General features: G+C 38.1%; 14 protein-coding genes and 1 long non-coding RNA gene across 19 annotated transcripts in view; 8 read left to right on the top strand and 7 right to left on the bottom strand.

The window, feature by feature from the left end:
* Positions 1–31,591: 31,591 nt before the first annotated feature.
* Positions 31,592–33,316, bottom strand: LOC134654943 (uncharacterized). Its single transcript, XM_063510365.1, has 2 exons — positions 33,170–33,316; positions 31,592–33,095 (listed from the first exon to the last, which is right to left on the bottom strand). The coding sequence occupies exons 1-2, from the start codon at positions 33,209–33,211 to the stop codon at positions 31,635–31,637; spliced, it is 1,503 nt and encodes a 500-aa protein (XP_063366435.1). The 5' UTR covers positions 33,212–33,316; the 3' UTR covers positions 31,592–31,634.
* A 6,282-nt stretch (positions 33,317–39,598) lies between these two features.
* Positions 39,599–53,554, top strand: LOC134655357 (uncharacterized). Its single transcript, XM_063510806.1, has 4 exons — positions 39,599–39,921; positions 50,749–51,856; positions 52,523–52,871; positions 53,283–53,554. The coding sequence occupies exons 1-4, from the start codon at positions 39,599–39,601 to the stop codon at positions 53,552–53,554; spliced, it is 2,052 nt and encodes a 683-aa protein (XP_063366876.1).
* A 6,582-nt stretch (positions 53,555–60,136) lies between these two features.
* LOC134654995 (putative glycerol kinase 5) lies at positions 60,137–78,661 on the bottom strand. The gene is made up of 11 exons (XM_063510450.1): positions 78,406–78,661; positions 77,901–77,994; positions 77,340–77,509; positions 75,908–75,997; positions 73,441–73,555; positions 70,708–70,910; positions 68,969–69,200; positions 65,484–65,578; positions 64,221–64,384; positions 63,047–63,180; positions 60,137–60,466 (listed from the first exon to the last, which is right to left on the bottom strand). Exons 1-11 carry the CDS (start codon positions 78,505–78,507, stop codon positions 60,213–60,215), a joined length of 1,653 nt encoding a protein of 550 aa, XP_063366520.1. The 5' UTR covers positions 78,508–78,661; the 3' UTR covers positions 60,137–60,212.
* Positions 78,662–79,009: 348 nt separating this feature from the next.
* Positions 79,010–105,856, top strand: LOC134654942 (CREB-regulated transcription coactivator 3). The gene is made up of 13 exons (XM_063510364.1): positions 79,010–79,276; positions 79,749–79,910; positions 81,593–81,768; positions 86,822–86,976; positions 88,362–88,461; positions 89,342–89,486; positions 90,007–90,162; positions 92,351–92,398; positions 96,012–96,125; positions 96,645–96,737; positions 101,581–101,667; positions 102,947–103,085; positions 105,167–105,856. Exons 1-13 carry the CDS (start codon positions 79,163–79,165, stop codon positions 105,286–105,288), a joined length of 1,611 nt encoding a protein of 536 aa, XP_063366434.1. The 5' UTR covers positions 79,010–79,162; the 3' UTR covers positions 105,289–105,856.
* A 12,221-nt stretch (positions 105,857–118,077) lies between these two features.
* On the top strand, positions 118,078–120,652 carry LOC134655356 (putative uncharacterized protein DDB_G0287457). Its single transcript, XM_063510805.1, has 2 exons — positions 118,078–118,226; positions 118,778–120,652. The coding sequence occupies exons 1-2, from the start codon at positions 118,131–118,133 to the stop codon at positions 120,650–120,652; spliced, it is 1,971 nt and encodes a 656-aa protein (XP_063366875.1). The 5' UTR covers positions 118,078–118,130.
* Positions 120,653–121,006: 354 nt separating this feature from the next.
* LOC134655236 (uncharacterized) lies at positions 121,007–121,389 on the bottom strand. Its single transcript, XR_010097421.1, has 2 exons — positions 121,102–121,389; positions 121,007–121,070 (listed from the first exon to the last, which is right to left on the bottom strand). It is a non-coding gene; the product is annotated as an uncharacterized LOC134655236 (long non-coding RNA).
* Positions 121,390–125,483: 4,094 nt separating this feature from the next.
* Positions 125,484–171,092, bottom strand: LOC134655560 (titin). Of its 3 annotated transcripts, none has more exons than XM_063511035.1 (5): positions 168,055–171,092; positions 167,716–167,957; positions 134,181–136,087; positions 131,529–133,951; positions 125,484–131,441 (listed from the first exon to the last, which is right to left on the bottom strand). In XM_063511035.1, the coding sequence occupies exons 1-5, from the start codon at positions 170,884–170,886 to the stop codon at positions 125,787–125,789; spliced, it is 13,059 nt and encodes a 4,352-aa protein (XP_063367105.1). In that variant the 5' UTR covers positions 170,887–171,092; the 3' UTR covers positions 125,484–125,786. The 3 variants fall into 3 exon arrangements, with proteins under 3 accessions (XP_063367105.1, XP_063367106.1, XP_063367104.1); XM_063511036.1 differs by having other exon boundaries at positions 125,484–131,354; positions 132,921–133,951; positions 168,055–171,090; XM_063511034.1 differs by having other exon boundaries at positions 125,484–133,951.
* A 3,888-nt stretch (positions 171,093–174,980) lies between these two features.
* Positions 174,981–225,102, top strand: LOC134654980 (ubiquitin-conjugating enzyme E2 R2). The gene is made up of 5 exons (XM_063510434.1): positions 174,981–175,557; positions 178,804–178,890; positions 217,262–217,494; positions 218,821–218,935; positions 224,932–225,102. The coding sequence occupies exons 1-5, from the start codon at positions 175,378–175,380 to the stop codon at positions 225,037–225,039; spliced, it is 723 nt and encodes a 240-aa protein (XP_063366504.1). The 5' UTR covers positions 174,981–175,377; the 3' UTR covers positions 225,040–225,102.
* Positions 225,103–233,076: 7,974 nt separating this feature from the next.
* Positions 233,077–239,084, top strand: LOC134655203 (maspardin-like). Its single transcript, XM_063510653.1, has 5 exons — positions 233,077–233,262; positions 233,362–233,602; positions 235,040–235,269; positions 236,810–237,058; positions 238,947–239,084. Exons 1-5 carry the CDS (start codon positions 233,164–233,166, stop codon positions 239,082–239,084), a joined length of 957 nt encoding a protein of 318 aa, XP_063366723.1. The 5' UTR covers positions 233,077–233,163.
* A 2,667-nt stretch (positions 239,085–241,751) lies between these two features.
* On the bottom strand, positions 241,752–250,123 carry LOC134655558 (stomatin-like protein 2, mitochondrial). Of its 2 annotated transcripts, none has more exons than XR_010097438.1 (8): positions 249,970–250,123; positions 249,771–249,887; positions 249,185–249,392; positions 248,252–248,440; positions 246,838–246,993; positions 245,023–245,138; positions 242,809–244,197; positions 241,752–242,048 (listed from the first exon to the last, which is right to left on the bottom strand). XR_010097438.1 is itself a non-coding variant. In XM_063511032.1 (8 exons), exons 1-8 carry the CDS (start codon positions 250,015–250,017, stop codon positions 241,800–241,802), a joined length of 1,212 nt encoding a protein of 403 aa, XP_063367102.1. In that variant the 5' UTR covers positions 250,018–250,123; the 3' UTR covers positions 241,752–241,799. The 2 variants fall into 2 exon arrangements, 1 of the variants encoding a protein (XP_063367102.1); XM_063511032.1 differs by lacking the exon at positions 242,809–244,197 and adding an exon at positions 244,209–244,337.
* Positions 250,124–250,490: 367 nt separating this feature from the next.
* Positions 250,491–253,931, top strand: LOC134655557 (coiled-coil domain-containing protein 112-like). Its single transcript, XM_063511031.1, has 8 exons — positions 250,491–250,775; positions 250,962–251,080; positions 251,170–251,292; positions 251,618–251,825; positions 252,145–252,287; positions 252,651–252,726; positions 253,258–253,303; positions 253,712–253,931. Exons 1-8 carry the CDS (start codon positions 250,598–250,600, stop codon positions 253,929–253,931), a joined length of 1,113 nt encoding a protein of 370 aa, XP_063367101.1. The 5' UTR covers positions 250,491–250,597.
* A 913-nt stretch (positions 253,932–254,844) lies between these two features.
* Positions 254,845–263,320, top strand: LOC134655559 (peptidyl-prolyl cis-trans isomerase 6). Its single transcript, XM_063511033.1, has 4 exons — positions 254,845–255,097; positions 256,118–256,325; positions 261,815–261,999; positions 263,062–263,320. The coding sequence occupies exons 1-4, from the start codon at positions 255,005–255,007 to the stop codon at positions 263,191–263,193; spliced, it is 618 nt and encodes a 205-aa protein (XP_063367103.1). The 5' UTR covers positions 254,845–255,004; the 3' UTR covers positions 263,194–263,320.
* An 834-nt stretch (positions 263,321–264,154) lies between these two features.
* Positions 264,155–265,199, bottom strand: LOC134655298 (tetratricopeptide repeat protein 19 homolog, mitochondrial). Its single transcript, XM_063510749.1, has one exon. It carries the CDS (start codon positions 265,145–265,147, stop codon positions 264,155–264,157), a length of 993 nt encoding a protein of 330 aa, XP_063366819.1. The 5' UTR covers positions 265,148–265,199.
* Positions 265,200–269,525: 4,326 nt separating this feature from the next.
* On the top strand, positions 269,526–276,699 carry LOC134655556 (transmembrane protein adipocyte-associated 1 homolog). Its single transcript, XM_063511030.1, has 6 exons — positions 269,526–269,930; positions 270,002–270,297; positions 271,362–271,616; positions 274,501–274,687; positions 275,880–276,009; positions 276,545–276,699. The coding sequence occupies exons 1-6, from the start codon at positions 269,833–269,835 to the stop codon at positions 276,662–276,664; spliced, it is 1,086 nt and encodes a 361-aa protein (XP_063367100.1). The 5' UTR covers positions 269,526–269,832; the 3' UTR covers positions 276,665–276,699.
* A 9,345-nt stretch (positions 276,700–286,044) lies between these two features.
* Positions 286,045–288,358, bottom strand: part of LOC134655555 (serine/threonine-protein kinase PRP4 homolog) — a 3,485-nt gene continuing 1,171 nt past the window's right edge. The window contains exons 1-2 of one of the 2 annotated variants that reach the window (XM_063511029.1): positions 288,148–288,358; positions 286,045–287,907 (exon numbers count right to left, since the gene is read on the bottom strand). The exon at positions 288,148–288,358 is cut by the window's right edge and continues 186 nt beyond it. In XM_063511029.1, the coding sequence (XP_063367099.1) occupies positions 286,081–287,835 (1,755 nt within the window). In that variant the 5' untranslated portion in view covers positions 287,836–287,907; positions 288,148–288,358 and the 3' untranslated portion in view covers positions 286,045–286,080. The other variant, XM_063511027.1, reaches the window with a different exon arrangement.

The following is a 288,358-nucleotide window of genomic DNA, read 5'->3' as shown; positions in this document are numbered from 1 at the left end:
GCAATATCAGTCACGTTTTAAATATCTAAGAACTGCATAAGTAAGTTTGTAATTCCATATAAATATATGCTATTACAAAGTTACTGTTGCAGTTCCTACAAATAGTAGGTAAAGTAAAGGTACACTACGATGTATGTACGATGTGAGTATGAATAAAGATGTGTTTAGTTATGATATGTGTATACATAGTATGGGTATGAGTACCCGAAAGAAGGACTGTCTACAAAAAGAGATGAGATCCCATCAAAAACATTACATGTAAAAAGGTGCAAGTCTCGCAACGCTTCTACTACAAAAAAGTGTTGACATGTAATGCTAATGTGAAACCAAGTCGGTTATTTTAATCAGTGCCAGGGGGTGTTAAAACCGTATCAATAAGATATCTTTAATTTGTAATACATATCATGACTTGGCAATCGCACATAATGCTTTACTCTTACCGTACTCGTAAATATATGTAATGCTCAAACTGCAACTAGCGTTATGTTCAAATTAGAATTATTTTTAATAGGTGACGATAATCCTTATGTCATTATGCAGCCGTGCGATGGCCAAGTCATGATACGTATTACAAATTAAAGATATATTATTGATACGGTTTTAACACCCCCTGGCACTGATTAAAATAACCGACTTGGTTTCAGATTAGCATTACATCTCAAAACTTTTTTGTAGTAGAAGCGTTGCGAGACTTGCACCTTTTTACATGTAATGTTTTTGATGGTTATAATTGACTAAAGAAGACAGTTAAAATTCAGTCAATAAAATATCGACAATATTATCGACAAGTCCCTCGCACTTCTACGTTTACTTAGAACTGACATCATCTCGTTCACGGACAGGGTTGTCTGTGTTTGTTCTTGTATTTGTGTGAATATAGTTTATGCTAGTGTTTGATAATTTTGTCGTGTGCGTGTGTAGCGACGCATGCAAAAAATGCATTAGTGTTTACATTATTTGTGTGCGTTCCTCGCCCCCCGCGCCGAAAACGGCAGAATTTTTCACATAGAAATTAGTGCGTGTCACCACTCCATATTGGATTATTACTCCGAGGTTCTGTATGATAATACTATTTACCTACTTATTCTGTGCCTTAGTTACTAGCTAAGATAACTTTGTTTGAGGTAAGCAATGTCTGTAGTTTAAAATGTTACTCATAGGTATTTAATAACACCTCAATAATTATTACGCATGCGTACATGAAGGTTAGGTAGGTAACATTCAGTTTCATTCATTATTAACTGCGGAAATTGTTCATGAACTAATTTTTTTAATAACTTCCTTTTAACCCTCTTTATGTAGGTATATAATCATTATTTTTCAAAGTTATAAAGTGGGTAAAAATAAAAGATTAGAACGTGTTAAAAACAACTCGGCACCTACTAAATCACGCAAACATTTGGGCAGCTCGATCAGAATTCTAAATTCACAAACAGAAATAAAACCAAGTACGTAGGTACTAAGTAAATTTATTCAAGATGGGGACAAGTGGAATTCAAGTGACTCGTGATTTTATATGTACATAATTGTAACCACTGACGTGACGCACGATATCTAGGGTTTTATGTTTACTCGATGATTAGGTACCGTTTTTATTTACTTTGATCATAGATCACTTAGACACTTACACACTAGACAAAGTATACCAATACCGTCTTTACCATGCGGACACACAGGGCCCCCATTCTCAGGGGGCCCAATTCGGTTTCTTTTCTTTCCAAAGGGGCCCCAAATTCTTGAGTGCCAAGGGCCCCGGCATAGTTTAAGACTGCCTTGGAGACAACTCGCTCTTATTGGTTAAATTAAGTTGATTGTAAGCATTAATAAGTATTTTACACATTAGCTTGGGTACGGTGAGAGCTGTCATCTCAATAAAATTTAAGTACGCGTTTTATTTTAGGTTATAAATTGTATGCAGATGACAACTGACCCCGTAATCAAGTTATGTGAAAATTAGTGAAAAATACTACTTAGCTACCTAAATTATAGTAAAAAATCTACGCCCCTGTACGGGGGTGTAGCACTTGACTGTAGGTCACATAATAAGAGTGCTTAATTTAGTAAGTGTAGTTAGGTAACCGTGATCTCATAAACATACTTAACAATGAGGATTCATAAGGATTTTAGGATGTAGTCTATAACCGCAACGATTGAATTAACGAGTAGGTAGGTATGTAAATAATTAATATAAAAGTAAATAAAGAAAGACTTCGTACAAGACTGATATTTTATTAACGTCAAAATACAGACAAAATACAGGGGGCTTCTCTTGAGTGTTTAAGTTTCTTAAAACGTTATGTGAAATCTGAATAAGATATATCTACACTTGTACCTATATATAAGACAAAAAGCAATTTTGAAAGCTTGTCCAAAATAGTACTTATTTCTAAGACACTTGAATAGACGCCAATGACTGACGTAAGTAATTCTAATATTTTAAACAGTCGTCAACAGCTAAGACCATTGAGTAGGTAACAATCCCAAACCTGAACAGGAACTTTCTAAGTGGAAACTTGTATGAGAATTTTCTCATGAAAGTTTCCTGAAATTTACGGAGATTTTGAGAATTGAGAATGTTCTGCAACATGCAATAGTTCTACTGTATTGAAACAGAAGACAAGACGGAAAAGTTTTAGATAAAACTGTCCAAAGTTCAGCACAGTCTAGACTAAATAATCATTTATCACTATCAGTCGAAACTAAAGTCATCGCTTTCAGAATATTTCGTCAGGTGACAACCAAAACAGTACAATATTCGCTATATTACTCATTTTTTAAGCGAGAAAGCTGCCAGCTCAGCGATAATATCCTCTATCCCTTTGGATAAGTAATTCCTTAATTATATTAATTAGACAAACGCATATCGAAATTTGCGACGTTTCACGCCTGCCTAAGAAAGCTTCTCACGTAATCAAAATTTTCGTTAACAGTTTTGAATGGTTCACTTCACGGTTAGTTTCACTAGACTTATTATCGACCAACACAAAACGTTATCACGGTTCATATCCTGGTCGCTATAAGTCTAGTGAAAATTTTCGTTCACGATATTTGTTGAATCAAAGATTTCCATTTCGGATATAAGTTCCTGTTATGATGAACGTGGGAATCGCGTCTATCAGCAGCAGTCATTGACCGGGCGTGTTATAGTGTTATCGTTTTTAGGGTTCCGTACCCAAAGGGTAAAAACGGGACCCTATTACTAAGACTCCGCTGTCCGTCCGTCCGTCCGTCCGTCCGTCCGTCCGTCTGTCACCAGGCTGTATCTCACGAACCGTGATAGCTTGACAGTTGAAATTTTTACAGATGATGTATTTCTGTTGCCGCTATAACAACAAATACTAAAAACAGAATAAAATAAAGATTTAAGTGGGGCTCCCACCCATACAACAAACGTGATTTTTGACCGAAGTTAAGCAACGTCGGGCGGGGTCAGTACTTGGATGGGTGACCGTTTTTTTGCTTGTTTTGCTCTATTTTTTGTTGATGGTGCGGAACCCTCCGTGCGCGAGTCCGACTCGCACTTGGCCGGTTTTTTTAATTTTAGTTTATAATTTTTACCTTAATAAATTATAGTACACACAACAACACACAGCTATAAATTACCTAGAAATAATGAAAAACCTAAATACCTGTGACCTTTTATTAAAATAAAAAAAAAATTCTTTGATCATCGGAATTCGGAATCGAACAACAATGTCACAAAGTTCTCCTTGACCTAAACCTACAAAATATTAATTAGGTACGCCGATGACGGCGATGACGTCTTTACCAACCCAAGAATACTTATTAGATGCAACTTTGCAGTGGCGGCGCGTCCATAAAAGCCGATTCCCATCGGCTTGCCTGTTTTTGGACGTTTGAGCAGGATTGTAAAGGAAATATGTAAGCCAAATTAGCCCCGGCTTGCCTATGGATATGTCTGACGCGCCGCCACTGCAACTTTGTGAATAAAAAAATAAATAAGTCATTTATTGTCGCAAAGAAAACGTACAGTAACGAATCAAACAAAGAAAAAAAAGAAAAGGTAAGGTTTTACGTCCAATTGGAACATAATACGTAGTCTGTTCGGAAAGAGAAGAGTCGTGGAATGTATTGGGCCCCATATATTCCACGACTCTTCTCTTTCCGCACAGACATAAATTACTTGGTCCGAAATAGGTGTTATTGGTATATTTGAATGGTAAATCAGCAAAATAGAGGAGGTGAATAGTATGTTAAGAGGTGAGCTCTCTTGCTTGTTTCTTATGAAGTTGGAACTATGAAATAAGAATTGACTTACTTGACTAATATATGAAGTGATCATTAATATTCTTATGTAAGTAACTCACGCAATCCATTGACGTGACGGAAACCTCCACAGGAACGCAATAGATGATAGAAGAAAATTATTAGCGAAGAGGTCTCAGGTTGTATTTACCTACTGCCCGAATAGTCAGTAACTATATTTTGATTAATGGCTGTGGTGTGGGAGCGATAGCCCAAAATCTTACATAAAAAAAATTAGGGTATGTTTTGGAAAAGCCACTCGTACTCTTTTGTTACCCGTAGAAAATTGGTAAGTATACCTACTTATTTCCAAGTAAAAATAGAAACTCGTCGGTACTAAACATTCTTTATAAAATTTCCACCAAACAGCAAATAGCACTTTCAAAACATGTTTTTGTAGCGATCGGTGGGACGTAGGTGAGTTAGGTACCTACCTATACCTTCTGATTTATAAATAACTTCGTACAAACGTAAACAGAATATTTTGTAAACATACCTAAGTCACAAAACAACGCAAAAAACGCCAAATCTATTTTCGTCCGCGCCTAAATCAAGCCAAACCCAAACCCACCCGTAATTAAATAAATTTCGTAAACCAGACACAAAACCGTCTCAAAAATGCCGGTGGCAGAATACGTATACTGGTTTAAGCGAACTCTCGAGAAGGCCGACCAAAGTCCACAGTCCACACCAACTGTTTACCCTGAGATCCTCACAACTCAGCCTTATGTCATTGCAATTTCAACTTTTTTGCTAAACGCAAAGCGGTCCAAATGTCCAATATATGAAAAATAAGTATAAGATATGAATGCGCGAAAGGTAAATAGGAATTTTCGATATTGCGCCGTTGTTTTTGAAGCCAGCCAGGTGTGTAAATGTAGTAGGTATTTACACAAATGATTATAATATGCTGACGAACATTAAAGCGCTATTATCCACCTTACCTTAGATTATCATATCCTCAAACTACTTCTATAGGTAACTAATTGCATCTAAATCGGTTCAGCGGTTTAAGCGTGATGGGGTAACAGACAGACAGACAGACAAGAGTTACTTTCATATTTATAATATTAGTAGGGATATGGTCCAATCTTCGGTTAAACAAATTTGATAGATACACTACGGATCTATCAATCGGTCATATGTAGGTAAATAAACATATCTATAAATTACTTAGGTACTTATACTCGTACTTAAGATTAAAAAGCGGCCAAGTGCGAGTCGGACTCGCCCATGAAGGGTTCCGTATTTAGGCGATTTATGACGTATAAAAAAAAACTACTTACTAGATCTCGTTCAAACCAATTTTCGGTGGAAGTTTACATGGTAATGTACATCATATATTTTTTTTAGTTTTATCATTCTCTTATTTTAGAATTTACAGGGGGGGGGACACACATTTTACCACTTTGGAAGTGTCTCTCGCGCAAACTATTCAGTTTAGAAAAAAATGATATTAGAAACCTCAATATCATTTTTGAAGACCTATCCATAGATACCCCACACGTATGGGTTTGATGAAAAAAAAATTTTTGAGTTTCAGTTCGAAGTATGGGGAACCCCAAAAATTTATTGTTTTTTTTCTATTTTTGTGTGAAAATCTTAATGCGGTTCACAGAATACATCTACTTACCAAGTTTCAACAGTATAGTTCTTATAGTTTCGGAGAAAAGTGGCTGTGACATACGGACGGACAGACGGACAGACAGACAGACATGACGAATCTATAAGGGTTCCGTTTTTTGCCATTTGGCTACGGAACCCTAAAAATCTATAGGTAATTATGTAGGTGTAGGTACCTACTATAGATACGATTTGTAGAAAAAATATACAGTTCCGTCTAACTGGTATGATATTTTCGGTGTTTTTGCATTTTGCATTATACATACTAACACAAAGTACTTACCTACCTAGTATATAACTTTAAACACTTATATACAAACAGCTATGTTATACATACCCACCAACAGCTAACTAGCCTTTAAAGACATAAGAAATTTCTAAATAAAAATGAACGGAACTTGACTACCGTGCCGTTTGACTGCTTTTCAAGCTTTCACATAATATTGTCGTCTACGTAACCGAAGAGCAAACACGTTTATTAAGTACAATGTTTATTTGCAGAGTTACTTTAACATGTCATTAATAATATGTTCTTCAACTCAAATCTTGATTGTGCCGTGCCGTTTAGAGACTAAAAAAAATCGGCCAGGATAATTATGAACACAGACGTAAGGATAAATTACAAATTTACTAAACCTACTACAATAACATACTTACTATTTATTCACTACAATAGCAAGTCGTAAATATTGCATTGTAAACAACAAAACCCAAACAAGAGGAATTTGAAGTCATGTCTAATTATAAAGTTACTAACGTCGGATGCTGGCAAATTTGGTCTGCGTAAAACTCGCGCCTTGTAATGCTTAAAAAAAATTTCTGACCCGCGGTGGGTTCCGGTATGAACTATTAAGTTCCCTTCCCTTCCATTATTATGAAGATCTAGTGCAGCCATTCTCAAAGTGTGTTCCGCGGAACCCTAGGGTTCCGCGACACCCCTGCAGGGATTCCGCAAGAATTTAGAATAATTTAGAATAATAAAATAAGCATAATTATTATGCTTATCAATAAAAAAAACACTTCTAAAAACTATTGTTTTATTGTAGGGTTCCATCAAGTATTTCGCTTTCCAAAAGGGTTCCGTCAAAAAAAAAGATTGAGAACCGCTGATCTAGCGAATCGCGATACAGAAATTAGAAGATCCATGCCCTACCATAACCGGAATGCAGCCGATGTCAGTATTCCAAATGCGTTTGGTTATTTTAATAGCATGTTAAAACATCATTAACGATTCCGGTTTTAGGGGAAGAACACACGAATGTGATACGCAGTGGACTAAAACTTTGAATAGTAGTAGGTATATTTATTTTGATTGCATCCTTAACGAACACCGAGTTTGCTTAGTTATTAAGACTATTAAAGTTATAATAAATAGGTAGTGTAAATAATCTGATGGCACCACCATCAGACCTTTTAATTTAACACTTAACATATAAAACTAAGCCTATTCGGCACATTTTTAGGGTTCCGTAGCCAAATGGCAAAAAACGGAACCCTTATAGATTCGTCATGTCTGCCTGTCTGTCTGTCTGTCCGTCTGTCCGTCTGTCTGTCCGTCCGTATGTCACAGCCACTTTTCTCCGAAACTATAAGAACTATACTGTTGAAACTTGGTAAGTAGATGTATTCTGTGAACCGCATTAAGATTTTCACACAAAAATAGAAAAAAAAACAATAAATTTTTGAGGTTCCCCATACTTCGAACTGAAACTCAAAAAATTTTTTTTCATCAAACCCATACGTGTGGGGTATCTATGGATAGGTCTTAAAAAATGATATTGAGGTTTCTAATATCATTTTTTCTAAACTGAATAGTTTGCGCGAGAGACACTTCCAAAGTGGTAAAATGTGTCCCCCCCCCCCCCCTGTAACTTCTAAAATAAGAGAATGATAAAACTAAAAAAAAATATATGATGTACATTACCATGTAAACTTCCACCGAAAATTGGTTTGAACGAGATCTAGTAAGTAGTTTTTTTTATACGTCATAAATCGCCTAAATACGGAACCCTTCATGGGCGAGTCCGACTCGCACTTGGCCGCTTTTTTTTCTTTTGCCACATTGAATACGAGCCACGAGATTCGGACGTTTCCATGGCTTACGACCGCTACTTTCCTATATGTCTGAAAATATTAGGAGGTATGTGTGTGTGGAGGTGTGCGTGTGTTTAAAAATATATATATATATATGTGATGTGATGGAATTGTGTGGAAATCTTTTTATAATGGAGTATAACCTTTTCACGCGATTTTGATTTTTTAAAACGTAAATTTATAAATAAAAATCATTTATTCCGACGAAAGAAACCCGATTTGTAATTTTTTTCTGATTCTAAATTTTGAGTTTGGGTTATATTGGATGGAAAACGGTTTTCTATAGAACAGAACGTGACGGTATGCCGTCAACCCAAAACCAAGGCCACATCGCTCTCTTGCGAAACCCTTCGCGCTACAATACGGAGCGCCCTCACACTCCATGTATTCCACGCCTTAAACAACTTAAAGTAGTTAAACATACATAATTCTTCATGCGTGATTGTGATTAGCTACGAATCTACTACAACAAGAACATACTTCCGTTTGTACGATTATGAATAAATTTGCATATAAAAACAAGTTCAACGTTTGCTTAATTTTAGATTTATATTTGCAAACAAATATCGGCTCGAGGACACTGTACCTAAGTATTATCTACATAGTAACTTTAAATAATGTATTTGCTTGAAAAGGGTACAGCCACCCCACTGCCTATCTACTAACTGCATTTTACTTTCAGCCATATTCGAACTTTAAGATACGTCAAATATTAATATATAGGTACCTAAAATGTCATTCAATAGAACTTGCTTTGCTAACTATGTAAACAAACCGCCATACTAAAATTGACACTGACTGTCAATTTACTAGTAACTTTTGTTTACATAGTTAGCAAGTTCTATTGAATGACATTTTATCTAAACGACGTTTCTTAAAAAAACGTCACTTTTGACACTTGTTTGACATTGACATATCCAATCCATATCGTTTAGATATCTAATATTTGACGTATCTTAAAGTTCGAATATGGCTGTTTGGACGGAAGAACATTGACCGCCCTTTCCTTTGGTTCTAGAAGCTTCGACGTAACCGAGATTTCCCCACTCTACCTTTAAGCCTGCGCAATGTGAGGGCCATCACACATAAATATTAAGGTCTGTGAGCTCTGATTATTGTCCTAATCTAACCTAAGCCTTTTTTCCTGCCATTAAAAAAGGTTTAAGTCCGCCATTTGTACTATCATGTATTGGGCAATAATGTAGATCAAATGCTCTATGTCGGGTGCGCTAGGATCTTCTGCGCCTAAGTATATCCTATATGTATTTTTTAAATTTACAGTACAGTAGGTACGAGTATAGAAGGTAGTCGATTTACAAGGATTCGACAGTTACCTGAAACCACCGTATTTCACGTTCATTCATCAGATCATTATGGGTTCATTTCAACTTGGGAGCGTGCATCTCAGATGCAAAATCTTTCTAGAAGCTTGCAAAAGTGACTGACCCGAGCAGATTGAAGGACACTACGCAGCAAATGCCACACTTGCACAACGACAACAAAGTTGCTGGCTAGCAGAACATCCTCTAAAGTAGAAAAGGGCGTAACTGTCACACTGGTTACGCAAGTTTACTACGTTGCGAATACTGGTAGAGATAAGAGTCAGGCTGCCACACCCACAATATTGCTCTTACGCATCAATGTTATCTTGTATTGTAGGTACATTTTACGCAGTGATGTGTATTATTTTGACCTATTTTGGTACTGATTAGGCACCTGCAGCGATAGTATGATCTCATTTATGTTCCACATAAGGCATTAGTCACTTTTGTACCTAATCGTAACATATTTCCATACCTATCACTATAACGTAAAATGCACTGTAAGAATGTGCACTATTGGTAGATTGGTAGGTACCTACCTAATGTAAATGCTAGATGGACTTGACCCTACATTCATGTCATATATAAACAATCTAAATTGAATTCAATCTAACCTAACCTAAAGATAACTTTCACGATATATATATAGGTACGTTGAATAAACTATAAACACCTAATACCTAATAATACTAATTAAAAATAACAGTTTTGAATGATTCACGGTTAGTTTCACTTGACTTATATCGACCGGATATGAACCGTGATTAAATCGATATGTCTAAATAAAAATAACAATTACTTACCAGTTTCCGACTGAATAAAAATTAAGAAGAAAGACGAGCGTATATTTTTATTCATAAAATGAAACTAGCTCTCTTTGTAGGTGCTTTTTAACGCCTCTTCTTGCCTCCACGATATTCAAGAAATAAGCAGGAAGTTTCCGTACTGTCGATGTCCTCAAAAGGGTTTCTTAAATTTAAACATCGATCAATGGACCTACAGAAAGTCAATATGGTTCCGTAGCGCCATCAACAAAACTAGAATTAAAAAAAATCAAGTAGGTACCTAAGCACAACAATGCAAGAAATCAAAATATATTCAAATTATTAATTATAAGGGTAGGTAATTTAATTAAAACTATTAAGTACAGGAAAACCAAAATAAAATATTTTATTTTTAAAATTTTTGGACAGTTGACTGTTGATCTGTGAAGATTTCCACTAAATATAATACAGCCCGCTGCTGACAGACATAGGTAGGTACACAGGTTGGAACCTACTCTTCCGATACGGATCCCTATAATATATATAATATTTACCAAACTAGTAAAAGTAATCGGGCTACAAGTTAGCCTTCGCGAATTCAAATTTGGGTAAAAAAAATTCACGAGGCCAATATCTTTACGGCATGTGAATGTCCGTTCGTCTACTCTATTTGGTTTACTATTTTAATAGGTATCTGATCTTAGGATATTTCATCTATATCAATTGAGAAACTCCAATATGTTTTCTGTACTTGACAGTTAACGACACTGAAGCCTAATTTCTGGTTGTTACTAATATCGCCTAGCACCGGTCCCTACGAAGTTTAAGGAGGCACCAAAATTATTACGTATCAACCATGCTCTTAACTTTAGGGACAAAAAGACTTACGGGAACACAAAAACTATGTGCGACCCAATTATCAAAACTTCCCTTTCATTCAAAACATTAAATAGTTACAACATTATTCAAACTCGTATAGAAACAATAGCAATGAATTAGAATATGACCTATCGCAGCGATCGGTTGCATGAAATACATTAGAATCGATAAGCACGCACGGCGTGTAGATATGTCAGGGCGACGGCCTTTCTCACCTCGGATAAGGTAGCGGGAAAATTATTGGGAAAACGGTCACTTGTAGCTGCTTGACAAGAAGAATTAAAAACTATAATAGCTAGAAACTATACGTAAGGTGACATAGGCAATAGACCTAGTAGGTAACTATTAGACTTATATCGATCGGGATAAGTCGGGTCGATATAAGTCTAGTGAAACCATAGAGAAATATAATAAGACAAGAGTACTCACTCCATACATGTTAGACTATTAATTTCAGTGTCTACATCTAGCATCGAGTAGCGGAACTATCAGTACTGCTACTTGACAATAGATGTATCACCGACCGGAAAGTCTTATGGTAGCAGATGCTAATAGTCTATTTGGTACTAAAACTGATGTATGTAGTGAGCAATCTATGTATTTTTTTCTCTATGGTGCAACTAACCGTGAATCATTCAAAACTGTTACCTTATAAATGAATCTAAAGAAAGACCTTACACTTGAAAAACAAATAGAAATTGACATCCAGATGTGGGGCATAATTGTTTTCATCGTATTTTCTCGGAAACGTTAGTATTTGTCATGCTAGTTCAGTCATTGTCAGTACTTTTTGTACCGAGACTGACTGAAATAGCAAGACACGATCGTAAAGAAGTTTCCGTGAAAATACGATAGAAAATAATTATGCGCTATATCTGTACGAACATACTGAATAACCCTTCTTTGTTAGAGGATGATTATTTCATTTCCTCCCGTATTCATTAAAACTTAGCAAACTTTTGTTAAATTCTGTCACTTTCTAACCAACACAAATGTCAAAATAACGAACAAGGACAAACGATTATTTAAAGGGTCTGTTAAACTTATCAGGCGTTTATTAATGACGCCAATCTATACATGTTCAGAAACAAAGACTGACTGAGTTGACAGGTTATGGGCCTTCCATGATCTTATTGTATTCTAGCCGAAATAGCTTAACTATGTGTTTTAATCTCAAACTTGAAAAACGTAAATATCGTTTGAGACAAAAAGCAAAGTTTTATCTTTTCACATAGGTCCAATAATTGACAATCGCGTTATGACAACAACAATAATCACTAGCTCATTTGCGACATTTTTAACTTAAAATTAAAAAGCGATTAGGACAATATCTGTTGAAATAAATATTCTTCTACATTCTAGTTTAGTTTCGGTTACTATTTATGAATTACTTGATTGCAAATAAATAGCTGTTATTACATTTGTAAATCCAGCTTCATGGTCGCAATGGGATAGTAATTGAAGTACAAAGTTTTAACCTAATCGCAATTACCTTATTAGATCGTGCGTGGGTGTAATGCGATCCCACAGTTGAAAAAACTTACTCGTGCCACGAGTAAAAGCTAATTAAGATTCTCTTTCCTATAATTGCTACGAATAAAAACTGGTATAATTCTTATAATTAACAAAAACAATAGGAACTAAACATAATTATCCTTATCCCCGGGTTTACATAACTAAGGGCTAATAATAAAATACACGGAAATTATAAATTTAAATCGAACATGCTGACTGAGTATTCTACTTTCATGACGTCCAGCTGAATTGACTCTATGCTGACTGTGTATTTTACTTTTATGTCATCTAGCTGAAATGGTCGTTTAGCGATAAGGTAATTTTGATAGTAACCCTTTTTTGGTAGGTACTTATGAGGTAATGTTCCCTATTGATCTTTATTAAAAAAAATATTAATGTTGGTCAAGCTTAAGACTTACACAAATTCTTAATTGTATGTAGTATTATTACATTATTACTATTATTAGTAGTAAAGAAATGTAAGTAAGTACTAGGGCTAGGTGTAGGTGTATTGGAACATCGAAATCAGCGAATTATCTATAACTTAATTACCTCCGCTAACGCCACCTCGCGTCGTATGACTTTACCACTCTCTAACAGACAGGTAGCGTTTATAGCTTAGCAGTGAAGTCTTGCGTAGTTGGTCATGCTTATCTTGCAATTCACAGCAGAATTTATAGATGGCGCGCTTTGTCACCGCATGAAAATACGTTCAGTAGTTTTTGAGTTTATCGCGAACATAAAGACGGACAGACGCGGCAGCGGACTTTGTTTTATAATATGTACTTATTGATTACAAGGAGGACCCAAACGGAGATGGCGGGATAACCTCGATATATTCTGTGTAGAGTGGTGGGAGTGTGCACTGGACAGAGCCAAATGGCGGGAAAGAGGGGAGGCCTTTGCCCAGCAGTGCGACACACTAACCAATTTTGATGTGCATTTTTACTGAAAAAACTAGTAACTTTTACTTTTGTAACCAATAGGAATGTAAATGATCAATTGAAGGGATGTTTACAAAAACAACATAACTGCTTAGAGCGGTTGACACTTTTTTAGGAACATTGTTAATCGTTTCACGTGTCAACCAGTGTAGTCAGTTATGTTGTTTTTGTAAACATCCCTTCAATTGATCATAACAATATGAAAAAAATTTAATTAATACTATAGGTAATAACAGAATAAATAAACTAAAATTAATATTAAAACTAAACTAAGAATAAAAAGGTATCTTTCTTTAGGTCAACGCCTACGAGAAAAAAGCGGCGACCCCAGGTCCGGCGCATATTTAATCCAGCATATTTCGCTAGTCGTCCAGAGAGGAAACGCCAGCAGCGTCCTAGGAACATTTAGCCGGGTACCTATCGACCCTAATAGCATATATATACCCTTAATTTTTACCTAGTTATAAGTTTGTACATTTCTGTACCTAAAAGTGTTCCAAAATAAATTATTGAGAGAAATATAAATAAAAAGCGGCCAAGTGCGAGTCGGACTCGCCCATGAAGGGTTCCGTATTTAGGCGAATTATGACGTATAAAAAAAAACTACTTACTAGATCTCGTTCAAACCAATTTTCGGTGGAAGTTTACATGGTACATCATATATTTTTTTTAGTTTTATCATTCTCTTATTTTAGAAGTTACAGGGGGGGACACACATTTTACCACTTTGGAAGTGTCTCTCGCGCAAACTATTCAGTTTAGAAAAAAATGATATTAGAAACCTCAATATCATTTTTGAAGACCTATCCATAGATACCCCATACGTATGGGTTTGATGAAAAAAAAATTTTTGAGTTTCAGTTCGAAGTATGGGGAACCCCAAAAATTTATTGTTTTTTTTTTCTATTTTTGTGTGAAAATCTTAATGCGGTTCACAGAATACATCTACTTACCAAGTTTCAACAGTATAGTTCTTATAGTTTCGGAGAAAAGTGGCTGTGACATACGGACGGACAGACAGACGGACAGACAGACAGACAGACAGACATGACGAATCTATAAGGGTTCCGTTTTTTGCCATTTGGCTACGGAACCCTAAAAACATAAATTAAACTTACATATTTGTCGTGACTTATTTCTCTAACGTGTTTTTCAATAAAAACACACGTCAAGATTGTTTACCCTTCTTCTAATGCTAAAAAAACAAAAAGTTTGGTTTTCCATAAGTAAAATGAGCATCATGTATCTAGGAAAAAATTGTAAACAACACCATTGTGAACTTTAAGTATTAGGTATTTATTGTAAGTACCTTTAAAGAGACTAGCTTCTGCCTGCAACTTTGTCTGCTTGGAATGATGATGAGTTAATTATTTTATTATGATGACTTGATGAGTGTATTATCAAACCTTCCATACAACTAATTACCTATTTATTAAGTAAGGGAAGGAATGGAGTGAGTGAGCAATCTTACTTTACTTTTTCTCTATAATAGGTATGTATTATGAATATGAACATTTCAAACGTGTAATCTGATAAATAAAAAAATCATAAATTACATACCTACATATACATATTTATGTATATTTGTACAAGTAAGTACCTATCGTATGTCCTGTATACGATTCCAAGAGGGGAAATGAAATAAATGAATACCGCAACCATCGCTTTCGGTTGGAAACCGCCGGACAAAAGAAGCCGTGGCCACGGCGCCCTGAGGGGCTACCGCGAAAACCGTTTTTCGCAAATTGCGGGGATCTTTCTCTTTTACTCCAATGAAGGCGTAATTAGAGTGACAGAGAAAAATGCCCGCAATTTACTAACTTCGATTTTGCAGTTATAGCCCTGTACACTCTTGGCAACGGTCCGTCGCAAACGAGCTACGAGCGGTCGGGTTGAGCTGGAGCGAGGCCAGAGGGGTCCCTGAAGATAGGAAGGCGTGGCGCGAGAAGGCCCTTTGCACCTCTGGGGTACCATACAGGGTGCTTCCTGTAACAGGAGCAATAAATTAAACTAAAGGCGGTACTCCTCAAACTGACCAACATATGTTCAGCAACTTTTAAAAATTATAATATGACTCCTTTAGACTTCCTCTTTTTCATACAAAATAACGCTGACATCGGTGTGTTTGAAGTTGCTTGTCACGCTTTAAACATAACAAAATTTGCAATACTTACATTGCGTCTTAGAATAAACTTTAAAGTGTAAGTAACTAGTAGTTCGCCCCGAACTGAGAACTCGCGGTTCGTCAAAAAGATCAATTGAATGCAATGCTACTTAGTCCGAGATGGGCATTTCGTAATTGAATCCTGATTCCACGATTACTTGAAATTACTTTTTAATCAGATTACCGATTCCCAGATTAGGTACTTTGTAATGAAACAATACCGAATTACTAAGCACAATTCCATTTGAGGAATCAGGAATCAATTTCTCGAATATTACAATTACTAGTAATTGGAATCAATGTCGATTCCTCATTACAGGAATGCATTACTTGATTCCTTTCAAATTACATTTCGTACTACTACTATCAAAAGTACATTTCGATAGTAGATATAGATGTTGTTGACTTACTAGGATGCATCTATATCTTAATTGAAACAGGTGCGCAGATTTCGAAAATTATGACCATGACCTATAAAACGACACCCATGACGACTTTTATGACATACTGCATGGCCGCCATCTTGGAATCCAAAATAGTCATCATTTTCGAAATTTGCGCCCCCTAAAACCTATAAAACGACATCCATGACGACTTTTATGACATAGTGCATGGCCGCCATCTTGGATTCCAAAATAGTCATCATTTTCGAAAACTGCGCCCCCTAAAACCTATAAAACGACATCCATGACGACTTTTATGACATAGTGCATGGCCGCCATCTTGGATTCCAAAATAGTCATAATTTTCGAAATCTGAGCCCCCTATAACCTATAAAACGACATCCATGACGACTGTTATGACATACTGCATGGCAGCCATCTTGGAATTCAAAATGGTCATCATTTTCGAAATCTGCGCCCCCTAAAACCTATAAAACGACATCCATGACGACTTTTATGACATAGTGCACGGCCGACATTTTGGAATCCATAATGGTCATAAGTTTCGAAATCTGCGCCCCCAAAATCTATAAAACGACATCCATGACGACTTTTATGACACAGTGCATGGCCGCCATCTTGGATTCCAAAATAGTCATCATTTTCGAAATCTGCGCCCCCTAAAACCTATAAGACGACATCCATGACGACTTTTATGACATGCTGCATGGCCGTCATTTTGGATTCCAAAATGGTCATCATTTTCGAAATCAGGGCCCCCTAAAACCTATAAAACGACATCCATGACGACTTTTATGTCATAGTGCAAGTCCGCCATTTTGGAATCCAAAATGGTCATCATTTTCGAAATCTGCGCCCCCTATAATCTATAAAACGACATCCATGACGACTTTTATGAAATACTGCATGGCCGCCATCTTGGAATCCAAAATGGTCATCATTTTCGACATCTACGCCCCCTAAAACCTATAAAACGACATCCATGACAACTTTTATGACATACTGCATGGCCGTCATTTTGGATTCCAAAATGGTCATCATTTTCGAAATCGGGGCCCCCTAAAACCTATAAAACGACATCCATGACGACTTTTATGACATACTGCATGGCCGCCATTTTGGATTCCAAAATGGTCATCATTTTCGAAACCTGTGCCTCCTAAAACGTATAAAACGACATCCATGACGACTTTTATGACATACTGCATGGCCGCCATTTTGGATTCCAAAATGGTCATCATTTTCGAAATCTGCGCCCCCTAAAACCTATAAAACGACATCCATGACGACTTTTATGACATAGTGCATGGCCGCCATCTTGGAATCTAAAATAGTCATCATTTTCGAAATCTGCGCCCCCTAAAACATATAAAACGACATCCATGACGACTTTTATGACATACTGCATGGCCGCCATTTTGGAATCCAAAATGGTCATCATTTTCGGAATCTGCGCCCCCTAATACCTATAAAACGACATCCATGACGACTTTTATGACATACTGGATGGCCGCCATTTTGGAATCCAAAATGGTCATCATTTTCGAAATCTGCGCCTCCTGAAACCTATAAAACGATATCCATGACGACTTTTATGACATACTGCATGGAGTGCATGGCCGCCATTTTGGAATCCAAAATGATCATCATTTTCGAAATCTGCGCCCCCTAAAACCTATAAAATGATATCCATTACGATTTAATGACAGTGCATGGCCGCCATCTTGGATTCCAAAATTGTCATAATTTTCAAAAAAAATCTTTAAAAAAACAATATTATAAATGTGTAAACCGAGCACTTTCATTTGATACCAAACTCGACCATACTTTCTTGCAATTAAAATGACCAGAATAGCAAGACCCCTCACAAATGGCTTTTTAGCATTTTAAGCTCTTCTAGCTCAATAACCTCTTGTTCAAGCCAACTCAAAATTTAATGACTAAAATATAATGCCCTCGACTATACGTTCACCCAATTTTATTTAAATTAGAACAAATTTACTTAAGTTATTGAGTATCAAACTATCCTCTGAAAGTTCAGCTTAAAAACATTGAAATGCCGGGACGTGCCCCTAGCCAGCCGTGTGTTCAAAGTCGAATGTAAGAACTTCGCTTCGCTTCGCTCGCTCGTTCGATAAAAATCAAAACATGAGCTATTTTCAAAAGTTCCTGAACAAATGTTGATCAGATTGAAGAGTACAGCCTACAGTTTAATTTAATGCTCCTGTTACAGGAAACATCCTGTATAAAGTTGAAAGCAGATGTAGACTTATATGTTTGACTCATTTTACTGGACCTACAATAGAGTACAGGTAAAAGAAAACCCATGGTTTAAAAAAGTTCACCGCAAAAGTCATGGTCATTGCATCCAAACCGATGGCACTAAGACCACTAAGTACCAACGTCGTCAGCGTTAACTGACCATTACTGAACCTTACTGCTACATGATAAGGTCTACTTCATGGCCTTTTAACTGTGTTGCACTAAGAATTAAGATAGAGTCCGCAGTGCACTTACAATTTACACAGCACTTGGGAATACTTGACCGGAACCTACTGCCACTTACCTTAGAACGACCTACAAGTGTTTTTTTTTGTTTTATGCTCGTACAGCATTCGGTCTCGAGCATTAAGAGGAACGTGGACGACTGCTTCTCCATGTAAAAGTAGTCCCCATTTTCCTGTTTGGATATTATCATTAATATTATACATAATATTTTTACACAATTTTATGTGACCACAGCGATTAACTACAGCTATGTCCCTTTCTTTGACTTTTTTTCTATTTTTTTTATTATAATAATTAAGAGTTAGGTTCATCGAAATAGTTATTTACGATACAAGTGCGGAAAAGAGGAAATTCAAAACGAGTGGCAATAAATTAAAACACGACCGAAGGGAGTGTTTTAAATCGACACGAGTTGCGAATTACCTATTCGCACGTATATCGTACAACGTTTTACAGTACATATGGGACTTTAAACTTTCGACATATGCACGGAAAGTGCTCTTTCCCGCACTAGTTCGGGAAAGTAGCACCATATGTACTGTAAAAAAAATTCTCGCTCCAAAGGGGAAAACGGGGACTACCTTTGTATGAAGAAGCTGTCGGAAGACACTCTCCCCACTTTCTTCTTAAAAACGAGTCACTTCGTTTAAAATCTTCTTATAAACTGACATGTTTTCATAGGCTGTGATTATGAGTAGGTATACCTACCTAAATGCTGTAGTGCATGAAGTACATCTACCTCATAATTAAGCACCTACTCGTACCTACTTTAGAAACACAAAACACAAATAATCTTCCTTAAAATAGGGATGTTGCCTGTATTTGAAATAAAACGCCAGAAAACTATAAGAAAAAAGTAAACAGCAGTTATTTTTTGACAAAATCTAATTTAATTAATGATATAACTAAAAAAAGTAAGTGACCTTGACCGTGACATCACTTGTTGTTTTCATATAAATTCTATAGTGGGTAATCGTTTTAACAGTTCGAAAAAAGAAACTGATTTGAGTAGCAGGCAAGTCGTAGGTATTAACTCGTACTCTATTATGCGTAATAATTGAGAGTTAAGTAGGTTTGAGTAATTTCTAAATCGTGCGTCCTTCTAAAAAACCAGACAAAATAGTCATTTCGTATTAGTACAGTAGTAGTAGTAGTAGGTCAAGCAGTTTTCTGTATATTTCTGGAGTTTATAAGGTTCTATGAGATCACGGCTACCCTTTTTTCGTTCATCGATTACTTCATGTAATGTCGGTGATCTTGAAATTATACTTTTTTTAATAATATTTTTATGACTCAGATTATAAGCATATGTTATCTTGATTGTGTAGGCAAATACGATTTTAATGGGTATGTTTTGAATCAAGCCTGAGAGCTAATTCATGATCCATGGAATTTTTCCACAAAAACTGCATTTTTCCGATGAATTTTGTCCTCTCTTTCTGTAGTGCAGTCTTCAGTCGTAATCTATGTAATTAATTGAAATCTGGACACGAAGCGTCATAACTTTAAGTGCAATTGATGAATGTTAAATAAATTATTTAAAAAACTTACTTAATTGTATCACACAAACAGGGTAATAAAATAATAATACGTTATTCTAATTTACAAGGACCCAGATTAAAAATATTATTGCACATTTTGCACAGGAACAGGTTTTTTTCATAAACATCTGATGGGGCCTGAGGGCCTACCACGAAAAATCATCATAATTAATCGTAATTTCATTATCTGCCTCTTTATCAATTCAATATACCTATTTATTTCAGACTGCATAAGTCCATAAAATTGTTAGCATTACAAGTATTTATCACACGAATATGGAAGAGGATAGAGAGGCATATAACGAAATTTCGATTTCCGTTTTTCGCGGTAGGCCCTCTCTTCTTCTTCTTTTTTTTCTGGCTTTTGTTTACGTTGTTATTCCCCACTTGATATTTAAAGACATGTGCCAGACAGGGCTAGTCAGAGTACTGATGGGACTTGAGGTTGTTCGGCAACGCTTGGTTTTGTACAATGGTAAGTCGGCTCGCTTTGTTCTATTCTTTATTATTTAAATAAACACATGTATAAGGTTACAGCTCTAGATAGAGTAAGACCAAAGAAAGTCTGCAGCGCTAGATTAAAAGTAGTTTTTACAAATCGGTATGTGACAACACCACAGAAAATGGATTAAATAGTCTTGATACTTGTGAAATTTCTACCATATTTACAGTCTATGAAAAAATTAAGCTGTGCATAATGGTTAAATTAATTTAATTCCAACAATAGATATCACTATTAATATGCATACATACATACATACATATACTGGGGGAATGTGATATTTGGCTTCATCAAAATTATTGAGGTTTTGTAATATCCGCGACGGCCTAGTGGTAAATATATGTACAGCTTAGAGGGCCTACCGCGAACACCGAAGTTCGCAAATTGCGGGCATATTTCTCTTTTACTCCCATTAAGGCGTAGGTAGATTGACAGAGAAATTTCCCACAATTTGCGAACTACGGTTTTTGGAAAAATTAAATAAACCATTAAAACAATAAACGTTATATTAAATATAAATTTAAGCTTTAACTAGTAGGTACCCATGCCGTGAGCATAAACATGGAGGTTGTGGGTTCTAGCTCGAAACCCGGCTAGTACCAATGAGTCTCTCGAAATGTTAGAGGAAGTTCATAAGGTAAGTATGCCTATACCTATTGGGTGTGTTCAATTTGCTGTGAAACCTTAGTCTAAACCAATATTATATTATCTACATATGGTGCAAGTACAGGGTGTCCCAAGAAGTAGTGATATACTGAAGCTGGGAGGTAGAGGACCTAGAGGGCTATCTGAATCACCCCCATGTATGTTCCGCGATTTTTCGTATTTTCGGAGTTATGATTTTTTTTAATTTTTCACCTATCGCCGAGTACGATGAGATTTTTATTTATGGTGACGTGAATTATTGCGGTAGATGCTTGATTTTTTTTGTGTGCTAAGCTGATAGATAGGCCAATTCAATATGGTAACATTTACTATCGTTAGATCTTTGAATGGAATTAAAAAAAAAAATTAATGCCAAGAAAGATAAAATTACCCAGTATGATCACAACTTCAAGGGCGCTTAAAAAAATAAAACATACTGGGTAATTTTATCTTTCTTGGCATTAATTTTTTTTTAATTCCAGTCAAAGATCTGACGATAGTAAATGTTACCATACTGAATTGGCCTATCTATCAGCTTAGCACACAAAAAAAATCAAGCATCTACCGCAATAATTCACGTCACCATAAATAAAAATCTCATCGTACTCGGCGATAGGTGAAAAATTAAAAAAAATCATAACTCCGAAAATACGAAAAATCGCGGAACATACATGGGGGTGATTCAGATAGCCCTCTAGGTCCTCTACCTCCCAGCTTCAGTATAAGGCTTATTCACGGAAAAAAGTAGCCACCTAAAGTTGAGTCTTCTTAGGTATATAGAAACTTTATGCAATGCTACTATCTGACATTCCAAAATAAGTATGATTAAGTTTAAGAAAAAAATATATTAGTTGTCATTGAGTAAATAAAATCAAAATGCCGAGAATAAATGAAAATATTCGTAAACTAATTATAGTCGCCTATTGTACAGAAAAGGGTATTTCGATGCGACAACTCGCAAAACGATATAAAATATCCAAAGACGGTGTGCGAAAAGTTATAAATAAGTTTGGGCAGTTTAATATGCTAGGTGATCTGCCAGGTCGCGGCCGCAAAAAAGGCTGCGTGAAGCCAGAATTAGACGCGGCAATAGTTGACTTGTTCTGCCGAAATCCGTCGGCCTCTACCCGAGATGTAGCCAAAAAGCTGAAGACTTCGGTTGGAAACGTGCAAAATGCTAAAAAAAGAAATAATTTACAGACCAGAAAGAAACAAAAAATCCCAAAAAGGACCCCCTGCCCAGCTCGAAAGAGCGAAATCTCGAGCTAAAACTTTGAACAAATTTTTAACTCAAAATCGCGACCGATGCATTTTAATGGATGACGAAACCTATGTAAAAAAAGATATGAGAACCTTACCGGGGCCTCAGTTTTATACATGTGCTGCTGGCGAGGATGTTTCGGAAGAGCATAAGTCCGTGGCTTTTGAAAAATTCGCTCCTAAAATCTTAGTATGGCAAGCTATTTGCTCATGCGGGCTTAAGAGTTCGAGCTTTTTCACTACCGGGACAATCAACGGCGATGTTTACCGACAGGAGTGCGTTAAGAAGAGAATTTTGCCATTATATAGGAAACATGCACGTCCTCCAATATTTTGGCCTGATTTAGCTTCAGCTCATTATGCTCAAGCCACTTTAAATTTGCTCGATAATGAGAATGTTGTTTATATTGCAAAAAACATGAACCCGCCAAATTGCCCAGAACTTCGCCCGATTGAAAGGTATTGGGCAAACATCAAGCGATACCTTCTCAAGAAAGGTGCAGTAGCCGACAGTGAAGCTGATTTCAAAAAAATATGGAACGCGGCCGCTCGTCAGTTCACTAACAGTTCAATAAGAACGCTAATGGCAGGCGTTCGAAAGAAAGTAAAACAATTCGTCAACTCTTAGGGTTTCTACAATAAATGCATTGTATTTTATTTTCTGAATGTTTACACATATAATTATTTGTTTTTGTTTTCAGTAGCGTAAGAAGTAAAAGATTTATTTACATTTTCCTATGGCTACTTTATTTCGTGAACAAGCCTTATCACTACTTCTTGGGACACCCTGTATTAAGATGTATCAGTCCACTTACCCGACATCAACTCCAAATTTTGTAAACATTGTCGTTTTTGAGCTTGAATCGCCTCGTTCTGATTATTTACTAGTGTAAAATTATTCGTCATACGGAAAAATAACTACCGCACGCCGGTTTTGTAAGGTTTCACCATGTTTTTTCCGTTTATCACAAAATACAACGAATATTTAAACGATTTTGACAAACACATACCATTTGATAGTGAATTACGTTTACTGACTGACTGCTAAAAAAACATTGTCATATATAGTTTTTTAATTCGCTGTCAAATTATTGCGCTGCAGACTTTCTTTACTCTAACACTTATACTGTTAAAACATAGTCATATATATTAACTATCCCTAGGATCTTTATTTATCTTTACATAGGTAGAGTTTAAAAAATATTTAATTATGCTTCGCTATGGTGATCCATTTTTGACGTGATAACGTCTTATAAATCGATGAAACACCGGTAGCATGCACGAAAAAGTGTCACGTTGTGGACAGATCTCCATGGTAACGTATAAAAGTATGCAATTTTTGATCAATGTTTTCTTATGACGTTATCACGCAAAATTATCGTCCGTAAACCGACTTTACAGACAACCATTTTTTTTTGGGAGGGTAATGTTTTTTAATTCTTGTTTATGGCTGATTAGGGTATTTTGGTATGTTTGTTTATGTTATCAAATGTTATACAGTAACTTACCTATACTCGTACACACTGCAGCCTAAAGTTCTTAATTTGTAAATAGTAGAGCTTTAGGGGACGGTATATGACGTTTTCGATTTAGAGCTCACTTTGTGCAATCAATTTGTTCAAGAAATGTTTAATAACTGCATTAAATTATACGTAAATTTGTTCACGAAGAAGCCGTGTACCGGCTCTTCAAGGCATAATATTTTTTATTTGCTGTAATTCTCTACAAATCGACACTAAAAGTATCCAAAAATCAAAATATGGAGTTCCGTTTGAGCAACACGCATTACAGTTTTGCCTTTAACAGTAATTGAGTTGTTGTGGGATTTTGAAAGCTAGATAACTAAACTAGCAAATTATTATCTACTTATATTTTTACTCACAAATACAACACAGAAATTCAATCCCAAATGTAAACTTTCGTACAATTTCCATACATTGACGACATCACTCAAAATTCTTCTTAGAGTCAGATGGCCGCTGGCCTTGGATCGAAGCAGACGTATACGTCGTCGTAGCTCGTTTTTGACATTATTTAGACATTTCATCATATACGCATACGAAAATGTATACCAGTAGATAAATTGTATTTCAAAAAATAGGGTAAATAAATTTATTTAAAATTTGATTTGTTGTTATTTACAGGTCGTAACGATCGAAAACAGCAGTAAACTATCCTAAAACAATACGATTACAATTGAATTTAAGTAACTTGTTCCTTCAAAACCCGCTTAAAATGAAAAAAGTTTAAAGACTCGTTTTACTGATTGGGATTGATTTTCATTATGCTGGTATCAATTTTGCGTCATTAAAAAAAGTATATGACTTCTGTACGTCAATGACATTTGATGTCAATTGTAATCTTGTATTTACGTTAGAGAATATTATATATTCATTTAAATATTACTTACCTATTAATACGAAGCGTAATTCGTTTAATACCTGAAAGTCTTAGTGTCTACACCTACTTTGTTGCCGTTCGTTCCGTCTATATGTGTGCGATTACGTGCTGTTCTCAATAATCAAGAAACAAGCCATAATCTTCAAGAATAAAATAACAGCAAGACCAGCATTTAGTACTAACTAGTTTTTGCGGATTTGGAGACAAGAGATGAAGCTTACAGGCTAATACCGCTGCGGTCTGGTTATTGTTATGTGTATATATCGAGTATTATATAAATTTACTATAAAATAACAATGTTTTATTTCAATGACATTATGTGCGTAGGTATGTATGTTTCGGTGATCATAAGAATTTTGTCCACACAATAATTGTGCAAAGCAGAGACTGCATCATGCTTTCTTTACGGTATAAGCGGTATGGTACCGTTATTATTTATCAATACCGGTTCGTTTTGAAGGTAAAACTATACCGGTTGAAATACAAAGTACGGTACCGGTATAAAATTACAGCAGGGACAACCATTTTTATAGGTGTACAGTCAGCTGCAGAGAAAAGGTACGACCAGATAGATAATTGTATGCAGGGGTGGTACCTTTTCTATGCAGCTAGCTGTACCTAAACCATCATTGACCGAGCGTTGGCGAAGGTCTCCGTTTCAACTTGGGCAAAAATGCTTTCGTATGTCCGAATTCTTCTCCTTTGCATATCACATTTCTCAACTGATTCTCGTGAAAATTCTGTAGTCCGATATAATTATTCGGTTTCTTTTTTTTTTGAACAATTTAAAATAGGCAGAAATTGTCATAAAGGACTTAAGCGCCAGTAGGGTCTGTGACACTGTGATGGGGTCACGTTCGCCGGGGCGGGCGTGGCCTCATACAACTCCCCGGTTCCAGACAGGAACCAGAGTTTCCTAGTTAGCTCAGAGGAGAGAGGGGTACAGGGTAGCTAATAGAAACACAGATGCAAAATACAAATCGACGGGCTTTTATGCCGGTTTATTGAATCTAAACTATTTAGGGCTTAAGTCTAGGTATCCTAGGCTAAGACGGCGCGGGGTGACTCCGTTAGTCACTACGGTACGCGATCCCTACGCTACACGCGATTTGGGATACTCGGGATCCCCAAAGGGTAAGGGGGATGAAGACGGATATACAGGACGATCCTGGATCTAGGGTGCCTACGCGGAAACCCCAGGCCGGCACAACCGAGACGCAGGACCGGGATAGGCGGGAAGCGGGTCGGGTGCCTACGCGGAAACCCCAGGCCGGCACAACCGAGACGCAGGAACGGGATAGGGGGGAAGCAAAGGAACGGGTGCCTACGCGGTAACCCCAGGCCGGCACAACCGTGGGAGAGCCGTGCTCACAGCAGAAGGCGGCGAGGACGACTGCCGACGGACGGACGCGCGCTCGCGCTTTTATAGTGGCTCGCGGGGTGCGGCGCGCGGAGTGGCGGGGGGCCGATCGTCGTGGGTGGTCTGCGCGGCGGTGCAGCGCGATGGCTCGGTGCGTCGCGTGGCGGTGAAGCGGGATGTTGTGTGCGCGCTGTTACATCGCCATCACAACACTTAAGACCACTGCGATTATTAGGTACTTACTGGCCCCTATTTCACCACGACCACGGTGACAGGTGCGACAGTTGTCGACATCACTGTTGCTGACGTCACAGGCCTCCATAGGCTACGGTAACCGCTTACCATCGGACGGGCGATGTGCTTGTTTGCCACCAACATTTTAATAAATAAATAAACTCCATTATATTGCCACTAAAAAATTCTTATTTTGCGAAGCTAATGACAATTGTCACAAGAAACACGGCAACTGTATCGAAATTGCGACACAGAACTCATTTCCTGTCAAGACACCGAAAATTCTTCGAAAAATCTTGTGACAATTGTCACAAGATTTTTTCGCGAGAGAAATGTCTGTTTTATCCGATATAATAAAGTTTTTTTTTAATAATAGGTACAATGACGGTGGCAAACACGAATACGGCCCGCCCGATGGTAAGCGGTAACTGTATTATTAAATTGTACAACGGGACTTAATCGCGTATCTAAGTTTTAAGATTTACCTCCGACGTTTCGAGGACGGCGTTGTCCCCGTGGTCTCGGAGAAGACTGGCTTAAGTTGACATCAGCATCTTCTAACCGCGCGAGTTTTTCGAACTACCCGCAATTGGTCTTGTTTATCCGCTTGAACGTTTTGCGGTTCCGTTGTACAATTTAATAATGTGTAAAAATCGTGAAAGTTTAAATCAGTGTTAGCGGTAACTGTAGTCCATGGATGCCTATGGCGTCAATAACAGTGATGTTTTTGTCGTACCTGTCACCGTGGTGAAATAGGGGCCAGATTACGCCGCGCCGCGTGGAACATGAGGTGCATTGGGGTAGATGCATACCATTCACTCAAGGAAAATAATCTCCCTTATAAGATCACTCGTGTGTCTGCCATTTTGTTAAAGCCAATTTTCACCGTAACTACTGGACTAGTTCAATTGAAATTTAGTACACATATGTCAAGTAAGGAAGTAGTAAGTCGGTGATCCGAAGATGAGTAACGTAAATAAATGAACTTTTAACTTTGCGGCGATTTTTGGTATCATGTGACATATCAGATATAATACATAATTATAAGTAGGTGAGCAAAAATGTACCATAACCTAACTCAGAATTGTATTACATAAATACATATACAAAAAATAGTTCAACGCCAAAAGATTAATGGAAGACCTATGTCCTATAATAGGTGAGTTGGTCTTAAACAAAAAATATGCAATAAAAATGTGTAACTGTGGAACCCATAGTGAATCCTACTCGTACATGATCGGTTTTTATATTATGTACCTATAAGATATTTTCTACTTTATACTTTATAAGTGTACCTACATAATATTTATTTATAAGCAGTTGTCACGTAAAATATTTGTAGATTTTTTTGGAAGTATGTGTCACATCATCATCATCTTCCTCGCGTTGTCCCGGCATTTTGACACGGCTCATGGGAGCCTGGGGTCCGCTTGGCAATTAATCCCATAAATTGGCGTGGGCACTAATTTTTATGAAAGCGACTGCCATCTGACCTTCCAACCCATAGGGGGTAAACTAGGCTCTTATTGGGATTAGTCCGGTTTTCTCACGATGTTTTCCTTCACCGAAAAGCGACTGGTAAATATCAAATGATATTTCGTACATAAGTTCCGAAAAACTCATTGGTACTAGCCGGAATTGCAATTCGCACGCTCTTACCGCTAGGCCTCCAGCGATTTTTTTGAAGTATGTATAGCACAAAAAAAATATTTAGAAATGTAACATTTAAGGTAGGCAATTAAAATACGGTATAAACATTATTGGAGAAGACTTGGAGGAAGTGTCATAGGGATCTACATTCGATGCGTGGAAAACAAGTTCTTTTGTCTAATTATAATCCATCGGCAATCACGCGAGCGCATAAAATGAAAATCATTTTTTTTTCACTCCCTAAAACTCCCTTAACCTAATAACAGTAAAACAAAAAATAAAATATAGAGGGTTACCAACCAGCCAAAGAATTATAAGTAGATATATGCACTTATCCCAACGCACCTCACGTTCTACTCTGCACGGGGTTCATTGCCGCTCCTACCGCCGTAAGTAACTATCAACACCTACATTATCAAGGCTACGATCGAAGATAATCGCTTCAGCACTGAAATAATACCGGTGGAATACCGGTATAATATTTTTTATTTTAATTGTATTAATTTAATAGTGAAACAAAAGGCGAATATACCACATAAAAGTAAATCGGTAAAGATATTAGGGGTACATTAGCCAACACTGTTTCCATATATTTTCAAATTTTATTTTGTCCGCCTTAATTAAATTTTGCACCCTGCCGGAACTTTATTTATTTAAATTCTCATTTAATTGATTTTGAGCCTTATGAAAAGTCGTATAGAGTAGTAAATAAAATTTTACATCTGACTTAATGACATCTGGTTTTATTCGGTTTAACTTTAGAAAACGCGTATGTCGACAAAGCCATAATGTAGAAAATTGTCAACAACCAAATGAATTATTAGAATTAAAATACGTCACGTGTGACATGAACAGACAAGGAAAGCAAGATTAAATGTATTGTTTCTCTTTCTTCTTTCAATGGAACGCTTTTCCTAAAAGGAGGCCACTAAACTCAAAACGCTATCTTAAAAAAAAACTTGATGGGTCAGTGACCTGTCCCAGTAAAGTGAGGTAGTGTGCGTGAAGTGCGCTTGTGTGTGAAATGGGGTAAATTGACAGAATTTGAAAATTTACCCACCTCTACCGTCACCTTAAGCTAACTATATAGTGGATTAAAAAAGTTCACACTATATCTTAAATTCACCGTAAGCTTAACAAAATTCGTTTGGTTACTTTTTTGAAATATTCAGTACGTTCCTGTTCAATTATATCCGGCGTTTAATAATAATAGGAGAAAAATTGACATATGTACTTAGTCCCACAGTGCGCTTATAAAAAAAAGGCTTGTGTAACTTGTGTAGTGAGTGTAGTGACATCCGCGCTCCGGAATATAATTCAAATTCCTTTTTTTCGATTTTTTCATATTCATGTGTCAGTTGTATTTCGTAGTACTTAAAGTATCATTCTATGGAACTTGATAACTATGTAAACAAACCGCCATATTAAAATTGTCTCTGAATGTCAATTTACTAGTGACTTTTGTTTACATTGTTAGCAAGTTCCATAGAATGACACTTTATATTTCGTAAATTTATACTTAAGTACATACACTTCTTCATCAATTGCTCAAAGGTTGGGTTAACTGATCCTTAAAGGGAAGAGTTCGCCTTTCTACTAAACTAATGATGTGTTGTTTCCTTTTTTGTTTTTGTTTTTTGAATGAAGTGTTTACTACTTAGTTTTTTACTTTATTTTAAAAATACTGCAAATTTACTCTTAAACTGTCCAAGGCTGGGAAATTACCTTTGATAAGTTCAGTCAGCTGCAGGGATAGTTCACTGCCCCCTGGATAGAAGTTTTGTTGCAGGAGGGGCAACTATCTCTGCAGTTGACTGCAGTACATTAACATTACAGTTCTAAGGGCTCATTTAGACGGCGGGAGAACTTGCATGCGAGTTTCATTACATTGCGGGTTTTGATCGGTCAGTTGAACTGGGTGTAACCAACAGTCCGCAATGTAACTAAAATCGCATGCGAGTTCGCGCGCAATCTAAATCAGCCCTAAGGGTGATTCCACTTGTTCAAGATCTTTGTCCAATGTGCATTGCGTCTCACTCCCTCGTTAAGCAAAATGTGAGACGCAAATACACATTGGACCAAGATATTGTATTGGACTAAAATAAAGTTAAATAAAATTAATGGGTATAATATTTGTTTTCAGATCAGAAAATTGTTTGCTTTTTTAATAATCGCAGGCGCTTCCAACGCCTATCCACACGATTTCAAGACTGCTGTTGAACCTACACCAAACCCTGTCAGCCCAGAGAAAGACTTAGTCAACCCAGAAAGAGGGCCTTTGGAACCCGAAGGCCCTATCAACCTTGTCGAGTCTGAAAGAGGCCAGCCTTCTAATGAAGGCCCTGTGAACCCAGAAAGGAACCCTGTTGACCCATTGCCTGCCGAAGCCGGGCCTGTCCCTACCGAAGTCCCTGAAGACATCCCTGGCTCGCAGGACGGCCCTAAACCTGATGAATCAGACCTGAAAACAGACGCTACCTTCTGGTGGCCTTACTATAGGTCTTGGTATCCTTCCTACACATCTTACTGGAGCTACCCTACCTACAGGACGTATTGGAGCTATCCTACCTACAGATATTACAGACCAAGGTCCGTACAAAATCTACTGCCTCGTAGATAGTGTTATTACAGTTTACGCACGAAGCTTGACGAATTTGGAGCTGAGGAAATGGTAGGATTAGGGCCTTATTATGGCATGCTCCCGGGAAATCCCGGTCCTGAAATTTTATTGTGTCGAAAGAACCGGCAATGAAGACTCCTTCTCATTTCTGTGTTTAAATTACCAATAGGTATGTGTATTCAATAAAATCTATTTGTTTTCAGATCATACTACAGTTATTACTACTGGTAAAAGGTACAGCGCGCCCTAGCCGTGAAAACGACGTGATTTCCAATTACCTCGTATAATGTACCTATAAATAATCAAAATATGAAAAAACATTAAATGTGATCAACTTTAATACGTTTTGAACTGATTCTTAAACCTGTGAATATCCTAACATTACTGGATGCTACCACTTAGTCATACTGAAAAAGAAACTGATCAGTCAGTCTAAAAGTGATTGTTTTAGATACTAAAGTATCATAATTTACTTAGGTACCTGCAATAATATGTTACTCTTCGAAGGCCGCAAAAATATGTGACATGCTCTTATGGCTATGGCTCTACAAATAAAATCGTGTCAGATATTTTTGCGGCCATCGTTGTGTAACATATTATTGCAGGTGACTGTACCTACATACCTACTAAAACAAACACAAAGGAATCGAGTAATACTCGTAGTCATACATAAAGGCAGTAAAGTAAGAAATGTCGGCTCGGCCTAGCCGCGGCCGACAATATAATTTCAATTTCTGTAGTCTTTTTGAATCCCCAGAATGACGTGGCTGGCTACTGTAATATTATGAATTTTAATAAAAAAAGTTGAAGAGCGCTAGCTTTTAGCAATTCAGGCTAGAATAAATTTTGTGGGGCCCTATTATTGGCTCAAGAAATTGCAAAGGAAGTATAACGACACTATTAAGTAAACATTTATTGGGAAACATTCACGTATAGATTTCACGATGGGGGTTTTACATCAGTCGCTTGATACAAGGAATTGATAGCGATGTCTGACGACACGTACGCCATCGACTTTGCTAGCGTAGCTAATGATAGGGAATCCATTATTATCCGATTTGCAACATGGTTCAACTTAGCCCCGTGCGACTGAGCAGTATATTTCAATGCAAGCTTGATAACTCTCTCACATGCAAGCGATTTTGAACTAGCACTCTTAGCTTCCTTACCAGCTTGCTGCGCCGCGGTTTTCGCCAGATTCATCATTAGCTCTTGATGGTTCGCCATACCATTTTTAGCGTACCTTACAGACATTTGCACCTCGATGGACGCAGTCAACGCCCGACGCATAGCCACAACGCTAGCTGCTGTCAAATACGCTACATCACCTGCATACAGAATTGCTTTCTTGGCCTTTGCTTCCAGTTTTTCCATCTTCTGTTTAGCCTTCTTTTCATTTTTTGTTTCTTCCTCATACTCAGGCTGATCTAAATTAATTTCTGCCACAACATCTGCGTTTAGTGCAGGTTTGTAAATATTGTCTCTTGGGTCCAACCAGTCATCTACTAGAATGTCTTGACTGTCGTAATTCGGTGCATCTATAACCAATTCGTGAGTCCCATTAACGGAATTTTCTATTAGTATTGGTTCTACTGTTTTATTGCCATTCCGTTCATTGTTTTCAATATCCAATGCTGTTTGATTTAAAAATCCTCTAACACCAGTAGCTAAAGTAGGTTTAGAATTCAATATATGTAACGAATTTCCACGAGGTAAAACGGAAAATGGTGATAAGGGTATTGTCATATTGCCATGCATAAGTGGTGCAGATGGTGTGACCACGTTAGTAGATTTATTCATTATAGCATCATAAATCGTCGGAACAGAATTAGTTACTGGAACTGTTAGAGCTATTTTATTTCCTGCTCCAGATATGATTTCTCTCTTTTTACGCAATGATAAATCTACAGACTGCTTCTTCGATAAAGCGCTTGCGTAGGTTATATCTTTTAATGCTGATACTATAGAAACTTCTGCCGCAATTTGAGCCAAACCATAAACTAATCGATGTAGTTCCGGCTCCGTTGAAGCTCTCGTGACACTAAGTATATTTCCTGATAAGGTTCGTGATATATAATCCAATATCCTTCGTGTTTCAATGGCTGTGATACCCTTATTTTTTCCTGGTGCTTCAAGAGCCTCTCTCGTAACTCTCGTTATCTTATCTTGAATTTCTAATTTTGACAAAATAGCTGAGACGAGATCTTTGGAAATCTGATACAGTTTTTCTTCCATTTGAGGATTTTGAGTTACATTTTTTGTTGCTTTTAATATAGAATTGTCCAGGTGCTTTAGAGCTTTGTGAGGGGAGTTAAGCAGGTAAGACTCTTCAGCAACTTTTGAATTTAATTTGGCTTTAAGATCGTGTACAGGAGATATTCCGGCAGAAACGGCCGTAATCTAAAACAATATTAATAATTAAACGGTCGTACTTTACCATAACATTGTGAAACCTTCAGACACTAGACACTTACCACGACCACCAAAATTTTAACACAATTCCTAAGTGGTCCCATTTTGCACAGTTGCTTCTCCTATGGCAAATTTCGATAAATACTCACACAATCCAAATGATCTAAAACTTTCCTTCGTTAAAGTAATTGGCAATTAACTTTTATGTGTTGTACTCACCTAACAACTAGTACCTAGTGCGTAAACTGTTTATTATTTTAACCGGCAAATGCATTATACATATTGATTCTTCGTTTGCTATGTTCAATCCGCCGATACACGAATAGAGGACGATATACAAATTCGTTGCCACTTGCAGCAGTTTCAATAATTTCGTCTTCTTTAACAATAATTGGTTGTAAGGCTTCGTCAATGATTTCACTTCTTTTAATATTATGAATTGGTTTACTATCATCAGGAATCCATACAGCTTGATCATTTGATTGTAATTTACTAGGTATATTAAGCCCATTACTTATGTAAACTAATAAGGAAAACATGTATAAAAATAATATTTTTTTGTTGACTGCACTCATCGTTTAACAAGCTGAAACTAGAACTTCCATGGTACGTGTGCGGTATTTACTTTTATATTCATAATTAGAAACTAGACGTTAATCATGAGTAACTCACTTAAATCAATTAGTATTATTCTAGCTAGGATTATCGTATTATCGACTGTTGTTTCAGACCAAAGTAAAGTCAAAGCAAATAATATTTACAAAAAGTGAGAGGAATAATAAAACAAACGAACGAACGGTGTTAAAATTAACTCTTATATTATTTATTAAACAAAAAAAAACTGAATGGGTTGAACTGAAAGGGTCTAAGTTTTAAGGCTCACATGTATACATTTAATTGCTTGCTGTTCAATACGTAAGGCATATTCGTGTCGTTGTCCGTGTCCTAAGTATAGCTTGAGTCATCGTAATTTAGCCGAGGTACGCGGGGAGCACCCTGATGCCGCCGCGGCCGATCAGCTGAGAGGTCTCTCCGAAGGGCGAGGCGTCGATCTGGTTGGCCGAAGGTAGCAAGTCGCTCTCCTGACCGCCGATGTCACGGCGGACCCTTGCGGCCGGGCTCTTCAGCTCAGATCCACCTTCTACCGCAGCACCAGATGGAGCAGCGCCATTTGCTGTAGCTGATAGTGTTACTTCTGCTTTTGGGGGGACGTGTTGGATCACATCCTGCTCGGCTGGGGCGCAGGCGCAAGCGGCCAGCAGCGCCAACGACGCGACGGCAAAGAACATTGAACGCATTTCCGATAGATCCTATATTGTCCGTCTAAAACTCGCAAATAACATGCTCGTTACCCATCGTTATGGCTTATAAGTAAATCGGAGATTTACACAAGCCATTACTTTTATTGAAACTGTACACTAGATAATGTGCACCGTTGTTTGTGGAAGCCGTTTGGCGCGTGATCTCGGGCATACTGGCACCTGCGTCGTTTCACAAGAGATGCTAATGCGATACCAAATCGGTCCGATAAAGTTGGTAAAAATAAAAGACAACATGAGATTTAGCACCTGGCTTGAATGGGCATTTTTGTAATTTATTAAACATAAAAAACATTCAGGTGTGCAATGTTTATGTTGTTTGGTGCCTACTTACGCATTTCACGGATATCCACTAAGTATAGAGTATTTATTTGGCTAAAATAAGTAAGTATTAAAAATAAAACGTGATGCTTGGATTTTCATGTAGCTACAGAATGCTGCCCTTAAATCTCTCATGTACGGAAGGCTAAGTGATTCATCACAATTCCTTATAAATCGCGCTTATAGTGAGTGATTCTGATTACCCAGTGTTTCTAAAGGTACGGTCACAGACGATCCACCTAACATCTAAGGTTCAATCGAATTTGGTTGTCAATACTAACGGTATGAAATGTCCAATGTAAAGTTAGGCTTCATGTTTTGTTTGTTTATATGGATGTGGTATAAACTGTAGAGTGAAATGCGACCAAATTGTGTTAATTATTGCTGCATCTGTACCTTCGTAAGGGGGGGTTAGGTTATTTTTAGGGTTCCGTACCTCAAAAGGAAAAAACGGAACCCTAATAGGATCACTCGTGCGTCTGTCTTTCCGTCCGTCTGTCACAGCCTATTTTCTCCGAAACGACTGGACCAATTAAGTTGAAATTTGGCACACATATATAAGTTTGTGACCCAAAGATAGACGTGTAACGTAAACAAATGAATTTTAAATATGGAGGCCATTTTTGGGGGGTAAATGAGAAAATTAAAAAATTAAGTTTTTCAAACTATATCGCGTTACATATCAAATGAAAGAGCTCATTGTAAGAATTTAAATATATATTTTTTATAATTTTAGGATAAATAGTTTAGCAGTTATTCAAGAAAATAGGCAAAAAATGACCATTCCCCCCTTATCTCCAAAACTACTGGGTCTAAAATTATGAAAAAATACACAAAATAGTTCTTTACCTATAGATGACAGGAAAACCTATTAGAAATGTGCAGTCAAGCGTGAGTCGGAGTTAATGTACGGAACCCTTGGAACGCGAGTCCGACTCGCACTTGGCCGGTTTTTTAGGGTTTCGTACCTCAAAAGGAAAAAACGGAACCCTTATAGGATCACTTTGTCGTCCATCCTTCTGTCTGTCAAGACCCTCTATCTCGGGAACGCGTGGAGATATCGAGTTGAAATTAAAACTATACCACTCATACTCAGGTCTACAGACCTACAGTCCCTTGAAGCTGTGAAAAAAGACAACTACTAAATTAACGGATAAAAATATACGACCGTTTATTCCACAATAAACGTATATTTCGACACTTTAGTGAATCAAAAGCCGTTGACCTAGATTTTTCTTTTTGTATGGCAATATATCCTATAATTAATTTAATATAATTTTCTATAGTATAGATGCACATTATACGTGACGCACGTCAAAATCGGCTGGCTAGAAAAAAAAATATTGAAAAAGATCATATTTCGTTTTTTTATTTTTTGTTTTAAAACTATAAATTTTTGGGGGTTCAAATTTTGCATACTTGTTACCAATACAAAGCCACATCATCAAAAAAAATTACAAGCCAAAACTCGCTGGGGGCAGATTCACTTAGCTTATCCTGCCATGGCCTTTGGCAAGTTATATCAGGGCATTTCTCAGGAGGGCCATTTTTACGTGTCCGGGGCAAAAAGTTATTGAATTTACTGTTCAATAAATCTGAATTAATTCAGGCATGATTTTCAGCATATATTCTGTCTGGGACACTATCAAACTATTTATTTATTATTTATATAATACATTAAAAAAATATCGAAATGCGAAAAATGATGTTCGGTGGGCGTGTCCCGCGCCCAGATTTTTTGAAACAAAAAATTATTACTCAAGATGGGTCATTATATCGGAGTTATTATCGGTGTTCACGCATAAGGTATTAGTTAACTGATCATATTCTTTATATCAAAGTAATGTGTTTGCTCAACACATTGAATAAAACCAAATTTACGATGTGTCCCGGGCTGTTGACTGATTTCGGTGTAATTTACAAACCATGTCGGTACTCTTACAAAATTGTAGACCAGGAACTCAGTGGCTCAAACAAAGTATGCTTTAGTTGTGTCTTAACCGTTGAATAAAGTAGAGGTGCAGTCACAGTATACTAAGGTAGTTTTTTAAATGTTTCTCTGTCATTCGGTGGATTTGGTTCTATGTTTTTTTGAGATCGGTGGTGCAATTTTCTCCCACAGTTTTAGTGCATTTATCGTTATGCAAGTGATTAAGAAATCCTCGAAAGTACCTAAACCCATCATTATTACATCTCCTCTGTATCATTCATACTATTTCTGTAATTGCTAAAAAGCGATTAATTTTGACATCATTGGTGTTGATTTCCTTGGTTTCGGTGGATTTTTTGACCACCGATATCAAAAAAGTGATCACTGAATTCAAATCCTGCTTTGTAAACTAGTTTGTTGTACTTTATTTTCTAACTTAGTTCTAAAAGTTCAAGATACGCTTTATAAACGTAAAACTATTCTTGTACGTAAATTAAGTCATAGTATAAGTAAACAAAATCATTAGTTTACAATGAGTAGTGTTTTGTTTCACGAGACGTATAATGAAAATCGTAGACCCAATGTTTCTTTCTCTCTTTTCGCTGTTGTCTTGATTTATCTTCAAACCAATGGAGTATATTATGTGAATTTGTCCTCTGTATCACTTGAGACCCTACACCACGATACCTTTAAACGTGTCAGCCATATTAAATAAATGCAGTTAATCCCACTTCGTTTAAAATAACTTGTGTTGCACCCACAAAACAATGGATTACAAATAAAGTGGCCTTCTATTGTCGAGATCGTTTCAAAGGCACTGAACGTACCTACTGATCAATATTTCTAAAACATAGCCATGAACACAAATTCAATATAGCCAATGTTTTAACAACCCTCAATGTCTGATGTATTTATGTTTAAATATCGGAGTTACAATTTAGCTCAAGTGTGTGAGGGTGCAGGAGATCATAATTAATAGGTGATTTGATCTTTAAGCATTAGTCAACAACTTCAAATAGTTTTAAATTGAGGGAGTTCACGCTTTAAACCTCTGTCATTCAAAAATACTACATATTTATAAGTCTAGCAAAATACTTGATAAAGATAAGATAAAGATAAAAGATAGTTTATTCAAGTAGGCATAATTACAATGCGCTTATGAAAGTCAAATAAAGCTAGGTAGACCGGCTCCAACCCTACACCTCTGCCCCGAGAAGATTTAAATCCCCCCTCAATTGGAGGAGGGTATCCCATTATGGGACCGGCAACAAACTCGGCGGGACACATCTTTTCAAAAATAATTACTTACATCTTATAATTAACATGCATTACGAGAAAATAAGGAAAAAAAAATACAATTTAAATCACTATAGAATTCATGCAATTATACACATAAGGTGTAATAGAAATTTGACTGTTTGAAACTTGTTTTCTGTATTGTTTACATTGTTTTATAAGTGCATATTTTTGAGCATTGAACACCACTCAAAAGTATCTTGTTTATCGGGTGTAGGTAACATAAGTTTATTTTTGATGAGTGTGCCGTTGGATTGTGTGAAACAAAAATTTTCTTCTTCATAGCACTTATGTGCGAATTTGTGGTCGACATGTCTGAAACTCGTTTCAGGACCATACATCGCCCTATTGTATGAGGATAGTCAATTAGTGTGGGATATCTTCTAGAGATGTTGTTTCATAAGCCGCAACTTGGTTATTGTAAAATCTTGAGTAAACAAAGGTACTATTTATTAAATTTATGTAAGCTATGCTATATCATTAGCCTCGCTACATCGCTTATCAATTATCATCAAATAAGAATAAAAATATAAATAAATTATAATATAATTTAGATATAAAATTGAAGTGTGATTTCTGTGTAAGCATTTTTGAATTCGGTGACGCATATTGATTTCAGTGCCTGCACATGATTTCGGTGTTTTTTAAATCTCAAATATCAAAGAAACTATAAGGTTCTAATGGAGGCCTCCACTACCAATATTTTTTATATTAAGGCTAGATTTTAGGAAATAAAGTTGTGTATCAAATAAGTAAAAAACAAAATTCGGCACCGAAATCAGGCACCGAACGTCATCTCTGAGAATCGCCCATCACCTTACATTACAATAAAATAAGTAGCTACAGGAAAAATTGGTAAAAGGATACTGTACGGCTGCTTTCTATAACCGCGCCGGCACGGCAGTACCGCTCGCCGTCGGCAGGGTGTTCATCCTCACACCCTAGCACCTTAATAGGGGTAACATCCATACAACTACGACGTTTAATCACCCCAATCTGAGAAGAGGCCTATTCTAATGTTAAAATATAATCGTAATTATGTTCTTGTATTCTTGATATGAGTTTAGGTATCTGTCGTTCGCATTAATATACCAACCTATATTTATAAGAGTAGGCCAGATGCACCGGTTAGGATGAATTTTTAAAATTCGATATTATCTCGTCTTTATTCCGTTTTAGTAAAATCTTGACGCATGCAAGTATGAGTAATATTTCTAACAATAACTCTTAATACCTACTTACTCAGAAGCAATTCTAACAAGAATGATAACATAGATAGAAGGACAACAGTATCACGTAATGTTATTTCAGTAAACTGGAGTGATACACTATGTAAAGCATTCCTCATCATTTTTCATAGTAAACCACAACAAAACACATTCACGGCCATTATGATATTGAACCTATTTGCAATTGTCATTATCAGACATGAAGCACAATACGTCAATGCTTCCTTTTCTGGGCAATAATTCATTTAGCACAATTTGAGATCCCGCCGAGTATATAACGTAACACAGACGACCAGGTTGTCAAAAACAAAGCACAGTCGGAAGACTCAATACCAAGAGCATTTTCGTGGGATAATTCCCAGTAAGCAGAGAAGTTTCTAGAAGCCCATCAACATCATGGCTTCCTCGTTGTGTGTCCTTCTCTCGCTGGTGCTGGCGGTGACCACCGCAGTCCCAGTTCCCTCAGACGACGGCGAGACTACCACGGCCGCTTCTGACGTGGCCCTGCTGGAGGTGATCGAAGTCATCGACACCGTGCCTGTACTGGTGCCGCTGGTTGTAGCCGCAGATACCACTACAGAAGTTGACACGCAAGCGCCCGAGCATAAGGTGGCGAAGAGGTCCCTGCGCGGCGATAACCCGAGCAATGATCTGCTGACGGATATTGAAGCCCAGCAATACGAGCAAGGATTGTCTAATTTAGCTGGCCGCAGGATAAAGTTCCTCCCCACTTTTTTGGGCTAAGTTTAAGCGATAATTTTAAGTTAATTTAGTATAAATTAAGGACTGCCCGATCGATGACTGTTCAGAAATTAAGTGACAAAACACTGTAAAGTTTTGACATTGGACTCGATGATGTGTTGATCATAGTTTACTTACAAATAGTTTTTATAAATCTTATTATTCTACTCGTAATTATTATGGATTTTTTAATACGGATGTATATAGATACTATATATGTATGTTAATATAATAAATTACCTATTTTTATATGTTTTTTCTTTTTTTTTTGACGACCTGTTTTTGCCAAATAAAATATGCTTATATGAATATAAGAAATGAATTTCTTAATTTACTAAAACATCAATTTAACTACTTAAACTTTTTTAAATAACTTTGCATGACTAGACGTCAAATATGTAAATCGAAGTTTAGTAGGTACTCTGACTGTCTGAATTATTAAGGTTTTTAGTCTCATAGTATTAGAACGCGGGGAGAAAAAAATAACTTTAAATAATCTCTCTTTTTCAAACATATTTGAATCTGTCTAGGACACATAGCCAAACACAATAGACTGCTAAAAATGTTTGACTTAAATAATATGAAAATAGAGATCGAGTAGTCTGTTAAGAACAACTACGACATACCTACGCTTTAAAAAAAACTTCAATACATACAAATAAATCAGACCTTTAAACACCTTCTTATTTATATTATATTTAATATCTGGGAGACCGAGCTTTGCTCGGCAAACATATAAAATCTCAAAAATTAGCGTGTTCCCAGAGAAGACCTAGCTAGATCGATTTTTCGCCCCCGAAAACCCCCATATACCAAATCTCATCGAAATCTTTAGAGCCGTTACCGAGATCCCCGAAATATATATATATATTTATATTAAAGGAAGCTCCCCTAACGAGGGCTATTCGTACTGTCAATAAAGTTGCGTTGGGGTTAGACATATTTACGTGCTCCCTGAATGACTTCACTAAGGCCACTATGTTAATATTAAGTTAAGTTTTAAGTTAAAATTTTATTTATATTGTCAATAACTCTGATTATTGGTGTGTCGCTTATCTATCGCATTAGGTAAAACCTGTAATGATAGATTTAAGTTTTAATTACTAAATAAATAAAAAAAAAATATATATATATATAAATAAATAAATAAATATGCAAGAATTGCTCGTTTAAAGGTTAGACAAGAATTCATATTTCGCTAAGAGATACATATTATACACAACGATGAATTTCTAGAAATATAAGGTTCCCAACAGATTCCTAGATTATTAAAATTTCTAATTTAGTAAAAAGTAAAAAGTTAAAAGTAACATTATTTTTACTAATCCTTTATTTTTACTTTTTACAATACAAACGTAACTTATAAAAATAATTTAAAGTGAACGTATGATAATAACTTCTTCTTTTTTAGGCTCTTCCACATCAATGTGATTGTCACGCTCAAGATTGCCATTCTCAAATTCTTCTTTCGCTTGTTTTATTTCAATAATCGTATTCAAATTGTTATCTTCTACCGGCACCTCTACTATAATTATGTCCTTCGAAAAATGTTCAGGATTATAGTCCAAGTAATCATTTCCACTCCGAATCTCCACCCTATTTTTCATCATCTCAGGCTGAATAAAGAGACCGTCCAGCATTCTTCCATTTGCAATTCTAAAAACAATCAACAGACTTAAGAATATCCAGATATTAGCCATCCTCGAAGCCGAACAAACGAGTAAGGCCAAAACAATTGAACACAGGTTTTATACTATGAAAGTGTTAATTTAATTCTAAACGCACGTATTTGTTTAAACAAATAACGAACTTCATATTTAGAATATGTGGAAATGTGGGAGGTATAACTGAAAGAGTAAATATAACTCATCACGATATTATTGTACCTATATCACATATCCTTGTTTACAATTAGGGTCGACAGATTTATTAAACAAGTAGGACTACCTTATTGATTTAATTTAAATATTAAATCAAACACTGTCTAGAAATGCTGTTTCGTCAAAACTGAAGCACCATTTGTATGAACAATTTTGAATATCAAACTTTACTACAGAACAGATGAAGCCGCGATAATGCCAAGTTTGATGCGCAAATAAAACTACCATGGAGGGGGCGTAGTCAGACTTTCCAAATATTATATTAATTTGTTGTTAAATCTCAGCACCTCTCGATCGCAAACTAGCGTGGGAGCGACGGAATGAGATTAATATTTTTTTTAAAATCTGAATACGCCTTTTGTATACCATTCAGTGTCGATACTGTCAGCAAATATTGATCTTTCCTCGCCAGGCGTCACCACAGTCATAAAAGACAATCTACCTCAATCTTGCCAGCAATGGATTTTGGATGTAATTTGTTTGTACAAACAGCAACAATCTTAACTTTCCATCGGTGGACCTTATGCCTATTGTAATAAGGTTTAGGTACGAACAGGTCAGTTAACAGTGTGGGCGATGGTACCTACAACATAATATTTAATACAGCTACAACTAAAATAAAGTTAAAATAAGTTGTCGTTTCTGACATCGTACAATATAATCAACTTAATGGTTATAAAAAATTTAATCAGTCCAAAATGTAGCGTATAAAACCAGCACTCTCCCACTCGATGCATTCTCAATTCGTTTTGTGTTTTGTTTTATCGTGACTTGGTACCAAAGCAGTACTGACCAAAAATGAAGTTATATAACCAAGCATTTATCATTATTTTATTTATTGCAATTTCCTCTCATGCTTTTGATGAGTCAGGATTATATTTAGAGGAAGAGACACGAAACATGCTATCAATATCATTTTCTCATAGCGACCATACAATTTTCATTGACATCGACAACGACAGCAGTGTAATTTTTAAAGACACTTTAATAAAAAGTATACATGATCAGCGGGCTTAGCACGGGCGTATCATATTGCACGTGGTATGATACGTTGTCTTCTAACGTTATTGGTAAATTTGTCATATCGCTGAGCATGGCCCCGAGCTACGATAAGCCTACCACGTCGATATTGAATAAAGTTATCGACTATCATACGATAGTGACCACGACTGTCTATGCGTAGAGCTTATGAAAAATCTATTCAATGGCTGCCCTTATTCATATGTCGGACGTGTGTCGGACATAGTTTGAACATGAATAGTCAATTTTATTACTACACTTCCAAATTGAAAAGTGTTTAAATGAGTGACAGCTTTATACAAATTGACCTACATTATAACATGCACGGATAATCGTGTTTGACAATTGAGTCAATTGACAATAATTTGACATTGACAAGCATCGCGTACGCGCGTGATCAGTGAAAATATCAGAATACAAACCAAGTTGAAGAAAAATACTGATTTGCTGTGAAATCTAAAGAAAATGCCACGCATAATGTAAGTTTCTCTAAAAACCAATAATTTATTTACAGAAAAAGTTATAATTCGTTTGATCATAAATGATTTTGTCATGAATATGTTTTTCAGTCGATTCTTTGACGCAGAAGAAAATGCTAGCAAAATATATAACTCAGCATCCCCTGTTCGCTTACAGGGAGTACAGGGAGGACCATGAGCCTCTCGGAAGCCAGAGATAAGTGCAGTGCTGCATACAAGTTCTATGAGAGCACGATCCGTACAGATCAGTGGCATCAGTGGCAGCAGGCATGGAAGTCGGTAAGTACTATGCTAATAATTAATACAGATCAACCTCATCTCAAACTAAGCAAAGTTTGTAGTATGGACACAAGAAACATCCATAACTTAGCATTACTTAAAACATTCAGTGCCAGCGCGAGCTACGCGCTACGAGTGTAGCCGATAACACGGGAAAAACCGTATGTAGCAAAAAGCGCCTACGAACAGTGAACTCCCCTAGTGAGTCGCTGGCAGTTAATGTGTTAATGTTTGTTGTTTATCTTGTTGATATTAGCCCAAATCCAGTTTCTAACTACCGTTGCAGGTAGGGTCATCAAGTCATCACTGAATACAATTTAGCTGTTAAATGTGTCAATTATCTATAAATTCTATTTTTATTGTCAGACTTGTCGTTAATTGAGCTGCAAAGTTAGAAAAATCAATGTGGCAGCAACCCAGGCTCCGCTAGCAGTGAGCGGTAACTCAACCAATTACCGGGAGAACTGGCTTGTCTAAAATGGATCCAGAAGAATCAAGGATTGGAGATGTAAGTACACCTTTCTTAAACTAAAATCATGAAGAGTTTATTGTGCCATTTAAAACTATTGACACTGATCTTCTTCTATGACTATGTTCTACTAAGTGACAAAAGTTTGTTAAAAACTGTTCTATGACTACTATAATTGCATGAAGTTGTCATGGCAACAATGGATGTTGTAAAAGTTGATCCAACTGTAGATTAATTACCTAACTAGAAAGTTCTAGTTTGTTATACTTGTTTTTGGTAAACTAGAGTTAACAACATTGAAAGATACACTACTAAACTACCAATTGACATTTTTTTCACACTGCAGAAAAAGGTCATAATGATTGTAACAACAATTAAAAACTTTGGAACCCGTAGACCTCACTTTCAAAATTGTTTTTTTACCCTGTCTGAATATTGTAGAAGCTGGTTTTGTATGTAAGAATTCAAGTGTATTGACAAAAGAAAAACACCACCACACTTTGTGCCATGAATCTAAGACATAAGGATAAAATATTATTAATATTTAATTTTTATGTACAGTCTAACTGCACAGGTAAAAAGGCATTCGACTGCAGTTTCCAAACCGGCTTTACCTGTGCAGTTGAACTGTACAGTGTACATGCTAAACTGCGCAGGCATAGCCTAGTGTGTATTGCCAGCAGTTTAATTGAAAGATTTAAGTAGGTACTCTTATTTTAAATGTTTTCATTTGCAATACCCTAAGTGGTTTGATTGTATACGTGACAATGGGAAGAATTATGATTTTAGCAGCCTATGTATGTAGGTATGTATGTATGTGTGTGGGTATGTTTGTGTCGTGTATTACCCTAGCATAAAAGCTTAACTACTGAGACAAATATTGTTGAATAAGATGTTCATTGGTATGTTTTTATGCCGCAGGTGGCATAGACTACACTTTAATACATAATAGGTACTCTTTAATAAAATAATAAAAACAAAAATGCTTTAAATAACGGATTAATAGTTACTGGAACAAAATTTAATTTATTTTCAGTCGAAACGAAATCGGACCAATGAAACTATAAAATCCCCCTGACTTAAAAACGACAGCTTTCTAAAAATGACATTAATTTCTTATAATTTGCAAATGAACCTCTGTACTAGCCTGCGCCACTATAGAATCATGACCTCATCTAATCTATTTGTTTCTGTTTCAGTCATAACATATTGGAGGACACTCAAGTTATCGAGGACACGATAGAAATTAACTAAAATCTGCAGCCTCAATTATTTAATGACTTATTTAGAAAAGGGATAGTCATAATATTTAGCTATAGAACGAGAGAGTGCGCCAAAAAAAAGTTCTGACTTTCTGCCTGGAACACACTTCTCAGCAGGCACGTCCATGCATTTCGAAGTCAATAGTAAAAGTGTTTATTTGTTAAGCATATGTAGGTGAAACTATTACAGTGGTATTTAAAAGGTTTTTTCTAACAAACCTTTAAGTTGCAATGTATGTATCAAGTACATATTACAAGATAAATTAGACCCCACGTCTCTTTATTCGATTGAGCTAAAACTTAATATACATTATTTAAGTTGGGTGATAACTGATAACGCAATATTATGGTACCACCGAATATCTGATGATGGACGCAGGATGTGGGCAAAGAAACTCTTTGATATATATAAAGCAACCTAATTTGTGTTTGGGTTTCTTAGAAATTGTTTTTATGAGTAGGTATTAATTGCCTGTTAAGGCCCCAGTACACAATGCGCCATTCTGGGGGACGCATTTATGCGTTAGAGGGAGCAAGTGATATTGCTATCTCATTCTACCGCATGGCTGCGTCCCTTGGTTTGGCCGGCGATGGCCCATTGTGTACAGGGGCCTTTATAGTCGGCAATAAAAACTTTTATCAAAAATATCATTTTTATTTGACAAGATATGTACTTACCACCTTATTCATAAAACTTTACGGACCTGATTTAGTTAAATAATTTTTTATCCCTTTCTTTCAAATACATAAGGGAGCCGGTCTACCTAGCTTTATTTGACGTTCATAAGCGCATTGTAATTATGCCTACTTGAATAAACTATCTTTTATCTTATCTTTATCTAAGTCAAAATGACAGATAAAGACAAACGATTCATAGCTAATTCAGGGCAGTAACACTTTTATGAATAATGCCACTAGGCTAAGCGTATTATGAGACGCAGGCGACGCAGTTCATGCAGCGCAGCACAGAGCAGATTTTGTAAAGTATGGAACGTCCTTACTCTGGAGTGTGCGTACCTAAAGGACGTTCTATACTTTACAAAAATCGCTCTGTGCTGCGCTGCGTGACCTACGTCGCCTGCGTCTCAGCATACGCTTAAGTTTCCGTCACACAGGCGCGTTTCCCGGGCGGGGCGTGAGCGTTTTATATGTAAAAGCGGCGCGCCCCGCTAACGCCCCGCCCGGAAAACGCGCCTGTGTGACGAAGCCTTTAGCCTTACGGCTTGGCCATGACATTGCTCGACTGGCTTCGGCTAAGGCGACAACCATAGGTTGTAGCGAGACACAGCGATCGGACCTTTCGTTCCCATCTAGCCTTCCCTGCTTTAGCCGGAGCCAGTCGCGCAATGTGGCCAACGCGTTAGTATTTTTATAGTTTACCCCGCGACATCATTAGTAGTTTGTTTCAGTTCTTATAAATTGAAATATATGTCATACACTAAAGATAAAGTGATCAAGTCCACCGGTGGCCAAGGCTGGAAACGAGGCAGGGTACGCGGCTAACGTCCCAAATTCTCTTATGTAAGTACATATATATGTTTTGACGACCGGTCTGGTCTAATGGGTAGTCACCCTGCCTGTGAAGCCGCGGTCCTGGTTCGAATCCCGGTAAGGGCATTAATTTGTGTGATGAGCACAGATATTTGTTCCCGAGTCATGGATGTTTTCTATGTATTTAAGTATTTGTATATTATATATATTAGTCTAAGAGCTAGCCACGGAAATAGGTACTTATGCAATTTATAGAGCAACGAAATCCCTCTAGTTAGTGGGCCATACTATCATTATTAATTAATCCAGCATGGCAGCAGTTCAGCGGTGGGTGTGTGAGTGGATGGGCAACAAAGGGGTTCCGTGGCTAACTCTCCGGTTATATCGTTGTCTGAGTACTCTGAGTGTGTCTGAGACCAAAACACTTTTTCCCTTTTCAGGTCATTACTATGTATACCTATACATTACGGCCCTCGCTCCGAGCCGTTCCTGGTGCAAAAGCTGCCCATAGTAATCCAGCGTTGAAAAGTTGCTAGCATCATGGGCACTTTCGCACCGGGGACGACAATTAATGATTTGTTTGTATACCATAATTTAATGTGAAAATAAACTTGGTTTATCTTTTTGGCAATAGTTGTGTTATTTACCCATTTATAATATTCTCTCCAGCAGCACAGAGCCGATATTGTTAAGAGCCCATCAACGTGCACACTAGCGCCACTGCTAAATAATCGTGATTATTTCAAATTAACGTCAGGTATTTAAAAAAGGGGGCCGCTACGTACTGTATTTTGTATTTGGGGCATTATCTATGAAAAGGGACCTTATTGTCGATGGCGCTTACATCGCGCGGCATTATATTTATATCGGAGCATCTTTAATAACGACGTAAGCGCCATCGACAATAAGGTCCCTTTTCATAGATTCCGTCACATTTAAGTACCTCTTGAATACATCAAACTAGTTTTTATGTTGCTGGATTCTTCAATCTATGCGTCCAAAGTTAAAACGGCCGTTTTTGTTTTAAGTTCATAGATCGGCGAATCCAGCAACATAAAACTAGTTTGATGTATTCAAAAGTTACTTTAATACTATGTAGATACAATACGTAGCGGCCCCCTTTAAAAAAATCTTTCGTTAAATTTAAATTATCACGATTATTTAGCAGTGGCGCTAGTGTGCACGTTGACGGGCTCTTAACTTACCTAGTAAACATAGAAGACTGACAACAGTGCCAACGCCGCGAGAATATTGACATTGTTGTTAATGGATTTAACATAGTTTTTTAAAATTTAACATTAATTATTAGAGTATTAAACTCTGTCTGACCGTAGTTATAGTTACTAAAGTAGGTAGACTTATAGCATAATAGAGCATTTAGGAATATTCTTATTTAACCTTTTGACCGCCACAGACTAACTAGATGCGTCTTTAAATAAGAACGTGCTTAAAATGCTTTAATTATACTATAGTGTATATATATGAAAGTCGGATTAAATACGTTTAGAAGCTATAAGTAGTAACAGTGACAGATTTTGTACGCTAAAATGAAAAATAAGAATAAGCGACACCTACATGCGGGGAATGCTGTTTTGTATGAAGATTGACCATAGAAAAATAGGTAAATAGATGAGGTAGGTATTTGTGTGATAGTAAAACATAGTTGGTTATAGGCGAAATAAGTATTTATTAAGCTGGCTCGCACGCGCACATTCTCAAGAGCCCATCAACGTGCACACTAGCGCCACTGCTAAATAATCATGATTATTTCAATTTAACGAAAGATATTTAAAAAAGGGGGGCCGCTACGTACTGTATCTTGTATTAAAGTACCTTGTGAATATATCAAACTAGTTTCTATGTTGCTGAATTCGTCAATCTATAAACTCAAAACAAAAACGGCCGTTTTAACTTGGACGCATAGATTGACGAATCCAGCAACATAGAAACTAGTTTGATGTACGAGTATTCAAAAGGTACTTTAATACAAGATACAATGCGTAGCAGCCCCCTTTTTTAAATATATTTCGTTAAATTGAAATAATCACGATTACTTAGCAGTGGCGCTAGTGTGCAGGTTGATGGGCTCTTAACAACAGCCGGTTTTGTGCATGATGCTTAGGAAGTCCTCGGGGAGCGCCTTCCTTAATTTCCCCCTGTATCCACGAGAAGTTTTCTGGAAGAAAAATAAGGAAATAAGTAACAGCAGGTTCATGTGGCAGCTATGAATGAAATATTTTCACATGAGTGCAGGCTATTTGCACCCAAAATATAGCTACTAGTAACTAATCGACGGGAACGACCATTTCGGGGAATAATATCCATTGGTTTTTATATATATTATCCGCTAGTTTTTATATATATGTATTATCCATTGGAGTCTCGTGAAGAGCAATATGAACGCTTACTGATGCACACCAAAAATATGAAAGTTAAGTTTTGTCCTAGACTCGAGGTTGCTGCTTGCTGCGCATTCCGCTAGTCATCAAGCAATAGGCCTGTATTATTTTTTTTGAATAAAAATATGACTAAGTATGTTTGTCAACAATACAGCACAATAGAACTAGAACTGGATGCCTTAGTTAAACCTTAAATGCATTCCCAGATTATGATATGATATGATTTATTTATCTCACAATATACAATTTCACTTAAAATTACACATGGTAGATTTTCAGGAATTTATATTGTGATTGTCAGTTTTTTTCACATAATGAATAATTGAATATGAAGAATAACAGTATGTATCCTAGACCCAGTAACTACTTAACATAACTATCAAACAATAGTTACCTATCTCATTGCACAATACAGCCACACTCATACTTATTCAAAAAAGTTACTAAGACACGCCTAGTGGAACGTCACAGTTTTTTATGTCTAGTAAGTACTTAATTCAGTGCTCAAGAGAACTTACCTTCTGTGTGCAAGTTGCTCGAGAAAGGTATTGACTTACAGTAGTCTGGCCAATGGACAAGCCATCATCTTGACTAGTCCCGCGTTGGTAGTTGCCATCAGCTACCAGTATTACAGCTAATACTGTTAAAACCTAAAACAAATAAGAACATAGATGTAATATTTGTACCTAGGTAAGTAGACTTTCCCCTTTAGGTTAGGATATGAATGTTGAGGTAAAAAGTGGCTTAAATAAGTAACCTCTGTTAGTAAGTATAAGATTGTGCAACAGAATATCTTAACATACTAATTTTTACAATTATAATATGAGATAGTATTTAAGAGTTTAGTAGCATTGTCATTGAGACGCCTGTCTTACATGGAATACATATTAACTTTAAAGAAACACTACAATTTTATTAAGCTTTACCTTTAAGGTGTTTTGGTAATCCATCACCGTTTTGAGACTCTGCGTTAAGTTCGGCACATAAATGCACTGCACACTCCTTACACTCTGTAAATATGCCGAAACTCTTCGTCTGGCATATCAAACGGGTTGCAAGCGTTTCTTAAAGCTATGCACGAGATTTTTCGACGCTTTGTTTCTTCAACAGCAGCCGCGAGTAGGAATAATAAAATTTGACTTCCCTGCAAACAAAATATTGACTATATTATATAAAGCGGAACATTGTAACTAATAACTCTCAATATAATCATAGAAAAACGGATATTTACCTGTAATTTGTATTTGTAATAGGTTTATTCACTAGTTTTGCTTTCACGACAAGGCTTATCGTCACCTAAGAAGCACTTAGATAAAATTAACTAAGTTGAACTGTCAAAATGGGATAATATGTCAAATTATCCAACCCCCATGTTATGCAAATTGTCTTCTGTCATCTACCGCTGTCAAATGTGGATAACTCCATATATCGTCTGCTACCATAGTATGCATGATAAAATCGTCGGTAACTAACGTTTTATTCACATATTTTATACCATATTGCGTGATAACTGCTACCGTGCTAAGCCCACAGAATCATTCCCTTATTTTGGTAAATGATGTGGCAGATTTTATTTGCGACGGAAAAATAGTTATACTGAAAGAAAACCCTAATATAGTCTTTACTATAAAATATCTAAATACAAATGTGCTTGATAGTCCAGTACTGGATTCTGTGCTAACATCACATTGGTCATCATTGTTTATTATAGTTACCACTGAAGATAGCGTGTATAATTGTGTAGACGGAAAATTAAATGAAGAGGCTTTCAATAAAATTGAAGAATTTCTAAATGATTTATGGTACAAACATCGCATAATGTATGCTTTCTTAAGTCTGCCGTATGTCTGCCCGAACGAATATGTTGTTTATGATGGCATAAAGTCAAACGAAGGGGAATTGTATAACAGAACCATTAAACTTGTTCGAGAAGAACAATTACCAGAAATAAAGTCCAGTAAAGCATCTAGGAGGCTTACTCGACACTATCCCCTTAGAGGCAATATCTTTTACCGGTTCCCCACGGCTATTCAGGAATGTGAAGGTACCGACATCTACATAAAAACCAGTCAGGAAACCAGTGGCGGGTTTTGTGGATTGGACGGACTCGTAATGTCTGATATAGTGACACACTTTGAATTTAATTTATCTTTGCCATCCTTGGGCGCAGACTCCCACAAGTATGGGTATCAGCAGCAGAATGGAATTATAACAGGAAGCTTAGGACATGTAGTGAGAAAAGATGTGGACTTGTCCTTCAACTCAAGGTTCATGACGAAATATACCACGGGGCAACAGCGCTACATATTCGTATATCCCGTTGCAAGTGACGCTCTTTGCGTTATTTTGAAACAACCTGAAGAGGAACCTCTCTGGCGGTATCCTATCAACGCTTATAGTTTTCCGCAGTGGCTATTTATTCTCGGCTGCCTCACTAGCATTGGAGTCATAATGTGGGCATTTGCAAAGATCAAAAATAAAATAAATAATACTAGAGCTGCTACGCTCCTCTCTTACACCTTGAACTCTATAAATGCTGGTCTATTCGGCTTCTTTTTTAAGCGAAGAAGCAACTTACTTCTATTTAGAGCTAGCTGCTTGTATGCTTCAATTATGCTGCTTGCGGAATATCAGGCAAGTCTTCGACGTTTTTAGGGTTCCGTAGCCAAATGGCAAAAAACGGAACCCTTATAGATTCGTCATGTCTGTCTGTCTGTCTGTCCGTCTGTCTGTCCGTCCGTATGTCACAGCCACTTTTCTCCGAAACTATAAGAACTATACTGTTGAAACTTGGTAAGTAGATGTATTCTGTGAACCGCATTAAGATATTCACACAAAAATAGAAAAAAAACAATAAATTTTTGGGGTTCCCCATACTTCGAACTGAAACTCAAAAAAATTTTTTTCATCAAACCCATACGTGTGGGGTTTCTATGGATAGGTCTTCAAAAATGATATTGAGGTTTCTAATATCATTTTTTTCTAAACTGAATAGTTTGCGCGAGAGACACTTCCAAAGTGGTAAAATGTGTGTCCCCCCCCCTGTAACTTCTAAAATAAGAGAATGATAAAACTAAAAAATATATATGATGTACATTACCATGTAAACTTCCACCGAAAATTGGTTTGAACGAGATCTAGTAAGTAGTTTTTTTTTATACGTCATAAATCGCCTAAATACGGAACCCTTCATGGGCGAGTCCGACTCGCACTTGGCCGCTTTTTTTTTTATTTATTGCTTAAAATCATGCTCTTCTATTATCTGAAGCTTTGAAATATTATTCTTACTTCATTTTATAGAGTTACATAAACTACATATTCACAACCCGAGTCCGATACGACGTGTTATACAGCTTGTCTCATCTCGCGGAGTCGGACACTGTAATTCAAATATCACCATCCATTTACACCTTAATAAATGAGTCTGTCAACGAAGTTGGAGACGTCCTTCTATCTCGGGTAATACAAATGGAAGACTCGGATTCATTCGAATACGTTGCGCATCACTCGAACACTGCGACTTTGGAAAGGAAAACTGATGCGATTATGATTATCCTAATGAAATACGAAGACGGATCCGGCAGGCCTACATTATATGTAATGAATGAGTGTGTTCGCTCCTTCTACTTATCGTATATTGCAAATTTGGGTAAGTTTTCTATATTCATAATTTCAAGATATGATAATAAGTATAACCATGTGACTCGGTCTTTCGGGTAACTCAGCCAATCCAACCTAATTCTTCGTTTACATTCTCTTCTAAAAGAACAGCAAACGCCTCGGCCACAAAACGTGCATAAAACGCATGTGAGCGAAGTATATGCTCGACACTGACGACGACCGTCATAGTCATAGTTGGGTACAGTCGCCATCAGATAATATATCGGAGCTGTTGAGGTGCTCAAAAATATCTGAACACGCACCCTAACACCTTGACAATAGAGGCGTATTCAGATATTTGTGAGCACCTTGGCCGCTTCGATAATCAATCAATTCCAAGTTTCCAAGCAATCAAAATGCCAGAGACCTCGGATTACAAGTATGACTCTTTTCTTTACAGAATTGCCATTCGTGGACGTAATTGACATGTACATGATGCGTCTATTCGAGACGGGCTTGACGGGCATGTACTACACCTGGACGAGCCGCGCCTTAGGGCTCCAGGTGTCGCTGCCCAACCTGTACTCGGAGCCGCGGCCCGCGTCCAAGATAGGCCTGAAGGAGCAGGTCATCGCCTTTACTGTGCTATTGGTGGGATATATTGCGTCTGTGATCGCGTTCGTTGTCGAAATTTGGTTTGATAGGCGGCAGAAATATCCTTTTATACATTAAACTTACTTGTAAAGAAGAAGAAGGTAATCCTCGCTTCAGAGAAAGGTTTTTTCATCAGTACCATAGATCTTATGTGCACTTGTGTGTTCGCGTGCGGAAACAACCGCTGTCACGGATTTCTGAACAAAATGTGTGCTATTTCAGCGGTTCCGGGGGAATCATGCACTGGAACAAGTGGCACATCAGGCGGTCTAGCATGAGTTGCGTTATTGCGCGCGACTCCATACATCTTGCGCGAATTCAAGTATGGAGTCGCGCGCGAGAACGCAACTCATGCTAGACCGCCAGAAACTATTGTCGCCCAAATTACTTTTTAAATTTTTTTAATAGTACATTACTGCAGACGCCGGGAAAGAAGGGCTTGCCGGGTGAGTAGGTATAGACGGCCGACCGTAGGGAGGCCGGATAGTGATACGAAGTCGACAAGACCTTTTCACGGCTAGGCATGTATAGTGCTTTTCTCAAACATATGCAATGAAATAGAAAAATTCACCACTCAAAAAAACAAATTATAAATATTAACCACAAATATTAGCTACACGACAAAAGTTTTTTAATTTTCCTTCCAATCCTGCCATAACGACTTTTTTTTACGGAAGTCATCCGTATTTCGCGTGTGTAGTGTTCGAATAGACCCTATTAGGGCCATTATACACAACCTGATAATAAGAATCTCAATTTCAATAAATAAAATAAATACAGAGGATTTTAAATATTGTCTATAGTCTCTGGTGACTTACGTATAGACAAGATGTTAAATTTATTCATCAACACATTGAATCATACAGATTCGTATTCTTAATATCAGTACGTTCGTGCGGTTCGTGTATAACAGGCGTTAACACGGATATTTTGGTCCGATAACCATTCATTCACTAAAAATATAAAAAAAAAAAATATAATTCGGCTGTTTAGCCTGTTCATGGACACAGACCCTAGAATTTAGAATTAGAATTTAAAAAAAAATTACTTCCCGGCCTAGGCCTTCAATTTCGTATGAAATTCCTTTAGAGTTCTCTGGAGTTGCTCCGCCCTAAACGTGATACTTCGAAGCCTGATATAACGCCCGGAGCGACGACATTTCATTGCATGTTTGAGAAAAGGCAGTTGTAAGCGCCATATTTAAATTAACAGGTTTATTAAATAACAATATGATGATGATTTGTAATCGCGTTCTAATAGGTATTATTAATAGTACTACATTTGCTCACAATTACTTATGGAAGTCGTTTTTAGGAATATAAAGAAATAATGTTTTAGAGTGTCTTAAAGAAGGTATCAAAAGATAACTATTTGTCATGTCAACTTTTATTTTCAAAATATATAATTTTAACAATAATGTGATAACAAAATCTGAGGAACATCACTAATTACGAGTATAATACACCTCCCACAAAATTGCAACCCTTAAACAACCTTCTAAACTAAATTCTACCAACACAAAAAATAAAACCATGTATAAATCAAACATTATTACAATAAATATCAATCATAATATGTTGAGCATTTAGGTAAAAAATTGTATTACTAAATGGTAAAACAATATATTGTCATCTAGATCTATCTAACTTATACTATAATAATTATATGATATTCAGCCTATAATAATATTATAACAAGAAGAGCAGTGCATTCATATTAACATTTTTTTTTGACGACTGGTCTAGCCTAGAGGGTAGTGACCCTGCATGTGAAGCCGCGGTGTTGGATTCAAATCCCAGTAAGGGCATTTATTTGTGTGATGAGCACAGATATTTGTTCCGGAGTCTTGGGTGTTTTCTATGTATTTATGTATTTGTATATTCATATATTATATATATATCGTTGTCCGAGTACCCACAACACAAGCCTTCTTGAGCTTACTGTGGGACTTATTTAGTCAATCTGTGTAAGAATATTATAGGACATATTTATTTATTTATATATGTATCTTTATGACTTAAAAACTGCATAACTTAATATGAAATGCATTTTTATCGAAATATATTATTAATATTCGGTATATTTCCCAATGTTTTCCGATCTTGAAGATGTGTACGAGTAAGTGCTGAGAAATTATTTTTATACATCTTCAAATCGTACCAACAAATACATAAGTAGGTATAATCTTGGCTTTAAATCTATAATGAAAATTATAATAATACAAGTACATAATTATCGTTGGTGTCATTGTAATTGTATTTAGAATTTGTTTTGTACTTTTTTTCACAAAACACCAAGATGACATATGCTTTTCTACCAGTGAACCGCAGTGTCAATCAGAGACACATACTCATATTTTATTTATTTATACATACATTTTATTTAAACATATATACGAATGACTGACGGATGCAATTTGGCGATACAATACAACTGTAAAATTAGGTTACTTATATCTGATTTTATTTGTTACCTACATCAGAGTATTTTGTGGGGTCCACATCATAAATACCCTATGATATATTATTTAAATAGATACCATTACAATCGGTTAAAGAGACTTATACCGGGTGTGACCTGTAATATGAGCAAAAAATTAAACTGTTGGCTATACTCCTCAAACTGACCAACATTTGTTCAGCAACTTTTAAAAATAATGAAGACTTAAGACTTCGATTTTTCATACAAAATAAATATTATCTTCAATGTACGCCATTATCATTGTGATTGACGTTGCGTGTCATGCCTTACACATAACAAAATTTTGCAATACATTGCGTCGTAGAAAAAACTGTAAAGTGTATTAAACATCAAAATACAAGTTATTTTTTAAAGTCGCTGAACAAATGAGGAGTGCAGCCTGCAGTTTAATTTTTTGCTCGTATTACATGCCACACCCGGTATATGAACATCGTTTTTAATTATTCTGTACAGAAAAAGGGGCTACGGTTAAAAATAACTAAGATCATTCGAAATTCAACCAATAATCCGTACAAAAATCTAATCTACTCCAAGGCAAGATAATATTTTTTAAATTACTATAACTTATATATTACGAGGTGAAATCATTTCAATGTAAATGTAATTCACACTAACCTGAATAGACTTTTGGATTTTCTAGAGTCAACTTCAGTGATAGGGTTTCATATTGCAATCTTTTTAATATACTTAAGAATAACACCACCACGCACTGTAATATTAACCAAAATAGAAAGGTATTAATAATTAAAAAAAAAACCGTTCTCAATTCTTACATATCGTTTCAGCAGGAATACTAATATGTATCCCATAGACGGATTTGTCCGTATTTAGTTTTTTGGCGTTTTGGGAGTTTTAAAAAGTAATAAGTAGTAGAAGTTTTCATGTACCTAAAAACAATTTACAAAAATAGCTTTATTGACAAGTGTCAATTATTAAGTTAATTTTAATTTTAACTGCCTTACCCGCAAACAGTGAACATTGTATACTACATTTGTCATTTCGTGCATATAAATATGTATTTTAAATTTAACATAAACCTGACTAGAATTATATGACGTCCAATACGTTTATATAATCGATTCACAGTAAAACCACACATTAACTATTATTTTTTAAATTATAAAACAATTCTTCCATTTTTTATCCATTATACAGTCACTACAATAAGTATATCGTCAGATGACAAGCAAAATTCACTAATTACTAAAAATATTTAAACAAAAATCAACCTTCTTGTAGTACTAATATGGTTCACTATGGCTATGAACTTGTGGTGGTAATTAGTGGGTTCTACTTGTCACCTGACGATATATAGTTACCGTAAATCAGTGGTCACACTACTGCCCGCAGGCCGGATCCGGCCAAAGAGAGGAAAAGAGACAGTACAATCCGTAAAAGCAATCTAAGGCCTGGCCTTGGCCCTCGGGTCAAAATGGTTGCACACCCCAAAGGGAAAATACTCTCAACTATAGTCCAAATACATAAATCCTATAACTACAATAACTATAATAACTATAACTATAATAGATATATAGATACATTTAGGAGTAAATAAGGTAAACTACCCAATGATCGGACTTCTAAAGTACCATTATGAGCTCCTGCTTTGTAGGAATGTCAAACTGCTGGCTTATTTTTCTACTTTCAGATCATAGCAGTTATTTTGAGCAAAACCATTAGGTGAGAATGGGAACGAAAAGTCCGATCGCTGTGTCTCGCTCCAACCTATGGTTGTCGCCTTAGCCGAAGCCAGTCGCGCAATGTCGTGGCCAGCGCGTTACGGTACGTAGGTTTTTTTAAATCTTCGACATCGTTAAATAAACACATCAATTCCCAGTAATACCATACATAAACTTAGAATTTATCTTAATTAAATAATATCGGCCCTTATTTGTCTTTTTCACTACCAGTTTAATACAATATTTTGAGCATAAATTGCAAAGAAGTGCATTTTCTGAGCGAAGTTAAATGAATAGATAGGTTAAAGCGATTCATTCTTACTGTTTAATTATATAATACAGAACGGAATTCATATGGATTTAAAATGACATGAGGCGGCATCTTTAATAATATGGAGTAGTGTACATAAACCATTGACGTATATCTCAGGGCTGGCCTTACGGGCAATAAAAATGGGGCAAGAATGGGGCCAGTACAGCAGTGTGACACCGCTACATCGCGATTGGTTGATGAGTTAGCATCTCGCGCGCCATTGGTCGCAACTAGTTGCGTTAGATTGCACGATCGGCTCGAATTTGTAAGTGACACCGCTGAACTAGTACCATTTTTAGTGCACGTAAGGCCCGTCCTGAGATATACGTCAATGACATAAACATTGTGATGTAAACTACCCACTAAACGTATTGAAAGTATACACATATCATCTATGTATGATTTATAACACAATTTTCCTAGAATCCAATCAATAATATGCGTGTCGATTATTATTTACACCACACCACTTGAAGTATTAGGGACACAAAAAAATAGAGCTCAAGCTGCCAACCCGTAAAAAGCTAAAACTACATTATTATACGTATCTACATCTAATGGTAAAGCTACTGAATGTGAGCAAACAATTGTAATTACACATTACACCTAAAAAGCGTTGGAGCCGTTTGGAAAACGCCTATTACCTAGTACAAATACAAATGGAAGTCTCTAACTTGAAGTCGAAATGAAACTGTTGCATGTTAAATATTATAGGCGTTTATACTATAAAACTGGCAACTGAATTGACTTTGGTGATATTTATAAAAGCGTCTATCACCGCATTCATAGAGATGCCGAATAGGCCTGAGCGGTGAGACCAAGAAGTTTCGTACCTACTTCAAATTATTACTAACCGGCTGATATCGGCTTAGATCATTTAAACCAAAGCGAAACGAATGATGCTTTAGTTAGTCTTCTACTAGTTCTTACAGTACTTCGTGACAGGTTAAAGTCAATTAGGCTTCGATAAATGCGGTGGTTCTTTGAAATCGACTTAAAATTCAGGATTTGGAAGATACAAATGTGTTACTAAATGCCTTTGTCATGATTTGGCCCAGAGAGCAAGCTAGCTACATTTCCACAGTACCTAAGTATCACTGTTTAGTATGGCGTTATGCCTTAATTGGTAAATTGCACAGCCTATGGCAAGAATAATAAAACCCGCAGAAAACCGCAATATCTAGTTTGACGAATACGGATTTCGGATATTTCATGTTATTTCTACTCAGATTCACATGCTCTTTCGATCCCATTTTGTCATTCCATTTATATACAATTTAAATAAATAACGCGAGAACGCAACTCAATTCAACTCATGCTAGACCGCCTGATCTGTAAGTTTAAGACGACACTTATATTTTTGATATTGGTTATCAGGTTATCACATTGACGGCCGCTATAACCACTTACTGGTACGATATTACATGAAAAGGCTTATTACATATGTTACAATAAACATATACATGATTAAATGGTACTGCTGCTGATATTAGCCTATATTATTCTTATATTATAACCTGAAAACACTTACAAGCTATGTATAAAAACAGCGAAATCCGGTATGACTGACCCTTTTTATGTAAGCTTACGCATCACACTACAGTACACCTAAAAAACTAGTTCCTATAGTTAGAATTTATTACTCTGTCCGAATTTTATAAAGTCCTAAAATTCGCACATCTTAAAAAATCTAACTATAAATTAATTCCACGGGTTGCCCCGCACAAACACGTTCAATTTCGTACATTATATTTTTTTCAAGTCGAAGTTTTTTTTTATTAACATATTTTTGATCCTTCGTCATTCCATTGTCAACGAAAAATAAATTCCTTTACCTATAAATCTTCAAAAATCTCACGCATTTACGGGACAACGCTAGACCATGGAATGCTCCCTATAGTCCCTATAGAGTTATAGGGTTATCACTGTTAAGTGTATCCTCGACGAATCAATCTATAGTTCGTTTTCTTTAGCATTAGAAAGAAGGTAAGCGATCTTGACATGTATTTTAATTGAAACACGCTTTTTAAAAATCAGTAACTATTACTTATGAAAGCAGAAGAATATAAATGATCGTATTAGATTCATAGCTGTTACATATTTGCCATTATTTATTTTTAAAACGTGTTTTTCAATGTCAAGATTGTTTACCTTATTTCTAATGCTAAAAGAAACGAACTATAAACACATCAGGGCAAGATATATATCACCTAATAACAGGCAGGCACGCGACGAGCAGCGCCAGCAGGTAGAAAAGCCACCGCTACGTGTACTTACCGTTTCTTCTCGAGGGTACCTTGAAGCTGTTTTGTGGGGTCACTGAACTACTGCTCGAGTCTGAGACTGTGGAGAGACTCTGTTGAGACTTGTTAGCCGTGTACCAACCGCACATGCGTTTCACGGCGTCCTCCCAGCGGGTGAATGTGATGTTGTATGCTTTTTTGACGTGGGGCCGGGGATTGAATACGCAGGCGACCTTGCGCATTGACTTTAGCTCCGCTTTGGATTTCCATATACCTGTAACGAGGTAATCAGTTTATTGACAACAGCGTCTCAATCTTATTGTTATAAGATTGATTGATTTTTTAAAAGTGAAAAAAAAAACGGTTATTTGGTTGTTACCAAATAACCGTTTTCTTTTTCACTTCTAAATGTAGCTGTTCACAAAATCAATATCTGGTGGTTTCAATATTTCTTTAAAAAATATTTAGACAAGATTGTAAGAAGTCGGCGGCGTTACATATTTATATGTACATTTTTGGTCAAATCGTGTTGAAAATCTAAGAGGTGAAAATATCTAATTTCTAACGAATTTGTCAGCTCAGTCAGCACCGTCTTATTTTTTTTTTTTTTTTTAATAATTCTAAACAATATACATTGTGTCGAATAGTAATACATGCATATAATTAGTACATACATTAAACACATTAAAAACTAGGGTCAAATATATCTTATCTCTACCAAGTACATATTCAAAAACGAGGCCTTAAAATAGTTACATACAATTCCCATTAAAATATGTCATACACAATTTCATTGATATAATAATAAAATTTAATACTTCTACAACAATAATAATAATGTCAACAATAGATTAATAGGTAGGTATGACATTTACATTAAAAAAAAACATTAAAATAAATAATAAAATTGGTAACCATTGCAATACTAATTAAAAGATCCATTCACAAATTCATCGATAGAATAAAAACATTTGTCAACAAGAAAAGCCTTTAACTTGCGCTTAAATACTTTGCAGTCGGAGATCTGTTTATACTCTATCGGCAGTTTATTAAAAAGATGAACTGCCTGGTAGCTTGCCGAATGTTGTACAACTTTGAATTTAGGCACTAAACTATTTTTAAGGTCTTTTCTTCTTGTTGCAAGTCTTACAGCTCTGTCGTATTCGCATTCAGTGACCTCCAAATTTTTGACTACACCTGATAGCAGAACTAAAATATAAAGGCAAGGCACAGTCAAGATCTTAAGCTTTCTAAAATGCTCCCTGCATGATTCCCATTGTGGTATTCTGACTATAATTCGGATAGCTCTTTTCTGCATCAAGAAAGCACTTTGCGTATTATATTGATAACTGTTACCCCACAATTTAATACGATATCGTAATTTAGATTCTATGAGGGCATAGTAGACCACCTTAAGCTGTTCAGTCTTCGCTTCCTCCCGTAAGCTTCTCAAAGCAAAACAACCTGAACTAATTGAATTATTCAACTCCTGTAATTGCGGTTTCCAATTAAGATTAGAGTCAATCAAAACGCCCAAGAATTTAACTACTTCTACCTGTTCAACTATTTCTCCATTTATATTTAAAAGTAAGGAATCGGTGCATGTAGGACTAGTATTAAATAAAATCGATTTAGTTTTGCTACTATTTAAGGTGAGATTGTTAACTGTAAACCATATAGAAAATGCATTAAGGGCTCTATTAATTATGTCATTAAGTTTAGCTATGTTATCAGCGGACACTACAGCATTGGTGTCATCAGCAAATAATACCAGCTTCAAATTCGGAAAAGAGTCGTTCATATAATTAATTAAGTCGTTAACAAATAATACAAAAAATATAGGACCCAAAATGGAGCCTTGCGGCACACCTCGTCTTATATCAATCATACGTGATTTATGAACTGTCTCGCAATTATTCTCAATGTGTTTCAACTCTACAAACTGTTTCCTGTTTCTTAAGTACGATTGATATAATTTAAGAGCGTTTCCTCTCACACCATAGTGTTCTAATTTACTCAACAAGATAGAATGGTCAACAGTATCGAAGGCCGCACTTAAGTCCAAAAATATACCTGCTACCTTTTTCCCAGTGTTGAGTTGAAGTACCGTATCTTTAATTAGCTCATCAATAGCTTCACTCGTCCCAACACTCTTACGGTACCCGAACTGCCTTGTGTTTAATATTTGATATCTGTTGATATGATCTAACAATCTGTCTTTTAGTAATTTTTCGAACACTTTAGACAGTGTAGGTAACAATGAAATGGGTCTGTAGTTGTTAGGAATATTAGTTGATCCCTTTTTATGAATTGGCAGTACTCTAGCTATTTTTAGTTGATCAGGAAATGTACACAAATCAAAACATAAATTATAAAAATGAGCTCTCCAATAGGTCAATATTGTCCTTAATAATCCTAATTGGTATGCCGTCATAACCTACAGATGACTTAGACTCCATCATCCTAACCAGGCGAGATATCTCCTGAGGAGTAACTAAGGTATTAGTCATCTCACAAGTTACCCGGGCCACATGTTGATGGAGACACATGACCGCTGTTTGTTGGTCCCCCTTTTTGGTCAAATCCTCCAGCAGGTATGTTTAGAAGCATTTCGTCAGTAAAGTGCGGGTGCCAGACTTTGACCATCATTTGTGACTTTCGTATTGCTTTAAGACAATGGGTCCCATACAGACATTTGATCCTCAAAACAAACCTGATCGACTGTTACCATTCATAAAAAATTGCCTAATACCCTATTGGCTATCTCTATGGGAGGCGGAGTTTAGCTCGCTCGTAAGGATTGAGGTAAAAACATTCTGAACTGGTTCCCGCGAATGTTCCCGATGGTACCTACCTAGTTGTAGGCCTACGACATGCGCGCAGCCTAGAGAGGACATCTCGGTGTGCACGGGCCGCTCTACACGGAGCCCTGTCAGATCCGCCACTAGTTGTGCGATGAAGTCGTTGTTTGACACGCCGCCATCCACTCTGGAAATGTCAAAGTTGGATATTAACTTCAATCACTGACAATCCAACCTCTAGACTGAGCTTAGGCCAATTCTTTCATGAAACCGATGCTGCCAAAAATACGGGGGTGCGGGGGGACGAGGTGAGCGAATCCGATTGGTCCGTTCAAAGACACGGACCAATCACGGCACGGGATTGACTCGAAGATGGAGTAACGCTACCGTATGTGTGGCAGAGGGGGTAGCGCGACTATGCTATGTCTAGAGGTTGGACTGTCTGTGACTTCAATAGACGAGAATATACGCGTTATTGACATATCTAGTGAGGTGAGGTGTTTATCTAGTACTAGCGCCCGCCCCGGCTTCGCACGGATTAACAAATTATACATAAACCTTCCCCTTGACTCTACTTATCTATTAAAAAAAACCGCATCAAAATTCGTTGCGTAGTTTTAAAGATCTAAGCATACATAGGGACAGACAGACAGCGGGAAGCGACTTTGTTTTATACTATGATGAAGTAGAATCTGTACACCTTAGTTAACCTTATAATTTCGGATTGATTACCACTATCGCTGCCACTACACTAGGTGCGCTTTAGTCGTCGAGGGCTTCATGCCGACGAAGGATGCTTCTTTGTATGGGGCTTGAAATCATTATTCTGCTAATGAATTACTGTAATACCTGATAATGTTGAACTGATAGTTGTTCTCCTCGCGCACGCAGTAATACAGCTGCGCTATCCGGAACGCGAGGGACTCCAACACTGCCCTCACTAGGTGCGCTTTAGTCGTCGAGGGCTTCATGCCGACGAAGGATGCTTCTTTGTATGGGGCCTGAAATCATTACTCTGCTAATGAATTACTGTAATACCTGATAATGTTGAACTGGTAGTTGTTCTCCTCGCGCACGCAGTAATACAGCTGCGCTATCCGGAACGCGAGGTATTCTAACACTGCCCTCACTAGGTGCGCTTTAGTCGTCGAGGGCTTCATGCCGACGAAGGATGCTTCTTTGTATGGGGCTTGAAATCATTATTCTGCTAATGAATTACTGTAATACCTGATAATGTTGAACTGATAGTTGTTCTCCTCTCGCACGCAGTAATACAGCTGCGCTATCCGGAACGCGAGGGACTCCAACACTGCCCTGACTAGGTGCGCTTTAGTCGTTGAGGGCTTCATGCCGACGAAGCCCGAAGCCGCTGAGCCGTCGTTGTATGGCGCCTGAAAAAAAAAAAGCTTCAGATCAAAGCCGTATCAGGCGTGGCTCACTCCGCGATTTCGTCGCTTTGCTACAGGTAGCTAAAAGTACATCCGTTTCACACCAATTTTGGTGGCCAGCCATAAGCCGCGCGTGGCGCTGTCGCCACCTAGCGGCCATATCTGTCCTGATCGTAACAGACGCGTTTTATTAGAGAGTGAAGCCGGGTTCACATTTGTCTGTCGTGTTGTGTTGTGATGCATCAGAACGGTATCGGTTTCATACATTTAATATAGTTGCGTTCACATTTCTCTGATGCCGTGTGTTGTGACGGTGTATGAAACCGATACCGTTCTGATGCATCACAACACAACACGACAGACAAATGTGAACCCGGCTTGAGTCTTCTGTACCTAGTACTATTATTTATTCTGTGGCCGTATCCAGACGAGGGCAAATCAACCGATTTGATCAGGAAAATAATTGGCGCCAATCTCATCTAGCGTCTACACGTACACAATTTAATCACCAATTTGCATTCCATAGATACTAACTTCGAAATTGGCATTTTTGTCTCCGCACCTGCTGATTTGATGGGAGAATAAAATTGGCGTTTGCGTCCGCACGGCCTGATTCGATCTGACGATTTCATCAGATTGGCGACAAATTGTCTCGTCTGGACTCCACTTAACACTTTCACTATGACATGGAGTCGAAAGACACCGTGAAAAGTATACTGAATTACGAGTTAAGGCGACCCCACACTAGCGTCTCCCGAGCGTCGGTGTCTAGTCAACTCTAAGGCTGACTAGACTCTGACGCTCAAAAGAAGCTAGTGTGGGTGGCCCTTACATTAAGTTCCGAAACGAAGGTGTTAAAGCGGCGGTGATCAATGGATTGCGATGAGAATGTTATTTTTTCGCAGGTGTATAATTTTGTCTTAGGAAAAGTCCGCGCCAGCAATGTAAGTAGTCAGGGACCTACTATTTATTCGCCCCTTTTAGAAACACAAGATCTACTTCTACATGTTTGTTTCTTGTGCTATAGAGGTAGAATAATTGATCGCTGGATGTTATAATTCTAAGGCTGCCAGAATGTCGATGAGATTATGTTTATTCTTACCCCCAATCCACTGAATGCTGGAATAAAGTAGACTCCATCAGTGTCTGGAACCGATTCAGCAATGCTTGCCGAGTCTTGAGGGTTGTCAAAAAGACCTGGAAATAAAATATCGAATAATTTGGTCGCCGTACATCTAAAGAAATAATAATACAATAAAAAAATATATGTCGTCAGAACGGGGTGAAGTAGCATCAAATTTAAACAATCAATATTTCATTTGAAAACATTTGTGAAATCAAATTATACACAGCGAGTGAAACTTATGCGAAAGGCAAATGCTTTGCGAAATTACGGCGTTAAAATAAAAATAAGCAACATGTTTGTACAATAAGAAATGAATCACGCCACGCGTATTACTCGCTTTTTGAACTTTGTTTGATAAACAAGCTTCATGTAGTGGACTGTTTTGGTGCGTTGGTACGAGATCGCATGCTAACTAGTGCCCACGCCAATTACTGGGATTAGTTGCCAAGCGGACCTCAGGCTCCCATGAGCCGTGGCAAAATGCCGGGACAACGCGAGGAAGATGATGGTACGAGATCGCATGCTACATTGTTCAGTAAACGTATTACTTACAGTTCGAAATTATGTTCAAGAAAGTTTACGATGATGTAACGAATAATATAAGGTCAATGTGGCTAATTCCGTCATAGGAACTATTCCGTCCATTTGCGTTTTTCTCGAACAACGAACAAAATTGATAAATTCATCGTTTCAGCAATCAAAAGCTAATGGGTTTTTGTCCTACGATTGAAAATCAAAGAAATACATATACGCTCGTGGACGGAATAATATTAGCTCCTATGACGGAATTAGCCACTTTGACCTTAGTTTGTATTGCATTAGATAGCTAATTACGACTGGTATCTGAAAAGTAGGTTAGACCAGTCTTAGTTCATTGATCGGACCTGCGATTTGCATCGACTTAATATTTCCCCTGTAGATAATTAGGAAAAGCGATTAACTTCATACGGCCATCCTGACTATTCCACGTCCTCATGTCAAATAGCCTACAAGACCTCAAAGCTATACAGAATTTAGTGTCCGACCGAAGATTCGGTTTCGGTTTCGGCCAAAAAACGGCCGTACCTTTCGGCCGGGCCGAAATTTAAGAAATGGTACCTCGTACTATGAAACTAAACTATGTGACAAAGACCAAAATTTGGGGAGCGAGTAGGATAACAATATTTATGTATACAGTGGTATACAGAAATTAATTGGTTTACCTATTAGAAAACACAATTCCCCTAATGAGGGCGCCACTGGACGGTCGACGCACTCTTAATATGTGTATAAAAGCGGTTTAGTAACATTTTTTCAACGATTTTAATAAGTCTACACAAGTTTCGGTTTCGGCCGAAACTAGAACCGAGCCAGAGCCGAACCTTCGGTTTCGGTTTCGGCAAAAAAACATGTTTCGGTCGGACACTAAGAATTCCACATGACCAGTTACTTACCTAAGTTCTCAGCCCACTTGATAATAGAGGCAGTATCGTTGTTTGAGCCCTCAGCAGAGTACACCAGCTCGCCCCCCAGTCTCCAGCCCACGATGGGGTAGAGACCGGCCACGTTGGCGTGGGGCACGGAACCCGTGTTTATGTTGAAAAACGTGCCCGTGCTAAACTACACAGAACTCCACATGGCCAGTAACTTACCTAAGTTCTCAGCCCACTTGATAATAGAGGCAGTGTCGTTGTTGGAGCCCTCAGCAGAGTACACCAGCTCGCCCCCCAGCCTCCAGCCCACGATGGGGTAGAGACCGGCCACGTTGGCGTGGGGCACGGAACCCGTGTTTATGTTGAAGAACGTGCCCGTGCTAAACTACACAGAACTCCACATGGCCAGTTACTTACCTAAGTTCTGAACCCACTTGATGATAGAGGCAGTGTCGTTGTTGGAGCCCTCAGCAGAGTACACCAGCTCGCCCCCCAGCCTCCAGCCCACGATGGGGTACAGGCCGGCCACGTTGGCGTGGGGCACGGAACCCGTGTTTATGTTGAAGAAGGTGCCCGTGCTAAACTACACAGAACTCCACATGGCCAGTAACTTACCTAAGTTCTGAGCCCACTTGATGATAGAGGCAGTGTCGTTGTTAGAGCCCTCAGCAGAGTACACCAGCTCGCTCCCCAGCCTCCAGCCCACGATGGGGTACAGGTAGGGCTTGCAATTCGAATATTCGAATTTGTCGAATATTCGACCTGTTTTGATATTCGAATATTCGGCCGCTCAGGTTTCGAATATTCGAATATTTTTTATTACTATAAAAAAATCTATGTCGTCCGCTGTAGTTACAGTTTCTGTGTGTTTTACGGGTATTTACAGTGAATGAGGAACGGTAGGTACCCAAATACGAAGGAAATAATATTTTTACTGTATTCCTCTCGATAGACTTTGTGAATACAGTGAAACCTAACTCAATTTAAAAGAAAACGAAATCAAAAAGTATGTTATTTTTACGGTGCGTAAGTTTTAAGTTAAAGGGTCATTCTGTTTATTCAGTACAAGCGTACGTTAAGCGAATTTTTGAAGTCTAAACCTTGCCACTTATCGCAATTCTCAAATTTAATCATACCAAACCTGCCCAACTTGGTAATCTAACCATGCACCTTTAGCTGACGAATAATCCACCCAGTACTCAACTAACTTTTTCCCTTAAATATTCCAATATTATATAATTAGCCGACCATTAGGAATAATAACTTGCCAAAACAAATAAAGTCAATAAAGATTCAAAATACAATGAAATTAAAGGCCTTTTTACAGGCCTCTGAGTGATTACAAGTTAATTTAAATCGGAAAATAATTACCTACAAAAAAAAATATCTTACATACCTAGGTGTTTGGATGGTTAAAGTTATATTATTTCACGCAACGACGCATTTATAATAAGTTTTATCTAGAAATATTAAATACGTCTAATTTTGGCGTTTTACTTGTTTTTATAAATGTGGGCATCTTATAAATAGTAGGATGATAAAATCTAGTCAATATAGTGGATTTCTGCCAAATATCCTTAGTTTTAGCAATATATGAAAAAAGCTTTTGAATAAAACGATAATAAACCGATTTCTCGTTTCTTTTCTTATTTTTTATAATATTCGAATAATTATTCGAATATTCGAATACGTCGTCAGAAAAAGTCGAATATTCGAATATCTGAAAGTTTCGAATATTTGCAAGCCCTAGGTACAGGCCGGCCACGTTGGCGTGGGGCACGGAACCCGTGTTTATGTTGAAGAAGGTGCCCGTGCTAAACTACACAGAATTCCACATGGCCAGTAACTTACCTAAGTTCTGAGCCCACTTGATGATAGAGGCAGTGTCGTTGTTAGAGCCCTCAGCAGAGTACACCAGCTCGCTCCCCAGCCTCCAGCCCACGATGGGGTACAGGCCGGCCACGTTGGCGTGGGGCACGGAACCCGTGTTTATGTTGAAGAACGTGCCCGTGCTAAACTACACAGAACTCCACATGGCCAGTAACTTACCTAAGTTCTGAGCCCACTTGATGATAGAGGCAGTGTCGTTGTTAGAGCCCTCAGCAGAGTACACCAGCTCGCTCCCCAGCCTCCAGCCCACGATGGGGTACAGGCCGGCCACGTTGGCGTGGGGCACGGAACCCGTGTTTATGTTGAAGAACGTGCCCGTGCCCATGGTGAGTTTCACGTCGCCGACTCCAAAGCAGCAGGAACCCCACATGGATGCTGTCTGGTCGGCCATCTGTAGAAAGTTTAAGACATCCTTAACCTTCAAATCAAGGGTGAACAGGCATTCTGGGCAGGCTCGCTCCATCGTAGGCCACGTCTTCGCCTCGCCTAGTCTGTGGCCATGAGTAAGCCCATTTATAATATAAAAAAAAAGTTTAAGACTTAGAGTCAGTTGCACCAAACTGTTTGTCATCGTTAGACTTCGCCAGATTTTATTGTATGGAAAGTTTTATAGTGAACCGCTGCGGCGCTCCGGGTGACGTTGATCAGTCTGTCAAGTGCGGATGGTGCAACTGATTTAGAAAATCTACGATTTAGTCTGGGAAATTTGGTACTTACATATAGCTTCAAACGGACTCTCAGTTCTAGGGCAGTAGATGAATGCAATTATTTTGTTTTATACGTTAGGATGAGAGGACCAAAGGGTCCAATGTTCATTACCAGTTTAAATAATGATTTGAAGTGGGTATGAAAATTAACAAAAACATTTCAGTTTTTTTTCTAAAAACACGGTTTTTAACGAGTTAAGAAAGAATCTTCTTCTTAGACTTTCTACCCCTTCTAAATTAGGAGATTCTGATACCTGTATTCTTATCTTATCTTATACCTTTAAACTCTTGTATATTTATTTATTATTTATTTATTTATATGTATATAGGTATATTTTGAGGATCTCAGAAACGGCTCTAACGATTTCGATGAAATTTGCTACATGGGGGTTTTCGGGGACGAAAAATCGATCTAGCTAGGTCTTATCTCTAGAAAAACGCGCATTTTTGAGTTTTAATATGTTTTCCGAGCAAGCTCGGTCTCTCAGATACATTACACGAGTTATAAGGGTCGAGGAGAGAGCCAGATATTCGTAGGTACAGATATATATGTTTACTCGTTTACTCACGAAGGTACTCGTCCCGCCAATCTGTATTCATTATTCAAATTAGTGCGGAACGACAAGGCGAGGAATCGAGGGCGTCCTCGTGAGTAAATAGATTTGTAAGTGATACAAGCCCCATCCATGTGTAGGTATAGGTACAGTCAACGTCAAATACACGGCGGGGACAACCTAGGTAACCAAATATATTGCAATATATCCTTAGCCCTAATTATAGGTGTGTATACATTTGGCCATTTTGGCTGTCGCTATTTCAAGTTGTCTGTACTTCAATTATATACAACTTTTAGATAAAGTATACCTACTTAGAACAGCATACGACGAAGTTGTAATATGGGTTATGTAAGGTTTACTGTAATTATGTTGCCGTGTGTGACCGTCATTTAAGTGGCTATAAATAGTACTTTAGCCTCACGTAGCCGTACGTATAGGTATAGATTATTAAAAACCGGACAAGTGCGAGTCGGACTAGCTCACCGACGGTTCCGTACTTTTTAGTAATTTAAAAATAAAACTAATAAGGATTACGAATTGTCATTCAACGTATCGATCATACTAGGCAGCACGCTCATCAGATTTTTTAATGACTACTCCTAACCAACGCTATACCAATTTAAACTATACTTACACAACTTATGATAGGTATCGCATGCCCCCATATATCAGGCGTAGTGGTCCCGAAGTGCTTGCCCGCCGTGTCCACTATGGTGGGTAGCACAGAACGCGGTATCTTGAAGAGAGACAGCGCCCAACCGCCCCATTCCATGCAGAAAGGGTCGAAGAAACCAGTGGCTGATGCTGATGACACGTCTGACACGTGAATTTTGCCTCCTGTTGCAGAATAATAGTACTTATGTGTAGGTAACTGCTAGACCAACCTTTAAATAGATTAAAAAATAAATAAAATAAAAATCGAAGAAGCGAACATCCATAAACAATAGGTACACACTCTGCAACAAAGAGCTGACTCGTGTTAACCAGATCCGTGACCTCGGCGTAATTATCGACTCAAAACTCACCTTCGTACCACACATAGATAACATATTAACTAAATCTTTTAAGCAATTGGGATTTATATTACGAGTAGGAAAGCCTTTTAATAGATTGTCAACTTATAAAGTATTATTTAACACTTATGTCCGCAGTAGGTTAGAATTTGCTAGCGCCGTTTGGAATCCACTTTACAAAATTCACATTGATAAAATAGAGAAGGTACAGAGAAAGTTTGTCAAGGCAATTGACTATCGCACTGGACATAAATACATAGACTATACCACCTCCATGAAAAGACAAAATACTACTTTATTGAGTTCTCGTCGCGAACGTATTGATGTCTTGATCCTCTACAAAATTATTAATAACATCATCGATGCCCCTTCGTTAATACACTCTCTTTCTTTTAGAGTACCCCGGCGTTGTGAGCGAGCTTGTAGAAAAAAACCCCTCTTTCATATCCCCCGTAGTCGTACTTCATATGCAAAACACGGTTTCATTAGGAGAGCGCGCAGGCTTTATGATGAAAAGTTTCAAAATGTAGATATTTTTCATGAAACACTATCTAATTTCAAACGATTATCTTTACAATGTATTCAACAGGCATTATAATTGTTATCTTTCAAGTTTTCTGGCACTGTTCATTAATACACCGTTTAAGTATGTTTGATTTATATAGATAATTCATAATTCTTATGTATTTTCATATTTTAATGTTCAGGTTTATATAATCCAATTAAGGAAACTGTAAGTCTACAATATTACTAAATGCAATTGTATCCAATGTAGCAATACGAGACTGTTTGTTTCTAAATAAATAAATAAAATAAATAAAAAATAAAATTCATTTATTACAAGCTACAATCAGTTGTAAACAGTTGTCTTATTGATACATCACAAGGTCATTCCTAAAAATACTGTACAAAAAAATATACAAAAAGTAACCAGAATTAAAAGATTAAGTTGGCCTGTAAGAGCTGTCGCAAATTGATTGAAGTGATTTCAGATAATTATCTAGTTATGAGACAACTACAACTCGGAGAGGAGAATAGAAGATTTATTCATAAAAATACACACATCATCAGATCGTGACCTGATGAAAATGGGACCAAAGTACTGAGAAATAATTATATTCTTACAAACAAAATAGAATTTTCCAAATCAGCCCAGCTGTCTTTGAGAAAGCAGAGAACAATAGTTATATCACACACACACACGCACGAAGTTCCTAGTCATACTTCGAAATATTGCAGGCGTTCAAAAATGCAAACTTGAATAAAAGTTAGCATTATGAAACGTGGGTAAATTATTTTGGTAACGATTGTTGGATTTTGTCAAGGATTTTTACTTGATCTTGACCTAAGGGAAATGAATAGGTACGATTTCTAAACGTACAACAAGAAACAGACAATGTAATTTAATGATCATACCATTTAGTTTCCTAATGATAGTGTTAACATTGTAAGTAAGGTCAATGTGGCTTATTCCGTCCACGAGCGTATATTTCTTTGATTTTCAATCGTAGGAAAAATCCATTTGTTTTTGATTGCTGAATCTAAAAGGAATCGCTGCTTATCGATGAAATTATCACTTTTGTTCGTTGTTCGAGAAAAACGCTAGTAGACGGAATAGACCCTATGATGGAATTAGCCACACTGTTAGGTATATTTTAAAAGTTAAAATTGCCTAAAGCAATTTCTGCCAGTGTTATACCAACACGCACAAGTTGAAAATACTTTTATTTATTAATTTTACTAAACAAACTATTACTTTTGAAATGCAGATTTTAATCGACATTCACTCAAGGGCAAGTTAGCGTTGAATCGGAGAACGCGTAACAAACTATCGTAAAGGCATTAATTATAACAAGCAAAACCAGTATTTCGAATGGTGTCGCTGTCACGGTAAAAGTTCGTGGAAGATTTTACGTCAGACACGCAAGTTTGGAGGAAATAGTTATGTATGTATATACAAACCTCGTTTTCAATGGTACAATAAATTTAAAAAAAGATTGGCTACACATCAGTTTATACCTATTGGTTTATTTTGATTTAAAATAAGTTTAGGAATAGGTAATTAAGGTTTTTTTTAAACGACTTTGGGAAGTAGAGTCGAATTTAGAGATGTAATTTATTTATACACTAGTGACCCGCCGTGGCTTCGCACGGGTTAACAAATTATACATAAACCTTCCTCTTGAATCACTCTATCTATTTAAAAAAAACCGCATCAAAATCCGTTGCGTAGTTTTAAAGATCTAAGCATACATAAGGACAGACAGATAGACAGCGGGAAGCGACTTTGTTTTATACTAATGTAGTGATATATATACCTATTTATTTACCTACACAAAATGTTAAAAATTTACCTGTAAGTTTGTGCAACAGCCACGTGTCCAGTGTCCCGAACATGACGTCATCCCTTTTCGCAGCTTCTTTCAGCGGCGCGATGTTTTGTAACGCCCAGCTTAGCCTTAACGTAGTCTAAAAAACAACCATATTTATATCTGAATCTGAAGTTACGAGGCCTGTGACTGATAAGAGTGATTAGCCTAATAATTTAAAATAGTAATGGTGTAAAATTGATTGAGCATGATTAGATACAATCAAATTCCTATTTGAAAAATCATAATTGACCGAACGTCTGAACCGAACTCGGATCATAATAGGTTTATTGCCGATTCAGCTCTTGGAAATTTTTCAAAAATAGCAATGGTACGGGGTTTCCCGAAGTCCAGTTCAGTTCAGTAATAAAATAAAATACTTGATTGTCTCGGCGTTTTTTTTTTGTTTAATGTACATACTACACGTGTATGCCGGTATTGCCGGTTTTTAGATATTATCAATACTAGATTCCACACAACTATTTTATTTACATACTAGACGAAGTCAACAGATATCAATATCACACGCCTGTGTGAAAAATAATGGAGATGGTTTCCAGTTTGAAAATTATCATAATGTAAGTATTAATAATCCAGGATATCAATTTCCTAATGGAAAATAGAAATCATCCACATTAATTAAAAAAAAATGTAAAAAACGTGTAAGTAATTGGTAAGTAAAAGAAAAACATTCCTTAAAATGTTTTGTCAACGTGTTTTTGGGCCAGCCTTTAGTAAGTCGATAAACGTAAGATGTAAGGCGTATATATACCTAGTGGTTTATTGATATACGAATGTGGTATTAATGTCAGACCGCCTGGGCACACTTTACATGCACCTAACTACCTAGTGTCCCTAACAAAGGCACTGAGCCAGATTCGATTACAATACGGGTCACAACGATCATTGTTGCATTTCTCACGTTGCATACTCGTAAGCGACTGTGAAATGATCCCGCGCAGTTCTAGTGTTACGGCCCGAGATACACTTGTAAGTTTTACTTACGTAAGTAGGGACAAAACTATTTGTTAGAATGAGATAACGATATTCATCTCTCATTCTGTAGTATAGCTCTGTCCCTACTTACGTAAGTAAAACTTACAAGTGTATCTTGTGCCTTGGAGCTTGTGGAGCATTGGTCAGTGTCGTTTTCAAACGCTACTTTACTGAGTTGAAAAAAGGTTTTTGTTCGGACAATATGATATCTCTTGGTTTAACCTGTATTCCTAATACTATACCCTAGCCTAGCAAGCCAGCTTTGTCAGTAGAAAAAGGCGGGAAATTTTAAAAAAAGTAGACGAGAAGGATCGATCTCCCATACTAATTTTACTTATCTTATATTTCAATAAAATGTATTTTGTACTAAGTTTCAAGTTCCTAGCTTAAAATAAAACTTGTAGGTAGAGGTACACTTTCATCCTCTAATTTACCCCCTTAGGACTAGATTTTGTCAAAATCACTTCTTATTTCTTCAGTTTTTATAGTAGGTACCTATGCAAATTCATAAGAGCGCGTCATCTATTCTTGCGCGCTTCGCTAAAATACTTAGGTACTATTAAAACAAAATACATAGGTAGATACAAAAAATCTTTTTCAAATACGTTCGTACCTATGCAGAATAATGGAGTGTAATAGGTACATAATATTTAAGTATCTGAACAAAGGCATAGAGAAATAAGTAAGACAAGAGTGCTCACTCCATACATCAGTTCAGACTATTAATTTCAGTGTCTACATCTAGCATCGAGTAGCGGAACTATCAGTACTGCTACTTGACAATAGATGTAGCACCGACCGGAAAGTCTTATGCTGTTGAGATAAGACTTTCCGGTCGGTGCTACATCTATTGTCAAGTAGCAGTACTGATAGTTCCGCTACTCGATGCTAGATGCTAATAGTATTTTTGGTACTAAAACTGATGTATGGAGTGAGCACTCTATGTATTTTTTTCTCTATGACAAAGGTGAAAAAGGTTGTATACAATTTACGAACATTAACATACACATGAATGCATAAACAATGTTAATGTTTACAATTTTGCACCTTAGCCCTTTGCAATAAAGAGAAAAATGTATACATATTTTTGACGTCCTCAGTGATGCCCTTTCAATGAACCTTGCGCTTGCGGTCACAACAAAACAACTTATAATTATTATTTAATAACTATCGAAGTATACATTTTTTCATTGTTCGATTATCAGTCTTAACTCCTTGAGTTATAGTGCAGTTTAGAATGGGACCTTCAATTGACTTTATCAATACTAAGATAATTTATGTCCTAAACAAGACAGGATACTTTATAAACCTAAATAGATATCATACACTAAAGAAAAGTGACCAGGTCCAAGACCGGTATCAGTCATTATTTTTCCGACATTTCCTTCATTTCATAATTTGTGTTTTCGCTACTTTGGTCGAGTAGGTACTAAAATTAATTTTGAAAAGTACTTACCTGTGTGTTCATGAATTTAAGGACACTTCCGGCACGGAACTTTTGACTCCTCATTATTAAATACAAGACGTATGCGCCCGCCTTGAATAGCTGAAAAAAAACGTGTTATTAGATATAGCATAGTATGTACACATATTTTTATAGTTTGAGGCGCGTCCAGACCTAGCGAGCACGTTACGAATGCTGTTTGCGTAGGATTAGCAGATATGATTACAATTTAGATCTTCTGTACTTAGCAGTAAGTTTGATATTAGAATGGACAAAGATTTTAAGAGTCCGTAACAGTTAACTTGAACCATACGTTGTTTAAAAAAATGCCCAAAAACATTTCAGGAGATTCTTGGCATTAGGCTACTTGTCAATCTTGTCATGCTTTAATGAACTTTATACCAATACAATTTAGATTCAATTTGGTTTGTTTCGCCCAGCACTTGGTTTCGCCACAAACTAAATATAGACGGCAACAATTGATAAACATCTGGATGATGACCATATTTAATTCATTAGGACAAGTTCCTAGTGTTTATTTTTGTCGAAAGATGTTACAAAGTAAGCACAATGTATTTTAATAAACGTGTCATGTAATGCAATTAGAACCTTAACACCTTGACATAGAGTTCAAAGTCAGTGAGAAGGCCGCAAACGTACTGTCATGCTATTTACTGTTTAATATGCAAATTATAATGGGGTTCCAACTAGGGAACAAATCAAATTATTTTATGAAATTCTCGTCACACTCATTGTGAGAAAACTATGTGCTCCCATTATACAGGATGGATTTTCTTATTGGGTCACTGAGAGCAGCTACCAGATCCCGTGCTGCTACGCGAAAATGGTCTTAGAAGACCTTCCATCAATTTCAAATTAATGAAGATTGGTGTTACAAATTGTATGCGAAAAGTTATCCTCGATTTTTCCCATACAAGCTTTTGATCCCGGATAGGAATGGGATCAATTGCCATCAAAAAAAAGTTTGCCATAAATGACCTTTTTCTCGCACCCTGTATGTTTTTTCCAAAATCTGTAAAAGCCAATCTTCATTAATTTGATATTGAGGTAAGGTCTTTTAAGACCATTTTCGCATAGCAGCACAGGATCTGCTAGCTGGCGTAGCTGCTCTCAGTGACCCAATAAGAAAATCCATGCTGTATAAAAATAATATTCATGTATTTAAAATCATATTAATCTATTTATATTATAAATAATAACCGGGTAACCTCTACAACTCCACAACAACAGAATAGTAAGTTCCAATAGGAATCCAATTCAATACAATTTCGCACAGTACCTTCCTAGTAAGAAAAAAGAAAGAGGCAGAAAGAGAGAGGGAGAGGCGACAGAGGTATGTCAGGATCGTAGCAATTGCAAATCCGTGGTCTCTGCCTACCCCTCCGGGAAATAGGCGTGATTATATGTATGTGTATGTATGTACCTTCCAAGTATAAGATTCATTCCATTGGTTGACCAGTTTGTCGGCTCTGAGATCCTTCCACGTGATGAATCTATGGAACGGTTTGCCTGTCTCTCGTGACCAATTGATGAATGTGCTTCTCTGTGTGGATATGCCCATTGCCGTGATTTGTGCTGCCGATAGTTTCGCATCTACAAATACACTTTTCAATTATATAGGATGACAATGAACATTTTTACACACTCGACTTTTATATGGTGTGTGTAACCCAAAGTGCACAAACCCAATAAATTACTTAGTTTTTATTTCGCAATCAGTATTACAAAATTTTGGGTAAATTTGTGTAATGATAAAAAAAAACACTTACTGAAATTAAAACATTATGGCTAAACAGAAGTTTTATTTTTTTAATACCAAGACAAAAAAAAAATGTCTCCTTTTAGAATGTGATGCTTATTATGGTTTTTAGTAGACCAACACTATTTCTGAAATTCTGATAGATGTAATAGTTGTCTGAAATGCTCCAAAAAATCCAAGACAGTGATACATTCACTGATGTTTTGAAGAACTATTAAATATTACCTTTGATTGAAATTAACACAACTTGTACTACTGATTTCCATAGCTCCTCAGGATCAATTTCCACAAACCCGGGACTTGGATAGTGTAATTTGACCTGCAAGACGAAATATTGTTACTACCTAGTAGATTTTTCTTTTCATAATAGCTGCCCATTCTCGGGACTAATGCATTCAAAATTACTAGTTCAATCAATATTCAATAAGCCAATTATTATCTGATAAAACTTGTTTGACTGCACAAACTCAATAAATTTGTCATCTTGGCAATTTATTTACAATGTAACGAAGGAATTAAAAGTATCAAATCTATTACATTTGTAAACAAGGCGATTTATATGTTGTTAATAAAACTTGAGTAGAACTATTAAAATTAGATTGTTTATTTTATTTGAAACAATGTCACCTTTTATATGGAAGTAACTGCTTATAGAAACTTGGGACTTTTAAATGATAAGACTATCTGCCTTGTTCATTTGCCTGCTTTAATATAAAAACTCAAAACATACCTGGTCAACAGCACTTCCTACTGTTTCGGCTTTAGAATTATATATAAAAGAACGTATCGTAGTAGTTCCTATATCTAGTGTTAGTATGTATTTTTCCGCCATTATTATTTCGCTGCGGTCTAAGCGTTTAATATTTTAGTAACACTGTATCTTTAATTTTGTATTATTACAAAGATAATGAATTAATCTGCATAATTTATTTTTCGTAACACGCGATGTCAATACATGTCAGTCCGCATGTCAACATGACGTATGACTGGATGACTGACAGACACTACAGACAGAAGAGAACAAAACAAAACGAAACTGCAACAAACAAAGGTAACAAATTTTAAGTGAAATAGAATAATATTAAGAACTTATTTGCAAAATAACAAGAGTATTCAATTTGCATTTAAATTTATTTAATTGGTAGCTGTTTAATTATTACAACCAAAGTTATAGTTGGTCAAACCAATTTGTCAGTAAAGAAGAATCAAAAAAATTATACTCATCCTTTTCTTTTGTGTGCTAGTACTAGTGTAAGACAAAGATAGTATGATTCTCTCTGTCTATGTTTGAAATGAGACAGTCCTTTGACAAACTTTATTCCAGTTTCTTTGTTTTAGTTTTTTTCTTCTTTGCCTATAGACAAGTACGAAATTTTGCAAAATAGCAACATTAAGTTTGTGTGCGACATGACAGACAAGCGCGTTTTGGTTCTAAGAGCGCATAAAATTGTGATGTAAAAACGGAAAACTCTTGTTAGTCAGTCATCATGGCAAACCCTAGGAAATTTAGTGAAAAAATCGCCCTTCACAATCAAAAGCAGGCCGAAGAGACGGCCGCTTTTGAAAAGATTATGCGTGAAGTTTCAGACGCAACCAATAAGGTATGTCGCCTATTTACTCAGGCAATCGCTTCCTGGCCGTCAAATGTGCGGCCGAGACGTAAACAATAATCGTTGCAATATTCATATTGCGACTTAATAACTAACTGATTAATTAATGTTATCTAAATACAAGGGGCCAACAATAAGTGCTATGTAGCAGCTCTACTGTGCACGAATAGATAATTGTCATTGTCAGTGCTATTCATTTACGAAGACAACAATACAGCATTTTAAAATTTTATGAGTTAGCAAAGTGTTTCTAAATTAGATCCATTGTGACATGTAAACAATAATATTGCTATTAAGATAGCATAATCTAATTCACTCTCATTCAGTGCCATTATAAACATTGGAGTTTTAACCTCTTGATATTAATATTTAAGTGTTGCTTTACTCGTACATATCAAGGTCACTAGCCGTGTTTAACATGAGTTTATGTTTGAAGTAGTCAGTTGGAGGGCCGTGGTTGCAGGTTAACACAAGTAGCCGACGTGAAAGAGTCAAAGCTCCTAAGCCTGCGGAGACCAATGACTCCATGCTCAGGCCCGCGCAACCGGGGCTGGGCTCGTTCCGCAGTGGCTCCTTGCCAAATGTGGCTGCACCACAGGCCAGTGCGGAGCCAGAAAATGCCAAGGTTCCTCTGGACTCTTGCTCGTTATATTTCAATTGTAGACCTGCTATGTTTTTCTTTATGGTAGTGGTGCAGTTGTAGATGGCTATATTGATTCCCCATTTTGTTGTCATATTTTAATTTAATTTTACCTCTGAAAAAACAGTTTGTGTATTGCAAATAATGTAAAATAATGTTTATTTTATACTTTAAATCTTTCTATAAAACAAATGCAATTTGACAAACTAATCATCTGAAAGGTGCGAATTAAATTAGCACCTCATAAAATATGCATAAGAGTTACTAAACATAATTCATGCTTTTATTAAAATAAACATTGTGTGTTTCACAAATGTGTGAAGCACACAGCTCGATGCTCTAGACATATTTACTTAGTGCCATGTGGTCGAAAAGTTTTTGTTTTCTGATGGCATTGGTCTCATCTGTTTGACTCATCAACGGTGTTAAGGTTACCATGTTTATAGGTATTTCAACACGTCTACGATTATTTTTAATCCATGGATTGCCTTCGATTTTTAATTATGCCCTTTTAGAAGTTTTGTTTTAGTGAAATTATACTTAAACAAACCCAACTTGTCAGTAGAAAAAGGCGCGAAATTCAAATTTTCTATGGACTATCAACCCTCTATCTACTGACAAAGTGGGTGTACCAGAGTATATTTTTGTTGTAGGATGTGCTAGAGAACAGCATGTGCATATTCTAGACCATATGTGCATGCATATAAGGCTGAAAATGTGCTGCCTGGATTGCCGATTGACCTATTATGTATAAGTTTATTAATTTTCAATATACAGATTTGCTTTATGGAATAGCTTAGATTTAGCGTTAGTGGGCGTTTTTTTTTTAAAGTTGTCCCCTACACTTTTTTTTTCAAATTTGGGATTTTCTATGTTATTTCTACTCAGAATCACAAGCTCTTTCTATCCTAATAGGAGAAAAAATGTCTCCCAAAATTTCCATACATTTTTCGGTCTTTTCATTCCGCGACCGCCATACAAAGTCTATGAAAAATGGTGACAGAATGGAAATAAAAACCTTAGGACACTTTTTTTCTCCTATTAGGATAGAAAGAGCTCCCAAAATCCCAAATTTAAAAAAAAAGTATAGGGGACAACTTTAAAAAAAAAACGCCCTAGTCCATTTAAAGTGGAATTTTTTTGTGAACAAGGTGACTTTATTTTAAATTACCAATGAATGAATACAGCCTTGTGTCTTTGGCACCGTTTGTGGGAGTTATCACTCATTGTCACGGTCAATATTAACACACTTGTTGATATTCCCGAAACAAATGCACGGGCATGATTGGATATCTCTTCTTGGCGACTGGTCATTGTACGTGCAAGTTCTTGCCCAAAGCTATGTACATAATATGTTATCCTATTTTTTCCACTCAACCCTATTATGTTAAGTAACCAATCTAACTATATTATGTGTTTATAATTATCTTTATGGGAATTCACATGTTGTCAAAATCGAAAGTTAAGTAAAGCGGTTCTGCTAATCAGTGCTAGTAGCTGCTAAAACTGCCAAATTCATGACCCACCTCTTGGGCGTCTTAAAAAGGGGGCATAAAATATTATAGGTAACGCTCAAATTCCCTAGTAGTTTCAGGGCCCACTAAATATTCGCCTGCGGCATATAGTTTGGGAAATGCTGGTCTATAACATTTCGGATATTGTTACAGCCTGAAGAAGTAACTCTAGCAACACAATATGGCATGGGCGGAGGCCGCAGTGGAGGCGCGTCGCCGTCACGCTCCCCCACGCAGCGAGGCCGCGCCTCCAGCTCCGTGGGGCCCATGCGGCGCCCCGCCGACCGACGGCACGACACCAGCCCCTACGGCAGCACGGTGTATCTAAGGTGAGTGGACTAACTACATAGTCTGACATGGGTGAAGGCTATGTCGGAGACGCCACGCCGAAATAGCGCGGCCGACCCTCTGGCCCCGTGGGGCCTAATATAGCGACGCCTCACCGACCGCTAACGCCGTACGCGTCCCTCAAGTGATTCGGTGTATCATAAAGCGATAAATGTTTTAAGGATAACAATGGCGGCAATCCACCGAACCTTCAGTGGATGAATTCATCGGAAGGGCTGTGGTTTCCGATTCACAGGTATATAAATGAGTTCTCAACTTCCCTTTTTTCCTGAATGACCATTTTCCCGCTTTATGACACATGTGGGTCGTACGTCAGGATGAGCTTGGACTAAAACGTTTACATGTATAGTAAACTCTATAGCATTCAAATAAGTTCTATACAATTTTTGATAGGAAAAAAATATTGACGAGGAAGTTCCTATCCTCTGGGATTTTCAGAATAGCCTATTATTACGAGTACAAAGTAGGTATTTATAGTGAAACAATGGAAATTCCGTTAACTAGTTGAATGCCATTGTAATTCTGTTGTGCAATTTCAATTCCTATTGAATATTTTTTTAATTGGTAGTTGAACGATGATAATACCACTAAGAGAATTTATTGACGTGAATTCGCCCTTTCGTATGTTACCTATTAACCGAAGCCGAAAGTATGACAAAATTATCTTAGAATACATAATGATTGAGTGCTCTACAATCATTACAATCACGAATAGTGGCTTATTAGGGGGCTACCTGGGGTTTTCAACGAATTTTGGCAAGTTTTGAATCGTATCTCCTTTTTTTGCACCACAGATAGAATTATAAGACAAACGGCTATCGGTTCTTAAATCTTTAATCTCCATTTTTGTCGACCGGATTTTGAAAGAAATGAATGCTTATTTTTTTATGATTTTTTTAAACATTGTCTAAAAAAACACTTTTTTCGTATTTAGTTCGCTGTGAAGGAAGGAAGGAAGAAGATATACATACGAGTACGAAATCTACATATTTGGGTTCGTCTTTGACGTCTCGAAAAACGTGTCAAGGATTTTAATTTTAAACTAATTAACACAAAAGTTATGGCCAGAAAACCAGTTTTTGGGACTAAAATTGTTCAACTTTGATGCCAAATATTTCGAAGACTATTAACTTTGAAGTAAATATGGGAAACTATATTGCTTAAAGCCGTTGCTGTTAATATGATAAGCTACAAAAAGCATTAGAAAACTAAGGGATTCAGATCGAAGGTCATTGGCGTGGGGAATCCCCTTAAACTTAATCCTAAAACAGGAAACATTTCGGTTCGGTTGTTAGACGCTATATAATAAAATGTTGATGACTATTCGGTATATTCATTATTGATGACACATACACATATATACATGCGGCTCATTACAAAACCTCATTCATAATTAATAATTGTCTCCTTTCGGTACGCTGAGTAACAGGAAATTAGTTTTTATACATCCATTGTAACAATAAATGTACCTTGAGGTTTCATAGTTCGACTATTTGCGGTAAAATTTTTAAGGTACAAATTATACACCCACGGCTTTCAATTAAATTAAGGGTAATTAATACACCGTAAAGGTGAAAGGACAAACCTATACTTTGCGTTCATTAAAAGTTGGAAATAATTGGGGTTTCTCAGTACTTATACTATACCTATTAGGAGTCATTGACCGTGGCGGATCAAATTTGTAATACATTGCGGCCAATATCGGTTTTTCGTAGCACGTACGTTAATAATTGCATTTGAAGGCATGTTATTGTCGTTATTTTCAAGGAGGCGACCAATATAATTAGATAGACGGTATGGTTGAAACATTTGTCTGGCAATTATAAGGTACAGTCACCATGAGATATATCGGAGCGGCCAAGGTGTTCACAACGAAAAGCGGCGCGCCCCGCTCACTCCCCGCCCGGAAAACGCGCCTGTGTGACGGAACCTTAACGCCCTGACGATAGAGGCGTGTTCAGATATTTGTGAGCGCCTTATCCGCTCCGATATATCTGATGGCGACAGTACAATCAGCTGCAGACAGAGGTGACCCGCCCCCGCCCTGCAAACAAATTTCTATGCAGGTGGGGTCACCTCTCTCTGCAGCTGATTGTACTGTACATATGTAGTCTATCATACTGTTTATATTTTCTTAACGATATCGGTGGAATTTACAATAGGTATTTTATAGGGCCATATAACAGCGAAGTTTGATTTCTGTGCCACTTTGTCATAGTGGCAATAATATGTAGCGAGCGGCTTTCTTGTATGTCACTGTGACAATGTAAAAACCGGGAAAAATCCTTGACAGTACGTGTGGTGGTGAGGTACATGCATACTATTAATGATGCATTAATAGTATGCATGATACAATTTTTTTACGAGTAATACCTGCCGTTATTAAAGATAGACATTTTTTACGCCTATCATGTTACGTATACCTAACGTTAGTTGCATCAAATGTTTATATAAAAACACCTGAATAACTAGTACACGGAACTGACATTTTAGCTCCAATTAAGAAAGGTCACTTATCGAGTGCTCCGTTTAAATAACACACTGTGCTCGCTTGTATCTTATCAAGGACTTTGAAGGGCCAGAAGTCAATGCCATGGTTTACAAGGTTAATTGTCATTTTACCCGCGAATTTCGATAAGTAACTGAATCATGTCAATAAATATAGATGGTCAAACCAATTTGTCAGTAAATAGGAACCAAAAAAATTATACTCATCCTTTTCTTTTGGGTGCTAGTACTATATAGTGTAAGACAAAGATAGTATGAATCTCTCTGTCTATGTTTGAAATGGAACAGTCCTTTGACACACTTTGACACACGTCCAAAGTATGATGCTAACGGTGAAAAGTAAGCTAAGAAAAATCGAAGATGCGGGACCTTGTGCAATATTATAATATTAAATTAAAACATAAAACACGATTGAGTTTACCATATTAAAATCCTTAAAAAAATGAAAAAAAAAAAAATGAAAAATTATTTATTTAGGTAAATGTTTAAACCTATAGCAATTGAGTTTTTATTGATGTTTTTGAAAATAAAATTTCTCATTACTTTAAGCCAACCCGTTAGTGATGATATGATAACGTTAGCGAAATTAATTGTGAATTCATGACGATAATGAAGTTACTAGGGGAAGGCCTCAAGATTGCTATACATATTTTTTGGCAACCACGATTTTTCAAATACATACTTTGCTGGCTGAACCCACTACACGGCACCTAAAGCAGAAACGTCTACAAACGGTACAATGCTTATGGCAGTTATGACGTTGTGTATAAACGCCTGTCAGTGGCGTAGCGTGAACTAATCTAACCATAAGCGAAATCGAATCTGCGAGGCCCTTTTCTTTCACTGTGCCCGAAGGGGCCTCACGCGAGGCCCCTCTTGGGGCGAGAGACCGTGGGCGACGGCCCACTTCGCCCACGCCTACTGACGCCTGTTAAGTCTTAACAAGCCCTTAATAATCGTTTGTTTTGTTTTTATCCGTCATTTGCAAATGCAAATGTTATAATGTTATAAAGGGACAAAATTTAACAAAGGCTTGCTAAGTTTTATGAATGTCCCGCTCAGTAGAATTCGTAGAGCGGTGGACTGGTATCCTCGAATCAAGTTTAGTCCGGCCGGAGACAGCGAATTTTTCCGCTTTTCTTGTATTTCTAAGTCAGAACGAAGTTTTATTTTTTATTTCGACGTATACAGCCTACCCAAGGCTAACTCCAAGGGCTTCACCGAACTCTTATAAATCTGTAATTACTTTACAAACTCCGTACCCTACTCGTATAATTAAAACTATTGAAACAATTTGTCATAAAGTCATAAATAAACTAGGTCGCACTAACAATCAAGTTTAAATACATTCGGTTTGGAGTATAACGCCGTGTAGTTTTGTAGCCAATGTTTGTAGTTTACCTATTTATACTAGCAGCATCTACCTGTAGTAACGCCCAAAATAATAAATCTTAAAACAATTTGGTACGCTTCAAGTTTAGTACTTACGACGTGAAATATAGATTTAGTCCCTATTGCATTGTGTTAAGGCGAAAGTGCATACGATGCGATGTATTTATTCACTGGCAAAACCTGATTAGCAAAATAAATACAATTTTATACATTTGCTGCTGTTCCTTTTTTTTCTTGGATTAAATTGATTGCGGCGAATAATTTTGGCGTAAATGTACTAAGTTCAACGTCCTACCTTTTAACACTTCGAACGCCACGCCTATCGTCTACGCTACGGCGTGTCATCCTGAACCTTGTCGGAATGCACAAAGGTTGATATTGGACTGCAGCGGCGCGTAGTTGACGTCTTTGGCGGTGAAAGGGTTAAAGGGTATAACGTGGTAACTGTAAGTGAAAGGCAGTTGTAAAAAGAGGTAGGGTAATTCGCCAGTAACTGGCCAACTATTAGTAACTGGCCACCCTAAACTAGAAATGAATTCTATTCACGTATAAACAAAATTCATTTTAGTTAGTATAAGGTGGCTAGTTATTGTAGGCTGGCCAGTTATTGAAACCCTATACTAAAATGAATTCTGTTTATAGGTGAATATAATTCATTAGGGTTCCATACCCAAAGGGTAAAAACGGGACCCTATTACTAAGACTCCGCTGTCCGTCCGTCCGTCCGTCTGTCACCAGGCTGTATCTCACGAACCGTGATAGCTAGACAGTTGAAATTTTCACAGATGATGTATTTCTGTTGCCGCTATAACAACAAATACTAAAAACAGAATAAAATAAAGATTTAAGTGGGGCTCCCATACAACAAACGTGATTTTTGGCCGAAGTTAAGCAGCGTCGGGCGGGGTCAGTACTTGGATGGGTGACCGTTTTTTTGCTTGTTTTGCTCTATTTTTTGTTGATGGTGCGGAACCCTCCGTGCGCGAGTCCGACTCGCACTTGGCCGGTTTCTTTTTAGTTTAGGGTAGCCAGTTATTGGCCGGTGGCCAACTACTGTGTTTATATACTTTTACCTTACCCTATGCTTTTATTTTTTCAAAATTATTTTTTTTATAAATTGTTTTTTTTTTTCAGTCCACCGCCAGACAGTAACTGGCGTCGCACCAACTCCGATTCAGCGCTACACCAGTCGTGCGGCGGCGACGCGCCTGCGGCCTCGCAGCCGCTCTCGCCGCACCACCCGCTGCACTCCCATGCACATCCCCACACGCAGCAGAACCACCGGAGAGGTATGTGCCAGTAGTTCCACGCCGGACCGTGGGCGAGACAGCCAGATAGACAGACAGATGTCCTGCTCGCACCCGACGGATCCGCATCCAATGTGAAGACTACCGTAGCAATAAACATTGTTGCGGTTGCTGATTGCGGCCTCGCAGCCGCTCTCGCCGCACCACCCGCTGCACTCCCATGCACATCCCCACACGCAGCAGAACCACCGGAGAGGTATGTGCCAGTAGTTCCACGCCGGACCGTGGGCGAGACAGCCAGATAGACAGCCAGATGTCCTGCTCGCACCCGGCGGATCCGCATCCAATGTGAAGACTACCGTAGCCAGACAATAAACATTGTTGCTGGTTGCTGATTGCGGCCTCGCAGCCGCTCTCGCCGCACCACCCGCTGCACTCCCATGCACATCCCCACACGCAGCAGAACCACCGGAGAGGTATGAAGACCGTGAACGAGACAACGCTATACGCGTGTATAACACTATATGCGTATATAGCTCGCATCCCGGCGGATCCTCATCCAATGTGAAGAACGCCGAAGTTCCATGCCGGACAATAAACTCCACAGTTCCATACGCCGAATAGGGCTACCACTTTTTAGGGTTCCGTACCCAAAGGTCCCGTACCCGTATACTTTTCTTGAAAAGTTTTAGCTGTCGTTGATGCAACTACTTAAACAGTCAAAGGGTCACTTAAGTATGTACCTACTTAGATATCTTTTAGCTAAACTGAAATCTACTTTTCACTAGCACACTCGGTTTCTTTGATTTCAAACACTCCTTGCAGGTGTAGCCAAACAAATCAATTACATATTTTACCTTTTGATACCCATTTGGAGAGACTTGAACGCATTTAATAACCACCTGGGAATTCTAACTTTTCACCATTGTTCATTGTCATAATTCATGTTTGTACCTATTACTATGACAAATATTCGCATAGGTTTTTTTAGGTCATCTTTTTAGTGTTCAACACATTCTTACTACAATAGAAATCTGCAATTTCTGCGTGCAAATGGAATATTTTCGGAAATTAACGCTGCGATATTTCAAAAAATGTCTTGTCGATGTCACATTAAGGATTCACATTTTATAAGTATGTAATGGGTCTCTATTGTTTCCTAAATAGTTTTAAGCCATAATGTATTGTTTGCCCGAATTTTCGTTATTCATAATTCATTTGGTTCAGAAACGCGTCACTTTTCAGGATTGCCATAAAACAAACCTAACCTAACCTAACCTATCTATAGGATAACCTAACGAAAATCCTGAAATGTTAACGGTTTCAGTTTTATGACTAACGATAATATGACAAACAATACATTATGACTTAAAACTTTATGGGAAATAACGGGACCCCGTATGTAATACATATTGTGTTTATTTCAGCTAACGACATCCACCTGGACGTATTGGGCGCGCTCGGCATGAACCCCGCCAACCGCCCGCGGTCGTCGTGTGAAATACCCAGAATACCAAACAATACCAAGTAAGTTTACCCTTTACTCATATAACTTATTAACAGCAACACTTCACTGACCATAGGTGAACCTTATGTATTTGCAATACGGTTTAATTATTGTCAGTTATAGCATGGACGATGGTACACTGGACTGAGTACTTGCTTTTCTTTGCCAATCACAAAATTCGTAAGTGAACCACATACTGAGGAAAATAATGATTGATGAATAAAAAGGGGTCCAATTATAAAGCCCCCTCCAGACTATGTGCGTGAATCGCGGGCGTAGCCGCGATTCTCGCACGAGTGTGGAGGGCGCTTAAAGGTGCGTCCAGATGTTAGTTGCTCGCGCGCATGTTAGCTAGATTGCGATTCTTGTTATCAGTGCAAGTATTGCAAGTTTGATCTGGACGAAACAATTTTTTTGTCAATGTGTCACAAATCGTACGGTGCCTGCAATACGGCCACATCTCAAAATTTACGATTTTTTTAGCTTAGTCAATAGACCATAAACATAAGTATCCTTTAGAGCAGCGGTCGGCAACAGGCGGCCCGCGAACCTCTCGCTTGCGGCCCGCGAGCCTCCCTGGCTATTTTGTATGTAATATTGACAAACGACAATGACTACTAAAGTCACAAATATTACCGAAGTGCGGCCCGCGTCAAATTCGTTAACTACATACTATCTGGCCCTTGGCTGCTAAAAGGTTGCCGACCGCTGTTTTAGAGTACTTGAAATGATAGCAGATTAAGTCACAGAGTATTGAATTTACAGAGTAACACCTTTCATTCATCCTCTGTACCGGTATCCCATATTACACGCGCGCAGCCCTTCCCGAACGAACCGGCGGTTCACCCGGCAACCTTTTGTTTTCAATAAAGAAACATTCATTCATTCATTAATTTTCAGCGTGTACTCGAGCGGGGACGGCGGGGGAGGGGGCGGCGGGCTGGCGTGCGGCGAGCTGCAGGTGCCGGGCGGCTCGCTGCCAGACCTCACCTCCGTGCACTACCCCTACCTGCCCACGAGGGAGCAAGACTACCAGAACAGATATGTGAGTACATGAAGCGGAAAGAGTGCGTCGAGTTTACGATAGATGGCGCCAAAGCGACGTACATCGCGCAAGAGAAGAATTTTTTCCTTTTTATATTCCAACTTCTTTCAATGTTTTAGCATCAATATGAATCTTATTATGGCGTCTCAGTTCTTACTTTATGTGGATATTCAGTAATAAGAGTGTACCATCGAAGTTTTAAATATCAACAGCAAAATATGTACATACGACACACGACCTTTTTGCCCACATATTTATTAAGATAGTGTGACATATTTTGTCACTTTGCGCATGTCGATATTTAATATCTGCCCTAGTAGCACGGTAGCATTTTTATCGTTTGTCACCATGCCTGTCACGTTCTAACAAGTATGCAAGTGCGAAAGTGACGGGCATAGTGATAGTCGATAAAAATGGAACCGTGCTGAGCCCGCTGGACTGTACTTAAGTAAACAAACTCCTTCGTACGACTCGTAGCCACAAGTGTTGGCCAACTAACCTAATATAGCATTGTTTCCAGAGCCCCACGTCGCCGGGCGCGCTGTCGCCGGCGGCGGGCAGCGGCTCGCCCGCCACCGGCACGGGCGGCCTGTCCCCCGCCTCGGGCTCCCCCGTCGGCGCCACCGTGCCGCTCGCCGCCATGCACCCGCACGACCACACGCAGCTCTACGAGCAGGTCGGTATTCTAGCTGCTTAGGGCATGCAGTACCGGTACCGATACCAGAAATTTCATTTCCCGGTTCTGGGTATAGCCGGAACCGGGATTCCCGGTTCTCTAGGCATCTTATGATTATGTATAAGAAAATGTTTGTGTTAGCGTAAATGACTTATTTTCATATAAATCATTGCATAAATATTCATAAAGGACTTATTTTATAAAAAAATAACACTTGACTTGATGCACTCAGCACTATGACGGCAAATAAGGGTCAGAAGGAAAAAAATCAACCCGAGAACGGAATATTTTCATATAAAACCAACTTCCTAGAAGAAGAATATTTGAATATAATATCCTAAAACTAAACTACTAAAAGATAACTACTATTCAAATGGGAATAAATACGCATACTGATGAGAACCGGGAAGTACCGGTACCGGGTCTTCAGCACCGGTTCTTTCGACCCTATAAAATTCCCGGGAATTTGAGAACCGGGAATTCCCGGGAGCATGCCCTATAGCTGCTGCTGTTACTCTGGTTGTTTTGTACTCTGTGGCTCGAATGCGGAATACGTCGTGATGTGATTTTGCGTTGGCGATAAGTGCTAAAGATACAGTAAGTGTAAGGCCTGAGTGGACGCTCGAAGCGGAGCGTTCGGCGGGGCGTGCAGCGTGGCGTCGGGCTCACAGCAATGATTTATAACTCAAGATAGGTTATAGGCGTTCCAAAATTGAAGCGCTTACCTTGTGACAAATTGGACAAGTTGCCTTCAGTCGCGGCTGGACAAGCGAGAAATGTGCACGTTCTAACGAGCTCCCGCACACCGAAAGAGAAAGAGACGAGCTTATGTTTAACAACGAGTGTGATAAAGATGGATGGAATGAGAAAAATTATCAAAAATAACAAATTTCTTCGTAGACACAAATAAATATGGAAGTATTTTTTGTGTTCCTCAAGTATGAGTATAACCTATCTATGGTTATATAATATCATTGGCTCACAGGTGATGTGAGCAGCGTGCACTAAGGCCGCTCCTATACGCTTGCATTTGTTTAACATGCACGCCGCACGCCCCGCCCCGCTGCACGCCCAACTCGAGCGTCCACTCAGGCCTTACACTAAAGGGTTTTGTGTTGATGTGACAGGCGAACTATCCGCGACCAGCGGAGACCATACAATTTTATAAAGGCCCCCTTTTCTGTAGACATAGAGCAAAATCAAATATTATATACGTTTTAACAAAACTAAGCCACGTTAGTTCTAACAGTTCTTGGTCAAACTGGGCCTTGACTACCTATAGGCTTGGCGCTGTACGTATCCATCAGAAACTTGGATTTAGTTAGTTTTCTTCAAGAAAAGTACAAAGGAGATACCTATTACATATTTTATTAAACTATCTTGTACGGGCAAAAATGGGGGTTCAGCACTTATGTAGAGATTGACGTGGCAGTTGCAGTCGTGGTAACTTATGAATGTACTTATGCAAGGTTTTCTCAACTATTATTCAATATTTTCAGTTTAATCAGAATAGTGTAGGTACTTAGACGTACCGATAGCTGTGTAACGGCCAGAATAGCAGCGAGTCAGGTTTTAAAATATTTCTGTAGAAGTATAATTAAATTTTGTCTTAGTTAGCCAATGCTGCAACACTATGCTACATCGTATACGTCTTGTAAGATACGTTCACGGTAAAATATATAATAATATTATCAGATTTTACAAAACTAATAAGTAAATCAAGTAATTCCCTAACACATGGCTTTGGAATATAACCTGGTTGTTTCCAATCAGCACTAGTTCCCGATAGGCATTTAACCACAGAACAAGTTAGAATGGCGATGCGAGCAGGGTACGTGTCGCCGCCGGTTTTGAGCAAACGCTCGCATGCTACTCGCCCGCGCTGACCGAAAACGGAGTAAACATGCCTTTTTGTGCCACAATAACCTTCAGATTAAGAAGCCAGACATCAAATCTGTCTAAAGGACGCGTATCCATTCACCACGCACACAAGGCGCTAGCTAGTTTTTACTACCGTTGCGCGAGTTTTAGTAAATGTGGAGAGGAACGAGCGGCGACGCCGGTTCCGATACTAACTGCGCGCGATAGCCATTCTAACCTCTTTAATATGTTCTGTGCATTTAACATTTTTGTTGTTTTTGTTTGTGTTTATTTGCCTTCTACACAAACCATTTTTTGTTTATTTCAGAATCACTTATCTGTACCAAACACAAATAATTATCTCCATCATAATAAGGTTCGTTTTCTTTTTTAACCTCCTTTTGAAGTATTTCCAGTTCATCGATTTTGCTTCAGTGCTTCAATGCTGTTTGTTGTAAAGGACTAACACCAAGCAGGTGGTCGTTTTATAGACGCCTTTACCCTGTAATACAAGCTAAAGTCTTTCTAACAAATATTTGTCACGTGCCACAGGAAAAGGTACCTTATGACGGCTGGCGCTTACGCTGTTATTCACAACGCTCCTATACGAATACGCTGCTACGCGTCGTAAGCGCTAACCTCCATAAGGTACCTTTACCCGTGGGACGTCACATTTTTGTTACGAAAACACTTTCAATTGTATAAGGACAGGCGTTTATAAATACGACCCACAGGCCGTGCTGCTGATTTTTCACGACATTTACCTATACTAAAATAAAACCCGTTCATTTTGTTACATTTCAGGCTTTCATTGGTTACTATTTTACAGAGGAAATTCGCATGATTCAATTTTCTACATTGGAATGCTTCAAAGCACCTTTTCGTTTATGAAATTAACTAATGCTTTACTAAAAGTTATATTTAACGCACTACGTATTTTAATCGTTACTATTTCTGTGTTTGGTTATGATTTCACTTTTTAACATACATATATTTTTAAATACTTATCACAAATACGCTTCAATAAATCATGTTGATAGTTTGTAAGATATACGTTTTAAAATAATTATAATTGCTACGATGTACGAGTTTAATAACGAAAACATGTATAGAAATATAAACACGTTCGAAACGTTTTTTTACCTTATCACAAATTAAAAGTATTGGTAACACTAGTAGGGATTTTTAAAAGTATCATGTTCAATCTGAAACCGGTATTTTTGCCAGTTTGACAACGCATTGTTATGTTATGAGTATTACATTTCCGGTTTATTACAGCCATTATAGCTAATTTAAGTTACAATTTATTAGTTTGTTTACCAAAAAAGATTTTATCTGCATTTACAAAAATACAAGTGTAGTAGGTAAATTCATTGTGACTTTATTAAATACTTATACTAGATCCAACTATGTTTAAGTAAGTGGAATAAATACTTACATATTATTACTTTGTTCTTACAATCTGGAAGATTGATTTATAGCGGATAGATATGTCGACTAGATTAATTTTTATGTAAAGATAATTATAGATTATTATAATATTAAGTAATCAATTAATTACAGTACAGCTTTATTCTTAAATTTCAACCAAACACCATCTTTTTACTACAGTTCTGTAACCTGGTTTATAAATCATCACTTTTACTATTTGCCATTTGTTAAGACAAGAAACAACGATGGTTTGCTTCAGTTTTTATATATTAAGCTTCCACTCCACTCATTGGTTCTAACTGCATGATTCCGCTTCGTACAAAGACCGTGTGACTATTAACAGTAACGCTCTCGGGGTGTATGTTTAAACATTTGAACTACTTATTATCCTGAAAAAAAAAACTCTTAGGCCCAAGATACACTTGTAAGTTTTAGTTACGTAAGTAGAGACACAGCTATACTACAGAATGACAGATGAATATATATCGTTATCTAAAACTTACAAGTGTATCTCGGGCCTTACGTTAAGAAGCGTTCGATTTCCCTTCTTGAACAACATTTTCAAAAATATAAACTATTTGATTTTATAGTTTCATTTTAGAATTATAATGGTAAAATTGTTTTTTAATGTCTGTTTATTGTATTCTTGTTTTACTCGAGTGACAGAGAGAGAGTGATCATATTTTATATCATGCTACATATTGATATAAATCAAATTGCCGTCTTTCAGTTTTTTTTGTCTAGTTTAATCTGAGGATAATAAAGTCGTTCAAACGTTTCTTATATATTTGCCCATCTGTGCACTTTTACATTTAACTCACAAATTTATTTTTCTCAAACATGCACTGAAATGTCGTCGCTCCGGGCGTTATATCAGGCTTCGAAGTATCACGTTTAGGGCGGAGCAACTCCAGAGAACTGTAAAGGAATTTCATACGAAATTGAAGGCCTAGGCCGGGAAGTAATTTTTTTTTAAATTCTAATGTAAACATGGAGTCTGTGTCCATAAACAGGCTAAACAGCCGAATTATATATTTTTTTTAATATTTTTAGTGAATGAATGGTTATCGGACCAAAATATCCGTGTTAACGCCTGTTATACACGAACGTACTGATATTAAGAATACGAATCTGTATGATTCAATGTGTTGATGAATAAATTTAAAATTTTGTCTATACGTAATTCATCAGAGACCATAGACAATATTTAAAATCCTCTGCATTTATTTTATTTATAGAAATTGAGATTCTTATTATCAGATTGTGTATAATGGCCCTAATAAGGTCTATTCGAACACACGCAAAATACGGACGACTTCCGTAAAAAAAAAACAATTATGGCGGGATTGGAAGGAAAATTAAAAAACTTTTGTTGTGAAGTTAGATTTTTATTATAAAGATTATAAATTTGTTTTTTTTTTGAGTGGTGTATTTTTTTATTTCATTGCATGTTTGAGAAAAGCACTATACATGCCTAGCCGTGAAAAGGTCTTGCCGGCTTCGTATCACTATCCGGCCTCCCTACGGTCGGCCGGCTATACCTACTCACCCGGCAAGCCCTTCTTTCCCGGCGTCTGCAGTAATGTACTATTTATGGATTTAAATATTACCCGTTGTGCTGATTCGACGGCAACTTAATAAAACGGTACACGGCGGGAAGAAGTTATATAAAATTAAAGAAATTTGAACTTAAAATAGAATTACATAAGGTTCAAATTTCTTCAATATTTTCCTGCCAGTTATCAACATCCACCCGCCTTAAATAGGTAACCTACCACCTATTATTTGGGTCAATAAACTATTTCTTGTTGTTTTTCTGTCCCATCAGCGAGGAGACAATAGTAGCATAGATTGTTGTATGTGAGGTGTGCAATTAAGAGTATTGTAGAGTATTGTATTGTATTGTTAGAAGAACTGCTGTACTATGTTCTACTAACATGCTCAGTAGATGTCCCATTATGGAAAGGTCTTATAACTACCATAAAATGCAAGTTTGGTTCATTTAAATAGGAAAAAGAGTGACTCAGGAGACCGTAACCATAGCAACGTGTGACAAGAAAAAGTTGATTAACCCATTTACCAACTATTATTAAATCAAGATATTCGCTTTTCCATGCAGATAAATATGAAAAAAGTGCTCAACTAACAGCAAGAGCAAGACGCAGCCAAGATAAACTAAAAATCAGAATATACATTAATAAGTACGATTATATTTCAGATTGAGTCACAGTCTGTCACTAAATTACAATAGACAATAGAAGTATATAAATATGACATGTATTTGGAAAATTTTATTGTATAAGCGTCCTGAATAAATTTTATTCTATTCTATTCTAAATAAAAAACCGACCAACATGTTGAAAATAATCAGCGAGAATGAGATTTGTGCGATATATTTTGACTTGATGACAAGTTGTTGCGTGCCGGTTGTGTTAATCCACATAACAATTTTTGTTGCCGTCGAAACAGACATCCCAATCTGTCACACAGTTTTTGGCCTTAACACATTGGTTTTAAGACCGCTTTTCCCTAACGTGCCGCGTTCTGCCTGGTTTCAGAACCAGATGTCGCCACTAGACCACAGCTGGATACCTTCGAGTTGTTACCAAGCGCAGTGTAGTCCGCCTTCGCAATATTCCTCCACGTCAAATATCAATATACCCTCACCGACGGTAAGTTATTAATACCCTAGATTAGCGGTCGGCAACCCGCGGCCCGTGAACCTGTCACTTGCGGCCCGCGAGCCTCCCTGGCTATTTTGTATGTAATATTAACAAATGACAATGTCTGATAAAGTCATAAATATTAACATAGTGCGGCCCGCGTCAACTTCGTTAACTACTATGTGGCCCTTGGCTGCTAAAAGGTTGCCGACCGCTGCCCTAGATCCAGCAATGTGGGCGTATGACGGACGCTGTGTTCGATGCGATTTAGCAAACTCCACTATATTACAACGCGCGATTGAAAGAGACAGGCACTGTCATTATCACGCCAGCCCGGCTATGGCCGCAACCAAAATAAGCCCGCTAAGTTCAAGTTCTACGAAATGTTACACAAAATGTTAGCACTTGCAGGCCTAAGATTTTATCTGTCACAGTGGCCATCACTTTCTAACTAGTATGTAAGTGCGAGAGTGACGCAAGACACTGTAGATGTAGATGTCGTAATATAAAAGCCTTATATCTTAACAGATGGTGCACAGTCCAGGCAGCCCGGCGGAGTCTCCACAGACGGACTACAGTTTGCACTCAACGTTACTACAACCCTTCGAGCAAATCACCATGGTGAGACATCACACACACTTACACATACATTGACTAACATTACTCATTTCTAACATACAAGCCAGTATCTTTTCATTAATGTTTTCGCCGGGTTCTTATAAACTTTTGGCCCGGACACGAGAAGCCAATATGTACAGTCGATTTCAGATATACCGGATTCGTCAAGGTGTTCACAATATCTGAACACGCACTCTAACGCCCTGACAATAGAGGCGTGTTCAGATATTTGTGAGCGCCTTAGCCGCTCCGATATATCTGATGGCGACTGTACATAGACAAAGAAACAAGAACAAGCGTAAATAAGGGTAAAATATTGTACACACATTAAGCGGTAGTAATTAGTTTGTCAAGCGCTAACGTTTTCAATCCAGTTATTGCAAATTATACAAGTATTCCTTTGTTTAGATGATAATAGTGAAAATCTCGTGGCCAGACCTTATTTAAATTTTGATAAGGATATCTCTTTGTAAAAAAACTAGCTATAGCTGGTCAAGCAGATCTTGTCAGTAGAAAATGGCGGCAAATTTGAAAAATGTTGGCGCGTAGGGATATCGTCCCATAGAAAACTTTAATATCGCGCATTTTTTTACTGACAAGATTTGCTTGACCAGCTATACGTATTTTACAATAAGATATTTTTTATGTGGTGATCCACCAATACCAGTTTATAGAAACCCGGTCATAACTCATATTTCTCTGTTACAAATCACTATGCTTCGACGGAATAATAGCAAGGAGTTGTAAGTAATCATAAAATTAATAAATGTCCTGAACCGCCCTAACGTAATAGGTCAAAATTCAGTTGAATTCCTGAAAACTAGTATTAACCCACTCACCATTTTACGAGGAATCACTAAGACCTAATGCACTATTTGAGAACCTAGCACCACCGTCATGAGGCACTTGTAGAGGCAATAATGTTTATAACATGCTTTTTGGAAATGGTGGGTGTTCAATGCCTAAATACAGGGTGGGCCTGAATAACCAGACTAGCTTTAACTACGTATTCTTGGCTTATAATAGTTATAATGTTTATAGTTTGAATTTAGGAATTAAATGGAATAATCTCGGTATAATGGCACCGTTTGTCGTATAATTGACAAGTGCCGTGTGGCATTCACACGAAGAGGATCAGTTTGACTGGTGATTATTAGTCTAGTCAATTTGCCTATTTTTATGAATCTCCTATATTATGCGTTTTGGTCTATACGTTATAATACTTGGTTAAAGTTCGTCCGATTATTTGGGTCCATCCTGTATTAATCGTAAAACATATTGTTAGCATCGTTAAAGCGAATAAAAACTAACTCGCAATCTGTCAACATGGAGCGACATATTTCGTTTCACGGACGGGTGGGTAGAGATTACCGAATTCCACTTACTAAAACCTATATGTATTGTTTTCATCAAAGAATAACTTCATTTTATGGTCTTCATCCGCAGTTCAACTTTACGAAAAGATGTTTTCCAAGAGAAAATGCACAAGTTACAATAAAAATCACTATAGGCCTATAGTATTTGAAGAGTTCGCTCAATTTCCTCTGGATCCCATCATCATATCCTGACTTGATGACAATAGGACCAACTGTGAAGTATACTCAATCGAACTAAATAAAAAACGTGTAGTATTTACAGGGTGGCTAAAAAATAACTGCATTCCCGTTGCCAGGGAGGTTTATAATAATATGTTACCGACCATAACGGCCGCATGCTGCAGCCTTAGAAAATGGGGACCAAGTGATCTTAACCGTTTGTTAAAAAAAAATAACAACACAATATACACGGTGGCTAAAAATAACTGCATTCCCGTTGCCAGGGGGGTTTTGGGATTATACTGAGCAACTTTTACTATGGGACCAAACCCGAAATTGCAAAAAAAAAAAATTTGTGTGTTTCATACATTATGGCTGGTCCATTTTCTATGGGAGGGTATATTTGTTTTTTCGCGTTTTCGGGGTTGGTCCCATAGTAAAAGTTGCTCAGTATAATCCCAAAACCCCCCTGGCAACGGGAATGCAGTTATTTTTAGCCGCCGTGTATATTGTGTGCTTATTTTCTTTTTAACAAACGGTTAAGATCACTTGGTCCCCATTTTCTAAGGCTGCAGCATGCGGCCCTTATGGTCGGTAACATATTATTACCTTTGATTACTGACTGGTTGAAGGTTTGGCTGGGGGCGACTAGTAGTAATTAGTAAAAATTTAAGACTGAAACGAGTTGTACCTATGCCTAAAACTAAGCTCCTACTAGAAAACTTACCGCGCAAGTACTTTACCAACCATCTGAGTTTTGTGTTAGATTTTTATAATAACTGTTATGCCAAAGCTTGATACCTATTTTCTTGTCTCCGAAAAGAGCCTAAGTAGGCCTTTTTTTTAGAAACTTCTGTTAAAACAGAAATATCGATTCGGACACTCATTCTTGAAAAAAACTACTGTGATTTGCAACCGTGTGTCGTAGCTATAAAGTCGCTCACAGCTTGACAGCTTGCGAGTTGCAACTAGCTCGTATTCCTGAGTATAACGTTGGTGGATGTTGGCCAAGGACTGGGCGCAGCTGGTGCAGAGCTTGGTGGAGTCCGGCTGGACGGCGACCGTCCAGGTCGCGGAAAATGTACGACACAGCCCCACACACACACACTATAACACTCACAAAGCTACTGAGGTCACAATTTGCTATTGTTTCACTAAGTTACAACCAAAAGGCTTGTTCGAATCTGGCGAATGCGTCGCTAGCGTGCTATTAGCAAATAGGGAGTATTACTGCAATGTTTTGCCGCCAGAGTGCAGCACTAGCGCCTTTAGTTAACCATAGAGTAACTTATACAGACTGTACCTTCAACTGTGTTTTGACAAGTTTTCACAGACAATAAAATATGATATTGATACATCAAGGCGGTTTGTTTACAAAGGACCTACCGGGAAACGCGAAATCGAAACTAAGCTATCTGCCTCTTTATCGCTCGAATATGCAAGAATAATTTAGATAACAAAATCGACTTTCTCGTTTGTCGTAGACCCTTAGATTGTGACTTATTGTGGAAGTGGCGCCCCCTAAGCAGAGTTTCGCGTAATATTCCCTATTGCTCGCAGATTATACGCTCGTGTACATTTTACATCTTACGGGCAGTCACTGCAGTTAGCTCTCAATTCTCATTTCGCAAACAGCCTCAATTATGCCGCGTTAAAGTCTGTGGCCATTATTTTGTAAGTGCATGTTCGACCAGTTCGACTTACATGCATACTTTTTAAATAATCATGTTACCAAAGGTAGAGGTTGTCTAGAAATGCGTTGAAATAAAATAAAATAGTCTTCTATCATTGGCCTTTATTTGATGCACACTGAAAGTGTATAAATATATACGGTTCCAATTATTTTATGATGTTTCTTGAACAGTGTTTTAACTTCCTAAAATGTACACGTTTGTAATAATAATAAATTAGTCTGAGGCACTCCTCTCTTTAGTTGTGACGTCAGTAGCCAAATCTTATGAATCACATCTCCAAATCCGAAAAATCTGTACTTAGACAATGAGCTTTTACCGAGTAAGTTGTATATCAAGGGTTTTTTATTAAAGTATGCTATTCTACTCTTTTTTTTTTAAGATAATGCCTACATGCAATTTGGAACTATCCTATAAATTACTTCTGGAAGATGAATATAGTTTTTGTATACGACGCTTACTGCTTTGAAGCCATTGTTTATCTAAGATGTGATCATTTCCTTTTACTCCACAAACGGTCATTTATATCACTATTATCTTTAAAATATTCTTTGTCAGCACTTGTCACAGTGCTCTTTAAAATATCAGCAATATTGTTCTAATTCCTCATTCCGCGCGTCGCAAATACTCATAATAGTGGTATAATGACATCTTTTACACATTTTTAGCTTCAGTAAATATCTCGATATCGTACAATCCACAATCGGCATGCTATGCAGTCTAATTTTGTTTATTTGCATTTATATACCTTTCTTGATTTGAAGAATGTACTTCACTAGGTAGAAATATTTTGTCACCTACCAGTTAGTGCGCATTGATTATTTATAATTATTGAGTAAACCTCTAAGCTTAAGTAGTTCTAAGGAGTTAGGATACACTTTTCATGGTAGACGCATGGAAAATTAAGTTGTGTAGAAAACAGAATCCGAACAAGCATGTTCATTCACATAATGGCACAGTTAGTCTGCGGTTCCAAGGCATGCGAAGACGTGCAGCAATCGACCAATCAACGATCAAAGACGGAGACGAAATTTGAATTTTAGCCAATGTGATTGGTCAATTCTTGCGGGTCTCCACTCGCCTTCGTATCGGAATCGTAAAATAACACAGGCACTATGTTGAAATTGATAATTTTTGTCGCTGTGGTCATAGAAACCTTACTATTCGGTCTATACGACTTTTTGTTACCTATGTGGACCTAATTTTACTACGCACAACGACATTCCGTCCTCTTGTAGTAACGTGTAATTTATATAAGATGCTCAATAATTAATGGACAATCATCTAACTGCCCTGTTGGTGGTTAGAAGGTTATCCAATAATTCATGGGCAACCTGTATACAGATTGGAGTATTCGTCGTCTTTGTTTGGAATGACTTGTATAAAAATGTATAAATGTGTTATAACTAAAAGCTCATATACTAGAAGACGCCGTGTTTTTCAATCTTTAGCATATACATATTTAATCTTAGTTTCAAATTATATCCTGTCATGGTAGATAGTGGTTCCGTCATGTCCTTTATTTTTTCAGGGTTTGCTGCATTCTAACTGTATTTTTGTTTCTGCTTGCTGCGCTTTTGTATGGCAGTTACACTTATTAATGTGCCTTGTTATTGGCAGCTGGACTCGCCGGTGTCGAGTTACAACGCGACGTATATCAACCACAGTTCACCGCAGACAACGAATTCACAACACACGTACCCGCAGGTAAATATTTGTCTAATTTTACCATGATACAATATGAATAGAAACTTACTTTCCTCCGTAAAACCATCCATTTATTATAGTTAATTGATAGAAGCCAGGTGATGTGAATTTTAGGATGCGTAATGTAACGGGTCATAAATCATTCTTATTAAATGGGTGTACATAGATGGAAGGACAGAGGTCATATCTATGGAATTTTCAGGCGTCGCACGCCGTTCCTTTGTGCGAGCGGGTCTCCATCTGGCCCCTATTTCACCATGGTGACAGGTGCGACAATTGTTGACATCACTGTTACTGACGTCACAGGCCTCTATAGGCTACGGTAACCGCTTACCATTGGACGGGCGGTGTGCTTGTTTGCCACCAACATTTTATTTTTAATAAAACTCCATTATATCGCCAACAAATAAGTACTTATTTTGCGAAGCTAATGACAATTGTCACAAGAAACACGACAATTGTCCCGAAATTCCGACACAGAACTCATTTACTGTCAAGAATTTCACGAAATTCTTTGACATCTTGTGACAATTGTCATAAACATTGCAAGAGAAATATCTGTTTTTTTTCCGATATAATACACTTTTTTTAAATAATACAATGATGGTGGCAAACAGGAATACGGCCCGCCCGATGGTAAGTGGTAACCGTAGCCCATGGATGCCTGTGACGTCAGTAACAGTGATATTTTACAATTGTCGCACCTGTCACCGTGGTGAAATAGGGGCCTGATGGTGTTAAGTTTAACTTTGTGGTTTCAGTCGCCAGGTAACTGCGGTGCGGCGGGATCGGGGAGCTCGGGAGTGGGCGTGACGCGGCACGCGCGCGACCCCGTGCCCGGCGGCGGCGGGTTCCTGCCCCCCCTCGCCTCCCCCGCGCCCCCCGCCACGCCGCCCAGCATACCAGACATCATCCTCACAGGTGAGCACACAGCTCGTGGGGAGGTGGGATCAGGGAGCTCAAGAGTGGGCGTGACGCGGCACGCGCGGGACCCCGTGCCCGGCGGCGGCGGGTTCCTGCCCCCCCTCGCCTCCCCCGCGCCGCCCGCCACGCCGCCCAGCATACCAGACATCATCCTCACAGGTGAGCACACAGCTCGTGGGGAGGTGGGATCAGGGAGCTCAAGAGTGGGCGTGACGCGGCACGCGCGGGACCCCGTGCCCGGCGGCGGCGGGTTCCTGCCCCCCCTCGCCTCCCCCGCGCCTCCCCCGCGCCCCCCGCCACGCCGCCCAGCATACCCGACATCATCCTCACAGGTGAGCACACAGCTCGTGGGGAGGCGGGATCAGGGAGCTCGGGAGTGGGCGTGACGCGGCACGCGCGGGACCCCGTGCCCGGCGGCGGCGGGTTACTGCCCCCCCTCGCCTCCCCCGCGCCCCCCGCCACGCCGCCCAGCATACCCGACATCATTCTCACAGGTGAGCATGCACTCAGGAGCTCGTGGCACAGTACAAGAACAGTAGTGAATCTTCATAGAGATGTGCCGCTGCCGGCTTGAATGTGTGCGTGCGCGCCGGGCGCCGCCGTGTACGCACGCGCTGCCACGCACACATTAGCATAATATACGGGGGAACACGGTGGCGGCAGTGTGGGCCGTACCGCGACTGTGATCGCGCGCATTCGAGTACGCTCGCATTTGCCTGCTCTTACCGGCCTTAATTTATACCTCATTTATGAATTGATAGAACATTTCATTATATTATATAAATAGAAACCTAGTGCTACTCATAATACGCAAATAATAATTAACTAAAAATAAAAGTGACAACCCTAAGCGCCAACGCAAGAGTAGGTAAATAACTTGCCGACCGGCCTTAGATTCACTACTGTTCTTAGTGTACTGTGCTCGTGGGGAGGTGTACAACAGCAAACCGCAAAGAGGATATAGCCTATAGTTCGTTTTTTTCAGCATTAGAAAGAACTTGAAAGAAGCTAAGCGATTTTGACATGTCTTTTAATTGAAAAACACTTTTTAACAAAAACCGGCCAAGTGCGAGTCGGACTCGCGCACGGAGGGTTCCGCACCATCAACAAAAAATAGAGCAAAACAAGCAAAAAAACGGTCACCCATCCAAGTACTGACCCCGCCCGACGTTGCTTAACTTCGGTCAAAAATCACGTTTGTTGTATGGGAGCCCGACTTATTTCTTTATTTTATTCTGTTTTTAGTATTTGTTGTTATAGCGGCAACAGAAATACATCATCTGTGAAAATTTCAACTGTCTAGCTATCACGGTTCGTGAGATACAGCCTGGTGACAGACGGACGGACAGCGGAGTCTTAGTAATAGGGTCCCGTTTTTACCCTTTGGGTACGGAACCCTAAAAATCAATAACTATTACTTATGAAAGCAGAAGACTATAAAAGATCTTATTAGATTCACAATTGTTGCATATTTACCGTAACTTATTTTTAAAATGTGTTTTTCAATTAAAAGACACATCAAGATTGTTTACCTTATTTCTAATGCTAAAAAAAAACGAACTATAAGCTTGGGTGCGGTAGCTACATGTCAGTCTTATTACGGCTTAGCCACGACATTGAGCGACTCGCGACGGCGGCAGCGATAACAATAGGTTGGAGCGAGACAAAGCGATCGGACCTTTCGTTCCCACCTATGGTTGTCGCTGCCGCCGTCGCCAGTCGCGTAATGTCGTGGCCGCGCCGTTAGCCTTTTCGACACCGTGTCAAACACAAAAGCTGTCACGCTGACGCCACGTCACCGAAGTGTCAAAACTGAAATTGAACTTTATGCATATGCACGTAGGTCTATGTTGCTCTGTGGTCTGTCACTGATTAATCGGTCTTTGGCGTTGAACCTACGGTGCGGATATATCGGTAATTGGCGTCCAAAAGGTTCTCGTCAAAGTAGTTTTATTATGTGTAATGTTTTTCTGTGTGACCCCTCACTAACAATATGTTGCCGTTAAGCTTTGGATTCCTCCGAAAACGGTGCCGTCATATGACGGCCGTCATATAGCGGCAGCAAAAGACGGCCGTCTTTACGGTGGCGACATGTGGAAAGTACCACGGCGTCATAACACACCGTCATCCACCAAGGTCAAAGCGGCAAATTTGAAAAATGTAGGCGCGATGGGATAACGTCCCATAGAAGTTTCCTACTGACAAGATTTGCTTGATCATCTATAATTTACTTGGAGGATGAAATATCATCAGAAGAGGAAAATAATCGTAGTACGGAATTATTTATTCAAATCTCGTGTCATTTATTCAAAATGGCGTCACCGCTATCTAATAAAACGTTCACGAAACTATCGACACCGTCATGACGGCCGTCATCTTACGTTACGTTGACAATCAACGTAACGTAACGCCGTCTAGGAAACCGCGCCATCTTGTTTACATAGACAACGTTCTAGTGACGTCAGTCAACGCTATATAGCGGCCGTAATATGACGGCACCGTTTTCGGAGGAATCCAAAGCTTTACAGGTTGTGAAGCGACATAATTACGTAATGTGCAGACCATTCGTTCGCAGACTACTCTGAGGAGGCGGCGCTGCGCGCGGAGCTAGACCTGGACGACCTGACGCTGCTAGACCAGCCCGGCTCGCTGCTGCCCGACTCCGCAGTCGAGCACGAGCTCTTCGACCGCTTGTAGTACTCGACCACTGCCAGGGTTAACAAACCATACGCCTGCGACGCATGCAGGCGCGGCCCAACGCGGTTCGTGAGACTCCCTAAACTTCATGACAATTTCTATCGTTTCAAGTCTGAGTTAGTGAACGTAGTAGCGTAGTGCGAGGGACGCGCGCAGGTGGCACATTCCCGGGCCGCGGTCCGAGTGCGTGTTTATTGTGTTTTTAAATGTACTCAACTTTCATATTCGAGGGGTTAGGTATAATATAGGCTATAGATTTTTTTATTAAAAATCGATTACTTTATCGATTATTCTTGTACAGCATGGAGTAATTATTTTTTAAGTAAGTATTGTGAATATTTACTCGAATATCATTAGGGAATTTGATTCGGATATAATGGAGATATTTTCGTTTGTATAAAAGACCTATTTGGTCGTCTCCGTATACATAAATTTGAAAGTGTTCACTTTATTAAAATTGCATTTAAATCGCTAATGTTGCATGCTAGTGTATCTGCGTATGGCCAAGAATAGTTAAAACAATACTTCTATAATTTTTAATAAGAAACTTAAATCTCTTTTGATCTTGGTAATAGGTACATTATCATTATCCATCATTCAACGATTGCTCAAGCGTGGTCTATTCGGAACTGACGAGACGCCGATGTAAGCATTTAAACTTTTACCCCAAAGCATGACGTTTTGTAATATACATATAGTTACTGCACCACATTTGTATAACGTACATGTGCCCCAATTCCTCGTTATTATTCCACGGTTAAATTTAAACTATCGCATAGAGAAATATAGTAAGACAAGAGTGCTCACTCCATACATCAGTTCAGACTATTAATTTCAGTGTCTACATCTAGCATCGAGTAGCGGAACTATCAGTACTGCTATTTGACAATAGATGTAGCACCGACCGGAAATTCTTACGCTGTTGAGATAAGACTTTCCGGTCGGTGCTACATCTATTGTCAAGTAGCAGTACTGATAGTTCCGCTACTCGATGCTAGATGCTAATAGTTTTTTTGGTACTAAAACTGATGTATGGAGTGAGCAATCTATGTATTTTTTTCTCTATGACTATCGTGAGTATTTCTAAAGTTATATCGCTACTACGGTTTAACAGGTTCACTGTCCCGTGCCCCACATATGGGTCACCGCAAGCCTCTATCAAAAGGCTGTAAGGTTGACAGTTAAGGCTCCGTTAACGATTTTAGAGCCAAAATGTAAAATTGATAGATTTAGTCGTTGAAATTGTACTCCTTTTGTTACGTAATATTTAAATAACAAGTATTGGTTTCTATTAACACGTCTTCTCATCTTTCCTTTTAATAATAAGGTCCCGAGCGTGCGTCACCGGCAATATATGACGAGAAGGGGCAGTTTTTAAAAATTCATCAAAATATTATAGTTATAAATTATAAAAAATGATGTATAAGAACAGTTTCAGGAAATGTTGTAGATTGTTTAAGTATAAAAATTACGTTGAAATTAAGTCGATTTTCACGAAAAATGTTCACTTGTTTTGAAGTTATTTCTGGTGAAAATTGATTTCGTCTAACTTTCATTTACTCTTGTTCAATATCATATAACAAAAATGTAGTCTATGCAAGTTGGAGTACAGGATGTGTGTAATACAAAATTACCATTTTTAGCAGTCCAAACTTTACGAAATTTACAAATAAGATCGACTAAATCAGTGCTTTACGCGCGTTTACCTAAACGTCCATCAGAAAAAAAAATCATTACTAATTTAGTGAGTCAGTTTTCAAAAAAATGATCTGTACAAATGCAAGATAAGAAGATGTGCTAATAGATACCAGTACTTGTTATTTCTATTACGTAACAAAAGGTGCACAATTTCATCGACTTAATCTATCAATTATACATTTTTGCGACTAAAATCGATACCGGCCTCTTAACAGTTGAGACAGTGAACGTGTTAACTCACAAAAAGCGTCACTGATGTGTGCCCTTGTGAGATAAAAGGTAGTAGCGATATAGTATATTCCACGGCTTACAGTAAAGGAAAGCTTTGTCATGACAAATTACACAATTTCTGTTTACGAAAACACATAGCCTAAACACACTTAACACGCTTAAATGCAAGTTACGTGTAGATTTTCATACTTGCCCGCTTGACTGTACAGATTGGCACTGTGTGCCGTAATTATACTTGTGGTTGTGTTCTTGTTTTTATGTACTTTTTAACCGACTTCCAAATCTCAAAGAAGGAGGTTATCAATTCGGTTGTATGTTTTTTTTTTATTTGTAAAGTTAATGTTACCTAGAGTCTGTGCGGAAAGAGAAGAGTCGTGGAATGTATTGGGCCCCATACATTTCACGACTCATCTCTTTCCGCACAGACTCAATGTGTTCTGCCACTTGTCATGACGGGGTTTCAGCCTAGCCGATAGTGTAACCTAGGTTTACTTGACGTTTCTGTCCTTGTCATATTCAATAAGGAGACTAGAGACATTACAACAGTACTATTATGTGGAGCCATCTATTTAATGAACACAATGTCGCCTTTATAGAGTAATTCTAATGTTGATGTCGAGATAATTTCAGTTTTATACGTTTTTTAGGTCCATTATGTAAAAACAGTTGGGTAAGTAGTTACTGTTATAATGCCTTATGTCTAATTTCGTTGTAAAACTCCATACTGGACCACTAAAATGAAGTTTGAAACTACATTTATTTCTTACGCTCTCGTTAAGTAAAAATAACTCAAGGAAGAGACTAGTGGTCACGTTACAAAAAACCGAGCTCTTTTTGCTATATTTTTCACACTTGCCAAGTCCATACCAGTAGGTAGGTATTATTAGATGTCATTATGAAATCGGTGGTCTCTGTTATTTTCAAACTTGTATTTTTGGTGGTCCCGTTCCGTTCTACGGTCGGTGGCGTTCATAGTAATTTTAGAGTTTATTAAAAATTAAGCTTCTGTCGCAAACATATCTATGTACTTATGTGTGGTTGCGAGACTCGTTTCTGTATGGAGGTCAATTTTAGTAAGCACGTAACTAATAGGAGGATAGGGTAAACGTTACTGACCACTTGCTAGATGCTATTCGAGTTCACCGTGTCTCATTCCATGTTTATACGACTTTTACTGTCTCCGGTACTTTGTGAGGTTCGCGTCAAAAACAATGTATACACTTTTGATTTATTCCATCGCAATATGGCGGGAAATGTGTACATATCTTTGATGCCGGCTCTAATACTCACTGCAGTGTTTGTCAAGTTTAAGAAATGCATACTAGTTTTCAAATATTGGTGTTCTGAGTGAGTCTTGCTGACGATAAAACTTCAGATCGCAATTTATATTAAACTTAGGATTACAGTGGAAAAATCAGTTGACATCTACATTCATAATATACCTATGTTAAATTTGTCATGTAAAGTTTATGTTTGTGATTGGTATGAATACTCGAAAACATACCTGTAGTACGCAGAATTCGCACCAATAGACCATCTGAAGTTTAACTTTGTATAGTTATTAAGTTTTAAATGTTTATTGTAACATTTTAACCCAATGTACTCGCAATATGAATTCTTTCTCGGTTTATCGTTTAAATATGTATTGTATGTATATTGATCGGTGTACTTGACACTAAAAGTACAAATTAATTTTAAAGTTTAAATTTTTTTTATGAATATTGCGAATGCAGTGACGTTCAAGTAGGCACTTGTATGTTTCGTTTTGTGAAAATGCTCATTTTATTATTTTTTAAGAATCTAGTCAGCAAGTTATGAGTTACAAACGAAATAGAAAGTTCAAACAGCGGCTTCCATTCCATTCCACGATTTGAATTTTGATTGCGTACATTGTGGGTGAGTTCAATGCGGAATGGTTCAGTAAAACGAGGGAAACGGTGGAGGCATACTTGGGAAGCGCTGCTTGAGATATGACACGCACTAGTATGCTTTTTAACACGCTTTTATTAGGTCGACCTGTATGTAACTATGTACCTAATGGAATTTTGCAAGTTAAATTTGATCCACTTCCCGGTTTCCGATTGAGCTGAAATTTTGCATACACATGTAAGTCGGGTGACAATGCAATATTATGGTACCATCGAGCTGATCTGATGATGGAGACAGGAGGTGTCCATAGGAACTCTGTGATGAAACAACGCAACCTAATTGTGTTAGGGGTTTTTAGAATTGTCTCGATGAGTAAGTATTAGTTGTCTGTAGTAAAAAAAGTACAGTCAGCGATAAAAGCTTGTACCAAAAAGGAAATTTTTGCCAAAAACTTATTTTATTAAGATTTGTGCAATTGTCAAAATAACATTAATGTGATTGGCGATATATTTATCTGGAAAAATAATTACTTTTCGTCCTATTAATCGTGTTTAAAGTTTACTTGTTTAACGAAGTAGGACGAAAAAGGACGATAGTCTCGACTGCGCTACGTGAGTATGCCTTCGCCGTTACAAGTGATGACAATTTCAGTGTCTGTATTTTTTGTTATGTGGTGTCGTTATGAAGACGTGTAACTAAAGCTTACTCGAGTTACTACTGTATGTCTTGTGGGCATAGTTTTACTATTGTTTCTAATCATCATTCGAATGATTTTGAAACGTTAAGTGTACAGAATTTAAATATAGCTTGCTTTTATATTCGAACTCTAGAGAATCAAAGAACCAAATGCTTAATGTTGTTTAAATTTTACTTTTTAGTTATGTTTATTTTCACAGATAAGATAATATTGTTAATATGGTCTAAAGTTTAATTTCACCGCAATAGTGACGTACTGTATAACAGGTAAATGTATAAATAGTTATTGTATCATAATTGTGATAAAGGAAAAAAGCACAACATTAAATCGTTAGAGAAGCCTAATCTGATGATAAAGTAAGGTATTCTTTCCTTGAAACTTCATTGTAGTTTTTCTAAAGTTGTTACTTTACGTACATGTCATGTACCTAAGAATGTGTTTGGCCGGGCCTATTCCTAAAAATACATCCATTGTCTACTGAATACCTTTTACAGTCAGCAGCAGAAGTTGCTAAGCGGGCGAGGTGTTCAAAATGATCTTGACGAGACTTTATTATTAAGAGAATAAGAGCGTGTCAAGGTAATTATGAACACCTCACCCGCTTAGCAATTTCTGCTGCTGACTGTACAATTTGTAGCTTAGAACAAGTCAATCAGCTATAATTATATTGAAAAGCAAATGCTGTTTTTACATCGAAAGGTGGTTATTGCCTTGAAAATATAATGAGCTAGGTGTGTAAGTAGTCGAAGTACTGGGTGCCTAGCCAAAATGTCTATCGTTTGCGCTACGACATCGAAAAACTATCTGTCTCTATATCGCTCTAATATGAAGGATTGCTAGAGAGACAGAAAGCTTTTCGTGATATTTTCAGCGCGGTAGTGTGTATTTCATAGAAGGTTGCTACCTTCTATGAAATACACACTAGGTTGCTCCTATAGAAGTGGTCTACGCGTGCCTCCGTGAGGGACAAAACATATAAATTCGACCAATCATAGCGTCGCATTGCGCCGCTATGATTGGTCGAATTTATTTGTTATGGTGGGCAACAAATAGATTCGGCCAATCATCCATACTAATTTATGGTGGGGAATAAAGAAAAATGTGAGACTGTGACAAGGACAAACAATAATAGCGCTTTCACTGCTACTCCTACTAAAAGATAAATAAGACTATCCCGTTCTGTCAGTTATCCCCACCACTCATGCCCAATCCAGTTTAATACTAGATTCATGGTGTATTTTCAGCAATAGGCCCAGTTTCACAGTGTAGGCTAAAAGTCGAGGGTAAGTTAACCCGGTTAACCAATCTGGATAAGGTGCAATATGGTTTTATATGTTGAAATTTAAACATGGTTACGTTACATGGTTCATTGTATTATATCTCGTTTGTAATATAATATAAAAATGTTGAAACTATATTATTGTTTTTCGTCGTGCAAGTGACATTTAGGCTGAAGGCTTTTAAAACATTTACAATGTTCAGTTTCTAAAAAGATTAATATTAGAAAAATATTTCTATGAAATATTTTTTGCGAACAGATAAGACATTGTTAAATCAATTATAAATGTATAAAAATTTTAATTATAATGTACATCTGTTCAAGAAACACTATTTGTAAATAAACTTCAGAGAAACTTAATGTCAAAGCAAAGGTTGGAATTAGAATATTTATTGTAAAAATACATCTGAAATTGAAAACAAGTGTCATTTAAAAGCCAAAAACATTGGGATTTCTTACTGACTCTAAACGTTCGAATCCTAACCATATTACGTGTGCCATAAGGTGTATTATTCATATAGATAACATTTTTATTTAGATCAATTCTAATTTCTAATCTTTGTCTTATTCGATAACTACAATAGTGGCCAGTTACAATTAAAATATATCATAATTCATAAAGTAATGGGGTTGGCAACTGTCAAAGGTTTGCATAGATGGCGCCATCATAGCTTGCCCCTTTCCCTAATTTTATATGAGATTTGGCTTTGGAAAAAAAATTCTAAAACAATTTCACACATATCTAGGGATTAACAGGGCAAGCTATGCTGGCGCCATCTGTAAAATACTTCGACCGGCCAACCCCATTGCATGTTTGATATTCAATTCAGATGTTGGGTCGATTGCAATATGTTTATAGGTATTGTTAAGTAATGTGGCAATGTTTCATAATTATTTCTTGGGTCAGTTATCAGTACTAGGGGTGCTGAGATAGTATATCACTCTTGTACATATTTTGTTGTCACGGAAAACTGAACAATACCATAGAGAAATATAGTAAGACAAGAGTGCTCACTCCATACATCAGTTCAGACTATTAATTTCAGTGTCTACATCTAGCATCGAGTAGCGGAACTATCAGTACTGCTACTTGACAATAGATGTAGCACCGACCGGAAAGTCTTATCTCAACAGCATAAGACTTTCCGGTCGGTGCTACATCTATTGTCAAGTAGCAGTACTGATAGTTCCGCTACTCGATGCTAGATGCTAATAGTCTTTTTGGTACTAAAACTGATGTATGGAGTGAGCACTCTATGTATTTTTTTCTCTATGACAATACCACATCAAACTGTTTAGACCAGGGATGTTGCGGATGCCGATTTTTTGACATCCGCGGATGCGGATGCGGATGCGGATTTTTAAAGGCTCACATCCGCGGATGCGGATGCGGATGCGGATGTCAAGATAGGTACATAAAAAACGTCAAATACTACATTTTAGTAATTTTTATTTCAAAAAACCGGCCAAGTGCGAGTCGGACTCGCGTTCCAAGGGTTTCGTACATTAAGTCCCACTCACGCTTGACTGCTAATTTCTAATAGGTTTTTTGGCTAATGACTAAATTACCTAGCAGTCTAGCACTTACGCCGATGCTAAGACGTTCCTGTACCGGCCTGTTCCACATCCGCATCCGCATTAAATCCGCATCGATTTTATGCGGATGCGGATGCGGATGTTGAAAATAATGCGGAAGTTCCGCGGTTGCGGATGCGGATGCGGATATTCGCAACATCCCTGGTTTAGACGACAACGGTTTCACTCACTTGAATTTTTAGTCGCTATTGGCGACATGACCCCCGAAGGGCCCGAAACTTGTCGCCAATAGCGACTAAAAATTCAAGTGAAACCGTTGTCGTCTAAACAGTTTAAAATATGTCTCACGAAAGTTTAATATAGAATACCACATCACTTGACGACGTAGACTAGCTCATTGGATGTTAATGTGTTAAATCATATTCACTGGCAGCGCGAGCTACGCGCCATTAGCGCAGCCGATAACACGGAAAAAACTGCGTGTAGCGAAAAGCTACTACTACACTGCGTCTTACGTAAAGCTTTGGTTTCCTCCGATAGCGGTGCCGTCATATGGCGGCCGTCTCCATACAAATACTACGACATCCATATTTAGCCGTATTATTTAGTATGGAGACGGCCGCTATATGACGGCACCGCTATCCTAGGAAAACCGATCTTAAGCGAACAACTCGCGAACGCGACGCGGCGCGGCGCGGCGCGCCTACGGCGTTCGCGTTCGCAACGAGATCGCCCATGTAGGACACTTCTATAGCTATCAAAGGATTGATTCACCCCGCGCCGCATCGCTTCGCTTCGCGTTCGCGTGTTGTTCGCCTACGTAGTACGCTGCGTAACAGAGAACTCGTTTAATGGGTCGGTGGCAGTGAATGTGTTACGGTTAGCCCAGAGCTTAAATATAGCTAGAGCTTAGATAAAATAAATACCGAGGACAATTCCGAAAGTTTTAGGTGGTCCATTAGTTTATTCAAAGAGTTATTGATTGTAAAAGAGGTAAATTCTAATAAAAATCGGGCTTTGAGTTTGGCAGCCGAACGAGATGGTGCTATACGACGCCATATATTTATTGGGAGGTAATTGACAAATTATTCTACTCAATAACTCTGGTATATTCCTACACCCAATAGCAATGAAAACTGGTTTAGAAATGTCTAACGTTATCCGCTTTCATTGTTCTGAAATGTACATAGTCTGTTAGTGGGGGTAAAGGATGTACTTACGAAATTGTAATGACTAATGGGAATGGGTTAAGTATAAAGTTTTTTTTATAATTATCACATGATCCTATACAATTAGAAACATACGCAACGGCACTAGTTTTGTCTCCCTGCAAACCTTTAGTTGTTCGTTTGTCAGTTCCTCAGTGATCTAGTTATCAGACTGGTTTATTGATCAACGACACGAAATTAGTGTCAATTCGAGCTAGCTGTGATGTCACTTTGCACATGATAAAACGATATATGTGGCATAATGGGAAGGCGAGAAGATTATTCAAAATTCTGCTGAATTTTATTGCTGAAGCAGATTTGGCTATCGAATGTATTTTGTAATTTGTATTTTTTACATTCGTTAGCTAAATTTGATGAGCATAGACATTTTTATGAAACAATTATAATATCGGCGTTTGCCGTCTCGCATTTTGGATTTAGATTATGATACTTAGTATATAATGTATGTGCAATTGAGCAGTGACAAGAAAGTTTCTTGAAGGCAACGATACACCAAAATGTGTGATTATGATTAATCTACTATTTGACCTTCGATCAATTTGTATGACATAAAATCTAAGATCATTATTTCTCAAACATGCACAAACTTATTGAGAATTTTGCTGTAAGATGTTTCGATGGTTTGTTTTATTTAAACCAAAATACATGTACATAATAAGTGTGATAGAGATGAAACGGTCTCATTTAAAATAAAATTGTTGTAAGTACCTAAATCCAGTGTTTTGTTTTATCCATTACCGTGTCTAGCACCTACATTTTTCGAACCCACTGCGCGGCACATGCCCAAAGAGAATTTCCACTACGTTCACATCCGGTTCACATGCCATGCAAGTATCGTAGACGCAGTGTTGCGGCTAGGTAACATACGAATGCAACTATTTCTGCAAGCTTTATTAAAGATTGATAGAATAAAGATTGACAACGATCTCTGCGAAACCTACAGTGAATTGTACTGAAACTTGGAGGATATAATCAAACGGAGACGCCATGTCTGTAATTTTCTGTACAAAACAGTCTGCCGATTTTTGCGGGGGAGGGGAACGTCAAATGTATGCGTAACGTAAAAATAGCCATGTCAGATAAACGTCAGTCCATACATTGTGTATGACCGTTGGCCGCCTATTTTCGACAGAGGAAAGCCTGTTAATGGCTACTCCGTTTAGTTGTATCCTCCAAGTACTGAAATGAAATAAATTATTTGCACGCATGGTTTATATAGTCCGTCAACCAAATCTTGTCAGTAGCAATGTAAAGCAAACTAAAGTAGGGCAACACTCAAAGAGCAGTATTGCGCTAAGAAAAGCAGCAATGTACATCGAACCAACTGATTTTTTTTTCCGCTGAGCGCGCCCTGCGTACGTCAATTCAAATTGTCACTCGCGGTTTATTGAAAAAAATTGAAACATGGACGGACAATTTAAAAGCGATGTTAAAACAATGTTAATCAAAATGATGAACAAATTTGAAGATATCAAAAACAACTCCCTATCGTAGTGCTTATATTCTCTTTGTTCCCTAAGTCCTTTGTCTTCTAAGTTTACTAAAATAAAATCATATCAAAATGCAGATAATTAGATAGTGCATATATTTGTTATTTACAATATAATATGCCACTTGTTAATGTAAATTAGTGTACTGTTCTGGATAAATATGACATACCTGTGTAATTTTTTTGATTGGTATATATTGTACAATATACATATTAAAAATAAAACAACTGATATTTGGGTGTTTATTTAATTTAAAGGTAAATAAGATAAGGGTCACTTTTCGACTTGGTTGCGTTGTACACGTACATAAACCGCCATAGGTAAGTATTGTCTGAAAAGATACTACCTACTACGAACGCCTTATATTGGGCAAGATTTAATCCTGCAACAAACATGTATGGATTAGGTAGATATTGCGAAAGAACGGCGATATAATCAAGGCTCTTAATACTGTTTAAAAGGTTTACCTTTGTAAATAGTCACAACTGATTGCTGAAAATATTAGACATGTGGGCCTATGGACGGTTTCCAGGACACAATTTATGGTCTTGTTAGATAGATTTAGGCATACGTTTTAATTTTATTTATGCCTTTTAACCCTAAAACAAAAAAACTGAACATAATCTTAAAAGTTCGAAAGAGTTCTTCCAGTACTTGTCATAACCGCAATTTTTAGTAATGTTTACCATCAACGAGCATGATTGTACATTGTAGGCCCCTTAGCTTTGCTTATTCTTATTTAATGTATTGGTATTTAATGGTGACAGCAGAAATATCTCTTGAAACAGAAACGATTCAGAATGAAAACAAATAAGGTGACGGCTGTCATTCACGATTCCACATTCCACAGATAAAACACAGATGACACGCGTTTTGGAATTATTTGAACACAGTGTTGCTAACCCGCGATTTTTCAAATTTGCCGCCTTTTACTACTGACAAGATTTGGTTGACGGACTTTAATTATAATGTTGGGGTCGTTTTAATCAAACCTTTATGTTGCTATGCTAACCTATGTATCTACCTCTAAATTAACTCTTAACAGCCAGTAAGTATTACTCTTTGTAATACTTACTGGCTGAAAGAGCAAAGTTGGTTTGAATTCGCACGTCAGTCAAACGATTAGAATTTTTTTGGTAACGTGACTGCAAAGATTCAAAATGCGATATTTAGTATTTTTGTTGCTGTGCTGTTTATTAGAGAAAACCACCAGTCGGCCGCAGGCGGTTACGCAAGATTACAAGTGAGTTTTATAATAAATTGCCTATTTTAGATAGTCTCTTGAATAATCTCCAGTATGCCCCTAAGTGGGAGAAAGCGAAATAAAATAAGGACAATGTGGGGAAGACCCTTTAATATATACCTACGTAAATTTGATTGCTAGGAAGATCGTCATAGGGATAGAACTCATGTATTTGCATACTTACATTCACCGCTCAGATACAGTCAGAAAAGGGCTCTACCAACCCGTAAGTGTAAAGCCTGAGTGGACGCTCGAAGCGGAGCGTTCGGCGGGGCGTGCAGCGTGGCGTCGAGCTCACAAGTGATTTGAGCAGCGTGCACTAAGGCCGCTCCTATACGTTTGCATTTGTTTAACATGCACGCCGCACGCCCCGCCCCGCAGCACGCCCAACTCGAGCGTCCACTCAGGCCTTACACTAAGTGGAGTCACAGAATAAATAATAGTACTAAGTACAGAAGACTCACTCTCTAACAAAACGCGTCTGTTACGATCAGCACAGATATGGCCGCTAGGTGGCGACACCACGCGCGGCTTATGGCTTTCCCCAAAATTGGGGCCGAACGGTTGTACTTTTAGCTACCTGTAGCAAAGCGACGAAATCGTGGAGTGAGACACGCCTGGTGGATTATAGATACAAATGCAACAGGTTAAAAGTGACAAAGTCCCACATTGACGTTACTGCGTGCCCTTATTTCTAGGGTTCCAATTTACGTAAAAAAGACAATTTTAAACTATTGTAACCTGTGGGTTTTTACCTCAATGACAAATTCTCAGGGATGCTGAAGAGGCCGAATACGAGAACGAGGACTCGCCGCACAACGATGAAGATGCAGCCGTTGACGAAAGGGTAAGTGATTTATTTATATTAGTAAACAATAGTTATTTGTTTTACAAGGGGGCAAAGTTGTTGTTTAACCGCTCGTGCTAATATTGAAACCCGAGCAAGCGAAAGATTCCAAAATTGAACCACGACCGTAGTGAGTGGTACGAAAAATGGAATCTTGAGCGTTGCGAGGGTTTCAAAGCACGAGGGTTAAACAAAGTTTGCACCCGACTGAAACACAAAATTTTTCACCACACCAACCCGAAGCAAATATTAACAAAATCAAACCAAATCAAATCCAAATGAATGTTATTAAATATTTATCATTCAAAATCATCATTTAAAAGTCAATTCTACCAGCAAACATAAGAAAACAACTCAAAATTAGCATTTGATTACTTTGCCCCACATGTGAATAAAATGCAACTTTGCTATCAGTTTTTGAAGTGCAAAGTGAGCCTTTCCGAGCTGGTGTGGTGAAAATAACTATTTTACCCCTCCCCCCCTCCTTGTCACACTTGGTCACATTTTGCGAACCCCTCCCCCCCTGGTGTGACGTCACCTTTTAGGCAATTTTGTTTTCAACAAAATCGACATTATTTCGGCTTCGCCTCAAATTGTTACTCACGCTACTCGCCTTTTTTGACCCCTCTTAAACAACGGTTGCATAAAATACTATAACCATTCATATTTTAAATAGATAATCGAAATTACTCTTAGGCTAACATTAAAGAAGAGGACGAAGTAATGGAGCCGCATCACAACAGGAATTATTTTTTCAAGCATCATGGCGCGGACAGGAGCCCAGAGGAGCGGACCACCAAGGAGAACACAAATGATAACGTGAGTGTATAAGTTTTAGCATACTCGATTTCAGCTTCGGTATATTCTACTCGTACCAAGGAAATAGTTATTTGTTTTACAAAGGGGCAAAGTTGTTGTTTAACCGCTCGTGCTAATATTGATACCCGAGCAAGCGAAAGATTCCAGAATTGAACCACGAGCGTAGCGAGTAGCGTTCGAAAAATTGAATCTTGAACGTTGCGAGGGTTTCAAAGCACGAGGGTTAAACAAAATTTGCCCCCGAGTGAAACACAATTTTTTCACCACACCAACCCGAAGCAAATATTAAATGTAAAATATCACACAAAATCAAACCAAATCAAATCCAAATGAATGTTATTAAATATTTATTATCCAAAATCATCATTTAAATTAAAAGCCAATTCTACCAGCAAACATAAGAAAACAACTCGAAATTTGCATTTGATTATTTTGCCTCACATGTGAATAAAATGCATCTTTGCTATCGGTTTTTGAAGTGCAAAGTAAGCCTTTCCGAGCTGGTGTGGTGAAAATGTATTTACCTATTAATATTCTAAGGTGTTGAGCAGTTTTCACAGTTGAAATCGGCAAGCAGAATCGAAGGGCCAGATGAAGATGCTTCCGAAAACGAACAGGATCAACCAGTGACTAACAGGAGATATGACCGGCAAAACGAACTCAACAGCCGTAAGAATCAATTTATTCAAGCGATGGTAAATAAAAAAGAAAACGGCGTCTTTCGTAATCTTCAACAACTTGAAAGAAGAGATAATGCTGAGCAGGAAGAAAGCAATGATAATTTATACGAAAGCGACTCTAATCAAGAAGACGTTAGTAAAAATTATAAAAATAAACGCAACGATGACACTGCTGAAAATATTGGGCAATCTAATTATTACAACAGATCACCAACCGAAAGCAAAGAATCTGAAGATGAACCATATGAGGAAATCAATGCAGAAGATGCTAATCGCGATCGACGTGATATAAATGATCCTGATGAATCTATTAACAACGGCAATGCTCATGATATGAAAGAAAAGAACGATTTAGAAAACTTCGAAAATGAAGCTGAGCAAGCTATTATCCAGAGATATGTGAAAAAACTTAACAAAAAAGAAATGGAAAACCTAATGAGAACTCTCTCAGAAGATAAGAGAGCAATATTAGAGCAAATTATTAGCGATGAAAGCAATCAAGTGATCACCTTAAACAAACGAGAAATAACTAAAAAAGCAGAAGCCGTAGAAGAAAATAATTTAATGGATGGAGTCCAATCGGAATCTAATAAAATTTCAGGCCCCCTTGTTAATTTTAATCTGGCCAGTGGAATAACTAATAAAAACAATGACCAAACTGGAATAACCTCAGCCATAGAAGAAACCGTATCTAGCACCAGCTTTGGTGAAAATAAAATAAACAAACGATCCGACGAAGAAGGGGTCTCAGACAAATTTGAAAACGGAGCAGTTACTACAAGCAGTACTGAATCCGTAACAGCTAAAAGTGAAAATAAAAGAGAAGTAAATGTTAACGAGGGATCTCCTGTTTGTATAAATGAACCGCAAGAGTCTTCTATCATTGGTTCACAAGACGAACTTTATGCTAGTTCTCAAGATGAAGATTTGTCACAATTAATGGACGAAGACATGCAACTACATTACGACTATCGTAATCCACAAAAACGAGATCTAATGCAAGGGAACATGGCAGAACCTATGAAGTCTTTACAGGAATCATTTTCCAATAATAATAACGTTGAAAACACTGGTTACACTGGTGACTTGAATATGATGCCTTTAATAAGAGTCAAGAGGAAATTTAATAACGAGCATGCAGTGAAAAAGCGAGCAGCTGCTATTATGCCAGAGTCTAAAGTAGCGTATGTTCCCGAAAATGAAGACGAGGATAATGATGAAGGAAACGAGATTTACGATAACGGCTTTTTTGATAGAACGGCAAGCTTTGCAAAGAACAACAAGAGAGTTGGCAAAGTGAGTGACATAAGAGATACCGCTTTTAAATTAAACACTGATGGGAATCAAAGTGTGTTCAAACGATCAAGCGCAGAGGGAAGTCATGTCGAAGACGTTGCTAGAGACAATATGAGTATCGGGTCTGACACGGACAGCGTTTTATCTGGGGAGGAAGGAGTCAACGAAAATTTGATGTACAGTGGTGGATGTCGAAAAAAACGTGCCGCTGAGGAGATTACTAAATTGGTACCCGTTGACGATGTTATTAACATACTCCCAAATGCTTCGCGCTCGTCTTTGATGGGAGACACCGGTAGACCTGAAATCTTCGGGGCGAGTTTTAATAGCAATGATGCCTTTGGGTCTTCTTCAAAAACTTACGATGGAGAATTGGGCCGTTATAAAAGAATACGGCGATTAAAACACCCGTCAGCTGTGAAGAGCTCTACAACTAGAGTCGCCAAGTAAAGTAATATCTTGATGATAACTTTATAACTGTGTGTGTTATTTGTTTGTAAGTTTTTTTATAATATGCTCGGAAAAAATAGTTTTAATTACTTTACACTAGTTATTTTAGAGCTTGTATTAAGTTTTACTATTGATGTTGTTGGTAGGTATCTATTGCCAGGAATTATAACACTTAGAACAATATAGCTCTTGTTTTTAATTATGTACTTAACTGCGCTAGACCCTATCGTATGGACACACTATACTTCGTTTTTTTTTAGCATTAGAAAAAAGGTAATCAATCTTGATGTGTCTTTTAATTGAAAAACACTTTTTAAAAATAAGTCACGGCAAATATGTAACAATTATGAATCTAATGGGTCAATTTCAACAGTACTAGTTTTTTGTGTCATTCCGGTGTAATTCTTTATTTACGTTTCTTCGTTGTTTCTTTTAATGTCAATCGACACCTCAGACTGTTCTTTGATAAGCCTCTTACAGAGCACTTGATATCTTAAGCCTTTTGAGAATTATCGGAGATTAAAAAAATTGACTCGCACGTGAATGATAAGTATACACAGGAATGATATAACACTCCACCTAAATGACATTTTTCCACCGGAATGAAGAAAATGACTCGCACTTGAATGATAAGTATGCAAAGGAATGATATAACACTCCACCTGAATGACATTTTTCCCAACGGAATGAAAAAAATAAACACAGGAATGATATATATACACTAAAATGAGAAAAATGCTAAGAACTGCCTAAATCAGCCAAGTTCAATAATTAACCGAAAATGTATTTCGAATGCCCATGTTCAATCTAGCATATCGAGTATTTCTTTAAAAAGTGCCACTTTTACTAAATTATGGGCACAATTTATGGTACTTCTACTCGAGATAACAAGCTCTTTCAATTTAAAAACGAAAAAATTGACCCACAAATTTAATAGGTAAAATTTTAGAATTTCCATTTGAGTTACCGCAATACAAAGCCTATAGAAATAAGCAATACAGTATAAAAGAACTAAGGTTATTTTTTGTTGGAAATTAAAAAAAAGCTCGTTATTTCGATTTGAAATACATAACATAATAATTATGTGCCCAAAATTTATATTTCGTAAAAGTGGAATTTTATTAAGAATATTAATACAAAGCCTCTGCAACAAACGCCAAGCTGAGCCTGAGCTACTCAAAGCTTAACCGTCGAGCCTGACGGACGCTAGTAATTTAAAGAGTTACCCTTAAATCAACAACGCGTACAAATAAAAAATGTATCAAACAACTACTAACTAGTACCTACTACTAGTTATCACTTTTTATATTGTAGTATTTGAGATAAACAATTAGTTTTTATATAGTTATCTACTTATAAATATTTCGTATACCTATTCCCAGCTGGACAATAGACACTGTAGATGTGAAGTACAAGAATACTTTTAACAAAACAGTTGATATTATTCATATTTAAAGAGTTTTATATTTTGATCCACTTATAATTTAGACACATTAAAAATCAACATTATATATGGATTACATATTTCAAAATCAATGGAAATATTATTAAAAAAGGCTCTCAAACATGCAACCAGATATTAAAATGTGCAAATGTGTAATTTAACCTTATAAAGCTGCTGCATTACACGGAAGAAAAAACTAGAAAATTTGTAGTTAATGAATAGTAAACGAAGCTATATTTTTACCATAAATATCTTTAGCATCCTTAAACTAGGAACAAATTACTTTGGGATCAATAACATTAGTATCACATTATCAACATCTAGCATACTAACAAGGCCATGATTGACTTAAATACAAATTAAAATTAACAACAAATTGCTTTTACGTAACTTATACTACTATCACATTAATTGTCACCACTTGTTAATCATTATCTTCGCCTATACTCGAAATACTACATCAAATATTTCTAAAATATGTCTAAGTCAGAAGAATCTGCGTCACTTTCAAATACATTAGATTTTTCCTGATTGACACGTCTTACTGCTGACAAATTTTCCATGTTCCTGGCTTCTTCCTGTTCAGAAAACAGTTTGCTGTCAAATTCGGCTTCAAAAAATGAACTCGATGGTATTACTTCTTCTAAAACCTGATTCTCATAATGTGTTAGCAATGACCTACTGATTATAGAGCCAGTTGACTCTTTTTCACTATCCTTACTAATCCGAGATAAACTTGATACTGAACCTTTACCTGGTTTTGCTAAAGACGTAGGTATTTTGGACGTTGAGGGACCACATTTAGTTTTGGTACATGTTTGGCCTTGAGGAAACTTTTTGGCGATGAGCTTAATAATTGGTCCTTTAAAATCCTCGGGGTACCAACAGGTTTTGATGGTGAAACCTTCGATTCTGATGTCTTTGACTTTAGCTACAAGTTTGCCTTTACCGTGTTGCATGACTTTAGTTTTAGATAATGTTGTCATTCGCTCAGAGGCAGGTATTGTTTCTTTAACCGTGACCTTCGACATGTCATGTACGTTTATGTGTTTTTGGTAGTATTAGAATATCGGACATTTTAACGGGCGTCAGTTTCACCAAACTCTCACTTGATTTGACGTTCTTAGTCTTACTGGATTTTTTTGAAGGTTGCATATTTATAGCCGGTACAATTCTGTTTTGCTTATTTTTGGTCACTGCATTATTTGGTTGAAGCTCATTACCACGGTTTGGAGCCGAGTCATGAAAACCCAAATGTTTACCGTGAGGGCATCTGATTGCATTATTTTTGCACTCTGGTTCAGTGCATGAAAGGCATCGAAGTGCCAAGCGACTTTCTGTTTCTTTCATCCATACGACTTGATGTACCGGCATAGTTCCGGGAAAAGTCTTTAAGTTCTTAGGTAACAGCCAATCTTTTTCAGTTACTTCGTAGTCTTGGACTATTTTGATTTTCACTCGTTGAACCCTAGACTGAAAAATTTGGACCAAAGCATCGATATCAGGGATGTCATTTCCAAAGGAGACCATTTTATCGGCAGCCATCTTTAAAATACCACCAATCCCGTCCGCAGCACCTTTTCCGTGTCCGCATTCGCAATAGTTCCAAATTATGTTTGTCTTTGGTTGAATCTTATTTTGTCGGACTTGGCGGGGGCATGGCAGTGCCCCCAAATAATACTTAAACACAAAAGTGAAGCTACTTTTGATAGCATTCCGGTGTTATTTTTCATTCTGGTGGGTATTAAAGCCATTTTACTACACCGAAATCACCGGAATGAAATTGGTGGAATGATAAACCGAGGTGAAATAAAATTATAAAAAAATAACTAAATCCCACATTCTTTAACTATCGCGACATTTAAACTCACAAGTACAAAATACACGATCTGTAAATATTTGAAAAATAACAAATATGAAACAAAAAACATATAGCAAACTCCGGAATGATATTTTTTTTGTCCCCGTAACATCGAAATGACATGACTCACGTGTGTAGCGGATCTATTCGGCATCACTTCGACGTCTTCTTGCGGTGAGAGCCGCGGCACAACTGACTCTCAAAGTGCGCAGGAGGCGGGGGGGCGTACGAAGTCAAACTTAGCCAGTAAACGTCGATGAAATTTGTCCGCGGTAATAAGGATTATTTTGCCGGACAAATTTCTTTACGCATAATAAGGGGGTTTATTAAAGAGTTAGTAAGCAAGTAATATTTTAAAGGGTTCTTTATTGATATGGTATTATAATGAACTAAAAACTAATTTGATATCTTGTATAGTTTTAGAGTTATGCGGCATTAAACAAGAATAACTGGGTTCCGGACAACCCACCTGAATGAAAAATTGGGCCTTTATTATTTTTTTTCAATGATTCAATTATTTAATATTTTAATATTAGCTATTGCCCGAGGTCGATAGCTAAGAGATGTTTCCAAAAAAAAATAGTATATGACTATTTTGACTTTCTGCACCAGCGTTTTCAGTCTTGCCATCAAATTTTATTGCTTGGGATATTCACCCTAATACTATCATTTATATTCTTCTGCTTTCATAAGTAATAGTTACTGATTTTTAAAATGCGTTTTTCAATTAAAAGACAAGTCAAGATCGCTTACCTTCTTTGTAATGCTATAAAAAACGAACTATAGTCTTCCATTTCCTTTATAACGTAATAATACCTCATAAAAGGCTTTTCCATTTTTTTTTACTCCTCCACTCTTAATTTGACTGTAATCCTAAGCATAGCGAGGGATCTTTCGCTTTTAAATAATAAATATTGTGAAATATTTCATTTTAAATTGAGTTCACGCCTATTAGGTGAAATATTCCTTTTGGCTTAAGATTCAATTTGGGGTCATCCATTAATTACGTCACACGTTTAGGGGGAGGGAGGGGGTCAAGAAAATGTGACATGTTGTGACATGGGGGAGGGGGGAGTCACAAACATTGTGATGTCACTTTAACTTCATCAGTAACCGAAAATTAAGTAATTTATATTTTTTTATTCGCTGTACAGTTAAATAATGAGATTTTGGATGTAACTTTCGTTGTGTTATAAAATTACTAATATTTATATATCAAAAATATTTTTTTATTAAAAAAATAATGCCGAGTTAATATTGTCGATTTCGTTGAAAACAAAATTGCCTAAAATGTGAGGGTGGGAGGGGTTTGCAAAATGTGACCAAGTGTGACAAGGAGGGGGGGAGGGGTAATAATACCTAAAAATTCGTGTGACGTAATTAATGGATGATCCCTTTTGTCTTTTGTGTCGCTTACAACTTACCTACATAACGTTTCATAACATATTCATGAATTATTCGAAAAAGCCATAGTAGGTACCGTTCAGGAAATTACATAGTTGGGAGTAGGGAAGTAAAAACACCTGTTTTTAATATAAAATTTATTACATGGCAATGTTTGACGTTATAATAGTAAAATAACAATAAATGATTTGCTTTGTATAGGTATATACTTCAACATGTTAATGGTTACATTATAATGCTTAAAAAATGGGCATGTTAATTGTATAAGACTAGCAATGTTAGATTGCGTTTTATATAGTAATTATTTATATATTATGCTTTAATTTAACATTTAAAATAAACAAGCTCTAGTAAGGCACATTCAAAAGGAATGAACGAAGGCTCAAAACACAGTATACATCAATTACGTCATAGATTTATAGTATTTATCGCGTTGCTTTTGAGGCATAGAATTTGTGTTCCCGAGAATCGCGAGTGTGTTTAAATGGAGTGCGCGGGGCTTCGATGAGCGTTGCGGGGCACGGGCCGTGCACGTGCGACGTGAACTCCTGCTTGTAGCTGGTGCTGTCTCCGCCCAGCACGAAGTGCGACGTGTGCCCGTGCCGCACCGCCCGTTCAGTACGCTCCGTGCGCTCGTTGCGTTGAACCTTCTGCGAGTTCTCCAAACGTGAAAAACTGCCGTAGGAATTGGCTTCGGAACGCCCGTAGAATTCCCCGCCGACTTGTATGTTATCTCGTACAACTACTTTTGGCTGCCGCTCGACAACCAGCGTCGACTGGCCATCACGTTTGATTTGCTGCCTATCTGAGTGCTGCGAAATTACACCCATGTTATCGCGAGCTGAACGGTGCATGGAACTGATGCTTTTTCTATCAGTGCTGTGGGATGAGTTACTGATGTACTCTCCTCGATCGTTTAGATTTCCGATGCTCTTACGCTGCGCTGATGCTGTTAAACTTATAGAATGTTGGGCTTCAGTAGCCGAGGAGATTCCCTTGCGATGAAGAACGGTGTTGGATGCGTCGGTAACTAAATCAGATGTCCTCTTGTGATGCCCAGAACGACTGGAATTGTCAATTACGGTAGTTGAAGAATCACCCCCTTGCATGGCTTTTTGAAACTCAATACTGGTTCTGGCTACGCTGTCGCTCAGTTGATTCCTGCCCGCGCCGTGCGTTTGTTGAGTTGATCTAGAGCTATGCTCCTCTAAGTGACTTCCACTATGTATGATGTTGGAAGAGTTGCGTTGGGTGTGACTATTCACTGATGTGCGCTGTTGTGAAGACGAAGATATGGCCGATTCATCCGATGACACAATTCTTTGACTAGAATCCCCTCGAGTCTGTCTATTATCAATACTCCCTTTATCCTGAACAGATTTAAGATTGTTTGTATCACCTCCATGTGTGGTTGTATTGACTTCTACATTGCGAGTAACGGTGACCCATTTTCCTGCTACCAGTTTCTTCTCAGATACTTGCTTCGTGGTCTTATTTATTGAAGAAGATACATTTTTGATGTTTCGTGAGTCTTGTGCTACTTTACTTTTATCAGTAACAGTTCGAGATGAAGATCTGTCAGTGACATCTTGTGAAGTTTTACTGATATTGCGCTGCGATCCAGTACGATCAGTACCCTCAGAAGTAATTGTAGCGTGTGTTTTTTGGAAACCAGATGTTGAATGTTTAGCTGTAGAACTTTGGACACCACTATGAATGGTAGTATGAGATTCAGTGTGCATAGTTTTTGTCCTTCCATCATGGTGATCTGATGAGCTAGTCGTAGTTTGTACCCGTGAATCGTTTGAATGAATGTTAGAATCGTCGCGTCCCACCTGGGACCTACTGTCGGTTGTTTTCTTAGATATATCTTGTGATTGTATTTTCATAGTGTCTTCGTGTACAATATGACCGTTTGTGTACTTTTCACCTTCGGGGTGTAAATTATTTTTCGGTCTAATTGGACTCGGTCTTTCGCTCGCTTGCCATTCTGACTTCGACGGTCTGTCGAATTCACCCTCAGGTTTTAAATTGTCTTTTGGACGAACTTGGGCTGGAGTCTCTCCTGGTTGCCACTTAGTCTTAGGACGTCCTTCAAAATCACCATCTAAATGCAAATTATCTTTTGGCTTCTTGCCAGAGGGTCGGTCACCAGCTCCACTAGTTGAAATATTCGTCTCCACATTTCTCGTTACGGTAACCCATTTTCCGCCCACAAGCTTCTTTTCTGTAACTTGCTTCATTGTCTTTGTAGTTGACGAGGTCGAAGATTGGACGTTTTTAATATTCTTAGAATCATGCTTATTGACCGTGTTTTTGTCAACGTGTTTAATAACAGAACGATCTGTGTCTTTCTCAGTTCCGTCGTGTTTGCGTATTAATGTAGTTTTATCAACATTATTTTGTGAATCAGTGCGGTCAATTACATTTTGTGAAGTAACTGTCGAATGCGTCACGTGAGTTCCAGATTGAATATTTCTAACGGTTGAGTGTTCACTATGGGAGCTTGATTTTTGCAGATGTGATTCTGAATGAGTAGCATGCATTGTATCGTCCCGGCTTGTTCCGGTGTCATGTTTAACAATATTCGTACGTTTGGAATCAATGTTTCTAATATCTTGGCCAGTAATGGTCTCTGACTCTGTTGTTTTTCTTGCGAACTCGTTTGTATGTTTAGAGCTGGTTCTATCGACGGTTGTTGGTGCATGGGGACCTTCTGGGTACAAGTTGTCTTTTGGCTTAACAGCACTAGGCCGATCTCCAGTTTGCCATTTAGACCGTTCTGGGCGATCAAAGTCACCCTCAGGTCTTAAGTTGTCCTTTGGGCGAACTTGTGATGGAGTTTCTCCGCGTTGCCAGGTTTCCTTGGGTCTATCTTGGAACTTGCCTTCCGGATGCAGATTGTCTGTTGGCCTAACCTGGTCCGGTCTCTCACCTTTTTGCCATTTTGGGCGATCGGGACGGTCAAAATCTCCTTCCGGTTTCAAATTGTCCTTTGGACGGACCTGAGACGGAGTTTCCCCGGGTTGCCAACGTTCTTTAGGCTTGTCCTCGAACTTTCCTTCAGGATGCAGGTTATCGGCCGGTCTTACTTGTTCAGGCCTATCACCCTTTTGCCATTTTGGTCGCTCAGGACGATCGAAGTCACCTTCTGGCTTCAAGTTATCTTTTGGACGTACCTGTGAAGGAGTTTCTCCAGGTTGCCAGCACTCCTTGGGCCTATCATGGAATTCTCCGTCAGGGTGCAAATTATCCACTGGTCTAACTTGGTCTGGTCTTTCGCCGGGAACCCATTTCGTCTTCGCCGGTCTATCAAATTCGCCATCAGGATGCAAATTGTCACGCGGTTTGACTGCATCCGGTCGTTCTGCAGATTCCCATTTTGGTTTTGTAGGTCTGTCAAAATCACCCTCTGGTTTCAAATTATCTGTGGCCTTTATCGGTGTTCTTTTTTCTCCAGTAACTGGTTCTTCTACAGGTCTCTTTTCGAATTGACCTTCAGGTTTCAAGTTATCCGGGTGATAAATAATAGCTGATCTTTCCCCTTTTGTTACACTGTAATCATTTCTACGAACGTGATCTTCAAATACTCCTTCGATTTTAAGGTTATCTTCTCTGCGAGTCAACTTCACTCTTTGTCCTTTAACCACACGATAAGTATCTGAAGATCGGATATTTTCCATTTTTCCCTCCATCTTCAAGTTATCCTCATGTTTTACAATGGCAGCACGTTCACCCGTTACGACTGTGTAGTCATTTTTCTGTTTCAGGTCAACGAATTCACCTTCTATTTTTAAGTTGTCCTCGCGCCTAATTATATCGACTCGCTCTAGGTGTTGATTTCGTCTTATATCAGTGTCTTTCTCAATAGTAATATTGTCGACGTATTTAAAAGGTTTACGCTTCTCAGCAGGTTGAGAAGGAACAGCTTCAGGTCTGTAAAATTTACCATCAGGTTTCAAATTGTCTTGAGGTTTGACCACGGTAGCCCTTTCCCCTTTGGTTGCAGAGTAATCATTTCGGACTAGCAGGTCAATAAACTCTCCTTCAGTTCTCAGATTGTCTTCATGTTTTGTGATCACCACTTTTTCCGTTTTTTCAATTCGCTTATAGTCATCCCGAGAACGATGCATATCAATCTTTCCTTCCATTTTAAGGTGGTCTTCGTGCTTGACTACGTCCACGCGGTCTCCTCGAGTTGCTGTGTAATCAGTTCGACGCACAACTTCCATATCGCCTTCGGGCTTTAAGTTATCTTCAGGTTTCTTTTGAACTGGCCTTTCGCTTGCAGGCAATGGTTTTGGTTTCTCGGGTCTGTCAAATTTACCTTCAGGCTTAAGATTATCTTTAGGCTTTTTAGGAATTTGTCGTTCTGCAGGCTTCCAGTCATCGTGTTTTGGTTTTTCAAACTCACCTTCAGGTTTCAAGTTATCTTTCGGCTTCTTGACTTCTGGTCTTTCTGCTGGGCGCCACTTATCCTGTTTGGGAGTCTCAAATTCGCCCTCTGGACGGAGATTGTCCTGTGGCTTCTTAGGCGTTTGCCGTTCAGCTGGACGCCATTCGTCGTGTTTTGGCTTTTCGAAATCGCCTTCCGGTCGGAGATTATCCTGTGGTTTCTTAGGTGTTTGACGATCAGCTGGACGCCATTCATCGTGTTTAGGTTTCTCGAATTCACCCTCTGGTTTCAGGTTATCTTTGGGCTTGGTTGGTTGCCGGCGTTCTGCAGGTCGCCACTGATCTGGCTTCTGGGTCTCAAAGTCTCCTTCAGGCTTCAGGTTGTCTTTCGGTTTTTTAACCTCCGGGCGTTCTGCTGGCTGCCATTTGTCGTGTTTTGGCTGCTCAAATTCACCCTCTGGCTTAAGATTGTCTTGAGGTTTCTTAGGAGTTTGTCTCTCAGCTGGACGCCACTTATCTTGCTTCGGTTTTTCGAATTCACCCTCTGGTTTCAGATTATCCTTAGGTTTAGTCGGTTCACGACGTTCAGCAGGGCGCCATTGATCAGGCTTTTGTGTTTCAAAGTCACCTTCGGGTTTGAGGTTATCTTTCGGCTTCCTGACTTCAGGCCTTTCCGCGGGGCGCCACTGCTCAGGTTTGGGTGACTCAAAATCACCTTCAGGCTTGAGATTATCTTGAGGCTTTTTAGGGGTTTGCCTCTCTGCTGGTCGCCATTCGTCATGTTTTGGTTTCTCGAATTCTCCTTCAGGTCTCAAATTGTCTTGAGGCTTTTTAGGCGTTTGCCTCTCAGCAGGGCGCCATTCGTCATGCTTGGGCTTTTCAAACTCACCCTCCGGTTTCAGATTATCCTTGGGTTTAGTCTGCTCACGACGTTCAGCGGGACGCCATTGATCAGGTTTTTGTGTCTCAAAGTCACCTTCGGGTTTGAGGTTATCTTTTGGCTTCCTCACTTCAGGCCTCTCCGCAGGGCGCCATTCTTCATGCCTTGGAGATTCAAATTCACCCTCTGGTCTTAAATTATCTTGCGGTTTCTTAGGAGTTTGACGCTCCGCTGGGCGCCATTCGTCATGTTTAGGTATCTCAAATTCACCTTCAGGTTTCAGATTATCTTTTGGCTTCGTCGGCTCACGGCGTTCAGCAGGACGCCATTGCTCTGGCTTCTGAGTTTCGAAATCTCCCTCGGGCTTAAGGTTGTCTTTCGGTTTCTTCACCTCCGGCCGTTCTGCAGGCTGCCATTTGTCGTGTTTTGGCTGTTCAAATTCACCCTCTGGTTTCAGGTTGTCTTTGGGCTTGGTAGGTTCTCGGCGTTCGGCAGGGCGCCACTCATCTGGCTTCTGGGTCTCAAAATCACCCTCAGGCTTCAGGTTATCCTTAGGTTTAGTAGGTTCACGACGTTCAGCGGGACGCCATTGGTCAGGTTTCTGAGTTTCAAAGTCGCCTTCAGGTCGCAGATTATCTTGTGGCTTTTTAGGAGTTTGCCTTTCTGCTGGTCGCCATTCCTCATGTGTCGGTTGTTCGAAATCTCCTTCCGGCTTCAAGTTGTCTTGAGGTTTCTTGGGAGTCTGTCTCTCAGCCGGACGCCATTCGTCATGCTTGGGTTTCTCAAATTCACCTTCTGGTTTTAAGTTGTCTTTAGGCTTAGTCGGCTCGCGACGTTCGGCGGGGCGCCATTTGTCGGGCTTCTGAGTCTCAAAGTCTCCTTCGGGTTTTAGATTATCCTTGGGCTTTGTTGGTTCACGACGTTCAGCAGGACGCCATTGGTCAGGCTTCTGTGTCTCGAAGTCGCCTTCAGGTTTAAGATTGTCTTTCGGCTTCCTGACTTCAGGCCTTTCCGCAGGGCGCCATTCCTCAGGCTTTGGTGACTCAAATTCACCTTCAGGCTTTAGATTATCTTGGGGCTTTTTAGGAGTTTGTCTCTCGGCCGGCCGCCACTCGTCATGTTTTGGCTTCTCAAATTCACCCTCTGGTTTTAAGTTGTCCTTGGGCTTAGTCGGCTCGCGACGTTCAGCAGGACGCCATTGATCAGGCTTCTGAGTCTCAAAGTCTCCTTCGGGTTTTAGATTATCTTTGGGCTTGGTTGGTTCACGACGTTCAGCAGGACGCCATTGATCAGGCTTCTGAGTCTCAAAGTCTCCTTCGGGTTTTAGATTATCCTTTGGTTTTGTTGGTTCACGACGTTCCGCAGGACGCCATTGGTCAGGCTTCTGCGTCTCGAAGTCGCCTTCAGGTTTAAGATTGTCTTTCGGCTTCCTGACTTCAGGCCTTTCCGCAGGGCGCCATTCCTCAGGCTTTGGTGACTCAAATTCACCTTCAGGCTTTAGATTATCTTGAGGCTTTTTAGGAGTTTGTCTCTCGGCCGGCCGCCACTCGTCATGTTTTGGCTTCTCAAATTCACCCTCTGGTTTTAAGTTGTCCTTGGGCTTAGTCGGCTCGCGACGTTCAGCAGGACGCCATTGATCAGGCTTCTGGGTCTCAAAGTCTCCTTCGGGTTTTAGATTATCTTTGGGCTTTGTTGGTTCACGACGTTCAGCAGGACGCCATTGATCAGGCTTCTGAGTCTCAAAGTCTCCTTCGGGTTTTAGATTATCTTTGGGCTTTGTTGGTTCACGACGTTCAGCAGGACGCCATTGGTCAGGCTTCTGAGTCTCAAAGTCTCCTTCGGGTTTTAGATTATCCTTGGGCTTTGTTGGTTCACGACGTTCCGCAGGACGCCATTGGTCAGGCTTCTGCGTCTCGAAGTCGCCTTCAGGTTTAAGATTGTCTTTCGGCTTCCTGACTTCAGGCCTTTCCGCAGGGCGCCATTCCTCAGGCTTGGGTGACTCAAATTCACCTTCAGGCTTTAAATTATCTTGAGGCTTTTTAGGAGTTTGTCTCTCGGCTGGCCGCCACTCGTCATGTTTTGGCTTCTCAAATTCACCCTCTGGTTTTAAGTTGTCTTTGGGCCTAGTCGGCTCACGACGTTCGGCGGGGCGCCATTCATCGGGTTTCTGAGTCTCAAAATCACCTTCAGGACGCAGATTGTCTTGAGGCTTTCTCTGTGTTTGACGTTCGGCTGGACGCCACTCCTCGTGCTTCGGTTGCTCGAACTCTCCTTCTGGTTTGAGGTTGTCCTTAGGTTTGGTAGGCTCCCTGCGTTCCGCTGGACGCCATTGATCTGGTTTTTGAGTTTCGAAGTCTCCTTCAGGTCTTAAATTATCTTGAGGCTTCTTAGGAGTTTGTCGCTCTGCCGGGCGCCATTCTTCGTGCTTCGGTTTTTCAAATTCACCCTCTGACTTCAGATTGTCCTTAGGCTTAGTCGGCTCACGACGTTCAGCAGGGCGCCATTTATCGGGCTTCGGGGATTCAAAATCACCTTCGGGTCGCAGGTTGTCTTGTGGCTTTTTAGGCGTTTGGCGTTCGGCAGGGCGCCATTCTTCATGTTTAGGTTTTTCGAAATCGCCTTCCGGTCTTAGATTGTCCTTCGGTTTCTTTACCTCTGGCCTTTCAGCAGGACGCCACTCCTCGTGTTTGGGTGATTCAAATTCCCCTTCTGGTTTAAGGTTATCTTTTGGCTTAGTAATTTCTCGTCGTTCGGCGGGACGCCACTTGTCTTGCTTAGGAGTTTCAAATTCACCTTCAGGTCGAAGATTATCTATTGGCTTCTTTTGTTTTGGCCTTTCTGTCAATTCAGAGCCTTGATAAGCATCGTGAGACACAGTGTGCGTTTCGAACGTTCCTTCCATGTGAAGGTTATCTTTCCTAATAATCTGTTGCTGTCTGATGTCAGTTTCTTCGTACGTCCTATATTCTTCTTGTGTGGTTGTAACTTTTTGCAATTCATCTGTAGAATAGAACTTTTCAAAATCTTCTTTAGTCCATGTGCGACGTCTTTGGGGACGTTCAACCGGTGTCATTTTTTGCGTATAATCCTCCTGGTTAGAAGTCACGAATTCAATTTCACCTTTTTGAATTAAATTGTCGGTTTTCTTCGTAGCTATAACAGTTCTTTCAACGATGTCGGTATAGTCGATGTATTCTGATTTTGAAGTTGTATCTGTGGTCATTTCTCCTTCGATCTTTGTCCAAGTATTTCGTCGCACAGGTGTTGGTCTTTCTACTGGTTTTATTGTGTATTCGGTGCGAGACGTAGTAGTATCTGAAACGAAAACAAAATGATTAAACATGTTAAATTATACAATTTGAACACGAAAGTGATACTTTATTAGCTAGTGCAAAATTTAAATACCTACTTTGATTAAAATTTGATAATTATATAAATTTACTAAAATCTAGTCTGGTTACTTACTCGTATTAACTTAGTAAACGATTATCTTTAATAATACGTTATTTTGTTTATTGAATTTGAATATAATATATGTAATTACCTGTGAACTCTCCTTCCGTTATGATGTTATCGGTTCGGCGAATTATTTCAGCCCTCTCGCCAGTGACAACCGTGTAGTCTGTTGTTCTTTTGGTAAAGTCTCCTTCTGGCCGTAAGTTATCTTCTGGCTTCTTTACTACAGCTTTCTCTGCCGGTCTCCATTCATCTTTTTTGGGTGATGTGAATTCTCCTTCAGGTTTCAGATTATCTTCCGGTTTCTTGGGCTTCTGTAATTCTGCCGGTCTCCAAGGCTGTTTTTCAGGAGAAGTGAATTCTCCTTCTGGCTTCAGATTATCTTGAGGTTTTTTAGGAGTCTGCCTCTCTGCTGGGCGCCACTCATCATGTTTCGGCTGCTCGAACTCTCCTTCTGGTTTGAGGTTGTCCTTGGGTTTTGTAGGCTCTCTGCGTTCCGCTGGACGCCATTGATCTGGTTTATGGGTTTCAAAATCGCCTTCTGGTCTAAGATTGTCTTGGGGTTTCTTAGGAGTCTGCCTTTCAGCCGGACGCCACTCCTCATGTTTAGGTTTTTCAAAATCACCCTCTGTCTTAAGATTATCTTTCGGTTTAGTTGGCTCACGTCGTTCAGCGGGGCGCCATTCGTCGGGCTTTTGAGTTTCAAAATCGCCTTCGGGTCTCAGGTTATCCTGAGGTTTTTTAGGTTTCTGTCTATCAGCAGGCTGCCAATCTTCTGGTTGGCGTTTTTCGAAATCTCCCTCAGGCCTCAAATTATCCTCTGGCTTTCGCACAGGGGCTCTATCACCCGGTTGCCATTCTTCAGGTCTTCGCTTTTCGAAATCACCTTCAGGTCTGAGATTGTCTTGCGGTTTCTTAGGAGTCTGCCTTTCGGCCGGCCGCCACTCATCATGTTTCGGTTTTTCGAAATCACCTTCAGGTTTGAGATTATCTTTCGGCTTAGTTGGTTCACGACGTTCAGCGGGGCGCCATTCGTCAGGCTTCTGTGTTTCAAAATCACCTTCGGGTCTCAGGTTGTCTTGGGGTTTCTTGGGTTTTTGGCGATCCGCTGGCTGCCAGTCTTCCGGTCGGCGTTTTTCGAAATCTCCTTCAGGCCTGAGATTATCCTTCGGTTTTCGCACCGGAGCTCTGTCACCCGGCTGCCATTCTTCGGGTTTGCGCTTTTCAAAGTCACCCTCTGGTCTAAGGTTGTCCTCTGGCTTTTTGGGTTTCTGCCTGTCGGCAGGCTGCCAGGGCTGTTTCTCGGGGGAGGTAAACTCGCCCTCAGGGCGCAAATTGTCTTCTGGTTTTTTCGGTGTCTGCCTTTCCGCTGGACGCCATTGTTCTTTTTCAGGAGTGGTAAAGTCGCCTTCGGGTCTCAAGTTGTCATTTGGACGGCGAACAGGGGCTCGGTCGCCCGGTTGCCATTCATCTGGGCGGCGTTTCTCAAAGTCACCTTCTGGGCGAAGGTTGTCCTGAGGCTTGCGGACGGGGGCACGGTCTCCGGGTTGCCATTCATCTGGGCGGCGTTTTTCAAAGTCTCCTTCGGGCTTGAGGTTGTCCTCGGGACGTCGAATAGGTGCTCTGTCACCTGGACGCCACTCTTCGGGGCGCCTCCTTTCGAAATCACCCTCTGGTTTGAGGTTATCTTCTGGCCGTTTCACGGGAGCTCTGTCGCCGGGGCGCCATTCTTCAGGACGCCTCTTCTCAAAATCGCCCTCGGGTTTAAGATTATCCTCTGGTTTGGTGGCTTTGGGCCGTTCGGCGGGATGCCATTCCGGGCGCTCGGGCTTCTGGAAATCGCCCTCGAGGCGAAGATGGTCCTCGTGGTGGACGGCCGTAGTGCGGCTGACATGCTTCTCGTCGTAGTCTTGCTTGTACGCGGAGACCACGCTCGTCGTGTGCGCCACATCGAACAATGGCTCCGGGACATCGTTGTGTGGGCAGCGGTGACGCCTGAAAATTCAAATAATTGGTCATGTAAAAACAACTTCAATGTTTGTTTTTAAACATATGAACATTTTCTTGTATTAAATTATGTTCAACGTCACACCTTTTGACACGGTAAGGATGCAGTGAGATGTGGTAACGTCGGGGCGGCGGCAGAGGCGGCAGCGTGAGCGGTTCGGCCATCGCACGCGTCCATCGCGCTCGCCTCGCCTCCGGCCGCTCTTACGAGTACGAAACGCACCGGCAATAACAAACTCTTACGTACAGCCAACACGATAACTTTGCAAATGTCATCTTTGAATCGAAAGTTTATTTCAAAAGGATTGCCGGTTAAAATAAAGCTTCGTAATTTGATGTTCACTTATAAATCTCACGCGACACGTGCTTCAAAAGATTTATTACTATTTGGAATAAATTTGAAAACGTTTTATCGCGTTGCCGTGTCTTCAGTCGGGAGGCAAGCCGCGCACTGCCGTATGCCGCGCTCCGGACTATGCCTGAAAATCGAGTTCAAACTAACTACGTTAACTACGTATAGCACGTACCTAGACAGATTCAGGCTATCCAAACTACTGTCGAACCGTGTATTCGATTACTGTCCCACTTATGTATGTTAAGCAAGTATAGCTTTTAAATAAAACACGCCAAACGAGGTCACGAAACGCTTGATTGATCTAAACTTCAAATAATCGTCCAGTAATAATTAAGTACCTAAGTTAACTAAAAGAAGTGAGCTTCAATATGTATTATGTACGGGGTCCCTTTGTTTCCCATAAAGTTTTAAGTCATAATGTATTGTTCGGCATATTATCATTCATTGGTCATAAAACTGAAACGGTTAACTTTTCAGAATTTTCGTAAGGATATCCTATAGATAGGTTAGGTTAGGTTACATTTGTTTTATGGCAATCCTGAAAAGTGACGCCTTTGTGAACCAAATGAATTATGACTAACGAAAATGCGGGCAAACAATACATTATGACTTAAAACTATTTGGGAAACAATAGAGACCCATTATGTATATAATACAAACGTACCTACTTGGCCTTTAATTCTATACCATCAAATATTTTTTTTTAAGAGTTGTAGGTAATAATGAAAACATCTAATGATGTCATCCAAACAGTACCAACAGTTTCGCAACGCAGGGATCAGTCGTTTAACAGTGTAATCCAGCTGGTTAGCTGTCCTACTGATGAACGTCCTAATAGCAACGACCGCGTGACCTACTGCCGTCGCCTGGCAACACTGGCTACATAAATAATGCCATCCCCCTGGGAGAGGAACATCATTATTATTAGGTAAGAGGCTTAAAAACTTTTAAAGATACTTTTGAGCTTAGAAGAGACTAGCAAGGATTTTTAATAATAAAACATTTGCATTTAAGTACCTAAAGCGGAAGCAGTAGGTCAGGGTTAAAAATAATTATGCATTTTATGATTCATCGTTTTCTTGCGGCTTTAAGCCACAGAGGCAAGCTCAAGTTATTTCCGTTTCGTTATCATAAAATAAAAACATGTAGGTACGTAAATTAATAAAAAAAAACAACGGGTTGCACTCCAAGAGTGCCGACAGAAGTGAAAACTTACGTCTTACGCTCTCGCGAGTTTAACATTTTTTCCCCATCACAAAAAGTGCACAGCGCCGCTAAAGAAGTTTTCATTTCAAAAATATGCTCGATTTTAACTGAAGGTAACTAATGCTGTTGCGACTGCAATATAGGTAGCAGAACCTATTTAGCTAAGCGGGCGAGGTTGTCAAAATAATCTGCATCCGAGCCGCTCTTACTGCCTTAACAATCTTGAGCTCAATGGCTCAAGTGCCCAAATCTCAAGTCAAGTGACCACCAATCATAATTTCCCTACGCTGTGATACATATTTTGCAAACATTGATTTTAAATAACAATATGGGATCTATATTTAAGATCGCCGTTTTATTCGACACTTAAAAACGGGACCGTGTAATTATATAGAGATTCTCGAATGCATAATGTCGGCATGCAGAATGAATGCAGCTTTCTACAGGATCGAGGCTAATTTATTCCAAGCACAAACGTTATTAAGTATATATTGCTTGGAGAGTGGGTGAGGGCTCGTCCTGATATAGGTGTGAGTCAGACGCGGAGCAAGGAGAGAGTAACGTCTGTGCTGGAGGTTGGAGGTTGTACCATTTAAATTTTATTTAAGTATATTTCCAATACCTATAACTTAACTTGGCGATTCACATGAATAGAGACACAAAATGTAGGTAGGTAAATACAGCAAAAAAGGAAACTTAGACCTATGTACTCGTAGGTATGAATAAATGTTTTAAGCTCTAAATGACGCAGTCCTGAGCAAACGTTACGTTACGGAGCAAACGTTACGTTTTATCTGTAATAAAACTTTAAAATTTCATACTAAGACAATTTAAATTACCGACTTTTCTTTTAGCGAAATTAAAAAAAGGACAAGTTTAACAATCGATACTACATATTTTCTTTCAAGAATAACTGAATTATTTATGTGACAGGAACTTAATATTTATTGATATAATCGTCAATACGACATATATACGTTAAGTTAATGTTATTGTATCGCTAAGAGCGATCAAATTCAAAACTGTGCCCCACCTTTGTCTGCTACAAATACCTAATGTAAAATCTTATCAAAATATAAATAATAGAAAGAACCTAAAACGTATAGACGGTAAGAAACTGGTTAAAAAGAAACGGCGAGGAATTTTTGGACATTACGATGAAAGTGGTAGTTAGATCGGCCGTTTGGTCTATTTCAGTGTCGCCTAGTGATGGCGGGGCAACACATCTCATGCCCTAAATCTAGGGCGTAATTGCGATCAATATTGAACCTGACCATTCGGCGCGTGCCTTGATCGTCGTGTCGTGAGGACATCAATTCAACACTACCTACGATTAGGCGTTTGAATCGTTGTGACAAAGTAATTATTTCTACCTCGTACCTAATTGACTCATTCGTATTCGGTAGGTATTATTCGTACTCATTTCGTATTGCTAAATTAACTCTACCCTAAGACATATTAGCATGATTGAGTTGTGCATTTAAGACATATTTAACATCTTACATTTAATTGATTAAAATTGACGTAACAAAATCAGTTATCAAAATAAAATAATCCATTCTCAATATACTCGTACAGCGATCTCCACTGCACTTTAGTAGGTATAGTACCCCGCATAGAGCTATTTAATAAGAAACACACCAAAGACTTTCATAATTTACCTTATTACTTCAAGCATTTCTTTATTAATCCTTTCTTCCAATCAATGTTGCATGAAAATGGCATAATTAGGCACTGTTTAAGATTTAACGTCTACAATAATCTCGTCTCGTCTCGTCGTCTCGTCTCGTCTGCCAACAAACCACTCTGTGGTTTGGCAGAAGAATATATGTAATAATTAGTTGTAAGCAAGATCTCTGAATAAACGTTTTTTTTTTTTTTTTATGAAACAGCCGAGAAATCTGTTCCAAAAATAGTTCAACTTGATTTATTTAATTCATTTCATCGTCGTAGTCGTTAGTTGGAAAGAAATTCTTTTTTTTTTTTGCTTACAGCCTTACCGAAAACTGTATACCAGTAATGAAGGTAGACTAAATACTGAAGTGGGATCAGTTGCGAATTAGCTGTGTCACGGTTGCAGCTCGGATTTAGATAACAGCAGTTACATATTGGGCAAAGCTGCCGGCGTGTCCATTGATAACTTTATCAGATTATTTCAGGTGTTTGGATTATGTAATACAAGTTACGATGAGTACTACAATGATTAATCTGCGATATGATAATCATTATCAACAAACATCAATAAAATACATGATGTATCGGATACATTTGTGCATCTCGTACACATTTTCCAAGAAAGATGCACTGATACTAATGTCAAATCTTTTCACTTTTTTAGTACTCTTTCACATTTTTTAGTACCGTAACTACTTACGGTACTAAAAAATGCAGTATTTTGTATCCAATTAGTATTTCCGTAAAATCTGTTTTTTTACTGAATTAGGTCACAACATTCCGAGAGAAACTCATTACAAATCAGCAATAACTTATATACTTCATGTGTCTGAAACAAGCGATGAAAATAACTGTGAATGAGACAATAATGAATCAGTGGCAATGAGGGTTCCTCGAAGGTGGCCCTGACCCGTCTGAAGCTTATAATGAAGTGTTATTCTTTCTTGACACATCTCCCCATATTTAATTGGTATTGACTGAGAGTCATGTTCTATCAGGGTCGTTCGGGGAACTGTTTGTTAATCTGCTTGCTTGGATTTCTTTTTTAGTATATGATCTAATTGATAAACCAACTGAAGATTTACATGTTGATAATGGTAATTATTGGTCGTTTTATAGTGTCGTATTTGCAGAAAAAGAATCTTTAGCCAGATCCTTTTGTCTAACGTTTAATTTTTACTTGGTTGTTAATTTAATCAGTGCCATTTTTAAGTGGTAAACCGAAGTTTTGAAACAACATTCGGTTCGGTATCTCTATTTTTCATAGTTTTCACACACATCAACATCACAAACCCTTTGACAATTCACACTTTTTTATCTTATTAATCATTACGCATGCTACCCTAGTTAAGCAGAATTCTACCGCACCTGTTATAAATACTAGTTAGAAACTAATACTTTGTCAGCGAAGGGCTGAATTTTCGTGGTAATTAACATACGTTGAACCGTCCTGCATAATTATTTTGCTCCTAAATTACGTATGTAAAGCTGCATGTGTCTCTTTACCGCAACCACAATAATTATTAACCGGGCGAATTCCGCGAATCCAACAAAATACCCTTTTATGAAAGCGAAGCGGACGACATTTGTTAGCAATTAGAAATATTGTATAGGTACTAGGGACCCGCCCCGGCATCGCACGGGTTAACACATTATACATAAAGCTTCCTCTTGAATCACTCTAAGTATTAAAAAAACCGCATCAAAATCCTTTGCGTAGTTTTAAAGATCTAAGCATACATACAAACAGACAGCGGGAAGCGACTTTGTTTTATACTATGTAGATATAGAGTATGTAGTGACGTAAGGGAGCGTAATTAGAAGTTCCTTGCGACGACAATGATATAACAGCGAAATATGACAATTGACAAAGATGGCCTCCGGGATAAAGAGGATGTAGAAAACAATGCGTAGTGGAGGAGGAAAAGCGGACACTCTGAAGCTGTAGCTGAGGATGTAAAGAGGAAAAGGAAATCCCTCTCTGTTTATCGATGCTAATTAGCAGTCATCTGCAGTCATTGATTATCTCAGTGTAAACATTATACATGCTGATTTGTATGCACATTGTTTTCGCCTTACGTACACATAAAAGTGAAAGCACTGCATTCGGCGGATTAGCAAGCGGCAGCATAGGTGTACAGTAGTCGGTGCTATGTTCGCTATTGTGCTCGTAACGTCCGGGAAGGTCGATTGCATCTCATCAACTAGTTATGGAAACATAAAGGCAACCAAATGTGCTGTAGTTTAAAGTATTTGGAGCACATTTACAAGGGCTCCTAGTAGACTCAAGACTAGACATAAGAGCCCGTACCATGAGTCACTGACAGTGTCAAAACTGACATAGGTATACGATACGCTATCGAGAACGTAATTGACTTTCTTTACATCTCGCTCGAACTAATGCGAGTGCCAAAACTGGTGGTAGCCACAAAATAACGGTGAAGATGAAAATTCATTTAGGTACCCGTCTTCGCGGGCATCAAATTTCAAAGTCTATGTTTTTTTCCATGCTTTTTATGGATGCTAGGTATATTTGGTGGGAAATAATATTGAGTCAGCTTTTGTGCTAGGGGTGAAGATGTACCTAACAGAATTGTCAAATGCAAATCGGCTAGCCGAAGCCGACCCGAAAAAAACCGTAGACGGACTGTTTTTTATTTATTTTTAGCTTACAAATTTGGAAAAAACTTACTTAGGTAATTACAGTTTATTTGATCCTTAAGAACTTGTGATGGTTTATTTTGTAACGTTCATATCAGTATTCATTTAAATGTGAGTGAAACTAAAAGTAAGTGGACAATATTCTCACAATAATTAATAGTCGTTAATAGTCAACACGACTATATTTATTAAATAATCAGAAACAAAATATTTCTTCAGGCAACAGCAAAATATGGAAGTCCTTATCGAAAAATCTCGTTTCACAACATCTTAATCAAGCTCCCTTACTCACCAGTTACTCAACAAGGCCCGATTTAGCCCGGGCTGAGACTGAGCATCGCCCATCGTCTGAATCAGCATACAGATGTGCTTGCATTAAATGACATTTACGATGTAATTGAGATTTGTGTAGGCATTAGGGACACACTTACTCAAGTGCTATTTTAATGAGCTTACACATATCTTACTTAGTAAAAACTATAGGTACCTAATGTACCTATACCTACCTACATTATAACAAATGAGGAGTGTCTTTTCAAAAGGGTTTATTTTTTTCTTAGCGGTACTTCTAGAGAGAACCTTGCTCAAGAAAACTTAAGGTCCAATTTAGAAATAGATTCCCAGAAAAAATAAACCCTTTTGAAAAGACACTCCTCAAATGGTGTCCAATTACTTAGTACGGAAGTTTAGCACGGAACTTACTTTTGTAAGCAGCCGGTAAACAGTGATCGGTAACCTCGTACTTGAATAGTTCAATCAATTAAAGTAATTGGTAGGTACGTACAAAACAATTAATTAATCCGCTAAAATTGGCTCTCCCGATTATTTAACCTCAACTAGGTAACGTTACGTAACATAGTTACGTTGCCATGAAAATGACCCGACATTTAAAATGATCAGTTAAAAACTTTTCAAAGTATTCAAGTTACAGCAATAACGAAATACAGAATACAGTTAAGAAGATTCGACGAAAATAACGTCCAGTGAATCAATATTTAAGATCGTATCAAGAAATTCGCAGCGTATATGGCAAACAAAAAGTTCGACCCCGTTGCGGGCCGCGGTTGAAAGTTGTCCGCCAAAAACGGAGCGGCGCCGACTGCATGTAATGTAAGCTCGAAGGCCCTGGATTACATAAGGCCAGTGTTATAAATGCGAATTACTCCTAGTAAAACTACATTATCATCTCTTCTGCATAGGATATAGTTAGGGAGGCGAGGTAGCTAAATGGCGTAATTCAACGGCGCCGTCGAGACCTATCAAAATAGAAAGATAAAATAATTTCGAAAAGAAAAGCTCGTATGGCAAAAACCATTTTAGCGGTGGGTTTGGCGTGTACGGTTTTTCAAAAATGTTAAAAAAAAACAGTTACTTGGGCATTCTCGAGCGCGTCAGATATTCATACTACGTATGCCCCGAGTGCTTCTGATAACAACGGTATACTAATCTGCCGGTTTGCGTGGTGGGGGTAGGCATATAAAGTAGTCAAAAATGCAAAAAAAAAAAATTTACTCGAGCGCGTCAGATTTTCGGAAGGGGTGTTAAGTAGGCCCCAAGGAAGCTTCCTTTAAAAAAACTGACGATTTCGGCGTGACGATAAGTTACGAGGAATTTTTGAAAATGCAAAAAAAAAAGTTTTTTTGAAATACTCGAGCGCGTCAGATTTTCATAGGGGAGGTTTATCTCGGTATCCTGAAAGCATATTTTTTTAATCTGACAAAAATGTTGGTGAGTTCTCTTAATCTGACCGGGAGTTTGAGTTTTTATGATGCTTCAAGTCAAAAAGTTTTAACTTTGGACAAAAATGTAAAGAGACCTTTTTTGTGTAAAATAAAATTACCTTTTTTGTTTATTTAAACTTTTTTTTTGTCAAATGTATCGTTCGCGACTTATATGCCGCAACGCGTTCTTAGGAAGACGAAATGGCTCCTCCACACTTCCGGTCATGCGGAAACCGGCAGATTTTGTATTTTTAGTAAGTTTAAGATTATCAAGCGCTGGTGGCCTAGCGGTAAGAGCGTGCGACTTGCAATCCGGAGGTCGCGGGTTCGAACCCCGGCTCGTACCAATGAGTTTTTCGGAACTTATGTACGAAATATCATTTGATATTTACCAGTCGCTTTTCGGTGAAGGAAAACATCGTGAGGAAACCGGACTAATCCCAATACGGGCCTAGTTTACCCTCTGGGTTGGAAGGTCAGATGGCAGTCGCTTTCGTAAAAACTAGTGCCCACGCCAATTACTGGGATTAGTTGCCAAGCGGACCCCAGGCTCCTATGAGCCGTGGCAAAATGCCGGGACAACGCGAGGAAGATGAGTAAGTTTAAGATTATATTCTTCAAAATAAAAAAATAAAAAATCGCGCTCGAGAATGCCGGATTAACGTTTTTTTTTTTTTACAAGTTCGCGACCCTATAACTCGGCGGCGTCAAGGACTTATCGTCAGATTAGTTAAATTTAGTCTTTAAACACTAAAATCAACCCCCAATATCTTAATCTGACGCGCTCGAGTATTTCAGACTATCCATTTTTTTTTACTAATCTGATCGTCTATCCTAGGCGCGCGTCACTACATATAGAGCTAAATACTTTACAAGGTTGTTCTATTAGGTCTAAGGTATCTCTCATATCTTAAACTGCCACGCTCGAGTATTGCCGAAAATTCCCCTATTCGCCTCCCTAACTAATAGCGATCCTATCTGTGAAATTAGCCTAGTTGCACGATTGAAGAAATTTCAAATGACTGGGCAGCTAAATTAGTTATGCATTAGCGGGGCACCAATATGCAGAACTCAGGCAATATGTAATATCAAATTTCTTTGCTTCCAAATAAAACTACACTTTGCCTTTAAACTTGTAAGATGTGAAAAGACCTATGGTAGGTATAGGTACAGCGGGTTAAATCCTTTCATTCATTAGAGACAATTAATGTCATAGAACCAAATACAGCTTCATCGATTTAATCAATTCGAAACTAACTCTTCATGATTGACAAATTTATAGTGCCCTAATACGGAGACATAAAATAGTCGATTTTTATGTCTATGTAAATAATTCCACCGTGTTACATGGCCACCGAGCTATAGTTAGTTATGATTGTTATGAACTTAGTGAAATGACGAGGTACCTACTGAAGTTAATTTAGACGCAGACGCAAGTGTTACACGCAAAAAAACTACTTTAGTAATAGCATTCGACGAACTGACGACTGCATGCAGTACTAATAAAATAACTTTCAAAAGAGATAAAGACAAGCTGTCTAGAGAAACGATAATAGAGAATTGTAGAGTTTTTTTTTGCACAGGGTGAATTTGCTAATGTCGGTGTTGACTTTCAGTAGATTTCTGTAGAGTTGCAGACAAGATGTGTAGTTGGCAGTTGCCACCGGTGGCAGAATAATCGGAAAGATCTTTATGATTCGGCAGCTCGGTGTGGGTGTCGGCACAGCTCGCCCGTCGCCGACAAGGTCGACGACCATATGGCCTACCTGTCTGTAAGCTCCACGCAATCTACAACCTAACCATAGAGCTAGCAAATCCAACTGGTAGCTTTCGCAAGCTTTGTTATATGTAAACTCCGAATGATTCAGAAGTTGCATTGAAAAATGTGCGAGAAATAAACAGAAAATGAGGTAAATGTGATTCACCGAATCAAAATAGTAATGCAAAAAGTATTTGTATGATTCAAAGACTAATTGCATACCTACTTTTCATCGAATTTGTACATTTTGCAATATTCGATTATTCCTGCTTTTGATCGTATCATTATTGTGCCCAAAATTATAATTTATAACAAATGGCTCTGAACCCTAATCAGGAAACAAATATCAAATATCAAATATCAACATTTATTCAGCAAATAGGCCACAAGGGCACTTTTACACGTCAATATGGAATTTACATACAGCAAAAAAAAAAACACATCAATAGGTAATTATAAAATACAACTAAGCCGTAAATATCAAATCAAACTAACATAGAGATGTATAAAGCCTCTAAATGTCGAATTACAGAAAACGCAATAACAATAGTATTGAAAAAAAAAAAACACAAAGATACAAAAACTATAATCTAAAATTATTTAGAGATGTAAATGTCTCTAAGTGTCATCATAACTAAAAGATTAAAATATATAGTAGTTAATCAAATTATCCTTAGAGATGTATAGGGTCTCCAAGAGTCAAAATCCTGTATACCTAATTAAAACATTCATTAAATTAAAGAAAATGATAGTAACCGCATTCCATCTTAGATCCATCAAGTCTTGATTCGTTATTGAATGATTTTGACCTTTACAAGTCACATTAAGGTTTTAAGCAATTATAGTTAGGTATGGGCTAAGGTTTTTCATACACATATCACCTGGTTGCGGTTTAATCAATGATTTACATCTTTACGAGTTTTATACCATATACGGCTGGCAATAATTTGCCTTTATAATGACTGCCAGTATCATAATTAACATCACGATCGTATGTCCAGTTCCAGTCCCACATGACATTCGCCCTGAGTCCCCTTTACGCCCTGCAATCGCCTTCATTGGATATAGGCCGCGGAGGTGACGTAACCCTTCTTGATACAGCGCGTCCTGTGTTGCCAACGTTAAGTTGCCGCACCGGCAAGTAAACAAGAAACGAGTTTAGCGAGGACGTGGGCACGGTGAGATCACCGCCGCGAATACCCGCGGCCGCAGCCTGCACCACTTTACACGTCACGCATCTCTCTAAATTGCCACGCCAATTTTGTTTACAATCCCCAATCGGCGAGCTCTCACGCGATACGTGAAAATATAATAGGCGATTAAATCATGATCAAATTCACGAGGCCGAGACTTAAAGCAGTCGCTTGGCTTCTGTAAAAGAGTACGCCGAAGCCTTTTAAGGATGTCTTGCCTCCACATTCTAGCTCACTCCCAATTCAGACTCCGCGCGCGCGTTGACGTAATGTAATTCATGGAATCGATGTAGTTTCTGTTATGTTAATCAACGTATCCAAGTAGGTAAACATACTCAAGAATGGCGATTTCACAAGAAATAAATGTAGCTAAATATGTATATAGTAAGTATGTATGTATTCAATAGCAGTAGAGGAGATTGCTCATAAGACGAAGGACTAAGGTCAATTCAATAATACAGTACGTATATATCAGTTCAATTGAGGAACTGGCGCCGAGTGGGCGACTGCCGTAAGCCGTAAGATGGAACAGTTTAATCCATTCTTCGAGTTAGTGTTGATGTTATCGTTTTCGAGATGAATTAAGTGCTCACTGCTCAGCTTCAATGAACATATTTCTCCAGCATATTGTCAGTCAGCCGGGCTAATTAAGTCGCAGAATACTTCATTTGTCTAGACGTAATCATACAGACTTGAGATACTTGTTAATTAATTGTTATTAAGTTATCCATGAGACGTAAACTTTCGTGCAATCTACTAAATTATTAATAATGTGTGGAATGTTCCCAGGTGGCATTTGCATACAAAGGCCGTCCGCGATCATATAGGGAGCTCAAAAATACAAGGGAATTGTACGTAATGCTACATACTTTTTCTGAATAAATAACTAGCTATTCTGACTTTTTCGACCGTGACTTTGTGACGTCACGTCATGGACATTGCTGATGCATGAAGTCGTAAAATTTCAAAACACCTGTGAGAGTCGCTGAATAACACTCACGTATCAAATTTGCGATTCGTTGAAACATTACCTTACAAAGAGCTTACACTAGTGTTTTCGATGGACGTGTGATGAATGACTGAGGGTCTAAATGACCTTATCATACAGCTAACGCTAATCCAGTCACGCCTGGGACACCCAAAGCAATGAGAATAAATGTAAAAGAACACCGCAAGGATTCGCGAATACTAGGTACCTATATAAAGAAAGAAAGAAGAAAGAAAATACATTTACTTATGACAAACACAGATGACAATAGTTATTTGTAAAGTGTCATTCAATAGAAATTGCGAACTATGTAAACAAAAGTTACTAGTAATTTGACATTCTATGTTGTATAATACTGGCTAATCAATATTTTGAATTTATACTTCTTCTACACATTATGTATTCCATTGATGTATGTTGTCACTTCAATAAACAAAGTCAACAAACAACATTCGTTATCAGCACGAATTTATATTTTAAATAGATTTACACGTTTAAAACTGCATATTCTAACATTTAAAAGTGAATCGGCAAGTTTTTACAATATGTGCGTGTATATTTTGTGAAAATCCGTGAAGATTTAACAGTTCACAAATTTTCCGATATTTTCTGTTTTGACATTGGAACAGCTGTAATCATGTCAAATTATACCCTTAGTGCAATAAAACCACTTATAAATAGAGAGGGATATTCATCATGGAAGTTTAAAATCCGTATGTACCTCATACATGAAGATTTATGGGAGACCGTCATCGGATACCCTGAAGGTAATCATATCTCAGCTGAGAAGAAGTTGCGTAACGATCAAAAGGCGTTATCAAAAATATGTCTCACTGTAGATGGTATGGCTATTACCCATGTAAGGTCATGTAAGACAGCTAAAGAAGCTTGGGATGCCCTGGCGTCCGCTTACGAGGACAAAGGCTTAGGGCGGCGTATAAGCCTCGAACGGAAGGTACTGCCTTGATGATTTTGACTCTAATATAGAGACTTACATAAATGCTGTCATGTCAACTGTGCAAGATTTAGCCGATATAGGCAAAACTATGGAAGATGCTTCAATAGCTGCAATTCTTCTCGGAGGCTTAAGTCCTCAATATGCACCTTTAGTAATGGCTTTAGAAAACTCGAATATAGACATTACTGTAGACCTTATTAAGACGAAATTATTGAATGAACTGAATAAGCCAGCCTTAGATAACCCTAGTACTGCTCTTCGAACCCGAATGAACCCGATCAAGCCTCAATCGAAACAAAAGAAGCCGATAGTCTGTTATGATTGTATGGAGCCAGGACATAAGCGGCCAGATTGTCCACATAAGAAGGATAAGAGAAAACCCGTTAATCATAAGAATTCTCTATGTGCGCTGAATGTTAATGACGGCTTTCAAGATGATAAATTCTTTATTGACTCTGGTGCTTCGGCGCATATGTCGTCAAGAGTAGATTGGATGGAAAACGTAAGAGGTTCTTCAACTGGGACCGTGACTATTGCAAATGGTGAAGTATTACCCAGCAAAGGCGTCGGAGATATTTCTATTACCAGTTGCGGTCACAATACTGATATAAAGAAGATTACGGATGTAGTTCACGTACCGAACTTGAAGTCTAATCTTATTTCAGTCAAGAAGGCGGTTGATAAAGGCTTTAGCGTAGTTTTTGATAAAACTGGTTGTAACTTTTATGATTCTGATGCTTTTTCCTGTAAAGGTGATGTAATTTTACATGGTTCTGTTTGTGGTGGACTGTATTCTTTAGACTGTACAGTCAACCCACCTCGTCAATTATCCGCATTTGAGTCACACTCCGATGTTTCTAGCTTTAAGCTTTGGCATAGACGTTTAGGTCACCTGTGCCGCATTGGAATGGATCAGTTAAAAAAGGGTCATGCAGTAGGCGTCGACTACTCAGCGGTAGACAAGGAACCATGCATCTCCTGCATTGAAGGTAAGCAAAGTCGAAAACCCTTTAAAAAGGTTTCACACAAAAAGTCAACCTCAGTTTTGGAACTTATTCATTCAGATGTCTGTGGTCCCCTGCCTGAAACTTCATTTCAAGGCAATAAATATATTTTATTCTTTATAGACGATTTTACTCGTATTACTTTTGTATTCTTTATTTCTTCAAAAGCTGAAGTAAAGAATAAGTTTCGTATTTTTCAGTTATCTGTGGAGCGGGAAACTGGAGCCAAAATCAAGACACTGAAGAGTGACAATGGAAAAGAATATGTTAATGGTGAATTCTCGAACTATTTAGAAAGTCAAGGAATTCAACACCAAACTACAGTTCCATATAGCCCGCAGCAAAACTCGATTGCAGAGAGAACGAATCGTTCTATTGTAGAGAAGGCCAGATCTATGCTTTCTGAAAGTTCTCTTTCTAAGGCCTATTGGCATGATGCTGTAGAGATGGCGGTGTATCTCAAAAATAGATCACCCCATCGTGCTCTCGAAGGCAAGACGGCGTACGAGAAGTGGTATGGTAAGATACCAAATTTGTCTCATCTACGCGTTTTTGGATGTAGAGCTTTTATTCAGGTCCCCGAGTGCCATCGGAAGAAACTGGACATGAAAGCGTCTGAACATATTTTCGTCGGATATTCAGAAGATCCACGAAGCTATTATTTCAGGGACGTGAGATATCCCAGAAAAATTGTGAAAAGCAGAGAAGTCACTTTCTTTGAAAATCATTTTCGCGATTTAAAAGGTAATAAGTCTGGTGTTGATTTAAATGAACCATCACCTATACCTCTTCTTCTAAGTTCAGATGTGAACTCGTCAAATAGTTCAAATGAACCTACACCTCAGGTAAGTACTGTCACCGATGAAGAACATAATCATCAAGATATTGTACGTGTATCAGAAAATATTGACTCTGACTCTGAAGTTACAGAACCGTGGTACAACGCTACTAATGAAGTTAAACAAATTGAAAATGATTCTGCACATTCATCAGAAGATGAAGAGTATGATACTGAAGCTGCGGAACCAAGGTATAATTTGAGGCCCAGAAACGCTAAACCTGCTGCCAATTGTGTATGCATGCAGTCTTCATCCCTTAATACGATGAATGAACCTACAAGCTATTCGCAGGCTATGAATGCAGAAGATAGTGATATGTGGTATCGAGCTATGCAAGATGAATACCAATCACTCCTTGAGAAAGAAACGTGGGTTCTCGTTAACAGACCAGATAAAAAGGTCATACCTTGCAAATGGGTCTATAAGCTGAAGAAAAATGCACATGGTGACGTAATTAAATATAAAGCAAGGCTTGTAGCCAAAGGCTTTAATCAAACTTATGGTGTTGATTATTCTGAAACTTTCTCTCCAGTTGTTCGTAATTCTTCACTACGCATGCTATTCGCGTTGGCTGCTGAAAAAGGTATGAAGATGCATCATTTAGATGTGGACACGGCATTTTTAAACGGAGATTTGGAGGAAGAGGTGTATATGAGTCAGCCAGAGGGATTTGCTACACCTGGACAAGAAGGTAAAGTATGCCTACTTAAGCGTTCGCTTTATGGCCTCAAACAAGCACCGAGGGCATGGTTTAAAAAAATTAACCGAAATTTTAAATCGTTTAGGTTTTAAACAAACTCCTTCGGAAGCATGCGTTTACACTAAGAAGGTTGGTACCGAGTCTATAATACTCGCCTTCCATGTCGATGACATTGTCATATTCTATAGAGAAAATAAAACGTTAGACAACGTCATAACTGACTTAAAGAATTATTTTAGCTTAAAAGTGCTAGGCCCGTTGAGCTATTATTTAGGTTTGAATATAAGTAGCAAACCTAATGAGATTAAATTATCTCAAGAAAGTTACATTAAGGATTTGTTGCGAAAGTTTAATGTGTCGGATTGCAAGTCTGTACCTACGCCATTGGAAGCAAAAAAGTTGTTGCCGTGTGAAGATGGTAATGTAAACAATTCGTCGTTATATCCATATCAGCAATTAATTGGGTCACTGATGTTTTTGGCTGTAAATACGAGACCTGATATCGCTTATGCGACATCGTAGGGTAACAGCACCAGTGGCCAGCCAGGTACCAGTAGTCAGCCTTTTGAGTCGTTTATTGGTCATAAATATCTGGTATATTCGTTTAAACAAATCACGAGTACTCAAATAGGAGCTTTGATTCCTTATTGGTTAATACGTCACACGACAGGTGCGGTGAGGGAACGGGGGGAAGAAATATACTCGTTCATACAGATGCTGTTTGTCGACGAGTGCAATAGTGTCATGTCCGCCATATTTTTTACTGCACGTGGTGTCCTCTTAACAGGCAAGAAAAACTATGTTTTAATGTTAAAAGTTATTGTTTTTGTTAATGATTGGTTTATTTATTAGTTTATCTTTTAAATTGCATTATATTTGAATGAAAATATCAATATTTTACTTATAAATTGAGGGGGCTGGCCACTGGATAACACTTTTTTCCAAAGAATCCAGTGCCCAGACCCCCACGGCTGACCTTTGGGTTATATGTTTATTTTATTATTTTCGAGCCAATGCGACCGTTAGGACCGTTAAATTTACATTTTCAAATTTAGTTAGGCATGCCCTAGTCAATTTAAAGTAAAACCCAGTAGTCAGCCGCATTTGAAATAACGTTTTAATGCGGCTGACCACTGGGTTTCGCTGATCCAGTACTCAGCCATTGACCTTGCTTGGTACATCGCCGCCAAAAATATGTCCACATTTTTAAACCCTATCTCATTGAAATAAGGTTCAAAAGTGTATATTTTTGACGTTAACTATACATAACTATCATTTTGCTTTTTCCTGGTCAGTATAATGTGACTTTGTTTATTAATGATAAAATGATAATTAGATCTGAATAGACTCGTTTAATTATTTTTTACCGAATACCTACTAGGAACATAATTATATATATTATTAGGATTTACCTCGTTAATTTTGACGGATTAATTATTAGAAAATAAATATTGCGATTCTTAGTTTGCAAGAATAGTGTTAGTTAAGTACTTATGGCCAACAAATTTCGTGTCATAAGAATTGTATGTACCTATAAGAATTTTTTATTTTTTATTAAATAAGTAAACAAGTAAGCAAAAAAATAATAAACTAGAATTAAAAACTACAACTAACTACAATAACTAAAATTATAAATAAAAAATAGATATTATAACATCGTTGATTTTGATATAAATTAGTGATTTTGATCTAATTATTATGAATAGTTTATATAGGCTGAGTACTGGGTACACAGAGGCTGCTTACTGGATTTTGGAGGCTGACTACTGGAGAAAAGTGCCACTTTTTGTTTAAACTTAATTAAAGATATTATAAAGAAGATTGTTATTTTTTTAAATATTTTGTTTTAAAACTATGATAAACAATTGATCTAACCATGTCATTTGTTTAATTATCCGACTAATCCTGTATAAATGCCGAACGTTCAAACTTAAAAAAGTCGTTATAAGGCTGACTACTGGTGCCTTTACCCTATTTAAGTCAATTTAACACTAAATATGACAAAAGTCATTGGATTGCCGCAAAGCGACTGTTGCAGTATTTAAAAGGCACTATCGATTTGGGCATTATTTACAGGAAAGGCGGTGGATGTCTACACGGTTATGCTGATGAAGATTGGGCCAATTGTCCTGTAGATCGTCGTTCCTACACAGGATTTTTCTTCACCATGGCCGGTGGCGCTATTTCTTGGGAGAGTAAGAAGCAGTCCACCATAGCCCTTTCATCAAGTGAAGCGGAATTTATGAGCTTGTCGAGTGCGGCGAAGGATGCTGTGTTTCTGAGGCGGTTGATGTTTGAACTTACTGGTAAGTTGACTACTATACCAATTTATAATGATTCACATTCTGCGCAAAAACTGGCACTGAATCCAGTTCACCATAACAGAACCAAGCACATAGATACAAGATTTTATTTCATACGTGATTTATTAAATGACAATATTGTTAATGTCATTTACACTCCTACTTTGGAGATGTGGGCTGATGTGCTAACTAAGCCGTTAGCTCGTACAAAGCATCAGAATTGTGTGAAAGGTATAGGTTTATGTTTATAATCATAATTTTGATTACGGGGGAGTATGTTGTATAATACTGGCTAATCAATATTTTGAATTTATACTTCTTCTACACATTATGTATTCCATTGATGTATGTTGTCACTTCAATAAACAAAGTCAACAAACAACAAATGTCAATTTTAGTATGGCGGTTTGTTTACATAGTTAGCAAGTTCTATTGAATGACACTTTACTACAAGAGATCAAAGTTTGATATTTCTTCGAGTGCTTATTTTGAGTCCCGTGCAAGCGAAAGATTCTATACTAGATTCACGAGCGAATCTAATTTAGAATCTTGAGCGTAGTAAGGGACTCAAAAGCGCACGAGATTGAAATAACTTTGATATCGTGTAGTTCACAAAACTTTTCACCTCAGCAGTGAGAACATATTAGAGAACCCGAAAAATGTATTCCTTCTTCATCACTTACCTCTATTCACTCATGTTTTCTTAAGATATACCAACAATTAAGTTTTCACCTCAGCAGCTCGAACAAGGGTACTTTGCTACTTAAAAACAGTGAGCAAAATCTCATTTTGCTCACTGAGTGAGCAAAATCGCATTTTGATCATTTTGTCTCACTCAGTGAGCAAAATGCGATTTTGCTCACTGTTTTTAAGTAGCAAAGTACCCTTGTTCGAGCTGCTGAGGTGAAAAAACTTGTTGACAAATATACATTGTATATATGAATAACATAAAGAGCAAATGCCATAAAAGGGTCAAAGCATCAAAGCCAGCGCTTTTCTTCCGTTGTGTATAAAGTACCTTGGTAACAGTAAAACCGACAAAAATACGTAGGTATCGTCATTGATTGCGTCTATTAGACACCTACAGAAATCAGCTATTTGATAAGATCAATGGGAGACAATTCTGATTCACACTCAAACCAATATTTTGTTAAAGTTTACTACTATAGATTAAGTAGGTATACCAAAATGATGTGGGGTAAAATATTTAACATTTGGAATAAGTACAAAAATAGTTTTACATACATAGATTACCTTATCGATTTGAACAAATGAGGTGTCGTAAAGGAACACATAAACAGAGGGTCAAAGAGTTTACCTATGCCGTCATCGTGGCCGTGGAAAGAGACCGGTGTTTTTTTAACCTGCCATGTTAAACGATGTCGTGGTACCGAACCAGACAGCTATAAAGTATTTATAGATGGTCAAGCAGATCTTTGTTGATTAAGATCTGCTTGACCATGTATAAGTGTTCTTAAACAAAATTATTATAAAATATCTTAAATATCCCAACACTAACAGAGGCAATAGGAGATAAATAGGAGCTTCGGCTATGGCTGAACGAAATCGATTTAACTTCGAAATGTAACCACTGGGATTTAACCAACAACAAAAAAAAAACCTAGTATTAAATTGTAAAACTAAATACCTAACTCAGTGTACCTAGGCATGATGTTGATGTGGATATAATACCGTCGAAGACTAGGCATTTAATTAACACCACGAACTACATCGGTATCGTCAGTCACGGTAGCGGCGCACAGGCTCACATATATCAAAATGTCGGCTTAAAATTACAACGAACTAATTGTATTGTAACCCGAAAATAACGAAAACAGTGAAAATGCGATTTTGCTCACTGTTTTTAAGTAGCAAGGTACCCTTGTTCGAGCTGCTGAGGTGAAATAGTTATTTGTACAACAAGTGATCAAAGTTTGATATTTCTTCGAGTGCTTATTTTGAGTCCCGTGCAAGCGAAAGATTCTATAATAGATTCACGAGCGTAGCGAGTGAATCTAATTTAGAATCTTGAGCGTAGTAAGGGACTCAAAAGCGCACGAGATGTAAATAACTTTGATCTCGTGTAGTACACAACATTTTTCACCTCAGCAGTGAGAACATATTAGAGAACCCGAAAAATGTATTCCTTCTTCATCACTTACCTCTATTCACTCATGTTTTCTTAAGATATACCAACAATTAAATTATCACCTCAGCAGCTCGAACAAGGGTACTTTGCTACTTAGAAACAGTGAGCAAAATCGCATTTTGCTCACTGTGTTTTTAAGTAGCAAAGTACCCTTGTTCGAGCTGCTGAGGTGAAAAAAGTTTTATTCTAATAGTGATATTGTGATGCTCTTTTGTTTTTATGTCGAGTGCCCGCGTTGTCTTTCTTCCTATAGGCGTATTCAGATAGGAAAATGCAATTTGCAATTTCGTACTACCTACTACCTACTACGTACGTACGTACTACCAAACATATACCTACGTGACAGCGAGCAAGCGCGTTTTTTATATCTACGTGAAAATCGTGAAATGCATATTGAGGAATAAGGCACAGTTGTGTTTTGATTATACCGAGTGCATCGCTTAAACTTACCAGCGTAAGTGTGATCTCCGATTACATATAGTTACTACAGATCACTAGGTCATGTTAGAAAATAGCTCATAACATTTGTGAATGAGGTGGCAATGATGAATGATGTGAAACTTTCACACCAACGTCACCAACAGTATACGTATTTCTATTGAGCGGCAGCAGTGAAGCGGCAAATGGCGGAACGCCTACGGATAATCTATGCTATTATTGGAGGTAATAAGACGTGGACAGATGATTGATTAAAATGCTTATCTCATTAGGGACATTGGCTTTATGAAATTATAATGTCGTTTTCGGAAATAATTTTCATGAATTGCTGGAGATGCTTAGGGGTCATCCATTAATTACGTCACACGTTTAGGGGGAGGGAGGGGGTCAAGAAAATGTGACATGTTGTGACATGGGGGAGGGGGGAGTCACAAACATTGTGATGTCACTTTAACTTAATCAGTAACCGAAAATTAATGTATATTTTTTTATTCGCTGTACAGTTAAATAATGACATTTTGGATGTAACTTTCGTTGTGTTATAAAATTACTAATATTTATATGTATATCAAAAAAAAAATTATTAAAAAAATAATGCCGAGTTAATACTGTCGATTTCGTTGAAAACAAAATTGCCTAAAATGTGACATCACACCAGGGGGGGAGGGGTTTGCAAAATGTGACCAAGTGTGGCAAGGAGGGGGGAGGGGTAAAAAAAACCTAGAAATTCGTGTGACGTAATTAATGGATGATCCCTTAAGTGGATTCTAAAGTCATGTTCATTCACTCTTAACTTAGACCATTAATATATTAAGTACTCTTTGTTGTATATTAAGTAAGTCATGTTGTCCAAGTAAGTTCCACCACCGCAGGCGTCAGAGGGGTAGGGTTAGACCAAGATAAGCCTGCAGCGATTTTGATAGCCTAATAGACTGTGCAAGTGTTATTTTAAACGTCAAACTTCTATGAAATTATGTCATATGAATAACACTTGCACAGTCTGTGCTGTCAAAATTGTTGCAGACTTGCAGAGTTATCTTGGCCTAGCCTAACTCTAAGCCTATTGAAAAGATTTAGGAACAACGGCCTATATATGCAAGCCTGCTAGCCACCATTTAATATTCGATTCATCCGAATTAAAATTTCCTTTATATTAGTCATAGTAATTACTAATTACACAAACTATTACGCGTACAGTATATATTTAAAATGAGAGATGAAACAATTACAAAGAAAATGAATCAAGCTTCATTAAAATCATTAATATTAAGCAGCAATAAAGTATTAGCGTATTAACGCCATCAACACGTGTAACACGTACATAGGTAGTTAAATCATTAGCTATCGTATAAGTATGCATTGTTTTAGTCTATTCCATTCCATACTCTTAAAAAAATATGTCACTAAGTAAATAGCTGCGCTCAGCTCAGCTGGTGATCATTTTCACGTAAGGGGCTATTCATAAATTACGTCATTTCAAATTAGGGGGGGAATATTCGAAGCATGATTTTTGGATGATTTTGGGGGGGGGGTCAAAAATCGTCAAAAATAGATGACGTAATTTATGCACAGCCCCTAAGTACCCTTCACGATTTTTAGCTGGACGTGATCCCGTGGAAGAAGAAGCCCGGAAAATTAAGAGTTATCAAATCAATATCCGATTTTTAAAGTTCATATTACCACCCGGATCATACTTTTACTTACGTAAGTACACTCTGACCTAAAGAAAAACACGTATTTTTCATGTTACTTTCCAGACTTAACGTAATCAAGCACACAAATGAGTGAGAAAGGAGTAGGTAACTGGGGTCACATACAGGGTGCTTCCTGTAACAGGAGCAATAAATTAAACTGTATGCTGTACTCCTCAAACTGACCAACATTTGTTCAGCAACTTTTGAAAATAACTCATGTTTTAATTTTTATTACACTTTAAAATTTATTCTAAGACGCAAAGTATTACAAATTTTGTTATGTTTAAAGCGTGACAAGCAACGTCAAACACACTGATGTCAGCATACATTGAAGGCAATATTTATTTTGTATGAAAAAGAGGAAGTCTAAAGGATTCATAATTTTTAAAAGTCGCTGAGCAAATGTTGGTCAGTTTGAGGAATACAGCCTTTAGTTTAATTTATTGCTCCTGTTACAGGAAGCACCCTGTATATCGGTAACTAATGGCCAACAATAGGTAAGTAACGAAAGGATAATAAATAGCGTATAACGTGATCGATCGGAAATATCTAATGGATTCATGCGACCAAGTTTTATACCCTCCTACACGTTACTAAATAATCAATACAGTAACACAACACACAAAGTAATTGTAGTTCACAAGCTTGGATTTAGTTCAAGATAGCTGTGTGTTTGATATTAAGTTGTACAATATGTAACGCTATAACCAAAAAGAAGATCGAGAAATAACTTTACTGTTAATTAAACCTACGTAATAATATATTAAATATATTAAAAACCGGCCAAGTGCGAGTCGGACTCGCGCACGAAGGGTTCCGCACCATCAACAAAAAATAGAGCAAAACAAGCAAAAAAACGGTCACCCATCCAAGTACTGAACTGACCCCGCCCGACGTTGCTTAACATCGGTCAAAAATCACGTTTGTTGTATGGGAGCCCCACTTAAATCTTTATTTTATTCTGTTTTTAGTATTTGTTGTTATAGAGGCAACAGAAATACATCATCTGTGAAAATTTCAACTGTCTAGCTATCACGGTTCGTGAGATACAGCCTGGTGACAGACGGACGGACGGACGGACGGACGGACGGACAGCGGAGTCTTAGTAATAGGGTCCCGTTTTTAACTTTTTACCCTTTGGGTACGGAACCCTAAAAACGGGTCACTCACGTATTTTAAGTCGAAAAACGCTCGACATGTTTCGCTTCTGTGTCTATGTCTCACGGAAGTTTTGTTATTAAAACTACGTAATAATATACTACTTAATTAATTATAATTCATCAAAGACATATAAAAAAAATATTAGGCCTAACATCGGCAAAAAAATGTGCTAGATAATTAGAAGACTTCTTTTACCCCACATTACTTAAACCAATCCCAAATCTTATAAGTCTTATAACATGTGACAACTCGTATAATATGAAACAATTTAATATTATGTAGATGTACCTATACCTATACCGGCTGTACCTCCATTAAATCAAAACTTCTCTCGTCTTAAAATTGAGTCGTAATTTAAAATTATGTATCATAGACATTTACACCTATGTAAATAAGGCAAGATTAATAGCATAACCTTCAAACTACGTGCATATTGTGACTAATTAAAGAAGATAGTGTTGTAGGTTGTTTTGCTACGGTCAGAGTGTATCTGCGTGATGTCATGCCCGATGCCGGCTGAAACGCAACTCTTTGTGCGTCCAAAGATAGAATGGACGAACATTGCTATAATTGAAGTGGTCCAGTGGTGATGCTTCGGAGAAGTGGGAATGATCTTTACAAAGTGCTAATTCTTAAAATATGTATTTGAAAATGATCTTATCTGTATATTTATTTTGCAATATTAAATTTAGAATAATGGTAGAGACTAGAGGCTCTTCGGAATTGAATACTTTCTACAGTAGAGAGCTAATACATAAATGAAGCACTTTACAAAAAAACCTGTCATATGTGCTCCTATACATGTTTAAAAAGCTCCTTTTTTAATGAAAATTAGTAGGTAGGTACCTACGTTTTTAACTTACCAAGCTAAAATTAAAATATTCGAGCAACTACCTAGTTAACAAGGACATAAAAATACTTCCGAATATGTGTCTTGCTTAATTTCTGACGATAACCGTTCGAATAATATAGCTTAACGTTAACGTTCGATTTGACCTTAATTAACTTTTTTTACCTACAGCAGTGTTTTACATGTTGAATATAGCTGGCCCTGGTATTGGCTGATATATATTTACAATGGGCTCAGTCAGATCAACACCAAGGCCTGTGCGTCTGTGTGAGGTCAAGAGTTAGCGCATCTAATAGGTCCCACGTCATCTTTTACGAGGAACTGGAATATTTATTCTATTCCGTATAAAATCTATTTATCCTGCAAGTACTTGAGTGAATTAAAAACGGGTCTAGTCGCTCAAGTCGCATCTAATCATCAATTGAGGGGCTTTCAAATCCAACCGAAAAATCTATCCAGGGAGATCCTAGGAAATTATTTTCTCGAACTATCGTGATTAGTTGACCACAAAGAACTTAAAATAATAATAATAATTTGAGCCTATATACGTCCCACTGCTGGGCACAGGCCTCCTTCATGCGCGAGACGAGGCCTGCGTCTCATGGTCCATGAAATGGCTATAGTCCCCACGCTACAAAGAACTTATTTTAGTTATTTCCCTTGCGATACAGAGAGGTAACGCTGCCAGTGTCATGGGGTCCATGCCGCAGACTTGTTAGAAAGGGTGTTCTTTTTATAATTGGTGAGGTTTTTTTTGTAGGTAAGCATATATTTAGTCATTTGTGTTTATTATTTTTTTCTAGTTTTAATTCAAGTTTGTTATAGTTTTTAGTTGTTAACTTGTTAGCCAAGTTATGAAATAAATAATAGAGACATCCTTGATGTTGTGTTATTATTCACAAGTCATATACTTAACTATATTATTTTTAAAGAGTTCATTTGGCTTATCAGTACCGTAACGTGGCGGGTAAGAAAATATTTTAGTTAGACGTTAGTTAGGTAACCTTGTACTTGAAACTGCGGCGAAGTAAACATGTTATCTTGATTGTTTTTATGTTAAAGACGTCTTACGTCAACTGAGAGATCAATTAATTAAGGGAGACATACTTAATTTTCTTGAAATCATTATAAACAGTTTTCCTGAACATAGGTACTTACATACCCAACAATTTTTTATCTGTCATAGAACTCTACAGTGAACCGAAATTACCTATTTGCTCAAAGATAAAGCGATGGTGTTGGATGGCCATTGCAACCCTGATAAAGAGTTGTCTTTGGTTATCGGACGAAGCCGGTATCGGACAAGATCAGCTTTCCCGGGCCTTATCTGAACTGGCTTTCCGATTTCATTCCTTAATGGAAACCTTGTCTTTAACATTTTGCAATGCACACAACTTACAGCTTTTATGTTAACATTTTTACAATTACTGCGTGTTCCAAGGTTAGTTTCTGCAAAACTATAATTTAAATTCTACATAACGGGAAATGAGGCAATTAAATTTTATTTTTTGACACATTGAAAATGTTACATGAAGTCAAAGATTGTGAGTGTTCATGAGAGACTTTTTCCGATTTTTCATATTCCTCTGTAAATTCTGGGAGATTTTTTACTTTTTTTACTTTTTTTACCAGTCCTATTCACATAACACATTATTTAAGTAGGTAATTTTGTTAACACTGATAGTGATTATAGCGCTGGCGGTACACCACGAAATTCAGTAAAATGCTGCAAATGCTGTTAAAGGTGTGAAAATATTACTTATAATTTGAGGTATATTTTACAAAAAAATATTGAACGGTATTGTATATGGAGAAGCCCAAACATGGTATGTTTTGAAAATTATTTTTATTATAATTTTAAAAAATGACTGATATGTAATGATGTGATATATTTTTAGAATCGGCTCAAGAACCCCTTTCGTTTAATACCACACACGATAGGTTTCGATATAACAATTTCTTTTTAAACCATACAAAAAAAGATGACGTCATAACTCCTCTCGTTTTTTTTTATTTGTTGGTGCTTCGGGTCAAATTGTTTCAAGTGTCCTAAAGATCAATCGTACCGATTTTCATACCTTTAACACCATTTGCAGCGTTTTTTGGCGAACCACCAGCGCTATTAACGATAGCCAAGATCTATGGCAATATAATTAGAAAATAGTAAGTACACGATTATATCCTTTTAAGGTTGTAGTGTAGGTAATTATTTTTAATAGCTCCAGCCATGTGCCTGGCGCCAGCAGACACCATAGGTAAAATCCCTCAACCCGCACCACCAGACCACAGAAATACCGCAACAGAGACCATTTGTATACGTCTAATACTAATTAAATTCAATCATAATAATCATTTTTTTGCGAAATTGGATCAATGACGGTACCTATATGCACAGTGGCGGCGCGTCCATAAAAGCCGATTCCCACCGGCTTGCCTGTTTTGGACGTTTGAGCAGAGTTGTAAAGAAAATATGTAAACCAAATTAGCCCCGGCTTGCCTATGCCCTATGGATATGTTTGACGCGCCGCCACATATGCAGTTGCTTAAATGCCAACACACAAATGAGGCTTCAGAAGATTAAGTTTTTTTTTAATACCCATTGATAGTTTTTAATAGGTAATGTCTAACGAGTATTATGCCATAATTATTATAGTATGTAAATTAATAGTTTAATCCTTAACTAAGCTTACTTTCACGGGATCAAAGCAAGCCGGGGCCGCAAATGAACTTATTAAAAATATTTCACAACAATGCATTTCCCCGTTTCAGCATATTACACCAACAATGTCAACAATCCCAACATGTAGCGATCAATCGTACAAGCTGTCGCGTGCTGTGTGGTCGTTACCACCATGCCAACAGATAAGACATCCTCTAGACTGAGCATAGTAACGCTACCCCCTCTGCCACAAATATACGGTAGTTTTACTCCATCTTCGAGTCAAAGTGTCAGAATCCCGTGCCGTGATTGGTCCGTGTCTTTGAACGGACCCATCACGGCACGGGATTCGCTCACCTTGTCCCCCGCACCTCAATATTTTGGCAGCATCGGTTTCATTAAATAATTGCTCTAAACTCCGTCTAAATTCTAGAGGATTCCTAGTCTATGCCACCATGCCAACAGATATGTACTAAATCTGCTACTGTAACGAAACGTAAACTTTACTGCAACAATACTATTCCGAATCATGTTGCAATCCGACCCAGTTACGCTAATTGCTGGGCTGTACAAAACTAGATTATCTAAATAACAAATAAAGTATTGTGCTAGTAACTGATTTAAAGTTAACGGAGAAATTAGCCTAGAAAATTTAGTTTAACTACTTACATATCTAAACTTATTGTTATTTTAAAATCCCAGTGTATTTTTGATTATTTATTTGGACCATTTTGGTTGGAGTCAAGTAAGATAACATTGCATAGACTATCTACATCTTGTTTGATTTAAAATGTTCAAAATTCCGCTTTTATTCAAGTTGTGTGTTAATTAGTTTCTTGTACAGTCGCAGACTTTAAGCTATGTATGGTTCACTTCACATTGGACATTCATACCGTTAGTATAGACAACCAAATTAGCTTGAACCCTAAATGGATCAACAATTTAAGGTTGTGACCGTACATGTGGTAAATATTGGAATGTATCTGATGGCTACGGTGGCATGGCTGTTTAATCAGATGGCCGGGTCGCTGCCAGAACAACGCGAGGCGAGCTGCCACCACACCACAGTTTATGAGGGTTTACAAATAACTGAAATAACTTATCCGATTATTTGAAACTTTGTAGTGAAGTCATTTTTAACACTTTATATATGTAGGTATTTCATATTTATTATTTATTAGATGTACCTAATGCTTAACTCTACAGACAGTTTTCCTAAACTCTTCGTAACTTTGGTAACAGATACGAGTAAGTACTTTTAAACAGTTCTTTTTTTTAATGACGTTAAGTATTTTAATTATTTAATAATAGGTATTCAATGTAATCATCGACGAAAAAGTAAATATTTAAGTATCGTATAGTCATCGAATTAATCAACTCTACCATGACATTTTCTAGACGCTATAATCTTCTTATTGAATTCCTATGGGATTATTTTATTATTTATCACACCATCCGCCAAAGTAGAGTCATATTTCTATTTAGACCTACCTACTAGAATGCAAGGATTATTGCTCTCCACAAAATACTCGTAGGGTGATGAGCAACCATTCTTATTTATTTAGCATTGTCTCGAAACTGACGGCACTTGCGGAAATAAGTATTTTGACGGACATATTTCAGCGAAAAGCATTTGGAAATTGCGAAGACGCCGAAAGCTTACGTTAGTTATTTATAAACAAACTATTCGGAAATAATAAATAACGGCGATAAAACCTCTGCGAATGTCTTGACGGAATGTTTTTAAATTATTTAAATAAGTAATTGTTTATATTTTGGCACCTTATATAGATTTTTGTCTACAGTGTTTTTTTGTTCTTAACCGATTCATCCAGTTTACGACATTTCCTCTCTACTTTGCACTTGTTGACTGTTGTCATTTTGAAATCTAATATCGTTTAATCTCTGTCGAAGGAAATAGAGGGTAGTGCTAGGTAAGGAAGTGACGGCTGAGTAGGCGTGACCTAGACGACTCCTACTCGGATATATAACCCTGTCGACGATCTCCTTTGCATTCGGTTAAGGCTGACGAATTACCTGACCTTATATGTTATTTCTACGAAGATGAATCAACTGTATCCTTTTCCTTAACCTTAATGCGTCAATAATATCTACACACATATTTTACCGCAAGTTTGTCTGAAGAATCAAAACTTTTACTGAATCAACGTTTCGTGTTATTCGGGTGTTTTAGAGGCAATAAACGTTTACATTTTTAATTTATTGCGTGACAACACGAGCTTGGTTTAGAAATGCAAGAAAACCTAGCGAACATTGAACCTTGCGAGACCTTCACAAATTGTGTAACGGCTGATATCAATGAAAAGCAGTAGCTATATGTATTACCCAATGCTGCTCCTATGCTAATTGTGGTTGTGGCTCAAAGATTCACTGCTCTTATAATTTGTCTGACCTTTAGAATCGTAAAGAGAACGAGCGAGTGTCGCTAAATTTAGTATTGTGTCTAATTTGTTTTATAAATACATAATCTTATAGGAAACTACGAAGGATATCCAACATAACCGGTCTGCTAAGCTACTGGAATTGATTACACAGTTAAACTTAAGTATACATGCCTTTTTATTTGCAAGATAATTGTTAGAGCAATGTTCGGAGGTATATTAGAGACAGCATCTACGGTTTTGCCATATATTAAAGAGTAATTTTTATTACAAATATTTCTATATACAGTGGAAACTCCATATAACGTCACTCGATATAACGTTTCACTCCCTATAATATCGACATTTTTGCCTTTAGTTGGTTTACTTTAATATTAATTTCTCTTTATTTAACGAAAACTCTCTATAACGTCAAAAAGTGCCCGGTCCCTTGAGTGTCGCTATATAGAGTTTACACTGTACTTCGATGCTAATTTAACTTTGAGCTTTCTCATTACACAAACGAGTTTTAAATTGCGAGTGTTAGTAAATGGCACTTTAACTCGGCGCGCCAACCGCCCACGGCCCTAGAGCAAATGGTCTACGTCTTACTAAACCAATAACGTACCTACCCGGTAAATATTATGACGACTTTCATGACTCACATTATATTACGGCCGATGTCATTTGTTTGTATTTTAATACTTATTCTAAACTGATTTTATTTACACCGTAGAGTCGTGAGGTGGCACTTGGCAGAATATAACGAATAAATAGGTATATTGTTTCAAAAATTCCGACACTATAAGTGTAGACTGTAGAGTCGTTGTAAAATACTAACAACATTGGGCCCGATTCTGATTTTGTAATAGACATCTATTAGATATCTTTTAGGCATCGCCAAGATACGATAACGATGTGTTTAAGATCTAACCTGTCAAATTTGACATTTCCGCGATTCTGGAGATACTCTTGCTTGAACGATTTCCACAAGATATTACTTAGAAAATGAAAATGTTTTAAAATGTTTTAAATTTACATCTAATAGATATCTAACACGATCTATTGTAAAAGTGACATTGGTTGCCCGAATTGCGCTGCAAAAGAGAACTAGTTGAAATCTAAAGTATAACATATCTAGAATGGATCTAGTACGTGTCGTCTCTTGTGAATATCTTGAAGTTCGAATACGGCAGATTGTATGGTGCCTAGTTCTCGTATACATTGTTAATAGAATAATAGTGGGTAGATCAATCGTATAATAAAAAACGTAATAAACAAAACAAGAATAGGTATACAATGTATAGATAGTTAATCTTTAAAATGGCCTTTACTATAACCGACGTTACCAAGACACGTTCGAGACATTAGTCATTAGAGCGGGTTGCGTAAGCGTCAGAAAAACCGAACGAATTCTTTACTAGGTATATGCCATTGCCACCATAAGATTATTGAAACTGTCACGTTGAGCCAAGGACTTTGCGTAAAACAGGAAAATTACCACACCACAAGACAGTACCTAGACATAGACAAGTAAATAAACGACGATTGTTATGAAAACGTTGGAGGCGCTGGCAACCTCGTTTGTATAAATATGTTAACATAACCTGCATAATAGCGTAAACTTTAACATACAAAATGACACCCAATGCATTGTTCCGAAGTTATTACAAACTTGGTTAAATAACAACAAGAGGGTTGTTATTGTTACCAATAAACTATCTAAATTTGATACTCATAGCGAGGATGAAAACTTAGAATCAAACAAATAAATATTTAATACCTAGCATTAAAGTTTTAAACCGTTGACCTTTCTTGGGGTCCCTTTTCTCTACCCAATTTTACAAATACGGTAGATCACTCGTTATCACTTTACGCGGTAGCAACTACAGTTTTAATTGACGGTACGGTCCGTAGGTGTAATGAAAGTTAAATTAAGTACTTAATTATCGACCATGTCATGACTCGGCGAGAAGCAATGTTCTAACATAAGCCACTTTTTACTTGGCACAATATTCACGGCCAAGTGTTTAACAGTTAAATGTGCAATGTATTTTCTTTATCAAAAATAGACTATCTGTTATCTGGCTATCATCATTCCCTTGATGATAATATATCTCACAGCAAACATATACAGAATGCAGATCATAGTAATATACGTAATTTAAGAATGCAATTAAAATTCTCTCTCATATGTAGGTAAGCATGTAAAACGCTTCGTCCAAACCCATTACGTTTATTTATATAGCGTTTATGTATACGTAGATGAATTGTACTGAGTAAACGATGAATGTAACTACTGAATATAGAAATGAAATCATTGTGTGTCACGAATTTCAATTCAATACTTACATCTCATCTTATTCATGTCACGGATTTGTAAGCGGTAGAGTATTGAAAGATTTAAAAGACATTTAAATATGTACTTATTGCTATTTAATTTTGTTCGTTACTATCTAACCGTTGGAAGTTTGATTGTTTAAATTTGTTTAGTTTCGCGTTAGCATGATGTTTGTTTGTGTCGGACGCACGGATGACCCGCGGTGACCACGACACACAATGAGCTCGATTAGCTCACGGCCACTTTACAAAACACCGTTCAAAGCAGCCTATCGGTATTGATGATACAATTTCACGTACCTAATAGTTAACAGACTTTTACCGCGAATTTACCGAGGCATAAGTAATCGTGATAAAAAGTGTGACGTTGAACACAATGAATTTAACGCCTAAAAAACAAATACATTAAAACCCGCTTAATACCAGCCTAATACACCATTACACTGGTCCCTGCAACTAATAGTTATTTTCATCGATTTTACGATTTAATAATACGCTTTCCCACTTAAGGGGTGTTCTTTCTTAAGCGGGTCTTACTGTACAATATGGAGGAATGACAAATATATAATAGTTTAGTACTCACCCACAAGTGCAGATTTCGCAAATGCACTGCTCCTTAACGACGGGTTTCTCGGGTTTCTTGGGTCCGCGAGTCCTGGTCTCCTCGATGGTGACCTTCTCGTCGACGGTGGTCCTGTCGTCTCGCACTGTTTTCTTGTTGATCTTCTCGTCGTAAACAGAGCGGACGGTGGTCACATCTTCGGTGATGGCATGATCTACCACGTCGTGTTCGCGCAATACGTCTTTCGTCGTACGAACGTCGCTCTAAAGGAAAAGAAAAATAAATGATTACTTATATAACGAGATCTTCCACGAGCATCACTGTTTAATTAACTGTTTCCAGGCTTTGCTTAACACTTACCAAGTTTTTGACGTCTAACGACGAAGTATTGTCCACGTATACGTTTGTTTTCACTTTATCGTCTTCTTTCGCATCCTCGTAAGTGACTATCCTTGTTTTGATACCGTTTTCATTAACGTATCTGATAACCTCGACCTGACTTCTATTCTTCTCCACTTGGAATGATTTCTTAATCACATCAGTACTGCTGTTGTTAATGACTGTTGTTTGCTGCTCGGTGTCTATTCCTTCATAAAGATCCTTAACGTCTTCATTAATTTTTGTTCCAAATGTCACTTTCTCGATTCTTTTGAATGGATATTTCTTGACTGTTTCAAGAATATCCTTCAAAACTCTGTCATCTATGTTTCGTTTGATAACAATGCTCTTATCACTGACTGTTACATCTTTTTTAGAATGTGTAGATTCAATGATCTTTCTTAAGTCAGTTATGGAAGTAAAATCCTTGATGTCCCTTGAAGATAAAATTATATTTTCTTCAGTATCCTGACGCTTTAGGTGGTGCCTGGGTTCTGGTCTACCAAAAGGTGACATTTCTTTTGGTCTTTTTGGCCTGTCGTCGTCGGTTTCGTAGACAAACTTACCATTCCAAGTCCCAGTACTTTGCTCATAAGTGGTCAAAGTATCCTTAGTTTGGGACGTTGAGCTAGTTTCCTTAGTCAAATTTTGCTTTTCAGTGTTTACAAAATCAGTTGTATCTTTAATGTTTACATTTGAAGACTGGGTATCGGTTGTTGTCGATCGATGGGTAGTGGAATCGGTAATATTAGACCTATCGGTAGTATCTTGGATTCGCTTATTCAGAATATCTTCAGTGTGCTCCGTTAATGCTCTTTTCTTAGTGAAATCACCTATATAAGTATTGCTTGTTGAGGCAATTTCCTGGCCATCCTTGACCAAAAGCGATTCTTCTGTAATTTGAGTAGAACTAGTGGGGACTCCTTTTTTCCCTGTATCATAATGAGATTCTTTATCGAGCACATGACGACGGTACTCTTGTTCTGGTTTAATTCCGGTGCCACTAATATTGTGACTCTTTTCATACGTGGAATGATCCTTGCTGTCGCCCCATTCTCGGTGAGAGCTGTCGACAACTGTTTCCTTTCCATCGACTATTTCAATTTTGTATGAAGATGTAGACGCTTCTTGTGCACTGCTTGTGTTACTCTTCATAATTTTAGTTGAAAAGTTAAGATTGTCGACATGTCCTACATTTAGGATATCGCCAACTTTTTGCAATTCATTTTGAATAGTTGAATCGTAGCCATAAAAGTTGGACGAGTCGGTTTGATTTAAGTTCTTTCTCCTGTCATTAGCAGTTTCATTACTTTTGTTGATGTTCTCAACAACATTGCTGCTCCTCTGAATGTTGGTAGTATCAGAAGTGGACGTGCTACTCTGTTCACTTACTTTGTGGCTAGTTGTGTCTGATACAGTTGTATGCTTCTGTTGGTCAAGGACATGCTTTGAAGTGTCAGATGTGGTCGTTTTGCTCTGTTGATCTATGATATGTTTTGAAGTGTCTGAAGTTGACGCATTATATTGTTTATCAGAGGATAGCAACTGCTCTTGTGTAGAACTAATTTGTCGCTGTTTAACATTATCTTTTTCGGAAATCTCACTTGAATGGGTGGTAATCTGGTTTCCGTCTTTAACAAGCTTTGAATCTTCTTTAATGGTCATTTGACTGGAAGGTTTCTGGCCAGGTTTCCCAGTATCATATTTAGACTTCATGTCGTAATTTTGCACGCTATGCACGGATTGAGGCTTAATGCCGGTGCCACTTACACTAGCGTAGGCTTCACTGGTGGCTTTCTCTTGGGCATCTCCCCATTCCCTGCTCGAACTGTCGATAATGCGTTCTTTACCGTCAACAATTTCCACGACATGAGACGATGAAGATGATTTAGTCACATTGCTACTTTTCGCCTCACTGGTATGCGACGTGCTGCTGTACTGTTTTGAATTGACGTTCTTGTCGAGAGTACCTTCGCCTCCATAGAAATTAGAGGAATCCGATCGTATAGTTTGCATGTTTTTACCTTTAGGAGAGAAGTTCTGACCAGTTATCTTATCGCCAGTTATATTTTTGTGATGATGGTGATGTTGGTCTGATCGTTGATGCTGTTGCGGTGATTGATGAGTTGAACTAGTCGTCGTGGCTTCAGTAGTAGCACTAGTGTGCGCGTTCGAAGACTGCGACGTAAGTTCTTGACGTTCCATCTCGAGGAACGAATTAGTAGAATTAGCGCCTTGAGATGTTGTCAAAAATTTCATGTTCACGCCAGAATTGTCACGAACCGAGTTATCAATAAACCCGGTATTAAGAGTCTGACTGCCAGTAGCGTTGATACTGCTTTCAAGTTGACTGCGGCTGTGAATAGATCCTGAACGCTGCACAGATGTGGAGGACGATTGGAATGTTTCATTGGTCGAGCTCTGCTGATGCGAAGTCGAGGAGCTCGATACAAACTCGCCGGTGGTCGACTGTACCATGTCGCTGACATGGTGATCTTGGCGGGATTGAGGCAGCTGGGATAAATCAGTAATGGAAGGTGCTTCGGCGATTATGTAGTGAGGATGGCTGTTGTAAGCTTCGGACACGGTGGAGCCGCTGTGCGACATGTTGTCCGAGATGTCCGTGATCATGAGTGGATCTTCTTCTTCCACCTTCACCTGGATGTAGCGCACTTTCTTGCCGGACGATACCTTCTGCAGAGCGTTGCTGCTGTGCTGCACGGTCGTGGACGTGCTGGAGCTGGACTTCTGCACACTACTCGCACTGGTCGACGCCTCGGTCTTCGATTTAGTCTTTTTATTTTTTATCGTCATTTTGGCCCCACTTTCAATAAATAAACGATTAATAACTTATAGTAAAACTGTAAACGAGATCCTTAGATTACGATTAAATATTTTTAAATAGTCTTAAATAAAATCACATAATTAGTCAAACAATTGCCGTGTTATGTTATGTATCGCGGGTCGTTCGTGTTCGTTGTCGCGTGGTGCGGTGCGCGCGCTCCTCGCGACTGTGCCGCGGATTCTGCGCGTGCGACGCCGCCGCCGCGCCGGTCGCCGGCGCCGCAGCCCCCCACACCTTGACGTCGCCCACTAACCTTCGAGACACGTAAGCGCTTACATCTCGTTGGATTCGGACCAAAAATGGTGTAAATGAACCACGATAAACTCGTCTTAATCACGGCTTGTAATAAGTACTTACTAGAAAACATTGATGCAATCATGCAGTTAAATTTAAGCTATTTGTCATCGAAGGACGAAGAATTAACGTGGGTGGTTTTATTCATTATTTTCTGGAACAATTTTGGTAAACACGTTCTACGCCCATGCCCATGACACACTGTTTACAAAAAAATAGACCCTGACTTCAGTTTTTATCGTACGTAATGTAAGTAATGTATTTCTTTCTGTCATAACAAATAAATAAAAAGTTTTCAGATAATTTAAACACACAATCTATAAATGTTTTCAAACATAATAATAAACAATGTTTTTTTTTCTAAAACACAAAACCCCTTGGTCTTTCTTCTCACTCATTACTCAGTCATCTATGGCTAAACAGGTTACATTTCATCTCATTCATCAGCCTATCTGCAGGTGTTTACCAAATTTCAACCAAATCGGTTTAGCGGTTTAAGCGTGAAGAGGTAACAGACAGACAGACACACTTTCGCATTTATAATATGGATAGGTTATATACTTACCTACCTACAAGAATTGCTCGTTTAAATGTTTCTGTGGCCGAGTGTACGAGTAGGCTCATTTGCATACAACTTTGGTGCAAGGCGACCTCCAGTTGTCAATACCTACATTTCATCCTGTGACAGGGCTACGTGACTTGCAATTAACCTGATTTTTTTAAAGTAACAAACAAACGACCACTTGTTTTTCCCGTTTAAGTGCGCGTAGGGTTCAACGTACCCTATAGTACCTAGCATTCAGGTACATTGACTTGAGGCCCTAAATAAGCCCTCCCCACTTTAATCAGTCATTTCGTTCACTTCTCAGATTGCAATCCAAAAAACGCAGCCAACCGCGACTTGTAAGCACCCTCCGTCAGGGAACGAAAGTCTCAAACAAGGTATGTTAATGATGTTTTAGTGGCCTGTGAATCCTGTGATCTGATTGAGAACATTGAGAAATGATACCTCTACTGTACGCTGTCGGGCCGCCGATGGTGAATGAAACGCGAAAAACTTTGGGTGTACAGTATATAATACAATCTATATATACACAATGACACGGAAAAACACAATATACATACAAATAACGAGCTATTTACACAACAAATTTACAACAGATGTGCAAAAATAATAATGTGTCGCTCATTGAAAAGACGCGCGCCAGCGGCATTCTTACCAGCCAGGCTGCCAGCACGCGCGCAGCACAAAGGTTGGTAGGTTCCGTCGCCTATTTACATCTGCCATCACTTAAATTTATTTTTATCCGTGCGAAATAGTAGGCAAGTGCATACACTCAGACCAAGCTAACTCGGCAGCGACATTGATAGCACAGACTGTGCAAGTGTTCTTTCTAAGAAAGACTTTCTTTTAAACATTTAACTTATAACGAAGAATCGCCTAATTAGGACGTTTAAAATAACACTTGCACAGTCTGTGCTATCAAAATTGCTGCCGAGTTAGCTAGGTCTGACTCTACATTTGTAAAATTCAGGATTCGATTTGTCACCAGACTTACAAATTTGATTGCTAGGTACCTTAGAACCTTATAGCCTAATTTAGAAAGGTATCTTCCAATTTAATCACAATGTAAATTAGAAACATGTCGCACCTCAACCCTGCTCTATTGGACTCTATGGTTATATGACCATGTTCGAATATCTGTCTCATGCAAATGTGACATACCTATAAGGGTTTCAGTTTACTTCTTAGAAGTGCAGTAAAACTTGATTGCAAAAACATTAAACCGAAGGCAGTGTGACTCCGTGGGTCGCGCAACTCGCCAGCCCATAAAAGGCGGATGGGTGGGCGAGCGGCTTTTGAATCACGCGCCCACCGCCTGCGCGGGAGACGACAGACCGACGTAAACGCATTTGAATTTGGAGAGAAGAAAGCCGTTTTGAAATTTGGCGGTTATTGTCTGCCCGCGCAAATAAGTCGATTTATCATTATCATGCACCGTTAACTCCATTACTGATTGAGATTGTCTGTGATATCCATTTAAATAGAAAACTTTGACTGTATGTTGGACCCTGTTCATCGTACCCAATCACTACTTCAAAAAGATGATTCTTTATAAATATTCGTACCCATGGAGTATAGATGTGTAGTATGGAACAATACAGTAGTTGGACCATGGACGTGGATCTAAAACGGAGGTTACCTATAGTTTGTTTATTTGCCATGCATTGCCAATTGCCATTGAACCATGCCACCGAGCAACAATGTAAGGTGATCATATTATTATGAGACTTGGGTCTAAAAACAGAGCAAGAACTGTGTCTTGCCATGTCTTGCTTAGCATTTATAGAGTCGGACCACGCTAAGTTTTCATGACAAGTGCTAATAGGTACACTTCAAAATGAAATCATTAAGTACTTATTATTATATTCTTAGTCGGTCACACTTTTTGGTGCAATCGCAGAGCCGTTAGCAGGAGGAATTATTAAAATTACACAATGCGGTGCAACTTGCTTGCGGCAGTACGGGCGAACCTGCAAGTTTCTGTTGCTGGTACCAAGCTAGGTACCGGTTTTTTGGACGCCACCTTTGGCGTAGGTTGGCTTGATAAGGATCGAAGTACTTCAAGTACTTCGATCCTTATCAATTATATAGGTAACCTTAATTAAAAGTAGGCAGAAATAAGAAAGGATATAATTATGTAAAAATAATTGAGGTACCAGCATGTACTAGAAAACACAAATTAGCGCAGTTAGGGATAGTTACGATTAATAGTTTAATAAATAATACATTTTCTATCAAATTATACTTGGACAAGAAACGAGCATAAGGTACAATAATTTATCTGATGACAACAAACATGCATGACAACAAATGCAAGTCGCGTGAACTGAAAAACTTGTAACAAGTGAACCATGAGTGAATAGGTAAGTGATGAAGAAGGAATACATTTTTCGGGTTCTCTAATATGTTCTCACTGCTGAGCTGAAAAGTTTTGTGAACTACACGAGATCAAAGTTATTTACATCTCGTGCGCTTTTGAGTCCCTTACTACGCTCAAGATTCTAAATTAGATTCACTCGCTACGCTCGTGAATCTATTATAGAATCTTTCGCTTGCACGGGATTAAAAATAAGCACTCGAAGAAATATCAAACTTTGATCTCTTGTTGTACAAATAACTATTATATGAATACATGGTTGGTAAGTATAATAAACGAATATATCAAATTTACCGAAAGTTTTATTTTAACCCAACTAAAGTTCTAAAGTTACGCATATTTTGTTGCGAAAGTATCAATACTGTTTAAGACGGTCGCGTTGTTTCAAGCAGGGGCCGGCGTTCGGTTACTGTGTAAATGTCGTATCTTCGCGCGTTTTCAAATCGACTACGGCCTCTTAAAAGTGCTGCTGTGCTGTGCCAGACCGCTTAGGAAACTGCCAGCGCCATCTGTACGAACCACCTGTAACTTTTAGACTATTGAAAAAGGCGCCATCTATATATAACCTAAAAAAACTTGAACAATTTTTGATATAAGCGCCATCTACGTAAAACTCCCAGTACCACAATGCCAACGGAGGAATCAAGATCATTTAATATTAGTGCCATCTATGAAGTTATTGATGTACTAGTATCCTAACTGACTTTAATAAAGATTGAAATAATTGAATACATTACTAGATGGCGCTAGGAGTCTTCAAGTCAATAGCTGTGTGCGTCACGCCGCTGCGCAATCATGCAAGCACGGAAATAACAGCTGTTCCATAATATTCGGTCGGGCAACTCAGGCGGCAGCTGTACGAGCACGCAGCCGATTTCCTTGGAATTGCGATTGTTTGGGCAGAATAGCAGCGAACAATTTCTTAATCTCATTGTTGAATCGCACGCCGCGTAGTTTGGACCTATAGTGCATTTTTCAAACGTTTATTGCTGCTGCATAATTACTACGTTATGTTTTCAGTTTTGGCGTTTCGAAGTGTGTTCATAAATAATCCGTAAGCTATGCTGGCGATATGTTTACCAAATTTCGTCGGTCGTTGTGACTCAAGTTGAAATGCCTTGTGAATACGTGGATCGTGAGGAGAATTCAACAGTGTTATGTCTATAAAGTCTTTTTCTTTTAGTAGATAGTGATTTTAGTGTAATATTCAATTAGCAAAAGACAATGTCTAGCACAGTTCCGTCGAGTTCTGCCCTTAGGGCTTTAGCCCTAGAGTACAAGAGTCTGCAGGAGGAACCTGTGGAAGGGTTCAGAGTGAAACTTTGTGGAGAGGACAATTTGTTTGAGTGGGAAGTGGCGATATTCGGCCCCCCAGACACACTGTATCAAGGTGGCTACTTTAAGGTAAGTTCATTACAGTAATTCTAAACTACAAAACAATCATAACAAAACTTCACGTAGCCTACCTATTTCAAATTCAAACGTAAATCTAAATATAAAGGACAGTCATTACTGAATCAAAACACACATAACCAACAATTTTTGAGATTTGAGATTACAAATCTACCTACAAAAGTAAAGTCATGATTATCATCAAAGAAAAGCTTATTAAGTGTATTGTTTAAGATTGATGTGAAGTGATAAGTTGATAACACATTTCTCTTGTAAATATTATTGTTTTTTGGTGACTGCTAACAGTTTACCATTAAAATATCACCACACACACACTACAATGGTGATTCAACAAAATAAAGTTATAAAAAGATACCTACCTACCTACATGTTACAGTGATAGTGATAACCTTTTCATTATTTGTATAGTGTTTCCTCTTTGTATACCCAGCAATCATGATTTACTTTTTAATATACCTACACTAGCGTCCCGCCCTGGCTTTGCATGGGTAAAACAAAACCTTATTAAATTATACACCTAAACCTTCCTAAAGAATAACTCTATTGAAAGGTGAAAACCGCAAGAAAATCCATTTAGTAGTTTTTGAGTTTATCGCGAACTTGAAGGACTTTGTTTTATAAGGTGTATAGATAGATTGCACATACTGTAAATACTGCACTATTTTTCTTCAGTGTCATAAGCAAGTATGTTACTGCTATAAAAGTATCTGTTTAGGTATTGTGTTTAACTGCAGATTTGATTGCTCCTTAGCTATTATAAAAATGATTTACTTAGCTAATACACATTGAGTATTCCAGTATCGTAAGATCCCTGGGATAATATTGAATGCCATTGATTATTTGACCTGAACCCGTGGTGAGAGCCTATGCCTAACTGATAACCTGAAATTCTAAATGAATGGGCCCTTTTTAACAATTGGGGAAAAGTGCTCATGCAACCAGGTCCAGGAGAACCAGTGATGGACTAGCACCATCGCCCACACTGTTAACTGTACATTGGTGGACCTTATGCCTTTTGTAATAAGGTCCTCCGATGTACAGTCAGGAATGTTGCTGTTTGTACCTACTACTATAGTTCGTTTTTCGCTGCAGACTTAGCGTGGCCTGACTTTATTACTCTTACATTTGCAGATAATGCATAGGGAAATAGTAGGAATGAAATGAAATCGAAGCCAATTGATGCTGATAAAAACCTTGCGGACCTTGCGGTGCTGCAATGAAGGCGGTGCCAGCACTTCATATAGTTCGTTTTTTTAGCATTAGAAATAAGGTAAACAATCTTGATGTGTCTTTTAATTGAAAAACACATTTTAAAAATAAGTTACGGTAAATATGTAACAATTATGAATCTAATACGATCTTTTATAGTCTTCTGCTTTCATAAGTAATAGTTATTGATTTTTAAAAAGTTCAATTAAAAGACATGTCAAAATCGCTTACCTTCTTTCAAGTTCTTTCTAATGCTAAAAAAAACGAACTATAGTCGACAATAAATACAATAATATTTAGTATTGTTTATCTTAAACATAGATTATCGTAATCTGGACGACAGATTCAATTTGCTAATTAATAATTATATTGAAGAAACATAAACATTACCCAACCACAACCACATTACCCTATCACATTCTGTATCTCAGCTGATTACCCGTTTTAAAAGATATATGCAACTAACAGGTAAGTTAAGTACCTAAATACCTATTAGGCTATTACATTGTCACCCAACGAAATACCCTAATATACCTAGATAGACGGGTCATATCTTAATGCCAAAGACTTTAACAAAACTTGGATCTTGAAAGACTCACGAAGAAGCCATAATAACCTTTAGTCCCCCAGAGACCTATAAAAAGGTCTCCTGTTCCATTCTAATTTGAACTTTGTGTTAACAAAATAAAATTTCATGCTTGGCAAGGTTTGACGTATGGGCGGCTAGCTAGAGGATAAAATAGGTATGTAACTTCTATCGGCCAAATTCGCTTTGACTAAGTTTTGTCCTGTACAATCAGCCGCAGTAGACTTCTAGACTTCAGTAGAGGTTCTAAGCGGGTGAGGTGTTCAAAATTACCTTGACGCGCTCTTATTCTCTTAACAATAAAGTTGCGTCAAGATCATTTTCACCTCGCCCGCTTAGCAACTATTGCTGCTGACTGTACTAAAATAGTATTTCTTCAACTTCTGCAATTTCGGGAACAGAGTAGACAAAACAGAACCTAAATCTCTGTATGACCTAGATTACAAGCGGAGGTTAAGCGTTAGCAAGGGCACGGCGCCGGCGGAAGGCTGGCTTCAGTGCCGCTGTCATGCCGCTGAAGACGTTTTATGATCGAAAAATAACTTTTTTGTTATACATTTATTTGTTGGAGTAAAATAAATATTGGTACTTGGGTGAATCAACTATTTCTTGTTGTTATTCTGTCCGGTCAGCCAAGAGACAATAGTAGCATAGTTTGTTAGAAGACATTGTAGACCACCTTCTTCTGACACGCTTGGTAGACGACCCTCAATGGAAAGGGTTTATAAGTATCACAAAAGAGCATGTTTGGTGAATTTAAATGCCTAAAAATCAGGTTTTAAAGAGTGACCCAGTAGAACGTATAACCATGGCAACGAGTGACAAGAAAACGTTGATTCACCCATTTAATTCAAATTCCACTCGTGGACGATAGGTTCATATAGGTATACGATCAGGTTCACAGTTTTTGTCGACCGTTACAGATATAGGGTCATTGCGCTAGTTTCCGTCCAGATGCTCTAGTTTTCGTCCACTTTGCAGATTAGCAAATAACTTATTTGATATTTAATTTGCTACTTGCGAATTATCATTTTTATTTATAATAATTATATTGTTTCAACATTCCAAATTTGTGCAGCAATGTAGGTTTAAGTAAATTAAAATTGTGTCAAGTAGACGAAAACTAGAGCTGGACGAAAACTAACGCACCTATCTCTAAATTGGACAGTGTTATGGAATAGCGAACTAAGCGCTAGCGAACTAACTGTCGCTTCATCGCTTATTTCATAACACTGTCCAATTGATTCGTAACTTTCTATACTCTTACACTTTCGTATAATTATTTTGTATGAAATAAACTCCTCTAAGGCCCATCAACTGAGCTACTGAAGCATACACAGGTATGCTTAATCCTACCCAATTCTAGCGAATATTTCCATCGACATTTTCATTGTTTTACAAGCCTTACAGTCTAGTGATAACATGCTTTTCTTTTGTTTCAGGCACATATGAAATTCCCAACAGACTATCCATATTCACCACCTTCAATTAGGTTTTTAACGAAAGTGTGGCATCCAAACGTATATGAGGTGAGTCTAGCTATATTTTATATTTCTGCACAAACCAATGAATTTATTGGCACCTAGTTGTCGGGTGCATGTCGTAAATTGGGCGTTTGGGTAGAAGTACTTACCTACAGAAACTTAGTAACTGAGGATTGTGAAATAATATCACTGTGGGAAAGACTTAAGGGAAGAGGAAATCCGTCTATCTATAAGCTCTTTCATGTGACTGTGTCTGATCTGAGCGACGTACGTACCAGGGATGTTGCGGATGCTAATTTTTTGACATCCGCGGATGCGGATGCGGATGCGGATATTTAATGGCTCACATCTGCGGATGCGGATGCGGATGCGGATGTTAAGATTAGGTACTTAGAAAACGTCAAATATTACATTTTTAGTATTTTTTTATTAAAAAAAACGAAACATTTAGTATTTGAGCAAAAATATTGGTGCGTTATAAACAGTAACTTCGCCGACTTTTCTGGATCTAGACGATTTCGTTATAGGTAATGACGAAATTACCTAGCACTTACGCCGCCGCTAAGACGTTCCTGTACCGACTTGTTCGACATCCGCATCCGCATAAGCTCCGCATCGATTTTATGCGGATGCGGATGCAGATGCGGATGTTCGCAACATCCCTGGTACGTACGATCAATGTATGTTATATTATATGCCATACATTGACCTTACTTTAGAAATATTGTTCATCTTCAGGTAAAAGGTATCAGTTTCATGTAACGTGAATCGGGAAAGTAGTTTGCCTACCTAGCTTAACTGAGATTTTTACCTGGTTCTAATGACACCTTAGAAACAAAAGATTTGATTTAAATATAACTGACTACTACAATAGGCTTTGAGAATCCATTATTTGCTGGAAACCGTAAAGAACAATGGCAATTGTTGGCTCAAGTTTCATTTAGGTATTCTAAATCTAAGTTTAAGATGGTCTTTCTTGGCCAACCACTAAATTTTTTTTTTGGTCTACCTAGGCAAGATGAATGCTTGCTTGGATGCTCCATGTCCATTCAATTTGTATTAAAATTAAGATTGGTTGCCATTTCCGCAGCAGTATACATACATTGCACACGCCATGCGCCTTAAAGTTTCGGAGACCCATAAGATTGGCGTTTGTACACCTAAGAGCCTACCGCCATCATCGAAAAATCGTTATCTGGCGGCCTAGCCAAGGTATCAATAAATCAAGGTATCAAGGTATCAAATGTAATTTTAATTTAATTGTATATTATTGTGATTATGAGTCCTCGTTACTCGAAATAAATGAATTTTATTTTTTTATTTTATTTTATTTATTTATTAATAGCCAGGCCCCGTAGACAACATGCCAATCGCTAACGCTACGTAGCGACCGAAACGCCACTGTCACTGTCACGCTAATCTAGAAGAGTGATAGACAGAAAGCGATTAGATGGCGAAGCGCAAGCGATCTTCAGCGTCACCTTGGCTAGGCCGTCAGCCCCTCTATCGCTCGGATGAGCAAGAGCGATGGAAAGGCAGTTAATGATTTTCGATGTTGGCGGGGTTACCTAGCTCGGTAGGCCCTCTGCACAGCTCACGCCACAGTGGGAATTCGTCTTATACACGGGGATTTGACCTGACGACCTTGTCAATCTTTCCTCTTTGCCTGTAAATGGGCTTTTTCTAAAATAAATATCGAAAACCCGATTCTTTCAAATCTGGACATTCTTGGACTCATTCTACTCAGAATCGACAGCACTCTCCATCCTACCATTAAAAAAAGATGTCCCAAAATGTCCATTCAATTACGTCACGTTTTTAGTATGAGAAAATTTTTCACTTGTATGTAACGTGACGTAGTGAAATGTACAATTTTCATACAAAATTTTGGGACAATTTTTTTTATCATCAGGATTGAATATGCTAGTGATTCTGAGTTGAAAGAACCCAAAAACACCAGGATCTGGGAGAATCGGGTTTTCAATATTTATTTTAGAAAACGCCCAAATCCTACGGCGTTTATTTGTTTGCTCGAGATCAACGAAGACAGGCAGACACAACACTCATTTTGCCAACTGAATGTGTACTGAACGAATTTTACTGGTACTAACCCCTAAATAGAAAACTTAATAGATCTAGTCACTCGTAATGTACAGAACAGATTTTCTCTTGATTTCGTCTTTTTCGTTATTTCTATGAAATATAAAGAGCATTGGAATTGTGTACCGCTGTCACGTTCAAAAGCGAATTTTCTGTATCTTTGCATATACTTTGAGTTCCTTTTTCTTAAATGATGTAAGTACAAGACAAAGTATCAACAAATGCTCACCAAAAGAACCATCGACTTAAAACAATGAAAAATAAATTCTTACAAACGCGAAATAAAATGTCCGAGACAGCCCTAGTAGCACGGCCGCATTCTTATCATTTATCACCATGCCTGTCAGGTTCTAACAAGTATGTAAGTGCAAAAGTGACGGGCACAGTGATAGTCGATAAAAATGGAACCGTGCTGAGCCCGCAGCTCTCTATAGGCTTCAAAAGCCTATCGGTATGACCTAAATAATCAGCTCACAGAGTATAGCCTCTTTTTAGGGTTCCGTAGCCAAATGGCAAAAAACGGAACCCTTATAGATTCGTCATGTCTGTCTGTCTGTCCGTCTGTCCGTCTGTCTGTCCGTCCGTATGTCACAGCCACTTTTCTCCGAAACTATAAGAACTATACTGTTGAAACTCGGTAAGTAGATGTATTCTGTGAACCGCATTAAGATTTTCACACAAAAATGGAAAAAAAACAATAAATTTTTGGGGGTCCCCATACTTCGAACTGAAACTCAAAAAATTTTTTTTCATCAACCCATACGTGTGGGGTATCTATGGATAGGTCTTCAAAAATCATATTGAGGTTTCTAATATCATTTTTTTCTAAACTGAATAGTTTGCGCGAGAGACACTTCCAAAGTGGTAAAATGTGTGTCCCCCCCCCCCCTGTAACTTCTAAAATAAGAGAATGATAAAACTAAAAAAAATATATGATGTACATTACCGATGTAAACTTCCACCGAAAATTGGTTTGAACGAGATCTAGTAAGTAGTTTTTTTTAATACGTCATAAATCGCCTAAATACGGAACCCTTCATGGGCGAGTCCGACTCGCACTTGGCCGCTTTTTTTTACCCTGTATGCACATTCGTACGTGTACATTATATACCTACGTGTGTTGGTCAGCCTGACCTAGTAATCTTCAGTAGTTAGGTACGTATGTAAATGTAAAGTATATGTTTATTTGTAAGGATCGACTACCAATCCACATGATTCACGCATTGTTTATAATAGACAAGACAATATTCATTAGACACAAAGAAACTTTTTAAATTAAGTACTGACACGGTGTCCTAGGATTGAGAACTAGTGTGTGTAGAAGACGTACGATAAGCTGTTTTATAGGAAACTAGCGACCCGCCCCGGCTTCGTACGGCTTAACAAATTATACATAAACCTTCCTCTTGAATCACTCTTATCTATTAAAAAAAACCGCATCAAAATTCGTTACGTAGTTTTAGAGATCTAACCTTACATACAGACAGACAGACAGCGGGAAGCGACTTTGTTTTATACTATGTAGTGATAATAAAGACAGTAAAGACACTCGCATATTACCTGTAGGTATTTCCTCTCTCATGTGCTCTACAGAGCAGTCATAGACAAATCGAGAAAATTAGTAAGGGGCCCACAGATAACCAGTTCGCCGGACGATATCAGCCTGTCAGTTGTTCGGAACTGTCACCTTTTGCGTTTAACTGACAGACCGATATCGTCCGGCGGACTGCTAATCAGCGGACCCCTTTAAACGCAACCGTTGCAGGCCTGTAGTTAAAAAATAGTTAGGTAAGTATACATCGCAAGTTAATAAAAATCGTGTAATAAAATAAGAAACGTAGATAGGAATGACATAAATGTACATGTCGGGCCAAGGGTTCCGTCCGGTTCAGTCCAATAATATGATGGAAAATAATTAAAGTGTGTTATATCACGATACCAGCAGTTGCATATTAGGATAACCAGGGTTCTTGGGATAGGCATCGTAAAGTATGGCATAACTGTCCAGATTCCTATCTTACGTGGTGGTATTAACTTATACATTGTACACCTTTCAAATAAATATGACATCAACACAAACATCAAACATCAAACATCAAACATCAACATTTATTCAGCAAATAGGCCACAAGGGCACTTTTACACGTCAACATGGAATTTACATACAGCAAAAAAAAAAAAACACATCTACAATTATAAAATACAACTTTCTAAGCCGCAAATATAAAATCAAACTAAAGTATTACATAGAGATGTATAAAGTCTCTAAATGTCGAATTACAAAAAAAAAACGCTATAACAATAGTATTGAAAAAAAAAGAACAAAGATACAAAACTATAATCTAAAATTATTTAGAGATGTAAATGTCTCTAAGTGTCATCATAACTAAAAGATTACAAATATATAGTAGTTAATCAAATTATCCTTAGAGATGTATAGGGTCTCCAAGAGTCAAAATCCTGTATACCTAATTAAAACATTCATTAAGTAAGAAAATGACAATAAAAATAAAATAGCATACGAGAACCGAATGATGTGTGTCTGTGTCCATGTAATTATCCTCAAAAATAGAGTAACTAAATATAATAGCTCGTGTTAGCTTAAATAGACCAGTCTCCACAAACAGCACCCGTTCACGAGTATGACGCGTATCTCAGCCATCGCCTCTCTCAACCTTCATTCGGGAAAGTGGCGACCCGATCAACAACGCCACCGTAAGCAAAGACTTTTAAGCGAGCATGACATATTCAAGCTGCCGGGCCATATTAATATTTAAATTGTAATAACGTATAACTGTGAGACACAACATTTTGTTCTTGTATGTTACATAAAAAAACGGTAAATCTTCACATAATTACCAAGCTAAATGCCCTATATTGACTTAGAGATGTATAGGTCTCTAAGTGTCGGAATCATTAAAAATATAAGTATGTACAAATAAAATAAAAATAAAATTAAAACTAAAACTTAGAGATGTATAAGGTCTCCAAGTGTCAAAAATTAAAATTAAATTAAGCAATATAAACAATATAATTAATCGAGAACATGATGGTCTCATGTGTCAATTCTACTGGACACTAGCATGTGAGATGGTTCTTCTAGTATGGTTACTCTCCTATTAATAATACAACAATGGAGGTACTTGCAGGTACTCTGATCTGACCAATCCTTCACGATGTGTCCTCTTTGACTGCCTCGACCCAAGTGAACGAACTGCACGAGCCTGTCCAACTGGCCTCGTGTCCCCACTACCTACCATGTTGCCAGTAGTATAATGTTATTTTCCCAACTACCCCTGTATTAATCGGGGTAACGCAATAATAGTACCACATTAAAATTATTATTCAACTGCTATCTTTAATGTAAACATAAATAAATCATGACATTCGGCCATCCGACTTCGTGCATGACTCCGGCGCACGAACCTTATCACCAAAAGTTAGTTCCGTTTTATATGTTCCGCCAATCACAAATTGAAACAGTTTAGGAACTGTAAATTTAAAACGTAACTTATCACAATTGATACATTTAGCTGATCAGCAAAATGTTTAAATAAAATTATGATGTATATCCACTTGAAAATAATATCATGACATTCGGTCTTCTGTTTTGTTTTGTTTATCTTTACTCATATAACTAATTAATTCCCCTCTCTGTTTCTCATTACTACATATTATATACTGTAAGTCCAAAATTTTCACTTATGTTATAATACTCGTTTTTTTTTTGTGTACGTAACGTTTAATCTATACTAGACAATGAAATTTCATAATATATACCTGTTATTAATTTCGTAAAATAACTATAAAAATATATAAATAAAAAAGCTCAGTTTTTATTATGCATACTGTGTTTTGTTTTCTCATACATCTAAAATGTACTTATGTCCGTTAAAGCATACGTGCATGGCTTTTATTTAATTCAGTACTTTTTTTTTTTTAATTGTTCGATTACTACTTTTTCCAGTTTTACATATTTTAATATTCACTTCTTGTCTGACCCAATATTATATTAGATATATTGAATTAATGTAGACTTCCTTTTAATACATTCATGTATTAATCGTTACAGCTAAAATATAATATTTCACCCCTAAAGTTAGGCGTTTGCGTTACAATTTTCAAGACCATCAGTTTTGTGTTCAGCTCAAAACTATTACGTTCAGTTTCAAATTTACACATCTACCATGTATGTCTCTGAATTATGCCATCTGCCATGTATGTGTCCGTAATTTATAATAAATAACATGATCACAACTTGCCAGTGACAGTCCTTTTTCTAATTCCTCTGATCTTTAATAGCTAACAAAACTTTGCTACTCATCTCATGATTGGTATTTTTACTACAATATCACACGAAAATTTAATTCTCAGTGAAATAAAAATACGATAATTGTAATCAATCAAATGCCACTTTGAATAACATTGCTTTCGCTGATTATAATTCAATATACAACTCTCTACATATAGTGATACTAAAGTTGCCTTATGCGCTCCACTCAGAATCAGTATAATGTCATTATTCATTACTTCAAAAATAAACTAGTTTAATAACTTCTTTATCTTCTGTCATTCTTTTTGTCATTTCTGATTCCATCAATTGAATCAATTCACTGTCAATATAGTAAGGTTATTTCAATGTAAGTGTCATTACATTGTTATAACTTCAATACTGAAGCAAAATATAATTACTACAATTAAAATAGATATTTAACTACTTAACTACATTACTTGCCGTCATTCCTTCATGCTAATCCCTACACTATCGCTAAAAATATAATTTCTTCAAAGTAATGTCACTATTCAGGGCCGTATTAAGATAATAACATTTAGTGTCTTGTTACTTCAAAAGATGTCAATAGGCTGGTTAGCTCTCGCGCGACGTCATCTAAGAATTTCTGAGGGGAGCTATCATCTTTGGTGACTCCGTACTTTTTTAGGCGCTCCCATCTCGCATTGATTTCGTCTACTTGTTCGCGTAACTCTACTAATTCTCAAGAAAGTAAAGTTCAAATCATATCAATAAATTGTTAAAATTATAATTTATTTAATATTCGCCAAACATAATATGTCTGAATTAGTATACATAGTTAAATCACTGCTAGATACGCCTTTACGTTAATGTAAGATATCGAGTGTCATCAGTCATCACTAAAGTTTTAACTTTATTTAATTGCAGCAATGATTGAGACTGCTTAATCAAATCAAGTCTTAATTATCAAGCCGAATAAAATCCTTTTTTTTCTATAATCTTTCTCTAAAACTAGGTAATATTTCTGACATACTTAGCGAGACGAGGAGACGGGCTGACTGGGGAACAGACTGGGTTCATTGCTCCAAGCCCACAGTTTATTATGATTCTCGAGCCTTAAACCTTTGCCAGCTTTTATTTTTCACATCCATTAACTTTTGTTACTTTTCTAATAATATATATTTTAATAGCTTGCAAACCATAATATCTTTTTTTTTTAAAGACAGTCACTATTCATATTAAATTCTGTCAAGGTGTCTAGAATTTAAGCGCAATGGTGATGATCGTCAGGTAAATATTAACTAAAGTAACTAACTTAACAAAGCTTAAGAAGTATAATTTATTTAGTATTTTACTTTACTCTGTACATACGTCACATAGTTATCTAGGTCTGTACATTCCTCATAATTCCAGTCTTTTACACTTTCCACATTTCGATTATTATAATATACCAATTACATAGGTATTTAATTCTCAAAAACTACGTATGAAATATAACGCTTTTAGGATATCTGAATCATAATTATTTACTTTTATATACTTTCAGCCTGTGAAGTCAGAAGAAGTTATAACCAAGTACTTTCGCGTTTAATTCAATTCTGTCTGAATTATTACTCCCTTCTCTCCCCTATTCCTCTACGTAATCTATAGGTATTTAGGGCATTGGCCACCATCTACACTCAAGTGCTTCCATTTTTCACTTGCTAGCATTTGTCACAAATCGCATGAATACAGCAAATCGTTTACCGTACGTTCGATCTGTTGTTCACTTTCCATTCTCGACTACTCAAAAGTTTATTACCAGAGATGCCTTTGTACTGTCTACAAAGTCTACTCTGCACTATATTCGTGTTCTATGTTTAAGTCGTACAGTGAACATATTTCATACATTAGGTGTTTTGTGGTATCGACATAAGTAGGTGTACCTACCTATTATCCTGTTGTTCATTAGCACTTAATCACTTGACGTTGCATTCATCTGTTTTATTTAACAGAATATCTTGTTTAGTTCATGATAACTACATCTGTTCTTTTATTTACAGCACTTCTATATTTGACAAATTAATAAAATAATGAATATGCTCATTGAAAACTCATGATAGCTAGAACTTGGTGTGCTTAAAACTCTTCAATATCTTGATAATGAAATATCAAATCATTTATAATCCATCGGAACATGAACATAATTACAAAATATTTAAAATTTCGCCTATAATATATTAAGGAATTTCTTCGAATACTGATCATCAACAACACAGTATCGAGGTTAAGAAAAGTTTAATCCATTTCACAAACCCACTGTCACAAAAGGTTGCGACTTAAAAGTAGGTATTCACTCAACAAAAACTAAAAGATCAAGTCAATATAACATATCAACCTGTTATCACAATTTCATTTAAATGTTTGAAATACTGTCAAATTCAACTTAGTAGTAGTCAACTTCAATAGTAAAAAGAAGCTACAACTGCCACACATGTATCTTTCATCATGACTGCGTATATAGTCAACTCTGTTGCTCTAAATAGGTTAAATTGAACAGCTTATTTTTACATCTATAAAGCGCTATGTAAACTATCCATTTAAAATAATATTTAATCTAATAGTTAGGTTTGGCTTTCATTTCCTTTAATGAACTCGTCATCTTAAAGTAACTTGAGTCAGTGAATTGTGAAAGATATCTCTTTTGAGTATTTCATAGAACACAGACCGCACAGTTCTTTTTACTCGGACGCGTCTTTCTATTCCCAAATTTCGTTTAGTCTTCCTCTAGATAGTAATAATGAAACAGCTGTGTCTTATAAAATATTTAATATTCTTCTCTATTTTTTTTTTGTCTACTTTCAATGACTTCGAGTAAGAATTCCTTTTTTTCCTAACTCCTCAACCTCTCAACACCAAATGTCTCCGAAATCATGTAAGCCTATCACTTTCAAAACAAACAAATTAATTATAAAATAAGTATTTCTTTCGCAAACTAACTAACACAACAAAGAAACAAACAAAGCTATCAACTGGCACTGACAAAAATACAATAATTCTACCTATAGAGTTGTATAAAACAAACTCCCATTACTCGCTCTCATGTAAATAAATATATTATTTATTTTTGCCATACAAAAGCTTGGGTTAACTTTTTTTTAACTTAACTTCACTTATGTTAAGCTACCACAATGCTCTCTCACATTGTTATTATACTTACATCATGTATCTACATAACTTCGAATCATACTAGTAGATCATATCGCCGGATAGTAATTTTACACAAACTCATGTATACAATTATCATAAATTCTTTCAAAGTTCTTTATTGTCATTAAATACTAGTTAAGAAATTTAAAATCAACGTATTTCGATTTACTTACATCATGTATCTACATAGCTTCGAATCATACTAGTAGATCATATCGGATAGTAATTTTACACAAACTCATGTATACAATTATCATAAATTCTTTCAAAGTTCTTTACTGTCATTAAATACTAGTTAAGAAATTTAGAATCAATGCATTTCAATTTACACCCGCTCGTGTAAGTATAATACGTACATAATAGTGTCATATTTCATTTATTATTTAACAGGAGTTTTATACTATTGTACATATCGGCTCTATCAAGTCCTCTTCTATATAGTTAATGTCATTTAACCCATTTAAATTATCTCATTAATATCTCTTACATACACTTATGTAAATTTACTATAGGTAACGCACTCTGAACGTCATGACGAACTATCATCTTCTAATGTACATACTCTCATGTAACATTATGAAGTACTAACATTACTATCATCATCTAATTTACACACGCTCATGTAAATTTACCATAATGCACGCTCGCATCATGAAGTACTCTCGTCATCTAATTTACACACGCTCATGTAAATTTACCATAATGCACGCTCACATTATGAAGTACTCTCATCATCTAATTTACACACGCTCATGTAAATTTACCATAATGCACGCTCACATTATGAAGTACTCTCATTATCTAATTTACACACGCTCATGTAAATTTACCATAATGCACGCTCACATTATGAAGTACTCTCATTATCTAATTTACACACGCTCATGTAAATTTACCATAATGCACGCTCGCATCATGAAGTACTCTCGTCATCTAATTTACACACGCTCATGTAAATTTACCATAATGCACGCTCACATTATGAAGTACTCTCATTATCTAATTTACACACGCTCATGTAAATTTACCATAATGCACGCTCACATTATGAAGTACTCTCATTATCTAATTTACACACGCTCATGTAAATTTACCATAATGCACGCTCACATTATGAAGTACTCTCATTATCTAATTTACACACGCTCATGTAAATTTACCATAATGCACGCTCACATTATGAAGTACTCTCATCATCTAATTTCTGACAAAACGGCTTTTTATAGCACACTATAGTTACTGATACTGATACCGGATGGTCTATGGGACTATGTGGTCCATCACATAACGTAACCTCTATAGTCGTTCATTCTTAATTTTCTTAATAAAAATAGTAAAAATGCACATTAATTAAAATTCAGTTGCTAACGAAGAAGCAATATGAGATACTTTTAATGACTATTATTTACTCGGGAGTTTTAAAACTACCTGCACCTTCATCATGCATTCTTTTTGAAAATTTCTTATAAATATGTAGGTAGTTATGTACTTACAAGCAATCACCAAAACTTATATCTGAAACATGTAGTCGTCCCAAACTCATGAAATAAAATACTTTTTAATTCTATAACTTACGTTTCATAAAAAGTAGGATTCAAGATAAACCTTAAAATCCAACTGTGGGTTAGTGGTACGTTAACACTTCTGATTTGAGATGGTTCTTCTAGTATGGTTTCTCTCCTATTAATAATACAACAATGGAGGTACTTGCAGGTACTCTGATCTGACCAATCCTTCACGATGTGTCCTCTTTGACTGCCTCGACCCAAGTGAACGAACTGCACGAGCCTGTCCAACTGGCCTCGTGTCCCCACTACCTACCATGTTGCCAGTAGTATAATGTTATTTTCCCAACTACCCCTGTATTAATCGGGGTAACGCAATAATAGTACCACATTAAAATTATTATTCAACTGCTATCTTTAATGTAAACATAAATAAATCATGACACATGATTAATTTACAATGAAAAGAAAAAAAAAAGAAAAACAATACATATTTATTTAACTCTTATTATACTATCGAAATCAAGCTGCCGGCTTAAAGGCATCTCTATCATCTATAAAATCATTTTTCTACTCCAGCACTTAAATGTGTCAATTAAATGACTGACAGTGATATCTAAAGCAATGTCATTTGAATGCTTTGTCTATAGGCTCATAAGATGACTGCTAGCAGTCATCTTATGAGTATAATACAACTGCTTTATTTTTTTTAAAGATACAAGTTCCGATCATCTTGATTGAAAGAGGTATGTTTTCATTTACAATAATAACTCTTTTTTTTTTTTAAATAATAACTTTTTTTTTTTTAATAATAACTCTTTTTTTTTTTTTTTTGCTGCAGCTGTCATAGAAAAAGTAATGTATGCAACAGCTCATAATTGGTTCTTAAAATTCTCGGGTCTTTTTTTACAAAACTCGACTACGTCTCGTTTTGTAACTTCGACCCTTGAATTTTAAGAACCCTTATTATATCACTGTTGCATAAACTACTATTACAGTGTAGTACGCCTTACTCAACAAGGAGCGCTTAATGTGTGACTTAAATTTGTTAAGTGGTAAATTCGCTATATCAGTGGGAACTTTGTTATAAAAACGTGTACAGTTCCCGACGAAAGACGTACTAACCTTACGGAGGCGGTGGGCGGGCACAGCAAGTTTATGTTTGTTTCTAGTGTTATAGTTATGGATATCACTGTTAAGCTTGAATTCATGGACGTTTTTCCGAACATACATAATATTCTCAAGTATGTATTGAACATTGACAAAATATTTGAACGTCAACTGAGGGTCCTTTTATTGGATAATCCACTTTATTCAGTAAATGAGTAGGTATATGACTTTGACATTTGAAATTGTAAATTGAATCGTGTAAATTTGACATGTTCTCATTTATTGATATTCAACGTAATGTATACCTAGCAGGGATCGGATACCGGTATTTTTTGTATGGGAACGGAAACGGTATTTTTTCGTTCTTTGCTAATTACTTCATTTCTAATTGGGCAATCTAATAATACGAAGCCGTAACCTAAAAACACAACTGAGTCCTACATTTCGAGTATAAAATAATTCGAAAAATATGGTTATTTCTAAGTTTTTGCAAAAAACCGGTTCCGATCCCTGATACCTAGTATTTATTGTATTTAGAACATGACGATCATTAAGAGATACTCGTACTTAGTTATTCCCGTATTTTGTTTAGACATGAATTGATAAAATTGTTGACAGAAGATTGATTATTTTTAAGAAATTTTTAGTTTGTATCTAATAAATAATATCATGTTAATGTTAATGACGATCATAATATAAATTCATGTAGATTAGTTTAGCATAATTTATAATGTAATTTCATATTATGAGAATACATTTCTAAATCTAAATCTATGTTGTATAAAACATGAAATAAACAGTTACTTAATTTAACCGTGTTACTGCTGAGTTAAATTTGGCTCATCCAATGTGCCCATTTCCGTCTACAGAACGTAACAGAACACGAATACATAATTTAACAATTTTGGTTCAAGGCCGAACTAACTTCAGCAGACCAAACTAAATGTGTTGATTCTGGCAATTTGTAATTAAAATGCAATCATGTTAGTACTTACGTATTTGTTATCTGATGCCCTAAAATGGAATTTAAAACAATCGTAGAATTATTGTTTAACACCACAAAAATGTTAATTTACTAACCTTGCAATTGCATTTACATTTTGTACATATATAATTATTTAGTTGGTATATATATATAAGTGTATTTTATGTCTTTGTAAAGTTAAAATGTGCAGGTTCAATACAAGGACATAAATGACACCAAGATAAATCCTGTTCTATTATTGTGGTACCTATATTCTCAGTGGGAAGGTTTGGCAGCACAGCGTCCTGAGTGGCGCAGGCTGGTGTAGGACAAAGTGCGCGATTTCGAGGAGCAACGTAAAGTTGACCTCGACGCTAAGCGCGACGAGCTGAACGCGCCAGCCTGCTCCCATTAACTACCACTACGTGGCTGGTGTCCTCACGTGCCCTCAATGTGCGCGGGAGTTCACCTCGAAGATCGGCTACGTCAGCCATCTTCGGGCGCACGAGCGCCGAGCAAACTAGGAGTCGTAGTGGTCGCCATGGCCGAAATCGGCCGGAAGGATCACTCACTTCACTTCACCTTATATAAACAAAATGGAACTAAACTTTTCATCATCTTCGCAACTGCCTTGCTAATCTTGCTATAGCAATATAGATATCGTAATATACCAGAATATATATTATATCTTCGTGGACTCTGTCAAGTAGTACGTAAAATATATCGTAAGATGCCTTGCTATAAGATATCTTTTGGTATATTATCGCTCCGTCTGTGACGGTGACGGGCTTAACTCTGTCAATCCGTTTTGGAGATAAGACCAACAGCCCTCACACGAAAACCACACAGCACACCAGCGGGCTCAGCACGGCTCCCATTTTAATCGACTATCACTATGCCCGTCACTTTCGCACTTACATTCTTGTTAGAACGTGACAGGCATGGTGACAAACGATAAAAATGCGACCGTGCTACTAGGGCTGATGTATACAAACAACTATACATAGCGGGACGTCTGGCTGGCCCCAAACTAGGCTGAGCCTGTGCCTTGGGGCCCTGACACTGCAAAAAAAACCGGCCAAGTGCGAGTCGGACTCGCGCACGGAGGGATCCGCACCATCAACAAAAAATAGAGCAAAACAAGAAAAAAAACAAGCAAAAAAACGGTCACACATCCAAGTACTGACCCCGCCCGACGTTGCTTAACTTCGGTCAAAAATCACGTTTGTTGTATGAGAGCCCCACTTAAATCTTTATTTTATTCTGTTTTTAGTATTTGTTGTTATAGCGGCAACAGAAATACATCATCTGTGAAAATTTCAACTGTCTAGCTATCACGGTTCGTGAGATACAGCCTGGTGACAGACGGACGGACGGACGGACAGCGGAGTCTTAGTAATAGGGTGCCGTTTTTACCCTTTGGGTACGGAACCCTAAAAAATAGAACAATGCTTTATTTTTACTCGACTCCGATGTACCATATGTATATTGCACACACATGATTGCGTTTGAATTGCACACATAAAAGATTTCTCTAACAAGTAAATGAGAAATATTTCCGTTAACTGGGTGAGGCGAGATTCGGCACCAGGCTCTACTTTTCCTAACCGTCAGCGCTCGACGGTACCGTTAGGTTCTAGCGAGAGGTCACCATTGATGCGACTGATTCACCGCGTGACGGACTCCCGCCTAAACACAATGATTTATAACTCAAGATAGGTTATAGGCGTTCCAAAATTGAAGCGCTTAACTTGTGACAAATTGGACAAGTTGCCTTTAGTCGCGGCTGGCCAAGCGAGAAATGTGCACGTGCTGACGAGCTCCCGCACACCGAAAGAGAAAGAGACGACCTTATGTTTAACAACGAGTGTGACAAAGATGGATGGAATGAGAAAATTAATCAAAAATAACAGATTTCTTCGTAGGCACAGAAATAAATATGGAAGTATTTTTTGTGCTTCTCAAGTATGAGTATAACCTATCTATAGTTATATAATATCATTGCCTAAACACCACTCAATGGAAAACGAGTAGAGAAAATACAGAGAGATATACGGGAGTAATTAAAAGTACTTAATCGATTTTAGAAATCCGTTGTCAAAGATATCTGTATCCGTCTGACGATCCGCGGCGACCTAATCTGTCTAATTACTTATACACATCACCCAAAAATTAAACCTTAATCTTGAAATATGTTTTTAGAATACCTATATCCCTTCTCTTACAATCAAAGTGACTACGAATGTCTTAAAACCATTTTAGATAGGAAGTGGTTTGCAAAATGTTAAGCTTCTAATTCCAGTGCTCTCCATTCTGTCTCCATAGGTACCTAATACCTATAAAATTACCCCTTTTAACCCTTAAATGCATAGTGATGCATTTATACACACAACATAAATATCAAATGTTATGCATTATTAAACAAATTATATTTGTTCTTGTATATTATTTCAATAGTAAAACTAATAAATTTTCCGAATTATTACATAAATTTACGCAGTATTTTAATTTATAAAAGTTACATTTGTTTATAGACGAAATGTCGGAAAACTTGGAAAAACCTGGAAGTTGATGATTTTTAGTATGTGATTTTGGGCAGATTTTTCGGGGTTTGTAATTATTTTATATTTACAAATTTTATCATAGGAACATCACAAATAGTGTACCTTTCTGTTGGCAGTTAAGATTTTTCCTATACCCCTTACTAATAGCTATATATTTCCAAAAATATGATTTAGACTATGCAACTTTTAACACTGATTTCCCAGTGAAAATCGATGATATATTTTTTTTTACTATTTTTCCTAGAAACGGCAAACAATTATGTGATATATATATTAATTTCGGGCAAAACGAAAAAATCATGTATTTAAGGGTTAAATCAATTATGACAAGATTCAACTAAGCATTTATAATAATTCAAAATACATATACTGTTTCACTACTTATATTCCTCCACTCCAGTAATTTGTGGCTAGCCCATTCCTATAATAATTTCAAGAGCTATATTTCCGTTTATATCTGTTATTTCCGTATTTCGTTTCCTTCAATTGAAAATTTAAAAAAAGTTATTGTGTAATTATTACCGAAATCAACAAAATGTGATCTATCTCTTTTGTACTATCATTATTACGGCAATATTTATTCGTTTCATATTGCAAAATTGAAGGAAACTCCAAGAAAATTAAAGAAAAATAAATATTTGCGTTAGAACACTCACTGTTAGAACTATACATACTTAGAACGTGATTAGATTTTCTTCGGCAAACATCTTATTGACTTAAATTACGCAGTTTTATAAATGAACATATAACTAGTACTGATAGCTTTTTAACATAATAAAGCCTGAACGAAGAGAGTATTTTGTTTTCCAACAATCTGCGTAATATAAAAAGTATAAATTATATCAAAACTTCCACCGGCCGCGCCCCATCCATTTTATAAGCGTCTTCCGATACCTGCTTACCCTACTTATTCATAAATAAATTATATCGACGAGTCAGGTCCACAAAGTTCCATATTGAAACAGGATGTAAACTAGTGCCTGCGCCGCACAGGTAGAACGATCCCTCGGTTATTGCAATCGTCCATTGAGTCGAACGGTCAGCTTAACCAGCATAAAAGTGAATTACGCTTTAAGCTAAAATATTCTAAATATCCAGAGAGCCTGACATAGATTTACAGTAGAACCCGCTTAAGACGATTCTGAGGGGACCTAGCAAAAAAAACGTCTTAAACGGGAAATCGTATTAAACGTGAACAAAACAACCTATAATAACGGTTATAATGAGCGAATTAAATCTAAGTGTAGGTAAGATATAAGTTCACATGCAGTTAAATAATCTAGGAACCCTAACGATAGGCTCAACTAGCAAGTCGTGCAGTAACTGTTCTGCCTGCAGATAAATCTGCGAGCGATAGCTTGCACTCCGTGGTCCATAATGGTCAAGCAGATGACATCAAATTCTCACGCCGATAAGGACCCGACAAAAGATATTAGACAAAACAAAAAATCTAAGGTAGGTAATAAACACATTGAAATGTTGGCTAACGGCGTATTGCATAACAATACGACGGTTATGTCAAAAAACAAACGTGCAGATGGTGCGTAACGGGGCGGATAAGTATAATATATACATTTTAGATGGCGTATTAAGCGGGACGCGAGTCGTATTAACCGTGAAAATTTGTATGGAAACAGGCCCAAAGTTGCAGGGACCGGCGTGAAATGGCGTATTATGCGGGAAATCGTATTAAACGTGATCGTATTAAGCGGGTTTTACTGTACTTCAAACATTGACTTTACGACGATAAGTCATACAGTCATACTTACTGTGAAAAAATCTCGTGTCTTTTATTCTGGTAATATGCAAAGTTGAAACCCTATATAATTCAGTCTGAAACTCGTATAAAAGTTTTGAATACTTCTGATGAGAAATTCTTAATGAGATAATAAATGTCTTAAACCATAATACTTCTGATAAATTGTTAATGGATTAAAATATGTAAATTTACCATAATTAAACAAAGGTTTTGATTTATATTTTGTGATAAGATTTAGCTGTAAGGGATCTCTAAGTCAAACTGGATGAACAATCTATCCGACTCCTCTGCGACCAAGCAATGGAACAGCAACGCCTATAAGGTTCATAGCCACATGTGACTGTTCCAGTGACGACACCATATTGTACTTAATGAAGGGTGAACGACCGCAGTTAAGCACTACAACACTAGCGACGCCTGACGTCTTTGTATCATTCAACGTAATTCGACTATACTAAAAAGACACGTGACACTTCAGGGAGCTTAATCATAAAAACGGTGTCCATAAGATAGCCTTTTGTTTGAAATGTAGAAACAAAATCGTCTAAAAAACTTGGATTTTGGGTATACCATACATAACCTGTGATTTCATAGATATCAATAATTTTACAGTAAACTTCGAGATTCAAAGGCACATAGGTACCTGATTTCCTGAGCGTGAATTCTCTTATTAGTCTTATTGAGGTCATAATTATGATGAATGATGATAAACAATCATTTAGTTCACAGTTGTAAAGACCACCGACCTACTACTCATAGTTTCGCGGTTCTTTTTCTATAAGTATGCTCAAAACCTAGCTGCTAACGGTGTATGACAAATCTAACAACAGTTAGCTGCAGTTAGAACCAGCTAGTTATACAGACTTGCAAGACATGCTCGTCGAGTACTTGCTCTAGAATATCAACGAAATAAAAGAGCTGTAGTACCTATAAAGCATGATAGCGCTTAACTTACAATCATACTCGTGGACAAATGTATCGCAAGACGCAACATATCCTTAATATAGACATGGTAACAAATGTGTGTTGTAATACTTGCAATATATTTTTCTATTGCCATTATGTATTTGATGATGTACATTGAGGTATGGAGGAGAGCCTTTGATAAGAGGAAAGTCTCTAGAGCATTTCTCAACGTCTACATAAAGTGAACAGCACAAGACTGCAATCTGCAATACTAAACATGCCCCGCTTTAGATTTATTAGACGCTGATGCCTTACGTCACTGCGCCAGTCTAGCTATCGCCTATCTGGCCCAATGTCAGCGCGTCTGTTTCCATTTCCTTATTGAAATCGCGAAATTGTCCGTTCTTGGCGCTCCTTCGGCCTTGGGGTAATTAACCTTATTCTCCCGCTGAACTTGTGATACATTCACACAGCTCTTTAAATATCTCGCATTGTGTTTCCATTTGCAAGGTGAGCTCTCGGAACCGACCAATCTAAAGCGACCTCAAGATCCGTGACCGATATGTGTAATCTTAGAGCACAATTGTAATGGATGTATTGCAATTTCGACTGTGCAAGTGGTTGAAATGCCTCCCCTGTTCAAAGGCCCGCACTTACGACCACCTAGCGTGCCAACATTTCAATCTCTCTTGACCACGTGATTTTTTTTGTGTCTCGGCTCTTGATACCTAGTCTAGATTTAGAAGTTTGCGTCTATTATTGTCGAGCTTGACTGCAACAAGCGTCAATTGGTTTTAAAGATAAATTAGTGATCGGCACTTGATTTCCAAACGCTAACACAAAGTCGATGTTTTATGCTACCTGTGAGGGCTGTGAGCCCAAAGACATTCACTGCTATTACGTGACACCTCTACCTGGGGTCTCCAAAGCGACCAGCTGTGTTGTTGGTTAAAGAATGCAATGAGATTGAGGAATATAAAGTCGCAACTTATTCACTCATTTTGTAGGCCAACATCGTGTGGGGCCATAGAGGATGGCTTAAGATGGCGTAGATATATATCATTGGAAGAGCCCGTGAAATTGGAGCTGCTCTGATAATTTTGTGGAACTTTAGTTTGATACGGAGACGTTCCACCCACTTGTACCTATATTTGTTGACGACTCATACAAAGATAGGTATTTTGGCATATCAAATACGACAACAAAGACCAGCAAAATGTATATAAATGTAAACGACACACCCATTATTGAAAACGATAATGTGTCGAGCGTCCTAATGAATACTTTACACTTCCGCAGAAGGTGCGTCACAGGGCCTTAAACCCGCGGCCATGTCGCCGAGCCTTGCACTCGCCGGCCATAATACCCAAACAATAATGTATTTTAAAAAGGCGTTAGGGCAGTTGGCATTTATGTCGCGAAACGGCGCAATTGTATTGGAGCTTGATTAAGAATGGCGTAAACGGCTACGTCTATAGAACTTTGTAAACAACTTCTCATTGTTTGTGACGATCTCAGACAAAAAATAATTACTTTGCTATAAGGACGATTCTTGCATTGTATACTTATTGATTGATAGAGGATCCCCTCCCTATTAATTATCCCTACTAATATTATGAATAGTAACTCTTGTCTGACCGTTTTCCGTCTGGTCTGGTTACCGCTTCACTCACACTTCGTCGAATTAATTTTGTTGAAAATTGGTATGGATATGTAGATAGTTTCAGCCACGGGGGGAAAGACCTAAATAAAATTTATTCTGCGCTGTCAAAGTCGTGGGCACTATTGTTGTACATACCAATACCTACTTTAAACTCTAATACTTTGGTGGCCAAAATGCTGACGAAATAGATAACCAATATCTACAGATAGGTCATTAAATACACTTCAGCAAACGTCAATTCACTCTAGATAAATCTGAGCCCAGCTGTACTTGCTTTTCAATAGCACTCCTTGCGAAAAGTTGGCGACGAAATAAGGCGTTTCCACGACATTTTCCTCTTTACATTGTAGATTCATGAAATGGGAATTTTTATGTTCTGCGCACGCTAAGGTCCAATTGAATCAAACTCGGCTGTAACTTTACTGCATGTGTTTTAAAACTTTGACAGTTTTAAGTTATCCTTTATTTTTAATTTAGAGGAAAAACGGACTCCCAGCATTTTTAATTATTTGGTGGCAAAACCGGTTTATTGTAGAACTATTACAAATAATCCTAACCATTATCTCTTCCTATTTCCATCTTTGGCAAATGTCTCTAGCGCTAGAGTTCGTGACTCCACAATCAAAAAGCATAAATACAAACCGACAAAACGAAGAAACCGAAACGTTCTCGAAGTTTTTATGCGTGGATAAGTTCACGGCTTCCCAAGGTACAACAATATGCTTTTTCCGCTTTATTATAATGGAGTAAGGTTCATATTCTCGAAGTCCATACCTGAACCATCCTTTATCAAGTAAACCACGGTCGGTTGAATGCTAATGCGTTCCTAAGCTCGTAAAAACGGCTGCGGTTAGAAATTGTCGAAAATTTAAAATTATCTAGCATGATCAAATTTTCCGGTCTCATGGCTCCTCTACACGATGGGCCAGCGCCGGCCACTCCAAGGGACGCAGCCTTGCGGTAGAATGAGATAGCAATATCACTTGCTCCCTCTAACGCATAAATGCGTCCCTTGGAGTGGCCGGCGCTGGCCCATCGTATAGAGGAGCCATCAGCTACGATGAATAAAATTGATATATATTCGACAGCCCAATCCCATGTTTTCCTGCAGCAATCTTCCATTACGTATCGCGCAAAAAATACTGACACTATATCTATCTTATTTTTCGATCATGATTGTGTAACTTCGCCGTATTTGTTGCAATGTTGTTGTTGCATTTTATTTACGCAGCACAACAGCCAGCTACTAATCTAAGATACTTGACTATTTCTCAGAACATTTCCATTTTTCCCGATATTTCTGGCCGCGCCACAGGCATTTCTGAAGTTCCCGATTTAGAGGTCACAGCACGCGCATTTTCTTTGTGAGAATTGTGAGGAAGCGCTCAGTGAACCGGTGGCATATTTTTAGCCGAGGGCGACGCACCGGCTCGCTGTAGGCGCGTTCTGACTATCATCATGACTGTATTCACGACTACGAGCATTGCGAAATGAAAAACTTCTAGCATTTTCTGCAAGTCTTTGAGGCAACCTTGCTCGCCCAAGGCCGCCTTCATGGCAGAACAGCATGCACATTCTGTTGATTTTTGTCATGATCTGTGCCAAATTTTATTTGGCCAATGCCTCGTTAAGGCTAATAAATTTAATGCAGTTTCCTTGTTTCCCTGTTTATGTGCTATTTTTCGTCGTAAACGTCATAAATTTAAGATTCTCTGAAATATTATTTCTACTCTTCATCTACTCAACTTATGAACATCTGGTGTGTTATGTTATATTGTGTTGCGTTACTTATTGAGGAAAGAGATGCAAGTAGCGCTACTGACTTGATGATGATATCAAACCACGAAATTAACTCTCGCCATAATAATGCTTTAAGAGTTCTGCTATCTCCTCTCTCTAACGGACGTAATAAAGAACGAGATGCAACATAGTTTTGGGCAATTACGAGCAACATAATAATGCTTTAAGAGTTCTGCTATCTCCTTTCCGTAACGGACGTAATAAAGAACGAGATGCAACATAATTTTGGGCAATTACGAGCAACACAATTGCTGAACTGAGAAAAATACATTGTCTCGTCTAGATTTGCGTAATGTTTGCAAATAAAAATGGCATTGACAATAGACCGCACGCAGAAGCTAAATAGCCCATACCCTAATTATTTATTCGCAGGAACGCTGCCAAGGCGAGCTCACTCGAGAATCAGTCGCCGAGACCGTTAGGCTACTTTCACTCTTCTATTAAACGAGTATTACGCATGTTCTACTCAGGGCCGTCTTAAACTGTGCTGGGGCCCCTGGGCACATAAGAATTTGGGGCCCTTTTGGAAAGTAAAGAAAGCTAATTAAACTAACATTTTCTTACTATGATTTTCTATTTATTATGGGTAATAAAATATACTGTTACTGTCTGTCCTTGGAGGCCCCCCTGAGGATGGGGGCCCTGGGCATGGGCCCCGTGTGCCCTTATGCCTATGGTAAAGACGGTACTGGTTCTACTGACTGAAATTGTTCAGGTATTGATATACCTACCTCTCCAAATTTTTATACGCTGGATAAAAAACTTCATAAGTTCATACTGACTGATCGTTTTGACATTTAGAAAAAAGTACATCCACATTATATGACATTATGTAGGTATAAACCACCAAACCAATAACATTGGATGTCAGTGTCACCCGTTATGGCCGTCATCTCATATTGACTGACAATTTCCAAACCGTACTGCACAGTATAGGGATAAACAGTAACCTATATCCACTAACTCAGTCTAAGGAATTTATGAATTTACGGGTTACGGGTCGTCATGTTCGCGTTCATGCAACAGACACAACGGCTCGGCTCTTATTAGGTAATCCAGTAAGTTGTTTATAAAAGTCTGACTTACAACTCAGACAAGAGAAGAGAGACAAGTGTATTACAATACAGACACTCTACTTGCTTGAGACTTTCTAACAAATATATACGATAGACATACGCTAGTATTATATGGTACAGTACAGGCGAGGCGTGTATCAAAATGGCCCAGGGTCGGGTTTTATAAAGGCTTGTCCCATAATTTCTGGTTTCCGCTCTTTCTAACACTCTCTCTAACCGATTTTCGAATTTCGAACGCTCGATTTCGTCACTCGAATATCGGTGGAAAATACCAATGCTGATTTTTGAAATACGAGCGATAGAAATTGGGAATCTAGTGGTTATTGACCATTCGTTTTCAATTCTATTAGTAGAATTTACATGCATAGTAGTGGAGATATTACTGAACGAAATACCCGAAATCGAGCGGTCGAATTTCAAAAATCGGCCCCCAGGTTAACGGTGCCCTTGTATCATCAATTCAACACTTCTATTTATTACGCGCGGCCTACGCATGTACGTTTATTTGAAAATGGACTACTTTATATAAATATTCTCTGGCGTTGATCGAGGTCACATCGTATTCTTTATTCTTTTCAACAGTAAAGTCAATGTCAATACAATATTGGTCCACAACAAGCTAGACAGCCTCAATATAGAAGTGCTTGTGAATACCAGGTACGTACATAATTATTATCATGCCGCGATCAGAAAGGGATTAGAAATAACAGATTTCCATACACTTACGTCAAAATCAATATGGATTGACAGCTATCTCAATCCCTTTCTAATCGCGATTCAGTAATATGTAATTATGAATCATATGACTGATCACAGTAGGTAGCCATAAAGACGGCCATAAATGTATAGGGAAGTAATCCGTTAATGGTAAAAGCTTGAGAGTATCCACATCGGAATGTGTCATCGGAAGCAGATGCTTTCAACAATACAGTTTATATGTACAGTCGCCATCAGATATATCGGAGCGGCCGAGGCGCTCAAAAATATCTGAACTAGTGTCCGACCGAAGGTTCGGTTTCGGTTTCGGTTTCGGCCAGTTTCGGCCAAAAAATCATGTTTCGGCTGTAGTTTCGGTTTCGGCCAAAAAACGGCCGAACCTTTCGGCCGGGCCGAAACTTACGAAATGGTACTTCGGACAAAGACCAAAAGTTGGGGAATAAGTAGGACAACAATATTAATACCTACATATACTGATTCATGTATATTAGGTACAGACATTAATTGGTTTATTATAAAACACAATTCCTCTAATGAGGGCGCCACTGGACGGTTGACGCAGTCTTAAGAGGCTGTCAATACCTATAAGTGAATGAGACTGTCGCATGTTACTGGGCCCTGGGCAAGATAATAATAAGAAAACTAGTCTCACTTTTTACCTCAATTTACCATTGGTTTGTGTTCCACATGTCTTCTACTTCAGCTTAGCCTTTGGCCTCGCTGCGCCATGCTCGGCCTGCGGTCTCGCTTTTGAATACAATGTACATTGGTTGGAGTCTGTGCTCAACTACTTATCCTGAAGCCTTAAGCACGGCTTTGACTTCGCATGAAAGTTCGCCTCAATGGGGCACTTCGGACTTTTTGGCCCAGGTGAAGATCGGTACCCGGCCTTGCGATATTGTTAACAAAAAATTTCGCGCTCGCTGCGCTCGCGTTTTTGGTTGACCCTGTGTCTACATGTTAGCTTGACTGGTGAATGAATAGAGTTAGACCAAGAAAATTCTGTAATGATTTTGATAGCATACCCAGTGCAACTAGTGCAAATGTTATTTATACGTCATAATTTCATAGAAGTTTAAGTTTTGACGTTTAAAATAACACTTACACTGCGTGTGTTATCAACTTATCAAAATCGTTGCATAATTATCTTGGTCTAACTCTAGTAATTTTCATAAAAAACTGCTTAAGTAACATCAATTTCAAGGACATTGGGTGTTGACAGCCCCATTATATGTGTGTAAAAGCGGTTTTATGACATTTTTTTCAACGATTTTAACAAGTCTACAAAAGTTTCGGTTTCGGTTTCGGCCGAAACTAGAGCCAAAGCCGAACATTCGGTTTCGGTTTCGGTTTCGGCAAAAAAACATGTTTCGGTCGGACACTAATCTGAACACGCACTCTAAAGCCTTAACAATACAGGCGTCAGTGTTGGCCGTAATGTGTAATTCTAATTAACAATTAATCATTTCCATTACCCATTAAATCCGCAATTAGTCAATTGCATTACGCATCAATTTAAATTAAGTTAATTAGAATTGAATTTTGAGACGTTTAATTACATTGATTGTCAATCTAAATTAACGTTTAATGCAATTAAATCAATTTTTTCATAAACTAATAATTAATGTTACTATTGCTTAGAAACTTGGAGCTAGGTATTAAAATTGAAAATAAGCATATGAATACATTCAGTGAATTATCAGGTCGTGATATTTTAAAATGAGACAACAAAATGACCCTGAAACCTGGCAGTAGGTACCTACTGGAACTCAGGTTTGGTGCAACATAGACACACGCCGTTTTGGTCATCCGACTCGTCTTGATGAGCGCTTAGGAGAGCAGTACCCAAGATAGAGCTGATGCTGAACCCTGGCTGTACCTAATGGAACTCAGGTTTGGTGCAACATAGACAAACGCCGTTTTAGTCATCCGACTCGTCTTGATGAGCACTTGGGAGAGCAGTACCCAAGATAGAGCTGATGCTGAACCCTGGCAGTACCTAATGGAACTCAGGTTTGGTGCAACATAGACAAACGCCGTTTTGGTCATCCGACTCGTCTTGATGAGCACTTGGGAGAGCAGTACCCAAGATAGAGCTGATGCTGAACCCTGGCAGTACCTAATGGAACTCAGGTTTGGTGCAACATAGACAAACGCCGTTTTGGTCATCCGACTCGTCTTGATGAGCACTTGGGAGAGCAGTACCCAAGATAGAGCTGATGCTGAACCCTGGCAGTACCTAATGGAACTCAGGTTTGGTGCAACATAGACAAACGCCGGTTTGGTCAACCGACTCGTCTTGATGAGCACTTGGGAGAGCAGTACCCAAGATAGAGCTGATGCTGAACCCTGGCAGTACCTAATGGAACTCAGGTTTGGTGCAACATAGACAAACGCCGTTTTGGTCATCCGACTCGTCTTGATGAGCACTTGGGAGAGCAGTACCCAAGATAGAGCTGATGCTGAACCCTGGCAGTACCTAATGGAACTCAGGTTTGGTGCAACATAGACAAACGCCGGTTTGGTCATCCGACTCGTCTTGATAAGTACTTGGGAGAGCAGTACCCAAGATAGAGCTGATGCTGAACCCTGGCAGTACCTAATGGAACTCGGGTTTGGTGCAACATAGATAAACGCCGTTTTAGTCATCCGACTCGTCTTGATGAGCACTTGGGAGAGCAGTACCCAAGATAGAGCTGATGCTGAACCCTGGCAGTACCTAATAGAACTCAGGTTTGGTGCAACATAGACAAACGCCGGTTTGGTCATCCGACTCGTCTTGATGAGTACTTGGGAGAGCAGTACCCAAGATAGAGCTGATGCTGAACCCTGGCAGTACCTAATGGAACTCAGGTTTGGTGCAACATAGATAAACGCCGTTTTGGTCATCCGACTCGTCTTGATGAGCACTTGGGAGAGCAGTACCCAAGATAGAGCTGATGCTGAACCCTGGCAGTACCTAATGGAACTCAGGTTTGGTGCAACATAGACAAACGCCGTTTTGGTCATCCGACTCGTCTTGATGAGCACTTGGGAGAGCAGTGCCCAAGATAGAGCTGATGCTAAACCCTGGCAGTACCTAATGGAACTCAGGTCTGGTGCAACATAGACAAACGCCGTTTTGGTCATCCGACTCGTCTTGATGAGCACTTGGGAGAGCAGTACCCAAGATAGAGCTGATGCTGGACCCTGGCAGTACCTAGTGGAACTCAGGTTTGATGCAACATAGACACACGCCGTTTTGGTCATCCTACTCGTCTTGATGAGCACTTGGGAGAGCAGTACCCAAGATAGAGCTGATGCTGAACCCTGGCAGTACCTAATGGAACTCAGGTTTGGTGCAACATAGATAAACGCCGTTTTGGTCATCCGACTCGTCTTGATGAGCACTTGGGAGAGCAGTACCCAAGATAGAGCTGATGCTGAACCCTGGCAGTACCTAATGGAACTCAGGTTTGGTGCAACATAGACAAACGCCGGTTTGGTCATCCGACTCGTCTGGATGAGTACTTGGGAGAGCAGTACCCAAGATAGAGCTGATGCTGAACCCTGGCAGTACCTAATGGAACTCAGGTTTGGTGCAACATAGATAAACGCCGTTTTGGTCATCCGACTCGTCTTGATGAGCACTTGGGAGAGCAGTACCCAAGATAGAGCTGATGCTGAACCCTGGCAGTACCTAGTGGAACTCAGGTTTGGTGCAACATAGACACACGCCGTTTTGGTCATCCGACTCGTCTTGATGAGCACTTGGGAGAGCAGTACCCAAGATAGAGCTGATGCTGAACCCTGGCAGTACCTAATGGAACTCAGGTTTGGTGCAACATAGACAAACGCCGTTTTGGTCATCCGACTCGTCTTGATGAGCACTTGGGAGAGCAGTGCCCAAGATAGAGCTGATGCTAAACCCTGGCAGTACCTAATGGAACTCAGGTCTGGTGCAACATAGACAAACGCCGTTTTGGTCATCCGACTCGTCTTGATGAGCACTTGGGAGAGCAGTACCCAAGATAGAGCTGATGCTGGACCCTGGCAGTACCTAGTGGAACTCAGGTTTGATGCAACATAAAAACACGCCGTTTTGGTCATCCTACTCGTCTTGATGAGCACTTGGGAGAGCAGTACCCAAGATAGAGCTGATGCTGAACCCTGGCAGTACCTAATGGAACTCAGGTTTGGTGCAACATCGACAAACGCCGTTTTGGTCATCCGTCACATCTTGACGAGCACTTGGGAGAGCAGTACCCAAGATAGAGCTGATGCTGAACCCTGGCAGTACCTGCAGGTTCAAGATGTGACGGATGACCTAAATAGCGTGAGCCTATGTTGCACCAAACCTGAGTTCCACTAGGTATAGCCAGGGTTCAGCATCAGCTCTATCTTGGGTACTGCTCTCCCAAGTGCTCATCAAGACGAGTCGAATGACCAAGACGGCGTTTGTCTATGTTGCACCAAACCTGAGGTCCATTAGGTACTGCCAGGGTTCAGCATCAGCTCTATCTTGGGTACTGCTCTCCCAAGTGCTCATCAAGACAAGTCGGATGACCAACACGATGTGTGTCTATGTTGCACCAAACCTGAGTTCCACTAGGTACAGCCAGGGTTCAGCATCAGCTCTATCTTGGGTACTGCTCTTCCAAGTGCTCATCAAGAGGAGTCGGATGACTAAAACGGCATGTGTCTATGTTGCACCAAACCTGAGTTCCACTAGGTATAGCCAGGGTTCAGCATCAGCTCTATCTTGGGTACGGTATCTCAAGTGCTCATCAAGACGAGTCGGATGACCAAAACGACGTGTTTCTATGTTGCACCAAACCTGAGTTCCACTAGGTACAGCCAGCTGTTCAGCATCAGCTCTATCTTGGGTACTGCTCTCCCAAGTGCTCATCAAGACAAGTCGGATGACCAAAACGGCGTGTGTCTATGTTGCACCAAACCTGAGTTCCACTAGGTACAGCCAGGGTTCAGCATTAGCTCTATCTTGGGTACTGCTCTCCCAAGTGCTCATCAAGACGAGTCGGATGACCAAAACGGCGTTTGTCTATGTTGCACCAAACCTGAGTTCCACTAAGTACAGCCAGGGTTCAGCATCAGCTCTATGTTGGGTACTGCTCTCCCAAGTGCTCATCAAGACGAGTCGGATGACCAAAACGGCATGTGTCTATGTTGCACCAAACCTGAGTTCCACTAGGTACAGCCAGGGTTCAGCATCAGCTCTATCTTGGGTACTGGTCTCCCAAGTGCTCATCAAGACGAGTCGGATGACCAAAACGGCGTTTGTCTATGTTGCACCGAACCTGTGTTCCATTAGGTACTGCCAGGGTTCAGCATCAGCTCTATCTTGGGTACTGCTCTCCCAAGTGCTCATCAAGTCGAGTCGGATGACCAAAACGGCGTTTGTCTATGTTGCACCAAACCTGAGTTCCACTAGGTACTGCCAGGGTCCAGCATCAGCTCTATCTTGGGTACTGCTCTCCCAAGTGCTCATCAAGACGAGTCGGATGACCAAAACGGCGTGTGTGTATGTTGCACCAAACCTGAATTCCACTAGGTACACCCACGGTTCAGCATCAGCTCTATCTTGGGTACTTGTCTCCCAAGTGCTCATCAAGACAAGTCGGATGACCAAAACGGCGGGTGTCTATGTTGCACCAAACCTGAGTTCCACTAGGTACAGCCAGGGTTCAGCATCAGCTCTATCTTGGGTACTGCTCTCCCAAGTGCTCATCAAGACGAGTCGGATGACCAAAACGGCGTGTGTCTATGTTGCACCAAACCTGAGTTCCACTAAGTACAGCCAGGGTTCAGCATCAGCTCTAACATGGGTACTGCTCTCCCAAGTGCTCATCAAAACGAGTCGGATGACCAAAACGGCGTGTGTCTATGTTGCACCAAACCTGAGTTCCACTAGGTACTGCCAGGGTTCAGCATTAGCTCTATCTTAGGTACTGCTCTCCAAGTTCTCATTGTGACGAGTCGAATAGCCTAAACGGCGTGTGTCTATGTTGCACCAAACCTGAGTTCCACTAGGTACAGCCAGGGTTCAGCATCAGCTCTATCTTGGGTACTGCTCTCCTAAGTGCTCACCAAGACGAGTCGGATGACCAAAACGGCGTTTGTCTATGTTGCACCAAACCTGAGTTCCATTAGGTACTGCCAGGGTTCAGCATCAGCTCTACCTTGGGTACTTCTCTCCAAGTGCTCATCAAGACGAGTCGGATGACCAAAACGGCGTTTGTCTATGTTGCACCAAACCTGAGTTCCATTAGGTACTGCCAGGGTTTAGCATGAGCTCTATCTTGGGTACTGCTCTCCCAAGTGCTCACCAAGACGAGTCGGATGACCAAAACGGCGTTTGTCTATGTTGCACCAAACCTGAGTTCCACTAGGTACAGCCAAGGTTCAGCATCAGCTCCATCTTGGGTACTGCTCTCCCAAGTGCTCATTGTGACGAGTCGAATAGCCTAAACGGCGTATGTGTATGTTGCACCAAACCTGAATTCCACTAGGTACACCCAGGGTTCAGCATCAGCTCTATCTTGGGTACTGGTCTCCCAAGTGCTCATCAAGACGAGTCGGATGACCAAACGGCGTGTTTCTATGTTGCACCAAACCTGAGGTCCACTAGCTAGATAAAAATTACGGGCGCCTTTATAAAATTACGATATATTTTTGTTAATTGATAATTATCAATAATATTTTTAATTGTCATTAAAAATTGATTTAATTTTTAATGGTTTGTGAAGCATTAACCATTAATTCTTTTTAATTCTAGGACAGCCCGGGACGGGTTTTAGTAAGTATTTATTTTTTTATATTTTTAGTTTGTATTTATATTTAAGTTTTTGCAATAAATGTTCCTTACTTTTAATTTTTAATGGTTCGAAATAAATTAATATTAATGCAAATTGATGTTAATGCGAATTGACAATTAATTTTCCTTCAATGGTTAATGGTTAATTCGAATTAACCTTTTCAATGGTTAATTTTTAATGGTAATTGGGATTAACGTTCGGCCAACACTGACAGGCGTGTCCAGATATTTGTGGGCACCTTGGCCGCTCCGATATATCTGATGGCGACTGTATATAGATACAGTGTAAACTCTATTATAGTGAGTCTCAAGGTACCGGACGTTTTTTGACGCTATAGATAGTTTTCGTAATAGAGAGAAATTAATATGAAAGTAAAGCAACTATAGCCTATAGCCAACCAATGTCGACGTTATAGGGAGTCAATAGTTATGTACATATATCGAGTGGAGTGACGTTATATGGAGTTTACACCTTTTTTAGCTATGACACTCCAAATACATTTTCTATATCTTCACATCTTCGTACATTTATAAAAAGTCAGCAACGTGCAAGTGACACGACGGTCGTACGCTTGATGCCAATGCCATCAACATAGATAAAAAATACACACAGATAGTTTCCTCTAAAAAGTAAGAACTTTTTCTTGCACTGCACGTTTTTCGCTCCATACCCGACAAAAAGATATTAGCCATTTGTTACCCTAAAATTGGAGCTCCCATGGGACCCTCCCATAGATAGGGTTACCAGGCCCAATTCTCACTTTACAGGACCTTGGTATTAAAATTTGGGATTCCGAGCAAAAATTCGGGACACGCAAAGAAATCAGTATGCATTGTTTTCTAGTTTAGGTTTACCAAGTATTACATATGACTATTTAAGACTTGCCACAGTTTAAACGTGTTGAGGTCACGGGCAAATTAATCAGATCCACGGGGAGACTCAGAACAGTGCCGCGACGCATGGCACTTTCATGCAAAAACCCGCGAGTAATCGGCCCGACATACTACGAGCGTCTACCCGCTGAATTACGAATGGAAACATCTGACGAAATATTTGAACGTCAACTGAGGGTCCTTTTATTGGATAATCCACTTTATTCAGTAAATGAGTATATGACTTTGACATTTGAAATTGTAAATTGAATCGTGTAAATTTGACATGTTCTCATTTATTGATATTCAACGTAATGTATACCATATTTATTATATTTAGAACATGACGATCATTAAGAGATACTCGTACTTAGTTATTCCCGTATTTTGTTTTGACATGAATTGATAAAATTGTTGACAGAAGATTGATTATTTTTAAGACATTTTTAATTTGTATCTAATAAAAAATATCATGTTAATGTTAATGACGATCATAATATAAATTCATGTAGATTAGTTTAGCATAATTTATAATGTAATTTCATATTATGAGAATAAATATCTAAATCTAAATCTAAGTCTGAAAAAACTGCAACATTCCATAAAATTTTAGACATTTGGTCACTCTAGTCTAGGGCAGCGGTCGGCAACCCGCGGCCCGCGGGCCTCATGCGGCCCGTGAACCTGTCACTTGCGGCCCGCGAGCCTCCCTGGCTATTTTGTATGTAATATTAACAAACGACAATGTCTGATAAAGTCATAAATATTAACAAAGTGCGGCCCGCGTCAACTTCGTAAACTACTATGTGGCCCTTGGCTGCTAAAAGGTTGCCGACCGCTGGTCTAGGGTATAACCGTAAGTCTAGTGATCGTTATCAACGTGCAGTTTTCGTAGCAAAGAGTATGGTTGGCAGAAAAAACAAATACATTTGAATATTCACTTTTGTTCTTAACTATAAAATAAATACTTATCTTAGGATTACACCTCTAGATACAACTCTTTACGGTACAAAACCTTTTCCGCCCTAATATATTTTTAAAACGATGTACGTCAAATGACATTTGACATGTCATAAAAATACAACTATAGTTGTGTGCAGTATTTTAGAGACTTAACCTTCCTGTGACTTCCATTAACGTAGAAAGGTCATTTAGCTATTTAAAATGGATTTTTTCCAATCGACATGAACAACTGACAGCTAAATATGTTGAGCAAATTTTAGTCGTTTATTCAGTACAATTTGGATAAGTGATTATAATAGTAGTTTATGCAACAGTGAGATAATAAGGGTTCTTAAAATTCAAGGGTCGAAGTTACAAAACGAGACGTAGTCGAGTTTTGTAAAAAAAGACCCGAGAATTTTAAGAACCAATTATGAGCTGTTGCATACATTACTTTTTCTATGACAGCTGCAGCAAAAAAAAAAAAAAAAAAAAAAAAAAAAAAAAAAAAAAAAAAAAAAAAGTTATTATTAAAAAAAAGAGTTATTATTAAAAAAAAGAGTTATTATTTAAAAAAAAAGAGTTATTATTTAAAAAAAATTGAGTTATTATTTAAAAAAAAAAGAGTTATTATTGTAAATGAAAACATACCTCTTTCAATCAAGATGATCGGAACTTGTAACTTTAAAAAAAATAAAGCAGTTGTATTATACTCATAAGATGACTGCTAGCAGTCATCTTATGAGCCTATAGACAAAGCATTCAAATGACATTGCTTTAGATATCACTGTCAGTCATTTAATTGACACATATAAGTGCTGGAGTAGAAAAATATGTATATAAATCTCATAATTTGTGAAATATATAATGTTTAAAATACTTGCGTATTTGTTTTTTTGTCAACCATACTTTGCTACCAATATAGCACGTTGATAACGATCACTATAAAATATTACACACTAAATAAGTTTTTGGCAAAAATTTCATTTTTGGTACACGCTTTTAACGCTGACTGTACTTTTCTTACGACAGACAACTCATCGAGACAATTCTAAAAACCCCTAACACAATTAGGTTGCGTTGTTTCATCACAGAGTTCCTATGGCCACCTCCTGTCTCCATCATCAGATCAGCTCGATGGTACCATAATATTGCATTGTCACCCGACTTACATGTGTATGCAAAATTTCAGCTCAATCGGAAACCGGTAAGTGGATCAAATTTAACTTGCAAGATTCCATTACAAGTTAGTTACATACAGGTCGACCTAATAATGGCCACCTCCTGTCTCCATCATCAGATCAGCTCGATGGTACCATAATATTGCATTGTCACCCGACTCACATGTGTATGCAAAATTTCAGCTCAATCGGAAACCGGTAAGTGGATCAAATTTAACTTGCAAGATTCCATTACAAGTTAGTTACATACAGGTCGACCTAATAAAAGCGTGTTAAAAAGTTGTCGATTGTAACGACAATAACAAATGAGGAAGGATAAGTCTATATGGGCTAATTTCGGTTATTTTTAATAGCAATCACTGACATGAGGTAACCACGGTTAAGCCCTTGCTACACGGTCGCCGACAAGCCCCTCAGACCGCGTGGCCTTGGTCTGGACGGACCGTGTAGACAGTTGTTACCAACAAAATTTGACCAAAACTGACCAAGGACAGACCAAGGTCAGACGGTTAGAAGGCTTGTCGGCGACCGTGTAGCAAGGGCTTTAGTCATGGGCTCAGGGAAATTAGATGAGTCATTGTAGGAAGGTAGGAACGGTTAATCCTAACTTTCCTGTTTTCTTAGTAGGTATAATGGGAATTTTGTGGGACTTTGCCAAGACTTGAAAACTATATACCATAAATGTGTGAATTCTGCTATCAAAAATATTCAAAACTTGATATCCAACAAAAATGTTCCAATTATTTTGTTTTGTATCCCTGTCCGTAGTTAAAAATAAAATGGAGCTCACCTTCGCGAAATAATTAACCTATCAATAGATTCCGTTTAATCCGTTTTATAAATAGCAATAATTAAATGCAATACTTAACTGGTACAATTTGAATAGAACTTACAAAAATATAGATACCCAACTGTGTAGCTTATGCCTGCGACTTCGTCTACGTGGAATTATAATGACGATGAATTATAAAAACTATTCTGTCATTCCTTAAGCCTCAAACTATCCAAATTTCATCTAATCGGTTGAGCGTAAGAGATAACAGACAGACAAGAGTTACTTTCTCATTTAAAATATCTATTATGTAGTAGGATCTTGCACTTGTGAGTGCTCAAATTTACCAAGTACATACAAACCATTACGGACAGAATAGTAAACTTAAGTGACATATACTAAGTATTTGCTTAACGCTATCGCGATCCGCGTATCGCGGCATCTGGGTCATGCGAATATTCGGAGTAGGCCGCGTGCACTAGAGTGGAGCCACAGTCTTTGTGCTTTTTGTTTTAGACTAACCAAACGTCTGGGCGGTAGAAGCCGGTGAATAACTATGGCTAGAGGGTGAAGCTAGGGCGAAAATGGAGTTAGGTATAGTAAAGTACGTTCGCATTCGCACAATCGTATCTGGTAATCAGTGCAAGAGGGATACGGGTCTTACTAACGACGATAAACAGCAAATATTTATGTTAGTTCTTAAACCTAGCTATTATTCTATGTAAGAAATAGGTCGTCCGTTTGCTAAACTAGTAGGTACATCCAAGGAACCAAACGCTCCCAACCGGATATAAACCCAGGGATAATCTGCTTCCCACTTACGTTACACGTACACGTACTTCCCACGTACGTTACACGCATAAAAAAGACGTTGCTTATCAATATCATACATATCCAAGACTCCAAGTACCAAATGAGTCAAATGACCTCATGTCAATGCGCAAAACTTTACCATTGATAAGTTTTGTGTGTTGCTATTAGTAGATAGTTTGGGTACAGTTATATTAATGGTCCTCAAATGGACTCAATCAAAATGATGACTTTTATATTAGCATCTTGGGGTTAGTATCTATCAATTCATCAAAAAGATTCACACGTAAATGGTCACCCGCAGAATCTAGACTTAACACAACTTTTACTAAGCTCAAACTATTTATGATGAGATCATGAGTATTCATGAGATGCCTTTTATGACGACTTACATTCTAAGCATTCTTACACCCATGACACTCACCCGCATTTAGACTAATTACTGGTCCAATTAAGAGTGCAAAATGATAACGATAATATTTTTCCTAGCTGGCCAAGGGCGTCATCGGAGGTGAACCGCGCCTAGTTCCGGCATGTACTTTGTGAGACGCGGAACTTATCGCGGGTGCCTCGGAGACGGATGGTTCTGTGCTGCTTTTCACTTCCTAACTAACTTTGTGCTCATCTGTTTGACTATTTGATATAAATAACCTGACTTTATTTGGTCACTAAGGCTTAAGAAAAATCACTTCTGCTGTGGGTGTTGCCACCTTGCTAAGGAGCGTTTAACATTTTTTTTTATCTTTGACTAAATGTAGTCAACTGAGTGGTAACTGGAGGTACTGCTGCTGGTGCTGGCCTCCAATACAATACCCACGACATTTGCAAGTTATAGGAAGATAATAATCCCATTCACACCATACTGTATACACACTCCTCTGTTTTACTATGGTTTGATTAATTTAAATATCTAAGTAACTCGGTCATATTATAAAAATAACTCATTTCTGATTGCTAAATGGACCAACGGAACGTTATAATCGTGGTCATAACTATAAAACCCAGGAACACATTGAATACATAATGTAAACATGAAGCCCCAGTTTCTCGGGCAAGTGTTCGCACGTAAGCTGCTGTTATGACGATTTTAGGTAATCACTAATCAGTAAGTCGGTAACAATGGATGTATATAACACCTAGTTACGCACTAAAAATGGAGGCACCTTGGAAAGAAGCGTTAAATCCGAACAAAATTTGTTCGGATTTACTATTTAATAGTGGCTTAATCGAAAGCTGAAATTTGTAATGGCGCTGGAACCGATGAGTCAGCAAAGCGGATCAATTTGGCTGGAATTGTTCGTGAGGCAGACATCGAAGTTCGAAAATCGTCTGTCTGCGCCCCGGTCTCTCGAATAATGCAAGAGCGATAGAGATGGAGATAGACGTTCTTCGAATTCCAATGATCGCGGTAGCTGTTCAGGCCACGCAGCCAACATGCTAATCGCTTACGCTTCGTAGCGATCGAAACGCAACTGTCACCGTCGCACTAATATGGAAGAGTGATAGAGATACACAAAGCATTTCGTTGTCGAAGCGATAGCGATTGTCACTTTGTCTAGGCCGGCTGAACTTCGAGAAGGACGGAGTTCCTCAGCGATGTTACACTATTTACACTAGTCTTCGCGGCATCGGCGAGTCACAGCTCAAGCAAACTTGTGTAACTGTGACATCAAGATACATAATTAAAATGCGTAATCTGAGCGCAGTGCCCTATTCCAAGAATTAGGGCTTTATGATTAAAGAAAACCCTTAACATTTCTTTGAGAACAAGAAAATCTATGGCTTTACGTTATTGGTAAAGTTTTTCGCTCCCCTTGCTGTTTTGTTACACATTCCTCCTAACAAAAACCCTGCTCCTGTCGTATTAAAAAACACCACCGCAGCATATTTATTATGTTACCAATTGTCGACGCAAAAATTGGAAATCCCTGCCCTAATCGTTAGAGTTGCCGCACTCGGTCAGCGCTTGGAAAACTCCCCTGGTGGTTACGTTGGTTAGTGGCAATATGTTATTTACTTCCACAATCTGCTTGCACAATTTCCACAGAGTGTCGCCATTTCCACGGTTTACGTAGCCACAAAGGGACACTTACACGCCGACATTGCCGGCGTACATAAGATGTTTGTAGAATTACTTTTTATGAACAAACATTGAAATATTTTTAAACACAAATCTATTTCATTAGCGAGTATTTTAAGTCAGGGTTATTTAGATTTTCTTATAACACATTAATTATGTGCTCGCTTGTAATGTGAAATTAATATTAAAATATGATCGGTACGCGTAACATCGCGCGCCAGAGACGTGACGACGCGTCAATTTCCCAGCACCATTTTATTTGCTATCTCCGCCGACCTTTAGGTTGTACCTATTAATAATCTAGGTAAAGTCTAGCTTCTTCTGATCTATTTTTGTTCTTTTAATAATCTCTATTTTACTCAATAACTGTCACAATCATCGCCAGTATCTCTTCGTTGCGTCTTTCCCCAGATCATCATTTTGTCCCGCACTATTCAAAAGTCCTGATCCGCACCGCCCAGCCCATCTTTCAGCTACACTTTGCGAACTAGGTCGCTCAAACCCCCACGTAGCTCCACAAAACGCAAGAATAACTTGTGAGTGCGCAACTCTGACCTGCTGTCGAAACTAATTCATGCGATACTGGTGATCTACTTACATTGTCCTATCGTCATCACACAATACCTAAACGTATATGTAAAGTAAACCTACGTCGTCTGTTTCATATTGCCTAGCTACGAGGCTACACTGATATTATTTATCATCGCAAAGTTATGCATGTTAATTTATATCTGTCGGAAACTGCATGTGTAATATTTCTTACACAGCACATTACTTACATTATGATTAAATTTTTAAACAAAAGGGCTTAGGCGACCTTGTCGGTCATTTCAGTGGTCCCACAGGCAAAATTAGTAAAATATTTGCAGTGTTCGCTGTCATTGAACCTGTGACTTAATCCACATTGTATTTGTGCCTTCGAGTAACAGATGCAGATAATAAAATCTACAATGAGCGTGAAGAGTTTAAAACTGACCGCTTGAACGCCGCCGTTTAGTCAACGCCTGAAACTTTTAATACATGCGGAAATTTATTTTCAATTATATCGACGGGGATATGGACCGTGATATAAGTCTAGTGAAACTAACCGTGAATCATTCAAAACTGTCCTTCCGGTTGTATTTCACATTGCTTCCATTTATAAAATAGGCCACTCGTGAATCGTGATGGTCATATAAGGTATAATATTAATCAGCGTTTTAGTCAGAAGACTTACGGTGATTGCTCGGTCTTTTCAAAAATCTGCCAACTCAATTACCACATCCGCTTTTTGGTCAAGATAAGATGGTATAATGACCTCTGTAATTACAGTTCCTAACCAGCAACATTCTCTTTCCAGAACGGAGACCTCTGCATATCAATCCTGCACCCGCCCGTGGACGACCCGCAGTCGGGTGAGCTGCCGTGCGAGCGCTGGAACCCCACCCAGTCAGTCCGCACGGTCCTCCTCTCCGTGATCTCGCTCCTCAACGAGCCCAACACCTTCAGCCCGGCCAACGTGGACGCGAGCGTCATGTACAGGCGCTGGCGTGACTCCAAGGGCAAGGATAAGGAATATGAGAATATTATAAGGTAAGCAATCCAACCTACTGCTTAGCGTTGATAGTTTCTCCACGCAGTCCGTGATCTCGCTGATCAACAAACCCAAACCTACAGCTAATTTTGACCCTAATTTTGCGTTTATACTAATAATGATATTTTTTTATTCTATACCCATTACTATTTAGTGCTACGAATTTCACTAGTAATGAGGGATAAAGGATAATACTTAATTAATCGTTATCTGCAGAGAGCTTATATAAATGGAGCTAGCATCGTTCTGTAAACAACCAATAGTCGTTACGTACAATAATTGTTATAGGAAAAGGCGACGCCAGTGCGTCGTTACGTAGCTAATTAATAGGAAACTGTTATAATATCTACCAACAGTCGACATCGATACATCGTTCCATACAAACTAGGTCAGAATCAGCAGCCAGGGGACCTCTGGTTGATGAGCTGTAATGACGATAGTGCTCTTTTGAAATGGTTTATTACTACTATTTGTATACTATTATAGTCTACGATAATCAGGATCATAACAGAGCTGACGAACTGGCATTCGTTGCTTTACAAATGTGCATGTCCGAGAAAATCTGCTTCAATTTGCTTTGAGAGATAAGGATGGGATTTTTATGCTCCAAAGCTAGATTCTTTTGTAGATTATATAAAGAAGCGGACTCGTTAGTCTAGTCTCTTTGCAAGTTTATTCGAATTTTATTATATTTTTATTACATACTAAACAAATGCTGTGCTCAAAACTCCACGGAGGTATGGCCAAAGTAGAGGAAGGAGGTTTCACACCTCACTTCACATACTTTCTTTCTCATTTTTCTCGCGGATATATGGATTCTTATTATTAATGTAATTCATTTTATTCATTTCTTAATCCGATAATTGAACAACTTTGTTCCTATACCTACTGGTGTACTCGTCTCATGTCCAAAGAATTGCGCTTCACACGCTTGATGGTGGTTAGTTATCACAATGTTGTGGTGCCTTTAAAAAAGTCACTATTTTTGATCATTGTGTTGGGAATTTTGTTTATTGGCAAGGTGCGAAGTCGGTGGAGGGGGAAGTGGCGCTGATCGTCACAAACACAGCTAATCTTATGGAATGGCCGCCATTAGTACTAGCGGCAGCCGCTTGAACTAATTTTACTCCATAAGATTTAACGTAGAAAGTCTGCCAAAATGAGGGCAGCACCAGTCGTGCACCTAGCGAATATCAAGCGCGATGGGATGTCAAAAAAAATATTGACAAACAAATTACAAAACTCGTGCTTACATTTGAACTCGTCATGAATCAACTTTTAATATACAACGTTACAAATGTTTATATTGTGTATTATTTTTTCAGGAAACAAGCGCAAGTCGCGCGCATAGACGCTGAAAGAGAAGGCATCGTGGTGCCTCTCACTCTAGAAGACTACTGCATCAAAACGCAAGTCAAGTCCACCACGCAAGAACCTCAGGTAATACTCCTAGCCTCGATTGGTGCTTCTAAGTTATTTAAAATGGCATTTTCGTTTTTCATTACTATCGTTATCATTCAACATAGGTACCTAGATACCATAAATAGGCACATTTCACTGACCACAGTGACCACGACAAGTAAATGTTTGTAAATAGGTATTATTATTTATACCGTGTCATGTCAAACACTGCCTAATTGAATAAAAAATATAAAAATGTATGCTATATTTCTACCAAATAGGGGTTCCCAAACTGTGCGCCGTACACACACAAGACAGGGGCGCCGTGAGGCAATCCTCACCATTGTATATCTAGGTACGAAATACATAGGTATATCATATCTATGTATGTATGCATTTCGAATAACCTAATAGCTAGATTAGGGCGCCGATATTAAATTTTAATCTTCCAAGTACGCCGCGGACTGAAAAAGATTGGGAACCCCTGAGCTGTAGGTATATACAGCTCAGATATATACATATATATGTATTATATATATATTCCGAATAGGAAAAGGCGACAATCCGTTTGCTAGATAATCAAGATTTTTTTTATGTATGTAGGTAATGTTTGACTTTGTTGGCAATGTTGAGGGATTTATAAACTGAAATAGATGTCATATATTAAATAAGAAGTGACGAAGCCCTCCTGTGGTGAAGGCCGGATTCGAACCGTCGTCTTTAGCAATCCGGGCTAACGCCTTGAACCCCTTGGCCACCCCGCCACGGCGGAACCCGTTCCAATTTCTCGACTATATGCCATCTTACTAAGACTAGGCGTCTTCGACCAAAATCAAATATTTTAATATTTAATAAAATAATTTGATTTGTTCCCAAAATTGTGTTGAGGGAATTTGTTACTCACAATCAGTAAAATAATAATAAACACAATACTTATGGCAGTTGATACGGGTATACGGAACAGAGGATGAACTTGGAGCTACTATAAAAGGCAAGATACACGAGCATGGCCATACGGCACGGATTGGCAACGGATATCGATTGCTGACGCGGTGTCACCGTCGCTTTACATCATCACGACACGATGCAGAATGCACTATACATATTATTAAATTAAATATTTATGGTGACCGACTTCCTTTTATACCAGGCCCCTGTTACACCAATGACAATTGTCACCTGACACTGACAAATCGTCGTACATTGCTGGTCCAACAAGTAAATGCTAAAGTGTCATTCAATAGAACTTGCTAACTATGTAAACAAAAGTTACTAGTAAATTGACATTCAGTGTCAATTTTAGTATGGCGGTTTGTTTACATAGTTAGCAAGTTCTATTGAATGTTGAACGTGCTTGTTGAACAGGAAATGTACAGAAAATGGTCAATGTCAGGTGTCAATTGTCATTGCAGTGAAATAGGTGTCAGGACAGGACACGGTCTTGACACTTAACTTTTATTTTCGTAATTTTTTAGCACCGATTTCACTAAGAAATGTTATAGGAAAAATTACTCGGACTTTGACTCTGACACAGCTGTGGAAATGTACTAGGTAACTAACGGGTATAGGTTGATGGTACTTAGTGTATTCACACTAGGTACTTAAAACACAGATCAAAATATTTGACAGAGTTAGACCAAGTAAAGTCTCGATTTTGATAGCATATACGCATTGCAAATGTTATTTATAGTCATAGTTTCATAGAAGTTCGACATTTAAAATAACACTACGAGTGCTATCAAAATCGTTGCAGACTTATGTTGGTCTAACTCTGAAAATGATTTGATTTGTTCCCTTGAACATTGTGCAACTAAATTAACACTCGGTACTCTTCCGTTTTCCTCTACCTATATAATATTGTCACGCTCAAGCGCGGTCATAAAAATATATCAGTATTTATTAATAAAAATAGTAGGTACCTATATGTCGGCGAGCGTTACTGTACCGACTTTTATGTGATAATGCTGACTTTATGAAAACACCTTCTTACGTCATTTAGTCTGGCGTTAAATTAAACACAAGTCGTCTCCTTCACGATTTTCGTAGACATCTCTTCTAAATACCTAAAACTGGTATGGATGTGTTCCTCGTGGTCTCTAGAATACGAATTGACCGGTTTTAGTTTATGGAGAGGGGGACGTGTCGATAAAAAGGGGGGGAATGTGGGCGGCCGACCAGCATTGATATTTGTTCACATCTTGAGTCCTATGGGACCGATCGGTTCGTTTCAGGTGTCGTTTGAAAGAGTATTAAACGTGCTATTATTGCTTCATAATAACTGTAGTCATAACTGTAGTCGTTTAGAAAATATTTTAAAATATATGATTTTTTACCGTGCATGGATGGCATAAGTACTGACAAAACATGCGTCTAACTCAATAAATTATAACTTTACCGCAATTAATGTTATTACAAAATATACGAGAAATTTCATTAGCTTTCTAAAAACATAAGGTTTATTGGTGTATGGTATTATATAACCATGTAATGATGAATTTTGTTCAGCATGGGTCACTACGCACCGTCACGTAAATGGCGGGCGACCGACCACAACTGTTCATTGTTTCTCGGGTTCTATTTTACTGATCAATTGGAGATGGATACCATTAGAAAGAATGTTAAATGTACAATAATTGGTTTCTAATAACCGTAGTCATAACTGTAGTCATTTACAAAATAATTGAAAATATATGATTTTTACCGTGCATGGACATAAGTACTGGTAAAACATGCTTCTAACTCAATAGATTATAACATTACCGCAATAAATATTTTCAAAATATACGGGAAATTTTATGAGCTATCCAAAAATATAAGTTTTATTGCTTTATAATGTTGTATAACTAAGTAATCATGAATTTTGTTCAGCATGGGTACTGTGCACCGTCACGTAAATGGAGCCCGGCCATCGTTGAGTTTTCATTATATTTCAGGTTCTATTTTTCTGATACATGGTGGATACCATTTGCAAGCATATTAAATTTTCTGTGAATACTCGATTGTTTGAAATCTGAGGCCCAAAATAACCATTTTAAAAATATTAAAGAAAATGTTTAATTTTTACCTTAGAGGTTTGCTTAGTGACTGAAATAATTTGAGAAAGAGATAATGTAGTAAATATAGCGTGAAATTTTTAGAGTAAAATGAGCAAACTATTTATTAACTTTCCAAAAATATTGTTTAGTTACCGTACAACTATAAACATATATGTAGGTATGCCAGGACCAATTTCGCCAAGCAAGCAAACACACGGCGCGGCGAGCGCCTGGTAGACCAGCAGCATTCTATTATTGTTTGACAGTAAATTTTATAAGTAATGTAGGTATCCAAAATGATAAAATATCGATATAAATGATGGTTTGTTTGTTTTCTTTTTTTATCACAGGAAACTTAAGTATAGTTTGACTCTTTTGACAAAAGCCCAGTTCTAGGTTCATAACATCGTTAAGTTCGTAGCTTTCATGATTGCAAAACCACTGCATATGAAGTACTTAATACCTGTGTTGTTATTTGACTCACGCGTCTACACGTAAAACGTTTTCAAACCCACTCCGTAGTTAATAATTTAAAATCACCTTTTTAGTGAGATCTGAGGCTTGTGGCGTTAAAGAGATATTTGTCGCCGCACGCTCCAGGATGCAAAATAAGTGACTACTATTTGAGTAGCAGCGTATGTCCACATAATAACTATCCGTGAAGTCCGGTTTTAAGTATAGTAATAGTAAGATGTCAATATTGAGTAAACTATCTATATTATATTTATTTACTATTTTATTTTACGGTCTAATTTATAGTTTTTGCTTACCTATTGATTCATTGGCGTTTGGCATTGTAGTTTTAGCTTGTAAGTATGACTCTATTGACAGTTATAAGATGTACTACGGTATTTAAATAACGCTCGTCTGTAACTACATGATCTTAGATCTATAATAGCGACTCATAACTTCTCTGTTCGACTGTAAGTCATACAAGAGAGTTAAGTAGCGATTGCGATATAAAAAGCTATAAGTAGAAGGCTTTATCACGCGTTTAGAACCTTAAGTGCAAATTGCAGATTATTACTCATATAGATGTTAAGGTTGTTCAATTCACTTTGAGCTATAAGCTATAATACTAGCAGCTTAACATGCAATATAGCGCCCAAAACAGCTACTGTAGATCTTAAATCTTTAGATGAACCTTTTAAACACTTTTATCTCACCAGAGCCTGTAAACTGTAAACTAAGACTATAGATGTAGCTATTCTAGAGCCAGGCTGTCTTTAGGTAAGAAAATAGGTGCTAAGTGTCGCCTAATTGTTTGTTGGGATTTATATGACGGTGCGCAGTGACCCATGCTGAACAAAATTCATTATTACTTGGTTATATAATATCTTACACCAATAAATCTTATGTTTTTGGAAAGATAATGAAATGTCTCGTATATTTTGTAAATACATTAATTGCGATAAAGTTATAATTTATTAAGTTAGAACCATGTTTTAGCAGTACTTATGTGCATGCACGGTAAAAAATCATGTTTTCAATTATTTTGAAAATGACTAAAGTTATGACTACAGTTATTGAAAACCAATTATAGTACGTTTAATATTCTTTCAAATGGTATCTATCACGAACTGATCAATAAAATAAAACCCGAGAAATAATGAAAAGTTGACACCGATCTCCTGCCATTTACGTGACGGCGCTTAGTGACCCATGTTGAACAAAATTCGTAATTACTTGGTTATATAATATCATACACCAATAAAACTTATATTTTTGGAAAGCTAATGAAATTTCACGTACATTTTGTAAGAATATTATTGGAGTAAAGTTATAATTTATTGAGTTAGACGCATATTTTATCAGTACTTATGCCATCCATGCACGGTAAAAAAATCAAATATTTTAAAATATTTTGTAAATTACTAAAGTTATGACTACGGCTATTAGAAACCATTTATTGTACGTTTAATAACCTTTCAAATGGTACCTATCAGCAATTGATCAATAAAATAGAACCCGAGAAATAATGAAAAGTTTACGTCGGTCGCCCGCCATTTACCTGACGGTGCGTAGTGACCCATGCTGAACAAAATTCGTTATTAATTGGTTATATAATATCATACGCCAATAAAACTTATGTTTTTGGTAAGCTAATGAAATGTCTCGTATATTTTGTAATAAAATAATTGCGGTATTGTTGTAATTTATTGAGTTAGGCGCATATTTAATCAGTACTTATGCCATCCATGCACGGTATAAAATCAAATATTTTAAAATATTTTGTAAACGACTACAGTTATGACTACGGTTATTATGAAACAATAATAGCACGTTTAATACTCTTTCAAACGACACCTCACACGAACCGATCGGTCCCATAGGACTCAAGATGTGAACAAATATCAATAATGGTCGGCCGCCATCTTTGCCCCCCTTTTTTTCGACCCGTCCCCCACTCCATAAACTAAAACCGGTCATTTCGTATTCTAGAGATCACGAGGAACACATCCATACCAGTTTTAGGTATTTAGAAGAGATGTCGACGACTTTTCTCGAAACAGGCCGATTTCCACCTGTCTAATTCACTCTGTTCAATTCAACACTCAAAAAACTGTTCAATTTTAAAATATGTCCACTTGGCTAGACGGTGTTTGCGAGATTAGATTTGACTTTCTGATTTTTGCCAATAACGTCAACTTACATTATATATGACGTCATAAGATATAAACTCAATGAACCTTATATCTGAATTTATGAAGTGTAGAGTAGATACAATCACTTCGTTCGTTTGTTGGTCTATTCCTATTTGCATCTATCGCTCAAATATGCAAGAGTAACTTAACGATAACGATATAGATAAAGTAACATTTTATGGTCGAGCAAAATGTATACCCAGCGGCAATACCCACTTTATGAATGAATTCCAGGCAGGAAAATAAAAATTATACATTTCGATAACTGTTAAATACTGGTGAAACCTATTATATCCCAACGAGTCATTCGTCTCGAAAGCTAGTCGAATCCTAACCTATCCTTTTCTCATTCCAGCTGGACATGACCGATTTCTACGACGACGACTACGACGACCTCGACACGTCGGACGAGGAGATCGAGGCCGGCGAGGACGCCGACGACAGCGGCAACGGCGAGTCGTGAGGCCCGCTGCGGCGAGGCCGACACACCACTAGGCAAATATAACCTCTGAAGCCCCGCTGCAAAAAAAACTTTACACCCTTATATTTATGTTTTTTGCATGGGGGCTTCGGGGGTTAAACCACTGACTTTACCTTATATGTGACAAATGTCAACCGTAACTCGGGCATATAAAGTCAATATTTGTGAAATGGCGAGTCATGAGGCCTGCTGTACCGAGGCCTACACACCACTAGGCAAATATAACCTCACAAGCCCCGCTGCAAAAGAAACTTACACTCAAATTGGTACTTAGTAACAAACTGAGTGCATCTCTTTTGACATTTACATTTTTTGCATGGGGGCTTAGGGGGATAGAACCACTGACTATACAATTGTGACTGTAGAATGTCATCTGTAACTGGCACACAAAGTCTATACTTGTGCAACGGCGAGTCCTGAGGCCCGCTGCGGCGAGGCCTACACTCCACTAGGCAAATATAACTTAAGAAGCCCCGATGCAAAAAAACATTTCTATTGTTAGAAAGAATAAAGTGCATCTCAATTGATATTAACATTTTTTATATCGGGGCTTTGAGGAATAATTAACTGACTATACATGATATTATTATGTGACTACAATGTCAACCGTAACTCGGGAACATTCGTATGTATGACAGCTGCAAGATGCATCGAGCTTGAAGTGCTGTGTCAAGATTTACCCAACATATAACTCTCTCTCATTCACTACTATTATCTCAAATGAAAGTGTGAGCAAGAAGTGTGTATATTTTCAATGACTAATTGACTATGGGTTTAACTGTAACTGGATTGCCAATCGTTTCCCAATCAAAATGCTGCAAAATGTAGCGTAGTGCCATCCGGTTCAGCTGTCAAATTAATACCCACAAAATTATGTTCCTGTCAGTACGTAAGGCCCACTGCATGGAATTTTCGGTCAAACTGCCTAGGGAAAATTCAAAATTTATTTTGTGAAAAGAAACACATCTTACAATTATACCACGTTACTTGCAAAAAGTCAAGATCATATTGTAAGGTGTGTTTTAATTGCAATAAAACTTAGAAGATCATTGGGTCATATAAATCAAACATGAATTATATGCTATGTAAATATTATTCGTACAAAATGACGACCTAGTAAATGAACTGAAATATATTAGAATCTTCGTAAACTATACTAACCTAAATCAATTATTTTATGTGTCTACTTCTCAAGTATAAACTATTAGTACAACAGCAATACTACCTTTCCTTCACTGATTTACCTACTATTTATTTGGTCATCACAGACTATATTATATATACAGGGTGCTTCCTGTAACAGGAGCAATAAATTAAACTAAACGCTGTACTCCTCAAACTGACCAACATTTGTTCAGCAACTTTTAAAAATTATGAATCCTTTAGACTTCCTCTTTTTCATACAAAATAAATATTGCCTTCAATGTACGCTGACATCAGTGTGTTTGACGTTGCTTGACACGTTTTAAACATAACAAAATTTGCAATACATTGCGTCTTAGAATAAACTTTAAAGTGTAATAAAAATCAAAACATGAGTTATTTTCAAAAGTTGCTGAACAAATGTTGATCAGTTTGAGGAGTACAGCCTACAGTTTAATTTATTGCTCCTGTTACAGGAAGCACCCTGTATATGTATGTAGTTTATTTCTTTTCTTTTTTTTTCGCAATTTAAAACGGTTAGATTTTTCTCAATTTACTGCCTACGTCCTACAATGGCCTACATAAAGTATCATTCTATGGAACTTGCTAACTATGTAAACAAACCCCCATATTGAAATTGTCTCTGAATGTCAATTTACTAGTGACTTTTGTTTACATAGTTATCAAGTTCCATAGAATGACACTTTAGTTACATGTAGTTTCGAGTTAAGTACCTCTTTTATTTAAAACCCATTTGATCGAAAACGAAATAAGTAAAGACGATATTGAATATATTACCATTTCACCCGTTCAAATCAGATGTTCACATTGTGAATTAATTATAGCAACGAGTACTATTACTATGTATATGTCGGCGGCCGATCGTAAGATCAGGCATATCGTGAAATTCCTAGGCATATCGTGAAACGTGAAAATCTTTGACCCGTTCCCTGAGTCGACGGAGCTATTTCTGGGCAGTTTGCCCTTCGGGCATCTAAAGCAACGTAACTAACCTATCCTACCTATATATTGGTTTAATGTCACTATCGTCAAAACATTACACAGGAACATTACGATCTGCCTGATCTTACGATCGGCCGCCGACATATACAAAAAGTTCTAACACTCATTGACATAACGGCTATTTTGGGCTAACTTATATGCGTGTGTTTTTCTTCTATCTAGCATAACACGTGTCAATATTGCGATTCGTTTACGCAGTTTCGTTGTTGCGCACTTTCTCTTGGTTGTAATATTTAAAGCAACGTCGTAGCAACATTTTACTTTTATATACGTTTGTAAGACCATCAAGACCATGTGTTAAAATTTTTGAAGTGAAAAATACTTTAGCGGCGCTGGGCACTCTTTTGGAGGTGGGGAAAAAATGATAAACTCGAGACAGCGTAAGGCGATCACGTGACCGTAAGGTTTAGATGGCCACTCATATCAATAAAGAAAAACTCAATGACATAATTCAATAAAGCTACATCTTGATGAAATCGCTAATAAAAGTTAGCTAGTACTGGTGAATATAACTCAAAATATCATGACCAAAATATATTTAGATGCGAGGTCTGCAAGGTAACTTTACAATTTCTATTCGAATTTTAAACAATTAACGCTACAAATTTGAATTTCGAATTTTAAACAAGCTCACTGACCAGCAATTTCGCAACTAAAGTTTTTCAATAGAAAGGAGGATGGGTCAATTATACATAGTGCTGCAGACATTTTGGACTAGTCATTGAGTTTTCACTTCTGTCGGCACTCCCGGAGTGCAACCCGTTGTTTTTTAGTCATGGAAACAACCAGATACTTCTCAATTATTTCAAATTTCAATGCACAGTAAACGCCTTACAATTTCCTATATAATGAGTCTTTTCTTTACGTCAGATAATATATAATTGCTATAATCTTTACCCGCTTCTTAAAGCTTTTTTATTTTGTTTTTGTACTTCTTTGTTTAAAACACTTTTTTTGTGTAGAATCTTATTCACTTTCAACATCCACTGAAAATATACTATACCTATTTCCTCTTTTACAATTACAACTACAAACCGGCTTTTCAAATTACAAATTATGTACTAACCCAGGGGGGTGTCACTCCGCAGTTTAGGTACATTTGGCCGGCGCGCCCATCGGACTGGCGTATAGCAGTGGGCTGCCGCTCGGCGTGCACGATAGTCGTGTCACGTGGCGCTCGCGCAAAATTGAAAATACACAATGGCTTCGAAACTTACTTCCGCGAGAATCAGACATGCTATCTTCGGATAACAAATGTATGTTTACATAATCAACGTTTGTAATTCCTACATATTTTACTTAAAACCAATAAATCAGTGGGTATAGGTATAAAAACTTGTCAAGTGATAACCCCGCGCCGACACTCACAGCTCGGTCATAAAACTGCGGCGCGCAAAGGAGATTCACGGTTCGTGCGCGGTTATAAGTTTCAATTTTGCTTGCAGGCGGCGATATAGGTGTAATTTTATACCTAAACCTGACTTTTGCGAAGGAGTGAATTTTCTGTACGGTAGTACTATTAGTTATTCTGTGACTAACCTGACGTCACTGACATGACAGAACAGGCCGGCCTAACGGCCAAGTTATTCACGTTTTCCTTTTTCTTTGTCCATCTCTATTCTTGGAATGTGAAACCTATAATTATTCCGCCACATGAAAACAATGTATCAACTGTACTACTTATATTTAATTGTCACAGTAATTGTATTAAATGGAAATATCTTGCCTGGAGTTTCAAGTTACAATTGTTACAAATTAACGACTGCCTTGTTCCTTCTTGCCGATAGGTATGTACTATAAGCGCCACTATTAAAGTGGAGTCCAGACGAGACAATTTTTCGCCAATCTGATGAAATTGTCCGATCGAATCAGGCCATGCGGACGCAAACGCAAACGCCAATTGTATTCCCGATCAAATCAGCAGGTGCGGACACAAAAATGCCAATTTTCGTAGTTAGAAGCCGGGGTTTTAAAATTGGTGATTAAATTGTGTACGTGTGGACGCTAGATGACATTGGCGCTAATTATTTTCCTGGTCAAATCGGTCGATTTGCCCAGCTCGTCTGGACACGGCTTAACCTTCCATTACAGGTTCACCACCTTAGGTCTTTAGTAAAACTAAATGTAACAATACTATACCTGTAGATACCTACATGATAATATATGTGTAAATTGCGTGATTTCTTGGCATGAGACGAACCGTTTATTTGGCATTTGCTTGCGGTGAAATGCATTTATTTTAATGTATACGTCGCTCTATGTCATGTAGGGATAGATCGAACTTTTACTGCACTAGTCGAAACATCAAGACTTTTAGTTTAAATATATTATACGTAAGAGCTTATATATTGAACTTTTAATACACGCTGACAAGCTAAATTCTTGCAATAGCAATGACAGTGGGGCGTATACGCCCGTGCTATATTTTTTCGGGACCTTTTTTGCGACCTCCTGACGACCGGTGCCCTACAATGTAATACAGTCAGCTGCAAATAAAAGGTATCTCCCCTACATAGAAATTTAAATGCGAAGGTGCTAAGCTAATAGTATTGCTGACTGTACATAGGACTCATTGGACCTAAAGTCTATTTTTTTATTCGGTAGACTAAAATGACATTTCATAGTATGAACATAAAATGTCATTTCATACTATGAAATGTCATTTAAGTCTACTGAATAAAAAAATAGACTTTACACAATCTTAATATCTGTAGTAAGGACAAGTTACCTACTTAATAACGACGTTATTCATAAACGTCTGCTAAGTTAATCAGCTGATGATCGTCGTTTGTCCCTCTCTATGGCATAACGACAGATGGGGGCAAACGACGATCATCAACTGATCAAACTAGCAGCCGTTTATAAATAACGCCATAAATGATTATCTACTTCCCGGCTACACTGCACTAACTTCTTATCTGTACAAAGAATGGCTAAGTGCAGTACAATGATTTATAACTCAAGATAGGTTATAGGCGTTCCAAAATTGAAGCGCTAACTTGTGACAAATTGGACAAGTTTCCTTTAGACGCGGCTGGACAAGCGAGAAATGTGCACGTGCTAACAAGCTCCCGCACACCGAAAGAGAAAGAGACGACCTTATGTTTAACAACGAGTGTGACAAAGATGGATGTAATGAGAAAACTAATCAAAAATAACAGATTTCTTCGTAGGCACAGAAATACATATGGAAGTATTTTTTGTGCTTCTCAAGTACGAGTATAACCTATCTATGCTTATATAATATCATTGGTGCAGTAGCCGCAAAATGATTTGAAAGCATTGTCTGCTTACGTAAAGCATAATAAAAGCAAGCATAATTGAAAGGATGTCTCTATGATCCTTTTGAGAATAGTTCATAACTTTGTACATACTTGCAATGGGGTGAGACGTAACTTTAGATGTAGTCAACGTTTATGTGTATTGGTAGGGTTACAGTGAACTATTTTGAAAACTATCGTAGGGTGGGTTAGCATTGTATCTGCCTTCAAAGAGTATAGCAAAATTGATTGCACGGATTTTTATCACACAAGATTCATATTCTTAGTGATTGGTACAGTCCGTACTTTGCAAGTTTAGAAGAACCAAGCCCTATTCTGTGACCGGTGCCCTGTTTATCAAAAGTTTGTAACTTGTAATACAAGTGGAGGTCCCTTTCTAACGAAAGCCGTCAAAAAGGGACTACCACTTATATTACAAGTTACGCTTTTGATAAACATGGCACTGCTATATAGCACCGTGGCAGTCAGTTTTACAAGCTCCGCATGTTTTAGCGATGTTTCAAACTAAATATATTTTGAGTTGTCCATACTTGCCTGAACCGGATAGACAATTTTACAATCTACGAAGTGAATGAATGGTGAATAAAAAGCTTATTTTTATAAAGTTTATGGCAATATGTTCCATGCTAGTGCAGCTCGGATAGACAACATGAAGTTTAGAGATTCAAAATATCGATTGAGGATGAGGAGTGGTATTTCGATATTTTCGATCTTTGAACTTCGCGGTATTGTATATAACTATCAGCACAGAATAAATAATAGTACTGCCGCTATCAGGTACGATTGCGTTTGTCTGTAGTAGTTGCTAAGGGGGCGATAAGTTCAAAATGATCTGAGCACAACTATATTGTCCAGCTATAGTTCGTTTTTTTAGCATTAGAAAGAAGGTAAGCGATCTTGACATATTTTAATTGAAAAACGCTTTTTAAAAATCAGTAACTTATACTTATGAAAGCAGAAGAATGTAAATAATCGTATTAGATTCATAATTGTTACATATTTGCCGTGACTTATTTTTAAAACATGTTTTTCAATTAAAAGACACATCAAGATTGTTTACCTTTTTTCTAATGCTAAAAAAAACGAACTATAGTAAGAGCGTGTGCAGATCATTTGGACTGCCTCGACCACTTAGCTGACTGAACATAAACACAATCTGGCTCAGACTTTGTAATTAACAATTGTTTGTCTATTCGACCATTATCTCGTAATATTACTTAGTTTATTTAAGATTTATTGAATTATTAGCGAATTTTCAAATGTCACTATTTTTTATGTATTTTGGCTGTATTTTGTCATCACAATCTGCTCCAACAACTGTCTTTAATAAATTATATTGATTGAGCATCTCTTTTTGGCTTTATAAGAATTGTTTAATATTATAGTGTCCCCTACTTAAATATGTTGATATGTGAAATGCAACATTTTCGTCTGACACTGCTATAGTAAACTTGTACAGAGATTTATAATGAGTATGCTCAAAACATAATTTAAAAAATACCGTAAGTTTATTAGATTAACTGGCTACTGGTACTTTGTTGTAACCAGTATAGTAAAATGCCAACCTGTATGATTTAATTACTTATAATAATTAAACGAAATTATCTGTAATGTATATTGTAAGTAAAAATGAATCTTTATGGTTAGTGTGCACTAAGTTAACGGACTCATTTATATTTGATCAACATTAAGATCTAGAAAACTGATAACAAAATTGCTGTTTGCTTACAACTTAGATTCTCAATCTTTGTCAAGTCTGTTTAAATTCTTAATGCTGTATGTCTTGGCTAACAAACCTCTGTTAATCCTGATGATTCGTCCAGAATTTGTAAACTTAAGTTACATTGTAAGTGGTTTGGCAAATCAATGTAGGTAAATTACACAATGAGAATGTTAATTAATTATTAATCATAGAATAACAATAAAGTAAATGCGTTTGGATGCGAAGCAGTTGTTTTTTTCATCTTTCACACCAAATATTTGCCGTTTTTTGGCTAATGAATGCTGCACTATACGAGAGAAACAGAACTTGCTTTAGTGGCTGCAATTAGAACGTAGCAAGCACTGTAGCAAGTGATTGTTAAATATGCTCTTCGGCTGCAATGTCTAAACGTAAGGAAGTGGCCAAAGTCGACCGAAGGGCTTAGTAGCCACCATATATAGCTGGTCAACCAAATCTGGTCAGTAAAAAAAGGCGAAAAATTCAAATTTTCTATGGGACGATATCCCTTCGCGCCTACATTTTCAAATTTGCCGCCTTTTTCTACTGACGAGATCTGCTTGACCAAGTATATGTGTGGTTCCAATGAAAAACTTATTCATACAAAAGCGTACAGACATGACTTTAAAAGGAATCTAAACAGGCAAGTAATTATAACTACCAGTTTGGTATGTTTTCTTTTTAGATGGCACTAATTTTAAATTTGTATAAATCTCATTGTCGTATCGAGTTAGCCAATATTAGCAAATGAAATGTGAACATAGCTCGAACATTCTTATGTTATCTGTGCTTGCATATGTCAATGTCAACAACAAACTTTTTTTCACAATACATTCCATTCTACTGCATTCGACTGTTAGTGACTAATTCGATTCTAATTTGTTTTCTTTAAAGAAATTAACAGGATAACTTAATATTTATTTCCTCATAAACTATACAATGAGCTGTGTGAGTGAGCTATCTCAATCGAACGAGTATCTGAGTTTTCGAAGTAGTATACCGTTAAGGAAAATCGTTGTTGATTCAGACAGTTCCAAGGTTACAAATAATTTTCGTACTTTATACGTTTACCGTGTTATTTATTTTTCGTTTCTATATTTACATAGTATCAGTGTTAATCAATTGTTTACCATTCAGGCATGGCGGATATTCGATTCTGGTCCGAAGTCGGTCGCATGTCCCTTGATATGTTTACCGCCCGTTTCTGGCACGGCCGATGTTTTCTACAAGCAGGTGATGGGCCTGGCTTCTAGGGGGGTTCGTGTGATATCCGCGGAACCCCCGCCTTACTGGAATATGAAGGAGTGGTGTGATGGATTCAAAAGACTGATTGACTACCTAGAGCTGGACAAGGTGCATATTTTTGGAGCTTCCTTAGGTGAGTTTATTGACGAAGTTCTAACTATCATCATCATCCTCCTAGCGTTTGTCCTGTACTGTGACGGGGCCGCTTTCCTACTTTTCTCCTTCCACTTCGCTCTATCCTGGACATCGGTTTCTGCTAACCCACAGGCATTTAAATCTTTGGCGATGACATTACGCCACCGCTGCCTTGGTTTGTCCCTCCTGTTCGGGCCTGGTAAGGCGAAGCTAAGGGCTCTGTCACCTACGTATTCAGGCGGCCTTCTTTTGACATGCCCAAACCACCTCAGCCGACTTTCTTGGAGCTTATCGGCGACATTCTAACTATGCTATGTTCTATTGTAGTAGACCAATAGGATTAGTTGGCTTAAATTCATATTGGAAATCAGGTTGTTACCAATTAAACAACTTGAATATTCCTGCTAATTACAGTCAAAACAAATTAACTTTAATCACTTAATTAATGTTAATAATAGGAAGCTGGTTAGTAATGGCATTGAGTATTGCTTCAACTATTTTTAAATGGTAACCAGCTAAAATTAATAAAACTGATATCTGGTAGTCTGACAAAAAAGAGTAGTAATTAAAAAGTGGCAACACAGTAGTGTCATCCTGTTTTTCTTAAGCCCCGTCTTCATATCGCGCGGCAAATTATCGAACATTGGCATTGGCGCGGCTGCCGCGCGAGCCAATGTTCGATAGCTTAGATTGATTTGAAAGGGACGACACTACAGTATTGGCACTTTTTAAATTCTACTCTTTTTTGCCAGACTGTACATGATAGCTCACCCAAAATATGTGTAAATAATTTTAGTTTGTGAGATTCTGCAATCCTGCTTCATATTTTTTTGGTTTAAGATGTTTATTTCTCACAAGATTACAAGAATAATCACTTCCTGAGAAATACATGTTTACACTAACATAATACTAAGGAGAGGATAATTAATCATTATACAAAAATTACAAAGCCAATTCTAAACAACTAAGTATACAACTATCTAAAACTATTCTATTACTTATTAAATATAAAGCGGGTAGATATAAGCAACGAGACATGCATGCGCTGCTACTAAGTAGCATTATAACAGGATCGGTTAAACAAGACTAGTATCTAGTGGTTAACCGTCGGTTACGATCGGTGGGTTAATTACATTAACATTATAGTTTACACAAACATAATATTTTTGTACATATTTATCATTGTTTTTATATGTTTTTTTAAATGTTATAGAGTTTTAGCGTTACCTATAATTATATTATATTTTATTTTAGTTTTACAAAGCTATAAATTAAAAATCAAGGTAAGTGTTAAAAATATATTGTTTAAGCGCCTTTTTGAACATTTTCATGGATTTTGCGTCTTTAATGTCTTTTGGTAATATAACACTTTAAATGTTGAAGATAGTACCATGTATTATTTACTCATCCTATTTGTTTGATTATAATATTGCAGGTGGATTTCTAGCCCAAAAATTTACAGAGCTAACACTGAACTGCCCCCGGGTTGCATCGCTAATACTGTGCAACTCGTTCACCGACACCTCAGTGTTTGAGTTCAAGGACTCCTCGGCCCTCTTCTGGCTTCTCCCCTCCATGGTGTTAAAGAGGATGCTTATGGGAAATTTCTCGGCAGAGAAAGCTGACAGAAGAATCATTGAGGCTATTGATTTTATGGTTGAGAGAGTGAGTATTCTTTTCTAATTTCAGCAACTGCCAGCCGAAAGAATAAGAATAAATTTATTTATAATAAGTAACAAATACAGTAGCATGCACAAAAAGTGTCCGGTAAGCCCCAAACTAGGCTGAGCCTGTATCTTGGGACTCAATATAAAGAAAAACAACCATTTTATCTTTTATATGTGCTTGTGGTCAAAAATGGCATGTTCAAACCTCGGTTGCCCTGAATAGACCAAATAAATATTCTGGTTTAAACTTTTACGATTTTTACTCATTATTCGAAACGTCGGACGTAAATTTAAAACTTAATTTTAATGAAATGCTTCATTAATATTCCTTTGACATTTCACTCAATAAGTATAGGTCAATAGAAACAGTTGTACATACTTGCACATGCATATATTTATCTACACGCAATTCATAAATTGAATAGGTAGGACAAAATAACATGCAAGTTACTACAACATATGGGAATAACAACTTGTGTTGTGGAATAGCAATATATTGCATTGCTTACATAAGTTATATGTAGTACCATAATATAGAATACTTGAAAAATAATAAGTATTTGCTTCATTGTTTAAAATGTATATATTGGTATGATAATGTGACGTAATCACCTTGTCATATTTTATCAATCTTATCATTGTTGTAATGTCAAAATTAGGTCAAAGTTTATGTTTTTAGAGGCATATCAATTTGATAATATTTGATTTGTAAACAATACGCCTGATAAAGTTAATTTTTACTACAAAATTTACAGTCATTATACTCATTATGAATTGACGCAGAAACTACAAAAACTATTCTAAAATTAATTAAAATAAATAAAATATTGGTAATTTGACTAATTTGCATAAAATATTTTTGATGGTCTGAATAAAATACAAAACAGATTATTGAGATAATTGTGTGTAATATTTAAACAGTGATCGCCGTGATCGGTGTTTTGCTTGCCACTCAGGGTGAATGACCTCAATTACTCCTTATTTGATATGTATCAAGTATCATTAAACTATACTACATACACTTATAATATAAGTAGCATTTATTTCGATTTAGCTTTTGTATGCCATATCCCGTATGTATGAACGTACCACACAATTTGGAGTAAATGCGACTGACATAAGGTTCCCTCGGCAGTTTTAGCAAGCCGAAGGGTAGCCTTTTGCCCATTTTGGCGGCCGCCCGGGGCATTTGCCCCTCTGACAAAGGCATACAAGGGTGAGATATTGCGGGTTGAAAGGCGTATCCAATATCCATATTACTATTTCAACTTGACATTGACTTGAAATAAATTATATCTACGAATTCCTTAAAAAACACGGGAGAAAAATTTGATCCCGTAAAGTTTCAAAAAAGTCGTCAACAAGAAGTTGTGTAAAAAAGGAAAAGTTAACTTGACATTTGTTTCCTTTTGAGGTACGGAACCCTAAAAATGCAGTAAAATTACCATCTGGGTTTAGAACCCGCAACCTTCGTATTGAAACCCGAACGCTACCGCTAGGCTGCCAGCGCTTTTCTCTAATATTAATTAATCTTCCAGCTAGAATCCCTGAACCAATCGGAGCTAGCCTCGCGGTTAACCCTCAACTGCACACCGGGCTACATGCAGCCGCACCTCCTGAGCGCGCTGCCGGTGACCGTGATGGACGTGTGGGACGAGTGCGCGCTCAGCCCGCAGGTCCGGGAAGACCTGTACAAGTCGTACCCGCAGGCCAAGCTGGCGCATCTCAAGAGCGGCGGCAACTTTCCCTATCTGAGCAGGAGCGATGAAGTCAATTTGCATTTATTGGTAAGTTTACCTAGCTGTTACTATCATTTTTGAACAAGGCTCTCGATTAGGTTGTGTTTTTTTTATCGCAAACTAAGGCTCTCTCTCACAGAGAAGATCTGTGCCCAGCAGAGCAGTTGGACATACGAGGGGACTAGGGGAGGCTGAAATATTCGCGGCCTAAGCTAGAAAAAAAAGAATAAAACTATGATTCTTTTTCCCCGCCTCTTTGGCAGTTTAAATATTGCCGCCATTACTAACTCTTTTGTTTTCTAAGGCCGCGAACTTTTCAGTCGCCCCTCGTAGGCTTATTTAGGTATCCTATTGTTATTTTATTATAGAGAAAGAATAATACTTATTTAATAAAATGCAAAATAATGTAGCCCAAAATTGGACAACTGTTTTAGTGGCTGGATTGTCTAACAACACTTATCGGCCCTGCGGCAGTGCCCATGCAACGTTTAAAGCCTATCTGCTTGGCCAATTAACACATTCATTGTCACCCAGCCACACAAGACATCCGCGCCAGGCCACAAAAATTTAGTCATATTATAAAGCTACCACGATCCCGACTATCGGGTAGGGTTTGCAATCCGGATCCGCGGATCTTCGCATACATTTCAGATCCGTCGTGCAAACCCTTCTATCGGGTCGCCCGGCCTGGGAACAAAATCACAAAATACCCGATAGAGACAAACCAAAGAAAGTCTGCAGCGCTAGATTAAAAGTAGTTTTTAAAAATCAGTATGCGACAACACCACAGAAAATGGATTAAATAGTCTTGATACTTGTGAAATTTCTACCATATTTACCGTCTATGAAAAAATTAAGCTGTATGCACAGCTTAATTTTTATGGTAAAATAAATTTCATTCCAACAATAGATGTCACTATTAATATGTAGACATATACTAATATTGATAAATAATATTGGGAGAATGTGACATTTGGCTTCATCAAAATTAATAAGCTTTTGTAATATCCGCGACGGCGGTAAATAGGTACAGAGGGCCTACCGCGAACACCGAAGTTCTCAATATGCGAGCATCTTTCTCTTTTACTCCCATTAAGGCGTAATTAGATTGACAGAGAAATTGCCCGCAATTTGCGAACTAAAGTTTTCGGAAAAACGAAATAAACCATTAAAACAATAAACATATATTAAAAATTAATTTTAGCTTTAACTAGTAGGTACCCATGCCGTGAGCATAAGCATGGAGGTTGTGGGTTCGAGCTCAAAACCCGGCTAGTACCAATGAGTTTCTCGAAATGTTAGAGGAAGTTCATAAGTATGCCTATACCTATTAGGTGTGTTCAATTTGCTGTGAAACCTTAGTCTAAACCAATATTATATTATCTAAGTAGGTACATATGGTGAAGTATTAAGATGTTTCATTCACCCGTCATCAACTCCAAATTTTGTAAACATTGTCGTTTTTCAGCTTGAATCGCCTCGTGCTGACTTTTTACAAGTGTAAAATTATTCGTCATGGGGAAAAGTAACTCCCGCACGCCGGTTTTGTAAGGTTTCACCATGTTTATTCCGTTCATCACAAAACACAATGAATATTTAAACGATTTTGACAAACACATACCATAGTGCATGACGTTTACTGACTGCTTAAAAAACATTGCCATATGTAGTTTTTTAATTCGATGTCAAATTATTGCGCTGCAGACTTTCTTTGGTTTGTCTCTAGTCGGATTTTCACCACTAACTTTTTCGACGCCGTGTCAAACACAAAAACTGTCACGCTGACGCCACGTCACCGAAGTGTCAAAACTGAAATTGAACTTTATGCACGGAGGTATATGTTGCTCTGTGGTCTGTGAACCTACGGTGCGGATATATCGGTCATTGGCGTCCAAAAGATTAAGCCATGGCACACCATTTCCACGTCCTATTTCAGATCCACCTCCGAAAGTTCGACAACACGGAGTTGTCGGCCTCATACCTCAGCCTGCACCGGCTGCCGGCGCCCGACCAGCCTGAAGAGGGCACGGTCAGCTACTTCAACCAACGAGACAAGTTCGTCAAGATCTCTTGAATAACTATCGTGGCTATCTAAAGACCACGTTGTCGTTTGTCTATACACCGTGTTTTTTTTTATTTCAGTTAATTTCAAGGGTGCATTCCTGAGCTTAAATCAAGTAACTTCCTCAAAGACACCGATATTCTAATTAACTCCATTTCGGAGATAATCAATAATTTATTTTTTTGCTATAAGGCCTCTACAAGCGTGTACACTTGCCTTAGGGCCGGTTTACATATTGATTAGTGTTTAGAATGAGTTCATACATTTGCTACTAAACTTAAGTACAATCTCGGTCGATCGATGTTCGAAATTACATTGATATGTCACAGATTTCAATTGATTGGTTGAGTTAAATGTAATGCCCGTGTTACAACAACGCTATATGCTACAATTAATTAGTTTTTAAACATATTTTTTTTTTGTAAAAAAAGCAAAAAAAAATATTTTATGCCATAGCTATGCCATTTAGTTCTCTTAAACGTACTTAACCATACCCCGAAGTTAACGGAATTCAATAAAAACACGGTGTATTAGGGGTTGTTTGCAGTGATGTTAAGGGGTCCACTGATTAACAGTCCGCCGGACGATATCGGCCTGTCAGTTAGAACAAAAACTTGACAGCTCCGAACAACTGACAGGCCGATAACGTCCGGCGGACTGTTAATCAGTGGGCCCCTTTAGGGAGAAATCGTCCAGAGCTGATATACAGCTCGGCCGAATTTCACCTTCCCATAAAAACGGAGTTTCGTTCTCATTTTAAAACTACGTGTTGGATTGTAATGAAACTTAGCACATACAATTACATGAGGTATATATGCCTGTAATTAGTTTAAATGCTCCAGCTTATAAAACAAATGAATAATGCAAAAACAAGTTTTGTATGAAAAACATAAATTCGCTTTAACATTTAACTGGTATCTGAAGCCAACATAATGACTATAACCTGTTTTGGGAGCCTAAATCAATAAAAAAAAATTCAATTTATACAATTATAAGAAGGGATATTTGGGTTGGCAAAGTTTTGGGGAATCACAACCACATTAAAAATCACCGCCTTAGAAAGAAGAGCCTAAAATGTTGTTTTCAAGGGTCTGAGAACTCTCAAATGTAAATTATTGGCCGACTTGAAGAGCCGCAATTGGACCTTACCCCTGTTATAGACGAACGACAAAAGTGGTACAGTCAGCAGCAGAAGTTGCTAAGCGGGCGAGGTGTTCAAAATGATCTTGACGCGACAAGGTAATTTTGAACACCTCGCCCGCTTAGCAACTTATGCTGCTGACTGTACAGTCAGTAGCAGAAGTAGCTAAGCAGGCAGGTATTTGAAATCACCTGCACATACACTCTTAGGGTCTCCCCAAACTTATCGACGCGGGATCGGCAATGCCAATAGAAATGAAACTTTATGTCCACGCAATAAGAGCGAAAAAGACGCCGACGCGTCGGCCGTCGACGGCTGAACGGAGCCGAACCGTACCTTACCTGTTTATGCTGTTTACTATCGGCTTTCGCCGAATCCGCGTCGATAAGTTTGGGGAGACCCTTACTCGCCAACTATAAAGCTGTGCTCAGCTCGTTTTAAACACTGCACCCGCTTACCCACTTCTGCTGCTGACTGTATGGTTGTTTGACGACGAACATTAACTTTAATTACTCTGTGTGCCTATAAACGCTAGGTTTAAGTTAAAATGCTTTATACTGGAATATTAAGTCATGTTATAATCTTTATGGACGGTATAGGATACCAAATAGTTAAATAAATATTTATTTTGGGAGGCTAAGTTAGAAATTGATTAGAAAAAAAATGATATTAGGGATAAAAACACACATAATATTCAAATTCTGTTAATAATCTATACGAAAATAATTCCTTACGTTAAAGATAAGTAGTTTTTGACAATAAATTAATACTTACTCGTACATGTGAATTAATTAACGTTTGTGAACAACGATATAATTATAATTATTTGACTAAGTAGGCTAAGTACATAAAGAAATGCAAAATTTAAATGTGCCAAAAATTGCTTGCCAAACAAAAACTAGTACCTACATCTGCAACTAGGTACTTGAGAAACGAAATTAGGCTATAGATATTTTCTATATCACAGTAGTATATTCCTCAGTACATATATAGATGAAGAGACCTATTATTATTTCTCAGTAGGTTAGACTGTGATCAAAGTACTTATGATTTGCACTACTGATATATTCTCAATATTGACGTCTTTTATAAAAACGAGTGTGTAAAAGACGCTACTAAAGTTATATCGACTACATTCTATGAATTATGTTATATTTTACTTTTTATAAGTCGTTATAAAAATCAAACATTAATTGTATTTAAAAACGTTGTACTTTATAAGACTGCAATATTGGCTGAGTGAAAATTATTGACTATACAAATATACTTTTATACACCAATCGTCTTTTATTTTGTACTTCTTACAATTTTTTTTTTGTTATTTTTAATATGTCTTTTTGATGTTGTGTTTTTGAGTTTACTACTATATGTACAGTCAGCAGCAGAAGTTGCCAAGCGGGCCAGGTGTTCAAAATAAGCTTGACGCGACTTTATTTTTAAGAGAATAAGAGCGTGTCAACGTAATTTTGAACACCTCGCCCGCTTAGCAACTTCTGCTGCTGACTGTACTACAATTTTTGAGGTAGACAAAAACAAAGTATCAATTAACGTAAATTTATTAACAAGCCAATCTACTGCTACTAAGATTATGTTTCCCTTTCTAACTTTAGTTCTTTCTGCTCTTTCTTTTGTGCTTGTAGTGCCTTCTCTCTCTCCTCGTCATCGGAGAAGTATTCCGCTAGGCTGTCTTCTTCTTTCGCTACGGGTTGGTCCGCGAGGGAGCCCTTTTCTGTTAAAGCGTGGAGTTTGAGTAGGGGGTCGTCGTACGGCTCGGCGATATCTGCTTGCTGCGCTTGGAGATTGTGTTGTGAGACGGTGGAGTATATTGACATTGCCTGCAATTGACAAAATATTTTTGTTTAGTTGTGCTACATAATTAAAGACTATGACTGTAGACTGTAGATTTGTTATGAATACACGTGTGAATAGGTAATTCGCAATTCCTCTCGATTTAACCTCTCAGTTCCCAGTGGCTCCAATACGAGTCGGAATTGTATGGATTTGAGAGGTCCTGGGAAATGAGGGGTTAAAACACTCCCTTCGGTCCTGTTTTAATTTATCGCCACTCGTTTCGAATTTCCTCTTTTCGGCACTTGTATCGTAAATAACTATTTTCGGCGTTTAAAGCCGATGATTTTTCTTGTCATATTTTTGACCAGTTGTCACAGAAAAACAAACTCCTATACCTGCAAATCTGCTGAAAACTCGCGTTTGTATGCGAGAACGGTGAATAATTTGGTATCATCTTGGATCGTCCCATTCGTTTTTCGTCAAGTTCTTAAATTAGTCCTATTCTGCTTTCGTCACCCATTCTACATTCGTCACAATCGTCAGTGGCTTTCAATTTAGAATGAGTGACGAAAGCAGAATAGGACTAATTTAAGAACCTGACGAAAAACGAATTGGACGACCCAAGACGATACCAATAATTTCATGGAATGTTCCACGCCGTTACCTGCGCGACTAAATTGGGGACGTCTCCCGCGTTGGCGGGCAGGATGAGCGTGTTGTTGGTGCGCGCGAGCTTGTTGAACGCGGCCACGTACTGCTCGGCCAGGGTGAGTGACGCCGCGTGACGGGAGTCCTGCAAGTTACCTGCGCGACTAAATTGGGGACGTCCCCCGCGTTGGCGGGCAGGATGAGCGTGTTGTTGGTGCGCGCGAGCTTGTTGAACGCGGCCACGTACTGCTCGGCCAGGGTGAGTGACGCCGCGTGACGGGAGTCCTGCAAGTTACCTGCGCGACTAAATTGGGGACGTCCCCCGCGTTGGCGGGCAGGATGAGCGTGTTGTTGGTGCGCGCGAGCTTGTTGAACGCGGCCACGTACTGCTCGGCCAGGGTGAGTGACGCCGCGTGACGGGAGTCCTGCAAGTTACCTGCGCGACTAAATTGGGGACGTCCCCCGCGTTGGCGGGCAGGATGAGCGTGTTGTTGGTGCGCGCGAGCTTGTTGAACGCGGCCACGTACTGCTCGGCCAGGGTGAGTGACGCCGCGTGACGGGAGTCCTGCAAGTTACCTGCGCGACTAAATTGGGGACGTCCCCCGCGTTGGCGGGCAGGATGAGCGTGTTGTTGGTGCGCGCGAGCTTGTTGAACGCGGCCACGTACTGCTCGGCCAGGGTGAGTGACGCCGCGTGACGGGAGTCCTGCAAGTTACCTGCGCGACTAAATTGGGGACGTCCCCCGCGTTGGCGGGCAGGATGAGCGTGTTGTTGGTGCGCGCGAGCTTGTTGAACGCGGCCACGTACTGCTCGGCCAGGGTGAGGGACGCCGCGTGACGGGAGTCCTGCAAGTTACCTGCGCGACTAAATTGGGGACGTCCCCCGCGTTGGCGGGCAGGATGAGCGTGTTGTTGGTGCGCGCGAGCTTGTTGAACGCGGCCACGTACTGCTCGGCCAGGGTGAGGGACGCCGCGTGACGGGAGTCCTGCAAGTTACCTGCGCGACTAAATTGGGGACGTCCCCCGCGTTGGCGGGCAGGATGAGCGTGTTGTTGGTGCGCGCGAGCTTGTTGAACGCGGCCACGTACTGCTCGGCCAGGGTGAGTGACGCCGCGTGACGGGAGTCCTGCAAGTTACCTGCGCGACTAAATTGGGGACGTCCCCCGCGTTGGCGGGCAGGATGAGCGTGTTGTTGGTGCGCGCGAGCTTGTTGAACGCGGCCACGTACTGCTCGGCCAGGGTGAGGGACGCCGCGTGACGGGAGTCCTGCAAGTTACCTGCGCGACTAAATTGGGGACGTCCCCCGCGTTGGCGGGCAGGATGAGCGTGTTGTTGGTGCGCGCGAGCTTGTTGAACGCGGCCACGTACTGCTCGGCCAGGGTGAGGGACGCCGCGTGACGGGAGTCCTGCAAGTTACCTGCGCGACTAAATTGGGGACGTCCCCCGCGTTGGCGGGCAGGATGAGCGTGTTGTTGGTGCGCGCGAGCTTGTTGAACGCGGCCACGTACTGCTCGGCCAGGGTGAGGGACGCCGCGTGACGGGAGTCCTGCAAGTTACCTGCGCGACTAAATTGGGGACGTCCCCCGCGTTGGCGGGCAGGATGAGCGTGTTGTTGGTGCGCGCGAGCTTGTTGAACGCGGCCACGTACTGCTCGGCCAGGGTGAGTGACGCCGCGTGACGGGAATCCTGTAAAATTAGGTATTACATTACAAAAACCGGCCAAGTGCGAGTCGGACTCGCGCACGGAGGGTTCCGCACCATCAACAAAAAATAGAGCAAACAAGCAAAAAAACGGTCACCCATCCAAGTACTGACCCCGCCCGACGTTGCTTAACTTCGGTCAAAAATCACGTTTGTTGTATGGGAGCCCCACTTAAATATTTATTTTATTCTGTTTTTAGTATTTGTTGTTATAGCGGCAACAGAAATACATCATCTGTGAAAATTTCAACTGTCTAGCTATCACGGTTCGTGAGATACAGCCTGGTGACAGACGGACGGACGGACAGCGGAGTCTTAGTAATAGGGTCCCGTTTTTACCCTTTGGGTACGGAACCCTAAAAATGACACACAATAAATAAAGACAATCATTAAAAATACTTAAAACAAAGAAATAAATGAGTAACTTTAACTATAAATACAACTAAACCTAAAAGGCTAAATTAAAACAAACAAACTTTCGGCTGTGGCAGCGATTCCAGTATTCGTTGCGGGCACGCCTATCGTGTCATACGCCACACGTTAAAAACATTGATGACACGCCTGTCGTGCCATCCGCATCGAAACGGTTATAGACAGCAAGATTAAAGAAGCCAATTACAGAAACTTACAGGTTTTGCCGAAGGTTTTCATAATTAATAGAGGACGTTACCTTTTGCCCTAGCGCGTGGCCTACGAGCCGCAGCCCCTTGGCGCGCGCCTCGGCCACCGCGAGCATGGCCTGCGCCTCTCCCGACGCCTTGTTGATCTGTTCCTGCTTCTCCGCCTCTGGAAGTTTTCATAACAAACATTACCCTGTGTACACAGACAAGACATCCTGTAGACTGAGCATAGTAACGCTACCCCCTCTGCCACAAATATACGATAGTTGTTTAATACAAAACATATAGAGTGTAAACTTAGCTTAAGTATTTTTATTATATAGCAATAGCAACACATTTGTAGTTGCCTTAAAAATGTATATGGCAACTCTCTCTTCCTTCTCGACCCGAACTAACCGGCACGTCCCGCGATCACTTTGTAATTTTATTAATTCAAAACTTCAATAAAAGTTAATTTAAACATAAAAGCGCATTTTGTATTCTCCAGTAGTTTTACTCAATCTTCGAGTCAAAGTGTCTTTGTGTGACGTCCGTGTCTTTGAACGGACCAATCACGGCACGGGACTCGCTCACCTCGTCCCCCGCACCCCAGTATTTTTGGCAACATCGGTTTCATGAAATAATTGCTCTAAACTCCGTCTAGAGGATTCCTAGTCTATGCCTGTGTATGCCACAGAACAAAGGAACATAGATGCTAGTGGTCGGGACGGGAAGATATATAATATTTTCCACAGATGACGGGGCGGACAAAAGCCCAGGCATAAAATCGTGATGAATTTGTTATGTATTTGGTGGTTCTTAAATGGCACCCACGTATCGGGCAGGAAAACCTTGAATAATGTTGGCAAAAGATGACGAAAAAAGTCAGACTAAGAATAATAACCACAGTCGTCAATGTAAATAAAGGAGGCTTAACGCATAGCTGACGCGGGGAAGAAGACCGCCAGGCTGAAGTGGGACTAGGCGGGTCATGTCTGCCGCATGCATCCAAATAGGTGGGCTAGTATACCCCACCTAGTAGCCACCAAGTCTTGGAGGATACAACTAAACGGAGTAGCCATTAACAGGCTTTCCCCTCTGTCGAAAATAGGCGGCCAACGGTCATACACAATGTATGGACTGACGTTTATCTGACATGGCTATTTTTACGTTACGCATACATTTGACGTTCCCCTCCCCCGCAAAAATCGGCAGACTGTTTTGTACAGAAAATTACAGACATGGCGTCTCCGTTTGATTATATCCTCCAAGCACCAAGTGGATACCGCAATAAAAGTGCGGACGTGGCAGGCCCAGACAGAGATGGCGGGACGACTTAGATGCCTTTATAAGTAACTGGCCGGAAAAAGCACAACAACGGGAGTTGTGGAGATCAAGGGGTGAGCCCTTTGCCGAGCAGTGGGACACTAAAACAAGCTATTAAAAAAAAATACATAAGGAATTTCGTCCTTTGACCCGCCAGTTCCTATCTCTACTTACACGCGCATAATAAATAATTATATTGCTATCTCGAGGGTCTCTATTGTTTCCCAAATAATTTTAAGTCATAATGTATTGTTTGCCCGAATTTTCGTTAGTCATAATTCATTTGGTTCAGTAACGCGTCACTTTTCAGGTTTGCTATAAAACAAACCTAACCTAACCAATCTATACGATAACCTAACGAAAATCCTGAAATGTTAACGGTTTCAGTTTTATGACTAATGATAATATGACAAACAATACATTATGACTTAAAACTTTATGGGAAACAACGGGAGTCCTATCCCGATCGCACATTGTCACTGACCGCTATAATGACGCGCGAGCGATAGAGATAGAAACAGGCCGGTCAATCGTCTTTTCTTTAAGACGGTAAAGTTTACCAGAAGCAAGTATCCTCGCCTGCCGCTTGCCCTCGGCGACGTTGATGTCGGCGGCGCGAACTCCCTCGGATTCCAAGATGGCCGCCCGCTTGCGACGCTCCGCCTCCACTTGCATCTGCATGGCCTCGTGGACGCGCGACGGCAACTTTATGTCACCTGATACATATTACACTCATATGATAATAATGAAATATGATAATAATGAAAATGTTTAACATATAATTAACAGAGCCGGAATGGCAAATTGTATCGATTAGACCGAAGTTAGAAATCGCGACTATCATAACACATTCGCATTCGCAACTGAGCTATTTGGAGGCCTATCTGAGACGTGTAAACAACGACATGAAAATCAAGGACGTCATTAAAATCTCACTGAGGTCAAGCAAATTTCGATAGCTCAGTTGGTTAGAGTTGACTTTGATTTCGATAGTTGAGTTTTCAGTGACCAATTATTGCAAAAGTTGCTTCATACTTTAGCAAGAACTGTTGATAAAGCTATAAAGCCACTCCAACTCAGAGTCCAGTAGTACATACTTTTATTATTCAACGCGTTTTTAGGGTTCCGTAGCCAAATGGCAAAAAACGGAACCCTTATAGATTCGTCATGTCTGTCTGTCTGTCCGTCTGTCTGTCCGTCCGTATGTCACAGCCACTTTTCTCCGAAACTATAAGAACTATACTGTTGAAACTTGGTAAGTAGATGTATTCTGTGAACCGCATTAAGATTTTCACACAAAAATAGAAAAAAAACAATTAATTTTTGGGGTTCCCCATACTTCGAACTGAAACTCAAAATTTTTTTTTTCATCAAACCCATACGCGTGGGGTATCTATGGATAGGTCTTCAAAAATGATATTGAGGTTCCTAATATCATTTTTTTCTAAACTGAATAGTTTGCGCGAGAGACACTTCCAAAGTGGTAAAATGTGTGTCCCCCCCCCCCCCCTAACTTCTAAAATAAGAGAATGATAAAACTAAAAAAAATATATGATGTACATTATGTACCATGTAAACTTCCACCGAAAATTGGTTTGAACGAGATCTAGCAAGTAGTTTTTTTTTTAATACGTCATAAATCGCCTAAATACGGAACCCTTCATGGGCGAGTCCGACTCGCACTTGGCCGCTTTTTTTGAGAGATGATCGCAACGGTTGATAAGGAAACTTAAAAGTGTTAAGGTATAGGTACCTAATTAGTAATTACTTAAATTAAAAACACTTTCTTATAAAAAATTGTAAGTAAGTAAAGCAAGGTTCAGTATAATTTTAGATAATATTTCCGACTTGCTGCATGTGTCATATGTATTATAAGCTTTCTACATGGAAAATGTTCTCGAAATCAGCGCAGAAGAAAAACTGTAACTTACTTTTGCATTTCATAATAAAAGTGTAAGGTTAAGTCATACTCACGAATCTCGTATCTTAAGCACGTAATTCCCCACGCTTCACTGGCCTTATTGATGGCATGTACTATAGACACATTCAGGGATTCTCTCTCTCGGAAGACCTTGTCCAGGGATATCTGACCCAACTCGGAACGCATCGTTGTCTGAGCCAGCTGTGTTATGGCAAATTCGGGGTCTTCTACACCATATGAAGCTGGAAAATAAAAGAAAATTAGGTTAAAGTTAAAACAACAAAATCTTAAGTAGAGTGTCTTTCCGTGACCACAGCTGGTGCAACTCAGCTGAAATGTCGGAATTAAAGGTAAAAACAATGAAATTATATTGCGGTAGACCCGTTTGTGTAATTCAGCCATACTCTAAGTGTGTTCTGCGGAATCCTAGGGTTCCGCGACACCCCTGCAGGGGTTCCGCAAGAATTTAGAACACTATGCTTTAGTCGCCTCGAAAAATTTTACTATTCCATCAAGTATTTCGCTTTCCAAAGGGTTCCGTCAAAAAAAAAAGATTGAGAACCGCTGGTGTAATTAAATATAGAGCAAAGGGTCAGCAACATGCAGATTTGATTTGGGCTTAGGACACTTCACAAATTTATTCTTGTTCATATGTAAATTGAGAAAAATATGTTAATCAAATGTGTCCAAATAAAAATCTTGCATTTCCATACTGATAGCTAATGGGTGGACTGTATAATGAGATGATGCAAACATGTAAGTATTGTAAATTAATTTATTAAATTACAGCACAAGATAATATTAGTATTGCGGTGACAGGCAGACTGACTGACATGGAAACAAGAATAAAAGAGTGTATTTTACAAATAATATGTATGTACAAAAGAGGTCACATGCCAGCCAGTTACCAACTCATACAATTTATAAGGAAATTACAAATCATGTGATAAAAGTATCTCAAATAGCTTTTATGTACAGTAACTTACCTAGATATGGATCAATGATCCTCAGGTACAGCACACCGTCGATGCTGAGTGTGACATTGTCTGACGTGATGGCACTCTGTTTTGGCACATCTATCGCGATTTCCTTCAGGCTCTGCACGTACTTGATCTTATCCACTATCGGCCACAGCAGGTTCAGACCTGGCTCTAGTATCCTGTGGAATTTGCCCATTCTCTCTACTATCCAAGCCTGGAAAATACAATTGAATTAAAAAAAAGGGAGGGACTAAAAATATGTCTTTTAAACTGTAAAATTCGTTTCATGCTGGAAAATGTAGTGAGTCTAGTTAAATTCAGAATTTCATTAGGGGAGATTCACTTGCCTCACAGTTCGTATTTTATTATGTGCTCTTAGGATATAAGAACTTGAAGACACAAAAAATAAAAAATAAAATTAGGCTATAATATAATATAAGGAACATATTTGTAATAAAATAACTTGAATAAAACAAATAAACAGCAGTATAGGAAATAAAACAGCTACGATATTTCATAAACTGCATGTAGATTGCGCGTCCGCAAGTATTTGCATATAAAAATCATCTATTTGTATAAGGTCAGGTCAAACCTCCTGCTGCGGCACAAACATCACTATTGTATTGAGAGGGGACGTGGATCGATGTCGCGTATTAGTAACACTGTATAAGAACTTCGCTTCGTTCTGGTATTCTGTTTTAAATGCATTCTGAAAACAAATAGGAATGAATAAGGTTATACATAACACTGCTTCGACACAAGATTTCATGCAAAAAACTGACGATACGCACTCTTAAAGGCAGCACTTTGGAAAGAAATAGTCTTGAACGCGTAAACATATTAATAGCTTTATTATTAGGATTTAAACATAAAACTGCAGTCCATTCTATGTCTACGAAATTCAAGTAAAGCAATCGAAATCGAACATCGAACTGGATTGACAGCTGTCAATCGCGCCGGGTCCAGGAATGTTCTGATACCATTAAATTGTACAAGCTGGTTTCTACGTATTGATGGTTCTGTATGTATTTTTACTGTAAGTGCTTTATTGTATAAATAGTAGACGTATATCAATATAATTTTAATTATCACAATAAACATATTTGACTTCATAATTTTAAAAATTATTCTTATGGTTGGCTGATTATGGTAGTTTGGACCACTATTTACAATAGGATAGGTAGCATAGTTACAGTTGACAATGGCGGTCAACTTAAAAGTTAAATCGATAGTTCTATCTCGACGCGTACTTGAATAACTGTGTATATGGTGTTATTTTTTGTATGTGAATTTATAATGAGTTATAAACGGGACTCTTCAAATAGTTCATTAATAGATGACTCCTCCGACAACACTGAGATTACTGAGAACAGTGTTACTGCTAAACTTAGGAGGTTGAAAATAGAAGAAAACCTATTGATGAACAACATTAATAAAATGAATTCAAAAGAAATTGAAGGATGCAACTCTGAACTCCCTATGTTCTACAGTGTAGAATTAAAGAATTACACAGGAAAGTTAAAAAATAGTTTAATAGAAATTAAAAACATATTTGGAGAACTAAAAGCTATGGCTGAAGAAAAGTTAACTAGCGTCGGTAAGTAAATTAACGTTTACCATCATGTGTGGCATCATGAAGTCCAATAATCTTTGGACATCAATGGACCTGGCACCTACTTTGAAGTAAACTAACTAACCTACCTAATCCTGTGGCTACTTCGTCTGCTACTGGCTGTATCTAATTAACTAGGTGTTTTTAAACTACTCTACCTATTAATTCTAGACATTGATAACATGAAACGGGACGTAGTTAAGCTGGATGAGAAAATACGCCTACTCAAAACGTATGTTCAATCTGAGTTAGCTTCGGAAACGTCTAATGAGAAGGAACTAACAAAACAGGTAATGGTCTATCCGATCGCAATGTTCCAGATAATATTAAGGAAATATAAACAGAAAACTCCTTCTATCAGATAATTTATTATTTCCAGATAAATGACGTTGAAGAGAAACAGTCAAATAGTACGTTTAAACCCAAGATTAAAATTAAACCGTTCAGCCACATTGTACCTAGTCCTGTAAAAGTAATGATACAGTCTCCATTTAAATGTAAGGTAAGTAAAGTACTTTAACTTTATACGAGGTGATGCAGTTGGGCCAACCTGTATGTATCTTTATAGCACCTTTATAGTCACCTACTCATGTACAGTCAGCAGCAGAAGTTGGTAAGCGGGCGAGGTGCTCAAAATTACCTTGACACGCTCTTATTCTCTTAACAATAAAGTCGCATCGGTTACGTGAATTTTCTAACCCTTTCATTAGGTGAGGACGTCGATAGTCTTTGCGATTTTGCGACATGTATTCACATTCCACAATATTAAATACGGACGCTACCAGATATCATAAGAATTTCAACAAATTATTTTCATACAATTTTAGGAAGTTCAGAATTTTCAAGAATTTATGATGAGCAGTCCCAATCGTTACGGAGGTTGGAATGAATATCACCATAACGTCTTCGTTCAGGTTTGGCAGAAGTATTTCAAATTCAATGATGGAATTACATTAAATGACGCTCAGGAGTTTACATGTTACAACCACGATCAATACCAAGATTTGCAGTCGGAAATATTGGAAAAAATTACAGGTATCTTAAAATTAAAAATACCTTAACAATTTTGGATTCAAGTTTTATATTAATATAAAGAGACGTCATGAAGTGGTGTCTATATATAATCGACGATAAAACTCTCCATGGCAGATAGACATCAAGTTGTCCATGGTGACCAGGACGGCAACACTGTCGTGCACACAGCCGTACCCGTACCTAACGATCTTACCTAACTAATTAGGCTTACCTTAACTTATGGATCACATATCACCCACATGTGTATAATTATGTAATTATGTATCACCATGGTATCACCCTTTTTAATGACTTTTTCTGAATCACTCTTAATTTACAGGATCTACGAAAGATGATATAGTTTCGCATTGCAAGTGGTATTGTAAATATTTGTATCTAAGAGAACAACAGCAAAATGCCTTGAACAAGTGGAAGAAAAATAAAAGGATGTTGTCAAAATCTCACAATAAATACAACAATAACGTGCGTATTCCAACTTTTATTTACTTTAATTAGTCTTGTTGTCTTAAAATACGTCAATGCTTAAAAGTCTTAAAACCGACAGTGGCGACAGGAACTTTGAAATGAAACTGATGAGGCTGCATGATGGGCTCGTTAGAATTTAGAATTGCCTTAATGAGTAGGTAGTACCTGTACCTATATACGATTGTCTAAAAAAAAAATGTTATGAGTTACAGTCAGCACCAGCACTATCAGCACAAAATGCTATGGCATTTTTGGAACTATTGGATGCCCCACATCACAAACAAAAGACGATTGGAAATAATATTTATCTTTTTGTAAATACCTAAATACTTTTTTACTTTTTACTTTACTTCCTTTTAGGATCACAAAAGAAATATGGATATATCGAAACGATTTAACCGCGAAGAAAAATTTACAAGCATAGAAAACGTGGAAGGTATGATTATGAATATTATGATATAATTTAAATATAAATTGGGTCATGAAAAAAAAATGTGTTTAACATTAAATTTGTTCTGTTCCGCATGTTCCATACGGTTATTACTGTTATTAGGTAGGTACCTTGTAGTTTAAATCCATTGCTGATTTATCTTGAAGCATGAACATTGTACTAATTCTATCTGATTATACAGGGTGGCCCATTTAGATCGGTCAGTATGGGAAAATCTGAAACTATAAGACATACGACGATCTCTTCTTAGGAACCATGTCATCGATATTATTAGTAACAAGAAAAACTGCATTCATACATTTAAATTTTTTAATGTAAAATGTATTGAAAAATATGGTGGCCATTTCGAAAACATACTAAAATAAATTAAAGGATATGAATACAATATGAATGCAGTTTTTCTTGTTACTAAAATCGATGACATGGTTCCTAAGAAGATATCGTGGTATGTCTTATAGTTTCAGATTTTCCCATACTGACCGATCTAAATGGGCCATCCTGTATTATATTTCACAGATTTGTTGAACACGATGGAAACCCGCGATGCAGAGGAAATTGCTGAGTTGGTATTTCTTTTCTTGAATCTGTTTGTATTTAGGGATCCTAAAGAACCCGGTGTTAGTTGGACTAGTTACCTTATCTCAAGGATTGGCTTAGATAATTTATACTGGTCTTACTTAACGAAAGCGTCGCCATTGTTGAGTTGAGATTACTATAGGTTATGGGCTCAGGGTTGGGCTGGGCCGGGACGTCACCGGCAATTACATGATATGTTCGATACCTACATTACTTAACTATTGAGGTGCATCCTAAGTGAATTTGTGTATCATGTTCTTTTTTGTACTAATAAATTCATGTCTTATCTATACCCTGCCCACTTTTTTATTGAATTGATTGACGAACACAGGTTAAGATTGTGCTAAGATAAAGTCAGATACCTAAATGTTATCGTGTTACCTATTATTTTTAGCGCTCTATGTGACATGACCATTCAAGAAGTCGGCTCATCATTTGAGGCAGAGATAAACATAAGTGATGGGGACAAATCGGGATCGGAAAATGCAGCCAAACTAAATCAGAGATCCTTTAACGATGTACTAAAGCCTACAAAACAATGGATTAATAGATGCAACAGCTCGAGTGAGGATGTGAAAGAATATAATGATATTCAGATGATAAAAAAGTTGTAAGTTAATCTACGACATAGCCTAGCCAGAAACACTATTTTAGGGTTCCGTAATTCAAAAGGAAAAACCATACCAAACCCCCCAATCTCCGAAACTACTGGGTCTGAAATATAAAAAAAAATACTAATAATAGTGATTTATACCTAAAGGTCCGAGGTTCCTACAAAATCTGCGCAACTTGACTTATACTTGGTCAAGCGCGAGCGGATTCTAGGTCTGTGGGTCAACCAGATCTTGACAGTAGAAAAAGGCGGCAAATTTGAAAAATGTAGGCGCGAAGGGATATCGTCCCATAGAAAATTTGAATTTCGCGCCTTTTTTTACTGACAAGATTTGGTTGACCAGCTATATTTAAATTATGCACAAGTACGCGCGAGTAACTGGCCCATACAGCCTGATATGATCTTGAATATCTTGATCATACGACACGTGTAAGTAGCCGGTAGCCCGCACCATCCTACCATCTATGCCCGCACCAAAGAATACAATACTCACGCCCGCACGTTAATTAGCTTCAGCTATATGCACCGTGTGCAATCTTTTGGCTTTCAACTACTTTACTCCAATATTTTTGTATTTTCAGGCGGATTCCCGACTGGAGAATGTCTTTTCAAGACTGATGGATATCAATTAGACATCAATATTACAAAAACGTAGTTTTAATCGGTGGCTATAAGTGTAATACTAAATTTAATTAAAAACATTTTTTTTTCCTGGTAACAATATCCCTTGCTATCATTATGACATTGACGTTATTTTATTGAACTTATGCCGAGCTAATTTCGCTCGCGGCTTATTATAATAAAGACCATTTTAGAATAGGAGCGTGCCGCATAATCTCAAGAAGATCGCTGCGAAGTCCGTAATTCCGTATGTGGGTGGTGGGGTCGCTGTATTATTCACTTCCGTTTCGTTAGTAACGTGGCGCTTCGTATCGGCTGCGACAAGAACAGCTCACTCGTCATTTGGCCGGCAGTTGAGGATTATATCCCTCGCGTCCAAGCCAATTAAAAATAACGCTGTGATTTATTTAATTAGCTAAAATTTTTAGAAGAAAATTCAAACTTCTTCTCATCATGGGGACCTTTGCGACTGCCCTAGGCCTGTTTTTGTTTATCGTCGTGGCCCGGTCTGACGATGCACCCAAAGGTCCCAAAGTGACACACAAGGTACGTGATCCAAGAAATCCTTAAATGCAGAGAAAGCTATTTACCTGAATAATTATTTACCTAGATATTTAATTTTATTTTATTGAGTTTGATTGATGATATTAAGGTTGCTGACCTGGGGGCCAATGACGCGTCAAGTTCTTTGTTTGGGTAACGGGTTTTTGAATTTGTACTGATGTCATCACTTAAATTATGTAATAAAGGACCCTTTTCTTATCAATAGGCCAGTGATCCGAATCAGAGCTATCCTTGGGAGATTGAATAGGTCAATTCTTGCCAATAGTGTCTTTGTACATCAATCTAGTAACCTTCTTTGTGGTTGTACCCTTGGGCTCTAGTGGCTTTAAAACTGTCTAAATTGGCTCAACTGCTGTATTATTATACTATCTAAACAAACATGTTACTTACTGGCAATCGGGTAGCAATTTAAGGGTTGGTATAGGTCATCGAGCGCGGATTCTAGGTCTGTGGTATAGGTTGACTAAATCCTGGATGCTACTTGTATAAAAATTGTGCAGGAGGCCTGCATTTAGTGTGCAGTTTCTATAACAGTACAACTGTTGGTTTGTTTTGACGATCAGTCTGGCCTAGTGCGTGACCCTGCCTATGAAGCCGATGGTCCCGGGTTCGAATCCCGGTAAGGGCATTGATTTGTATGATGAACACATTTGTTCCTGAGTCATGGGTGTTTTCTGTTAAATACATGTATATACATATTTATATTTATATCATTGTCTCAGTACCCACAACGCAAAATAGGCACAATGGTTGTCGATTTGCGGAAAATGCCCAGAAACACTAACTAACACTCAGTACCCACAACACAAGCCTTCTTGAGCTTACTGTAAGGCTTAGTCAATTTGTGTAAAAATATCCTTTAACCTCTAGCCTTTAACCTATAAAAAGGTCTCCTGGTCCATACTAATTTGAACTTTGTATTGACAAAATAAAATTTCATTTTGCTTGGCAAGGTTTGACGTATGGGTGGCTAGAGGATAATATTTATTTTATTTTAAATAGGTCACCTTCACCGTGAAGATAGGCGATGAACAAATTGGTGACATCGTCATTGGTCTGTTCGGAAAAACTGTTCCGAAGACAGTAGAGAACTTCTACCAGCTAGCACAGAAGCCCAAGGGCGAAGGCTACAAGAGCAGCAAGTTCCACCGGGTGATCAGCAACTTCATGATCCAGGGTGGAGACTTCACTAAAGGAGACGGCACTGGCGGTAAATATACTTTAAATTTTGAAAATATTTGTAAAACTAAACAGGAAAAAAATTAAATAAAAAGTTATAATAGGAGAATCACAAGAAATTAAACAAAGAGAATTGTTTGGTAAAGAATCACCATTATAGGCAATTGTTGAGAAAGTTGACGGATGTTAAAATTTTATGTAAATATTTGATATTACTTTTTAGTTCATATGACTTAGTGACAAAAAAAAATCCATGAGTTCCTAGGGAATAAAATGGAATATCGCTCCCGCTGCGTGAAATAAGTACCATGCTTTATGAGCAATGTGTAATTAATGAAACAATAATTATTGTCTTTATACATATCTCATAATTATACATTTAATCAAAGTTGTTTGATATCGGATGTTAAAATTAAATAAAAACACATACATTCATAAAAATAATGAATAGCGCGTAATATGAAAACGAGAAACTGGCTATATTCCAATTGGAACAAAGAAACCGAGTTCCTGAAAATATAAAGCAAAGCCTAAAATAAACAAATCTAATTATAATGGTTTACAGTCAACAAAGTGTTTGGTGGTGGTGCATGTGTCTATTGAACTCTATTGTTTCCATGCTCATGTCATGTCTATATTAATTATACTTATACCATACTTATACGCTTCCTGTTTTTATACTAGTGATATTTAACTCAAATGTTTGGGCGCGTTCGGCTTTCGGCAGTTCCGAGGCTCCAAGAAGTCAAAGCACAGAATAAATAATAGTACTAAGTACAGAAGACTCACTCTCTAACAAAACGCATCTGTTACGACACAGTATAATATAGAGTACTAGCATACAGTATGGACGCTCCCTGCCTCCCGTTGAAAGTGCCGCCCACCCGCTGAGACCCGCTCTCGGTTACCTCACAGTTACCCTACAATGTCTTATCTAACTCACACAAGCATGGTACGCGTTCACCTACACGAGCTTAGGCTGTGTACGTAGGAACGCGTTTGTTTCATATATTTGATCGCCGTGTCCGAGGTGTGGTTACGATCAGCACAGATATGGCCGCTAGGTGGCGACAGCGCCACGCGCGGCTTTTGGCTTTCCCCAAAATTGGGGCCGAACGGATGTACTTTTAGCTACCTGTAGCAAAGCGACGAAATCGCGGAGTGAGACACGGTCAAAGGCACAGTCTGCTGAGCGAGAAAAAGAACGCGTCATGAGCGCCTAGAGTTAGACAGGGACAACGTAATTCGGGACCTTCCACTGTCAAACATCGGTTTTGTTAGGTAATAGGGAATTCTCCCTACCAAACCAGAACAGAACAACAAACAGAATTCCAAAACAGAATTCTCTGTTAAAGACGTAAAACTGTAAGATTTTTTTAATGATTACGGACGGATCCTTCAATGAGATCTCGACGAATAACCTGCCTTTGAAGTTGGTTAAAAACTACTCGGCTTAACACCTTTAATTACGAGGAAGTTAAATTATAAATTGTACAGTCAGCAGCAAAAGTTGCTAAGCGGGCGAGGTGTTCAAAATGATCTTGACGCGACTTTATTGTTAAGAAAACTTAAAAATAAACAAAAAGAAAACCAAAACAAAATAATTTAATATAAATTCTTTTTTTAAAAAAGGGAACCGCCTTCAAAAAACCAACCCACTGAAAAGCATAAAATAATTGTTATATGGCACCCCTATACATGTCCAGTCTCTATATTCCGTCGTAAAGCAAATTTCTGCCAAAAAGTAATTAATACCTAATAATAAGAAAATTAATAATCATCCGGGTAATTACTTCGTTTTTGAAGTCGGTGCCAAACCAAAATTTTAGAGAACCGATATTTTAGACAACGAAGAACGCTGCACGTACTTGCATTATAAATACATACTTAGTTTTTCTTGTAGGTACTACATACTCGTATTTTTTTTTCTGATTGGTAGCAAAGAATGTTTTTGTTGGTTTGGCACCGCCTTCAAAAACGAAGTAATTACCCGGATGATTATTAATTTTCTTATTATTAGGTATTAATTACTTTTTGGCAGAAATTTGCTTTACGACGGGATATAGGGACTGGACATGTATAGGGGTGCCATATAACAATTATTTTATGCTTTTCAGTGGGTTGGTTTTTTGAAGGCGGTTCCCTTTTTTAAAAAAAGAATTTATATTAAATTATTTTGTTTTGGTTTTCTTTTTGTTTATTTTTAAGTTTTTTATTATTTTTTATTTATTTTATTTTATTTTTTACTTTTTAGTGATAGGTCAATCATTTATTTTAGGTTTTGGGCTAAAATACTAGTTTGTTAGACGTAGTTTTAGTGTAATTGAGTATTAAGTTATTTTGTTTTGGTTTTCTTTTTGTTTATTTTTAATTTGTTTATTCTTTTTTATTTATTTAATTTTATTTTTAATTTTTAGTGATAGGTACTTCATTTATTTTAGGTTTTGGGCTAAAATACTTGTTTGTTAGGATCTCCATTTAGTTTTGGGCTAGTAAGTAACTACCTACCTACTAATGTTGCTGAACTGATGGCCTAACTCGATGATAATCGCGACAAAACATAAGATGACGTTTCGGTGCTAAACGATTTGTATTAATATTGCTCCACTCCCACTGCCACTCCCACTTCCAGTCCCAGTCCCAGTCCCACTCCCATTCACAGTCCCAGTCCAACTCCCACTGCCACTATTTATCTAAATCGGATTCAGCAACTTAAATTTGATGGTAGGTATACCGATAGCATCGCCACCTACCGGATCCAATTGGTTTTTCTAACCATCCATGTACTGTACACTAAAACTTTCTCCAGAATGTAACAAACACTTTTCCGAAAATGGCATCAAAATCGGTTCAGTCAAACACGAGATAATCACGAAGAAACATACATACAAACATACGGGTCAAACGGAGAACTTCCTTTTTTTAAAGGCGGTTAGAAAATAGTTGATCGACCCACCTAGTGGAACTCTGCAACATAGGCACATGACGATAAGTCGGCTAACCAAAACAAAGTGTGCCTATGTTGCACCAAATCTGAGTTCCACTAGGTACAGCCAGGGTTCACCATCAGTTCTATCTAGGGTACTGCTCTCCCAAGTGCTCATCAAGATGTGACGGATGACCAAAATAGCGTGGGCCTATGTTGCACCAAACCTGAGTTCCACTAGGTACATCCAGGGTTCAGCATCAGCTCTATCTTGGGTACTGCTCTCCCAAGTGCTCATCAAGGCGTGTCGGATGACCAAAACGGCGTGGGACTATATTGCACCAAACCTGAGTTCCACTAGGTACAGCCAGGGTTCAGCATCAGCTCTATCTTGGGTACTGCTCTTCCAAGTGCTTATCAAGACGCGTCGGATGACCAAAACAGCGTGGGCCTATGTTGCACCAAACCTGAGTTCCACTAGGTACATCCAGGGTTTAGCATCAGCTCTATCTTGGGTACTGCTCTCCCAAGTGCTCATCAAGACGCGTCGGATGACCAAAACAGCGTGGGCCTATGTTGCACTAAACCTGAGTTCCACTAGGTACTTACATCCTGAGTTCCACTAGATACATCCAGAGTTCAGCATCAGCTCCATCTTGGGTACTACTCTCCCAAGTGCTCATCAAGATGTGACAGATGACCAAAATAGCGTGGGCCTATGTTGCACCAAACCTGAGTTCCACTAGGTACAGCCAGGGTTCAGCATCAACTCTATCTTGGGTACTGCTCTTCCAAGTGCTCATCAAGACGCGTCGGATGACCAAAACAGCGTGGGCCTATGTTGCACCAAACCTGAGTTCCACTAGGTACATCCAGGGTTCAGCATCAGCTCTATCTTGGGTACTGCTCTCCCAAGTGCTCATCAATGCGTGTCGGATGACCAAAACAGCGTGGGCCTATATTGCACCAAACCTGAGTTCCACTAGGTACAACCAGGGTTCAGCATCAGCTCTATCTTGGGTACTGCTCTTCCAAGTGCTCATCAAGACGCGTCGGATGACCAAAACAGCGTGGACCTATGTTGCACCAAACCTGAGTTCCACTAGGTACTTCCAGGGTTCAGCATCAGCTCTATCTTGGGTACTGCTCTCCCAATTGCTCATCAAGGCGTGTCGGATGACCAAAACAGCGTGGGCCTATGTTGCACCAAACCTGAGTTCCACTAGGTACAGCCAGGGTTCAGCATCAGCTCAGATCTATGTATACTAAAACCTTCTCCAGAATGTAACAAACACTTTTCTGAAAACCGCATCAAAATCGGTTCAGCCAAACGCGAGATAATCGCGAACAAATATACATACATACATACATACATACATACATACGGGTCAAACTGAGAACCTCCTTTTTTTTTTGAAGGCGGTTAAAAATAAGAGCGTGTCAAGGTAATTTTGAACACCTCACCCGCTTAGCAACTTCTGCTGCTGACTGTACTGTACACGCGAAAACGTTTCCTTTCATTGGTTATTAATTTAATAGTTTACAGCCAATTAGTATGCCGCCGGATAAGGCTTTATGCTACATTAGTTATCGAGTTATTATACCTACAATATTTACCTACTTGCAAAAGTGCGATAACCTAACGATGTGTTACGAAATCATAGTGTGATTTATACGTTATTATGATTTCACGGCATTAAAGCAAAACGCGCATGAATCAGTACCAGTAGCCAAGGTAAGGATTGATTGGTTTCGTAAATAACCGTATCGGGAAATTAATGAAGTAATGTAGATTTTAATTAGCTGCATATACATATGCTAATGGACTAATCCCATTAACCAAGTTACCACTTCTCGTTAAATATACGCTAATCCAAGGTTTTTAAAGTGTGGTACGCGAACCCCGGAACCCCGGGGGGTTCGCCAGCTCGTATAAAGGGGTTTACGACAAGCGATAAGACTTGGTGCCTAGTACAAGCTGTTTCAGTTTCTTTATTCATAACGTATGTTACATGTCAATTACATGTAACCCGACTTTCTTTAATACAGAGTGGCCGATTGACTGAATTCATTGTAGTCAGTCGTTAGTATTGTAGAATATTACATACAAATGCCGTCTAAATGGGGCTTAAATTATAGACAGTCCATAAATGCTAATAATCTAAAGGTCTATAGTTAAAACAGTTTTCGTAGTACAATCAGCGTCGTCTACAAAAGCACACACATCTATCTACAAAAATAAAGCACATGTATGAAGCCATCACTGAACATAGGCCTCACAATCTGCAGACCTACGCAGACCATTATGGCGCCACTCTAGGACTTTAATAGCTCTAAAGTCTATTTTTTTATTCGGTAGACTGAAATGACAGTTAATAGTATGAAATGACATTTCATGTTCATACTATTAACTGTCATTTCAGTCTACGGAATAAAAAAATAGACTTTACAAGTCTACACTCCTTTTAAGATTCTTCTCATTCTATAGTCACTCGAGAAAACCTCGACAGGGACCTCAAAACTCTATACATTGGCTACCAATGTAGAATTTCTCTAACCACAATAAATTAAAATCCTATCTTTCTCGTCTCCAGGCCGCAGCATCTACGGCGAGCGCTTCGAAGACGAGAACTTCAAGCTTCGCCACTACGGCGCCGGCTGGCTGTCCATGGCCAACGCGGGCAAGGACACCAACGGCTCGCAGTTCTTCATCACCACCGCCAAGACCACCTGGCTCGACGGACGGCACGTGGTCTTCGGGAAGATCTTGGAGGGCATGGTAAGGGTAGATTGCCACATACACCGTGGGCGTTAATAACCCGAAAGATTTAAACCAACGATAATTAACGCCCGCGGTGTAAATACACAGACATTTTGAATGCCATCGCGTTGCCAATCGAGCTCACTATTCAGTCAAACTCCCGCCGAGTGGTTAATGCCATTCGGGGCGGGGGAGCGTGGCCATTTTGTGTGAAATATTATTACTATAATCAACTATGGCGACAGCTGTCAATGGCGACAATGGCCAACGCGGGCAAGGATATCAACAGCTCCCAGTTCTTGATCACCACCGCCAAGACCACCTGGCTCGACGGACGGCACGTGGTCTTCGGGAAGATCTTGGAGGGCATGGTAAGGGTAGATTGCCACATACACCGTGGGCGTTAATAACCCGAAAGATTTAAACCAACGATAATTAACGCCCGCGGTGTAAATACACAGACATTTTGAATGCCATCGCGTTGCCAATCGAGCTCACTATTCAGTCAAACTCCCGCCGAGTGGTTAATGCCATTCGGGGCGGGGGAGCGTGGCCATTCTGTGTGAAATATTATTACTATAATCAACTCTGGCGACAATGGCCAAAGCGGGCAAGGATATCAACGGCTCCCAGTTCTTGATCACCACCGCCAAGACCACCTGGCTCGACGGACGGCACGTGGTCTTCGGAAAGATTCTGGAGGGCATGGTATGGGCACAGTAGATTGCCACATTTATATAATACAAAGGCATTTTGAATGCCATCGCGTTGACAATCCAGCTCACTATTCAGTCAAACTCCCGCCGCGTGGTTAATGCCATTTGGGGCGGGGGAGAGTGGTCAAGTAACCTAGGCTAAAACTTCATTGGTAACGGTTTCTTCCACTATTAAGTACCAACCAAAAATTATAGATTCCAGTATCCTTAACTTTTGGGAACAAGAGTAACAATTATTGTTTATACGACTGCGCGACGTGTTTATCAGCCTTTTTGTGGCCTTAGCAGCACTAGGAAAGAAATCAAACGCGATTTTGAAGATTCTGATAAAGTATCTGTTTTTTGACCCTCTGACTTGTTACAGGATATCGTGCGTAAGATCGAGCAGACACCGACCGGAGCGAACGACCGCCCCGTCAAGGACGTGACGATTGTCGAAAGCCGCGCAGAAGTTGTCGCAGAGCCCTTCGCCGTCACCAAAGAAAGTGCTAAATAACACTAGCTCTCAATGCATTTACTTTGTAAGATTAATTTAAAACTAGGGCCATATTTAGATTTACAAACTAAATCGGCGTTTCTGCCCGAAAGTTAGCAAGATTGGCGAAACAAATGCTCAACTTTATTATGATATATATGTGTAACAACTAGAATTAATTACCTATATCTTTAAGCTGGTCAAGCAAATCTTGTCAGTAAAAAAAGGCGCGAAATTCAAAATTTCTATGGGAGGCTATCCCTTCGCGTCTACATTTTTCAAATTTGCCGCCTTTTTCTACTGACAAGATCTGCTTGACCAGTTATAACTTTCGGGATCAGAAGATTTTTTTTCTTTGTGATTATGACCCATTATGTTCACTTTTGTGCCACACACAAATGAGATTGATAAAGAATTAATAAAATTGTCTCTTTATAATCATGCTTTTTATTTACACTATTTACAGAAATATATTGTATAAATAGGGTATGTACAGTCAAGTGTAAAAATATGGATGCATATAACTTACTCATAAATATGTCCCATAGTACTTAAATTGCTGACATTATTTACCCATGTTTTTACACTTGACTGTACAACATTGTTGGGTATATACATGATTGTATTGATTGTACTATTTTGTTTGCAAATTCTTACTTGGTTGTTTTTCATCAGTATAAATATATTCTTTACAACTTAACACAATGATTTAGCACATAAGATTTTCAGAGTCCATGACACATTGGTGTGCCTAAAGTCTATTTTTTTATTCGGTAGACTGAAATGACAGTTAATAGTATGAAATGACATTTCATGTTCATACAATTAACTATCATTTCAGTCTACCAAATAAAAAAATAGACTTTAGATCAAGATACCAATACTGAAATACAATGTAATATTCATGGTGTTGGACTTAACCCTTAATAAGGTAGAGGTTTGCCTATTAAAGGGCCTATTAACTGTGGGGCATAAATGCATTCTACCGTATCATATTCTTTACTTCTTTGATACATTCCTCAGCCTCGTCTTTGATTTCTTTATTGTTAGCTTGCACCCCCAGTTTCCACCCGTGCCCACAACTCTTCCTGGCTTCCTCAACCAGTTGCTTCTTCAAATAAGCCCTCCCTAAATTAACATACATTGTTCCTAATTCTTCCATCTCCGGTAACTGCTTACCTATTTCTATAGCTTGTTTGAAATAAGCAATGCTTTCATCTGTCCTTCCTAACTGGACACAAACTGTTCCAATATCATTCAACTGGACTACAAAATGTTCCTGGCCCACATCACCCACTGACTGCATATGTTCAAGTGAATTTACCATCAATTTCAACCCCTCCTCCAGTCTATTGCAATCTACATACAACCTTCCACACCAGTCCTCCGCTACTGCAAGCATTTTAATAGTGTCATCACTAGGATTTGTACCCATTGCTCGCTGTAACTTTTCTAAGCACCAATCATAACCCAGTTGAGCTGTTGAGTATTCTTTTTTCAAATGGCTGATTCTGGCCAGTTTGATACTAAGATGTACCACTCTAGGATCATCTTCTTTAGCTCCATCTGCCATTATTCGCTGTGTGACTGCAACAAAGAGCTGCTTGGCTTTGTCTAGTTGTTCTCTTTCTAACGCCAAGTTAGCCATGACATCATAGATGTATGTTACACCCATTTTGTGATTCATCTGCTGGGCCTGCCTTAATGCAATGTGAAGTAATTGTTCAGCCTTATCATATTGCAATCTTTGAATAAAAAGTACACAGTGTTTGATGGTTTGTATAAGCTCATCTTCAGCACTAAGTTTTGGTTGAAATCCTAGCCAAGTGAACAGAGAGAACCCAATGGTGCATGGTATTGCAGCTTGTTTGGGTAATACTTTAGGGAACGGTACATTAATACACTTTTGTATAAATCTCTTATCAAATTTCATTTTTGATATGGTATTCCATAGAATCCTATACTTCGACGACATATTTATTTAAATTTACTCTTATGTAACTAATTACATTTGTTTCCTGAAGTAGGGAAAGAATTCTCTAGTTTATTATGATGTTTAGGCACTAAAATATGTTAAATAAATTCTGTGGTTTAAATATTCGAAAATGGCCACATGATTTAGAATTTTCCAAGATACTTTTATTTTTCATATAAACACATGTGACATTGGCATTTTTTAATGACACTGACAGTTTACCATAGACAAGTGTGTACCAGTGTTGCAAGGCTAAATTCGAAAAAATCTAAAAAATGCCTACCCAAGAAATAAGGAGGTTGGAAAAAAGTATGGTTTGGCCAGGACAGTCTCATTTCAAACATAGACTGAGCAGTGGCGGATTTCCCATAAGGCACAGTAGGCTCGAGCCTAGGGCGGCGAGATATTAGGGGCGGCAAATTGTGACAAAAAATTCGCTGATTATAATCTTGTTATAACAAGAAATCATTCAAAATTAGGCAACGAATTCTCAAAAAAAGGTACCCATAGAGGGAAATGCTTGGAAGTCTTGGAACACAATTTTGGACTTCGTAACTTTGTTTGAACTAGTTAGGAGGTGAACATATCAAAAGTCCCCGGCCGTAGCCCTTGCTGAGCCGGGGGAAGAGGGGGGTTTGAAGGTCCCATTTTTCGGTTTTTCGCTTATATCTCGGAAACTATGCGTTCTAACGACAAACATGATCATTATACAAAATGAAACCTGATTAAATTTGCTACAAGTTTTACTCAGTCAAGTTTTTAGATATCTTGAGGGCCCTCTACACTTGTGCGCGAATCGCGTCGCGAAGCCCCGAACGGGAGTGTGGCGTCGATTACGCAGTGGCTCTTGAAATATTGCATTAAATTTTCTTCAATAATATTGACGAGGAAAAAGGAACCCGAAAATTTTTAACAGTTTATTACTGATCATATTAAATGACTAAAATGTCCTTTCAACTTCTCTGGAATTCGCTGGAGGCCAAAATAAGGAAAAAAAATGTTATATGAGTGTTTATAGGTGAATTTTGGCAAAAAAAAGATTTTCTTATGTTTCTTTTTAGATTTTTTGAATGTTTTTGTACATAAAAACTAGTGTTATTGGTAAAACTGTCACTTAAAATGAATAAGTATTTGCTTTTTTTTCTTAAAACCTATTTTTTTTGCAAAGTGTTACTACTTTCTGACATTTATCAATAAGGATAATATGTAGACTACGTCGCATAGTGGCAACATCGCCACCGTAAATGCATTTTAGATGTTTTGTTTTTTAATTGGTAATAATTCTGAAACTAGGCGAGTTCCAGAAAAGTTTATAGGATATTTAGTCTTTAAATTTAATATGATCAGCGGCGATATCATGGTCGCATTTTTATCACTTGTCATGTTATGCGTCACTTTCGCACTTACATACTTGTTAGAACGTGACAGGCATGATATCATAAAAAACCGAACATCTTAGCCCTACAGGAATACACTGTTAAAATCTGATAGGTTGTACGTAGTTGTACCGTAAATATTTACATATTATGTATTGAAGGAAATTTAATGCAAAATTACAGAGAGCGGATTTCTCAAAAACTAAACAAAATACCTATCGAAAAACTCGACTGACTCGACTGTATAAAACTTGTAGCAAATTTAATTAGCTTTGATTTTGTATAATGAATTTGTCACAAGGACGCATAGTTACTGAGATATAATAAGCAAAAACCCGAAAAATGGGACCTTCAACCAAACCCTCCTACCCCCTCTCAAGGGAACTTTTGATATGTTCACCTCGTAACGAGTCCAAATAGAGTTACTAAGTTAAAAATGTGTCCCAAGCATTTCCCTCTACACCTTTTCGTCGCCTGACCTAAATGTAGTCAATATGATGGGTGCTGATGCTGAGAAAGGGGCGGCTACAAGGCCTGGAGCCTAGGGCGGCAAAGACTGCAAATCCGCCACTGAGACTGAGCGAAACATACTGTATTTGTCTTACGTTAGTACTAACACCCAAAAGAAAAGGACGAGTATAACTTTCTCTGTTCTTACTGACTGAGAAGTTGTGTTTGCCAGACTATAGTAGATCAGTTTTATAAACCAAAACTTACTAAAATGCAGATTCTATATATAGATTCTAAATAGAATAATATATAGATAGGAAGAGAGCTTTTTAGCTTTTATTATTAAAATTTAAAATGTCAACAAGTTATTTCAAGCCACCAGGACTTATGGTGACTTATGGCCACAAGAAACTTTTTCTTTCGTGTATGACATTTATTTCAGTTTACAAACTTCACCGTTACACATGCTATTTGCTATACATTGTGGCAATTGATCTATTGATTGAATTCATTGGTCCTACTTAGCCGGCAATTATCTAAAATCGCATACAATTTGTTACAAGGTCTAGTCTGGAGGAGCCTTTAGTAATGGTTGCAAAGTTATAGCCGGTATAACAACTGTCAGTAGAAAAAGGCGCGAAATTCAATCTTCCATGCCCTTTACCCTTTGCGCCTACATTTTATAAATTTGCCGCTTTTTTCTACTGACGGAAATGGCTTGACAAACTTCAGTAAAATATAAAAAATATATCTTCCGATAATTTGTAATCTGGCAACTCAAAGTACCATAGACTCTAGACATATTTTTTAGTAAGTTGCCTACGATATGACCACTTATGACCGCACACAGCGTTGCCAGATGGTCACAAAAGTCACATTTTTCGTGACTTTTCGCCTTCTCGTGTGACACGTGCGTGACTTATGATTTTGAGGCAATTTTTGTGACTTTTTAAGCTAGTCGATTTTTGGACAAGTTTAGTTTTGCAATTCGAATTATTTAGCAATGCTCCCAAGTTTACTATTTGACACTTGCACTGACCCTTGACGTTACATCGACAATCATGTTTATTATCATAGTCATGGCAAAATGAGACTCGTTACCTTGACGTGACGGTGTTATATAGTTTGATAGTCGTAGTTTTTTTTAGTGTAATGATTTATTTCCTTTTGTCTGTATCTATACTACTCATTGTACTGCATTAGTCCAGACGAGACAATTTTTCGCCAATCTGATGAAATTTTCCTATCGAATCAGGCCGTGCGGACGCAAACGCCAATTTGATTCCCCGATCAAATCAGCAGTTGCGGACACAATAATGGCAATTTTCTAAGTTAGTATCTATGGAACGCAAATTGATGATTAAATTGTGTACGTGTGGACGCTAGATGAGATTGGCAACAAATATTTTCCTGATGAAATCGGTCGATTTGCCCAGCTCGTCTGGGCTCTACTTAAAGATTCGCAGACCGGGAAATCGACTCCACACTCGCGTTCGCGCTTCCACACCGCAATTCACGCACATAGTCTGGAGGGGGCTTAAACAGTGTAAACTTTTAAAATTTTTCTTTCGCACTGACTGACTGTGACTCGTATCTTAGTATACTTGGTCAACCAGATCTTGACAGTAGAAAAAGGCGGCAAATTTGAAAAATGTAGGCGCGAAGGGATATCGTCCCATAGAAAATTTGAATTTCGCGCCTTTTTTTTACTGACAAGATTTGGTTGACCAGCTATAGTTTGTGGACTCATGTGCTAGATTAAGGCGTGTCCAGACGAAGACAATTGATCAAATCAGGACGTGCGGAGGCAAACACCAATTTGACCAGTTTCATCAATTTTAATTTTATGGTGATATTTGACAGCTGTAAATTAAAAAAATGCCCCTAACTGCGAAAACTAGCGTCACAAATTAGTATTCTTGCGTCCGTACCCCATTGTATTCGTAGTATCGGTCATAAATCATAATCGGCGAGCCAAATTGGCGTCTATGTCCGCACGTCCTGATTTGATCGGACAATTTAATCAGATTGGCGAAAAATTGTCCTCGTCTGGACAGGCCTATACTATAGTATGTCAAGCCATTTCAGTAAGTAGAAAAAAGCGGCAAATTTAAAAAAAGTACTTTATAATAACTTATTACTTATCATAATTTTTTTTCGTTTTCAACAAGAAAAAATCAAGAAATAAAAAAAAGGAACTTACAATTCATGAAATCGATCACAAATAGCATAAAGAAAAATCATATAGCTGGTCAACCAAATCTTGTCAGTAAAAAAAGGCGCGAAATTCAGATTTTGACCAGACAAGATCTGCTTGACCAGCTATATTTTCTAAATTTCTTCTAACAAAATCGATTTACCAACCCATGCTATAAAAATGTGACTTAAGCAGCAAAAACGTGACTTTTAGGTAAACGAAACGTAACTTAGGACTTCAGAGCCCTGGCAACACTGACCGCACAGCTTAACAGTGATGTGATTGGTTAAAATAATGTTATATATCAGTTTAGCCAATCGTATGTAAGGGTTTAGAATAAAATTGTGCAGAAGACATCAAATAAAATTAAAAAAATATTCATATAAAAAACTACGTACGAATGATTTCCCAATCTTGAGCGATGGCAGTAATTTTCGCATTGATAACTTGTTACATCGCTTACGTTTCGTAATTTTTAGCACAGTAGAAAGCCAAGATAAAGGAAACCGAAGTGTTATGAATAACAAAAAATATTGGAAGATGTTGACGTAGCGCAGTGGGAGAGGTATCACTAACTCGATTACTCAAATTGAGTTATGATTCCTTTGCATAGGGCTCCAATGTTTTTCTAATTAGAAAAAAATAGATGGCAACGCAGTAAAATGTGGCACTTTAATGTGATGAACGGGTCCGATTTGCCTCCCGTAAGCGAGGATACATTTTGTAAACAAATTTTAAATTCGGGGATAAATAACTCAAGGTAATGCAGCAGTGGCCTTGTGCGGTTTGTTTTTATGTTTGTTTTTGTGCTCACGTTGGCTTTTGTTGCAGGGTCCGAATTTGGGATCTGATTATACTGATACCGAACGCTCTGTTCGTGTTGTTCCTAGTGGTGAGGTTTAACAAGGCGCAGCTGAAGCTGCGAGCGACGAGTAGCCCGATATTCCTGACTTTTTATTCGTTGGTGTGGGGCAACGTTATAATAAGCGTGGTGCGATGTGCGGTGGCGATGACGCTGAATGCCCCCATGCCGCTGGGCGGGCAGGTGGACAAGGTGTTGTGGGTCATGGTCAAGTTTTTTTTATTGGCCACCGAGATGAGTGTTGTAATCTTCGGTTTAGCATTTGGTGAGTGTACTTGTATCTTTAATTATTAGAGCTTTCGTTATTCTACAGATAATTTTATAGATTTTGATACATATATTTTAAATTTTATTATTATATTTTTCTTCTGGACACCCCTTCTGTAAAAGGGTAAAGGGTAACACTAGTAATAAGATTTTAATTTTAACGTTCACTAACCATGTATGGACCTTTAGTCTGAAATAAATGATTTTTATTTATTTATTTTATTTAAAAACCTCTTCCATCTGACTTTATCTATTGCTACGCTTTGCCATTTCTTGCCTACAGTAGCAACAATCTCGTCCTGCCATCAGGCTAGTGGATGTCCTCTCTTTCTCGAGCCCTGCGGCCCTTTCCATTTGGTCACCTATCCTGCCCGCCTCCCATCAGTGATTATCTTACAGCTGTTGTTAGCCTACCATTCATAGTTTTTGAATTTCATCTTAAGTTTACATAGAAACTATTGTGTAGACTGCAATTAAATTTACTATGGGATTGGTGAACTTTCACCGGGCCCTAAGCCACCAGCCTATATCCTAGAGGAAAAGTCCCCCTTTTAAACATTATAATGCAAGGCAGTTTAAAGACTGTAGTCCCCATACTAGCTCAATATGGATTGGAGACTAGCTAAATTAAAATATACAAATTTTTCCACTGCTAAGATGTAAACAACCTAAGCAGTGGAAACAATGTGTTTTCTTACAAAGAACGACATGCCCCATTGGCCTGGTTTAGCATAATTTTTCACTGAACTGTGTGACTGTGTCAACCACAAATGCTTGTGGTCATTAAGATCATTACCATTTAGCAATCATTACATAACTGAGAATAAAAAACTCGGCTAGCTTGGACAATTCAATTAGCAATTAGCTTTACATTATTTATATCTCTTTAGTAATTTAAAACCTTTGAGCATCATTTGCTATTAATTTACTAAATTAAACAATTAAATTTAAATTTATAACAATGTTAAGTGCTTAATTGCTTTATTAGAATGAGCCCCAACTGCTATGTTTCGATATTGTTTATCTCTTCAACATGTAATAAAACTGCAATTTATGTTTTAGGTCACATGGATAGCCGGAGCAGTATACGATATGTCCTGATGGCAACCTCGTTCATATCTCTGGCTTTCACTATAACTCAAGGAACGCTGGAGTTCATGAAGACTGATGATGACACTCTGATAGCGGGGGATACGGACTTGTTTGAGCATGGCGGAGTGCTTTTCTGGTTTACTTCGTCTCTTGTGTTCGCATTCATCTATTTTCTGATATTGATATTGCCCTGGACACCACTGAGAGAATATTTGGCTTTACCAAGTAAGTTTACACATCACATAAAAATTATATGGCGTTATTCATAAGTCTATCAAATCTAACAAACCATTAATAATCATTTGTCCCTCTCCGTCATTTTATCATTTCTGTTTGTTAGTAGGAGACAAAATTTAACACAGGTTTGTAAGATGCTGCTAAGTTTTATGGATGAGGGGGTTAGAGTTGTAAAACAATATATACTACATAAACTCTCAGTAATCTCCCATAAAGTTTTTATCTTAAAGTAATGGGCCAAAGTAAGAAAGTATGCTTAAGCAAGCATGGAATGGTTACTGTACCATCATTTATAAAGAAAATCAATGTAAATGTCTTAGGTCTATTTAAAGTTAATTTAAAAAATTAACAGCAGGTAATGCACTTACACACAACACAATAATGACTAAATTTACGGTGTTAATTGGTAGTCAGTTGTAAACAAGCATAGATATTTATATGATTTCACACTAACAGTAAACTTCCTTAAATAGCATCATGATAAACATACTTCACACATATGTATAAGTACATATTGTTGAGACATGTAAGGTTCACTTTACATTGGCCATTTCGTAGCATTAGTATTGAACAACAAATTAAATTGAACCTTAAATGGCTCAACAATTAAAGTCCATGATCAAACTGGAAACTTTCAGGGACTGATGTGACATCATATTAATCATAATATCTGGGAGACCGAGCTTTGCTCGGAAAACATACAAAAACTCGAAAATATGCGTTTTCCCAGAGATAAAACCTAGCTAGATCCATTTTTCGCCCCCAAAAACCCCCATATAGCAAATTTCATCGAAATCGTTAGAGCCGTTCCCGAGATCCCCGAAATATATATACATATAAATAAATAAATATGCAAGAATTGCTCGTTAAAAGGTATTAGATATACAAGAATTATGACAGTCATGCATCCTGCTTTCACTTTCCTGTTTAAAAGTTTGCATTGACAAACTATTTTATTATTATTTATAATACCTTGGACCTCCCTTGGACAGTGCCATGTGCTATAGAGTACAAGTATGAGTGAACTATGTTTGATGAAGATTATGTGCCGTAGCAGAGAAAGTTCGTATATGTTGCGTAAGAGGTAATGCTATAATGCCCATATGTTAAAAGTGCCACCATTTGTATCAGAAAAGCAAAGATGTTAGAGGGAATATGATGATGAATGGAGTTACGTATGTAGATTAGACGTCATTAGATAGTTAAAAGGCGTGTATTTTGGCTATTATATTTTTATGAGGGATTTTTTGTGTAACAATCTTCTTCATTTTACGTTTTTCAGCTATTACCAAAAATAATAAGAGTTCATCTAAAAAAAATTACAAACCCGATTCCATAACGAAAACTGCATCGAAATCGGGTCAGTAGTTTATATTATACTGTCGCAAAGAGGTATAAAAGAAAACTTGGTTGACGGCATTAACTTATTAGATATCGTGATTGCTGTTAAATATTCATTTATGTAACACATATTTATAATAAAAAATAATAAAAATAGTACATAATTATTAGCATCTAATTTTCACGCTATACTCGCATAACAACGTAATAGAGATTATTGTTATAGTCCTGGATTTATTAAAATGATTAATTAAAATGCAGTTACACCAGTATATTGCTACTTAGGTAGTTGTATATGGTTTTAGTAATAATTATTATTCATTTTGATAACACTATTGTAAACAACTGGACGGTACTCATTCATTATAAATCATTTATTATTAACTCATATCAACCAGTAGACCAGTGTTGGTATTTAATTATGTAACTTGAAGCATGTAAATTTATGTTTGTTAAACTTGTTTATTATTATTTTCTTTTGTTGTTTATTCCTAGACAGAGCGTCGGTTCTGTGCATTATGCACATAAGACGTATCGTATAAGGCTGTTCGCTATAATTATAGCTGGCGCGGTTGCACGGAGCGGGTTAACGAAAAATAGTGTCGGGCACAACACACAACATTGATTTTCTTTGTAAAATAGTGTGAGCAACGCTTACTAGCGCGGACGCGTGCGACAGATTTTACCTACAATAGCACCCGCGTGCGTGCGGCCGCTCTGCACCGCACCAGCTAGCGGATGCTCTAAAAGTGTCACGACGAAATGGCAGAATAACTTCAACACATTTTGTTACTAAAAAGGCACATTGGAATAGTCAATGAACGATTATTTTTACACTATCTTTTTTAAAGTGAATAGAAAGCTTATCTAAGTTCAGGGTTTATCACAAACTTGACATTCACTCTTGTGGATTTAGTGGGGGGTAGCGAATGCTCCCGGGACTTGAAATTGTAAGTGCGTCCGGGAAATTCCCGGTTCCGGGATTGATTAATATGTATACAAAATTACTACTGGTAGCACAGGGGAGAGGAACCGATTGCTAAGGTATCAGAGACCTCTCCCAAAAGTATCTGAATTCTCATTGGGTTCAAACCCCTCCCAAACAAAAGTCCTTAAGTCACGGCTAAGACTGCGTCGTAAGTGTATAACAATACGACTCGAAGGACCATTGTTTATGATCTGATAAATGTGATCTAGGTTTATCTATAACAACTACCGTTTTATTGTCCGTTGGGATGTGATCTAAATATAGAATACGCTTTATGAAGCAATTGCCATTTATAGGCGCTTGTTTATTTTATTTGTAAAATAGCACATATACTTTCTGTTACATCATCAATTCGTCACCATTTTATACCACATCAGCCGCCAAAACCTATTTCTTGTTATATATATGTTACTTGTAAAAGTCAGACGGTTAGAGCGCTCTCACACAAAATTACTATATGAGCGCTATCAATGTGCGGTGACAGCTTTATCTCTATCTATAGTCTATCTAGCAGTTATTCTGAACGTATATTTATTGTTGCAGCGAAACTGTCCTTCTACCTATACATCCTGCTACTGGCGCTCCTCGACGCGACGCAGGCCGCCGGCGCGGGCATGCTGCTGTGGGGCCCTATACCCTCAGGGCTGTGCGTCGTGGACGTGACCACGTGGCTGTACTACTCGCTCTACACCCCGCTAGTCTACCACACGTTCCTCAGCGAGTTCTTCAGGTATCTATACATCCTACTCGCGCGCATGGTGCTGTGGGGCCCTATACCCTCAGGGCTGTGCGTCGTGGACGTGACCACGTGGCTGTACTACTCGCTCTACACCCCGCTAGTCTACCACACGTTCCTCAGCGAGTTCTTCAGGTATCTATACATCCTACGCGCGCATGGTGCTGTGGGGCCCTATACCCTCAGGGCTGTGCGTCGTGGACGTGACCACGTGGCTGTACTACTCTCTCTACACCCCGCTAGTCTACCACACGTTCCTCAGCGAGTTCTTCAGGTATCGTTCTGATTTCCGTGTGTTAAGCCTTATTTGTGAGTTGTGGTCACCTAAGCAATAAGCATTTGTCCGTGATTTTTGTATTATTTATTGTTCCTGTGTAATTGTCTGTATGTATTAGTTGGTGATCCTTAAATAAATACAACAGAAATACAATCATATGTAGGTACGATTTACAATATTTAGTTAACGGCTGAAAGACGCTCCCCGGACCCGGACAATAGCCGTTTTTAGGGTTCCGTAGCCAAATGGCAAAAAACGGAACCCTTATAGATTCGTCATGTCTGTCTGTCTGTCCGTCTGTCCGTCTGTCCGTCCGTATGTCACAGCCACTTTTCTCCGAAACTATAAGAACTACACTGTTGAAACTTGGTAAGTAGATGTATTCTGTGAACCGCATTAAGATTTTCACACAAAAATAGAAAAAAAACAATAAATTTTTGGGGTTCCCCATACTTCGAACTGAAACTCAAAAATTTTTTTTTCATCAAACCCATACGTGTGGGGTATCTATGGATAGGTCTTCAAAAATGATATTGAGGTTTCTAATATCATTTTTTTCTAAACTGAATAGTTTGCGCGAGAGACACTTCCAAAGTGGTAAAATGTGTCCCCCCCCCCCTGTAACTTCTAAAATAAGAGAATGATAAAACTAAAAAAAATATATGATGTACATTACCATGTAAACTTCCACCGAAAATTGGTTTGAACGAGATCTAGTAAGTAGTTTTTTTTTTATACGTCATAAATCGCCTAAATACGGAACCCTTCATGGGCGAGTCCGACTCGCACTTGGCCGCTTTTTAATAGGTAGAGTGATTCAAGAGGAAGGTTCATGTATAATTTGTTAGCCCGTGCGAAGCCGGGGCGGGTCGCTAGTTCAGTAATAAAACTTTTTTGTTTTGTTTTCAGTGTATCCCAGCCAAGCATCATGTTCTCATACAAGGCGCAGATGGACGAACCTCTGGACGACGACCAGGTGTCGCTGCCGCACCAGCAGAGCTTCAGCTCGCTCAAGACCGACTCCGATTACATCTACCAGGTATTATATCTAATACATACATGTATTACATATGGGTCAATCAACTATTTCTTGTTGTTATTCTGCCCCATCAGCGAGGAGACAATAGTAGCATAGATTGTTAGAACAACTGCTGTTCTACTAACATGCTCCGTAGATGTCCCATTATGGAAAGGTCTTATAACTACCATAAAATGCAAGTTTGGTTCATTTAAATACGAAAAACCTAGAGTTTTAAGAGTGACTCGGGAGACCGTAACCATAGCAACGTGTGACAAAAAAAAGTTGATTAACCCATATACATAATTACGTCGGAGGGGTGCTGACCTGCAGCGCGTGTGGCCGCACATTTGCTGCAAAGATTGGCTATGTCAGCCACCTGAGAGCGCACCAGCGACGCTCTCAGCGGTAGAAAGCAGTCGCTGTGGCCGAAAACGGGTAGGAGATGATGATGACTTATGACTTTATATCTAAATAGGAGCCTATTGCACAAAATATACGTATTGTTAGCGATTGGCATGTCTACGGGGCCTGACTGTACACATGTTATTTCCAGCAAAGCAACAGCGTGTACGACAGCACCCTGTTCGAGGCCGGCGGCACCACGCCCATGAACCCCGTGTACTCGGCCTCGCTGCAGAGCCCGGACTCTATCGCCTCTGCGCAGTCCACATAACGATAAGGTCACACTCATCCAAAGATATTAGTGATAACTGACTTAGGTGGGCGTTTTTTTTTTAAGTTGTCCCCTACACTTTTTTTTAAATTTGGGATTCTTTATGTTATTTCTACTCAGAATCACGAGCTCTTTCTATCCTAATAGGAGAAAAAAGTGTCCCAAAATTTCCATACATTTTTCGGTTTTCCCTTTCCGCGACCGCCATACAAAGTCTATGAAAATTGGTGGCGGAATGGAAATAAAAACCGTAGGACACTTTTTTTCTCCTATTAGGATAGAAAGAGCTCGTGATTCTGAGTAAAAATAACATAAAAAATCCCATATTTGAAAAAAAAAGTGTAGAGGACAACTTTAAAAAATAACGCCCAGGTGGACGACGTTTTTGGGACTTGTGAACGTGCGATTTTATTTTTTGACAGAAAAGAAAGTGTCTTGCTTTTGAAAGTATATACGAATATGACAGTTATTAGAGTGGTTCAAAAAACTATTCACTCTTCAAAATTTTAGGGACACCTCTCAATTCTTTTACAGATGACTGTTACTGGGCTGAGTTAGCTATGAATCGTTTGTCTTTATCGGTCATTTGGACTTATGTATTTGTAAGAAAGGGATAAAACATAATTCAACTAAATCGGGCCCGTAAAGTTTTATGAATAGAGTGTAACTCTGGCTGCTGTTTAACCTGTTAAATCCCACGATATGACGTCACCATAAGCGTTCTGGCTCATATATGAGCCGTGGGAGCGGACGGGCGGTAGTCAATGGGGGCAATGCAAACAAAATGTTAAAATTTCAATTGAGGGGTTCCCAATAAAATCAGAAAAAGTGTTTTTTTGAACCATCCTAATGATGATATAGTATATTGGCCAGTTACAGCTTATAAGAAAGATTTTTAGTTCGGACCCAAAACCATATCAACATTCAAATCATGTATTTTATATTAAATAAGAACAAAATGCGTTCAATCGAAAAAAAACTTCTTTTTACCCCAAAAACGATAACGTCTGCGCAGTACCGCCGTAAAGAGAGAAATAATAAGACGCAAAAAGTGGTACAAAAAATATTATCAATAGGGAATATTACGCGAAACTCTGCGTAGAGGGCGCCACTACCACAATTACTCACAATCTGAGGGTCTACCGCAAACTAGAGTCGAAATTTTGTTATCTAACCTGTATCATTCTTGCATATTCGAGCGATAAAGAGGCAGATATCTGTGAGTTTCGATTTTCGCGTTTCCCGGTAGGCCCTTTGTAAACAAACCGCCTTGATGTATCAATGTCAGTTTTTATTGTCTGTGAAAACTTGTCCAAAAACAGTTTAAGGCACAGTATGTATAAGTTACTTTATGGTTTACGATGGGTGCTAGTGCTGCACTTTGGCGACAGAACATTGCAGTAATACCCCTATTGAAATTTAAAATGGTTTTGACACCCAAACTAGATGTCGTTGTAACGCTTGAAAATACAACGCCATCTAGTTCATCTGTAAAAATGCATCTACAATTTTTTACCGCTCTCTGCTTCTTATTATTCCTCTATGTTATCGTGTAACGATTAGGATTTTAGGATTAATATAGTGTTACTTAAACTTATCTCGATCCATTACTAAAATTATTTCCTATAGTATTGACCATTATGTAAATACAATTTATTTTTGTGATATCGTGAGCCAGTGATCAAACGAATGACGAGACTGTATGACACCGTTTCTGCTTATCTTTAAACGCGGCTATCACACTGATGTATCGCACGCCGCTCTGGTGTGTGAAAGAGACAAAGCTATACACATAAGGGGTATTTTTTCAACGATAAGCCGTCTTTGCGAAGTGGATATACAAGTCATACTGAACAACTGATAAATTGTATCATACATGTTTTTTTTATGGGAGAATCAATTTTTATTTCGCGATTTCTAGGTTGGTCCCATAGTATATCTACTTAAGTTGATCAGTATGACCTATAGGTACATTCACCTCGCAAAATATGGCAATTGGTTGAAAAAGGACCCTGTCTAGCGATGTACACCCAGCTGTAAAAGTGCATACCCACTTTATGAATAAATTCCAGAGCGAAGTGGATCCGCATCCAATGTGAAGACCGCCTAATATAATGGATCCATCCATATGACACTAGATGTATGTTAGCTAGCAGCTTAAGGTAATATGACGTAGTTTAGGGTAAAAGATCCAATTCACAAAAATCTGTTAGTCAAATTTGAACTTTCTGTCAAACGGAAAAGTCGTTAATTTAAATGACAAATTTTAGAGGATGGATCTTTTACGCTAAACTACGTCCAATGTAAACGATGCTGTGACATAGTGATTTTTTGTAATTTCAACGTCTTTCAACAGGTCTAGCATGAGTTACGTTCTCGCGCGCGAGACCATACTTAACCTTTTCCACGCCGTATCATTGAAAAGTCAAAACTGAAGTTGAACTTTATGTATATGCACGTAGGTCGATGTTGCTCTGTGGTCTGTGACCGATTCATCGGTCTTTGGAGTTGAACCTATGGTGCGGATATATCGGTCATTGGCGTCCAAAAGGTTATGGTCGCGCTTGATGTATGGAGTCGCGCTAACTCATGCTAGACCGTCAGATGTTGCCTTCTGCTTGAGATTCTATGCGCTCTATCGTCCGGTTTGACTTATTTGCAACTTCGAAACTAAACCGGCTAACTGTCGCACTTGCGTGAGACACCTATCGCTTTATTATTGTGTTTCTACCCATGACCAAAGTAAATTTGAAATAGAGGCGTATTGTCAAAGTAAACTTTCACATCACCTATTCGGAGAGGGCTTTTTCTTCCCCGCTAGGAGGGATTAAAGTGGCACTTGTCCTCCCTGCTAGGGGGGAACGAAGTGGCACTTTTCTTTTCTAGGACACTGTTTTTGTTATCTTTTGCATTATTTTTTTAGCTGGAATAATATTTTGAAACATAGTAATTTGTGTCAACACTAAGACTTTTTTATTTTCCTCAATAGTTGATGTGAAAAGCAGTATGTGTCACACGGTATCAAAATTATTTCGTCTTGGGCGTTACACTTGAATCCCTCATTACGCTCAGGATTCTACTTTAGAATCCATCCATTCATTGTAGAATCCATCGCTTCATTCAGGATTCAATGTACGCTCTTGACGGAAATATATCATTTTGATCCCTTGTAACTACTATTTGTGGCCACAGTAAATTTACTGACAATGACAATCCGCCTCTATACTAAATTCTCTTTGCCATCACGGAACAATGGTGTTCCGGGCATTCGGGAGGCGTGCGCTGTGCCAAAGCCCTTGGCACGTAGAGGCCCTTTTGACACTAATGATGTAAGAGCCTAAGGTGTAAGTCGCCATCATATATATCGGAGCGGCCAAGGCGCTCACAAATATCTGAACACGCCTCTATTGTCAAGGCGTTAGAGTCGTGTTCAGATATTTTCAGAGCACCTCGGCCGCTCCGATATATGTGACGGCGACTGTACACGGTACACCGAGTGCCCGACGGGACGCACGCAGGGGCAGCACCCGCAAGGGTGTAAAGACTAGGTATTAAGAGTTGCTGGAATCTGAAATGAACCAAGTTATTGCGTGAAGTTATTATTACGACGCGATGTTAGTAAAAGAAAATCAGTTTACACGTCGACGAGTAATTTACGTTAATTTTTGCTTAGTATATTTTGTTGTTTAGTATATTTATTCTATATTTTTCTTTACATTCGCCCTGAACAGGCAACCAATCCAAACAACTTAAGGCGCAGCTATACTGCGTTGATTAATTAGGTGAACGACCCAGTGTGATTTTTGATACCCTTAATTTATCCGCCTATAACATATACATGTCATTGATTATGGTTGGTAGTCACTGACAACTTATAAATCGTGTTTTAGTTTAGCTGTGCATCCGTGTTTCGGAGGGTCTACCGCGGAAACAGAAATTTCGTTATCCGAGTATCATTCCATCGAATATTGCAAGTTTTCTATGTTCGTGGTATAGTCAGCGCAACGTTAGAATATATTTTTGAGAGTTATGAATATATATTTGATGCTAAGACTATCTGTTAAACGGTAGATGTGTCTCTTAAGCAGGCCACTCTGACGAGCTTTCCAAATGGACGGCATCCTAATATTAAACTTTGTACGTTTTTGACATTCACGGACCGATTTTGGATTGCAGCTACGCTATTTGGACTGTTGGAAGGCTCGTCAGTGGCCACCTTTACGATGGTTATGCGAATGTAGTCAGCAGCAATAGTTGCTAAACGGGCGAGGTGTTCAAAATTATCTTGACTCGACTTTATTGTTAAGAGAATAAGAGCGCAGAGTCAAGGTAATTTTGAACACCTCGCCCGCTTAGCAACTTCTGCTACTGAATGTAGTGTTTCCAAATTGCAGTTAGTTAAGCAAAGACCCACTTCAATTCTGATTCTACTCCATCCAGTAAGGTAGGATAGCTATCAAGTCAATTTGTGAATGAATTCGCCTTTCAAAATAAATTAAGTCCTAAACATTAGGACAACGCGGTAAGCATAACCTTTCTCTCCACTTATAAGTGATTGTAAAGTTAAACATGCTCTAATTAGCAATTTCTTGTGTGAAAATGAAAACGTCTTTAGCGGCGCTGTGCACTTTTTGAGGTGGGGAAAAAATGTTAAACTCGAGACAGCGTAAGACGATCACGTGACCGTAAGATTTAGATGGCATTTAAATCAATGAAGAAAAACTCAATGACATTACATGAAAAACTGTTACATAACATATATAACTCGAGTACTAACAGTGATGTGCTTAGGGGTTTCAAGTAATTAACGCTAACGCTAGATGGCGTTAACCTCAATTATACATAGTGCATTTTGCACTAGTCATTGAGTTTTCACTTCTGCCGGCACTCCCTGAGTGCAACCTGTTGTTTTTTTTTTGTCCTTAGCACCCAGTATGCAGTTTATTGACACTTTTGTAATTATATAAGGCGTGCCAATGATTAGAACTGGGGCACGTTTTAAGTTTGTAATGTGTAATACAAGACAAAGGGTTCGAGTCGATATGGCACACAACAAAACAGACATCTACGTCCGTGAAACTAGTGCTTGGTTCTATGATTGGACCAGTTGGGACACTTGGAACTGAGGGTATTCTCATTTAACGCGCCCAGTGCTCCAACTATAATAAGTAACATATAATAAGTACATTTAAACTTGTCCGTTTTAAAATTTATTCAGAGAAAATGGTATTGAAATTGAGAAAATAATTGCAATTTTTTTTCCATGAAGATGTAAGCAAATTATAACTTCGTTCCAATAAATTGGTATAACCTCCAGCGGCCCACCGTACAAGGAAAACTGTCAATAGAATTTGAATCAATGGTATTAGAAAATAGAGTTGAATTTGTTTTGTTTAAAAATCGAACAAAACAAAAGCAACTCTGTTCCATTTAATTAAGATTTAAATTGCATTGGAGGTAATTAATTTGTACTAGTATTAGGACATTGAATTGAACCCCAAGAGGATACAACAAGTAGTCAATAAACACCCCTCTTGCTCTCTAATCCGGTGGATTTAAGAATTATATTTTAAAGAGCTTTATTGTAAAATGTACTCGTAACTTGAAGGCTTATTGGAAAAGAATCTCAAAGTGTAATGTGTCGCTTAATTATTGTCTAGATAGTTTATGTTTGACTAGAGTGGTTGGGGGTCATCCATTAATTACATCACACGAATTTCTAGGTTTTTTGACCCCTCCCCCCTCCGTGTCACACTTGGTCACATTTGGCAGACCCCTCCCCCCCTGGTGTGAAGTCACATTTTTTCAACGAAATCGTCAAATATTTATGTAATATTTTATCAAAATATTTTTCACAAAAGAAATATTAGTAATTTTACAACCCTAAACTGATTGGGACAGAAATTTAAACGAATAAAAATAATTATCGTTCCAAAAACTTGTTTTATATTATACCGTATTTATCAATGATAAAAAAATAAAATAATTTAAATATTTTTTTTGTTACTGATGAAGTTAAAGTGACGTCACAAAGTTTGTGACTCCCCCCTCCCCCTTGTCACAGCATGTCACATTTTCTTTACCCCCTCCCCCCCTAAACGTGTGATGTAATTAATGGATGACCCCTTGAATTTATTTACAACGTTTTGTATGTTCTAGTTAATATTTCAAACCAATGCCCCTTTTAATCAGTCGGACGAATGTTAGATTTATAAGGGTATTTCTTGCGTTCATATCAGTTCGTTAACATATCTTGATTGTTTTATTTGTTAAGTAGTTAAAATCAAAGCAATAGACACATTCAAAACTTATGTACAAACTATATATGTAGATGATGAAATATGAAAATTAATTTCGACAAAAATCATTCCTTTTCGAGGTGGACGTTATATAAAATAAAGCCCGTTCCATTTTTAGAACGAGTGAATCAAAACCCAGTGTCTTAAAAATTATTCATTCTATTTAAAAAAATCTGACTACACGTTAAATTTTTTGTAAGTTAGGTACCTACTATTTATAAGCCGTAATGAACTTTTGACTATCCGTACACGGCGGGAAGAAGTTGATAACTCGCGGGAAAAATGGAAGAAATTTGAACCTTATGCAATTTAATTTTAAGTTCAAATTTCTTCAGTAAAATATCTCGAGTTATCAACTTCTTCCCGCCGTGTACCGTATTATGTTCGAAAAGAGGCATTTGGCCTTACAAAAAATAACTTAAGACCACCGAAACTCATCTAATACTGACTTTTTTCGTTTGATTCGTTTCATTAATCTTAAAAGTGAGCTCAGTGTAAATTTTTTTCGAAGTCACGACACTTGAGTCTACTTTTTTAAACCCTAAGATATCCTAAGGTCCAGTATTTTAACTCTAGCTAGAGTCATATAAACGTAAAGTCAAAATAGAATAGACAGTAACAATTCACATTCTCACAAGCCATTTATTACAATCTCATATCCACGAATAAGATTTTAACGTTGCTATTAATATGGTGCAGAATTTTATAAAATGAAATTATTTGAGATGACCGAACAGTTTTACGAAAAATTGGCTTTGTAGTGACAGTAAAGTCGAGATTTGAATGGATTATTTTTTCAATGTTCATGTCAAATAATTTCAACTAATATCGCAGAATGTTTATGTTTGTTTAGTACGGTAACGTTTATCGTTGATGGAAAGCATCCGTCTCTTTCTAAATTTCAAGAAAATTATAAAGTATGAGAGGGACGTATGCTTTTCGTCGTTGATAATGGATCTTGTAAATTGTCTAGATTCGCTAAGATAGTGCTGTAACGTGTATTGTGATTGATGCCAATTGGTTTTATATTGTACTGTGATGGTATGGCTACTAATTTATTTTTTGTTGAGTTTTCTAATATTTTTTTCTGTTTATTGAAGTAATCTTGAATATATTGTATTAGAAGTAGAGGACTTAAGGTTGGTGATTTCTATTTGGTTTGCGCAAAATAATGGGCCCGACAAACTTAGTGAGTAATGGCGTTATTCATAACGGCTGCTAACTTAATCAGTTGATGATCGTCGTTTGTCCATGTCTGTCGTTACGCCATAGAGAGGGACAAACGACGATCATCAGCTGATTAACTTAGCAGACGTTTATGAATAATGACGTAAGCAGGTGGAGGCGGTTTGAACGTGGGTTCGTGCGTATAACACAGAGCGGTTGCGGCGCGGTTCGCGCGCGGGCGTGTAGTGGTTAACATTGCTCGAGCTTTGCATAGCTTTGGTTACAGCCCACGAGCCCGTTTAAATTCACCTAGAGTCGGACTAAGCTAACTACACAGACTTTACAGTGGTAGAATGTGGAATTGTCAGATTCCTGTGAAAATATTACGTTTATAGTGACACTTTTACACTTTGTCAGTTTAATGTCTATCCAGAGTTAGCTTAAACGGCTTTAGGTCTGACGGGGTAGTCAGAGCGTGGCAGTTGCGGCCTTAGTGTAAGGCCTGAGTAGACGCTCGAAGCGGAGCGTTCGGCGGGGCGTGCAGCGTGGCGTCGGGCTCCCAAGTGAAATTTGAGCAGCGTGCACTAAGGCCGCTCCTATACGCTTGCATTTGTTTAACATGCACGCCGCACGCCCCGCCCCGCTGCACGCCCAACTCGAGCGTCCACTCAGGCCTTACACTTAGCAATGGGGTAAAACTGTAAAGCTATTTTCATTAGCAGCATTATACACTACGAAACGTCGAAGCTCATTTAGAGTAGGTAGTTTAGATCGCGAGGTTTCGAATATTTTGCGCAGTCAGATGATTATGGTCAAGGATAATCACTTTTATTTAGATGTAAGCAAACAATATTTGTCAGAGAGATTTATAAAGAGTATAGGTCGTAATATGTTTGTTTTTATTGTACTTCCTTATCCCTTCCAATATCCCATATATGTATCCTCTGAGCAAGGAACTAGGTAGGCGGGGCGGGGTGCACGCGTGGGTAAAATCTGTCGCACGCGTCAGCGCCAGTGAGTGATGCCTATAGGTACCTACTATTTTTCGTAAACCCGTGTAGGTACTCAAGTCGACGAAGGGCCTCAAAAATGTATGAAGTACCTTCCATTTAACCTCTAGCCGCCCAGAGCAGGGATCGGAACCGGTTTTTTGCAAAAACATCGAAATAACCATATTTTTCGAATTATGTTATACTCGAAATGTAGGACTCAGTTGTGTGTTTAAGTAACGACTTCGTATTATTAGATTGCCCAATTAGAAATGAATTAGCAAAGAACGAAAAAATACCGGTATCCGATCCCTGGCCCAGAGACCTATAAAAAGGTCTCCTATTCCATTTTAATTTGAACTTTGTGTTGACAAAATAAAATTTCATGCTTGGCAAGGTTTGACGTATGGGCGGCTAGAGTTTAAGCACACCTCGGACACTGGCGATCAAATGTATGAAACAAACGCGTTCCTACGCACACAGCCTAAGCTCGTGTAGGTGAACGCGTACCATGCTTGTGTGAGTGAGATAAGACATTGTAGGGCAACTGTGAGGTAACCGAGAGCGGGTGGGCGGCACTTTCAACGGGAGGCAGGGAGCGTCCATACTGTATGCTAGTACACTTTATTATACCATGGACTAATGATTATACTGTGGTTTAAGTGTGCAAAACAACGACTTTGAGTAAAGTATAATTAGGTAGGTAGTTTGGAGTAGAGATTAAAGAGAGTTTGACAGCAGAATTAGATGGCGCAGTACGGCGTCATGTTTTGTTGTAACTAAAGCGTCAATGGCCACCAGAGTTAATGTACTGAGCCATGCAGCGCCATCTACATCAGCTGTCACTACTACTACAGCTCTTTTACTATTAATAAAATAACTACCTATCTTCCTCGCGGTTAGGAATTAAATAAAATTACATAAATTTGTTAAACTCCTGCATTTATTCCGTTTTTTGTCATTATTTTTCCACTTCTTCTCTGACAAAAATATGTTTTAAGGCATCTGTGGGGGATATCCTTAGGGCAGAGTCTAAGGAAAGCATTTTATCTATCAATTCTCTAAGTTGGGTAGCTTTCCTTTCATTATTTATCGACCTTCCTAGTTCTTTCCCCAAATCGCGAGTTACTTTGATGCTGCTGTATTCTACTACCTTCTCTCTTCCTGTAACTTCATCTTTTTTGTGAAGAAGGAAATTATGATTGTAGTTAAAGTGCTGGTCTTTAAATTTGCCTTTTCTCGCGATCTTGTTCGGTATTTTCCCTTTGATGTCCATGAAGCATTTCAACATTTTGTTGTTCGAGCCGCCTGTGAAGAGTATTTTTCCTACCGCCATTTCGTAGATCGTGCATGCGGTTGACCACATGTCCACCCCGTGGGAGTATGGCAAACCTAAAATGATTTCTGGGGCTCTGTAAAATCTAGACACTAGATAAGGCGTTGGTTCCGTATCGTGAACTTTCCCCGCCGAGCCGAAATCACACAGCTTCAAGATATTCTTTTTCTCGTTGACCAAGATATTGTCTGGTTTTATATCTGCGTGGATAATATCAAGCTTCTTTAGATGTCTCAGCGCCAGGAGGAGCTGTCTGCTGTAGCTCACCAGCGCTTTCATGTTTAATCCATGTCTACCATTTTTCTTAATAACTCCGCGCATATCCATGTGAAGAGGCTCTAATACTAGACACAAGTGACTTTTGTGCACAAAATAACGCAAGAGCTTTACACAGTGATATTTATCATCGGGGTCTGCGTCATTAACTTCTTTTAAGAAAGCAATTTCTTTTAAAGCAGTTTTCCTCATTAGATCGTTATTTCTTGTTATCTTTACAGCTACGTCAGCGGCAGTATTGTCTTGAGCGCGCACTACGTTGGCAAACACGCCCTGTCCATAAGTGTCTTTGATAGTATATCTGTTGTTCAACACGTCACCAATTCTAATATTGTAGTAGCCATCAGGGTCGTCCCAGTTAGCGGTCAGCTGAGGATTGTCATTGTTGTTATCTTTGGTCACGCCCGCGGGCACATTATCAGGTGTAAAAGTATCGACATCAGCAAACATGTCAGTTGATGCTGCCATATCAGCAAACATGTCAGTCGATTTTTTGGTTACATCAGTTGTTTTATTAACTGGTCTTATTATGGCTTCCTGGTCATTATCGTTATTATCATGGAAAGTTTTATGAGATGTAATAATATTTTGAGCTACTTTTTCTGCATGTTCTTCATGTGTAGATTTTAGTTTTTCTAATAGTTGTTTCCGTTGTGTTCTTCTGATTTCTATAATATTTTCCTCATCTTCTGAATTCTCATCGTAATTATGAGGGGGACTATCAACGATCTTACGTTGCTTTTTACCTTCAACCCTCAACTCGTTGTCTTGACATTCACTTTTACGTTTTTTATGAGGTTCTCTAAAATTTTCAGTGTTTCTTGGTTTTTTGTCATATGTTCTAGATTTATTGTTTTTAGAATTTTCTGCAGTATTTTTTGATATTTTATTTAATTCTTCTTGTAATATTTCCCTCTTTTTGATGAGTTCGTCCATGGTTGGCATGCTGGTGGGGAGTGGTGGTGTCCTTGACTCAGCAGAGTCTTTCATTCTGGAATAGCTCCCTGTATGATATCTTTTCTTATGTTTCGTATTTATTACTTCTTCAGTTCTAAATGTCTGAAACGACTTTCCCTTGCGGCCGTCATTATTTCGGTGAGCCATAAAAACAACTTTTCCTCAACTGAAAATTTTGATAGTAATCTGAAATTTCAGATTTGAAGACTTGCTGGAAATCTGTAAAGATATACCCAAATATAATTAAAAGTTAAACAAATCAAATATGAAAATATAGTTAAGAAATTGATGTCAACTAATAAAATATCGTTTTTAGTTAAAATATTTATTTGCAAGCATTGTCTGTGTCACTTTCATGAAAGTTAATGTGTTATGAATGGTGCCAACGGTTTGCAAAACTAACTCTCATGAAGTTGATAAGTTGCAGTAATAAGTATGTGTAACTATATCAGTGATTACATTTCCCTCCCTGTGGACATCTGTTAAGTCTCAGGGCCAACATGATTCATTAATTATGTTGGTAGGTTATTACGAAGATGTATTGTCATCTTCACATATCCATTAAAATTTGTTTTATTTTGTCCATTCATTTCCATGATGTTCATTTTACTTTACCATCCATGGTTTGTTTTATTTGTCAGTCAACAGATGGCATTTGCAATCTTGGCTA

This window comes from Cydia amplana, chromosome 16, assembly GCF_948474715.1.
Source record: "Cydia amplana chromosome 16, ilCydAmpl1.1, whole genome shotgun sequence".
NCBI classification, from domain to species: Eukaryota; Metazoa; Arthropoda; class Insecta; order Lepidoptera; family Tortricidae; genus Cydia; species Cydia amplana.
The sequence above is the reverse complement of the archived record's forward strand: the minus strand, read 5'-3'. Positions and strand labels throughout refer to the sequence as shown.

What these genes read in the sequence shown, in the direction of transcription:
- LOC134654943 (XM_063510365.1), bottom strand. Translation starts at nt 33,211, where the DNA reads ATGGGACCACTTAGGAATTGTGTTAAAATTTTGGTGGTCGTG. An exon ending in TTAAAATTTTGGTGGTCGTG is followed by an intron (nt 33,096 to 33,169) that starts GTAAGTGTCTAG and finishes ATATTGTTTTAG; the next exon opens with ATTACGGCCGTTTCTGCCGG.
- LOC134655357 (XM_063510806.1), top strand. Translation starts at nt 39,599, where the DNA reads ATGGCTTCCTCGTTGTGTGTCCTTCTCTCGCTGGTGCTGGCGGTGACC. An exon ending in TTAGCTGGCCGCAGGATAAA is followed by an intron (nt 39,922 to 50,748) that starts GTTCCTCCCCAC and finishes TACCGTGCTAAG; the next exon opens with CCCACAGAATCATTCCCTTA. An exon ending in TGCTGCTTGCGGAATATCAG is followed by an intron (nt 51,857 to 52,522) that starts GCAAGTCTTCGA and finishes TTCATTTTATAG; the next exon opens with AGTTACATAAACTACATATT.
- LOC134654995 (XM_063510450.1), bottom strand. Translation starts at nt 78,507, where the DNA reads ATGGCGGAAAAATACATACTAACACTAGATATAGGAACTACTACGATA. An exon ending in TAGGAAGTGCTGTTGACCAG is followed by an intron (nt 77,995 to 78,405) that starts GTATGTTTTGAG and finishes TTCGTCTTGCAG; the next exon opens with GTCAAATTACACTATCCAAG. An exon ending in CGATACCTATCATAAGTTGT is followed by an intron (nt 69,201 to 70,707) that starts GTAAGTATAGTT and finishes AACTTTCTACAG; the next exon opens with ATGGCCGACCAGACAGCATC.
- LOC134654942 (XM_063510364.1), top strand. Translation starts at nt 79,163, where the DNA reads ATGGCAAACCCTAGGAAATTTAGTGAAAAAATCGCCCTTCACAATCAA. An exon ending in AAGACTACCAGAACAGATAT is followed by an intron (nt 89,487 to 90,006) that starts GTGAGTACATGA and finishes CATTGTTTCCAG; the next exon opens with AGCCCCACGTCGCCGGGCGC. An exon ending in TCAATATACCCTCACCGACG is followed by an intron (nt 96,126 to 96,644) that starts GTAAGTTATTAA and finishes ATATCTTAACAG; the next exon opens with ATGGTGCACAGTCCAGGCAG.
- LOC134655356 (XM_063510805.1), top strand. Translation starts at nt 118,131, where the DNA reads ATGGAGCCGCATCACAACAGGAATTATTTTTTCAAGCATCATGGCGCG. An exon ending in AGGAGAACACAAATGATAAC is followed by an intron (nt 118,227 to 118,777) that starts GTGAGTGTATAA and finishes GGTGTTGAGCAG; the next exon opens with TTTTCACAGTTGAAATCGGC.
- LOC134655560 (XM_063511034.1), bottom strand. Translation starts at nt 170,886, where the DNA reads ATGACGATAAAAAATAAAAAGACTAAATCGAAGACCGAGGCGTCGACC. An exon ending in CGTTAGACGTCAAAAACTTG is followed by an intron (nt 167,958 to 168,054) that starts GTAAGTGTTAAG and finishes CTTTTCCTTTAG; the next exon opens with AGCGACGTTCGTACGACGAA. An exon ending in AACGGAAGGAGAGTTCACAG is followed by an intron (nt 133,952 to 134,180) that starts GTAATTACATAT and finishes TTTTCGTTTCAG; the next exon opens with ATACTACTACGTCTCGCACC.
- LOC134654980 (XM_063510434.1), top strand. Translation starts at nt 175,378, where the DNA reads ATGTCTAGCACAGTTCCGTCGAGTTCTGCCCTTAGGGCTTTAGCCCTA. An exon ending in ATCAAGGTGGCTACTTTAAG is followed by an intron (nt 175,558 to 178,803) that starts GTAAGTTCATTA and finishes CTTTTGTTTCAG; the next exon opens with GCACATATGAAATTCCCAAC. An exon ending in GGCATCCAAACGTATATGAG is followed by an intron (nt 178,891 to 217,261) that starts GTGAGTCTAGCT and finishes TTCTCTTTCCAG; the next exon opens with AACGGAGACCTCTGCATATC.
- LOC134655203 (XM_063510653.1), top strand. Translation starts at nt 233,164, where the DNA reads ATGAGCTGTGTGAGTGAGCTATCTCAATCGAACGAGTATCTGAGTTTT. An exon ending in TATTTTTGGAGCTTCCTTAG is followed by an intron (nt 233,603 to 235,039) that starts GTGAGTTTATTG and finishes ATAATATTGCAG; the next exon opens with GTGGATTTCTAGCCCAAAAA. An exon ending in TTGATTTTATGGTTGAGAGA is followed by an intron (nt 235,270 to 236,809) that starts GTGAGTATTCTT and finishes TTAATCTTCCAG; the next exon opens with CTAGAATCCCTGAACCAATC.
- LOC134655558 (XM_063511032.1), bottom strand. Translation starts at nt 250,017, where the DNA reads ATGTTTACGCGTTCAAGACTATTTCTTTCCAAAGTGCTGCCTTTAAGA. An exon ending in TGTTTGTGCCGCAGCAGGAG is followed by an intron (nt 249,393 to 249,770) that starts GTTTGACCTGAC and finishes TGTATTTTCCAG; the next exon opens with GCTTGGATAGTAGAGAGAAT. An exon ending in GTGCTTAAGATACGAGATTC is followed by an intron (nt 246,994 to 248,251) that starts GTGAGTATGACT and finishes AATATGTATCAG; the next exon opens with GTGACATAAAGTTGCCGTCG.
- LOC134655557 (XM_063511031.1), top strand. Translation starts at nt 250,598, where the DNA reads ATGAACAACATTAATAAAATGAATTCAAAAGAAATTGAAGGATGCAAC. An exon ending in AGAAAAGTTAACTAGCGTCG is followed by an intron (nt 250,776 to 250,961) that starts GTAAGTAAATTA and finishes TATTAATTCTAG; the next exon opens with ACATTGATAACATGAAACGG. An exon ending in AGAAGGAACTAACAAAACAG is followed by an intron (nt 251,081 to 251,169) that starts GTAATGGTCTAT and finishes TATTATTTCCAG; the next exon opens with ATAAATGACGTTGAAGAGAA.
- LOC134655559 (XM_063511033.1), top strand. Translation starts at nt 255,005, where the DNA reads ATGGGGACCTTTGCGACTGCCCTAGGCCTGTTTTTGTTTATCGTCGTG. An exon ending in GTCCCAAAGTGACACACAAG is followed by an intron (nt 255,098 to 256,117) that starts GTACGTGATCCA and finishes TATTTTAAATAG; the next exon opens with GTCACCTTCACCGTGAAGAT. An exon ending in TAAAGGAGACGGCACTGGCG is followed by an intron (nt 256,326 to 261,814) that starts GTAAATATACTT and finishes TCTCGTCTCCAG; the next exon opens with GCCGCAGCATCTACGGCGAG.
- LOC134655298 (XM_063510749.1), bottom strand. Translation starts at nt 265,147, where the DNA reads ATGTCGTCGAAGTATAGGATTCTATGGAATACCATATCAAAAATGAAA.
- LOC134655556 (XM_063511030.1), top strand. Translation starts at nt 269,833, where the DNA reads ATGTGGCACTTTAATGTGATGAACGGGTCCGATTTGCCTCCCGTAAGC. An exon ending in TCGGGGATAAATAACTCAAG is followed by an intron (nt 269,931 to 270,001) that starts GTAATGCAGCAG and finishes CTTTTGTTGCAG; the next exon opens with GGTCCGAATTTGGGATCTGA. An exon ending in AGAATATTTGGCTTTACCAA is followed by an intron (nt 271,617 to 274,500) that starts GTAAGTTTACAC and finishes TTATTGTTGCAG; the next exon opens with CGAAACTGTCCTTCTACCTA.